Source organism: Myotis nattereri, assembly GCF_964212035.1.
Source record: "Myotis nattereri genome assembly, chromosome: 6".
NCBI lineage: Eukaryota > Metazoa > Chordata > Mammalia > Chiroptera > Vespertilionidae > Myotis > Myotis nattereri.
Window position 1 is genome coordinate 91,618,950 of NC_138081.1, and position 288,358 is coordinate 91,907,307.

General features: G+C 42.1%; 2 protein-coding genes across 2 annotated transcripts in view; one reads left to right on the forward strand and one right to left on the reverse strand.

The window, feature by feature from the left end:
• Positions 1-24,863: 24,863 nt before the first annotated feature.
• ESR1 (estrogen receptor 1) lies at positions 24,864-235,817 on the forward strand. The gene is made up of 8 exons (XM_081093679.1): positions 24,864-25,333; positions 61,331-61,521; positions 94,314-94,430; positions 119,659-119,994; positions 181,659-181,797; positions 206,667-206,800; positions 230,503-230,686; positions 235,063-235,817. The coding sequence occupies exons 1-8, from the start codon at positions 24,879-24,881 to the stop codon at positions 235,295-235,297; spliced, it is 1,791 nt and encodes a 596-aa protein (XP_080949805.1). The 5' UTR covers positions 24,864-24,878; the 3' UTR covers positions 235,298-235,817.
• A 24,253-nt stretch (positions 235,818-260,070) lies between these two features.
• SYNE1 (spectrin repeat containing nuclear envelope protein 1) overlaps positions 260,071-288,358 on the reverse strand; it is a 387,878-nt gene continuing 359,590 nt past the window's right edge. The window contains exons 136-147 of the mRNA XM_081094059.1: positions 286,353-286,544; positions 284,866-285,199; positions 283,139-283,207; positions 281,066-281,208; positions 278,835-278,961; positions 277,422-277,633; positions 274,565-274,765; positions 273,121-273,249; positions 271,613-271,825; positions 270,271-270,363; positions 268,635-268,693; positions 260,071-261,027 (exon numbers count right to left, since the gene is read on the reverse strand). Of these exons, the coding sequence (XP_080950185.1) occupies positions 260,787-261,027; positions 268,635-268,693; positions 270,271-270,363; positions 271,613-271,825; positions 273,121-273,249; positions 274,565-274,765; positions 277,422-277,633; positions 278,835-278,961; positions 281,066-281,208; positions 283,139-283,207; positions 284,866-285,199; positions 286,353-286,544 (2,013 nt within the window). The 3' untranslated portion in view covers positions 260,071-260,786. The remainder of the gene's footprint in view (positions 261,028-268,634; positions 268,694-270,270; positions 270,364-271,612; positions 271,826-273,120; positions 273,250-274,564; positions 274,766-277,421; positions 277,634-278,834; positions 278,962-281,065; positions 281,209-283,138; positions 283,208-284,865; positions 285,200-286,352; positions 286,545-288,358) is intronic.

A 288,358-nucleotide genomic window follows, 5' to 3' on the forward strand; every position in this document is an offset into this window, starting at 1 on the left:
AACTTTATATTCTTATCAGCTGGACAGTCTCAATAATATACCGTATGCGTAAATGCTAAATGACTGCTTGACGGGGAGGTTACAACGATAAAAGCTCTGAGTGGTTGTAAAGTGGACAAATTGTGAAGCATTAGTGGTACTCTTCCTTTCATCAGCTCTTCTAAAATATCCTCATCTTCATTTGACTGTACCTCGAATCGATTGCTTCTTGGATTATTAAACACCTGTTTCCTTCAGGTTCTAAAACCTCTCTGTGATAGGTTGCATCGTTGAAGTGCTCACCCTCAATACCTAAGAATGAGACCCTATTTGAATATGGGGTCTTTCCAGAGATGATGAAATGTAAATGCGGTCCTTAGGATGGCCCTAACCCAATATGACTGATGTCCCTCTAAAAAGGGGAAATGTGGACCCAGACATGCACACAGGGAGAACACCACATGAGGATGAAGGCAGAGATTGAGGCGATGCTTCTACAAGCCTAGGGACACCAACGATTGACAGCAAACCACCAGAAAAATTAGGAGAGAGGCGTGGACCAGATTCCCTCTCACAGCCTCAGAAGGAACCAACTCTGCTGACGCTTTAATCTTGGACTTCTAGCATCCAGAAATGTGGACCAATAAATTTCTGACGTTTATGACACCAAGTTTGTGTTGCTTTGTTATGGCAGCCCTAGAAAACGAATACACTCTCATCTTTGAATACACAATTTCATTGTTGAATACACTAATGCTCTGGAACAGTCCTGACTCATTCTTCCATAAAAGTGAAAGGTCTACTGATGAAGAATAATTCTCTATGCTACGTACATGTTTGAAGGCAGCTGCTGGGGGTCTGAGGTCTTTACCTTTGACCTCGTTGAAAGGAAGTCTCTCCTATGGGAGCAAGAAGTCTATAGATGGAGTCAGGTAGCCTTGCCAGGCAGCCCAGTGACTCAGGAAAGCTAGGTGTTTCCTGGCTTCATGGGTCTTTGCCAGAGTAGGAACTGTGCCATCTTCTCTTTTTCACTGATTCATGGGGAAGATCTTGCTTGTTGTAGAGGCAAGAGCAGACTTTTCAGAGTCTAATTATCTTACAAAACCCTCTCATTTCCTCTGGTGGCAAATGATTGGGCTGCAGAGGTTTTGGTCAGAAAATTGATCCCTGGGTGAAGTTCAAAGGTTGAGTTGCTGTTTTGGGATTTTTATCGGTAATGTTTTGGTGTCAGATGGCTTTCAACTAAATAAAGATGCGTAACATTTTTGGTAGATAGAAAAATTGCTAAAATGAGACTGAGAAACAGATTAGGACACAATGCTTTGCATGAAGTGGGTGTCCAATAGGTATCTGTAGAGTTGGAATAAGCCATAAATTAGATGAAGCAGGACTATGATAAGGAACATTGCCACTGGGGCATTGAGAAGACTTTTGGAAGGATTTGGTAAGGTTTGGTTCACGTTGCCAAGACGTTGGATTGAAAGCCTTTCACTGGCTGGTAAAATTTATTAGCAATCAGAGATAGATACTGTCACTCACTTGCTTTTGTTGTTCTATTTTCATAAGCTTCCTTTGATCACACTAAATGGTGCCACTTTGGGAAGGATAGCATCTCACAGAGAACAATGAAGTTGGTGTGTGGGGGAACAAATGGTTGTTTGGAGATAATGAATAACTTTGACATTTTGTTTGAAGTTAAGTTGTGTTGTTTGAACTTTTCTGCCCATGAACAAGGAATCGTATGCCAAGAATGGGTAGCAGTTTCTGGATCACTGGGCACCGATTACTCATTGATGGGCAGTGGCACTGCATGGCGGTCTTCCTCTAATAACTAAAATCGTACGCTGCTGTGCTGGACTCTCAGCTTGGTTTTGTGCAATATTAGGAGAGCTGGGTTGCCATTGCCCTTTACCACCGAAGTCCACCTGCAGAAGTCTGTGGTGACTGACTGGAGACGATCAGTTTAGACAGTCTATATTTAGGAAACGTCTTCCATCCCTGGTGAACATTTGCAAGTGAAACGGAAAGAAGCCAAACCTTTCTAGACCTTTATTGGTACATGAACAGAATCAGCTGACTAGATGAGTAGAAAAAAACCTGGGGCTAAATAAAGTCACTGTAAACCACTAAACAACAATACGTTTATTAAAATTCTTCTCTCTCACTTTGTCACTGACTTCATCATAATGTCGTTTTTATAGACGTATCCCTCATTATTCCTTAAGGGAAATAATGGAATAATCAGGTTGGGATGACCCTTGAGCCAATGTCTAGCCTAAGGTATCCCTTTGATTTCAGGAAAGGTCAAACTTCAAAATATTATCTGCATGACTGCTCTCTTGGCAGCCAGTTCTGTCAGCTAGCGAAGACTCAAGTGTCAGGGGAGGTAAAAGGAAGAGTCAGGACAGTAAGTAGATGTTCAAAGGAAAACGATCTGTCCCATGGACCAGACTTACCCAAAACAACAGACTTGCTCATTGATGGAGATGAATACCAGCAAGTTCACATGGTCCTGGAGCTTACAGCTTAGAGCAGAGAACAGAGAAACCATCTCCTGCAGGGGATGGCTGCTCCAGGCTCGTTCATGCTGAGTCTCTGATAGCACCAGGCTGGGCAGGCCAAGAGAAGTCAGGCCCAGAGGCCTGGTCTAACCAGAAGATGCACCGAATGTTTATGATTTGGCAGCCAGAGTTGTGGTCAGGAAGTGAGTTACTGTAAGAATGACTATGTCAGGTCTTTAAATCCCAGCAGGAGGCCAAAGGAAGAGGATAAGGGAGGGATGGGCCATGTGAGTTACAAGCAGAAAGGTTCAGACTGGAGTTCAGAGGCAGCAAAGAACATGTAATGCAAGTTCAAGGAGAGAGGCTCGGTCTAAGTGGGTCTGGCAGCAGGAATCAGAATCATTACTTGGGAGCCTGGAGAACATAAGGGGAGGAGTGGAGACTAGTTTGGGGAAATAGGCAGGGCTCAGCGGAAAGAAGCTGGGACCAGCAGTCAGAAACCACACAGTACTGAAATATTGGAAAAGGAGGCTCGGGAATTCAGTTCAGGGTGGAGGGGATTTGGGGGAGGCAATGCCAAAGGTTCTTGCAGCGATTTTATGATGAGCAATACAAAGCAGCGGCTGTCTTTTCTCTGTCCAGTGAACAGACTGGAAGGATGGTTTGGCAGCAGGAGCAAACCATGGAGCTGTGAGTGCCGGTGGCTGTTAACTGCAGGAGAAGCAGCAACAAGTCTTCACTTACTCAGACGTAGGGAAAATGTTTGTTCCGAAGACTGACCACAGGCTGGTTTGGTTGGAGAAGGAATTTTGGAGAAATAAGAATCTGGAGAAATAAGAGGTTGGGTTGATGGGATGGGCTAGCAGGTAGGTATGCAGGTTTTACGCGCGAGGCCAAAAAGGTCCCAAATGGTTTTTTGAAGCTGAGAATGGCAACCGAGAAAGGTTAGTCCAGGCTTGTGCGGAAGCGAGTGCTGAGTGGGAGAAGGCAGAGGAGGGCCCGTCTGACTCTGAGGCTGGCGTATGTTTTTCCTTTGAGCAGTCTCAAATAAGGGCACTGGTTAGATGGCGGCCATGGAAATGGGGAAGAAGAGGTGAAACTAGCAATTAAGGATTTCACTGGACACAAATGCTGGATGTTGATGGTGTAAAGAGCAAGGATTGTGGTTAGAAAGGTGTTAATCTAAGAAGGATCCTGGAAGGACTAGGAATTACAGGAGGTAACCAGAGGCCTGAATGACTAACGCTGAGGAAACAGGTGACCGACCGTGAGCAGTTAAAATGAACAACCGATTGTGCGGAGCCAGGAAATCCACATCTTGATAGCAACCACCCAAGACAGAATTTGCTCCTGGCCTAATTTTTAGAAGAAGTTCCCACTTTCCTCAGGAGATCACCGACAGCATTCGTTCTTGCATTCTTCTACTTTGTCATGCACATTTCTTTGTATTTTGTGCACGGTGCAGAGTGTAGAATAGCAAACACAACCCCGTGCACCTGTGCATGGCTAAGAGAAGCCTGCCCATTTTTTTTTGAACTTTGGCAGTTCTCATTTCTTCCTTTTCCTGATATGTTTCATTGTTTAAGCCAGTGGTTCTCAACCAGCAACCCATTAGAACCATTCAGGGGAGTGAGCCTAAAAAAATACGTATGGCCAACTCCCCCAAGGGTTCTGATTCATGGGTATGGGGTGGGGTCTGGGCGGGAGTATTATTTAAAAGCTCTGCTTATGATTCTAAGGTGTCGCCAGGATTGAAAACCACTGCACTTTCAAGTTTGCTCTGTACCCCTGAAAAGGTGGAGCCCAGACGTGGGCAGAATTCGGAGGAAGGTTGGGCTTAAGTTTGATGTCACTGCCTGTTAGTGCTTAGACCTCTCAGCATGTCCTAGGAGTGCATTTGTGACCCATGGTCAGCTTCTAACCTTTGTAGTCCTCCCGAAAATGTTTTTGCTACTTTGTCTATATAATCATAATGTAATAGAAATTTCTAGCTAGATATTATCTCACTTTTTTTTTTAACAGGAGTTTTAATCAAAGTGTAAAAAAGTAAATATAAGCAACTCGTAAATATTCAGATTTTAGTCATTGTTGTAGGATATAAATACTAATGAAACTACATTTTTTTTACTATATATTTTTTTCAAACATCTTTAGAAGTAGAATTTTAGATGTGGCAGAAGATTATTTGAATATAACCCCTTAATGTTGTAGATGAGGAAACAGAGTCTCAGAGATGAAGTGCTTCATGTCAGGGCACATGGATGGTGAGGGTCAGAGACCAGGACCCCGAGGTGCTGATTCCCACTCCAGTAGGTTCTTCTGCATCCTGCTTCTCCCCTGTTTCCGTTCCTTTCTTTATGTTTCATCTGTTTTCACCACATATTTGCTAACTGCCACACACCCAAGTTCTGTACCAGACAGGTCAGAATGACTTTAACTTTTTATTTAATGGAGTAGAATAAAATACCTTTCTAGTAAACAGTGACAAATATTTGTTTAAAAAGTATTGTGCAAAAGATACATTATCAAGGTAGAATATATCTTCCAAATTAAATTTTTAGTGGAAATAAGAGAGCTCTTAAGTGGTTGAGCATCGACCTATGAACCAGGAGGTCGCGGTTCGATTCCCGGTAAGGGCACATACCTGGGTTGCAGGCTTCCCCCCAGTGTGGGGCGTGTAGGAGGCAGCTGATCAATGATTCTCTCATCATTGATGTTTCTACCTTTCTTTCCCTCTCCCTTCCTCTCTTAAATAAATAAAAATGTGTACTAAAAAAAGATTAGTGTCATAACTGATTTAATTGTTACTGTGCTTCTTTTCTAAAAGAAGAGTATGATGTAGAGGTAAATAGTATTGAGGAAATGACAACTAAAATTCTAAAAGATGAGCTACATGTGGGCAAAGTCCTTTGTTAATGGTAATATGCTATAGAAATGTATATAGAATGTCATGTAAATCATGGAATTATGAAAAGTTAGGGACTTGGATTATTGAGTTTAAGCCCCTTATTTCAAAAATGACTTCAAAGCTTACTTGACTAAGGGTCAACCAGCAACCTGTTGGAACTTGAACTTTAAGCTTCATGTTCATCCTTTATGTTTGGGATGTTGAAAAAAATCAAAGAAAAAAATGTATCAGTTGTTTATTTTTTATTTATGAATGTAATTTATGTTTATTTAGAAACATGAGTATAGAAAATATTAAATATAAAGACAAGCATTGTTTATTTTTTGTAACCTGTTTTTTTTCCACTTTATATATGACAGTGAGTCTATTTTTGAACAAATTATTTTTAAGAATAGTATTATAATTGAATGTTATAAATGAAATTATTCATGGGTAATGGTTTATTTAGCTATTTCCTCATTAACAGATATTTGTTTTGTTTTTCAGTTTACTTCCAAGTTTTTAGTAAGCGATACTTCAATGAACATCTGTTTGTTCTTTTAGAATGTCTTAGATTAGTTCCTTAAGAAAAATGATTTTAAGAATATAAATATGTGTGAGACTCTTGGTAAGTGCCTCCACATTTCCTGCTAGCAATGTGCATACAATTTAGAAGTGTGTGGTGGCGCCCATTTCATCACTTGCTAGTATGCTGGCTGCCTTTTAGAATCAAACTGCCCTGATGTTCTGGCTCTCCTCCAGAAATTTAATCATTTAAACACAGGAAGTGAATGTGTAAATGGGTAATTAAGTCTTGACCAAATGTGGAAAAATGTTGAGGGTAAATCAAAGTCAACTGAAATATTAATTACACCTCCTTCCCCCCACCCCCCCACCCCTCCATCCATGCTTCTTTCAATAACCTGCATCCACTGAAATTTGAAATAAAACTTAACCTTGTTTTCTGTGACACTTGAGATTTCTGAGCTGGTGGTTGGCTTGTGGGAGTTTTATTGTAGCACCGAGTGACTTCACTGCTCCAGCACCTCAGCCTTCATAAGTCACCAGAGCAGCCCACATGTCATCCTGGCTCTCCGAAGGCCACTGCAATGGCTTGCGCAACAACTTGGGCTGGGCTGAGGGGACAAGTGGCGTCTGACATCCAGCCCTAATCTGCTCCCCAACTAAAACACCTTTGTGTGTGGCTGTGTGTGTCTGGACGAAGGACACACATTCTCTGCTGGTTCCCACAAAGGCATCAGGGCCCCTTGTCCACTTCTCTCTCTCCGGGGAGCTGTGGGCTATTTTGCTGGCTGGACAAGGATGGACAGTTTGTTCCCAGGAGTCAGGTCCTTAAGTGCTGTCGGTCTGTGCAGGGCAAGATGGGAAGAGAAGACCCTCTTGGGCCTTCAGGAAAAGCAGGAGCCCTGAGTGTAGACAACAACCCAAATAGTTCCATTCCAGAGTAGTCTAAGAGGAAGTACAACTCTTTATGTGTCTATTTAGAAAGTAATTTCATATTTCACTTTTCATACACATGTTTTTAAAAGTGTTTTAAAAATATTTTTTTTTATATATATTTTATTGATTTTTTACAGAGAGGAAGGGAGAGAGATAGAGAGTTAGAAACATCGATGAGAGAGAAACATCGATCAGCTGCCTCCTGCACATCTCCTACTGGGGATATGCCCGCAACCCAGGTACATGCCCTTGACCGGAATCGAACCTGGGACCTTTCAGTCCGCAGGCCGACGCTCTATCCACTGAGCCAAACCGGTTTTGGCTTAAAAATATTTTTATTGATTTTAGAGAGAGGAAGGGAGAGAGAGATAGAAACATCAATGATGAGAGAGAATCATTGGTCGGCTGCCTCCTGCACACCCCCTAGTGGGGATCAAGCTTACAACACAGGCATGTGCCCTGACCTGGAATAGAACAATGACCTTTTGGTTCATGGGTTGACACTCAACCACTGAGCATCACTGTCTGGGCCACATATGTTTTTATGTGTGTGTTTATATATAAGCATTTATTGTAGAACAGTTTTAGATTGGCAGAAAAATTATGAAGATAGCAGAGCTTTCCTGTATGCCTCACACCCACTGTCTCCTGTACGTAAGATCTTACATTAGGACGGTACCACTTACTATAAATAAGGAAGCAATCCTGGTATGTTATAATGAACTAAAGCCCACATTTTATGAGAATTTCCTTAGTTTTGACCTGATGTACTTTTTCTCTTTCAGTATCCATGACACCATATGACGTTTCGCTTTTATGTCTTGGCTGTGACACTTTCTAAGACTTTCCTTCTTTTTGGTAACGGTGGCAGTTTTGAGAACCTCTGGTTTGGTGTTTTGTAGAATGTACCTCAATTGGGATTTGTATGATATTTTTCTAATGCTTGAAATGGGGTTGTGGTTGTGTGTTTGTTTTTGGGGGTGGGGGAGGAAGAACACCAAGGAGAGATGCCATTTTCATTACATCATTCAAGAGTATATACTATCAACATGATTTATGACTATTGACATTGACCTTGACCATATGACTGAGATAGTGCTTATCAGGGTTCTTCATTGTAAAGATGCTGCCTAACCTCCTTTTCCTACTGTATCCTTTGGAAGAAGTCCCTATACACAGCCCACTTTCAGTGTGTGGGAGGTATAGGCTCCCTTCTTAGGGTGGGAGTATGTACATAAATTATTTGGAATTCTGCATGGGATAGTTATCTAGTCTTCCTGATTTATTTATTCATTCAATCATTTATTTATATTAATGTAGATTCAAACATATTTATTTTGTACTTTGGGTTATAGAATACTACTTCATTTGGTTGCTCAATTTGTTCCTGCTTTGGAGGAAGATATATTTTGAAATATAAAAACAAAGAACTCAGTCAACTTTAATAACAGAAGAAAATGCTCTTTTATTTTCCTTTATGGGTCTTACTGATTGCTTGTAATCTAAAACTTAGTGTTTATTTTCTAAGGTGCTAAGATCAGACAAAAAATGACAAGTATTCAAGACTGAGTTAGGCAACATGTGACTCAGTGTTATAAGAAATATTTTTCTCATTCCCTTCTCCAAATCTCCTTAGTGGCCCATCGCTCCTGGGATAAAGATAAAACCCTCAACAGAGCTGTTCTTAGGCTACATGGTGTAGTCACTGGGCACAGTTGCTAGGACTTTTCTTAGTTCCCTTAATAGATTATTCTTCCTACTAAAAAGCACTTGCATATACAGTTGACCCCAGAACAACACGAGTTTGAACTGCATGGGTGCACTTTCATGTGGATTTTTCTCCATTGGTAATTAGACAAACTGCGTAGACTAAAACAGATGACGTAAACTTATGGTACCTACAGTACAGTACTGTAAATGTATTTCCTCTTATGATTTTCTTAATGACATTTCCTTTCATCTAGCTTGCTTTATTGTAAGAATAAAGTATATAATACGTATAACACACAAAGTATGTGTTAATCAACTGTTTATATTATTGGTAAGGCTTTGGTCAACAGTAGGGTATGAGTAGTTGAGTTTTGGGGGACTCCAAAGTTATCCGTGGATTTTTGACCTTACTAGTCTGCCTTTTTGGAAAGTTCTTTCACAAGTGCCCCCATCCCATGTTCTTGCCGTCCGTTGTGGCAGCTGGAAAATATGAACTATGTAGGGCAGCCCGACATGCAGGAAACGCCGGCAGGAGTTAATGGTACAGTCTTCAGGCAGATTTTCTTCTATGGGAAACCTCAGTTTTTGCTCTTCAGGTCTTCAACTGATTGGATGAGGCCCACCCACATTATGGTGGATAACTTAAAGCCAACTGGTTGTAGATGTTAACTGTACCTACAGAATACCTTCACAGCAACTTCTACATTAGTGTTTGAGTAACACTAATAACAGTACTATAACCTAAGCATAGTGACATGTAAAACTAACCACTACAGTGACCAAGAGAGAAAAGTGCTATAGGCAGGAAAACACCCAATGGTAGTCCAGTGAGAGGCTGGAACGGGGAAGTGGAGTTGGGGTGCACTTTAGTTGGAGTGGTCGGGGGTGGAGAGGAGAGGACACGTGTTGACATTGCTGGCTCAGCAAATTGCTCTCCTATCAATCTGAACTATTAGTTATGGGATCCATTTATTTTATTTATTGAAGGGGGTTGGAGAAAGAGTACATGAGGAGCTTGAAGCTCTTGAAGGAATACAAATATTATGCTGAACAAAGATAGTCTCATGAGGTATATAGAGTATTCACTGTGTCTTTAAATTTGTTATATGGGGCCAATTGTTTCCCTGGATGAGATGTAAAGCAAATCTTACGACTTTCTGCTTATTTCCAAGCAATAAAGGACTGCTAATCACTAACTGATATAACCAGTTTGATGTAAATATCAAATCATGTGAGTTTCATTGAATGTCACATCTCCTCCCCTTTCCTAGTTCAGGCCTTAGTCCCGCTTGTGCCTGCAGTGGGATAGAGGGCAGTGGGACTCTTTTTCCTTCAGTCAAATGGATTCCTCTCTGTGCATCTTGCCAGTTGGATTTCGGATCCCTACAGGGTTGAAAAGGGTGGGTCAGGAGGAGAGGAAAGCGGCAGGAAACGCTGTGCTGAGCTGGTGCCATGCGTTCTGTGGCTGGCAGGTGTTAGGAGCAGCTTCTCTCTCTCAGGAGCTCATTCCCGGGCTAGTTTGATACACAAATGTTGGGAGCACAGCCAGTCCCAACACAGCCATCCTCTCTTGCTTGCCATCAGAGGAGTGAGTCAGGGTCTTTTGTCCTTAAGAATGCCTGGTAGCCACTGTGTCTGCTAATTCTAAGCAGACATTTATCAACTCTCTAGGAGTTGTGTTGAAGCTGCTTTCCTTAGACCTTGGGTGTGAGCATTTCCCAGATCTCCCACTGGTGGTGGAGGGGGATGCCCAGCAAATAACTTACTCCCCAAATCTTATTTCCCAACATCTGACCCTTCTATACCGTTGACATGTGAGAGGGGATAGTGAAATTCCCTTTGTTACCTCCTCTTCCTTCTCCTCCTTTTTAAATAATTCACAGTGGCCTAGACTTCAATTTGGATTGTGATTTAATCTAATACTTGGAGATCTCAGCTTAACACTGGAACTAAATGGCTCCATTTTAACATTCTGTTTGTATATATATGCATACATTTGACCAGTAAACATAGTTTAGTTTTTTAACCTATTGATCATCAAATCACTTAACTCAGTTAATAAAATGACTGGAATGATGAGGTCAGTCTCTCTGCCACCAGGCGTCTCCACTGTGTCACCCTGAATTGATTCCTCAGCTTATTCTCCACCTTCAAGGAGTTTGTAATATTACTTGGCAAATTGGTTTTATAATAGAAATTTCTGGACATGAATAAAAGACTGTATAAAGTTGGATATCATGAGATTTCCCAAAAGTATCAATGTAAGTATTAAATGCTATGAATGATCACAAGGAGTCGATGGTAATTGAGTAGAACTATTACATCTGGTCACGAATGGAGAGGGTACCTCCACGCTCTGTGGGCCCACTGCTATTTGTGTGGTATTGGGGCACATTGAATGCTCTCTGTTCAAATCCCTTGACTTTGTGAATCTGTGGTTACTGGGCCATATGTTACAGAGTTCCTGGGGTCATTAGGAGAAGTCCATACTGTGAATGGAGTTGGGACTCAAGAAACTCAGTGTAACCAGCAGGAAGAGCCTATCTTGATCTGTTTGGGCAAGACTGGGACAATGGAAACATGTGGCTTTCAGGGAATCTACTGTTCAGAACATGTCTTCTTGCCCTTGAGGAATGGATTATTTTATAGTTCTGATAGCAATGAACACCTGGTAAATACTAGATGACTCAAAGCAATGGACAAAACATTGTAAAGACCTTTTATTTGAATGAAGGCAGACACCAACTTGGAGCAATTTTATTCATTCACTCACTCATTCATTAATTCATTCATTCTCTTCCAGTATATTTACTAAGCACAAAATATGTGCCAGAGGTCCACAAAGATCTCAAAAGCTAGTAAGAAACACAACACTAAAACATTACATGTAATTCAAAGAGAAATCCTGTAATAGCAAGCTGCCTACCCACTCCCCATGGAGAATTAAGTCTCCTTGGTTAAGTTGTTAATTTGAGACCTATGTATTTGTAATATAAAAACACATTTAAAAAATGTTAAGGGAACAAGATGTTATCTTTAATGATAGACTATTTCATTTTCTCTTAGTTGATTTATAAAAATTTGGAATAGAGTATGTTTAATGGTGGAGAGGACTCTGTATAAAACCTCCTTTGATGCCTATGATATGGATCAGAAAACTTATAAATATATAACAATAGGGCTTTCTTCTAATATAAAAACAACTATTTGGCTTCTTTTATAAAAATGAAAAATTAGTCATAAATATAAAACCTCTTTTTTTCCATTGAAAATATGTTGAAGATCATAATCATTATTTCCCTGTCTCTTACTGGAACCCACAATCTCTAAATCCAGTGGTTATATTTATTGATATGACATAAAGGGAAAGACTAAAAGATATGGCTAAGGATAATTGGGTGATCGGTGATTTCAACTTTACTGATGATTTTGTTCATAAAGGGACTTTAAATTGGACATTTGCCATTTGAGTCCCAAACATTTTAGCTGTATCAAAGCATCTCAATTCCCGATATTTGACAGTCTGCTTCAAAATATTTCTCTTTATTTTTATGAAAACTGCAGCACTTTTCCTGATGTGACAGCCAGGATTTTGTCAACAACCTACCACTTATTTACAGAGTTTTAAGGCCTGCTGTTGGATATTTACTGAGCTGTACAATGCCTCAGTGGGAGCCATGGAAGGTGGTTTGCAATGGGTGTGAAAACATTGTGAAGTAGTAAAAACTGGTATTTCAACAATTCGTTCCAAACAAACACTGGAGTCATAGTAAGTTTCTGTTTTCCAAGTGTACATGGCTTGCTTCTGGTTTTAATGTTCTACCCCACACCTAAGGTACCACTATGCATGGTTATTTTTTTTATCCTGGGGAAAAAGTCCTGATTTTTACTGAATTTCAATGATGTTGTGTTAAGCAAACTGTTATTTTGGAATGGAAAGAAGTAAGCAAGCCTTCAACAATAGCTCTTTATTTCATCTAAAACCTTAGGTCCATATAACTCTGCCCTTTATCAAAATTTTTGTTACCTTTAGTGGATTATTAGCTTGTGCTTCTGGAAAAATAATGGTGGAAATGGGCAAGAGGAATGTGCATTTCTTACATTATTGCATTCAATCTTTGCAACAATCTTTGGGTTAGCAATTGTCCCAACTTTACAGATCTCAAAGACTTTAATTTGTCCAAATATCCACAACCTCTAGTTGCAGAGCTAATATTCAAACTCAACACGAAATGATCCTTAGCCTCTATCACAGTAAGAAAGCTCAAATTAAAAGTGCATGGACAATGGGTGTTCAAATTATACAGGTGCTATAGAGGGCATGTTGGCAATATCTACTAAAATTAATCTTGCTCTTATTTACTCCTGTGAGAATTGACTTACGTTCCACGTTATTAATTGTAGCATTGTTGATAAATAAAAGTGATTGGGAGCGAAACTTAATTGCTATTAATGGGGAACTGGTAAAATAAGTTATGGTTCTTCCACACAATGAAATACTACACAGTCATGAAAAAGAGGAAGATGTTTGTGTAGCAAAATAGAAAGATATCCAATACATATTGTTGAAAGATATCCAATACATATTGTTGAAAGATATCCAATACATATTGTTGAAAGATATCCAATACATATTGTTGAAAGATATCCAATACATATTGTTGAAGAAAACATACTATTTTTAAAGGGGATGGAGGGGGGGGGGAGAGAGAGAGAGAGAGAGAGAGAGAGAGAGAGAGAGAGAGAGAGAAAGAGAGAGAGAGAGAGAGAGAGAGAGAGAGAGAGAGAGAGAGAGAGAAAGAGAGAGAGGAGAGCTATATGCATAGAATATCTTTGGAAGAAAACTTTTGAAAACTGGTAACATCTGTTGCATCTGGAGAGAGAAATTGGTGGGTAGCAGAGAGGTGGGAGATGATTTTCTCAATATGGCTTCAGAAATATCTTTCGATGTTTAAAACACAAACTGCATTATATATTTAAAAATAAATAAAATAAAAAATTTAAAAAAATATATTTTATTGATTTTTTACAGAGAGGAAGGGAGAGAGATAGAGAGCTAGAAACACCAATAAGAGAGAAACATCGATCAGCTGCCTCCTGCACACCTCCCACTGGGGATATGCCTGAAACCAAGGTACATGCCCTCGAGTGGAATCGAACCTGGGACCTTTCAGTCTGCAGGCCGACGCTCTATCCACTGAGCCAAACTGGTTATGGCTAAAATAAAAATTTTTAATGAAATAAAATCTGTAAAGCACACAGTAGATGCTCAAGTAACAGCCAACTGCATTATCTTAGGCCTCTGGTAAGATTTAGAGACATCTATTAAAAAATTAACTCTAGGAAAAGGATGATTTTTTTGGATGCTTTGTTGTTGTCAAACCAATCTGAAAAAAAGTTTCCCAAACCGATGATCATGCTCATACTGAACTAGCTCAGGGTGAACAGACATAGTTATCCCCACCAACCCAACTTGAAATCTGGGTACCCCATCAAAATTGAGGAATGAGAAGAGGTGTCAGTGACTGGGGCTGTTGAAAAAGAGGCCAGGGGAATTGAAGATGCATGCTAGTGTATAAGAGAGAATAAATGGGCTAGCAGGCTTTCTTTTCTGCTGCGAGTTTGATTAGCACTGTGGTTCTCAATTCTCAGCTATGTTGATTAGGGCTGGCCTGCAAAGACCTCAGAGAAGAAACAGGCTTGAGAGCAGACAAGAAGAGGTAGAGAGTACCAACGACAGGAAATTGAGGACAGGGTGGAGAAAGGGGGGAAAAGTTACATTGTGTACAATTTAGCCATTTATTAGCATTTGGCATAAAAGTTTGTGGAATTATTTCCTTTCTTTGTATTTATGGTAAAAAGGAAAAAAAAACAAAAAACTTCTGGGAAATGTCACTAAAAGTACTGTCTTTATCTGAGAATTGACCGAAAGTTTGCCACTGAGTTCTGAGTGCTTATAGTATGATCCACGATAATACTTCCAGCTCTTTTAAGAGGCTATGGTTTTTAAGAAGACTAGCACTTTTTGATTATAAAGTGGTTTCCTTGGTGAGTATGTTAGCAAACTAGGAAGGCACTTCATGTCTTTCAAAGTAGATTCTCTTGGAAATGGAAATATGTCCAATAACGTGAAGTAATTAAATTTTTGGTTAAAGGCATTCTGTTTGAAACTCTGCACAGTTAACACGTGCAGAAAGGTTTTTAATGTCTTTCTTTAGTTAGAAAGTTAAGTTCAAATGATGTGGATATAAAAATCAGACCTTAATGAACTTTCTTCCAAGGCCTGATGAATGGGAGACAGCTCATATCTCCATGTTTTTTAAGGCAAGTCATTTCTCTGAACACAGTTGTTTGGAAGTTGGTAACTTATGCTCTCAAACTCTTCTCCCCTTTTCTTTATTAGTGATTTGAGAATGCGAAAGTCTTTTGTGTTTCCCAAAGATCTGGGGATTTAAAAAATATTTTTATTGATTTCAGAGAGGAAGGGAGAGGGAGAGAGAGATAGAAACATCAATGAGAGAGAATCATTGATTGGCTGCCTCCTGCATGTTCTATACTGGGGATTGAGCCTGCAACCCTGACACGCACCTTGAGAATTGAACTGTGACCTCCTGCTTCATAGGTTGACACTGAACCACTGCGTCCCACCTGCTGGGCAAGATCTGGGGATTTTCAAGACTAAGAATAGCTCTCTGAGGCACCAAGATTATATCTTGATTATGCTAATCATGGCTCATACTAAAAGGAGACAGAATGTAGTATCACATGAAGACAGTAGGGGTGGGTAGACAAAATGGATGCACTCTATATTTGAAGACCCAGATTATAGTCCAGGTCCTGTGAACTAGACCTTCAGCAAGTATAATGTTTGACAAGTCACCTATGCCTTTCTGGGCTTCAGTTTCTTTATAAATACAATCAAAATATTGGACTTTACAATAAAAAGCCATCAATTCTAATAGCTCCTTATGAGGTAAGAAATCTGGGTGGTTCTAGAAAATATGAATTTACTTCCAAATTTTTCTCTATGTTCTGGTTCTGAATTCTAGCCATTGTATTCACCCTTTTTGTGTTAAGTTATTGAGGAAGTCAGCTAAAATGCAAATGTGATATTGTAGAGTGGTTTAAACATTCATTATTTGAATGGTATTTACTGGGGGTCAACTATATCAGGCATTGTACTAAGTAATGGACTCATGATTTGGGAAAAAACAGTCCCTGTGTGCCTTTTAAAATTTTATAGGTTAGTGGCAGGATATAGAGAAATACACAGGAAATTCCAACAGCATAATAAGAACTATTGCTGAGGGTTTAAAAAAAGCTATAGGCATTCATAGGAGAGAAACCCAATAGGAAATCAAGGAAGACTTCCTGCTGGCGGTGATGTCTCAAAGGAGACCTGAAGATGGGAAGGAGTAAGTCAGACCAGAAGGGGGGAGAGGACATTTCCAGGCAGAGTGAATCACATATGTAAATTAGACTCAGAGCTTAGAGGGTTTGAGGAACCTGAAAGTAATTCAGTATGTCAGGAATACGTACCTGTGGGAGGGTGGATGGGAACTCTGGAGAAATGAGAATAATAATTCAAAATCTTTGCCCTTCAGGTAGATTACTCCTCCTGCAAGATGGAGAAGAAATAGTGTGAGAAAAAGGCTCGAGGCACATTTTGGAAGAGAAGGTAGTGGCCTGATATAATAATGGTGATGAGAAAAGGGAGTATACTCTAATGAGATCAAGGAAACAGAAATAAAAAAGATTTGTGATAGACCAAATTTGGGAGTGAGAAAAAGGGTCAAGGCTTAAGGCTGATTTTTTTTTTTTTTTTTTTTGCTTGCACAAAAACAGCAATGCCATTTGCTAAGATAGGAAAAACAGGAGATGTGGGTCTGGGGAAAAGATAAGTAATTTTAGACAAGTTGAGCTTCAAATAGCTAATACATAATAGATACTCAATAAATGGCATTGGATGGAGAAATATGCAAGTACAAATGTCTAATGGGTATCTGGAAATGGGGGTCTCCTAGCCAGCAGAGATGATTTGTTTGGAGACTTATATTTTTAAGTCTTCAGTTGACAGACGAAACGTAGGAACCCTGGGAATGGTTGAATTCATTCAGGCAGAAGTGCAGGGGAAACAAGAGGGCCTAGGGGCTGAACCCAGGGAAATACCAGCCCCTGAGGGCAGATGGAGCATAGAGGCTCTCAGAGATGAGCAGGAGAGACCATGAATGTAGGACTAAACATTTAGCCCCTAGACATAAGCTCTTGGTGGGCAGAGATACTGGTTTATGTTTGGTTGCCTGCTGCAGACTGAATTGTGTCTATCCAAAGTTTGTAGCATGAAGCCCGAATGCCCAATGTGACTCTCTGGCTATGGGGTCTCTAGGAGTTCATTAAAGTTAAATGAGGACATAAGGATGTAGCCCTGATCCAATGAGACTGTGGCCTTCTAAGGCGAGAGAGAAGCTCGCTCCACTATGTGAGGATGCAGGCAGAAGGCAACAGTCTGGAAACCAGAAAGTGAATCCTCAATAGAACTTGACCATCCTGGTGCCCTGTTCTCAAACCACCAGCCTCCAGATCTGTGAGAAACTAAATTCCTGTTGTTTTAGCCACTGAGTCTATGGTATTTTGCTGTGGCAGCCTGAGCTCACTTAGGAAGGACCCAAATACTTAGAAATAGTTATGGCAAAAGAGAGTCTCCTGGACTTCCACTCAAGATGGCAGAGTAGGGAAATGCACTTGCATCCTCCCACAACCACATCACAATCACAACTGAACTCCAGAGCAACCATCAGTCAGAACCACCAGAATCTGGGTGAATGGAAGTCCTACAACTAGGGAATTAAAGAAGAAGCCCCATTGAAACTGGTTGACAGCTTGGCTGCTGCCTTGGGAGACCCCGAGCAGAGATTGAGCTGAGCTGTGCCTAGACTCCGAACCCACCAAAACTATGAGCTAATAAATACATGTTCCTTTAAACTGCTGCAGATGCGGTGATTTGTGAAGTAGCAGTAGGATACTAATATACTAAGGAAAAAAAGGACAGAAAAAAGGGGAATAAAAAGAGATAGTCAGTCATGGTAAATAAGGTAATCAGTATTTCTGGAGTGAATTGAATAAATGAGTCATTCCTTGGCATGCTCATAAATATACCACTTCCCTTGAGACAGTATGACTGTAACTGAGGGGGTGGGAGAAGAGAGGAACTTGGTGTGGGGGTCCTGGGTACTTAGAGAGAGTGGGAGGGAGCCAATTATCTATGGAGTGTGGTGACAGAGAAGGAAGAAAAGCCCGAAAAGGCTCAAAATATGCAAATCTCTCTCTCTCTCTCTCTCTCTCTCTCTCTCTCTCTCTCTCTCTCTTTCTCTCTCTTTAATCATTTGGCTAGAGTTGGTCCTGAAACTTGACAGGATAAGTTCTTGATTGATTACTGTGTGTGTGTGTGTAAATACCCTCCTTAACATTAGATAGGACCATTTAAATCAACATGAATTTTAGGTACAATCTGGGTATTGCTCTCTACAGAGAAATAATACCAAAGCTGGCAATGAAATTCCTCAAGTAAAAAAGAGATAAAGGGAGGAAGAGGGACACAGTGTAATAATAATTAAAATAATTGAAATTCTTTCACCACACATGGCACTTACAGTGAAAGTACTTTCTAAATTGTCTTCTGCCACATGCATTATAGGTAGGTTACATAAAAAGATTCCACAATATTAAAAAAGTTAAGAAAATATAAGACGAAAGTTACTAAATTCTATTAAGCGGGTAAATTAAATCTGAGTCACTCATCGCTTCACAATGAAGAGTAGCCATTCTGCTTGACAATTAAAACTTCAAGCTCTCTCCATCAAGTCCTGGGAGGAAGCCAAGAAATAACACCAAGGTCCCAGGTTTTGTGAAAGGAAGGATCTGGGTAAATCACTAGAGGCCTGGTGCATGACATTCTTGCACGGGGGTGGGGGGTGGGGTGGGGGGGTGGGGGCGGGCGGTGTCCCTTAGCCTGGCCTGCGCCAGTTCGCAGTCCGGGACCCCTGAGGGGTCCTTAGCGCTGCTGCAGAGGTGGGAGAGGCTCACACCACTGCTGCTGTGCTTGCCAGCCATGAGCCCGGCTTCTGGTTGAGCGATGCTCCCCCTGTGGGAGCACACTGACCACCAGGGGGCAGCTCCTGCATTGAGCGTCTGCCCCCTGGTGGTCAGTGCATGTCATAGCGACTGGTTGTTCCGCCTTTTGAGCGATTTGCATATTAATCTTTTATTATACAGGATTAAAAAAAATTTTGGAGTGGTGGTGGGAAGAAGAGGCTGTTTAAGAATCTCAGTCCATTAGGCTTCTCATTTTCTTGCATCATTGCTGACTGAGGTAACATGCGATCATTTACTAGTAAAGCCTGTTATTATTAAAAAGGTTCATGAATAAAGTGTTGGAATAATTCTGTGGCCTTGAGGGAGCTGTTCCCAGGAGGAGGGTCTGACTGAGAGAAGGATAGCTCGGTACCTTGATGCCCTGGCAAAGCTACAAACCCAGCACCTGACTGTTGGTGCCATTGGTTGGATATGGGGTCTATGAGGTCCATGATCTGGATTGGGATGCAAAATACATCTACGGTGATAGAAATGAGAACAGTGGTTGCCTATAGGGGCGGGAAGCTGACTAGAATGGGCATGAGGGAACTTTCTCAAAGTGACAGAGATGCTCTGATTTCACTGGGATGGTTGTCATATGGGCATACCCATGTATCCAAGGGTATCAAACTCTACTTGTAAGATATGTGCATTTCACTGCATATACAATTTACCTCAGAAAACAAAAATCAAAGGTCATTTAAAAAAGTCTTTGAGCTAATCAAAAGGCCTTCAAACAAATAGGCTGAACTATTTTTAAAATGAGCAGAAACATAAAAGGAAATTCTTCATTTTTCTTCTACTTTAGGGGAAAATAGATGGTGTCAAATAAATGCACTAGGACAAGCTCCCAAACAGAGCATTTATAAAAAAAAGTAATAGCTAGACCTTCATGTCTCAGAGTGAAGGAACCATTTCTAGGAGTATAAGCTATTTTGGAAACATTTTTTTTTTCATGTTTCTGTTGGAGGAATAATGTTTTTGGAAATGTAAAAAGCTTTTAATGGAGCTAGAGCAGAAACTATGTTTGGTCATAGTATTATCTGGTTCTGAGCTAAAAATTCAGGGCTCTCTTGTCAACCGCACTGCCAAGAATTGCAGGCTTAATCCTTGAGATTGCATGAATTTGAATTTTGACTTTATGGCCTGCATCATTATGAGGATACAAAGATAATCTTTGAGAAAAAAACAATTTTGAGAATGGTAGAACATTACATGGAAACCTAGCTTTTGGAGATGGTTATGCAGATAGATGTAATATTATTTTATTCTTTTTAAGTATTTGGATTAAAGCATGAGCTAATCTTGAATGACCTAATATGACCGGGCACAGCGTTAGGCACTCAAAGAATCCTCAAGTCGTTCTCTGCACGCCCTGTTCTCAGGGAGCTTCTGAGCAGGATGGTGCGGGGTGACAAATGTAGGGCTGGGCAAAAGTAGGTTTACAGTTGCTTGTATGGACAATAATACAGCAATTAACAAATAATTAATAATGCAAGAATAAGCTGTTTCACATACTCGCAATGGTTCATGTACTTATGCCCCACCCTGTATAATAATAAATAATTCAAGGAAGAATGTAATACATGCATGAGAAATTCCATGGGAGTTCGGAAGAGAGGAAATTCCGTGTGAATAAGAAAGGCATTATAGATGAGGTGGCATTTGGGCTAGCACTTCAAAAATGGTATGCTTTCCCCTGACAGCCAACAAAGTGGGGGACAGAGGCAGAGAGAATGTCACCAGCAAAGCACCGAGTGCTGGGAGTCTCAAGTTTTCATTTGTTCGAAAGACAAACTACACATGGAGCAGATACACTAGACAGGATACATTCATGGAAAGAAAGGGGGCCCCGACTCCTGGGGAAGTATATTCTGCGTCAAGGGTGGAGCGGGTCGAAGAAGATGGATTCTGAAGCAGAAAAAAACAAGGAAATGAAAGGCAGCTGGATCTAGGAAGGCGTGTGGGGGGGGGGGCAGGGGGGCCGTGGGAGGGAAGAGGCAGAGGTCTCTAGGAGGCTCTTCCCCCTGGGAAGAGGACCATGAGAACCGGAAGGAGGGTGATAGAAGAGGCAGAAAAAAGGACAGGTGGCAAAGCTAGAATGCTCAGGAATTGGGACGCCCTCAAAGAAGACTGTGAGACTCTAACCTGGGCGACTTCAGGGACACAGATGCTGTTCACAGGCTGGGTTTGTCGAGAGGAACACCGTGTTTGTGGGTGGGGGGGTGGGGAAGGATGAATCATATTTTGAACAAGCCGGCAATGCATAGGAGACCACGAGAAAAGTGGGCCTGGAGATACACCCGGCGGTGGAGCTAGAGAAGTAGACTTGACCTTTCTTCACCTGTGGGTACTGTTAGGTCGAGGCAGGAATGAGCATATCGGTATGACAGTGCAGAGACGGAAGCCAGGAAAGAGCTGGGCGCCAGGCCGAGAGACTGATGCCAGAAGCACTAGAAGAAAACTGGTAAGGTGCAGGATTCCCCCTTGCCCCCACTGTCACCAAACCTGAGGGACAAATCTTACCAAGAAGAGGAAAGAGAAAATGTCAAGAAAACTGCCTTTATTGGATTAATTTTGTTAGTCTCAAAATACTCAAAGTTCTGTAAAAAGAAAACAGGATTTTTGTCCTTTCTATGTTTCAGGAGAATATTTGGTGTTTCTCCGTCTCTCCTTCCTTCCTTTTTTCTCTTTCCTTCCTTCTTTCGTTTGCTCTCTTCCCTTTCCTTCCCTCTCCTCCCTTCCTTGCACATTCTTGTTTATTTGGATTGACCTTGAGCATGGGCGGCCCCTGTCACCTACAACGAGTAACTGCCTTTCTGTTCAGTATTTGTCTGTAGCGCGGACTGAGGAGGGAGGTAGGTCTTCTGTGCTCTACCATCGCAATACCTTAGGTCTTTCAAAGCAGGAAATTATATGTATATTTGCAATATGACATCACTAACATTTTTGTAACTTTTAAAATATAGCTTTTTGCTTGTTTCTTTGTACTGGTCTCAAGAGCCACTCATAAATCTCTCTGGAACTGCGTAGGGTCCCAGGGCCAGAGACTGGCCCCTGCTGGCACTGTGATTAGTCATTTAATACCCAAGGCAATGACTAATGCCTGGCAACCAAATCTCCATTAGGAGTCATGTGTCCTGGGACCCCGGGCAAAGGCACACTGGGCACACCTTCTTGTTGGGTCTTCGTTCCAGGGTCAAGAGACAAGTTGAGGATCGGCTAGATCCATGTGGGCACCACCAGGGAAGGCGAGATTCCCCTCCCCATGATCAATGCCAGTGCAGTCACAAAGCCTACAATCAGTGTGAAATGAAGGTGTCCACCTTTGTCTTATCTTCAGACCCCAGCTTTTAATATATCTTTTTCCTATGTTTACAGAACGCCATCAACTGAGCTATTCGTGGAAAGGTTTGCGGGTTTGGTTAACGAGGTGGAGTGTTACATTTCAGCTGGAAACACATCCCTAGATTGCCAAAACATTTATTCCAAAGTCTGGTTTCCTGGTGCCATCGGAGGCATGGCAATGGCGTGTCCGTTCAGAGACTCGGGGGCTGGGGCCAGCAAGGCACTTGATCCAAGTGTACCCCTGAGGCCTTTATCGTTAAATTATATTCCTTAGGAAAAACCGCCCGTGTCACATTTTGTAAACTTGATATCCATACACTTTTGACGGGCATTCTATTTTAGCCGTAAGCCTATGATTTACAGCAAGCCTGTTTTCTCTCTTGCTGAGGATGGCAGTGGAAACCTGGGTCACTTTCCAGGCTCCGAGGATAAGGAGCAAAAGGGGCTGGAGTGTTGCTGCCCCCCCAAGAATGCCGGGCTGTGCCACCCCCTGCTCTCCGTGAGCAGACAGCAGGCTTCTCCCCAGTGCTCGCTGCCATTCATCCAGCCAGCTCTGTGCAGCAGCCCCACTCCTGTGTCTGCCGGGAGGGGCTGCCAAGTGCCCTGCCTACTGGCTGCTTCCCGAATCCCTGCCATTCCACACACAAACACATCCACACACGCTCTGCCTCGCTCACACACGGAGCCACACGCACACGCGGGCACATTCCTCCCTCCACGCTCACTGTCCTCAGCTCTTGACTTCTGCGAGCCCATGGAACCTTTCTGGGAAGACGCTCTTGATCCAGCAGGGTAGGACTGTTTTGATTTCTCTCTTCTCAGCTTCAGCATTTTGAGAAAGCAACTTACCTTTCTGGCCAGCGGCTGTGTCCTAGCAGGGAGACGTGGGTCTGCTGTTTGCCGTGGGTTTTGTGTGTGCGTCTCCTTTTGCTTCCAGGACTTGGAGGATTCTTTGTGTGATGTCTATAGAATTTGGCAGGTTCGGGTTTGTAAAGAGCCCTCCGAAGCGCTTTTGCACGGGTTTAAAAAAGACATTTGAAAATTGAAAGTGTGATTTACGGAAACGAGATCATCTGCGAAGAAAAAATTGCTTTGGAAAGTAATGGTTGCTGGCCATAAAGAGAAATATCTGTGATTCACCTAATGTGGTTTTAACCCTTTCTTTGCTTACAATCTATAGTTATTGATGCCAAGTTCAATTTTGGCTTCATATTAAATCAGCTATTTCTGCATATTGTCTTCACATGATCTGTCTGTTCTTATAAGAATTATGTAAAATATGCACTTATTAGTATACAGCTATCCAAAAATATTACTATTAGTAACAGCAACCTTGACATTCATAAGATATGCCGCGAATATTTTGTTAGGTACTATGTTGAGTGTTTGGGATGGCAATTAAAGCAAAGTATTAATAGTTGTATCAGTCTATTAGGCTAGGGCAAAAGTATAAACTATCCAAGTGTATAAAAGTATAAACTATCCAAGATTATGGGTGCACAATATCATATATATATATATGGTGTGCTTAGCTTTTAATTCAGTTCAAAACTTTTCACTACTTTTTTTTTTTCCTTCTGGGTATTTGATTCTGCATGTCCTAGCCCATGTGAGCTGAGAAGGTCCAATTGTAGGATTAAAGAACAGAAATGTATCCTTGCATTTTAAAATTTGTCAGTTAGACCAACAGTGTGACAAAATTGCCAAAGGTGCAGTGAATGACCTGAGGTTACCTTTCGTACAAAAAGGTCACATTTTACCTTCAGTTTTCTGAAGTTTTACTTGCATAACCCGTGGAAGGCACCAACACTCAAGTGGGCCTATCTTGAGTTTTTGTACATCTTCCTACACATGAGAATTCCTAATGGGAGCAAATACAAGACTGTGGCCCAACCCAAACTTACAAATCCGGCTGGGAGAATCACAGGAAGTTGTGGCTGGAAGGGGCCACTTGGGGAGAATTTTTCATGAGGACACTGAGGTTCCTCAGCATTCTCCTGAGGGAAAGATACAGCGCTCTCCATATGAACACCTTGAATCTCCATCCCACCCCCAACCCCCCACCCCCTTGCCCCAGATGCTGCCTATCAGTCCCTGCAGCTGCTGCTAAATATAGATGTCTGTGGCTGGCTGCACACGCAGCCGCACACCCCATCCCATCTCCCTATCTCGGTTACAGAGTGGTCCTCCCCAGGGTCATTCTATGTACACACTCCATATTTCCAGCCAACGAGGAGCGCGAATCAAACAGTAAGAGAGACAAACAGAGATAGATTGGAGTCTGGCACCGGGCGCATAAGGCAGCGCATGAGAGAAAGCCTGTCCCTGGCTTAGCCTTCCCAGCTCATTTGAAACACCGTCTGCCCTGGGCCACCTTTAGGCGATCCCTCTGCGCTCCCGCCCCCCCGCCCCCGCCCCCCCCCCCTCCCCGCAGTACAATCCAGCCCCCATCCAGCAGCAACAAGTCAAGTTCAGGGAAGCTGCTCCTTGGGGTCGCTCCAAAACCAGTTGCGCCTGGAGTGATGTTTCAGCCAATGTCAGGGCAAGGTAACAGTCCTTGGCCGGCGTCCAGCCCCTTTGTAATGCATATGAGCCCGGGATTCCCGTCCTTAAAAGTTGAAGACGGGGAGCCAGGAAGTTGGCTGCGCGCTCGCTCGCGGCTCTCCGGTGTCTGGCCTGGGGGGATCGGGAGACCCAGGGCTCCGGGCAGCGCCGGGCTGCGCTCTCCTCCCGGCGGCGGGACATGCGCTGCGCCGCCCCCGCCTCTAACCCGAGGGCTGTGCTCTTCTTCCAGGTGGCCCGCCGGCTGCTGAGCCCTCTGCGCGCGGAGCCGGTCTGCACCTTGCCCGCGGCCGCTGACCATGACCATGACCCTCCACACCAAAGCGTCCGGAATGGCCCTGCTGCACCAGATCCAAGGGAACGAACTGGAGCCCCTGAACCGCCCGCAGCTCAAGATCCCCCTGGAGCGACCGCTGGGCGAGGTGTACGTGGACGGGGGCAAGCCCGCCGTCTACAGCTACCCGGAGGGCGCCGCCTACGACTTCAACGCCGCGGCCGCCGCCTCCGCGCCCATCTACGGCCAGTCGGGTCTCGCCTACGGCCCCGGGTCCGAGGCGGCGGCGGCGTTTGGTGCCAACGGCCTGGGGGGCTACCCGCCACTCAACAGCGTGTCGCCGAGCCCGCTGGTGCTGCTGCACCCGCCGCCGCAGCTCTCGCCCTTCCTGCACCCGCACGGCCAGCAGGTGCCCTACTACCTGGAGAATGAGCCGAGCGGCTACGCGGTGCGCGAGGCCGGCGCTCCCGCCTTCTACAGGTACCCGCGCCCCCCGCGCCGCACCGAGCCCAGCCGCGTGGGGTGGCCGCCGCGCCGGGGCGGAGGGAGCGAGGGAGCCGGAGGGAGCGAGGGAGCCGGAGGGAGCGAGGGAGCCGGCGGGGCGGGGGGAGCCGCGGGCCGGGCAGGCACCGCGCAACCTGCCGCGCGCGTGGAGCCCAGGACCCACCCGAGGGCTAGCGCCAGCCCCGCCTGGGCGTCCTTGGGGATCTGGCTTTGCAGAGTCAAGTTCTCTAGCTTGGCTGCTTAAAAAAATAGTTATTTTTTCCCCCTTCTCCACCCCACTACGGTCTGCCCGAGAGTCAGATCCGAAACCCCGTGTGCTTCCTAACCAAACAAATAGTGGAAACCTCACAAAGCCGCAGTCGTCTGTGGGGGGGGGGGGGAGCACCCCAAAGCAAAGGAGCACACGGCGCTTTGAGTCCCTCCTCAATGTCCCGCTGTGGTATTTCAGGCTGGAGGCGGCGGGGGCTAGGGGAGCTCCGTTTTTATTTGTTTATGATGATTTTAACATTTTAATGTGCTCGGAAAAGTTTCTTTCATCTAGAATTTCGGGTCGGAAAGATGATGATGATGATGATGATGATGATGATAGTGGTTTTGGGGGCAGCGATTCCTAGCAGCGTCTGTCTGTCTGTCCTCCCCCGGGCCCTGGGTTCAGGGCTTGAATGAACTGAACCCTCAGAGAGCAGTGCAGGAGTGGAATGGGTCTTACGTTTCTGGGTTCTGCGTTCTCTAGCTGGGTCCTGTTGGAGCAGGTTGCTGGACTATGACTCAGGGCAGCCGGGACTAAGGCAGCCCGTCAGTCTGAAACATGCCATTTGGAAGCAGGCGTGTTTTTGAAACACCCCTCTGCCAGCGAAAGCGTATTTCAGGCCCACCGGGCAAAGAAGGCCCCAGAAGCCCAGTGCGGGCCCCTGCTGCCCCTTTCCGTCCCTGTGGCAGAAGCCTAGGCGCTCAGGGCACACAGGCGCGCCTGTGACTCAAGTAGCAAATGCTTTGTGTCCTTACGTTTTCCTCTAGTAGAGAATATACATTCCTCCTCCCCCCTCCCTCCCATTTTCGCTTTGATAGTTTCTCCCTTCTCTTCCTGATGGACCAGGGAGGGACTGGGTGGGTGTTGCTGGCGAATGGCTGTGCCTAGGGCCCCACAGGACAGGGATGCCCTGGAATGGAGCTGGGAAGCCTCAGGGCCCACGTGGTGGCTGGTGCTGAGCTAGGCAGTGCCTGACTGTCCCTGGCTGTCAGGTGCGCCTCCTCCCTCACCCAGAGCCTTCTGCATGCAAGCTGTGGACTTTCCATTCAGTGCTCTGTCTCCAGAGAAATCGATAGCGGAAGAACCAGAGGAGGGTGCAGATTGGTCCCAGAAGATCCCGTGGGCAGGTTTTTGGGGTGTCTGAACTTACCCCCTATCCTGCAGGCCTGCCCACCCCACCCCCCAAGGATGTTCTAGCACCTCACAGCCAGACAAGACCAGCCTGAGTTACTACTTCAGACACAAGCAGGCAACACTTTCAAAACTTAAAAAAGAACCAGACTTTAACAAAGCCGATTGCAGACTCCTTTCCCTTGTTTTATTTCAGGGTTAAAATGAAAAGGGAAAAAGAAGTTATTCTGCCCACTTTATTAAAAAAAAAGTGTTAGAACAAAATACAACGATTACATCTAATTCACACACATTTTAAAACCCCTTGATGCGAAGGAAGGCTCTGCTCAGGGTGTGAATTCCATAACCTCAGGATGGACTCCAGAAACTATTTCCTTTTCCATTAATTTTCAGTTCTTTTATTGCAAATTAATGCCGCCGCATTTCAATGGGCACTAATGAGGCTGCTCCTCCTTGGACTATTTACTGCCTTGCTAATAATTACAAAGTGAGCTTGGTCAAATAAAAGGGGATCACATTTTATTCAAAATCGTTCATCATCCCAGAGGCAAATAATATCCCTAAATGTGCCCCATCTTAAACTTTTCACAACAGATGATATTCAAATACTTTTAGAGTATTATAAAAAAAATGACAAGGAACTTTTTTAAAAAGTAAAAATTTCACACAAGTAGGATTCTTTGTGGAAATTCAGTTTTAGAGTGATTTTTCCTTTGTAGTGTCCTTCCCATAACATCCTTCCGCTTTTGTTTGAATGCTACCTCTTATGACCCAGGGAGGAAGAGAGAGCTCTATGCAAGTGTTTATTTAATATTATTGAAAATATTAGTTAATATTTTTCCCTTTGAATAACACAGGGTACAATAAAAGAATTGAAGAAATCCTTTTAGGGACCTTTAACTTTCTTCAGTAGTTATCAAAAGTTTCGGGGCCCAAAGGCAGTGTTTTCAAAGTACTTGTTATGTATGACCCACAGAATCATGACATCAGTTTAGTGAGTCTAGAACATTTTTTTTTAGGGGAATGAAATGGAAAAGAATATAATAGAAAATATCAGAGTGCATAATATTTGGTAGGGTGGGTTTTGTTTCCTGAAAATTGTTTTAATTATACCTGCTGTGTGTGCCGACTGCGATGTAAAATGTATTTCTTACTGTGGGTTGAGGCCAAAGAAATTTGAAAGCTATTGGCCTAAAATGTTATGTTTAGTAGAAAACAAAAAATTTAGGTAAGTGCCTGGTGGTTTTATCTGCATAAACCAAAAAGCTATTTTGATTCTCTTTATTTTATCTCTGGCCTCCCCCGCCCTCCTCCCCCCCCCACCGACCCCATTAATTAGTTGGTGACTTTAGATCAGTTAGATTAAGCTTTACTATTTTTGAGAATTTATATGAAGTTCACATTACTTAGCATAAGGATGCTATGGTTACTTTCTTCTATTGGCCACAATATGCAGCCATATCTATGTATGAAGCAATGTGACAGCTAGAACTGCCCTGGGCATATAATAATGTGAGAAACATTGTCACATATCCCAGCCAATTGTTATTAAGAGGAATACATTTATAAATAGGCAAGCTGTGACTTCCTTTGCAAGATGTGCCTGACCTACAATTTCATGATGAAGGCAACTGGGACACATCTTATCCTGGGTTTCTTTTCAGAGTTCAAACAACTTAGGAAAGTTGGACCAAACTAAAGATGAAACTTAATCATATCCACTATGGGATTGTTAAAATTCTAACGAGGCATTTAATGTTCCATGTTTATTTCAGTTGTATTACTCAATATTCTTAAAGGCTAAATAATGCCCACTGCTCCAAATTACTTGACAATTACACAAACCCTTTGCATCAAAGTCAGTGCCTTGGTAATTTGTATACTATTACACTGGCTGCATGCTTTGAATGACTCGTCTGTCCACTCGTGATCACTTAAAACTATTTCTTAACTTTGAACAAGGCTCATCTCCAAGAAGAGATTTTAATGGCTAATTTTCAAGTTTCCAATAATTCTATCCTTCTAGTTCGGTGATATTTTAGCACCCTTTCTTTTCTTACTTCTTTTCATTTACTTAAATTGTTACTGTTCACCCGATATGTTGTGTTGGTCTAAGAATAGTTCAAGGAGCCTCATTTTGTCTCGAGAATGAGTGTATTTTCGGTTGAGAACAGAATCATGTCTTCAATCCCCATTTCATTTTCACCTACTCCATGTGGCTTGTACCTGTTCGGTAGAAAGCTCCTGAAAGATAATTGGCACTTATTCTAATTTTTTTCCTCACAGTCAGCTAATTTGGGTTCTTAGGTTATTTTTGTGAATATATTTAGGATATGACGTTCATATCCAGGGAATATTCAGGTTTGGCATTTTGGTTTCTAATTGTTTTAAGGGTATAAAAGACAGGGGCAAGAAATGGCAGGAATAATAGATCAGGAAAAACTATAAAGATGTCAAACTTTCTGTTAATGATAAGACATTGGTAATTTTGTCAAGTGAGATAGTATGTGTGAAAGTGGTACATAAGCTGCCTATGCATTCAATATTTTATTATTTTGTTCACACATTAATAATTGTTCTTGTACTTTTGTAAGCTAGAAGATAGTAGGGAAGATTAGACTGAAAGTGGGCAGGAGCTTTACTACAAATAGAGATTGATGATAATATGAAATCATTTTCTTTGGCAGCCAAATTTAAGTAAAATCTTCATCACCATCTGCAACCTTTGCTTGCAGCAAGGGCTATCATAAAGAATATTTATCTTGCCCTGGCTGGGTAGCTCAGTTGGTTGGAGTGTTGTCACATACACCAAAAAGGTTGTAGGTTCGATTCCCAGTCAGGACACATACCTAGGTTGGGATTCGATCCCTAGACAGGAGACAACCGATAGATGTTTCTCTTTCACATCGATATTTATCTCTCTCTTTCCCTTCCTCTCTCTCTTAAAAAAATCAATAAACATATCCTCAAGTGAGGATTAAAAATAAGTAAATAAAGGTAGTGCACCTTTAAAAAAAAAAAAAAGCATCATCCGAGTCACCAAGGTTGCTTGCGGGCTTGATCCCCTGTCAGGGCACACACAAGAATCAACCGATGGATGCATAGATAAGTGGAACAACAAATCCATGCTTCTCTCTCCCTCTCCTTTCCTTTCTCTCTAAAATCAATAAATAAAAAAATTAAAAAGAACAGTTTTCTTATAGATACATTTTTTAAACGACGAGACCCTGATTATGTGAAAAGAGTTGTGCACAAGGAAATGTAAGAGCTTTAATTGTATTTTTTCTAAAATGCATACTCAGTACAAAAACAATGCATCGAATGCCTGCCTGTGACTGCAGTATTATTTTTAACGTAACTTTAGGAACACAGTCGAGAGCGCAACGTGCTGCGTTCCCTTCTTTCTCATGACACATTGGGTGGACAGAGGCAAGTAAGCCATCGAGTTTAATTCCAAGCCCCCGTTTGCTTACCGGAGAACGGAAAACACAGTGGCCACAACTGTTTAGAACCAAAATGCATGGGCCAGAAAAAGAGGCTATCTAATCCCCCAAGCACAGCCACTTGAAACCAGCCACTCAAAGTGAAAGTGTGAGAGATTTCAGAGAGAAGAGGCATTCCACCAAAGTCATCGAGGAGTTTTATTTTATATTTTGAACTCTGCCAGTGAATTGCCGAAGAATATCATTTTAAAAACAGTGTGCCTGAGCTGTCCCCTACTTCATCCCTGAAACATACCCCGTCCTCTGAAAGCTGAGGACTTAGGTGGGCGAAGGGTGAAGGGAAGCGCCTTTAGGAGATTCTCGATTTCAGAAGGGAGAAACCATAATCCCCAAATTCTGTACCGTAGAGAATAGTAGTAAGAATTATGGGGGAAATTTTGCCTTAATCCACAATGCTTTTAATTATGTGATTCTGCCTAGACCCTATTGAAGATATGAAGATTAGAAAGGAAACTATTTTGGTCCCAAACAACATTATTTTATGTAGTTTAATAAAGTAATACTTTCAAGAAGCTAGGTCAAATAAGGAAGGGTATGCCTGAGACTTATAAATGACATGAAGGTGTGACAGTAGAATCGATGGTGATGGTGGTGAGGATGATGGTGATGATGGGGTGATGATGATGATGGTGGTAGAGGTAGTGGTGGTAGTGGGATGATGATGATGGGATGATGATGATGGCAGCAATGAAGTGCTGGTGGGTGGGATTTCTGGATGCCTATTATATAGCCAGAGAAGTTTATCCTGTACAGAAATAGAATCTTTTAGTGTACTTCACATTTTTGTGAAGTTATAATTTAAGTAAATTGTCAAAAGTTTCAATAATGATATTATCAATAATTTTATACCATAAATTGAATAAGTAATTCTAATTGCTATACAGAAAATTAAAAAAGAAAAACCCAAACAAGCCTGGGTTCTTTTCATTTTTCCTCTGAACTGTTTAGAGGGATAAATTGTATCCTCAGTTTGCTTCCATAACATCCTCTACTTTCATCAAAAGTGTTGTCTTTAATGAGATAGTAGGCTACTGGTCTACTATCTGGAGCTCCTATGAATTACACTTGGGAAAATTATAGTCCACTTTAAGTTAATAAAGTTAATTAAGACACGTTGAGGGCTGGTCATTTATCAATGAGCCCTCAATACACTCATATGTGGTTATTTTTTTTGAGAGATCTCCAAATGTTGTCAGCTACAAGAAGAATGAAGGCCTCTGCCATTTAGTCTCAGATTCTCACCGCTGACTCTGAAGCTGCAGGGTTGTCTGGTTCAAAGGTCCTCCTCCCCTCGCCCCCATTCCCTGGTTGCAACCCAGCCTGCATTGCCTGGCTGGCCAGGCTCATTCGCCTCAGCCCAAGCAGCGGTGTGCAGCGTGCGCAGGGCCCTGCGGCCATGTGTGTGCGCGCCAGGCACTGCCTTCTGAGCAGCTTTCTAGGCAGCTGGACTCACTTTCTGACATAAAGGTTCTGGATTTTTTCTAAGACCCTTTACACTCTGTTAGGCCTCGTTTTCTGTATCAAGCTTTCTTTCTTCCTTCCTTCCTTCCTTCCTTCCTTCCTTCCTTCCTTCCTTCCTTCCTTTCTTTCTTTCTTTCTTTCTTTCTTTCTTTCTTTCTTTCTTTCTTTCTACACTCCATCTGTATATTCCTAGTTTTTTCCTTCCATCTTTTCTGGTTTATTTTTTTATTTTATTTTAATGAAATTTGAAATAGGACTCAATAGATTGCCTAACCAGCACTGGTAAGCCAGTGGTGTAAGAATATGCCTTAACATTCTAGAGTGGCATTAACTACATGGAAAGTTTTAGAAAATGAGGTCCCCCCCCCCCCCCCATCCATAAGCATAGAAGCATAAAACAAACAAAATCAGAGCCTGGCCAGCGTGGCTCACTGGTTGAGCATTGACCTATGAGCCAGGAGGTCACGGTTTGATTCCTGGTCAGGGCATCTACCAGGTGCGGGCTCAGTCCCCAGTGTGGGGTGTGCAGGAGGCAGCCCATCAATGATTCTCTCTCATCATTGATGTTTCTAACTCTCTCTCCCACTCCGTCCTTTCTGAAATCAATAAAAATATTAAATACACACACACATATACACACACAAAATCAGAAAGAAATCTTCACTTAGTGACATCTCATTCATTCATTCATTTGGTTACCTTGTTCCAAATTGTGTAGTTCACCCATGGCATAGATGACATAAAGTGCATTTTTATATGCCAAGCAGTTCCTGTATCAGTGTTAGCATTTAGCAGCCAGGAAAGGCTACGCATGAATGGGGAGGTAGGGCCTCATCCTTCTGCGTGTGGATTTGGTGTGGAGATCAAGTACTTTCTTGGCTGCTGTCTCCTGGGTTTCAGGTCCATGAGGACTTGCCCACGGCACGTAAAGCCGACGATAATTCCCCGCTCTGCTAACAAAACCACTCATTTTTGAAATGTTGTAGGTGTGCCCGTGATCTGTTTAACTTATTTCATGAAGGTATGTGAAGTGGTGTTATTCCTTTTGTAAAGCTTTTGTAAAGCAGCACTGTTATCAGCGTAACTGATTTCGAGAGTCCTTAAGGGTCCCATATGCTAACTTTGACTTCTGCTTTTGTTGTTTGAAGACCTTACAAATGCTTGGGTTTATTTCTGTTGGGATATTTCAAGCAATTCAGCGAGAAAGGATCTACATTCCAATTTGAGTACAAGAGGCAATTTAGTTGCATTGAGAAGTGATTTCCTTCAGTTGTCTGAAGAGAAGGTGTGGGGCTGTGGGAGGCCTCTTTGGTTTCTGAGAGGGGGGCCCTGAGCAGTGGTCCAGAGACCATCACTCTCTCCGCCCTCAGCAAAGTGCATGGCACGTGCACGTCCGGAGGGGCTGGGAGTTGGGTGACTGGCTGCTGAGGCGGGCAGGGAGCACAGTTACAGTGATCCGCTCTGGTCTCCTGGCTGGGAGAGAGGCCATTCAGGAGGGATCGTCAGCTGTGATTGTAAGAATGTGGGGACTCTGTGAATCCCCCCTTCCTTCCTAAAATGAGAAAGGATTCCCCAGGACATTCCAAGTCCAGCTCACCCCCATTATTTCCGGATTCTGTACTTAACAAATTTGCCTACTGTCTAAAATGTATTTGCAACCCCCAAATCAATATTCATGACACTTTCTGGGTCATTCGCTGACATGCACAGAGTGGTGAAAAATCTGAGTCATCGGCCGGCATGCCGGTCCCCAGCTGAGGTCAAACGAGGCGACGCTCTGCCTTCTGGTTTCAGCTCCTACTGTAAACAAGTGTCCGGTTCGAGGTCTATTTAGTGCCACTTACAAAAAAAAATTATCTTGTGCTTTTTGTTGGTGATTTTGCTGTTCAAAAATGACCCCCGAGTATAGCCCTGAAGTGCTGTCCAGTATTTCTAAGCACAGGAAGGCTGTGATGTGTCTTATTGAGAAAACACAAGTGTTAGGTCAGCTTCATTCACACAGGAGTGCTGTTGGCCATGAGTTCAATGCTCATGAATCAACAATGTATGTTAAGTAAGGTGTCTTTAAACAGAATCACACACAGCAAGGCCATGCATTGATTGGTGATGAAAATGTTATGACCGGAGCCTTTGAACACTGTATTTCTCCTAGGGGCAACGGTCCTGCATTCACTAATTCAGTATTTGTGACCACTTTATAGAACATAACTACCGCCAACCTTGAGAACTGATGTTTATGACAGGTGATTAAAGCACGGGGCGGGAAGCCAGGCAGCTTCGGTTTCTGGGTGACTCCTGACTACTTGTGATCTCTGGCTCAGTGTGCCTCAGTTTACTCATCTGTAAAATGTCAATCCAAATAGGGCCCGCATCTTTTGGTTGTTGTGAGGATTAAAGAAGTTTATAGTTGTCAAGAGCTGAAAGCATGCCCAGGGCATAGCAGGCATCATTTTGTCATTACTTCTTCAGACAGGAATTGGCAACCACACATCGAAGAAGGTGAATATGAATCTGGAACATTTGGAATTTCCCTATGTTTGCTTAGTTTGCCTTCAAGAGACAAACCCTAATATCCTATTGTGATTAGAAGTTAGGCTTTTCCTAAAGAAAGCAGGGAGCTACTATTTCTTGAAATGCTTAATATATGCGAGGTATTATGCTAGAAAACCAAAAACAAAGCAAGTGTCATAAACTCCAAATAAGGAAAAAAAATCAATCAGTACGAGGAGGAAGGGGCATTAAGGACTGTGGCCTGAAGTGACCCCAGAGAGGGAAGTTGTTGAAACCGACGTAGCAGTTTATAAAGCCGGTAGGATGTGCGGAGGGCAAAGAGGGAACTTCTGTGTACTTTGAGGAAAAGGAACTGGGGAAGGATGAGGGACGAAAGCCAGCAATCATAGCGCTTCTACAACGATGAATTTTCAACGTTGGCTGCACAGTAAAATCAAGGATGATTTCAGAATCATCCAGATGATTAAAAAACTGCTGGGATCTGGGCCACATCTGAGTGGTTCTGATAATTGCTCTGGGGTTGCAGTGGGAATAAGCAATTTAGAAAAACAAAACAAAGCAAAAAACTCCTTGGGCTTTTTCTCCCGTGTAGTCCCCTGATTTGCAGCCTGACAGCATTTCTCTGAGTGGGGTCATAATTAATCTCCCTCCAACCATGTATCTCATTTTTAAAGATGAGGTTGTGCCGTTTGGAGAGGTCTGAGAGGGTGCTCAGGGTTTGGCTGTGCGTTTACCCTGAATAGGAGTGTTCAAGCCTAGATCTGCCTGACTGCAAGTCTTCATTTTATTGAGCCACTTGGGGGTCAGAATCAGAGGGTAAAAGGCGTGCTGAGGGGGAGAGATGACAGTACCATTGCTTTCTGCTCATCTTTCCCATATAAGATTTGGAGGAGGGAGTTACAGTGGATACTGACTAGATACAAAGCAGACACATTGAGGAAGAATATGAGACCGCAGACTTTGCCATAGACTATGAAGATGAAATTAGGAGACAACCTGAAACACGCTGCCAATAGACACCACACGGCCAATCAGCTTGCATGGTTTTGGTTTTCGTTATGTGTTTAGATAATTGCTGGTAATGGAAGCTCTCGAACTCGTCTCCAACAGGCTTCTCTTTCCTTTAGTTTTTCAGAGCTTGGCCATGTGCCAGACTCTATTATTGTGTATGAAACTTTAAAATCTTAAATATCAGTACACTTGATTGGTTGCACAGAATTTCCAGTTGTGTGCTTGGGAAGTTCCTTGAGGTCTTCTATATGGAGGACTGACTTACTTAAAGCTCTCCTTGTGTGCTTCATTCCATCCTGAAGTATTTGCACAATTCTGTCCGCCAATAGAACGTGTTCTGTTTTTATTTATCCTGCCCCATTTTGCATTTTAGAAGACTCACTTATTGATAAGGGAAGCAGGCATGCAGGCACCCCGCCTTGGCCCCCGAGCCCAGGGCAGGGTTTGGTGAGGCTTTCCCACATTGCTCAGTTCTCACGGCTGCTCTTTTCCTCATGTGACTCTGCCCAGAATCAGCAGCTAAAAGCAAGTCTTTGAAGTTTTAGAAACGTATAAAAGCAACTTCTCGAGGAAGACGTGAACATGGGTCTCCTCCAATGCTCGCAGCACTTCACATCCAGGTTCCAGGCCCCACATAATGGGGGCTATCCACTCACAGGCCCAGGGCTCTTTGGTTCTTTGTTCTTTGTTTCTGATGCTCAGCAATTGTGATTGATGAAACCAAAGTTGCTTTTCTAGGCAGAATCCAAGCGTCTTCTCAGAAGTCTGTGTTTGACACGAGGGAATAGCCAGCAGAGTCATCAGGGAATGTGTAGAAGCAGTCACAGGTTCTAGACTTTTCATGTTGAACACTGTCGTTCGCAGAGATGCAATACTAGTCATTTTCTAGCACGTCTTAACACAGACAAGAACTTTCTTCTCAGCTATCTCTCCTGCTATTCTCTCCTTTCTCTACACATGGCCAACTCCCTATTATTGCTGCAATCGGTTCCTTACTGGGTTTTCGGTTTGTGAGCTTTCAGACTTGAATTTTTCGGTTTCCTCCCAGAGCATAGTTGACATACCAGAGTGTATGTCTGAGCTGGTCCTTTCCTCTGCTTTTTAAAGAAGCCTGCAGTGGCTTCTCACTAGTCATAGGTCAAATGCACATTCCATAGTGTGGCATTTAATTCCAGCTGAACTCCTCCCGTCACTCCATGAAGCTTTTGTTCAAACCATACTTAAATGGCACTTTCCCACTTCTGCTATTCATAGTTACTTTCATCCCTAACAGGTACCATGTATTCCCATCTCTGTTAGGCTGATTCTACCCAGAAGTCAAGGCTCAACTCAAATGCCACCTCTACCACGGAAATCACCACAGAAAGCCTTTCATTATGGTTGTAGGTAGATTTGTCTCCCTCATCTGTTTAATAGATTTTATTAATTGTATATATTAATTTAATAGATTTTTATTAATTAATATATCTATTCACTCACTCAGTACACTTTATTGAATCATGTACTGACTTGTAATGTATATACAGAGATGAGACACTTCATCTATCATGAAGTCACTCATAGTCTAATGAGGGAGATGTCAAGTGCATAGACTTGTCATACACTTGTCATAAGAATTGTGATAAAGGCGGGACCACTCGGGACACAGAGGAAGAGCAGGCCCCCATCTACGGATGCCGAGGGCCAAAATGGTTTTATGGAAGGAGTTGGCCAGGCAAGGCAGGGCAAGGCAGGGGTGTGAAGACAGGGTGAGTTTCAGTCCCTGGTACTCTCTTCAGTTCCAGTCCAGTTCTTTGATCAGAATAAATGTTTAGTAATTTATACAGCTACATTGTTGAATTAACAAAATAAGGGCAAATGGCTAAGAATCAGAGAAATAACTTGATAATAGCAATTGTTAGTATTTTTTTTGACTATAGTGCACAAGGCACTGTGCTGAAAGCCTTAAATGATCGTCTTGCTGAATCCTGACACCAACCATAAGAGGCTGGCACTGTTATTGTTCTCGTTTTATTGGAGAAGAAACCAAAACTGAGAGAGGGGAAGTGACTTGTCCAAGGTCACACAGCTAATAATGGAGGACTGGGGATTCTAAATCTAGAAGTTGACTCTGGAGCTCAAGTTCTAACCCACTAATTATGCAAGAAAACTGGTGGGATGTCTTATGTCACTGATAGGCTTACTCAGCAGTTGGTGTGTTAATTCCTTGTGATATCTTTATATTCCGTTGTGACAATGATTTATTACTTTTTTAATTAAAAATTTTAAAATTACAATTTACATTCAATATTATTTTGTATTTGTTTCAGGTGTACAGCATAGTGGTTAGACAATCATATACCTTACAAAGTGTTTCCCCCCCAATATTTTCACTACCCACCATACATAGTTATTGCAATATTATTGACTATACTAGAGGCCTGGTGTGCTAAATTCGTGCGTGGTCAGGGTCCCTAGGCCTGGTTGATGATCAGGGTCGATCAGGGCCTTTTGGCTGCCAGCCTGGGCCTTCCTTCCTTCCACGCCGCCCCCTGGTGGTCAGCGTACATCCTAGCGAGCGATCAAACTCCCAAGGGGACACTTTGCATATTAGCCTTTTATATATATACTAGGGGTCCGGTGCACGAAATTCGTGCACTGGGTGTGTGTGTGTGTGTGGGGGGGGAGTGTCCCTCAGCCCAGCCTGCCCCCTCTCACATACTGGGAGCCCTCAGGCGTTGACCCCCATCACCCTCCGATTGCCTGATCGGCCCCTTGCCCAGGCCTGACGCCTCCGCCAGAGGTGTCAGGCTTGGACAGGGGACCCCCATCTCCCCCTGATCACTGGCTCTGGCCTCCGCCCAGGCCTGAGTCCTCTGGCCCAGGAATCATGCCTGGGCAGGGGACCCCCATCTCCCTCTGATCGCTTGCTCCACCCCCCGCCCAAGCCTGATGCCTCTGACCCAGGCTTCAGGCCTGGGCAAGGGGACCATCATATCCCCCCAATCCCCGGCTCCGCCCCCCACCCAGGCCTGATGCCTCAGCCAGAGGAGTTGACCCTCATCACCCTCCGATCACCAATCACCGGATCGGCCCCTTGACCAGGCCTGAGGCCTCCGACAGTGGTGTCAGGCCTGGGCAGGGGACCCCCAGCTCCCCGTGGTTGCAGGCTCCGCCCCTGCCCAGGCCTAACGCCTCTGGCCTAGGCGTCTGGCCCGGGCAGCGGGGACCTGCAGTGGCAGCGGGGGGCGCCGCGATCGTGGGCTTCGCTTTAGGCCCAGGCAAGGGACCCCTAGCTCCTGGGACTGCCAGCTTCGACCGTGCCCAGCTCCCATCGCTGGCTCCACCCCTACTTTCTGCTATCACTGGCCAGGGCGGCAAAGGCGCCTGATTCTCCGATCATGGCTGGGGGGAGCTCTTAGCTCCTGCCCCCCAGCTCTTAGCTCCCCCCTGGGTTTCAGATCACTGTCAGTGACAGGGGGCTTCTTCCTGCTTTCCCTTTTGCCTCCCTGCATTGTGCCTACATATGCAAATTAGCCGCCATCTTGTTGGCAGTTAACTGCCAATCTTAGTTGGCAGTTAATTTGCATATAGCCCTGATTAGCCAATGAAAACGGTATCGCCGTACGCCAATTACCATTTTTCTCTTTTATTAGTGTAGATAGAGTTCCTGTGCTCTACTTTATAGCCCCATGATGACTTTGTAACTATCAGTCTGTACTTTCCAATTCCTTTATCTTTTTCACCCAGTCCCCCAAGCCTCCTCCCCTCTAGCAATCATCAGTCTGTTTTCTGTATCGATGAGTCTGCTTCTGTTTGCTTTGTTTATATTATTCTTTAGATTTCACATATACATGAAATCGTATGGTACCTGTCTTTCTCTCACTGACTAATTTCACTTAGTATAATGCCCTCTAGGTCCGTCAATGTTGTCGCAGACGGTAAGATTTCATTTTTTTTTTTTATGGCCAAGTAATCTTCCATTGTATATATGTACCACAGCATTTTACCCACTTGTCTATTGATGGGCACTTGGGTTGCTTTCATATCTTAGCCATTGTAAATAATGCTGCAATGAACATAGGGTGCACACATTCTTTCGAACTAGTATTTTGGGTTCCTTAAGATATATTCCCAGAAGTGGAATCACTGGGTCATAGGAAGTTCCATTTTTTATTTTTGAGGAATCTTCATACTGTTTTCCATTCTGCATTCCCACCAACAGTACCATAGGGTTTCCTTTTCTCTGCATCCACGACCACAATTGTTGTTGATTTATTATTGATGAGAGTCAGTTGTGACAATGATTTAATCTTAGGCTATGTCCCGAGGCTACTTCTTTTAGTTTTATGGAAAATGGCTATTTTTAAGATGCTTGCTAAAAGCATGTTTAAACAATTTTCCATTAAGTAGGGGGGATGTTTCCCCTTCTAATATCAGAATGAGCCATTAAATAAAATCCTACAAAGACTTCCTGATAGCATCCTTATGCATGTGAAACCCACCCAAGAATTTTAAATCTGGACAGAATTATAGTGTAATTTTGGTTCACCCCCTCCCCCTTTTTTTGCAGAAAAAAGTAATAAAATCACAGTATTTTAAATCTAGGAGAGACCTTAGGCATGGTGTGCTCCGGTCTCTGTATTTTCCAAATGAAGCAACACAAGTCTAGAGAGGTGAAGGGACTTGCTCATGGTTTCCCAGGAAGGGCAGGCAGAGGCAGGACTAGAACCTTGTCTGCCTCCAGCCCACTACTCCGCACTTAACAGATGGAGGCATGACCAGCCTCTGTTCTCTGAGGACATAGAGGCCATGCTGGACTCATTGCTGTAGTTCTGGTATGTGGACCTAAAGCTCAAGCAAAGTGGGATAAAGGGATGATGCTTGATGCTGATCACTATAAAATTACAGTGATGGCCAAAGTGAATGCACTGGCCATGCCTGTCTAGATAGGCCATCTGTTTAATTGGCATACGGTCCCTGTGAATTTTTTTTTTTACCTTGGTGTGCCACTTCAGTTTTAAGGATCTAGTGGAAACTTAATTCTTATACCACTTACATTGTTTTCTTTCAGTTCTAATAACTATATCTGGTTTCCTTTGTGATTAAAGATTTCCTTTCTTGTTTTTCTTATTTTCTGTTTCCAGGGCTTAAAGTTAGGAATTACTTTACCAGATTATTCTTGAGACTTATGAGGACTAATTTCAGATTTCTAAAGCAGTTAGGGGCTATTTTTATTCCACAATTTCCAATGTGAAAATGGAACTTGCATGATTTCATAATAGATATTTCACCTTAGTATTGGCAAAATTAAAAAAAATATAATTCAATCTGTGCTTGATCCAGCAGCCAGGTTACAATAGACACTTTTTTGTAACATGGCCTTAAGTTGAAAAACATGTGTCTTCGCTGAGGCTAATTATGTTGGTTATATACTGTTTACTATTAATTTTTTCCTCTTGTAGTTTAATATTGTTCCAGGAAATGAAATGTAAGTTTAATAAGAATGGCAATTAATGGAACCATATGTCATAAATATAATTAATGTTCCTGATAAATGTATTAAATCAGGACATGGCTGATGGGTAATAATTGTACTAAGCCAAGTTGATTTGACACCATTTCTTCTGTAGAAATTTATATTTTATCAGGATAAGATTTAAAATTAAAATTATAATATTTTTTTCACTTTCATTTTTACTAATGAGTTAAAGAACTGTTAGAATTGTCAAAATATTAAATTGACAATGAAAAGGAGGTAGTAATAGCTTTATAGTTTGCAACACAAGGAGAGCATGTAGGAATGTAACATGCTTTTGTTAGCATTCTATGACTTTTATATGTGTGAAAGAAAAACAGTTGAGGTGGTAGAACTTAGTATAGACTTCTTGAAGTGGCCTTCCCACTTATTTTCTCTCTTAGCAAAAATTGTAGCCCAAAATGTATTTCCTTCTGGTGGCAACAATGATATCAATATCCTCTCAGAAAAATGACTTCCACCAAGAAGGTGGAAACAACTACCATAATGATTTTTTCCCACTCTTGCCATTACTTTTATTTATTTACAGGGTGGGGCAAAGTAGGTTTATAGTTGTGAGTACCTGAAACAGTTTATTCTTTATTATTATTTATTAATTATTGTAGTATATTATTTATTAATTATTGTATCAAATTATTATTTTCCATATGAACAGGTGTAAACCTGCTTTTACCCCACCATGTATTTATTGTTATTTTTTTAATTTTTAAAAAATGATGGTTTACATTCAATATTATTTTGTATTAGTTCCAGGGGTATAGCATAGCGTTAGACAACCATATACTTTACAAAGTGTTCCGCCTGGTATTTCCAGTACCCACCTGGCACCATACACAGCTATAATAGTCGTGGGGATGTGAAGGACAGCAGAGGAAACATAGTCGATAACATTGTAATAACCACGGGATGTTGTAAGTAAGAGGCTTTAGCCCTACCTTCTGCATCCTGGTGGCACTTTGCAGGCACTTTGCAGGCAAGGCAGGTGGTGCAGAAACACAGACAGGACGATTAAGTCAGTGGCAGGTTTTTCTAAGTCAATATGTCTCCTTGGAAGATGATCATTTTAACCATCTCAGAGTTTAGGCTAAAACTTTCTAATCGGATCTACAGGAAGGAGAGCCACAGCAGGAAGACAGAAGGTGAAAATGACCAGTTAAAGCCACAGGCCTCCTGGCACTGTGCCAGCTAGTACTTACCCGGGACCTAAACGGTGTGAATCAGAAGGTGCGTTTGTCTTTAAACACCCAGGTAATTTCAGTAAATGGGTGTTTAATGTGATCTCGCTTGGCCCAAGAGTTCACGCACCTTCGAAATTGCCTACTTCTGTCCAATACAGACTTTTATCTCTTGATGAGAAAAACATGGTGAAGCTTGTAATCATTAACCTTCCCCACTGTCCTGAGCTCAACTCTGAGATCTCTGTTGGCCCGAGGTATCTCGGAGCCTTCTCTTAAAGGCACCATGTTTCAGATTGCCCAGTAAAATATAGGATGCCCAGGCAAATTTGAATTTCAGGTAAAAAGCAAAGCATTTTTTTTTATATCACATGTCCCATGTGATATAATACTAAAAAAAATTCTTTGTTGTTTATCTGAAGTTCAATTTAACTGGGTATCTGTATTTTTATTGGTTAAGTCTGGCAGCCCTAACTATGTTGCCTCACTGTTAACTGTTTCTCTTTTCTTTTTCAGGTGTTTTTTTTTTGTTTGTTTGTTTTTTACTGTGTTTTTATTTTGGGGGCCTGAAGGTTATCTTTTATGGCTTCCCCCTCCAGCTAGTATACAGATGCCCGCCTATCTTTTCCTACCAGGAAAGGGAACATGCCACTGTAGAATTTGCATGTTTATTTTTGCCATCATTATTGATTACAATTCAGGATTTAGCTTTAAAGTAAACACAGAAAGACCTAGCTGTTCATTCTATTATCTGAAAAGATAGGCAATTGGAGCACAAGGGGAAATATTACAACTGAATATTACAATATAACAATTCTGCATGAGGAGAAAATCCAGGAGTCAAATCTAGTCAAAGACCTGGGCCTCAGATTAGGTAGCTTTTCTATGTAATATAGTTAGTGCTACAGAAATAACACGTTTCTTGGTTGTTTTGGGGGAATTCTCTTAGTTTTGTGGCATTATTGGATTTCAGAAAATAGTTTCAAAAAAATGCTTCTCTGAAATGCTTCCCAAAGTGTAAATGACTTAGAAGAAAAGTACAACTCCTCCCTAGGTAAAACATTAAACCGATCTGCACTCCTCTTACCTCGCGTTTGCAGCACGTTGGCTTGGCTGAGCTGCGAGCAGGAGAACCTGAGCTTGGCCATGATGGCTTGGGAGACAGTGTCTTACATGAGGGGCCAGGATGCATGGCTACCTATGGGCTAGTAGGGAGGGGGTGTATCATGGGGGATCTCCACGGCATGGACACAGGGGGTTTGTAAAGAAATCAAGGTGTGAGCCCTAGCTGGTGTTGTCCAGTGGTTAGAGCATTGGCCTGTGGACCATAGGGTCCCAGGCTTGATTCCGGTCAAGGGCATGCACCTTGGTTGCAGGCTCCTCCCCGGCCCAGGCCCTGGTTGGGGTACTTACAGGAGGCAACCAATTGATGTGTTTCCCTCACATCGATATTTCTCTCTGTCTTTCCCTCTCTCTCTTCCACTCTCTCTAAAAATCAATGGAAAAATATCCTTCGATGAGGATTAGAAAACAAACAAACAAACAAGAAGAAATCAAGGTGTGTAAAAGGAGATGCCCAGCAGTCAGTGAGATAAGAAGATGCTCGAATCTTCTGAGCATGGGTGGGCCAGGTAGCTATACGTGTGTAAGAAATACTCTGAAGTCCTTTTGGTGAGGCCATGGCAAATGAAGTGTGAGCGAGAATTCCCAGGTCAGTGGAAATATCTCCTTTCACTCAGTTCTAACCCCAGGACAGTGAAGAATTCCGAGTTAAACTTCAAGGCACAGCGGGAGGGGAGAGTTGGAGCAAGGCTAGAGGTGTGTTCTCCAGGGTTCCCAGCCACTTAGGAAGCTTGTTGTTTCAGCGGGTGGCAGCCGAGGCCACTGGCTGACAGCTGAGTGATTTTGCCCCAATTGGATGTGAGCCAGGTGTGAGCAGAGCACGGGCGAAGGGAAGGTAGTGAATCGGAGGTCAGTTTGGTTGATTGTTTTTGGCTTCATACCATCCTTACACCCTGCAAAACTGCATCAGAAGAATCAGGAACAGCTAAATATAAAAAGTTATAAATACCAAGGCCAACTCTTACAGGAAGATAGAGTAAGTGGGATAGAGACTGGGAATCTGATCTCTATCCCCAGAGACTTCAGGGTGCCTCTGACTCCACTGTCTACACAACCATCGGAGGACGCTGTCCAGAAATGGGAGGAAGCTGTGGAGGCTGCTGCCCAGAAATGAGAAGAAGCCATGCAAATGCAGCGGCTGGAACTCGCCAGTCTGTGCTGGGAGGCCTGGGGCTCTGATGCGTCCAAAGATTAGCGAGGCACCTGTTTCTGTCTGTTTATTTTCATTTCACAGTTTTCATTAATTCCACTCTCAATATTAGCTAGTTTTAAAAATCATCTGAAAATGTCTCTCATAATATTCCTATAACTTACAACCTTTTTTTGACTGTGCTAATATACCAATCCTGGGAAGATTAAAAAAATTTTTTTTTGTTATTTTTAGAGAGAGAGAAAGGGAGAGGGAGAAACATTGATGGGAGAGCGAAACATTGACCACTTCCGACTCACCGCCTACAGGGGATCCAACCCCAATCCTGAGCAATGCCCTGACCAGGAATCAAACTGGCAACCTTTCAGTGCACGAGACGTGGCCCAACCAACTGAGCCACACTGTCCAGGGCCCAGGCAGATTTTAGGGCAAATTCATTCTGGAGAGTTGCAGTGACCCCTGGAACCCTAGCCCTGAAGTTCTTCTGGGGGGTTGGGGTACCAGTAGTTTGAACTCTGTATGGGGGCCACTGCAATAATGAGGTGATGGGCCAGGCCTTTATTGAGCTATTGTAACCCTTGGATTTGGTCTTCAAGAGTGTCACTATGTTAGAGGGTGAGGTTGGCTGCAGGCTAGGGCATTCATCACGCTGGCTGATGAGGTCCTTGATGCTGGTGGAGTATGGGGTCAGCTCAGGATCTGGTAGGTGAACTGGGTACTTGAGACTCAGTGGCTTTAGAAAACTGCTGACTTCCTGGTCACCACAGTGGACCATTGATCTAAGAAATAATTGAAATCACTGTTTGGCAATATGGTTTTGAGATCATTGCAGCCTATTGATGTGCTGTTACCTTATTCTATTGATGTTGTAAAGTGGCCACCTAAGTTCACTGGACGGCTGACCCTGTTCATTCATTCATTCATTCATTCATTCATTCAACAAATGTTTATTGGCCAGCTTCTCTATGTCAGGCACTGGGAATAGACCTGTGATCAAATCAGACAGATGGGTAAAGGTCTCATTGCTCAGGTGACCTTTCAGCAAAGATTTAAAACAGGGAAGGGTCCCATGAGAATATGCCAGTGAAAAGCATTTCAGGATGGGCTCACAGCAGTGAAAAGGCCCCGAGGCAGGGACATGCCTGGAGTGTGTGTACGACAGTGAGGCCAGACTGACTGGAGTGAAGTAAGAAGGTGGAGGTGAGTATGGAGAGGAGTGTGGGGTCAGAGTGAGTGGGGACCTTGAAGGCCATGATCAGGATGATGGCTTTTACGCCAATGGAGTTGGGGACCCAGTAGAGGATTTTGAAGAGAGAAACGACCTAATCCGACTTTTTATTGTGAAAGTTTTTAAATCTTAACAGAAATGAGGTGATATAATGACCCTTCATGTACTTATCACCCAGTTTTGATGATGATTATTTTTATTTGTAGATATTTCCATGTTCAATTCTAAAGGATGAAGACTTTTTAAAACACAACCACATTATCACTATCATATTTTAAAAGTTAAGATTTAAAAAAATATTTCAAGAATTTGATAGGTACTTTGAAGGTGATGGATTTCCTGACAGTTGTGATGTAGCATGTGAGAGAGGAGTCAAGGATTGGACAATAATTAAACTCATTTTTCACTGTCATACATTCATTGGAAGATTACTAATACACACTTCAAAATACTCTTTAAAGACTAACATCTTGCTTCAGGATTTTTAGTTTCTTTCCAGAAACATTATTCAACGCCACCAATTCCCCAGCTAAATAAAATATTGTTATTTCTATTTTCAAATGATGCTAAGTGGCATAGAGTTGCTGACATGTTAAGTAACTTATCCTAGAGTTCCTTAGATAGTGGTTGGGAAAATTCTGGCAAACTGGGAGTGACTTACCCACACTTGAGAATTCTTTTGCTCTATTTATTATCTCTTCTTGTCTATGGGAAATCTGGGCAGGCAGTTGGGTACATGTCAGGCCTGATGTACCAACCTCTCAAGGTACTTTAATTATTCCAAAGACTATCATGGCGCTAGTTTCATACAATTCAACTGAATGGAATTCAATTTAAATAAACTCGAAAGATTTATCAGCTGCCTCCGATAGATTAGATGTTGTTCACAAGGTTTCAGAGTCTAACAGGCATGAAACCTGTGTGACCATTCTTTGCAATGCAGTGTGAAGGTGGGAAGGGGTGTGAGAACATGCGGCACAAGGTGTAGAGGTAGCAAAGTGGAGAAGTTGAGTGTGAGAGCAATTAGGATTTCTCCAGGCTCCCAGTGGCTGGGCAAGGGCATTGTTGGCAGGACACAGCGTGAGCAAAGGCAGGAAGGCAGCAAAGGCATGGCAGGGATGGGATGTGCACAGAACTGGCTGCTGGCGTACAAAGCACCTGGAAGGTGATTGAAGGAGACACAGGAGATGAGTTTGGAGAAAGTGGCCAAGAAGCTCCAGAGAGCGCTTTGTATATGTTACTTACCCTCGGCCAAAAGGATGCTAATAGCACGTCAAACTCCCAAACTCCCTGCACGGTATAGAACCGCTGCCCGTAATGGGGGGTCGGGGGTACCACACACCAACCCAATCATCTCTCCATGAAATCCACATAGAGTGCGTATCCCATGTGTTCCAGCGTCACAATCTGCTCTGTCATGTCTATGCCCCAGGGTGATTGACGGGGTCTTCTGGGGACTTAGCAAGACTCTTTCTGTGTTGCCTCAGCGGCAAAAGAATTGGTTGCTTTTGAGCTTGTTTTCTGTCGGGTGGATAAGAATAATAAAAGGAGAACAACTCTGAAGGTTAAGTTTTAGCTTCCACATCTAAAGGAACCCTTAGTACATACCCAGAGGTGTTAACATTTCTGGTCACTGATTATGTTTGAAAATTTGGCCTTATCATAGATGAAGTCGTTCTGCACAAAAGAGCTTTTTTAAACCTGATCCAGATGGTCTCCTATCCAGAATGGCTCAGCTGCTCTGGAACTCTGTCCAGCCATGTATGCTACTTGGGCCGTGCCGCGGGCCATGACCGAAGCTTACTTTGCCTTTGATATCTCAGCTGCATTTTTGTCTATTCAAGTCCCCACCTCAGTCATTGTTGATAGAGCTCAGGGAATGAAGGATATGCCAAGCATGCAGAAGGGCTGTCCCTCTTTTCTTTGTCTCTCCATTTCCTGCCTCCCTTCCTTCTAGTTCTCTTTTTCTTCAGGTTTTCTTGTGCCTCGGATCAGAGGAGTGGTGCTTTGCTGGGAAGTCACGTCATGCTCTTCATGATGACAGACTTAAATGCTCTGGAGTAAATACCACCTCTTCCCACTCATCCTTTATGCATTTTACTAGGAATACTCTTGGGAAAGAGTTTTAAAAAATTGGCTGTGCTCTCGCGAGACCCAGCTGGCTACAGATGTTATTGTCGGTTGGTGGCATGGGACAGCATCGCGGCCACGCATCCGCAGAGCTGGAAAGGAGCTTAGAAAACGTAGTCGAGACCTGTCATTTTGCAGAGAAGAAACTGAGACCCAGAGTCTGGGTGACTTACGTAAGCCACGCAGCTGTTCTTGGCAGCTTTTTGCCTGGAACCCGGGAGTTCTGACTCACTCTAGAACTTTCCCACCACGGTGCCCTGCTTCCCTTGTTTGATCCCGAAGCTTGTTACATCTGCAGCAGTGTGATCCCTAATGGCAGACAGGTTCCCAAATGCTTTTTGTAAGTAAAAAAATTCCATCTGCAAAGCTGGATGTGTTTGTGTGGAGCTTTTTATGTGATGACATGTTGTCCTTATCTCTCGAGTAGGATCATAAACGGGATGATGGATGAATCGCACTTAAAAGCAGACCAGAGGCCAGTGTTGGAGCAGGAGTGGTTTTGGTATTTGGAGCTCAGCCTTCAGTGCTTTTTCCAAAACGCTTAAGTCTTCCTCCTTGAGTTCTGTTTGCTCGGGGCAGAGGCTCCCCCCACCTTTTTTTTCTCCTTCCCCATCTGTCCTTTGTTCTAGGATGCTAGTAAGTAGATGCTTATGCAACGCTTAGGCAATGCTGTTGAACGAATGAATGCATTTCTTAACATTTCTGCAGAGGAGTCAATTATTATTCTCCTACTATCGTATCATATTTTCTGTGGAAATCAGACTAGAAATGATACTTGTTTCCCAAAGGTGTGGTGTCAAACCACAGCTCCCTCTTGACTTGCCTCTTGTGTGATCCATGTGCCTTGTGGTTTCTGCAAACCATTCTGGGCTTCTTGTCCTCACCGCCCATTAGCACTTGTAAGAGATTGGTTTGTAGAGAAAGGAAGGGTGATGAAACTCTAATCAGGTCATTTGGTTACACATTAGTAACTGATAAAAGGTAAAAAGATGTTGACTAAATGGCATTGTTTAGGGACCTTCATGCCAGGCTCTTCTTGTTTCCCATTAGTGTAGAGATTCAATACTTGCTTGTATTTTGGGGTGAAGATAGTTTTGTTATGTGGGTGGGAAAACCTCTTGACATTTAAGGGGAGCCTTGAGTTTTCAATGAGGAATGCTGATGTTCTTTGTGCATAAGGAATTACAGAACTCTCGAAGAGGAACATTAATGACACATCATTTTCTATTGTTTTGTGAAGTTACAAAGACATGTCTATAATCATATTTTTAGGAAATATTCAAACTTTCATCAAACCACTTTCCAGTATGACTATCAGCTTCATTAAGTCCATTTCCTGGAACTAAACAGCATTCTCATCCTTTGCACTAGAAATTGAATTTCCATGTTCCCTCTCCAAAAAGTATTATTGGCCTTGTGATAAATCATTGCAGGCAGTTTCTGATGGGATTACTATTGATGAGGGATAAAGTCTCAAGTAATGACTCTGTTCCCAGATGTGACATACTCTGCCCTTGACCTGGGATGCCTTTGGGTGGAGTTTCTGAGGATTTCATTTTGTGATGAGAGCCTGGGCTTTGGGGCTTGATGGTCTGAGTCCTTAAGTTCACAGTTTCTTGATTGTGTGACTTTGTTGAGTTATCTAATCGTTCTGTACCTTGGTTACCTCATTTCTCAAATAACTGAAGTAATCATGGTACTGCTTAGAGTCATTTTGAGGGTTAAATGAGTTAATTACATATAAAGCACTTAAAATAGTGCTGCCGCAACCATCAATTTAGTGTGAAAGTTTGCTTGCCTCCTCCCCCAGCTCCTTTTATCTCGTTAGACCAAAGGTCACGCTGGGTTTTCCAGAAGTCCAGGGTTGTGGTCTGAACTTTGGCAGAAGCTGAAATAGCAGCTGTACCTCTCTCCCTGGACAATTTTGTGACACTGTGTTGAGCTTCATCTATCATCATTTTTTTGGAAGAAGTTTTCTTTTGCACCTTGTAGGAAAGAACATTGCCGGCCTCTGGGTATTAAGTAGAAGAAAATAAATACAAATAAAGATTAGACCCACTGAACAGATAACATGAAGCAAGACATAAATAAAGTTTTCAGATAAGCAGCATAAAGGAGCTAGAGTCTTTAATTTCCAAAAGAGCTGAAAGGACTATTTTTGTCATTCAGAAATAATTTTAACTTGCCAAGCAGAATCTAACTATAACATGCTTTACAGGGTTGCCTCAAACTGGCCCAGGAGTCATTTAACTTGAGCTATTCTAGGAATGAGATTCAGGGTTTTTCCTTTCTAGACTCTACCATTTTAGGTCAACTTGTCCACTCTTTTTATGAACATCTATTTACTGCCTGGAAAATAAATGGAGATTATATTAAAATCCAAATACAAAATTACATAGAGAGTAGAAATACCCACAGATAAATACTGGCATAGGCATGAACCACTTATAGCTTTATGCCCACTTAAACATTGATATTTATCCCTGGCCAGTTTTCTCAATGGTTATACCATTGGCCCATAGACCATGAGTTCAATTCCCAGTCAAGGACACATACCTCAGTTGCAGGTTTAATCACCAGCCCTGGTTGAGGCTCATGTGGGAAGCAACCAGTCAATGTGTCTCTCTCACATTGATGTTTCTCTCTCTCTCTCTCTCTCTCTCTCTCTCTCTCTCTCTCTCTCTCTCTCTTTTCCCCCCCTTCTCCCTCCCTTCCACACTCTCTCTAAAGTTCAATGGAAAAAATATCCTCCAGTAAGGATTAAGAAAAATAATAAAAAAATATACTCCCCTACATTGATATTTAAAGCAGTGAGAGGTACACAAGAAAAACACTCAGACTGGCTTGGACATTGGTACATACTTGTAGAAAGCCATCATCGGTTGACTTCGCAGCTTGATACAGTATTCTTTTTTTTTTAATATATTTTTTATTGATTAAGATATTACATATGTGTCCTTGTCCCCACGTTACCCTCTACCACCCACCCCCCCCGCTCATGCCGTCACCCCCCCACCCCCCGTTGTCCGTGTCCATTGGTTAGGCCTATATGCTTGCATATAAGTCCCTTGGTTGATCTTTCCCCCTTACCCCTCCCCTCCCCTACCTTCCCTCCAAGGCCCAACAGTCCAATCAATGCCTCTCCGTCTCTGGATCAGTCCTTGTTCATCAGTTTATGTTGTTCATTATATTCCACAAATGAGTGAGATCCTGTGGTATTTATCCGCTCTCCAGTTCCATCCATGCTGTGGCAAATGGTAAGAGTTCCTTTTTCTTCTTCCTCTTCTTAAAGAATACCTTTCAGCATTTCATATAATGCTGGTTTGGTGGTGATGAACTCCTTTAGCTTTTTCTTATCCGTGAAGCTCTTTATCTGACCTTCTATTCTGAATGATAGCTTTGCTGGATAAAGTAATCTTGGTTGTAGGTTCTTGCTATTCATCACTTTGAATATTTCTTGCCACTCTCTTCTGGCCTGCATGGTTTCTGTTGAGAAATCAGCTGACAGTCGTATGGGTACTCCCTTGTAGGTAACTGACTGTCTTTCTCTTGCTGCTTTTAAGATTCTCTCTTTATCTTTTGCTCTTGGCATTTTAATTATGATGTGTCTTGGTGTGGTCCTCTTTGGATTCCTTTTGTTTGGGGTTCTCTGCGCTTCCTGGACTTGTAAGTCCATTTCTTTCACCAGGTGGGGGAAGTTTTCTGTCATTATTTCTTCAAAAAGGTTTTCAATATCTTGCCCTCTCTCTCCTTCTGGTACCCCTATAATTCTGATGTTGGTACGCTTGAAGTTGTCCCAGAGGTTCCTTACTCTATCTTCATATTTTGGGAATCTCTTTTCTTTTTTCTTTTTCGGTTGGGTATTTTTTGTTTCTTTGTATTTCAAATCTTTGACTTGATTCTTGGGATCCTCTTGTCTGCTGTTGGATCTCTGTAAATTATTCTTTATTTCAGTCAGTGTATGCTTAATTTCTAGTTGGTCCTTTTTCATGTCCTCCATGGTCTCACTATACTTATTGAGGGATTCATTAAATTTATCGGCGGTTTCCATAAAATTCTTGAAAAACCTTATAAACGTGACCTTGAATTCTATATCCAGTCATTTGCTTTCCTCCATTTATGCCATTTGTGACCTGTTTCTTTGTCTCCACATTTTGGCTGCTTCCCTGTGTTGATAGAGTGGCCCTGCGCTCCAGGTGTCCTGTAGGGCCCAGTGGCTCAGCCTCCCCAATTACCTGAGGTAGACACTCTTGGTGCACTCTTGGTGCCTTGGTTGTTGTAGGATCACTGGGAGGAATTGACCTCCAGGCCAACTGGCTGTGAGAATCAGCTGTGTCTGAAGTGGGAGAACTTCTGTGCTGAAGACACCCTTCTGGGGCAAGACTTGCTTCAGTGGGGCTTTGGTGCTCACTGAGTCTGCTCCCTGAGTGTGTCCCTTATGGATCTGAGGAGTTGCAATCTGGATGGTCCCTCTCTGACCACTGGGTACAGTGGCTCCTGGATCTAAGGAGGTGCTAATTCAGCCTCTGCCTGAGGCCACACAGCAGGAGCCAGGAAGAGGCTCAGTTGTGAAGCAGTGCAAGCCGCTGCGGGGCCTTGGGCCTTCTCTTGGAAGTTCCGGGTCTGCCTGGCTCGGCTGCAGTTAGGTACATTCACATGCAAAAGCCTCTGCTGCAGCCTGGGTGGGGCGGGGTCTCAGGGAGTCAAAGGGCGGAGCAAGCAGCTATGGCTGATTCTCCTAAGGAGTCGCGCGTCTCAGTGACCCGATAATTGCTGCAAGCACCTCCCAGGAAAAGCCGCACTCAAGTTCGCCCGCTGCCCGACAGTCCAGCTTCTCCCCGTATGAGTCCTGGGTCCCCAGAGACTTCCCAGAACCGGAGTTCAGAGCAGTCGGGAGCTTGTGATTCAAAAAAAACAGCCGCGTCCTCAGGTGCCACCCCCTTTCCGCGTGCGCACGAGCCTCCGTACCTCTGCACTTTACTTCCGCAGCTCCTCTGGCTCTCAGCGTGCTTTTCTTTCCTTCTAGTTGTAGAATTTACACTCAGCCAGGCTTCCTGTTGTTCTGGATGATGTCTGCTCTGTCCTTTGCAGTATTTTTCAATTGTTGTGGGAGGCGACAATTTCCCGGTGTTTATCTATGCCGCCATCTTAGTTTCTCCTCGATACAGTATTCTTTTATTGCAATACATTCAGCTATGTCTCTTGCAAAGTTATTATTAATTCTTTATTGGTTAATTTATCCAGTAAGTATTTATTGGCCACCAGGTGCCTTGGGGGTGATAAAAAATGCTCAAAATATAGTTTCCATACTCTTGAAAAGTTTACATCCTAGTTGGGAGAACAAGACATACAATATGGAACATATAATTTTACTCACTTAACAATCGGCTATGGAATACTTACCATTTGTCAGTACTGTACTGGAAACTGGGAAGCAGAGGTGACTATAACAAGTTCTCTTTGTGGAGACTCACTGTGAACACACATGATGATGATAAGAACTCAGGATAGTTACATATTTGATGTCCTAGGAACATTTGTGGATTCTATTGAGAAAGTCAGTGGTTGCTACCTGGGAAGGGGGCATTTTCATGGTAGGAGAATTTTGCTTTTAGGCCATGATAGGAAACAAGGTACTAGCTAGGCTAGGGAAGGGTGACACATAAAAATTACCCATCAGAGAGAGGGTTAGGGCTGGAGATGGGACAGAAGCCAGATCACAGTGGCTTAGAGACAACTGTTTTTCTCCCATAAGCTGGGGGGTCTTAGTCTGAAAGTCTTTTGGGGAGACCATTCATGGACTTCAGGAGGCACAAGAATACCTGAAAGATTTAAAGCAAAGTCTGCACATCTTTAATAAGGTATTTTCTTGAGGTCAAAGATTATCAAGAAGCTTTATCATAGATGTTGAGGAGACATGAAGGATTGCACGCAGGAGTCCGTTCTGCTCTTGCTGTAGGGTGGAGGGTGGGTTTGTGATGTGGAAAGGCATGGAGTTGGGAAGACTTTTGAGAAGACTCACCATGTCTGTGTTGTTATTCAGATGGCAAATATTTATTCATCACTTAACTATGCATCCAACTATGCTTTGTAGGGAGCTGAGAGACCACAGTCCTAGCCATGGTCGAGGTTGTGGTGTATGGGGTCAGATAGATACTTACACAGAGCACAGCAAAATGTTAGTGCATTGTATCAATCACTTATTTATGCACTTGTTTATTTAACCATTATTTCTATGCCAGGCTTTCTTCAGGGTGCTGGGGGCATGAAGCTTACATTCTAGTGGGGAAGACACACAATAAAACAAACAATTAAAATGTGGTTCAATGTCAGGGAGCAGTAAGTGCTATAAAGAAAAAACACTAACCAGTATAAGAGGGTAAAGATTTAAAAAAAGAGAGAGAGAGAGAAATACTTTTTTCTCTCTCATAACTTAGGAAATTCCAAGGGTCCGAGGAGCTCTGTGTAAGAAACAGGGGTAAAGACCAAATATACACTGAGTGGCCAGATTATTATGAACACCTGACGTTTGTAGCCAAATTAGCCGTACACTGCATCGTATGGGATATGGAAGCCGAAGGCCTGTTCGACCACCTTTGCTGTCTTCAGTTACCAAGATAAAACGTCTCCAATTCGCACAGGAACACAAGGATTGGACAGTCGAGCATTGGAAAAAAGTCATCTGGTCTGATGAATCACGTTTCCAGTTGTATCATGCAGATGGCAGAGTGAGAATTTGGTGGAAACAGCATGAAAGCATGCACCCCACATGCATGAGTACAACCCTTCAAGCTGGCGGGGGCAGTGTTATGGTTTGGGGCATGTTTTGCTGGCATGATTTGGGCTCTTTAATTCATGTGGAACAATGTCTGAATAGCACAACATACCTAAGTATTGTTGCTGATCAAGTTCATCCCATCATGTTGATGGCGTATCCCAATGGAGATGGCTTCTTCCAGCAAGACAATGCGCCATGCCACGGTGCTGGTATTGTGCAGGAGTGGTTTCAAGAACATGAGGGAGACTTTCCCTTGCTTAGGTGGCCCCCACCATCACCAGATCTCAATCCAATTGAGCATTTGTGGGACGAAGTTAAAAGAGCCATCAGGCAGCTGGTTCCACAACCATCAAATCTCACAGAACTGGACAGGGCTATTCATCAGGCATGGTGTCAGATTCCTCACATCACCTTTCAACATCTAGTGGAGTCAATGCCAGTATTGAAGGCAAAAGGTGGCCCAAGGAAGTACTGATGGGGTGGTCATAGTAATCTGGCCACTCAGTGTATATGTCTAATCACAGTACCACAGGGAGTGAGAGACCTCTGCTTCAATAGAGGCAGTTCAGGGTGTATGTAGCCTCGCTCAGGGAGGTCAGCAAAGTCCCCTGGAGGAAATTAAGTTTAAGTTTCAAACTGGAAGATTAATAGGAGTTATTCAGACATGAGAAAGGGTGTTCCAGGCAGAGGGAAGAGTATGCTTGAATGCCTCAGGTGAACCATAGGGCCATAGGACCAAAATGGGTGTGCAGGGGTCGAAGCAGGCTTTTGGGGAAAGATACTGAGTTTGGTTTGGCACACATTCAGTTTGAGGTTTCTCTGGGCTATTCTAGAGGCACTCCAGAGTGGGTAATTACGTCTAGGTCTGAGGTCCCGGAGAGGGGAGTGGGATGGCAGTCGGGTGTGGCCACACATAGGGCTGGGTTTCCTGCAAAGAGAAAATGTCAGCTGAGGTTGGCAGAGGGCCAAGGGAAGAACCCTGGGGAACAGTGTCATTTGGGAGCCTGGTGGAGGAAGAAAACATTGCAAAGGAAATCGGGGTGAGTCGTTGCCAGATAAATATAAGCCAGGGTGTAACTAAGTGTCAGGAGGAGTGGTGAAGACTTTAAGTGTTGTAAGAATTCGAAGTTGAGCCAGTACGAGTTGGTGTACTTAAGCCTGTGGGTGATGGGAGTTGAAGCTTGGTTATATATGATAGATGAGATGTGTACGGGTGATGGGAGGCAGTGACTATCTTGGGAGCGTAGTGCAAGCAATTCTCAGGGTGGATTTGTTAAAATTTTGCGTATGGAGCTACAAAGAGACCAATACTGATCAGAGCAGGGAATTCAAGAATTTGGGCTTAATTCTTTCTATGTTCATGGTTTTTTTTTTTTTTTTAAAAAAGTTTGAATTCTTCTGGTTTAGAACTCCCCTAAAATTGTAGGCAGAAGTTTGAGAGTGGTTTTATGTGTATTTTCTAGAAAAGATAGTTTCAGGGTTTTCACATCATTTTCAAACTGGTCCATAATTCTCCCCCTGCCCCCCCACATCCCCGCCAAAGAAAGATAATGATCCACAGATAAAGACAATAAGAAGTTATTGAATGACCAATGTTGTATTTTATGATGACTCTCTTGGCAGTGGCTGGCAAGATGGGTTTGAGGAATGATGGGGGACAGGAGACTAATTCTAGTAATTCAGAGGTGGAGCATTGATCTCTCAGGCAAAAATGATGAAAATAAGGGATACAAAGAAGAATAGGTATAGTGTTTTGAAGAAATAATTGACTAAATTTGATGATGGGTTAGATGTAGGGGGTACATTTAACAAATATTTATCAAGAATCTACTAGGCATGGTCCCTGCCTTTGTGGAGTTTACTGTTTATTAGAGGGAATATATTTGTCAACAATCACTCAAACAGAGGACTGGAAAATGTGGAAAGTGCCATGAAGAGAAGGTATAGGCAACTTTGCTTGCACATAACTTTGAGGACTGCCTTTGGAGAGGGAGCCTCTTGAAGTTATCCACCAGCTAGTAACTATGCTGCCTTTCTAGGGGCTGGACATCTGTTGGTTCTTTAATTTGATTTTATAAAAAATATTTCCTCTACAAACCAAGGCTCTTAAAAATTTTTAAAAATGGTTGGCCAATCAGGAGAATATGCTTTTGGATGCTGGTACTATGATTTATGGTTGGAAAAACAACAGTATTTGATTATGTTGAGCTTCAAACTTACCCTTTGATGAATGGAAATCTTTCTGGCAAATACTTTTTATTATGGTCTGCTTTTACTTGGTCCAAGTGTGTTCACTCTTGGGATTCAATTTGAATGCCTTCAGACATCTCTTAATCATATTAAATCTGTGATATCAGTGGGGCATCCATTTGGAAATGGTTAGTAGTCAATTGATATAATGAAAATGGAACTAAATCGAGCCAGTTGGGTGTCTAGTTCCCATAGGGGCAGTGATGTTGTGTTTTGCTGTCTGATCTTTCACGCTCTGTCATCTTTTTCTCTACCATTGCTCTGTTCCTTTGCCACTGTGTGCCTCAGAGTAATGATGTGTTAATTCACGGATGCAAAACATTTCTCCATTTCTTGCTTAAGTTCCTGCTCTAGTTCTTTTTAGAGAATCTTTAAAGGTATCTGTAAGGCTGAAGAACATCTAATCTCTTAATATATAGCTTGATAAACTAGTTGACTTCTTGTCTGAGTCTTATGAGAAACTACCCAGGATGAACACCTATAAAGATTCAATGAGAAAGTGATGAGAATTTTGTAAAGAGGGAGATGTTATAGCAATATGGCTAAAGAATTAGTTAAATATGCACTTAGAATAAGAGGCTAGGGGTATGGTTAGGGTTTCTGAAGCCTCTTATTGGGAAGGCGGGTCCTGAAGACCTTAAGAACATGAAAATGAAAGTAGCTAATTTGGTCCTAGAAAAATTGGGAGAAAGCAAAGGGCCTCTGAGGCTGGGTGGGAGAAAGAAAGATTGCCCTAATATGATATAAGCACTTTCTACCAAAGAGATATGAAGCCCTAAATGGCATGTCTAGGACAGGTGCACTCAGGCCAGGCTAGGTAGAGGGCAGCAGGAAGAGATGAGTCCAGGACCCCTAAAGGCTTATTGCTGGGGACTGATCTGACCCCAGGTGGCTTCCTCTGAGTCCAGATATGGACACCTCACACTCTGTTCCTTTCCAGGGCAGATATTAGGCCAAGTTCGTCTGCATTATGAGGACACAGTTCTCTGTCTGGAGGCAGTTGTGCTGAATTAGCTTGGCCTAAGGATTATTCAAGACAGCCTGAACATATTTCGAGGTCCACGGGGCTCTGCAACCAATGAGAGTATCTCACTGCCTTTTAGCTTGATCTGGATGATAGTCATCTTCATGACATTGCATTTTGGGAGTCTTCATAGAGAAGGGCTTGGCTAACGTGATAACTGGCAATGTTAGATACATAAATTTCCAAGTGGGATAAAAAAGTTCCTTTATGGAGAGGAAATATGACCTGTGTAATTACTCTTTTCTTTTGGATACCTTCTGGTTTTAGGCCCTATGTCTGCAGTGGAGTTTTAGTATTCCAGGGCCATCTCAAAGATACAGTGTAGACAAAAAGCATTGCAAACATCTCCACTAGATCTGGGGAACATGGTCTTTTCTATTATATCTCTCACCAATACTTTAAAGAACAACATTTCCTTATTCCATTTATATTGTGACATTATCATTTTATTGGTTCAGTTGTTGATTAATTCATTTGATATCAATATCTGTTGGGACCCTATTGTGGATGAGGCACTATGCTGTGATCACTGGGGGTTCTAAAGATGAATAAGGCACAAGGAACTTAGCAGATAGTAACCAAGAGAATGTACAATTGAAGGAGTAGGGTAGGAAGTTGCAGAAAGTGAACAAAAACCTGCTCTTGGGTTCAGAATAGGGATAAATTATTTCGAGTGTGTGGGGTTTGGGACTGGCTGGAAGAGAGGAATTTGTGCAAAAGGTGACCTTAAATTGCAGTAGTCACCTCACACCCATTAGGATGGCTACTATTAAAAAAAGAATAAAACAAAAAAATACTGGATGCAGAGAAATTGGAGCCCTTGGAAATGGGGGAGTAAAATAGTGCAGCCATTATGGAAAACAATATGGCAGTTCTCAAAAAATTAAAAATATAATTTACCTTATAATCTAGCCATTCCACTTTTGGGTCTCTATATCCACAAGAATTGAAAGCTGGGTCTCATTGAGATATTTGAACATCCATGTTCATAGCAACATTAATCACAAAAGCCAAAGATAGAAGCAACCCAAGTCCGTAGCTGGATGAGTGGACAAACAAAATGTGGTATGTGCATACATTGGAATATTATTCAGCCTTAAAATGAAAGGAAATTCTGAAATGTGTTGCAACATGGAATGACCTTGAGGACATTATGCTAAGTGAAATAAGTCAAATACTATGTGATTCCACTTACATGAGTACTTATCTAGAGTAGACAACTGCATAGAGACAGGAAGTACAATGGTGGTTGCCAGGGCCTTGTGGGTGGAGCAAATGCAGAAAATGAGTTTCTAATGGGTATAGAATTTCAGTTTTGTTAGATGGAAAAGTTCTAAAGATTGGTTGTGCTCTGATGTGAATATACTTAATGTTACTGAACTCTACACTTAAAAATGGTAAAGATGATAAATTTTATGTTATGTTATCTTAACCACAATTTTAGAAAATGCAGTATTTTATCATGTGGGAGTGGGTGAAAGATACCCGACATTTGGAAATTTTGCCAATGCGTATATTATTCATTCATTCATTCATTCATTCATTCATTCATTCATTCATTCAACCATCATGTATTAAATACCTGTTATGTGCTGGGCTCTGAGCTGGATCCTGGGGCTACAATACTTACTAAGATTTATAAAACACTGAACCTGTCAATGTCCTGCTTGCTAACCACCCTCTCCACCCTCTAAAGCACTAAGCTTGTGTAGTTAAATATTCACAGCTGCTTTCTACTGACTTGAATCATGCATAAGAAATTAGTAAACAAACAGTGAAAAGACTTGAAGTTCTTGGGAATAGGGAGGAGTTGGACAGCATGGTGATGAAATGGAGAGACATGGGCCATAGAATATGAACTAGGCTTGAAAATGGCAAGTCAGTGCTCTCTAAGGATATTAAAAAATAAAGGACTCCTATTTGAGGCTGCCAGCCTAAGAGCTAAGTAATTTAGAATGGGGAAAAAATGGCAAAGTCAGACACACTCAACCCAAGAAGCCGGTATTTTGTGAATTTTATGGCAAGGGTAGTTTGAGAACCATTGGCACAAAATTGTGGGCAATATTAACAAGTGAGAAGGGCAGGGAAGGGTTATATAATTTGAGCTGAAAGGGAAGGCAGGACTTACAAGGGGAGGACCGGTGAAAGTCAGTGTGGTCTGTTTATTTGGGTGGGGACTGGAAGTAGGAAGCATGAGCTTCCTTAACCCAAAGACCTGGAAGCTCTGTCTTTAATTCACTTTATCTCATCCTAGGTTTCTTTTTTTCTTTAAATTTTATAGGAACCTTTACTCCACCTGTTCTTCCAACATCTTTCTATTTCTCTCACTCTCTTTCCCCCCCTTTACACCCTGGAACATTCTATTTATTCATTCAAATATCTATTGAGTAACAACTATATAACAGGCACTATGCTGGGCTCAGTTTCCTTATGCCACATTTGGTTGCACATAACAAATCCTGGATTGCTATAATTTCTGCTGCTATACCGGTCAATGCAAAGTTAGTTGCACCTACTACTTTTCTTACCTTTTCCTCTCAGTCTTCAAGGTATCTTTATTGCGGCTGTTCCTTCTACCTGTGCTTTTAATCCCATCTGCTCTACTTTTCCCCTCTGTGTACCCTCAACCATTTCCTCTCTGCTGACCAGTTCCTTCACTCTACATGAGACCTTCTCAGGTCTCTTCCATCCTAAAATTCCTTGCTTGCTTTTATATTCTTTAGCGACCACCCTAGCTTTCCCTTCCCACTCTCATTCGAGTTCTCAAAGGAATGGCCTTCACTCCTTTTCATTTTCTTATATTCCATCCACTTTTCCACACACTGGGTTTTTGCTTGTGCCCACACTATCTACCAAAACTCCTTGCTAAGTGTCCTCTTTGTCAAATCCAACTCCCCTCTATCAATCCCCGTTTTATTGGATTTTCTGCCCCATTTGGCACTATTGATCACTCTCTCCTTAAGTTTTCTACTTCCTTAAAACTTTTTACTCCTCAATTTCCTTGGTTCTCACTTTTCTTTCTGGGCTATGCTTTCTTCACAAAACCTCTGAAGGTTGATGCAACCATCCATGTTCTGCTTTCTTCATTCTGCATGTTCTTACAGAGGAGTATTGAATAGTTGCTAGTATCCTCAATAATAGTCAAGTTATACAAACCGATATCTAGGGTTACGTGGTAACAATGGCATAAAATCTGGTTTATGTTTCTACACATGTGCTATGTTTGCATCAGTTCATTGGAGTTGCAGATGTCCCAGTTGTTTGATGCTTTGTCTCTACTTCCTAAAGACCCTTCGTGTGATCTGGAATTGGAATAAGCTTTGGTCTCTAACGGTGCTGAGTTCATTGCGAATCCCTGGGGAAAAAAACACCCAAATGAATAAGTCTATTAGAAACCAGCTAATTTCATTTTGTCATTTTCTGGATAATATATTCCGGTGTAGGCAGCTCGTTTTTTTAAACAAGTTTGCAATAGACAATTTCCCCTCAAGGTTAATATAATAGGCAAACACCTTTTGCTGCGGCAGACGGCAAGAGATAAGAAAGATTAGCTTACATTATGATTCATTATTTCAAAATGTCAGAATAAAGTGGATCCACTGCGTCTCCCCAGCCTCTCATACTTTAGAGGAGAGAGTACATGTTTTGCTTTTCTAATGTTAATGGATTCACTGGTTTTTGTTTCTCTCTCTCTCTCTCTCTCTCTCTCTCTCTCTCTCTCTCTCTCACAGGCCAAATTCAGATAATCGGCGCCAGGGTGGCAGAGAGAGATTGGCCAGCAGCGGTGACAAGGGCAGCATGGCCGTGGAGTCTGCCAAGGAGACGCGCTACTGTGCAGTGTGCAATGACTATGCCTCAGGCTACCATTACGGAGTCTGGTCCTGCGAGGGCTGTAAGGCCTTCTTCAAGAGAAGTATTCAAGGTAATAGCGTGTTGAAAACAACAAATTCCATTTTGAATCCCAAATGGGAAGCAACAGAGGAAGGAAGGCATATGACCAGCAATTTGCACAAAACCCTAAAATCCAGAAGATCCACTTAAATCTTTGTTAGAAACATGGAGAAGAGATAAGAGCTCAGGGCAGCTGTGATCGCGTTCTTATGCTTCTTCCATTTGGCAAGATCCAGACAGTCTTGGCCAACTCTACAGGCAGAGGGTTTCAGTAACGGGCTCAGAGTGTCTGTGCCCTGCTTGGGGGATGGCTGGTGGAGGTCTATGTGTTGCTGGCAGCTAGGCTTATAGGATACAGTGCGATATTAATCGGCTAGCCATAGATACCTCTCCACTTGGGCTTGGTCCAGATGAGTAGTCTGTTCTGATCTTTGCTCCAGACCAATGCTAACATAACAACCTATTATTTAGCTGATACTAACTTAACTTAGAAAAATTATATTTATATTTTGGATTAGGTTAGTATAAGCCTTTTAAGGCTCTTCTTCCATCTTTGTTATCTCAATAGATGACATGACCTTTTGCTAAAACGAGAAGACCCAATAACTGGTGACTTGCCATAGGGTCAAGTACCTATCTGTGCTGTACCCAACAGTTATTAAGTATCCACCTGTAACATTCCCTTTGCCTGTGTGCCTTGGTCCTTTTCTTGTGTATAGTTTACCAAATACAGCTTCTCTGATGTGCTGCCCGTTGCATTTTATCTCTACTCCAGGAGTGTTTCTATTGCATTTAGAGGATACCCTGGGGGAAGCCACAATCACTTTAACTACATAAAACATCCATGCTAAAGACCCTTTGTTTACCAGGATCAGAGCTCTGATAGTGTAGGCTAACTGCATCGCTTTTTGTCTCAACAGTGGAAAATTTTTCTCTGTTCTGCCTCCTTTACCTTTCCAGCTTAAGCAAGTTTAGTATATAAATACTAGGGATATTTCCGATGGAGTTTCTCATCTGCTGACCTGATATGGATGAAAGCTGGGGGATGAGAGACACTATTTATCCTTCCATTGCTAGTAAGATGGACTTATTTTTTTTATTATTTTTTTCCCTGAGTTTTATAAACAGAAATTCTTTTATTTTATTTTATTTTTATTTTTTAAATTAAATCTTTATTGTTCAGTTTATTACATTGGTTCCTCTTTTCTCCCCCCATAACTCCCCTCCACCCAGTTCCCACCCCACCTTCCGCCCTCACTCCCCACCCACTGTCCTCATCCATAGGTGCACGATTATTGTCCAATCTCTTCCCGCACCCCCCACACCCCTTTCCCCCCCAAGAAGAGTCAGTCCATTCCCTTTCTATGTCCTTGATTCTATTATAATCACCAGTTCATTCTGTTCATCAGATTATTTATTCACTTGATTCTTAGATTCACTTGTTGATAGATGTGTATTTGGTGTTCATAATTTGTATCTTTACCTTTTTCTTCTTCTTCCTCTTCTTAAAGGATACCTTTCAGCATTTCGTATAATACTAGTTCGGTGGTGATGAACTCCTTTAGCTTTTTCTTATCTGTGAAGCTCTTTATCTGACCTTCAATTCTGAATGATAGCTTTACTGGATAAAGTAATCTTGGTTGTAGGTTCTTGGTATTCATCACTGAATATTTCTTGCCACTCCCTTCTGGCCTGCATGGTTTCTGTTGACAAATCAGCTGACAGTCGTATGGGTACTCCCTTGTAGGTAACTGACATTCTTTATCTTGCTGCTTTTAGGATTCTCTCTTTGTCTTTTGCTCTTGGCATTTTAATTATGATGTGTCTTGGTGTGGTCCTCTTTGGATTCCTTTTGTTTGGGGTCCTCTCCGCTTCCTGGACTTGTAAGTCTATTTCTTTCACCAGGTGGGGGAAGTTTTCTGTCATTATTTCTTCAAATAGGTTTTCAATATCTTGCTCTCTCTCATCTTCTGGCACCCCTATAATTTGGATGTTGGTACGCTTGAAGCTGTCCCAGAGGCTCCTTACACTATCTTCGTATTTTTGGATTCTTTTTTCACTTTGTTTTTCCGGTTGGGTGTTTTTTGCTTCTCCGTATTTCAAATCTTTGACTTGATTCTTGCGCTCCTCTGGTCTGCTGTTGGGAGTCTGTATGATATTCTTTATTTCAGTCAGTGTATGCTTAATTTCTAGTTGGTCCTTTATCACAACATCGAGGGTCTCATTAGATTTCTTGAGGGTCTCATTATCGGCGGTTTCTAGAAAATTCTTAAAAAACCTTAAAAGTGTGGTTTTGAACTCTATATCCAGTAGTTTGCTTTCCTCCATTTCTGTCATTTGTGACCTGTTTCTTTGTCTCGGCATTTTTTTATGCTTCGCTGTGTTGATAGAGTGGCTTTCTGTGCTAAGTGTCCTATAGGGCCCAGTGGCTCAGCCTCCCCAATTACCTGAGGTAGACACTCTTGGTGCACCTTGCACCCTCTTGTGGGCTTTGTGCACAGTCTTGTTGTAGTTAAGCCTTGATTGTTGTAGGTAACACTGGGAGGATTTGACCTCCAGGCCAATTGGCTGTGAGACTCAGCTGTGTCTATGGTGGGAGAACTTCTGTGCTGAAGACACCCTTATGGGGCAAGACTTGCTTCAGTGGGGCTTTGGTGCTCACTGAGTCTGCCCCTGAGTGTGTCCCTTATAGATCTGAGGGGTTGTAATTGGATGGTCCCACTCTGACCACTGGGTACACTGGCTCTTGGATCTAAGGAGGTGCTAATCTAGCCTCTGCCTGAGGCTACCCAGCAGAAGCCAGCTGTAAAGCAATGCAAGTTGCTCTGGGGCCTTGGGGCAGCTGCAGTTTGTTAAGTAATTTTCAGATTACAAAGGGCCAGACCTTTCATATGCAAAAGCCTCCGTGCACAGCTTGGGCGGGGCGAGGTCCCAGGGGATCAACAGGGCGGGTGGAGCGAGCAGTATGGCTGCTCTCAGTCCTGCCTTCAGAGGTCCTGGCAATGGCTGCGAGTGCCTCCTAGAGAAAGCTTCCCTGGAGTTCTGACTGATGCCAGACAGTCCCTCTTCTCCCTCTCCCATATGAGTCTGGGTCCCCAGAGACTCGCCCGGAACTGGAGCTCAGAGCCTGAGATTCCTTCCCGATTGAAAAAGACAATCGTGTCCTCAGCTGCCAGCCCTCTCCGCATGCACCTCCGCACCTTTGTATTTTACTTCTGCACCACACCTCCTCTGAGTCTCAGTATGCTTTTCTCTTTCCTTCTAGTTGTAGAATTTCCACTCAGCCAGCCTTCCTGTGGTTCTGGGTGATGTCCATTCCGTCTTTTATTTGTATTTTTGAAGTGGTTGTGCGAGGGAGCAATCTCCGGTGTTTACCGATGCCGCCATCTTGGTTTCTCCCCACATTTTTTTTTTGTTTGTTTTAAAGCTGTTCATATCTAATAGAGTAGTATGTGAGGTCAGCTTGGTCCTTTTTAAAACCTTTTTTTTTTTTTTTTACAATTATTACTTTCAATATCTTAGAAAATACTGTAAGACTTGGGCTTTTTTGTTGGATTTTAATAAAATTACTGATATTTTCTGATAGTAAGTTTTGTTTTACATATATAAACAAGTATATATACATATATAAATATCTATACATATATTTAGAAATACAGATGTATGCATGTATATTTATATATACAAAAACATGTATATAAAGTATACATATGTGTAAATAACAATGTATTATTTAGCTACTATCTTGATTTAGAAAAAATACATTTATATTTTGGTTTAGGTTAGTATAAGCCCTTTAAAGTCTTTTGCCAGTGATGTTTTACTGTTCATTTGATTTAATATAATCTAAAATAACATTATTTTCTCCAAGTATTTAATCTGGTAGTGAAAAATCATTTGACAGAAGTAGGGTTGGTGGGTAGGTTCAACTATAAAATTGGACAAATCATTTATCTGAGGCTGAGTTCCCTCAGCAGGAAAAATGGCTTAGCACATCAGTCAGCAAAGTTTTTCTGTTAAAGGACTGGATGTAAGTGTTTTAGGCTTTGCAAGCCATACAGTCTCTGTTGCAGCTACTCAACTCTGGCACTGTGAATGATGGTGTGTGGCAGTAAAACTTTATATACAAAGTCAGTAACTGATCAGACCTAGCCTGTGGGCCACAACTTACTGACTCTTGATTTAATGAATGGAAAGGGAATAGATGGTTTCTAAGTCTAATGTTGATTATTCATGTTTACTGAAAACTTACTCTGCATTTGTGCTAGATGTTCTGAGTGAAATAAAAATATGTCTAACACAATCTATAATCCCACAACATTTAGAATTTATTTGGGAAATTTACTAGGAAGGCAAAGGTACTTGTCCTCATGAGGTAACTAGAGAATATCTCAGTATAGATAAAGTGCTACTGTATTATAAAGATAAGGAAAACAATAGGTGAATATAAGAAAAGAAAATATTGTCAGTTATATATATGTAACATTACCGAAATTGAAAGTAGAAATGACCCTCCTCCAAGTAACAGTACCAATATTCTTACAGATAATTTTTGTCATAATTATTCATCATTTAGGAATGAACTATGTAACCTCACATCAAAATTAATATTGTCTCCAAGAATTAAGACATGAGAACAGAAAACACAGGAAAAATAACTTAAAAAAATCAATGAAGGAAGTAATAGCTTATGAAAATAGCTATTTTATTGGTATGGCATTAACTCACATTTAAATGAGTTTTAAATGAGATGAATATTGAGTCCAAAGTTCTGGAAGAAGCCTAGAAACAAGGCAGAGATTTTAGCTTTTAGAGATAGGGAGGGACCTTAAAGATGATGTTCACTCACTCATTTAATTGTTCATCGGTTGCCGCTATTAGGCAAAGCACTGTGCAAGGTGTTGTAGAGACAACTGTAGGGCAGACATGGTCCTTACCCTCACAGAGCTTACAAATGAACTGGCAATTAGCTTGCAGTGTGACAAGTGCCAGGGTGAGGGTGAGTGCAGGGTCTCCCAGGAGTCCAAACTTCACTCGGTCCTCGTGGGGGTGGAGTCAGGCTCGGAGAAGGTTTCCTGATTTAAAATGAGGCCTGAAGGATGAGCCAAGTGAGGAAAGTGAAGGAGGGGATGAGTGTTCAGTCACAGGAATGAGCAGAGGAACAAAGTCCAGGAGGTAAGATAGAGTTTGGGGAGTTCTGTGAATAAAAATTAACAAAAAATTTTTTACCTTTAGATTAAACAAAGACATTTCTGGGCCATGTGTTTATTCTTACACTATGTGAAAACAAAGTAATTTATTTCCTTTTTACTTAAACGATTTGTCCACGTATTTTATTTCCTTGTGCGTATGAGAGGGACATACCAGAGTGAGTTTGATGGGTTTTAGTCCCATTTTCTCATCATAGCCTTGAAAACTTGCAACTGAAAAGTTTTTCTGAACTTCCCTGGCTCTTTATAAATTACATTGCCCCTCAAGCCTAGTCGAGGACAGTGAAGGGTCTGGCATGCAGGTAGGAAGCTCTGAAGATGCCGTAGCTCTCCCTGTTTTTCTTGTTACTTAAGAAAAGAGCTTAGAAGTGAGTATTCATCAGATTACTCTAGTGCTCTAAGTGTTTCAGCTGAAGAGGTAAAGTGTTTGACTTGAAAGCATACAAATTTTCATCCACTACCTGGTGTAGAAACTTGATTACGCAAGAAATTAAGTAATGGTCTCCAGTGGAACATGCTTTTTCCCCCTTTTAAATGTCAAGGATACTGCTTAAGGGAGAGGATGAAATTGGATAGTCTATGAACGTATTAATCATTGCAGGTGGAGAAGCTGTGCCTGTTAAGATGTGTTGTGGGCAGAGACTCTTGGAAGAATTATATAAGCAGATTTGGTTCAGTGGCCAGGTACAACTTTGAGTATTATTCCAAGAAAAAGGACTCCACTGAGCACACTGCTTATCGTATATTATTTCAAATGTTCATGAGGCACAGTGCAGGCTCAAACCTATATATATATATCCCTCACTGTGCTGCCACTTCATATAATCTCTCTCTAAGATGTCTATAGAAGATGCTTAGGTCAAACAGACATGATCAAGACAGGTGTTGGCTTAAAGGTTAGCTAAGTCCAGGAGGACATGGTTTCAGGGTGGGGTCTGGTTATGGTTCAATGTAGTAGGGGCCTTAAATCCAACAAAGATAAATGTCAGCCTGATCCACTGGGCCTTCGAAGGAGACAGTCCAGCACCCTGGATAGCTCCTTCAACAGCTGCCCAGGGTAAGCAGAGACTTATTTCTGAAGAAATTTAGGCCGTTCAGCTAGCTTCATTCACTTTGCAGAGCTTTATTAAAAAGAGAATTTAGCTCCTTTATGCTTAAGGACTCACCTTTGCTCAGCCATGATGGATTAGGTTTTACGTTTAGTTTTTCATTTCTAGTCACCTTCTGGATTGCCATGCACGCCCATGAATGGAAGAGGCCAGAGGATGGGGAGAAATGGAGGCTGCTCTGTCGTTACAGAACTATTTGATCTCAGAAGTCCTTTCAGAGCTATGGCTCAAGACTGAGAGCCTGGCAATATATGCATACACAAAAAAGAAATCTTTGGTCTCCGCATTCCACACGTGCCTCCTATAGTCAGGTCTCCATGCAATGGTGGGGGAGATCTTTGAGATATCTTATTCAAGTCATAAGGTCTTGCAGTTAAAACTCTCACTGTACTTAAAGTCCAGATTGTTTTCTATGGTTTAAAATACTACACATGGTCTTACTCCTGCTTACTCCTCCTTTCCCCGCCCCCCCCCCCCGCCCCCGCCCCTGGCCCCTGTTCACTGCAATCCAGCCACACTGGCCTTCCTCTTCCCCCAGTGCACCAACCTGTTCCTTCCTCGGGACCCTCATACATGTGCTTCTCCTTTTCCCTTTGCTTGCAACACGTGCATCTTGACTGACTGACTTCTTGTCATTCAGATCTCTGCCCAGGATCACTTTCTCAGACAAGTTTTCCCCAATTACTCTACCAAAAGTAACTGTACAAACCTTTTCCCTGAGGTTTTTTATACTATATCACCCTATCTTTTAATGAAGTTCTCTGATTTATCCATTTGGTTGATATTCCTGCCTGAACATATATATAAGCTGAGTGAGAGCTGATTTCTGGTCTGCTCTGTTTTGTTTGTTGCTATAGTGCCAGTGCCTCTAGGGGTGTTGGGCACATCCCTGGTACATAGTAGAATATGGAGAAATTTCACTTGGTAACATTGGCAGGAAAAGCGTTAATGCCAAGTGGTATATTTGATATCAGCCTGAAAAGGAATGGAGGATTTTCATAGGCAATAAGAAGTTTGGAAAAGAATTCCAGAAATGTGAAGTAGTATAAACCAAGATACACTCAGTGGAAACTGAGTAAGTTATCCATGAGAGAAGAGGGGACTCGCTGTCCTCTCTCTGCCTCTTTATGTTCCTCTTCAGCTCTCTAACGTAGGCATTCTCCAGCATCTGCAATCGCTGCTCCTCTCACTTTCTCGTTTTCTTCTCTGCCTAGTGTCCTAGGCAATCTCATACATATATGTTTATGGGTTGAATTGTCTCCCCTCCCCTACCCAAATATATTGAAGTCCTAACTCCCAGGACCTCAGACTGTGGAAATAGAGCTATTGCAGATGTAATTAGTTCATATGAAGTCATAATTAAATATGACTAATCATATCCTTATCTGAAGAGGGAAATTTGGGCACAGAGATTTGGAGAAGGATGCCATGAGATGATGGAGAGGGAGAAGGAATGCTGTAGCAGGAGGCCAAGGAAACCCGAAGATTGCTGGTCAACCAACCAGAAGCCAGAAAGAGGCAAGGAAGGGTTATTCCCTGCAGGTTTTAGAGGGAGTGGGCCCTGCTTACACCTTGATTTCAGACTTTTAGCCTCCAGAACTATGAGTCAGTACTTGTTGCTGTTCAAGTTACTCATTTGTGGTACTTTGTAATGACAGCCCTAGAGAGCAATATTTAAGACATAGAGTGTTACAGCTATGCAAACATCTCTCAGATCTAGCTCCTGCTCCAACCTTGCTTTGTAGTGAGTCCTGTGTGTCTTCAGTGGACACTAGCTACTTCTCCTGGCTACGTCTTATATCAGTTCCCACACCATTCCCTCGGGCATCCACACTTAACACTTGGAGTTAGTCATCTTTATCTTTGCACTTTGGTAGCCTGTTGTTCCCGATAGGAACCACTGTGTAGTTCTGTTGAGTCTATCTCTTAAATGCCTATCTATCAAATTCCCATTCCTCAGGGTTAACCCCATTAACTTTCACCAGAATCATCCAATAATTTAATTTCCCCCTTTGTCTTTTTTTAAGCCGGGGTGGTGAGCTAATCAAATGCTTGACCAAATATAGCAGGCTAATTTTTAAGTTGATAATTTTGTATGGTGCATGAATGATATTATAAATATCCAAATGGCCCTTGGCAGAAAAAAGGTTCCCCACCCCTGATTTAAGCCATTTGCTTCATTCTTTTTCCTTCTTCAATGCCACCCTGCTCACTGTCAGTCTATTAACTTTCTTAAAGCAAATCTCTAATCATGTCAATACTTTGTACAGAGTCCTTTCATGGCTTCCATGACCCATGGAGTGATCCTTAGACCACTGTTCAAGACGTTACTCAGTCTTGCTTTAGACAGACTTTCCAGTGATTTTAAAGTAACTGTTTCTACTTCTGAAGTAGACTCTTTCTTTAGACTGGACTACTTGCTGTTACCCAAATATGACCAATCCACTTCTTTGCTGGGAATTTCTTTCCAGATTTACCTATGCAATTGCTTCTTTCCCAGTCAAAAGCGACTCTGATGTCAATGCCGGAGTCTTTGTCTCCCGTGGTGCAGGTACTTAGTATATAGTCTTTACTGATTGGGAGCGCCTCAAAGGTAAGGCCCAAATCAAAGCCTTATAGGCATCACTCAATGAATAAATAACAGGATGAAAGGAGCGTGAGGATCCATTTGCTTTAGTCAACACAAAACCATTATGTTTATTCAGTCATGAAGATAGACAACAAGACAGACTTTAATTAACATTATCTTGCCAGGGGCATATAGATTAGAAGCATGAAGATTAATTTAGCTAATGTTCTAATATCTTAGAGGTACTAAAAATCTGGACTTTTTGGTATTTGTGAATTGGGTGAAAAGGGAGTAAGATAAAGGGCATTGTAAAGAAAGAATCTACAGTACTTTAAGATGACTCAGTATGGGATATATGGAAAACAAAGGAGTTAAAGAAGTTAAAAACAGAGGGAGAATGATGATATCATCCTCTGAACCGGGAAGATCAAGGGGAAGGTCAGTCTGAGTGGGGAGAGGATGAGTTCAATTCTAGACATACTGAGTTTGACATGATAGTTGGCTATGGTGATCGAATTATCCAGCAGGAACAGAGACAGAATCGGTACTCTGCAAACAGTTGGGGGGTGGGGGGCGTTGAGTCAGTTTCCTCAATTAATTTTAAAGACACAGTGCAAAGAATGGCTTAAATACTTCCCAGAGGTTGTCCATTATTAATAATGGAGAAGTAACTCCCCAAACTTCCCCTTGCTTCTCATAATAATACAAGTTTCCTGGATCTTACCAAAACCTTATAAGAAACGCTGTTGTTATTAAAAGTGTACATTCAATTCCCTCCTAAACAGGAAAATCACAAATTAGCCCAGTAGGGCCAAACACTGGTCTCCAGGAACTTAATGATTTGAGAGAGAACATGCTGCTACCAACACATTAAGCTGCACAAATAGTAAACGGCAGGAGCAAATATAAGCATTTTCATGATTTTCAGAAAAAAAAAACCAAGGTTTTTTTTTCCAAATTATTCATACTGTGGAAGTCCATAGACATCTTTTCTGACCCAGAGCTGGCCTAACCCTTCCATTATTTCTACTTCTATTTTTTACTCTCCCATCCTGTGAGAACACGCATGTTGTGCAATAGAGAAATAAGACTATTGAGGCTGAAGGACTGAAGAGTTTTCATGTGTATACACATGAGCTCTCATGTAATTTTCACAAGAAAGCATTTATAATAAAACTTATTTTATTTTATTCTTATTTTTTTTATTAATCCTCACCTGAGGATTTTTTCCTATTGCTTTTCAGAGAGAGTGGAAGGGAGAGATGGACAGGGCAGGGGCCGGGGGAGGAAGAGAGGGAGAGAGAGAGAGAGAGAGAGAGAGAGAGAGAGAGAGAGAGAGAGAGAAACATCATGAGAGAAACACATTGATTGATTGCCTCCTGCATGTGCCTTGACTGGGGTCGGGAGCAAACCTGCGACCCAGGTGTGTTCCCTTGACTGGGAATCGAACCCCCGACTCTTTGGTGCGCAGTCTGATGCTCTAACCACCTAGCCACAGTGGCCAGGGCTTATAATATAACTTTTAAATAGGAAGGCCTTACTCCCAGGGATTGGCAAATTTGCTAGATGCTTGGCTCCTGGTTCTATCAGAGAAAAGGAAACACAGCCCTGAAATTCAAGACCTGAACACCTCCTTCCATGCAGGAATGCTGTCCCTGTTAACAATTTAAGTGTTTCTTACTCTAATGCTACGGGACTCAGCTATGAGCACACATGTGCATGTTTGCATTTGAGAAAGGGCTCAGAAAAACAAATCATGGTCTTTTCACCTGGGAAATGATTCTTTTTCTTCCTCTCCTCCTCCTCCTCCTCCTCCTCCTCCTCCTCCTCCTCCTCCTCCTCCTCCCCCTCTTCCTCCTCTTTCTCCTCCTCCTCCCCCTCCCCCTCCCCCTCTTCTTCCTCCTCCTCTCTCTTCTTCTTGCCTTTGGCCAAGTAATCTTTATCTTGGGGATAATTAAGACAAAATGCATTTAACAAATAAAATCAGTATAGAACCCCCATTTCTTGGCAGCTCTTGTGGACACAGCTGAAGCTTTCAGAGGTCTTTAAAAACCATGGCAACAAATGCCTTTGAAGGGTAAGCAAAGGTTCCAAATGTTTTTAATCGCTGCTGTTTTCATGCTACCACATCAAGCATTCTTCATCATTTTTTTCCATCTGATTGAAATTAAATTTCCAATTTCCCAACTAAGTGGCACTGTCCCCCTCATGGAATTGACCATTTCCATTAAAGTGGTAGAGTATGAGCCCATATATAGTGCTTAAGCTCATCAACAATTCCATTAGAAAGCCTTACTTATGAGTGGCAATAATTTTGCACAAAAGTTACAGGTAGTCTTTAATGGGCACATTTTCAAAGGGCACCGACTAGCCCTCAGAATAATGTGCTGACTCTGTTTCACAAAACTTACCCCATGGCCTAATCCTGCCTAAGTGCTTCTCTCCTTCGTGGAAAGCTGCTGTCAATACCTTGAAAGTGCTGTATCTTTTTAGAAGAGAATGGCCTGTTTCCCTGGTACTCATTCAAAGAAAAGCCACGTCTGAACTCTATGTTATGCTTCACTCTTTCAGAACCATGTACGAAGGCTATGGTCGCCTGGCTTTTTGGACCGAAAAATCACAATGTGCAGGAAAAAATCTATTTCATGAATCTACCATCCACTTCATACAACTTTTTCTTGCTGTGATGCTAATTCTCCCCCATGTGTGAGTGATGGAGCAGATCTGATATGTTTAAAGGGGAAAGTGCCTTACTTGAGAAGAGTTCACAGCGGGAAGGTGTCCCTATTATTCCCCCACATGTTCATCTTCCTTCGGCTGAAATAAAAAGATTGTATCCTTCCAGCTGCTTAGAAATAAAGGAGCAAAAAATACAGTTTAATTGTGAGGTCATAATTTTGCTGTGGAATAGATACTATTCCCCCTATTTTCTTTGAGAAAGAATATGTGGATTTTCAATTCCATACAAACAAATACCATCTGGACTTGGTCTATTTGGCAGTTTCAAAATCATAGATCAGGCAGTATAGAGTGAATGAGTAGAGAAATTCTTAAGTCGTCATCCAGGGCTGGGTTGCTCGATTGCACTGATCCGTATGATCTTTGTGTGTGATTGAAATATAAGTGCAATGATTTGAACGGATGGCTGCACCATGTCAGTGTAATCCATTAAGTGATGTGCAGGATGTTTTCTTTACCCACCAGAGAAGATAAATTACAGCTCTTCAGATAATCAGAGTCCATAATTATTCTGTCCCTTTGACACTGCAGTTACTAATAAAGGAATTCATTTAAAGGTAAATGCAATGCTCTGGTTTCTCTTTGGGTCGCATAAAGGTATAGGAAAGGGCCTGTGCCACCACTGTTAACCAATGCCACGGTGGTATATTACAGTCACCGTGGAGATGGTTTTCCTCTATTTTATTTTATTTTTCTGATTGCTAGCACGCTCATTACTCTGAGTACACCCTTCCTTTTCCTGCAGACCCGCCCGCGCTCGCCGGTCCTCCCTACCTCATTGTTCGCCAGCCTTTGTGCTGGTCTCCTTTCTTAGCAAGCTAATTCGCTCCACGCCCTCACCCGCCCCTAGTGGACTTGTTAGTCCTCTGCCTGTGTGTTCTGGTACATCCCATTCTTTCCTCTTCTCACCATCCAACCTAACTTCTAAGGGGTGGTCTCTCTTTCCATTTTGGTTTTCCTTGTTGCACTCTTCTTAGCACTTGTGTGCACACCTGCAGACCTCCCTGTCTGAGTGACAGCCTCTCGGCCGCCCTCCCAAGACGGCCAACTCTCTGAACTCAGGGACTGAAAACAGGGTTTTTCATGCAATGGATATTGATTAAATGGCCATTTTATGTTAGTACTGGGAGAAATGCAAATCCCCGACTCTAGTTCAGGACTCAGCTTGCACACAGTTGGAAAGGTTGTGAATATACATTAAACCATAGAAGAGGTGAGCTCAGCACTACAAGAGATGCCTCAACACGGTCCAAAGGGACAAAGCTAACGCTCTGTGTTGACAGGAGGGAGCAGGTCCAGTGCTCTGGAGTAAACTGGAAGACATTCTGGGGGAGGCAGTGTGTAAATTGGTATCTGTCCGGTGAACCTAGCAGACAGTTCCACTTCATCGTAAGCGTCCGGTGATTTGTTGTCAGTGGTTGCTGCCCACTTACGCATGTTTAATACAGTAGCACATCATATGGCATTTTAAAAGAGTGTAATTTTCTTTACCATATGTGATATATTTTAAAAATCTAGCCCGGCTGGCATGGCTCAGTGGTTGAGTGTGTAACTATGAACCCAGGAGGTCACAGTTCAATTCTTTTTTTTAAAAAATATATTTTATTGATTTTTTACGGAGAGGAAGGGAGAGGGATAGAGAGTTAGAAACATGGATGAGAGAGAAACATCGATCAACTGCCTCCTGCATATCCCCTACTGGGGATGTGCCCGCAACCAAGGTACATGCCCTTGACCGGAATCGAACCCGGGACCTTTCAGTCCGCAGGCTGACGCTCTATCCACTGAGCCAAACCGGTTAGGGCCACAGTTCAATTCTTGGTCAGGGCACATGCCTAGGTTGTGGGCTTGATCCCCAGTGTGGGGCGTGCAGGAGGCAGCCAATCAATGATTCTCTCTCATCATTGGCATTTCTATCTCTCTCCTTCTCCCTTCCCCTCTGAAATCAATAAAAATATAGTTTAAAAAAACCAACCTATTTCATGCATATCTCTGCAATGCTCTCATCTATATAATAAAAGCATAATATGCTAATTAGACTAGACATCCTTCTGGACATCCTTCCTTCCAGACAAAGCTGCAGTGGGCAGGGGCCGAGGCAGAGGTGGGGCTGGGGCCAAGGTCATTGCACGAATTTTGTGCATCAGGCCTCTAGTTATCAATAAATCTGTTATGGCGCTGACTGGTTTGGCTCAGTGGATAGAGCGTCGGTCTGTGGACTGAAGGGTTCCAGGTTTGATTCCAGTCAAGGGCATGTGCCTTGGTTGCGGGCACATCCTCAATGGGAGGTGTGCAGGAGGCGGCTGATCGATGTTTCTCTCTCATCGATGTTTCTAACTCTCTCTCTCCCTTCCTCTCTGTAAAAAATCAATAAAATATATTAAAAAAAATCTGTTATGTATCCAAAGTTTGATAATATTTTGTTTCCAGGATATAATGTGCTATTTCAACTTGTTTTTTGAAGTCTGACATGGGAGTGATGTTAATAAAAATCTGGAAATGTTCCTCTACAGTCATATATAATGTAGCTATCATGAGGGTAGATGTATTTACTACTTGATGTGAAAGAAAATAGTTGGTCCCCAGCTGAGACATGTTTAGGTAGGCTCATCTTATACTCTACAATTTTTATGTTTGCAATTTACTTGATTTTTTTTCTCCTCTGTTTTTAATTTTATGAGATATGTATGAAAGGTTGTTATTTAAAAAGTGACTAGAGACTTTTACTTCCAAGAGTTGATGTAAACTTTCCCATAATGTGGACCATTAGAGGAATATAAACTTAGATATATCCTTAATTTTTAAAACTATGGCAGTAAACTTGATCTCAGAGAAGGAAGAAAATGGTTTGATGAGCTTTTATCAACGACAAACAGGGTTTTCGAAGGATTTCAATTTCTCTCCCCTGCGCTCTCTCTACACAATACTTCATCTTCAGGCTGATACTATTGATGCAATTGGTGAAACATGTGAGATAACAGCAGTATATGAGTTCAGAACCCAGAAATGGGTTCTTTCCCTCTGCCACCTGGTCTGGCTGTGCTCCCTGCTGACTTACTGCAGGGAGCACAGCCAGGGGGGAGCCAGAGGGGCAAGGTGTGTGTGAGTTCACCTTCGGGCTGCGGAGCCCCTGCTTTTGTTCCCAGGTCAGCTTACTGAACCAATCAATGGCAGCTGAGTCACAATCTTGATTTTTGGATCCATTTTTCTTAGAAATACCAGTACTGTTAAGGGCCCTGTGTACCATACACTGCTCATAAAGTGCTTTTTAGGGAGCCACTTTTTCTGAATACAAGAGAGGAGAAAGAGTTTGAGCTGGAGTCAAGGGTTTCTTGTAAACATTTTCTTTTATGTGTGTGTTTCCATGTGTACATGAACATACACACACACATAAGTGCATACATAAATATACATATTCACACATATATAGAGAGGGAAAGTAGTATGTACAAACCTTGGAGATATGTACTGCAAAATCCAACAGTGACTATCTGTGAGTGATAGGACTATGACTAGATTTTATTTTTAGCCTATTTGCACTTTTATTTTTTCACAATAAGCATCTTTTACTTGTGTAATAAAAACGCTATTTTAAAATTCATGTTGCAATTCATTAATGTCACACTAGTTTTTTCTCTCCTCTTTCCTCAGTAGAGAAAGATTATTGTGCGTCTAGCACGTCTTCATACCTTATTTTCAAAACATCTTTATTCTGTTCTTGCAGACGGACAAGTGCAGCTTTTATTTTCTTATTCATGAGCCCAAGTGAAATTGAGTCAGGTGGACATTACGTAGCTGAGGCCAGTAAAGTATTATTCCTTCTGAGTTGTTGAGAAACTATAGCAGAGGAGCTGAAAGGCCTTGTGTTAATGAAACCACCAGGAGTCCAGGTCTTTAGAGCAGCTGGCCAAACCAGAAAGGATGAAGTATTCCCATCATGTGGCCAGTGATTGTTTATCCTAACTGCACGTCCCCAGGGGGAAGAGCCAGCCTTGTGGGATGGACTTGCGTGTCATTGGTTATTGGCCACAGTTGCATGATAGTAGACCTGAAACCCTGTTGAAATAAAGAATTGCAATCCTGATGTCCAGAGGCAGCAGCTCTTTACTTCCTTTTCATATTTCTGAAGTCCCACAACATAAAAAAGTCTCCTTTATATTCCTAAATGATGTCCCCACTAGATCAAAATCTTCACATTTAGTTATTCAAGAGAACTATTATTAGTAAGAGATTTCCAGCGTTGATCTGAATAAGGATGGATAACTACTGACATTTCTGAAGCTGTGAGTTGGAATGTGGTTTTCTTCCCTTGGTGTCTTAGCCTTTTGGACTATGCAGCAGTCAGCATTTCCCAGACCTTTCAAGAAAAAGGATCACTTTGAAAGGGGGTATAATCTGAGGGCATGACAACGGTCACACTCGTCCTCAGTGTCTCCTGATTGAGAAAACGCATCCTGGCAAGCTTTCATTGAAGGAGTGCTGCTTTCCTATGCATTGCATCTTATGTTTGTCATGAGGGCTACACACATATGAAGAGCTGGCTGCACATGGGGACTGCATGCATTAGTTGAGCAGTCTGTTGCACTACTGCATCTTCACCTTGATGGTCTGCCCTTTGCCAGAACTCCCTGTGCCAATTGCACCAAAAGCGACTGATGACATGACCTCTAGCAATTCATTTTGCTCCTGTTTCTTCATATATAAATTTTGTATTTTTTCTTCTGAAAATAGTCGGGTAAAGGGAAGAAAAGCCCTCCTGAGTTTTCAAGAGTTATCTTTGTCCATAATGGATTAAATCACTGTAATGGTTCTATTATTATTATTATTATTATTATTATTATTATTATTACAGAAGACCTTAAGGTAGAAAATTTCTCAGAGACAAGGAGCTGACTCTCTGGTCTTCTGGGATGAACTGTCTGAAGCCCCAGGGAGCTCTGAGATCTGTATGGGTATTGGTGGCTCGTGGCTGCCCCAGGTCAGGCAATGGTAGCCGTGGTCGGAAAACTGTGGCTTGTGAGCCACATGCGGCTCTTTGGCCCCTTGAGTGTGGCTCTTCCTAAGCCTTAGGAGTACCCTAATTAAGTTAATAAAAATGTACCTACCTATATAGTTTAAGTTTAAAAAATTTGGCTCTCAAAAGAAATTTAAATCGTTGTACTGTTGATATTTGGTTCTGTTGACTAATGAGTTTGCCGACCACTGGATAGGGCATCTCCTGTGATCATGTGCCCCTGTGAAGAGCTGTTTCTTCTTGCCTCAGGGCAGAAACAGAATATTTTATTGCATTAACTTTTAGAAATATCCAAAGAGTGACTCAGGATTTTCTTTTTAGAGATATTAAATTTTCTCACCTCTTTGATAAGAGAGCTCTTTTAAAAATGCTACTATCACTGAGCCCCTTTGCGCTTGTGTAGTTTGCGTGTGTGTGGTGAAATATGCTGGAATCATGAAACCATTAAAATAGACAAGGCGAGAAGTAAAGAAAGTGGGTGGAACTGGAGACCAATGAAGGGTCACCCGTGTGCACCCCGGCATTTGCTGTGGGCCGGCCGGCACCACATGGAAGGACTGTTTTGCCCAAGAAGAGCCAGTAGCCGGTTCAGAAGCAGAACTGGCAGTGATTCACAACAGATTGGGTTTTGAGGGAGAGGAAGGGGTGATCCTGAGATATTGAATCAGAATGACTGGGAGAACAGTGAGGCGGATGCTTGAAAAAATATTTTAAATGATATATTTGGACCTTTGAACAACAGGACCAGGGGTTGAATTTGAGACGTGTTCTGGCCCATCCATCACCTTGCCTCTTGATCCATTCCTGTCTGTTTTTAGTATTTCATTTGTGAATTAATACATTACTTTCAGTTGTTTCATTTTCCCCCTAAGGAGTTTAGCTTTGAATTTTAAATAGAAACAAGACCACATCACACCTTGTCTGGAGCCGACCTGCTAAGGACCACCCTTTTGCTTAAGACCATAACTGGATTAGGGATTGCTCTGATTGATAGTTCATGGAATTAAGTCATTTAAATTATTAATAGTACATTTGAAATGAAAGGAATAGAAATGAAAGACTGAATCATTTACCAAGAAATAACAGACCAGATTGATTTATTTCTGCAAGACTTGGTAGAGATTTGTTCCTTTTTTTAAAACTGGCTTTGTTTCAGTTACCAATTAAGTGGGGTGAACTATTATAAAAAGGCATATGAATCAGATTACTGTAACATTCTTCTATGAAAATCTTCACAGGAGCAGTCATTATGGGGGGGGGGGGGGCTCCAGTAGGTCCATATGTGTCAGTAGGTCCAGAAGGGGTCATATTCATTAATATTTTCTTTTTTCTTTCTTTCACCTATTTTTTTAAACTTTCATGACTTACAATATAGACAATAGAACAACTATTCTTTACCCTCAATGTGTTTTTGTATTTTTAATCTGGATCATACTCTGTCCCAATTTATAAACTATAGCTAATAAAATAATTATTACATGATAATCTGCTTTACAAGCTATAAATTGTTATAGAAATATTAATTATCATTATTATGCTAATCAACTGTGTAGTCTTAGAAAAATTATCTCATGTATTTGGACTTCTCATTTTAAGTGACCAAAATACAATTCAAACTAGCTTTGGGGGAGGGGTGGGGTGGGCTGGGAATGAGTTTTGGTGGAAGCATTCTATTTTTATTATTATATATTTATATTGATTTCAGAGAATAAGGGAAAGGGAGAGAGAGAAACATCAATGATGAGAGAGAATCATTGATTGGCTGCCTCCTACATGCCCCACTCTGGGGACGGATCCCCAAACCCAGGCATGTACCCTAACTGGAAATCTAACTGTGACCTCCTGGTTCATAGGTTGACGCTCAACCACTGAGCCATGCTAGCCGGACTGGTGGAAGCACTCTTGAGTGTCTTAGCTAGGGGTGCAGCCAGATTTCAGTGCCCCAGGCCCAGCGACCCAGAGCCTTGGAGGACCACAGCATTGCCTCAGTTTCTCTCTGTGTGCCAGCTTCATGCTTGCTGTAAACCTGCATTTTCCCAAAGGTGGGAAGCAGGGCTGGCAACAGCTGCCACAGCTCAATCAGTGACATTCTTCCAGTAGCAAATACTAGGGAAGGACTCTGATTGGCTCAGCTTTGGTCAGAGACACTCCCCTAAACCAACTGGTCCTGCTTTCCAATTGGCCACCATCATGAGGCAGAGCCACATTTCAGAGGCGATCCTGGAGGCTCAGCCCATGTAGGGGGCTGTTCCACAGAAGAGAACAGCATTCTGAGCCATACACCCTGTTGTCATCTACTGTATCCAATGTCTCCAATCTCCCATTTCCTCAATGAGAAATGACCCAGTGATTCCTGCTGGTGAGGTTGATGTAGTGGTTAGAGATCATGCTTAACCTACTGCGGGTGCTCTGTGAAGAGTCATTGTCATCATCACCTCCATTGGCTCTATCAGGGTTCCTCTAGGATAGCTTTCTGCTCCGAAGCTAAGTAGAGCAAATGCCTTAACGTTTCATTATTTTGCTTCTAAATTGATCTGTACCCCTTACTTCTTAAATATGGAATTTTTTTTCTCATATCCACACCTGAAAATGAGTTAATATTTCTAATACAAAATCAAAAGAAGAAATTCAGAGTTTTGTCAATATCTCTGTGGTTGTTTACCTCTTACTTATGCTTCTTTAGTTTATGAAGAAAGTCAAGCTTCAGAGAGCAGAGACAGTGTATGTTTGGGTCTCTTAATATATTAGGCATATAGCTTCTTGCATCTAGCAGAGAATTAAACTTCCTTGAATAAATAAATTTTCTTCATTGTTGTTACTGCTATAGCACTTTTTTCTTAAAAAAAAATATATTTTTATTGATTTCAGAGAGGAAGGGAGAGGGAGAGAGAGATAGAAATATAAATGATGAGAGAGAATCATTGTTCACCTGCCTCCTGCACATCCCACACTGGGGACTGAGCCTGCAACCCAGGCAGGAACCCGTGACTTCTTGGTTCATAGGTTGATGCTCAACCATTGAGCCATTCCGGCCAAGCTATATCACTTCTTTTTGTAAAAATTTTAACTAGACTTCCTTACTTAAAATATACTTAAAAAAGGAAAAATAGTGTTTAACTTCCATAGTGTGGAATTAGAGGCAAACACTTTTTAAACTAAAACTTGTTGGATGCAAAAATTACTGGAGTAGACTTTCTTATGGTGGGGTGAGTCCAAAGAGTCCATCTCTTGCTGTGCCTCTGAGAGTGGTACCAAATAATTCAATCTCTTTAGGAAGGCATTTACAATGAGTGGGCTCTGCTTCTAAGCTAGCCTAGCATTTGTAGTGAATCAGAAAAAACACACCATACTTTGTAATAACCTTTATAATTGCCATTTCAAAATGGGAATTTGGACTGGCACAAAATTATTAATCAATAGAGAGTAGATTTCAAAAAGGTAATTATACCAAATGTAACACTTGAAACGTATTCTGTTAAATAAAATATAGTTCCTCTTTCCTGTTCTCCTGTGTAAGCAGTTGGGATAATTCAGGTACTGGATCAGGATTTGGAGTTCAGATCCACTTCATAGTTTTGGGCTGACTTCTGACTGTAAATGACGTTGGTCCTTTATCTTCTTGACAGGAGAGGCAGCTGTGTCAAAGCCCAGCAGTGGCCCTAGCAGGTTTGGCTCTGTGGTTAGAGAGTCAGCCTGTGGACTGAAGGGTTGCAGGTTTGATTCCAGTCAAGGGCATGTACCTCGGTCAGGGAGCGTGTGGGAGGCACCAATCGATGTGTCTCTCTTACATCGATGTTTCTCTCTCTCTCTCTCTCTCTCTCTCTCTCTCTCTCTCTCTCTCTTTTCCCTTCCACTCTCTCTCAAAATCAATGGAAAAAAGATTTTCCGGTGAGGGTTATAAAAAGACAAAAAAAAAAAAAAAAAAGCCCAGCAGTAAATTATTAGTCTAGTTTTCAGCTCTTGTCATGGAGGCAGATTACAACTTTTCCACATTCCTGGACAGTTAGGCTGGGATTCTCGGTTGCTTAAAAAGGTGTTTGAATGTATTTTGTCAAGAGGCTTGATTCATGGCTATTTTTCTTACATTTTTGCTTGCTTTTTCAAGCGTTCAAATAGTTCCCAGGTCTGACAGCTGGGCTTATGCTGATTGGAGTGATTTTATTTTGGATAAGATGAAGTATTTTGGGTGATTTACACTTGACTGCATAAATGTAGCCTCACAAGTTATGTGATTTGAAGAGAATTGGTTAAGGGTAAAAAAGGATTGCTTAACTACTAAGAAAATGACAGGTTATTACAAGTTGGTTTGAGGGCATTGTCGTTCAGGTGCTGTCCCTACAAATTTGAGCTCCTCTGGCCTGGAGAGCTAACAATAATGATGGTTAATGTTTAATGAGTCCTCACCCTGTACCAGGCTCTATGTGACAGGGTTTAAATGCATCCTCTCATTTAATCCTCCACAAGAGTCTAGGAAGTTAGCATGATAATTACTCTCAGACAGATGAGGAAACCGAGAACAAAACCGGTGTGGAACCAGCTGGTGAGACAAGAGAACCCACGTGTTCTGTGAGCCATTGTCTTCTCTTGCCTTCCCTCAAGGCAGGGATGCTTCTAAGAGGGAGACTGTGGAAGTGAGGGCGGCCACCTGACCAGAACTGGCTCCTTGTCCTGCCAGGTTCACAGGCGAGAAAAGGGGACACAGAGTTTCCTGGAGTTAGTCCTGCTTGCTAAGGGGAAACGGGTCTGTCCCAAGCACTGGGCAGGGTCCAGACGGCCCAGGTGCCTGTTGTAGCCCATCAGGCCCAGGGTGAAGGGTGATGAGGACCCCGCTGGGATGCAGGTGTGGGTCACTGGGAAACAAGGGTGCCGGCCAGGAGAGAGTCACAGATACACAGGATGGCTCTGTGATAGGAGCAGGAACAGGAGCGGACGGGAGCCTCTGCAGCTGTCAGGGTCTCTGCTGCTTGTCCTTTGCTACAGTATCTGAGGATCGAAAAACACAGCTCACTCTCAACCTCTGTCCTATTCTCTGTTAGGGAAATGCAGCCCTTTCCCTGGCTGACCAGGGTCCTGGTGGTTACGCTTATTGCCCAGTCTGTGGATTGCAGGGTGGAGAGAAATAACCGCAGGATGGGATGATGGAAGCAGAACCAGGGAAGAAATGGACATTGTTGATGCTGGGCTCGTGTCGGTTAGAAATTTTAAAGAAATTTTTTGATTATTCAAAGAAAAAAAAAAGGTAATACACATGGCTAAATGTTAAACAGTACAAGATGGCACATGATGAAAAGTTTAGGACTTCTCGTCCCATGCCAAAACCCATACTTCTTTTCTCAAGAGATAAGCACTATTAACAGTTCCTTCCAAAAATTATACATATATATATGTATAGTCTGGTAACATAAGTGGCATTATACTCTATACATTATTCTGTGTCTTGCTTTTCTTACTGAATAATATATTATTGGAGATTTTTCCGTATCAGTACCTACAGGTCTCATTTTTAAATGGCGAACGTCCACAGTAATGCCTTCTACTGGCACAAAGTTTTATGGTTGCCCAAGCGTTTATATATATTGTCTCTCTGGGCCTCCTAGTAGCCACTGGGGATCACATGGAGTCAGGGACTCAAAGACAAGTCAGTGCTCCTGGTACCACAACATTTCCTCAACGTGCCCGTGTTCCTCCCATTGGGCGCAGTGACCCCAGGAGGAGGCAGATGCTCTTGAAACAGTAAAGAAAATGCCAAGGTGGCACCCCGAGAAGCCAGCTGAAGAGGAAACGAGGACCTCAGGGAAGTGAGAAGAGAGAATAATTGACATTTAGAACTAGAATGGGTCCTAATGATCAGCAGATCCTTCCCATCCCTCTTACAGCTGAGGACCTGGGGCCAAGACATCCAAGCAGTTAGGTCATGTTCATTCCTGAGGCTAGTTCTGGGGCGGGCAGGAAAAGAAGACTCTAGATTTTCCCAGGCTCTCTTGTTCTCCTCATTAGAATGCGGTGTGGACAAGTGTGTAGCCTGAGAAGCCCAAGCACCCTTGAGACATGAGACTCCTTCTGAGCACTGTGAAGTGGCCCGGCTGAGAGTTCTCCCCACGGGGCAGTATGACCACCCAGACGTGAGCTGTCGGGGTGCCCAGGCCATGCAGATTTTAACGCCTCTCTGCCTCGCACCCCTTCATTTCCTGAGCATCTAATGTTCACACAGCTCTCCTCCAGGCTGCAGGGCTGCTAAGGCCTGTGTCCAACCATGTGGACCACAAACTACACAAAATTATCTATGCTTCTTTGGCTTAAACTTACCATGCAAATAAGTCAAATAAATACAAAACAGATCTCCTTATGCATATGTTTTATTTTATCAAGCAGCCATCCTGTAAAGGTTCATCGGCAATACAATGAATGAAACCCACTTCCATTTATTTTTACTTGTTAAGTGAAATGGTTATTCAAGCTGAGAAAATGCACTAGTCGTTCTTCCTAAGCCTGACAGGCTGTCATTGGGTTTGTTTCCTCACTTTTAAAACAGACTTAAAAAAGAAGAATGACCAAAGTCATGTGTTAAATATGCTAGAAGACCACTGAATCAGAAACTCCTGCCCTAGCCGGTTTGCTCAGTGGATAGAGCATCTGCCTGTGGACTGAAGGGTCCTGGGTTCGATTCTGGTCCTGGGCACATACCTCTGTTGCAGGCTCGATCCCTGGCCCTGGTCGGGCATGTATGTCTCTCTCACATGGATGTTTCTCTCTCTGTCTCTCCCTTCCATGCTCTCTAAAAATCAATGGAAAAATATCCTCAGGTGAGAATTAAAAACAACAACAAAAAGCTCCTGCATCTTCTTTCATTACTTTTATCAGGATGCCTGGGAGGAACTTTGCCAAGGGAGTGCCTTTTGGAGGGCTCCTGCAGATGGACGAAACCCCTTATTTAGCAGTTAGATGGTCAAAAGTCTACAAGGGAACATTCAGGGGTGGCAGCTTGAGGGGCATTCACATTCCGCACCACACAGGTCTTAATACACATGGTCTTCCACTCTCTCCTGCAGCACCCATGACCCAGTAGTGGGAAGTGGGACTCTGTACTTATTAGCTGTTCTGAGAATCCAGGGCAGAAGCACAGCTCTGCTCAGGGTCTCTGAGCTTTACCCTCTTGTCTGAGCTCCAGGCCATTTTCCTCCACTTGATTCTTCAGCTTTGGACAAAGACAGTTGGAAATGGTTTCTCCTGCTGTAGGATACCAGTGTTCAGACGTTAAATGACTCCAGGTAGAAAGAAAGCTTGGGGGTGGGGGAAAGAAAGCAAGCTTGGCAAACCCCCTGCAAACAATTGAACAGAGCAAAGGAGAGGCGCCTAGAAATGAGCTAATCCCACCCGTCGTCGTCACACTGTTCTCCTTTGCTTGACGCTTACCTATTGTCCCAGAAAGACAATTTCAGGAAGTCTTTTCTTGGGCTGTAGAACAGCACTTGCTACTTGTTGAGCCCCAAGAGGCATTCTTTAAACTGGTTTATTGTCTCAGGTATTACAATGAGATGGTGGCCACTGATTGCATTATATTTTCCTTTATTGCAGCTGTTGGTTTGATCCTGTGCCAGGTGCTTAAACCAACTGTGGTTTTGCAGTTGGCAAGCCAGGCAGGACAGGAGGACCATGGCCCTGGCCAAGATGTTTAGCAGATTGGGGTCTGCCCAGGGCAAATGGATAGAGGATTTCCTCTACTTCATTTTCATTTAGAAAAAGCCACTCTCCCGGATTTTTATCCTTCCTGGAATTCCTGGACATGGTTTTCCTTTAAAAATATACTTGGATGCAAGAAATGTTTTTGTTTCACTTAAAAATTGGGGTAAAATGCCAATGGAAGGTGGAGTTCACTGATAAGACATACTAGAACTGACAAGATGTGGAAAACAATTTGGGATGCATTATTGTCATGCCGTTTTTATTTGTGCCTCATTACGTACAGATGTGGTTGTGAAATAGTTCAAACTATGACATACTGGAAGTCCTCACTAGAGTGTTAGGAATGTGTTCAATGAGACGGCCAAATTCTGTTTCATTTTGTTTGGCTCATTACATCAGCTGTAAATAAAAGAATATTAACTTTAATATCTGAGTCAAATTTGTTTCTAAATAGAATACCGTATTGTTCTTTTACAGAATACAACTTTCTTATTTATTTCATCAGTACCTTGCTCTCTACTTTCTTTTCTCTGTTTCATGCTGGAATGTGCTGAATTGTTTTCCAGGAAGGTTTTGATAATGTTATGTCACAATCTACCGATGAATATATTTCATGTGGTTCATTTCTCGTATATGGGAGTGTTAGGTTCTGGAAATAATTTTATTGCTGCTTCTGAAATGACCTTCCAATGATATGATATAGTAATTGCATTAGGGAATTCTCTTTGTATTATAGTTCCAAGTATAACACTGTTTAGGCATTCTGGTTCTGTAGTTATGGAGTTCTTTCTACTTCACCAACCCTACTGTTGTGTTCCTAGAGGAACAAGGACTTGAGAATGACACAGACACTGGAATTTAATGGCAGCTCTGCCATCTCCTAGCCGAGTGGCCTTGAGCTTCTACAGTGTGGGAATTCCAGTAACCTAACTGGTGTGATGCTGAGATGAGATCAAGGGCTGACATCACCTAGCATGATCCTGGCCCATAGAAACACCTGGCCAATACTGCTAGCCAGTCCTGGGCCCAGTCACATGGAAGATAACCTGCACAGGCCAATTGCAAAGTTACCACCTGGATTCCTTTTCCTGCCCTTCCTCGTGTAGATGCTTCTTATACCTCCCACTTCATTTTTAAAAAACTCTGGTAAAATAGACATACAAAAATTTATCATTTTTAAGTGTACAGGCAGTCCTCGGGTTACGTCGGACTCAACGTATGTTGTTTCGTGAATATGTAGCCATCTCCCATTTATTTATTAAAAAAAAAGTTCTGTCATTTCGACGTATGTACACATGTGCTTTATGTTTTTTATTATTTATTTACCACAAGTAAAGGTCTGGAATTGTTATCTTTCTTTTAAATTTTTTACTGTTCACTCCATTACTGCTGAGTATGTGCTCCATGTGAATGACGTAGGTGCTTATGTAGGTGAGTTCCGACTCACGGCAAAAATCGCGTTACGTGGTGCCGCAGGAACGGATCTCCCACATCACCCGAGGACCTACTGTATAGTTCAGTGGCATTAAGTACATTCACATTGTTGGATAACTATCACCACTGCCATTTCCAGATCTTTTTTATCATCCCAAATGGTATCTGTACTCATTGAACCATAGTTTCCAATCCCTCTTCCCCATACCTCTTGGTAATTGCTATTCTACTCTCTTTGTCTATGAACTTGGCCACTCTAGGTATTTCATATAAGTGGAACATATTTGTCCTTTTGTGTCTGGCTTATTTTACTTAGGATAATATCTTAAAGTTCATCCAAGTTTTAGCATGTGTCAGAATTTGATTTCTTTTTAAGGCTGAATAAAATGCCATTTGATGTATGTACCACATGTTATCATCTATCTTGTTGACTATAGTGAATAGTGGAGTTATGTACATGGGTGTACAGATAGCTCTTTGAGCCTCTGCCTTTAATTCTTTTGGGCATATACCCAAAAGTGGAGTTTCTGGATCATATGAACTCCAACTTCATTTTGACATGACTCCCATGCTTCAGAATAGCCTATGGGGTACTTGTTTGTCGGCGTGCTACTAAAATCTCCAACACAGCATGCTTAAGTTCCACCTCTTCTTTCCACCCCTCTCAAATCAGATCCTTTTTCTGATTAATATTAAGAACAATTTTTTAAGACACCCTGGCACAAACCACTAGAATCTTTGACTTTCTCCTCCTCCTCTAGCCCTGAAAATTTGGCAAAGCTATTTCAAGCTTTTTTCACATCTTCGCTCTGTCTTGCCTACTTTACTACTACTCAGAGATGATTAGTGCATATTTTGGTATGAATTTTTGTTGTTGTTGGCTTAACTTTGGATACTTTTAATCCTTCATTTTTTAATGAAAATAATACACTCCAATTTTCATTAAAAATCTTTTAAGCTCTAATTTCTACAACAGATTCCCTACCAGTCTTCCTTTCCTTTTTACTATTGGGTCCCAACAACATTACTGTTTGGACCAGTTCTTCAGTTTTACCAGACAACTCCCATAACACTCTTCCCTTGGACCATGGTAAATAAATATGTATAGCATGACCAAGGTAAAGCATCCCTCATAAATTGGGGGTTGGATTAGATGGAGCTGGTAGAGGAAGCCAATTTGTTTCTCAGTGTGCAAGGGAGAGCAAGACTTCTGTTCCTCCGTACAATCATGTCTGAGAGAGTTGGACCTTCCATTTCATTCCTGTGATCCAGGTCAACATTTATTGCCCGCAGAATTCAATATTGATTTGGCCTTACACAGTATTAATCTTACAGATAGGATAGATAGAAAACAATGACATTGGCTCTACTAATTCTTCACTTTTTACTTCCCTATGCACGGGTTCCTTAAAAAACAGAATACTCAGCGGACAAGCAATTGTACACAATTGTTGCCTCTGGAAAGTAGATAACAGTTCCCTTTGGGCAAGTTGGGCCTTCCACGTATGAAGGTTGTTAGGATGCATAAGAGTTTGACCTCTGCAATGAGGGAGACCTTGCTTCAAAACCCTTCTCTGCCACTTGCTTGCTGTGTGGCTTTGGACAGGGTTTATAGCTTTTATCATAGTTTTGCATCTGTAAGATAGAGATTAATATAATTTCTTCCTCAGAAACTTGCTGGTCTAAATGAAAGAATCCACACATAACACAGTACATTTAGTACCCAAAAGGGTCAGTGTTCTTAGCGGAGAGAATGTTGGTTGGACTCTCTCGTGCACTTGCCTCCCAGACAGAAAGTGAGCATAAGTGTGAAATGAACAAGCTGAGGAGAAACGTCTGCTGGAAGCTCCCACTCAGGGAGGGGTGTTTACTAGTTTATAGACCAGTGCTTTGAAAGTTCATGAGCAGATCCTTATGATCTTCTCACTGCTTAGGCTCAAAACTATGTTTTGACATGTTTTCTGGACCTTAACACCTAAAGAAAAATATAACCTTTTCCCAATCAAACTAAAGAGTCACTGATTTCTTTTTGAGCAAATTTGTGTAGGGTCCTGTGATTTCATATTCAACCTGAAGCTGTATTTCATACTCCATATACATACATATTGGTACTTAAAAGTAGAAAGAAATACAGATTTTGACACCTTATTTGGCATCTTAAACTATCTGCACATAACTCCTGCATGCTTTGAACTCAAACAGAAGTTAATTTTATGCAAATATGCAATGAGAATCTTTAATAAGAGACTGTAAAAGTAGCCAAGGAGGTGTAAAAGAATAGGACTCTGAAAATAAAATATTTTTGTTGGGAACTTCCAATGAAGCTTTTAGATAGATTAGGTAAAATTGGCTTTTATTTGATTTGTGGGTGCTTAAACATTGGAGAGTTAATTTATCTTTAATTTGAGAATTCACTTTCATTTCCATGCCTTACAAATCTGAACAGTTAGCTATGTGCTCATATGTGCTTTAAGAAATGGTAAGTGTTTATTCCCTAACTAGAGGCCCAGTGCATGAAATTCGTGGTGGGGGAGCAGTGTCCCTCAGCCCGGCCTGCACCCTCTCCAATCTGGGACCCCTCAGGGGATGTTCAACTGCTTGTTTAGGCATGATTTCATCAGACATCCCTCTCACAATCTGGGACTGCTGGCTCCTAACTGCTTGCCTGCTTGCCTGCCTGCCTGATCACCCTAACCACCTCTGCCTGCCAGCCTGATTGCCCCCTAACCACTCCCCTGCTGGCCTGATTGCCCCCAACTGCCCTCCCCTGCCAGCCTGATCACCCCTAACTGCCTCTGCCTCGGTCCCCGCCACCGTGGCTTTCTGGAAGATGGCTGGTCTACCTGGTCTAATTAGCATATTACCCTTTTATTAGTATAGATGGTGCAAAACCTTTTACTAGTTTTCATACTTGGCTTTTGGTCTAACCTCATGAAAGTCTCCTTTATTTTGATGCACTCCTCTTCAACCCCCCAGAGTACTATGCCTACCTTTATTGAGCTCATTTCAAAAAATAAGGGTTGTGGCATCAGATGACATCCCCAAGAGCAGTGCACAAAGGTTCCCTTTTCTCCACATCCTCACCTATTTGTTTTAATTTGCTGTTTTCATATTTCTTTTGAATCTCTGAATATGGGTCATTGCTTATTTTTGTAACTAACAAATGTAGACTTTCTTTGGAATGATAACAATGCAAAAACAACTGCTACTGAAAGAGGAAAAGTAAGAAGAAAAGGAGGGACATAAGGTCAAGAGAAAGAATCCCAGGGAAGCTTGGGAAAGAGCGGTTGCCCCAGGAGCTGCGGGTTACCTGCTAATTTCTGCTCCCAGAAGTCTTCTCTCCCTACCTTTCAAGCGTCCTGCATGTTTTACTCTCTTTGCTCTCCACTTCCTATTATTCAAGCCCTACATTGGCCCAAAGGCTTTCTATATTTAATTTTTGGTGGGTGAGAAAATAGTGATTATATCTCCAAAACTTCACCTGATCCTCACATCTTGGTTCCCAGCTTTTAAACTTCATCCAGGCCCCTGCAAAAGGAACTTTTGGGCCAACCTGGTCACAGGCACCCAGAGTTCTTCTGTCTCTTCAGGAAAAACGCTGTATGTTTCATTAATCCCATTGCTGTGAGTTGCTTTTTAAAAAATGAACTCCACTTCGATTGAAGGATTTTCTCATGCATTGTTTTCACGAAACCAAATAATAAAATTTAAAAAGAAGTTTCTTCTTGAACCTACTTAAGTCAATTGCTTTAATAACCTTTACCAAGTTATGCTCTTTAGGAAACGGATGTTTGTTGTTTTCTTTCTTCTGATATAAGTTGAAGACTTACAAATAGTTGTTAATGGTGTTTGAGTAAGAAGACTTTGTTTTAATGGTATATGTCAAATATGTAGCTATTAATTTTTCTTGTTGCCAATCTATAAATTCTAAATTTTATTGTGGTTCAGGCAGGAGAAAACTTAGCTTTGTCACAAAAGGTTTATATTAGGAACATGATTCTGTTGTTCATTTTGTTAAGGGGTGAATTCAGTTGCACAAATCCAGAGATTTATGTTAGTTTGGGAATTCCATGTGGTTCTATAGCCAGCTGGCCTTGGACCCAATTTAGTTCTCCCATCTTCTGGCTTGCAAAACAACAGCTAGCTTTAGGAGAGAGTGAATCAAAGTAATTTTTGGTTCAAATCATTATTGACTATTTTCTTCTGAAGCTTAATATAAATTCATTTTCTTAGAGTTTATGTAAATCAACATGTACTGCATACAACACTATGTTTAGACCAAACACTAAGTTTCCTTGAGGTGTCAGAAGAACACACTTTCTGCTTAGAGTTTACATCTGCCCAGGTAAATTTGTTTCTGGTTCTATTATTTCCTCGATTTGGCCCTCTTGATAAGGACAATCAAATGCCTGGATATTTGAGGTGGTGTGTGTCTCTTACTAAAGTTACAAGTTTACAACCCTGCTGTAGTTGGCTGGTTCCTGGTAAGCATTTGGAAAATGAGATGTTAATTTGATCAGGTGCCTGTTTATACAATGGCTTTTATCATATATCTAAAGATGGAGAACCAAGTTTCATGAGACACACACTTCTTGTAAAGTCCCCGCTCCACTCTCTTCTAATCGGGTCGGACCCTTATGCTGAATAAAGAACAGAGAGTTCTGTGGTTCAGACATTTCACTGCATGTTGCCTTTGTAAACGGGAAAATAGAGACTTAAGGAGAGACTCAATTAGAGGGTGGAATATATATCCCCCCCTTTTTTTTTTCGAATGGGAGACACATTTAAAAATAGTAACCTATCATCTGCTTAGTCTAAATTCAGGATATGCCCCCAAGGGGTATAAGGATTTAGACTTATATAAATGGACTTCTTTGTAAAAACATGCCAGTGTGTAGTCATTTGTGAAGTTTAATATTCTGCATGCTATACACCAGATTTTTTTTTTGATGGATAAAGAAATAGAGGTGATTTCTAAATTTTGGAACAGAAACTTCATGTAGGCAATTAGATAATGCACCCAGAGCTCCAAAAAGAGGGTGGACTGGGAGCATATACTTGTGAGTCATCTGCCTTTAATGACAGTGGAAACCATAGGTGTGGAATAGATTATTTCATCGGGAGAATATTAAGTAGTAAAAGGAGAAGAGGGCCTGACACTGAGCCTGTGCAAGTCTGGCTTCATGTTGGGTGGTGAATCTGCAAACAACATGGGGAAGCCACAGCCTGAGGGGTAGAGGAACTCTAAAAGAGGTTTTTTGTTGTTGTTGTTGGTTTTTTTGGTTTTTTTTTTGTGATGGAAGCTAAAGGAAAAGAAAAAAGCATGTTTCAGGAGGAAGGGAGGAACCATTTGATGCTTCTGATCAAATATAATGTTGACTGAAAATACCTTTTTAATTAAGCAATGACAGTCCTTGGTGATATCAGAGAAGCTGCTTTTGTGGGCCAACTAAGGTGGAAAACAGATTGACAAGGGTTGACCTGCGCAGGAGAGGGGAGGAAACAGGATTCCTGGAGTGTAGACATCTCTGAGGATTTGAATTGCCAATGAGGGGCAGAATATAAGATGGAAGGTCAGTAGTGATGTGGGATCGAGGGAGACCTTTTTGTGGGACAGACTTGCATGTGATAAAAGCCAATGAAAAAAGCATTTGAGCAAGAGAGATTCAAAAACAAAGAGAGAAAAGAAAGAGGATTAATAATAAAGTAATAGTAATAACAAAAATAGTATTTATTGAGTTCTCACCATATCTGGGACACTGTGGTAAGCCTTTCACATGTATTCTCACATTGAATTCTTAGAATAATGTTATGTAGTGGGTACCATTCTTTTCTGTAGGTTAAAGAGAGGGAAAAGGAGCCCTGGACATGGTTACTGACTTGGTCAGTGTCCTCCTACTAGTAAGTGATGGACTAACCCACCAACTGAAGGACTGAACTTCGCCGACACCCAGCTCACCACCCCAACTTGAATTTAGGTGTCTAGGCTGTATTTGAATACCTGCTTAAAGATTCTTTAAATTGTGTTTAAAATGTCACTTTGAAACTCTCTGAAAGTTTTAAGTTTTATTTTGATAATAATTTTATCTAGTGGGCCTGGTCAGAAAAAAAAAAAAAAAAGGCTTTATCTGCTGAGACTATCTAACCTTGTGAGTGTATGTAAAACATCATGCCCCCCAAAATAAGCTGTGTGAACTTGCCACAGTCTTTTGCAGCAAGGGTTCAGAATCTGGATAAGGGGCTGTGCATAAGTGGATATACTAGACAAGAAATATAAATTCAGAAGGCATGGGGGAAAGCCAGGCGAAGATCTCACCCTCTAGTGGCATGGCTCACTGAATCTCTGGACCCATCAGCTCTTTATTTACTGGAATACACATTTGCCCTTTAGCAAAGCAAACAGACATATCAAAGGTAAAGTTTGGTAAACAGTAAAAGATTAACAGTTTAGTGCAGCGGTTTTCAACCTATGGGTTGTAACCGCTTTGGGAGTTGAACGACCCTTTCACAAGGGTCACCTAAATACATCCTGCATATCAGATATTTACATTATGATTCATAACAGTAGCAAAATTACAGTTATGAAGTAGCAACGAAAATAATTTTATGGTTGGGGGTCACCACAACATGAGGAACTCTATTAAAGGGTCACAGCATTAGGAAGGTTGAGAACCACTGGTTTAGGGGATTGCCGTCAGCCACCATTTTCTCAACAGAACAATCAGTGCATAGCTTTTAGCCCTTGCTAAAAGCCCAAGGTCCATCAGCCTTCTGAAGGACTTCTTGCGTAATTATGACCTGCTGGTCTTAGCCTCCAGCATGAACTGAAGGTGATTTTCCCAAAGAACTCCTAAAGCACTTGGCTGAGGCAGAAATTAAGTCTAGGAGGTTTTTGGGGTTTTTTTGCATTTACAAAAGGACTGAAAAAGGATGATGGACTGAGGTAACAACATAGTAAGGCCAAGCAAGTGATATGAAAACATCCTCCAGACAGCTTCACTTGTAGATTATGACTGCCTACGTTTCTTGAAAAAAATATTAATTCTGTCCTCTTGCTTTTAATAGGACATAATGACTACATGTGTCCGGCTACCAACCAATGCACAATTGATAAAAACAGGAGGAAGAGCTGTCAGGCCTGCCGACTACGCAAGTGCTATGAAGTGGGCATGATGAAAGGTGGTAGGTAACTTTGACACAGGGTGCCCACTCCCAATGGATGTCTGTGTTTGCTACTCAGTGCTGGCTCTTTCTATTCCAGTAACCATGGGAGTTTAGTGTTTTCTCTTTTAATACGTTTTTTTTTTTTTCCTATTCTTATTTTTCTTTGCAACAGAAGTATTTCTATAATACATTTTATTTAAAAAATAGGAAACAATTGGAACTGGAAATGATGTGTTTTATAAACCCATTTTGTGTTTTATAGTTTAAATGTAAATAATTAATATTTTAAAGAAAGGTGTATGGGAAGGTGGTGGTAGAAGGAAAGAAAGATTGCTCAGGGAGTTATTCTAGAAAGATTCTTCCCATACTGCTTATATCACTAATGCTAGAAAATTATATTGGAGAATAAACTTTCATAAACTGAGACTTGTAAATGTGAAAGCTAAGTAGCTAATTTATAATCTTAACATGTGTTAGGGAATTTGAATTTCAATAAAAAGGCAGCTTTTTCCTTTTGAAGTTGAGTCATTCAGGGTTGGGAGCCTTGAAATGAGTACTGAGCACTGACCAAACACAAGGCCCCCGGGATCTACACCCGTGTGCTTGTGTCTTTGTGGCTGTGGGTGTTGTGTGTGTGTGGTTTTCTGTCCCCTCCTGTCTCCATTCTTCCAGTGTTTTTATTTTTACAGGAATCCAGTGCTGATTGACCTTGCATTTTGGGAATCTAGTCTTGAAGAACAATGCTTCTAGTCTTGCATAGCCTTCAAAATACAAGGAAAGAACAGATAGGAAGTTTGTAATTAAAATAAAGTCATGGGTGCATTTAGTGTTTCAGGATGATACCAAGGGTGGCAGATGGATGTTGGGCTCCCTGCTGATCACAATGGGGTGGGGAGGGGGGGGAAGCTTTCTGAAGGAGACAAGATTTGGGATGCGTTAAGGATAACAAAGCTGCAATGAAAAAGAACAGTGACTATGCAGATAGAGGGCAGCTAACCTTTAGCTCATTAATACTGGTATAAAGGAGGAAGGAGAACAAAAACCAAGGATGGAAATCAGGAAGAAGGTGTGTTTGATTGTTATGAAACTTACCACCAAAGATTCTTGAGTTCCATTCTCAGAAACCTGCCAGGTTGCGGTTGTGAATACAGCATTTGGAATCAGTTCTCTTGAGGGACAGATGAAATGTTGAAGTCATGTCTTGTGTAAGGTGTGACTTGATGTCTTGAATGTCTGAGAAAGCAGTTTGAATTTAAAGGGTAATTAATCACAAGACTTTAACAGCCTCATTAAGAAAATGATACTTTGAGTCATAAATGGATTAAACACTTAAGGAATTCATCTTTCTTTGTATTACTAGAGAATTAGTCAGGCTTAATTAAACTCACAAATAAGCTTTTTAAGGTAACTTGATAAGCGACAGGAATATAATAGCTACTCATAAAAAGTTTAATTTGAAACAGTGGGGTCCAGATTGAATATCCTTTGGTGCTGTCGATAGATTAAGCCCAGTCTGGTCTATTCTCTCTGAAAGCTGAAATAATCAATGTGTGAATATGTCCAAAACCTTTTTCTTTTAGGGTACCCATACATTGACCCCATTTCATAAAAAATATGTTTTTCCCAATTAATACCCTGATACAGTCTGGCTGCATAAGTATAAATTATGAATACTCATTTTTAATTTAACAAAAATTTTAATATGCAGACATAATAAAATTCTTCCCACTGATTTTAAATAGGACTCTAGATAATTTAACTGCACAAAGCCAGTCTGTGTGTCTATACATATAATTGTACATGTGTTTTTACATCTGTAAAATATCTATCTGTTTTAGTTTACTGCCAGTTTAGTCCACTTGGTCTATCATCTGGGCAGCTTAAACACAGAATTTAATTTTTTTCTAAACATCAATAAAAAAAAATTGAATCTCTACCCATGACATCAAATCTTTAGTTTCAGATAAAAGAAAAAACCACATACCTACCCCCAACTTAATGGCAAGGCTGAATAAATTCATTGAAGTGCCCTAAGGGTTTGTTAGAGTGCCTGATTTACTTACATGCAGACATTATTTTAATCTGTTAGGATGCCTACCAATGAGCCTTACTCTGACAATCCCTTTTAATAGTGCAATTTATTTCATCCACGCATCCCACAGCACTCTCAGTCTCTCAACCCTTCTCTACTTCTTTATTTTTCTATTGCTTTTCCACCTTCTAAAACATTGTATTGCTAATTTTTAGATTATGTTTATAGTTTGATGTCTGTAAGCTCCTGATGGGAGTTTACACACAAATAAAACATGCTCCCACATCTTGTCCAGTGATGTCCTGCAAGCCCTTAGATCAGTGCTTGCGTGCCATAGGCAGTCAATACCAGATGTGGCATGAACTAACAGAATGAATGAGCAAGAGGGAAGGTACACTACAAGGGCTAAGCTATGAATAATAGGTTGAGAATCGCGAGTCCTGTTTTTCTGAGTCAGGGAAAATACCTGCTTGGGAGTAAAAACCTGTATAGCAGTTAGCTTTCACTGCGTAACAGAGCCTCACCTCAAAACCTCAATGGTGTACAACAGTAAGAATATTATTCACATGTCAGGGGATCAGCTAGGGGGCTGCTGAGCTTGGCGGGGCTCGCTCACATGTCTGAAGTCAGCTGGCTGGTTTGGCCAGAGCGGCTGGGATGAGTCGGTTTGGCTTCTTATACCTCTCATCCAACAGGCTAGTCCAGGCATGTTCCCGTGATAATGGCAGAGGCACCGGGAGAGCAAGCCCCGAATCACAAGCCCATTTCAATCAAGCTGTCGATTACATTATTTGGTGATATGCAATGGACCAAAATAGGACCAGTGGCTGAGTTCTCAGTCTGTGTGAGAGGGGGCTTCAGAGTTATGTGGCAAAGGTTGGAAAATTTGGGCCATTTTTATAATCTGTCACAACCTGAAATACCCACTTTTCAGATTTTGGACTAAAAAGTTTACTAGTATAGACAGAGTGCCATAGGCTCTTACATATAAAAGGGACCTCTGGCTTCATTTACTCTTGTCCCTGTCAGTGTAGGAATCTTCTATGTAGCAATCTGACAGCTTTTGTTGGAGTGCTGAATACAAATATGTGTTTTTATTTTCATGCCTCTCTCATATATTGATGCGTGGACACAATAAGGCAGGAAAACCCAGGAGTAGATGTGGGCCAGTACTTCTGGAAAAATACAGGCTGGCTTCAGATGTCCTGGATTTCACTGAGTTATCCAGATGTAGGTTTTGTGTATGCACGTGTATGTTGCAATGGCTTACAAATGCAGATTAAAACACAACCAAATGTAAGGCTACTTTACGTTCACTGCATATACAAAATTAACCAACGGACATTGATAATCATGCTTTTATTTTTATTTGTTATAGCTAGAATACCGATTTAGTTTTTTATGCTGAAGTAATTGATTGCTTATGGAGAGGTCTCTTCGGTTCTTGTCCACCTCTTTGGTTTTCAGCTCATTGTTCTTGTCCACTTACTTTTCCAAGAATGACCATGCCTCACATTGAATGAGGACAGTTTTTAAAGACCTGGCAAACATTTCAGAAAGGGTCTTTCTTCTTCCTATCATTTGCTTTTGTGAAAGTCAATTGTTCTTGAAATGAGGTAAGGACCATTTCTGTGGCTAGAACTTAAAAAAAATGGAGAACTTTGCCCTTGCCGATGAGGCTAAGTGGACAGGGCCTTGGGCTGAGGACTGAAGGGTCCCAGGTTCAGTTCCAGTCAAGGGCACGCACCTTGGTTGCAGGCTCCACCCCTGACCCTGGTCGGGGCATGTGCAGGAGGCAACCAATTGATGTCTCTCTCAAATCAATGTTTCTGTCTGTCTCTCCCCCTCCCTTCCACTGTCTAAAAGTCAATGGAAAAATATCCCCGATTGAAGATTAACACCAACAACAACAAAAAAAAGCAGAACTTTGATGGCAGTGATTGTGTGAATGAATTGTGGCTTTTGAGTTCTGTAAGCCTGAGACTTTATGAATTCTCATGTATTTAATTTTTGTTTCAGTGATTGTGGTGGGGATAATGAATGGTGTCTAGAGCTGAAAAGAACTTAAAGGTCACCTTGTTCACCTCTTTGTTTTTCAGCTCATTGTTCTTGTCCAACTTAAGCAGCTAGTTAGCAGCTCAGACAAGAAGCCAAGACTCCTAACTCTTGGTTCAGTGCTCTTTTCATTGTACCGTATGACCTACGTGATTTAGATCATCACGAAAGATAGCAACATTGGCAAATAAGATATTCATATCACAGAGACCCAAATTATGACTCAGGAACAATTACTATGGACACAAAATATGACTATTTAACAAAAACATGAAGCAACACACTTGGCTTAGTTACTCAGCAGAAGTACCAAAAAACATTTATATGGAAAGGTTGATGGATATTTTAAAAAGAATTGCTGAATATTTAACTGCTTTATATTGCTTAATATTTAATATAATTTAAAAAGGACATATTTTCCCTCTTCAGGCCAAAGGTTTTCACTATCTTTAGATAATAATTCCAATAATGTTGTAAAGCCTGTTTTCTTTTTTAATTGTTTAGACCAGTGATCGGCAAACTCATTAGTCAACAGAGCCAAATATCAACAATACAACAGTTGAAATTTCTTTTGAGAGCCAAATTTTTTAAACTTAAACTATATAGGTAGGTACATTGCTATTAACTTAATTAGGGTAGTCCTAAGGCTTAGGAAGAGCCACACTCAAGGGGCCAAAGAACTGCATGTGGCTCGCGAGCCGCAGTTTGCCGACCACGGCTTTAGACTATTCTGGTATTAAAAAAAGGTAACTTTGTCAAGTTGAAGGAATCCTGGCTAAAGGTCAAGTGTATGAGTCTGGTTCTTCCAAGGACCCCGGGCAGAGGACTCAGTTACTGTGAACTCTCTTTTCACATTTGAAAAATATGGGTTTAGGATTCAGTGGTCTCAAAAGCATCTTTTAAATCTTTATGTTATGTTATTTTTTTTTTTAAGAATTCAAACTTGTCTAATCAGAGTATTATATAAGGTTGATATTTTTTTTAAAAAATTACGTTTTATGATCTAAGTTCAGATTGCTTATGGAAAGATCAGAATCTAAAGTTAAAGGTAGTTTCAGGATATATGAAACAACCTCCGCAGTTATCATACTTATATTTCCAGCCAAATTTGTAGAGCAGCTAGCAACTGCAAACACCTGTTGGAATGGACAACTATAAATCTATTCTCTTCATTAATTAGCATGGAAAAGGAATTTTTTTTCTGAGGGGGGAGTGCCACAAAAAGGAGTTTGATGTTAATAGTGATATGAGCAGATGGCTATAATATCGTTATAAATTATTTAGCCATATAAAAGCAAGAATTCAAAAAAAAAAAAGTCTGTTGAGATCTGACTTTGAGAAGATCACTAAGCTTCCTGTTATTAGAAATGTCGGGGTCATGCCTAAGATTTGAGTCCCAGGAGCTGGGGAAACTTGCTAATTTCTGCATTGTGGCACAGAGAAAGAAAGAGGCTAAAAAGGTAGTGTGAACTTGGACAGGTTCCTGATTAAATATCACAAAAGCCAGCCTGGTGGTGTTTGCTTAAAAACTGATCCAGCACCCTGGTGGCCAGACTCGTCACTTTATGTCGTCCTCAACCTGACGCTTCATTGTTCTGTGTACTAAAAGCCCGTGTCTTTTGCTCAGACTCCCTGGGAGTCCTCACCTTTTCCCCTGACGACTATGCTATTCTCTCCTGGTGTCAGTCAGTCAGTCAGAAAGGCAGGGGAGTCACTGTGGGAGCCTCTGTGTCCATCCAGCTCCTGAGCTCTTTGAACCCCGCCGGCGTGAGGACACGCTGTGTGCATGGGTGTGTGGTCAGTTCCAGCTCTGAGAGAGCAGTTTCTGCCATCTTGGCTCTTTTTTAACAATAAATTTAATTTTATTTATTTATTTTTATTTATCCTTATTTTTATTTTTTTAGAGAGAGAAGGAAGGGAGGAAGAGAAGCATTGATTTGTTGTTCCATTTATTGATACATTAATTGGTTGAGTCTTGCTTGTGCCCCGACCAGGGATCGAACCTGAAACCTTGGTGTATTGGACGATGCTCTAACCAATTGAGCGACTTGGCCAGGGCTTATCTTGACTCTTGATTCCTGCTTGATCTTAGCTCCCTTGAAGGACAGACATAGCCTTCAAGTCTGTTCTCTGCCTCACTCCCACTTCTAATCTTTGGCATGTCCCCATCTATATGAAGTTTTGATTTTTGACGTTTAGGCTATTTATCTGATTGCTCATTTTCTTATTGCTAGAATCTTAATTGACTTTGCTGTCACCTACCCATAGCTATACCAACCACTTAGCTCTGGCCTCTATTCTGTCACCAGGTCCCATGCCCAAATGGCCTCTTGAGTGGTAGAGTGCCCATGTCTGGTTGTGCTGTTCCACCAGCCTGCGGGGAACGGCCTGGTGTTGCATTTAATGTGTCTTTGTTTACTAAACACTTAAATAAATGAAGGGAAGGATTTAGCTATGTGCCAGATAGAGTTTAGTCAAACTAGTAGCTTAGTATTGTATTTTAAAAATCCGTTTATCTCATATCTATCCAAATAGATAATCCAAAGGAAAATAAGTGCTTAAACTAGACACCATATTTTAAAAATCATAAGAAATCTAATTATTCTTTCTCCTCCAGGCATGTAACTTCCCTCCAGGAGTGAGTCATGTGTAAAATAGTTCAATACCATTACTTTTTTATAGTGAATTTTGAAAAGTGCGTGTGTGTTTAATTATAAAACATTCCTAAAGGGCAGATTTTAGGGAAAGAAAAGATATTGAGAACTATGAGATATTTCAAAAATGTTCTATGTTGGTGGTAAAACAAGCAGAGAAGAATAAACCCAATCAACTCTATATGACAGAGTTTACTTAGTCAATTAAGGAAATTAAAAGCATAAGCTTTTTTATAAACAGATAACTGTTTTAAAGACAGTGTATTAGTAAATGTTAATTTTGACTTAGGAGAGAAAATAATTTAAAATCCTACAATGGAAATGAAAAATACATAATTACCATTAAAAATAAACTGATAGTGAATTTTATCTAGGACTCATGAAACATTTTTAATACATAATGAAAATGAACTAGTCAAATGTACTGTATTAAAAAAATTTCTTAAGGAGACACAAAGAACAGCTTTGAATTTTTATGTCCCAATACTATAGCAACAGAATGCCATCAAGAAAAATGTACAGAAAGGTTGTTTTTTTCTTATTGATTTTTCAGAATTCTTTATATCTTCTAATTTTAATTTATGTATTTTAAATAGATTAATCTAGTATATAGCTTGTCTTTGCTTTGCTTATGATATCCTGTGTTTCATGGAAAAATCTTAATTTTGGGAATTTATCCTACTTTTTCTTTTAAAAAAATATATATTTTATTGATTTTTTACAGAGAGGAAGGGAGAGGGCTAGAGAGTTAGAAACATTAATGAGAGAAAAACATCAATCAGCTGCCTCCTGCACATTCCCTAATGGGTATGTGCCCGCAACCAAGGTACATGCCCTTGACCGGAATTGAACCTGGGACCCTTGAGTCCACAGGCGGACGCTCTATCCACTGAGCCCTACTTTTTATTTATCAGAACTCATTTGTGCTTTGAGTTCTGTTTTGTAAATCCTTCCCTGCTTGGACACCATAAAGTAATTTATTTATATTCTGTTTTAAAAGTCTTACAGCTTTCCTTTTTCGCATTTTATTACTGATTCCAGCTGAAAGGGGATTTTGGGTATGACATGAGGTATGAATATAATTTTATGCTTCCTTTGGCATAAACAAAGTGTCCCAGAGCCATTAATTTAATGATGCAGTCTCCCCTCACATTGATCTGTAATGCTACCTCTATTAGACATGAGGTTCCTCTATATGAGTGAATTTGATTCTGAGCTCTCTTGGCTGTTTCTTTCCTCTACGGGTTAATGCCTTCACTAATACCACAGTTTTAATTTTCTTAACTTGGTAATTACTTTGACTTTATAATCCTTCTTAAAAGGGAATTTGTTCTTCTTCAAAATTGTTTGGCTATTTATGGCTATTTTTGCTTCCAAGGATTTTTTAAATCAATTTTTAATGAAATTTCATTGAATTTATAAATTAATTTAGGAAGGATTGACATCATTATGATAGCCTTCCTGCCCATTAACCTTATGGAACTTGTCATTTATTTTAAGTCTTTTTAAATAACTTTCAGTAACATTTTCCATTTTCTCTAAAAGGTCTTGCATATTTAAAATTATTCATAGTTATCTCATTTTACTGATATTTAGAAGACATATCTTTTAAATGTTATATGATCTGATTGTTTCAGATGTCATATATTTTTTAAAACTTACAACTTTGGGATTACAATGCCTACTGGTTTAATATTTTCTAATGTCATTAAGTATCCTTTAAAACATGATTTTTAGAGTAGCTACATTAATATTCCAGTAAGGACAAATCATAATCTATTTAATTATTTCCATAGTTATTGGTATTTACATTCATTCTTTCTTTTTTAATGGCTAGTGTATTTACTTTCTATGTGTAATATAGATTTTTTTATGCTTCAGGAAAATAAAATAATCTTAAATATATTTCTCTTTTAAATCTATAACCCTGAATGAGTTCATCAACATGCCATTCTGTTAGCGATCAGCACTCACTATCATTATTTACCCCCAACAGGGTATCTCTCTTGTTAGCTCTGAAGTATTTACATTGTTTCTGATTTTCAAAATTTTAAACAAGAGTGTGAGTGACTTTCTCACTAAATCTTTGCAAATGATAATTATTTATTTAGCATTTACTCCTAGAACTTGAATTACTGAATCAAAAGATAAGCATTTTTTTTTATGACTTTTGATATACATTGTCAAAATCAATCCAATGGTGGTTGGCTTGGTTCAGATATCATTATATATATAAAAGAACACTCTGCAAATATTGTAAATTATGGTATATATAAATATATACTAGAGGCCCGGTGCACAAAAATTTGTGCACTCGGGGTGGGGAGGGTGCCGGGGGGTGGGGTACTTCAGCCCGGCCTGTGCCCTCTCGCAGTCTGGGACCCCTTGGGAGATAACGACCTGCTGGCTTAGGCTTGCTCCTGGGTGGCAGAGGGCAGGCCCAATCCCTAGGTGCAGCCCCTGGTCGGGCTCAGAGCAGGGCCGATTGGGGAGTTGGGGCGCCGCCCCCTGTCATGAACAGAGCAGGGCAGATTGGGAGGTTGCGATGCCACCCTCAGTCACGCTCAGGGTAGGGCTGATTGGGGGGTTGGGGCACCGCCCCTTGTCACGCACAGAGCAGGGCCGATCAGGGGGTTGGGGAGCTCCCCCCTGTCATGCACAGAGCAGGGCCCATCAGGGGATTGGGGAGCTCCCCCTGTCACTCACAGAGTAGGGCCGATAGGGGAGTTGGCGCACCGCCCCCTGTCACACACAGAGCAGGGCGGATCAGGGGGTTGGGGCGCCGCCACTCTCACACTCAGGGCAGGGCCAATGGGGAGGTTATGGCTCTACCCTGTCACACACAGAGCAGGGCCCGTGGGCTGGGGGGGTTGGGGCGCCGCACCCTGTCACACACAGAGCCGCAGGGTGATCAGGAGGTTGGGGTGCTCCCCCTATCAGGCACAGAGCAGGGCCGATCAGAGGCTTGGGGCGCCTTCCCCTGTCACGAACAGAGCAGGGCCAATAGGGAGGTTGTGGCCCCGCCCCCTGTCACACACAGAGCCGCAGGGCCATCAGGGGGTTTGGGCACTGCCCCCTGTCACGCTGATCCCGGTGCCGGGAGGCCTCTCAGCTCCGCTGATCCCGGTGCTGGGAGGCATATTACCCTTTTACTATATAGAATAGAGGCCTGGTGCATGGGTGGGGGCCAGCTGGTTTGCCCTGATGGGTGTCCTGGATCAGGGTGGGGGTCCCCACTGGCCTGCCTGGCCAGTCTGGGTGAGGGGCTGAGGGCTGTTTTCAGTGTGGGACTGAAGCTCCCAACTGCTCCTTTTTTTCTTTTTTAATTTTTTATTCTGGGCCAGCTTTAGCTCTGAGGCTTGGCTCCAGCTCTGAGGCCTCAGCTGCTGAAAGCAGGTATCTGGTTTGTTTCGGTTCTATAATCAAAACTCTGTATCAACTCCAGCTCTGAGATCCCAGCTCTCTGAACGCTGGTTTCTGGGGTTTTGTTTAGCTTCTATATATGTTACAATGTTTTTTAAACTGCAAGCTCAGAGGCCGGCAATGCAGGCAGGGAACGTTGCAGTCCTCCATCACTGAAGCAAGCAAGCCTCATGTTCAGTTTAAGCTGCCTGGCTGCCGGCCGCCATCTTGGCTGGCAGTTAATTTGCATATCGCCCTGATTAGCCAATGGGAAGGGTAGCGGTCGTATGCCAATTACCATGTTTCTCTTTTATTAGATAGGATTATACAGATTACAAATAGTACTTAAGCACTTTAATTTATATAGACTTTAGCCATAAAGAAGAGAGTGAATAAATGAATGAATGAATGAATGAATGAATAATTCTGGCAGGATAGGCAACAGAGGGGTACCAGCACTTAGCCCTGGGTAAGGCAATTATGGATAGTTTTTATTTTCTGCTTTCTTTTCTTCTCTGTATTTTCTGTTTTCAACATGTACATGAATTACTTATGAATACAATAAAAACCCAAGTTAGATATTATTTTTTTAAAATATATATTTTTATTGATTTCAGAGAGGAAGAGAGAGGGAAAGAGAGATAGAAACATCAATGATGAGAGAGAATCATTGATCAGCTGCCTCCTGCATGCCCCCTACTGGGGATCGAGCCTGCAACGTGGGCATGTGCCCTTGACCGGAATTGAACCAAGGACCCTTCAATCCTCAGGCTGATGCCAAACCAGTTAGGGCCCAACTTGGATATTCTTATATAAGTTTAGAGTCTCCTTCATTTCTTTCATTTTTAGGAAACTTCCTTTATGGCAGTGGTTCTCAACCTTCTGGCCCTTTAAATACAGTTCCTCATGTTGTGACTCAACCATAAAATTATTTTCGTTGCTACTTCATAACTGTAATGTTGCTACTGTTACGAATCGTAATGTAAATATTTGATATGCAGGATGGTCTTAGGCGACCGCTGTGAAAGGGTCGTTCGACCGCCAAAGGGGCCGCGACTCACAGGTTGAGAACCGTTGCTTTATGGTAATTATTTTTCTTTTTATATGTTTCTTCCTGTCTTTTAGTAGTGAGATTGACCAACTACCTTGCAATGCAACTGTGTACATTGTTATCATTGTACTTACCTGATAAATTTCACAACTGGTAATTAGTTTATTCCTCATTTGGTACTTAACTATATTTTAGGTGAACTCAGAAATATCATGGGAGTGAGCTTGTTTAATATTAACATCATAATGTTGGAATATCATTATTAAATGACAGATTTCTTGGGAATGAAAATGCTTGTTTTTTATATATGTGCTTTTTGATGATGGGAGGTGGCCTCCATTGCAAATGGCAAGAATACACGAAAGCCACTAACTATGTACTCTTTCGCCACCATGTTTAAAACCGACGCCCAGAAGGTCAGTGTGATTCACTCAGGAGGTACTTCATGAAGCTTTAGGGAAAAAGTTAACTTTTTAAAAATCCCTATTAGAATGCTTTCAATCCCTCTTGAAGGTCAGTGGGGGTAAATAGGGAACAAAGATTTCACAAACAATGAAAGCTTCCCAAACAATTGAGAAAAAATTGTTCTGAAACAATGAATTATGTCCCATTCTTTTATTTGAATGTGTTTTCTTAAGGTAATGACTGACAAAGAGTCTGATGATTTTATGTTTAAAGTGTTTTTTTTTCTCAGCAAGACATCCCACGACCATCAAGTTTCTTTTCAGAAGGCTTTTGTAACTGATCCATGGTCACCCATTCTGATTGCTTGCTCCACATCCACCGGGAGTACACACTGTTCCCCCCAAAATTGCAAAGTTGAAATATTTTTTTTATTTGGGCAACTTCTGCAATCAAGGTAATTCATCCTATCTTCAGAGAACACAATGGAAAAAGGCAGCCTAATCTCTGTGACCTTAAACTTCCCCTGAAACTTAGACACGGGTTAGCACAGCTGGTGAGAGCTTGGTGCTAATGACACCAAGGTCATGGGTTCTCTCCCATTACAAGGCCGTGAAACTCAAAGGAAAAACCCCACGGCTTTGGCACAGACTCCCTGAGACATCTGCTAGCCATTCAGGTGAATCATATGATAACTTAGGGCAGTGGTTCTCAACCTTCCTAACGCCGCAACCCTTTAATACAGTTCCTCATGTTGTGGTGACCCCCAATTTCATTGTTACAAATTGAACATAATTAAAGCATCATGGTTAATCACAAAAACAATATGTAATTATATATGTGTTTTCCGACGGTCTTAGGCGACCCCTGTGAAAGGGTCATTCGACCCCCAAAGGGGTCGCGACCCACAGGTTGAGAACTGCTGACTTAGGGAATCTCCAACTTGAGCTGGTTGTGGGACCAAGGAAGAGGGTCAACTGAAGATGGGAGATAGACCCTGAAATACCCAAGACCAGACACAGTGGAAGACAAGGAAATTTAAACGGGTTTCAGGAAGTGGGTGTCAATTCAAGACAGTGCATTGGAGGGGTGTAGGAAGGAAGACTGGGTTTAGCCACCAGGAGGGTTTTTAGATGGAGTCACTGCATGAGCCATGTCAGGATATCAGCCTAAGGCTTTTCTTTACGGTATTTTCAATAACTGTATTAGCCAGTTCACTTGCTATGGTTTCCTACTTCTTTCTTACACTTGGTAAGGTTTCCCCTCCCCTCTTTGTCTGTATCTTTCCGATGTTTCACTCTCCTATATGTGTATAGCTCCCGCTGGCAGTCTCTGAGAATCCACCAGAGGCCTCAGCACTGTGTGGTCTCCCTTGGTCACCTGCTCTGATTCTGGCAGGGCCTCCTTCCCCACTCACGGCTGCCTCCACCAGTGAAGTAAAATGAATACAGGGCTAGAAACCAGTCCTGGAAACATCTCTCCTCAGGCTCATTTACTGTTCTGATTTAGAGAGAGCAATACTGCTTGCATTGCTCCTCCTCAAATCAATTAGATTAGACTCCCTGGGGTGCATCCCAGGATTGTTTCCAAACGCCCTAGCTGATTCTAATGTGCACCCAGAGTTGAGTCCTGCCCCGATGGCTGCTACCTGTCATCCCTGAGCACTGTTACACATCATCCGATGTTACTTAGTCATTGCACATTAGTCTACTGCATGGCCCTATAGGTAGCCACTAGCCACTGTGGCCATTTAAACTTGAATTAAAATTAAGTAATATTATAACTACAGCTCCTCAGTTGCTCCAGCCACATCCCACCAGGGGTTAGTAGCTAACATATTGGACAGCCCAGCTAGGGAACATTTCCATCACCAGAGAATTCCACTGAGCTCTGTTAACAATCAGGAAGCATCACGTTGGAGTGGCAAATCCATAGCATTCTGTGTGGTTGGTAGATGCTACACTGCATCCCCTGTAACATTTGAAAATTCCTTTATGAATCCCTTAATTTTTAAATTCAGTTGAAATGAGTTTTGGTTAAATTCAGTGGACTGATTTAATTTTATATGATTTGCTCAGCCTACCTGTGTTTAAGCTATCTCCCTTGTTAGAGTGTTAAGTGTCTCACTCAATCCATAGTGTTTTGTTGTGTGAGCCATTTAAAAACAATGTAATCGTGGAGATTATCCCCTCTGAAATCTATATTGTTTTATGGAAGAGGTGAACAGCTGGTGAAAATAGTCCCAAGGTTTCTAATCCCACAAAGGAAAACAGGGTGTCAGTCACTGCTTTGCACCATGACATTTGTGAAATCCAGGGAGGGACAGATCTCCTGCGCTAATAACACGTCCATATAAACGTCCTTGCAGAGCCTTATGAGAACAGGGACGTTAGGAGTGGGAGAAGATAGACCTTAATGTCATTTCCACTTACTAAAAAGCTATAAGTAGCCATTTTACTAGCTGAGTATCTATATATATAAAAGCTTAAGCGACGGTTTGACCGTCTCACTGTCTGACCGGTAGCTATAATGCACACTGACCACCAAGGGGCAGACACTCAACTCAGGAGCTGCCGGAGCTGTGGTGACTTGGTAGCTGCAGTTCTCAGGTGATGCACCTGGAACCAGAGAGGAGGGAGCCCGCTTCCGGGGTGTGTCACCTGAGAATCACCCTCTTGTAATCCAGGATCCCTTGGGGGATGTTAGAGAGCTGGTTTCGGCCCAATCCCCACAGGCCAGGCTGAGGGACCACACTGGTCTCCACCGGTGTCACTGGGCCTCCAGTTTACTGATAAAAAGCTAAAAGTAGTCATTTAACTAGCTGAGTATTTACTGACTTTTGGTGAGAATCACGTTCTGAAATAACTTGTAATCTCATTCATCACACTCTGCCTCTATGCACACAATGGTGTGGATTTTCACCGGCACCTAGTATTTCACTTCACATGCTCTCCTGCTATTCTGAATAGTTTTATTAAGTCCTGCCCCCACATGTACACAGAATCCATCAGTCTATTAATGGGACTCATTATGCTCATTTGTTTTTGCCAAGAACTACTGAAAATGATCCCAAATGACTATGTAATTATAATTAAGATTTCGTGGATGCATACACTTTATTTTTAACATGTTCAGTCTGTTAAGTTTCACCTATTTCAAATAATGACAATTACAGTTACAAAGAAGAATTATTAAGATAACTAATATCTTTGGCATAGAAGCTAGTTATTGTATTTAATAATTATAATGATTAATTCATAACATAGAGATAGTAACTCTAGGAAGCTTATTCTATTAGAATTCCTAAGAAGATTAAATAGAACAACTTATTCTGATAAGACCTGGTAACCAAAATGATCTTTTTTTCCCCTTTCATTTTAGTCCGCATATCTTTAGTTTTAATTATGTTCTCCAAAATATGGCTATGATATTTCAGTTTTTGTGAAATTGTAATATTATAAAATAGAATAACACATATTAGTCCTTTTTTTAACTTACTAACCCTAAAATGATACATCTCCCTAAATTACCATAATATTCTTTTAGCAATGGGGTCCTTAGTTCAAAAATGATTCCTTTAAAAAGTTGTGACAATCTTATAATTTTCAAAGTAGCATTTTTAACCCCCTTGCCCCATTATTTTTCTTTTTTCCATTTAGGACCTTTCATCAAACTTAAAATTTTCTTTCGTCTACTACATGTCGTCTTTATATTCTTTCTCCCTGAAAAATAAACATTGAGTTTCAGCAGCTCTGTGTTCTATTCATTCTCTTTAAAATCATGGGGAAAATAATTGTCATTCCCTTACCCCTGTCTCCAATTCTCTCATCGTTTTCAGTGGGCCAGTTTTCTTACTTTTCTCCTGTCCACTGTAAGGCACTTTTTACTCTGCTCCATTCCCTGCAATTTAGGGTTTACAATTTCTTTGAGCTTCTCAAGTTATCCTTTGTGCTCGTGTCTACTTTTTCATTAAAAGAAGACTTCAGTCTTCTTTTGACTTTGCCATCTATATATTGCCATATTTGAAACCTATCTGCCTATTGAGTACAACGAACCATCCATCCTGCTTAATGATGCCAAATGTGTGACTTCTGAATGAGTTAAAAATCATCATGCACGGTGAAAGGAGTTGCTAGCATGTTCAGATTACTGTGTTATGTACAATGAAGCTGATGTGAAATCGCTCATAATGAACATAATATCAAGAAATAATGACAGGATCCTGCATATCCTGTGCCCTGGGTCAACAAGCCCATAAGGCAAATCACCATTTTATTAGAAATGTGACAAATCATGCGAGTAGTGGGGATAGTACATCAGGGGAAAGGGCATGGGCGTTGGGATTAGCAGTGTTGAGTTCTAATTTCTGTCCCCAGTTGTGTGGCTCGGGGCTAAGCCACGTTACCTCCTCCAGCCTTTCATTTATAAAATGCGATTTACTATCTTAGATGTTTCACTGAAATGATGTGCAAATCATTCTCCACATTATACAGGACAACAGGCCTCCATGGAGATACTGCTCGCCTTCGGCTTTGCCTTTAGGGCAGGACAGGTGAACTTCGGCCTACATATAGCCATTTCAACAAGAGAACGCTTTTCTCTTTTGGGGGGTGATGGGTATTTATTTTTAAAAACTTCATTAGAGACTGGCTGGAGTGGCTCAGTGGTTGAGCATCAACCTATGGACCAGGAGGTCACGGTTCCATTCCCAGTCAAGGCACATGCCTGGGTTGTGGGCTTGATCCCCAGTGTGGAGCATGCAGGAGACAGCTGATCAATGATTCTTTCTCATCATTGATGTTGCTCTCTCTCTCTCCCTCTCCCTTCCTCTTTGAAATTGGTAAAATATACATTTAAAAAAACCCCACAAAAATATTTATTATTACTGTCCCTTCCCCCCCTTTGCCCACTTCCTCCAGGCCCCCAACCCCCTTCCTCTCACCGTCTGTGTGTCATGCATATATGTTCTTTGCCTAGTCCCTTCACTTTCTTCCAACCCCCACTCTTCCCTCCCCTCTGACAGTTGTCAGTCTGATCTATGTATCTAAGCCTCTGTTTCTCTTTTGTTCGTCAGTTCATTTTTTTATTATTATTGCATAAATATGCTACTCAGGTAGCTAGCCAAGCTTGCCTTCACATCATCTACTAACGAAAACCTCAGTATCATCTCTAAGGAACATATTGGATTGACTATCCCATCGAATAAACTCCCAACTAAAGATTCTTTCTAGTTTTTATAAGATTTCTAATTCAGTTACAAAGCAAGTCCATCCCCTTGCTTGTAATGACTTCTACCCTTTCCACATCAGGCAATTCAGGCAGTTTTCATGAACGCCATGATTACACAGCCTTTTTCTGAAGGCGGGAGGCCTGAGAAACTGGGGAATCCCTAGGAATAAACCTAAAAACCCAGGTGTTCAGCTCTCCTAGCTTCTTTCGGAATTGGATCGAAGCCCTGCCCATTGAAACAGGATGTTTTCAGATTGTTTGTTGGAGACCTATCATCACAATAACAATATGCTTTCTAGACCATCACCATTTCCAAAAATGTAATCATATTGAAAGAGATAGACACCTATCAATTGCCAAGAATTTTATTTATTTTTTTAAAATATATTTTTATTGATTTCAAAGAGGAAGGGAAAGGAGAGAGAGAGAAACATCAGTGATGAGGGAGAATCATTGATCGGCTGCCTCCTGCACACCCCACACTGGGCATGGAACCTGCAACCAGGGCATGTCTCCTGATCGGGAATTGAACTGTGACCTCCTTGTTCATAGGTCAATGCTCAACCACTGAGCCACTGCGGCCAGGGAATTGTCAAGAATTTTAAAAAATAATCAGGTTGGTATGTATGTGGCACTGGACTTCCTGGAAAGGGGCAAAAGCCTGCCTGTGTTTTCTCCCCATAAGCGAAAGCAAGCTCTGGGGAAGTCCGCCCACCAAGAAAGCTTGGACTCTGCTTCTCAATGTTTCATCTGGATCTCCCTTTGGGGCATACACTAGTTATAATTTTGTGAACTGTAATTAAAGTCGAAGAAGTTTTCCTGAAATTACAGCAATAGGAGCATTTTTTTTCCTTTTGGGCTGCAGTCTTCATTCTGATTCTCAATCCTTTATTCTAACTTCTGACATCGACGAAACATGAACAGAATGAATGGCTTTTAAAAATGGATGCAGGTGCAATAAGTGCAAGGCCAGGAAAGCGCATAATCATTTTTTCTTTTCTGTGTCGATGAGGTTTTTTTTTTTCTTAATCCCTTCACCTTTTTCCTCCAACCCCTCTCCCCTCTGACTGTTAGTCTGTTCTCTGTGAATTTGAGTCTGTTTCTACTTTGTTTGTTAGTTTATTTTCATTAGATTCCACATATAATGTGAAATCATATGATATGGTACTTGTCTTTCTATGACTAGCTTATTTAAGTTAGTATTTAACTTAGCATAATACTCTCTAGGTCCCTCCATGCTGTCACCAAAGGGAAATTTTTCTTTCTTTCTTTCTTTCTTTCTTTCTTTCTTTCTTTCTTTCTTTCTTTCTTTCTTTCTTTCTTTCTTTCTTTCTTTCTTTCTTTCTTCCTGAAGGTACTAGGACTTCAAAAAAATAAAATGATGGCATGAACCTCATTCTGTAAATGTAACTTATGATTGGACAGTTAGCCCTGCCTGATACATTGCTAAGTCTTGAACTGTTTTCACAGATTTTTAAAAGGTCACCCATGCAGCTCATCTAGGTTTGAGAGTGTTCTGGCCACTTATTTTGGAGATTCGTCTGCTCCCCTATGTTAGCGATCACTGACATCAACTTTTGTACTTTGACCCCAGGCTTCTTTCTTTCTGTCTCGCTCTTTCCCTCTCTCCAGCAGTAAAATCTAGGTTTGTATAGGAAACCAGTAGCTAGGTCAGGTTGCTAAGTGTCTGCCCATTGAAGGACATGTGCTCTGGAGCAGCATAAACTTAGCATTTGACATTTGATAACCCGGCTTGCTTAAGATATTTGCAATACAATTTCAGCCCCAGCAGCTGTAAGCAGAGGACCCAGTGGGTACCTGGTGAAGTCAACACATGTGGACAGGCCGCGTGCATCGAGAGGCATTAGTTTTTTTTTTTTTTTTAAGTCGATAAGAACTTGTAAGACTGAGTAATGGAATTCAAATGAGATGGGGCGAGAGATCTGGCATTCAGGAATAAATCACAGTATAATATATCTGCTACTTTGTTTGGATTGAAGGAGGAGTTGCTAACACTGAAATATAGTCAGAGAAAAGGAAAATGGAGATTCTGTAGAGAGGCTGGCCCTGGGATAGCGCTGCTGCCCTCAGTGGAGTGCTGTCTTCTTTGAAAGGCGCTGATTCAATTCACTGCATAAAGCATTCGTTGATCATTACTTCAGAAAGCAAATTTATTTACAAGGCACAGCATTAAGTCTATGGGGAAGTACAAAGAACTAGGCATAGCCTTATCATTGAGAAACAAAATTGAGGCTTGTTTCAGAGAGGAATTTTCTGGAACGGGGCAACAGGGAACTCCTTAGGTGTAGCATGGTGAGATAGAATTGGGCCTGATGAGCTATTTCCTTTTGCTGAGCTCTCTTAAAATAGGGTCAAACTTTGTCATCATTGAGGCTTTTGATAATTCTTAATTTCATCATTCTCTAGTCTTAGAACTTGTTCAGAGTGATATTTTATGAAAGGAGCCCCGGTGATTTGTACTAGCCACCAGGATAAATTTATCATGTAACATCTATTTATTGAGCCCCTAATTGGCCCAGCACTGGGTTTTGGGGTTATAGGGCATATTCAGAGGTCTCTCATATACTTAAGGTGGCAAACTTCAAAAAGGAGAGTCTATAAAAAGGAATACCCCCTTGTAAGCCCTGAGAAACATGACAGGCACCCACTTGAGGATTTGCTAAAACTCCTGCTGGGATGAACTTGCTTGTGACCCAATTTTGGGACTGTTGGATGATGACTGTCCCACTGGCAGGCACTTCTGTCCAAGAGAATGTAATTGGGTGTTGGTGACTCAAGCAAGGGTGGGAAGACTCATCCATATCCACATCAGAGACAACAGGCACTTTATTTATCTCCAACTCTTCACCAAGCAGCATGCAACAAAGAAAAGACCCCTGGGGAGGCAGGGAGACCAACTGTTTCTTTTACAGGTTAGAGAAGGAAACCGGTGAATCTGAGTTGCAGAGCTGCTAAGGAATGGAGAAAAGAGAGAGAGAGAGTCCCAGGCTGAGCCCTGGTGTCTTATTTATTCCTTTGACTACAGAATGCCTGCCAGCAGGAGACTCATCACTAAGATATTACAGGGGAATTGAGCCAGGGAAGAAAAATAAGGATTGCTTTTCTCTTCACCCCATAAATTTTGTTATTAATAAATGAGATTCTTATGGAACAGACTGCTGCAGCTGTCTCCAGAAGCAAGGTTTTATTAGCATTTTTATTAAAATGCACAGTAGTTTTAAGAGTGAATGTTATACTTTTAAATCAAAAAGTATGTTATTGAGAACACATGTGGGTTGTGACTTACCCTCTTACTTGATTTGGACCTTGACTCTTGGCTTTTTGTTGCTGGGATAAGGCAGCGTGGTTGGACATGTAGCTAAAGGCGTGGTAATCTGTGATCGATTTCCCCTCCCTGCCTAGACTTCTGGGAAAATTACAAAACACTGCGCTCTTATAGGAAGGCTATCTCTTTGGTTGCTTTAGCTTCCACAAGGGACATTAAAAAACAAACAGCAGAGCAACAAGTCAGAATAGAAACAATGCAGTCCCTTTTAAAATTAAATTTGAGACAAATATCATTAAAATCCTATAAATAAAAGCCTAATATGCTAAGTGTCTGACCGTTCATTCGACCGTTTAACCAGTTACTATGATGTGCACTGACCACCAGGGGGCAGATGCTCTGACCAATAGGTTAGCTTGCTGCTGGGGTCCAGCCCATTGGGACTGGGTGAGATGGGCCGGACATGCCCTGGAGCCCTTCCCGCTCCCGATCATGCACCAGTGGGGTCCCTAGGTCTGGCCTGCATCCTCTCACAATCCAGGACCCCTCGAGGAATGTCCACAGGCCAGGTTGAGGGACCCCACCAGTGCACGAATCCGTGCACCAGGCCTCTAGTAAATTTTAAATTTCCAATGTGATTTGGCGAAGAGAGAGATTAATATGGTCCACGAACTTGCTTTGCAGAAGAATTTATCTAAAAAACAGTAACTTTTATGGGTCTTGTTTTCCTGAAAATAAAATACATGCTGACTTCAGAGAATAATCATTATGTTATTTTGCAGTTGTGTTTTTCGAGTGCTTTTTGGTCAGACAGCATCAGCTCAACAGGGCAGATGGAGACTTGGGTTGTTGTGAACATGTGGGCACATGTTCTATGATGGAACATGCATGACCAGGCAGGGCTGACAGCATTTTAATTGAGTTTGCTTCAGTTGTGCTGCTGCAACTGTTCTCTTCCATCATTCCCCATTGTCACAGCAAATGAGAACTTAGCTCTGGGGCCTGAGATGAAGGAGAGCCCTAACTGGGCTTGCATAACGTGATTGGCCACAATGGTGGGCCTTAGTATGACCGGAGTTGACTATTAAAAACTGTTTCTGGCCCAGTCAGTGTGGCTCAGTGGTTGAGCATTGACCCATGAACCATGAGGTTTCAGTTCAATTCCCAGGCAGGGCACATGCCTGGTTTGCAGCCTTGATCCCCAGTGAGGGGCTGTGCAGGAGGCAGCCGGTCAATGATTCTCATTATTGATGTTTCTCTCTCATTATTGATCTCTCTCTCTCTCTCTCTCTCTCTCCCTTCCTCTCTGAAATTAGTAAAAAAAAATATATATTTTAAAAAACTCACAAAAACCAAAAAACCCTGCTTCCTTATATTAAATTCTAACTACTTATTCCCCAATCCTAATACAAACACACATATATAAACATAGCCTTAACCACACCACCTCTGATATCCCCATAGGACACTAAGCATCTTCAGACCTTGCTAAACAACTCCTGCTGTAGGCTAAGAAAGTCTTGGAAGGATTTAGACAATACAGGATAAAATGGGTGTATAATGGAGATTAATCAATTGGAAGTTAATTGGATTGGAAGGGAGATCAAAGGTAGGCAAGGAGACAAATTAGGGGCAGTGGCACTGATGCTGGCAAGAAGGGTTAGGGTGAGAACTAGGGTGGTGGCGGGAATAGACATGTGAAGAAATCCTAGGTTGTGTTGATTTTTTGGGATTGAAAGAGGAAAGGAAAGAGCATTAAGTAAAATGAACTGGATAATTCATAGTCCTCTTGACCTGATACACTTGGAGACAATGAGAATATTAATAATAATCAATAGTGACATATTTCACCTATGTTCAAATTTCTTTTACTGTCCTTGGTGTGACCTTGGGCTTGGTAGTTATTCTAAACTTCTTTACTTGGCTAAGTGGGGGGACAATAACAGTTCCGGCCTTATAGGATTCACTAGTGTTTGAAGAGGTAACATTGGAACTGATGCCGGGAAATTCCTTGAAGCAAGTTTTATTAGTTCTTGTCTTTATTTAATTCTCAACTAATCAGGACTACTGTTTCCTTCAACAATGTTGAATTAAAGGCTTCTAGTGTATCACTTTGGTTTTTTAATACCCCGTGAATAATGTGGAATTATTGAGAAACAAAACAAAGATTATTATGCAAATGTTTGAAATATTTAACATTACATTAAAGTAGTCTTGGGAACTGGAAAAATAACTACTGAAGTTGTACTAGCATTTTTGTAGAGGCACAGAGTATGAAGAAGAAAAAAAGAAAATTTAAAAAGTAGAATGTATTAGAAGCAAATCATCCAATGAATTCTATTAAGTAATGAATATTCAGATAGTATATTAATTTTTCTTGAGATACAATAGCCAAGCCAAAGAATTTAAAGAATTTAAAAAAAAAAAAGGAATGATGAGATGAACTCTAAAATTGTGTTTCAGAATACCTGGTTTGACGCAGTAAGACAGATCTTCTTATTTTAGGCTCAGAACATAATTGTTTAAGCAGTTGATATGTCTTCATCTCCTTTCTCCTTGCCAGGACTCAGTCCCTGGCATGACTCCCAAATTCCAGACAGATTGGGAATAATATAATAATAGTGGTATTAAATTATAATAATATAATAATTTTGGTGTTAAATTACAGAAAGCACCCTGCCCTGTGCATCACTTCTCTCCCTTTCATTCTCAGTCCAGTTGCCTGTGTTTATTAGTTTAATAAAATTCCCTTAAGCTGACACTTCCCAGTGGATTAGAACCATGCAGATTCACACCGATGCTCCTAAATAGAGGTTCTATCCTCAGCTTCTCCAAATCCTTGCAGCAGCATGACAAGGATATTAGAGAAGGCTTAACCCAAGGGGATACGAGGAAAACTGGTGGCATTTCACACTTATGTTGGGCTTGTTGGATGACAGATGTTTTTTTTTCAATCTCTCATATGAAACCAGTGGGTGATCCTTGAATTATCATAAACTTAAAGTTTTAAAAGAAATTTGCTTTGACGCCAGTATTTACTCAGTGACACAACTTGAGAACTAATAATGTGTGTACACTAGCATATCCATTGCATGGCAGCTGTGTTGTGTTGCTGAATAGTTTACTCGACTCTTCTAGAAAATGACATTTTCATGTCTTGAATGACAATACATCTTGTTTATATGGCATTACATCAGCCAAAAAATGCTGTTGGCTACAAATAAATGTCTTGACCGTCAAGAGCCTGCCTGTTTAATGTTCGCCGCATTTAAGCTAATTGTTTTTTTTCCCCTTTGCTCTGGGAACTGGTAGTTTGGTGTTTTTTGTTTTTTTGTTGTTTTTTTCACTGATAGGTAAAATGAGTTAGATAAAGGGGAGTGAGCTTAAGTAAAATACATATCCATTTGTGTCCCTGCTCTACAAATAATACTGGAAAATATCTGGTAGGGAGCAGAGAATGACTTTTTAATTTTATCTTTGAATTTTAATTATGCATGCCATTTTTATATCCCATGTCTTTATGTAACTAAGAAGGAAGACATAGGTTCTGATCAGCCACTCTCATTTAACCTCGGCTAAAATAGAAGTTGAGTCATCTTTCACCTTCTCCTCAATTCCAGTTCAATTTGCTTTGAATTACTATAAAATATTTGTGCAATGATGTCACTGGTAATGACACTGGTATGTTACTGCATCTGCCAGTATAATCACATGAGTTTTCCCCTTCATTTTGTTCATGTGGTGTATCACAGTGGTTGGCTGTGTATGTTGTACCTTCCTTGTACTCCTGGAGTGAATCCACTTGATCATGATGTGTTATCTTTTTAATGTGTTGCTATATTTGATTTGTTCTGTATTCCTCAGAGATATTGGTCTGGGGTGTGTGTGTGTGTGTGTGTGTGTGTGTGTGTGTGTGTGTGTGGTTTCTGCCAGGTTTTGGTATCCGGGTTATGTTGGTTGACCTCATAAAATGTGTTAGGAATTAGTGCCTCTTCTTCATTTTTTTTGGAAGAATTTGAGAAAGGTTAGTATTAAGTCTTCTTTGAATGTTTGGTAGAATTCACTAGTGAAGCCAGCTGCTCTTGTACTTTTACTTTTTGGGAGGTTTTGGATAATTGTTTCAATTTTCTCACTGTTGATCTTTCTATTTAGATTTTCCAGTTCTTCATGATTCAGTCTAGGAAGGTTATATATCTCTAGGAACTTATCCATTTCTTCTCGGTTATTGAATTTGGGGGCCTATATTCTTGCATGGAATTCTTGTATGATCCTTGGTACATCTGTGTTGTCTGTGGTAACTTCTCCTCTTTCATCTCTGCTTTTGTTTGAGTCTTTTCTCTTATTCCCTTAGTGAGTCTAGCCAGAGGTTTATCAATTTTTACTAATCTTTTCAACTAGTCTCTGTTGCTTTAATTTATTATTAAAGAATATTCATAGCAGAAGCAGTGTTTGACGCTAAACTATATTACAAGGATAACTAATTATAATTTTATTACATTTATTTTTGTTAATCTTCACTCCAGGATATTTTTCTATTGATTTTTAGGGAGAGTGGAAGAGAGAGGGAAAGACAGAGAGAAACACTGATGTGAGAAAAACTCATCGGTTGCCTCCTGTAAGAGCCCCAACTGTGGCCCTAGGCCGGGGAGGAGCCTGCAACCAAGGTAGATGCCTTTGAATGGAATTGAACCTGGGACCCTTTGTTCCACAGGTCGATGCTCTAGCTACTGAGCCAAACTGGCCAGGGCTATAATTCTGTTCTTTTCATAGCATCTATTACACACACACAGACACACACACACACACACACACATACACACACACACACGGTTTGTCTGAGCCAACTTGTACTGGTTCACAAAAACCTGTTGTTCAGTTTTCAGGAGTTTTGTAAGCTGCTTGATGTCAGATAAGTAGCTTGAAATTTGCCATGGTAGGAGTATTTATACAATGGAAACTAGTGAATGCTACCAATCAAAGCCTTTAAAATTTTTTCTTGAACAGCTGGTTGTCAAACACTTACCAGCATATCTGTACCTCAAGGTATTTCTTCAAATAGAATTAAGGGTTATTAGCATAGTACGAAAGTTTACATGATAAAAAGAATAAGCTGTTTTATATTTCTGTGTTCTCAGGGTTACGGAAAGACCGAAGAGGAGGGAGAATGTTGAAACACAAGCGCCAGAGGGACGATGGGGAGAGCAGGAATGACGCGGGGTCCTCTGGAGACATGAGAGCCGCCAGCCTTTGGCCGAGCCCTCTCTTGATTAAGCACACGAAGAAAAACAGCCCTGCCTTATCGCTGACAGCCGACCAGATGGTCAGTGCCTTGATGGAGGCTGAGCCCCCCATCATCTATTCTGAGTACGATCCTAGCAGACCCTTCAGTGAAGCTTCGATGATGGGCTTGCTGACCAACCTCGCCGACAGGGAGCTGGTTCACATGATTAACTGGGCAAAGAGGGTGCCAGGTAAGAACACTGAGATGGACTTTTTATTTTTTGCAAGTCAATAACCACGCATTTATGAACCAGCTGCGATGTCATAGGAGAGAGCAGTAGCGGGAAACAATACCTTGTTGTCTAATTGGTTTCAAGGTTACATCAGAATTTGTTAAGTTTTAGTGTCAGCACACTGTAATTCTCCTGGAAATTATGAAATAATGTTTTAAAAATATAGACGGTGAGAGTACTTAACCTGACATTATATTTAACCCATGTTAAAATTCACCAAAAAATGTGGAGTGGACACATAATAAATGCAGTTAATATTATATGTTCACAGTGTCAAAATGTTTAACATTAAATGATCTATGAATATACGTTTTTAGTATTGAGGACTTTTGTTCAGAAGACCTCAATTATTAATAAATAATTTTACCTAAATTTTTTTCTTAAGATCTTTGTGGACTAAAGAGAGAATAACAGGTGTCTTTACTGAATGCCCATCATTTACTCGACTCTCTATTCTTAATATTTTAGGGGAAAGGTAACACAATAGACCGATTAGGTTCTCACCCTGCTCCTGGGAGGAGCCTGCAGGAAGATGCAGTGGCTGAGTGACATTGGTCCTTCAGCTGACTCCCTCAGAGCTGGTGTTGCTCTGAACCTTGACTGCTGCTCTTGTTCAGGGAGAACTCTAGTTATTAAGGAAACATGACTACACATCCTCCATGGCCCAACATTCAGGAGCTAACGTAGATGAGTCAAGGCAAGAGGAAGTTAAATCTTTTTCCTGGGCAGATAGGTCAAATCAGTAATGGATTTAGACAGATTGTCTCGTTTGGTTTCTTTGAATTGATGAAATCAATTATTACCTCTGAAGCATGGGATGCTTTTGATTAAACTAAATAAATGTGGAGTTTTGTACTGCGTTTTAGAGTTCACTGATCTGATATAGGCCAAGTGAACAGACATCTGGCCTTAGAGAGTATTTTATGTACTTGCATATATTAACATATTAACATGTGGTTCTTTGAATAAGCAGCCAGCAATGTTGTGATCCAAACTTGATAGAGGGCACCCATGTAGGTGGTAGAGTCTGGACTATATAGAAGTGTGGGGATTAACAGGCATATTTTGATATCTAGGGTCAGTCCTAATGGCGAATAAAAACTCTCAGCCACCTTTGAATTAAGAGTTTTATTGAGGCCTAGCCAGTTTGGCTCAGTGGATAGAGCATTGACCTGCTGACTGAAGGGTCCTGGGTTCAATTCTGATCAAGGGCATGAACCTCGGTTGCATGCTCCTGGCCCTGGTGAGGGGCTTGCTGGAGGCAATCAATTGATGTGTCTCTCTCACATTGGTGTTTCTCTATGTCTCTCCCTCTCCTCCCCACTCTCTCTAGAATCAATGGAAAAAATATCCTCGGGTGAGGATTAAAAAAAAGAATTTTATTGAGCACCTACTTACTTTAGCATTCTCATGTGAAGCAGATCTATAATAAGCAAATATTGGAATCTAAATATAATGTGGTTATAGATTTTATCTTAATATTTGTCCTTGCCTTTTTATATACTTTGGGAGAAGAAAATAATTAAGGAATAATAATAATGGCCATATCCATGAGATCCAACTTTCGTTGCTATTAAACTTTATTGTACTATAGGTATATATTTTCCCTCATGAACTCTTAGCAGTATAAGTTCCAGAGCACTGCTGAACTCAAATACACATGCTAATAGTTATCAGTTGATTTCCATGATGACATTTTTATAATTATAAAAATTTGAAAGGTATTTGGAACAACTGAAATTAAATTCAGACACATTACTAGTGGATAAAGAATTCATGACAATAATCTTCTGAATTTAAAAATTAAATGGAGACAGAAATAAAGGGGAGGAAAATATTATGTCCATGCTTAGCAATCTCATTGTTAAACCTAGAACAAAGCAAATTTATAGTAATGAGATGTGTCGCAAAACCACTCTATAACTTAATTATATTAGCTTAAAAGACTGGAATAATTTTGAAAACCTTAGGCCAAACTATATCTTGTTATTTAATGGTTTAAAAAATTATGAAGGGAAAAAGAAGTTATATGAATAAGTGTATATGTGTGCATGTGTACTATAAGATTACAGCTGTTGTAAATCAAAGCCTATTTGCATGACCAAGCAGAATAAAAATAGTTATTAATTTTAAAAGGATGAAAAATGAGAAAAAAATGTATTCTGAAAAAAATTGAAGATGATTGTCAAGCTTTTTAGAAAAATTGAAAAAGCACATTTTGAAAAGCTTATATTCAGATACCATCTGTCATTTAAAAAATAGCTCACATTCGAACTCTAATATAGACAATATTACATTTATATCATAATAGTTTGAGAATAATAATAGTAATTTCAAACAGAAGGAATAGAAAATATCATTAGTAAAAAGAGTAGTAAGAAAGTGAATTCTAGAAGAACCTGGAATTAGCATATGATATAAAAACCTGCAAAAGACATTTGGATAATCCTCAGAATGTCTATCAAGATGACAGAAATTGTGAATTAACTTTGTTCTGGAAAAATTCAGCTATATCGAGGTATAACTGACAAAATTGTGAGATATTGAGAGTGTAACTCCTCCCATTTGAAATCCTTGAAAAAGGATTCCCCCATCTAGGTAATTAACCCATTTATTCTTTTGTGTGTGTGTGTGAGAACAGTTAAGTTCTACTCTTCTGATAAATTTCAATGATATTCTACAGGGTTATCACCTATATTCATGATGTTTTGCATTAGATCCTCAGCCTGCTTTCATCTTACAGCTGAAAATTTGTACTCTTTTACCAATAGCCCTCTATGTGCCCCATCCTTAAATCCCTGGCAACCATGTTTCTACATTCTGTTTCTATAAGTTGGGCTTTTTAAAAAAGATTTTACATATAAGTGATACCATGCAGTATTTATCTTTCTCTGGATTATGTCACTCCATATAATGCCCTCAAGGCCCATCTATGTTGTCACAAATGGGAGGATTTCCTTCTTTTTCATGGCTGAATAATATTCCACTGGATGTGTGTATATACCATATCTTCCTTATCCACTCACTCATTGATGGACACTGTTTGTTTCCATGTCTTGGATATTGTGAATATGCTGCAACGAACATGGGAATGCAGATATCTTTTTGATATCTCATTTTCATTTCCTTTGGATATATACCCATAAGTGGGATTTCTGAGTAACATGGTAATTCTATTTTTAATTTTTGAGGAACCTCTATACTCTTTTCTATAGTGGCATCAGGTCACATTCCTACCAACAGTGTACAAGGTTACCTTTTCCCAAATCCTCACCAACACTGGTTATCTCTTATCTTTTTGATAATATGCATTTTGTCTCTTCTGTTTCCTTACCAACGTTTTGTAGAAGGTTCCCTGTGTGCTACAGAAGATTGTATATTCCACTGCTGTTGGATGGAATATTTTATATATGCCTTTTAGTTACATCTGCTCCACTTTTATAAGTGGTTTCCCCATCACAATGACAACAGTAGAGTATGCTGAATTTAACTATACATTTACCTTTACCAGTGAGCTTTATATTTTCATATGTTTTCCTGTTACTAATTAGCATTCTTTCTTTTCAGCTTAAAAAACTCACTTTAGCATTTCTTGTAAGGCTGGCCTTGTTAAACATTCCTTCAGCATCGTTTGCCTGGGAAACTTTTTATCCTCCTTCAATTCTGAAGGATACTTTTGCAGGTAGGGTATTCTTGATTGGCTTATTTTTTTCTTTCAGTGCTTTGAATATATTATTCCACTCCCTTCCAGTCTGTAGTTTCTAATGAAGAATCTGCTAGTAATTTTAGTAACAAGTTGCTTTTCTCTTGATGCTTTTAAGATGATGTCCTTGTTTTTAACTTTTGACAATTTAATCATAATGAGTCTCAATGCAGGTCACTTTGGATTCATCTTTTTTGGAACTCTTTGGGCCCCCTGGATCTGGATGTGTTTCCTTTCCTAGATTTCAAAGTTTTCACTCATTTTTCTTTGAATAGGCTTATCTCTCTTCTCCTTCTGGGACTCTGTAATATAAATATTTGTTTGTTTGATGGTGTCTCATAAATCCCTTAAGCTCTTTTAACTCACTTCTATTCTTCTTCTTCTTTTTTTTGTTCCTCTGATTTGGATGAATTCCACTACTCTGTCTTTGAGTTTACTGATCCTTTTTTTCTATTTGATCTAGTCTGATATTGAACACTTCTCTTCAACTTTTTCAGTTTACTAATTGTAATCTTCAGCTCTTGATGTGTTTGATATGCTCTCAATAGCTCTTTAGTGAAATTTTCACTTTGTTCATTCATTGTTCTCTTGACTTTGGTGAACATATTTATAACCATTATTTTGAACTCTTTGTCATGTAAATCACTTTTGGAGTTTTGCCTTGTTTTTTTGTTTGGAACATATGTCTTTGTTTCTTCATCTTTGACTCTCTGTGTTGGTTTGGTTTCTGCATATTAGATAAAAGAGCCACTGCTAGTCTTGATGAAGTCTTCTCATGTAAGAAGTAAACCTAATCAGTCCACTTGGCCCAAGCTCTTAGTTATCTTTCAAATCTTTGTGATTGTGCAAGTTGCCTTCTTTGCTTTTCATAGCTCCTAGTAGTTGAGGGTGTGCAAAATACATAATCTATCCATTAATGGGGACTTAGTTCTCAAAGAGTTAGAGTCTTACATTGTAATTTATTATTAAAGTATACATGGTGAAACTCATCAATAAATCAGCATCATTTAGGTGAATGTAAAAAGAGGAAGAATATATAACAAAAGTTGTTATATTTTTAATTTCTGCATCACACTCAATTGTATCATTAACTGGCTGGTTGTTAGTTTCAGTGGCAATGAAAGTACATTTGCTTTTTTTTTTTTTATCTCTCAGAAGTATAAATTGTCACAAAAACATTACTTTGACTTATGAAAAATTATGTCTTTCCCCAAAATCACCATATTTGTACATACCTCAAAGTCAATTTCATACTTCAAGTTTGTGCTCAAGGTCTATATATTTTAGTACATATTTCGATAAACATCTAGCCCGGGCTCTATATTGCCTTTTAAAAACAGAGAAGTAGGAGTTTGATAGCCTCATTGGCACTGGGTACAGATCCGGAAGGGTATGCTGCAGCCGCTGGCCTAGGACGAGGGAGAAATGGCAAATGACAGTTGAGCTCATTGCCATGGGAAGTGTGCTACTTTAACTATTTCCTCATCTTTTAGTGGCAAATGAGATGGTCTTTCTCCCCTTCCCTTCTCCTGCCTATGTCCCTAGAGCCCCTTTCTTTACCCCGACTCCCCACTATGTTACTTTGGTTTCCTTCCTTGTTCAGTTTTGCCCCCAGGAGGAGAGGATCCCTTTTGGCTGGACGTGCCTCCTCTTATGCTCGAGCTCAGGTTGCTCAGAAGCTTCTTGCATTGTCTCTGAGGATGCAAATTTGTCTTCCCCATTCCTGGGCTCAAGGCTTCTTCTGCTCCCATGTTCCCCAGGAATGCAGTGATTAGCTTCCTGACTCTAATACTCATCCCCATTATTCAAATTAGCAGTGAGCCAAGCATAGGAAATGCTTGTTGAATGAATGAATGAATGAAAGAATGAATGAATGAATGAATGAAGGGTGACTTTTGAAACTTCTGATGTTAAGATATCTCTGAGCCCTATTAGAACTCAATTTTTCCATACAGAAAAAGTAATCTTCAAGGCTGCAGTGTTACCCTCTTTTACCTCTCTTTTTACCTACCTGCTGTTCTGACCTCTCCAGCAGTTGTCCTAGGGAGGCTCTTTCCAACCTTTCTTTTGTGAGGAGCAGAGCAATATCCAGAGGCATGTATGGAACTTGAGTTCTGAGGACTTTAAAAGGTTTTAGCTGCCTTGCAGCAAGTTAGTTTCACTTAGCAAGTGGAATTTAAAACTTAGAATGGGTAGGGACAAGGGGCCAGAGAGAGGGCACAACTCCTCAATGTGGGAATTGGGAGCGTCTTCAAGGGACACGTTCTATTCTGGGAGGTCCCTGCAGATTTCAGGGACTTGGCAAGCCTACCCAGTACTCTGACTCCCAACCTGTAATGAGCCCGGCGAACCCTGCTCTCAGGCTGTTGTGGTGTCCCAGCCTGTTTCAATGCGGTACGGTGATGAAAGAGAATGTGATCTGAGAGCACGGGGGGGGGGGGGGGGGGCATCCTGAAGAGATGACAGATGCATATGTTTAAGGGTCAGATTTGCAGTTTAGAATTTGCCTCCGTTTTATAATAAGAGCCTTGAGACTGGGGTAGAGTTACCCTACATCACTGGTGGCAAGCCCTCTGAGCTGGCAATGCAGAGTGTCTTTGGGGTGTTCCATTTCCAAGTCACCGCTGCCTGGCTTTTACTGCTCCTGGGGAAGCTCTGGTTGGAACCCAAGGAATGAGATACATCCTTGATTTTTCTTTCCCACAAAACTTTGAAGCCCTATAGATGCTTCTTGGCCTGAAGGCTACTAATTCTTTTCTAATCTTAAGGGTATTTGAGAAAAATGCCCCACCTAGGATTCTTTGCCCTGCCCACCCCCCCCCCCCCCCCCCGGTCTGTTTCAGTGAGTCCGGTTTGGGCCCCAGAATCTGCCTGTTTAGCATGAGTGCAGTGGACAGTGTGTGGTGCTGGGTGTCCCCAGGGCAACCCGTGGGGAACGTTGGCCTGTGGCTCTGCTACTTTCGTGGGGAATTTGGCATGGAGAATGCCAGCGATTTTGTAGCTACATATGTGTTAAACAGACATATTACTATTGAAGTGTGTTGAAGTGGGTTGAATTGTGAGCCCCCTCCAAATGTGTTGGAATCCTAACCCTAGTACTTCAGAATGTATTCTTATTTGGACATAAGGTCTTTATAGGGGTAAGCAGGTTCAAATGAGGTCATTAAGGTGGAACCTAATCCTTATAAAAAGGGGAAATTTGGACACAAAGAGACACACCCAGAGGGAAGACAATGTGATGACTCAGGGAGAAGATGGCCATGGGATGGAGTGACCCATCTCTAAGCCAAAGATAAGGATTGCTTTCGAACACCAGGAGCTGGAGGAGAGAAGGAAGGTGCCTCCCTAGAGCCTTCCGAGAGAGCATGGGTCTGCGGCACCCTGATCTCAGACTCTGGCCTCCAGAACTGAGAGAGAACACATTTCTGTTGTGTTAAAGCACCCAGTGTTTGCACTTTGTATGACAGCCCTAGGAAATGAATACAAATTATACCCCAAATAAAAAGTGTTGTAATTTCGAGGCAAAAGAAATCAGGAGCTTTTGATTTAAAGAGGAATGTTTGGCTTACCTAGCACAGGCTTGGCTAATCATTTACTCCTGGGTATTCTCTCCTTTGCCCGCCCAAGTGGTTCACTGAACTTCTGGCCTTGAAGTTGATTTAGAACTTCAGCAGTTCCACACATCTACCTGGCAATACCTTATAAAAAAAAAATTAACTCACCGAGGAGTGTTTTCATCTGGCATTTTAATTGATTCCTCTTTTTCATTTATATCTTTGATCCGTTTGAATTCATCTTGCTGTACAGTAGGGGGTGTGGCTCCAATGTTGTTCATGTACAGATGGCTGCACAGCTGTTTTAACTCCTTTCACTGAGCAGCATCCTACAGAAGTGTTGTTAAGACTTCTTATACAGTCAACCTTCTGAGTTTACTACCTAGTGAGAGCTTTTATATAGAATGATAGGTATGACCCATTGATTATGTTTGATTATTCTTCCCAATTCTGAAATAAAAAAGAAAATTAGTAATTTATTCTCAAGTTATAAAATTTGCCTGATCTATATTAATGAATATATAATGTGATTAGCCTGTTCTCTCTGTGTGTGTGTATGTGTGTGTGTGTATGTGTATGTGTATGTGTGTATCAAGTCTCATGTACTTTTGCTTCTTATTTCTAAGATTTAAAATGTTAGTGCTAATAAGAGTGATTTACCATTCAACATTAATGGGACAAAAAATGGAAATATCAGGCTTCCCTTCTCTCTTTTCCCAAAATTGAATGGTACTGCCTTTGATTCAGCTATTTTGAGTTTTTGTTTTCTCAAAGTATGTGCTTGCTGTTCCCTAATATGCAAAAAAACCCCCAAACTTTTACACTTTCCCCCCTCCAATACTTGTTGATTGGCTTGTCAGAAAATAACGTTTAAAAAAATCTTTAGTATATAAGTGATTGTGAAAACTGGAACAATGGTTATTATTAACCTAGTTAACCAATTTCCGATTTGTCTTGTTTTTAATAATTGGAACTTAAAGATCTACCCGAGAAGCCACATTTTTTAAAAGGATGTGTATTCTGGAAATGGAGAGTAGTGATGGTTGAACAACAATATAAATATATTTATTGCTATTGAATTGTACATTTAAACATGGTTAAAAGGGTAATTCTATGTTATGTATATTTTACCATAATAAAAGAATGAGTACAATATTTTGTGTAAGAAATATGAAAAGGAACTAGGCAACACATGGCAAAAAAAAAAGTAATAGATAAGATGACTAAATTCAGAGGCCTTTTCTCTTATCCAAAACTTTAAATTTGATTTTTAGATAGGAATATAAATGTAAACATATTGCAAGAAGATGAAGTGGGGTGGAATAATGAAATAGAAACAGGTTATACCTTGGGCTCTTATAATCCTTGTTATTAAGAGTACAAAGAGTTTGATTATTTAACAGTTATTTAATGAGTTCTTCCTACATGTGAAGTACTGATCCATGTGTGGGAATATACTGAGGAACAAAACTGGCAGAATCCCTGCCTTCAAGGGACTTCCATTGTACTACCCTAGTTCTCACCAGAAAAGAGGGAGAGCAGTTATGGTTTACCCATTTGACAGGCAGTAGCTAACTATGTCAGACTCTGCGGTGAGCATTTTACCTCTATTGACTCAGCTGAGTGCCTTTCTGTCCCCTTTTGTGGATGAGTAAATGGAGACAGAGAGAAGTTAATAGTAGAATAGTTTAGTATCAGGGAAATGTTCAATTCCAGAACACTTTCCTGTAGGAAGCTCTTAAAATAAGCTAAAGAAGTGATTGCACATTTTTTAAAGAGTTGTGCTATTTTATCATTGAGTTTTTAATAAAACCTCTCCTCTCCCTCTCCTGCCATATGACATAGATATCAAGAAGCTCTGTATATTACAATGATTTAAGAACATGACCTGTCTTTGGACAACCTTGGCCGTAGTAAGCATTCAATAAATATTGGCTAATATTATTTGTTTTGTATTCGGTTTAATACACTTTTAGTTTGAAGTTATTGACATAATTAACTTGAGTCTTACTTTTAAGACCATTATGTAACCTGGCATTTTGCAAAATTAGGCTAAAAATCACTTTTTAAAATGCACATTCAGCACATGTGTTTCTCTTTATTTGTGTTATGTGATCTGTCTTTATGCTTTTATGCCTTTTTTTCTCAAATAATCTTATTGCCACTAACCAAAACTAATTGAAATTTGTTTGCTGGAAGCTTTTTGATTAATGCTTCGATTTCTTCCATAGTTATTGGCCTTCAAAACTAATTGAAATTTGATTGTTGTTTCTTTGCTTTTGTTTTTATATGTTATTACAATTAAGAAAAATCATTTCTGATTTTATATCAGAATATCAACTCTGGTCAATTTTTCTAAGTAAATAAAAACTTGAGATTTTGGCCACATTTAAATGTTTTGAGCTATTCTGTAAGCTTAAAGTATTTATACATCAAATATTTTAATGAAATAGGAAAGAATATAAGAAATAGTATCTGGCGCTAGCAGGTTTGGCTCAGTGGATAGAGTGCTTGGCCCACAGACTGAAGGGTCCCGGGTTTGATTCTGGTCAAGGGCACGTACCTTGGTTGCAGGCTTGATCCTCAGCCAGGTGCGTGCAGGAGGCAACCAATTGATGTGTCTCTCTCACACCGATTTCTCTCTCTCTCTCTCTTTCTCTCTCTCCTCTCCCCACCCCCCCACTCTTTCTAAAAATCAAAAGAAAAATATCCTCTGGTGAGGATTAACAAAAAAGAAAGAAAGAAAGAAATAGTATCTATTGTGAAAAAATCCGATTATGAATATAACTATTTTAGGACTAGCATCAACTACATATAACCACAAACCCCCAAATAGTGGTTTAAACAAGGCAAAGCTTTTTCTCTCACATGAAATAAATTTGTATAGCAGTAGAGCAGCTCCACAGTCAAAATGACCCGAACTCCTGACTTTCTGTCCCCTATCCTAGCCCAAGGTTTCCATTCTCAAGGTCAACTCCTGGTCCAGTGTGGCTACAGGAGCTTCAGTAGTTGAAGCTGCACTACAGGCCACAGGGAAGTGGAAGAAGGGAAAGTCAGTAGAGACACCCTTTGCTGACGCAGCAGCTTCCTGTAAAGATCCTTACTCAGCACTTTCTCTTATATCTCCAAGGTCAGAACTGGCTCCATCTGGCTGCAAGGGACGCTGGGAAATAAAGTCTATAATCTTTGTACTTTCTACCTAATATAGAATCTGAGTTCTATTAATAATAATAACAGTTGAATAGAAATTTGGTGGACAAATAAGAGTCTCTACTACAATAGTAAGCTTCAAATCATAATTTGAGAATTGGATACCCTCTTGAATGAATATTCTGACTTAACGAATGCCAACATATATCATAAAAAGATCATCATTTTAAAAAAGAATCAGAACCCCAGAAAACAAAACTCAATCAAAATCCATATTGGGGAAAAAGGCACTATTTATTAAGTGTTCAAATTTGCTGCAAGGTATGTGTGTATGTGAGTGAGTGAGTGAGTGTGTGTGTGTGTGTGTGTGTGTGTGTGTGTAAGAGAGAGAGAGAGAGAGAGAGAGAGAGAGAGAGTATGTGTGTGTAGTTAGAGAATTTCCATGTTCTGTAGGGGATGCTCCTTTAGCAAGAAGAGTGGAATGGGGTGGAGCAGAGAGTGAGCAGGGCTGTGGGCCCAGACTGGTGTCTCTCACGAGCTCCAGAATCATTCATCTAAGTAAGTCAATGTAACCCCCCGCCCCCCCAAGGTCTAAACTGGTCATCTTGGGACTGAAATGTTCAGCAGGAAATGCCCCCTCTTCAACCCTCGCCCTCTTGGGTGTAGAGCTTGGCTTGTTGCTTCCATCTTTGTTTGAATCGCTCCATTAATCAACCTTAGTGAAAGATCACTTAATCATCTGTGAAAGCATAAACTCTTAATTGTTAGGAATCACTGGTGCGGCGCACACCTTTTCCCACCCACCAATGAAGTCAAATGCTGATTTCTCATGAGTTTTCCTTTTTGTAAAAAATGTTTCTTAGGCTAAATAATCATAGCCTCTTTTCTAGTCTCTACCCTCTCTCCTGAGCTTATCTTTTCTCAGACGGTTCCCCATGGCAGTGCTGTGCTGTGGGTGGTTCCTGTTTAGTGACCAGCTTTTGAGGGACTTGCAACCCTCCGCGCTAGCAAAGTTGGGCTGGGGTATTCCTGGAACATGGGTGGTGAGTCTTGGCACAATATCACAATGTGTCTCAACATTTTTTTTATTACTGCCTCCCAGTAGAAAATTTTAATTTAATTCAATTTGGTGAGAATAATTAAATACCAAGGATAAGATTTTATCTGGTAGCTTGAACTTTGGAAGACCACAAACCATGAAATATATAAGCTTTTTTGATCCTCCAGAACTAAGTTTTGCCCCCAAGAGATAATGATTGCCCTTGATTAGGATACTTGCATTAATATAAGCTGTTCACTACTTCATATGAGCACAAAACATTGAAGTATATGTCCTACACATGTATGAGCTATGTTTTCAAATGTTTGAAAATCCACGAAGCCAGAAGACTTTAAGTTCTTTGGGGCAGACATTTTAATCAGTATGTTTACTGTTGTATCCCCAGTGACTAGAACAGTACCTGGAACATCATCGCTCTGACATCATAGCCATTGCCTGTGTGGTACTTGATCCCTCTGAGCGATTGTGGGTTTCTGAGGGGCAATTGCCTTGGTTCTCACTAATACTCTTTTCTGCCCTCAACCCCTTGTATTATCCTCAAAAAGATGAAACTATATTGGAAGCTGAATTTTAGTCACTTCTACAAGACATAAAAGAAACATGATTTCCTTTTAGAAGTTCCCCCCTCTGACTACAGCACTCTCCACCTTTCCTTTAGAGATACCTCTCTCTGGAGCAGGCTGCGCAGCTACCACTTCCTGCTGGAGGAGTTCTCTTAGGACTGGTCCCACAGCAGAGGCACTGGCCACAGGGTTTCCCAATCCTTTTGGTTTCTGTTTTCAGGTTCAAAAATGCTGTAAGTTCCAAGTATAGTATTATGTGCCCAAAGTGCCTCTACCTGATGATGCTTTTCATCCTCAGAGTAAACTTTAAGTTTTAAATGCTTGCTTTCCTACATTGAATCTGACAGTAAAGTGAAGAAACATCCATTAAAAAAAACCACCCCACAAATGTCAAAAGTATGCTTTCCAATGAAAGTTGTCCTTCAGCTCTACTTGAGCGACTCTATTCCCGTGTTAATAATGCTGCTTTTCTCAAAATATTGTCGAAGACATCCTGAAACGTCTCTCAGCTCCAGCTTGGGAGCCTCACACATCCTTATGTTGCTGCTTTTATGATCCTCAAAGTGGTATAAGGGATCCAATTAACCAGATTCTCATTTGCATAACAATTGACCGTGATAACATATTTTGTCCATTTTTTGCTCTTCTGTGTATAAATAAGTGATTTTCATAACTACTTTAAGTTTAAACTATATTTTTTACCACGTGACTTAGTAGCCAATAACCTAGGTGAGGTTAAGCAAATAGAACCTGTGGAGAATTCTGAATTAGTCAATGCAGAGAATCCTTTTGTCGTGAATGTTTTTTAGGGTAACTCATTACAGTTGAGTGATATTTAGAGTAACTCATGGTGGTTATTTGTTCAAGGTTCTTTTGAGGCATTTTTAGTTGAATTAGCACTAATTCCATTTCTGCTACCCTTGTGCCCACCCCAGCCAATTGGTATAATACTGAACATAAAATGTTATCATAATTCCTTTGGTTCAAGACAGATTTTGAAATCAGCATATTGCCATGTTCTTTCCAGGCAGACCCTGAGTTTGGATTTTCAGAAATCATAGTTGTGGCACCTGATAGTCTCTAGTTTTATGATGTTCTCTTGATTCCACTCATTATGATGCAGGCAGGGTCCTCTAGCCATTTATAGCTTGTTTGGAAATGAATATGAAATAAATTAGACACATTCTCTTTCAACCCCCAACCCATTAAACCACTGGGTGTGTTAATTCAGGTTAAGAATCTAGAGAGTAGGGCAAATAATCTGCAAAGACAATTCCTTTACAATACAGTTTAGTTTTTTTCCTATCATAAAGAGAGTAGCTCATTAATTATGAAATTGTTAAGATGCTTGATAGTGTATAATTGGTACCTCCATTTAGAGATAAATGTTGTTTTGGCAAGCACTCTGTTAAAAGTCAACCTAGGAAGTAAATCATACACTGTTGCAGGACTTTTTATAAAGATGTAGAGACTGGACTCTCATTGTTTAGGAGTAATAGATCATAGTCTCTATTTTCTTAATTTTGTGGTAAATACAGGCTTGTTAAAAAAATCTAATTGATAATGAAATTTACAAATTAAGAAGCAAAACGATGTTGTTTTAGTTCTTTAACACTACTCCCCAGTAGATAAATATTGTTGAAGAGTTTCATGAATCTCTCTAGATATATTCTAAGCATGTTCACATATACACATAATTTTTAAAAAAATAAATGTTTTTTTAATTTCAGAGAGAGGAAGGAAGAGGGAAGGAGGGTTAGAAACATCAATGATGAGAGAGAATCATTGATTGGGGTTTGAGCAGGCAACCCAGGCATGTGCCCTGACCGGGAATTGAAACCTAACCTCTGGTTTATGGGTCGACGCTCACCCACTGAGCCACACCCAGCCATGCCACATGACACATAATTTACTTTTATACAATTGGAATCATATATCATCTGATCTGAAACTTGCTGTTTTTCACATAATCTACTGCAACTGTCTTTCCAAGCCATGATGTATATCTCTAAGAAATTTTCTAAACTGCTATGGTTTTTAAACAGTTTTATTTGTTTAAATATATGTGTGTGCAAATTGATTACTTATTTCTTCCACCTTTTAATTTTTTTTGCTATCTTATTGCTTTAAGATTGTTAAGATTTATAGTTACTATTCTATAGTTATAAAATGTATTCATGTTTTATATAAAGTTGATTAAACAACTAGCATGCACAATAATAGTGTGTAAAATACTAGTTACTAGAATTACACAATGAAGCTCAAAGAATAATTATGAAGCATAGAGGACTTTTATTTTAGATTAATCTTTCTTGGATTTTTTTCTTTTGATTGAAGAATAACCTTGGGTAATTTTCCTAAATGGGTCTAAATGTTCCCATCTCTCATATGTCCCAAAAGTTTGCCCTTATATCTGCTAATAGTTTGACTAAGAATCAAATTCTAGATTTGAATGATTTCCCCCCCTTCCCTCAGAACTTTGGAGATACTACCTTACTGTGTTTTAGAATTAGTGGCTGCTAATGAGAAATTCTGATGTGTCTTATTTCTTTGAGGTCACCTGGCTTTTTCTTCTATTATTTATCCTCTGAATGATAAGACTTCTCTATCATGTCTCTTGTCATGTTTCTTTTGTTTAATCCTGTAGGTCTTCAGTAGGCCTTTCCATTAAAGTCTCATCATTCTTCAGCTTGGCAAATTTTTCTTCCATTATGTTTTAGTTTTCTTCTTCCCCTTATTGTCTCTATTCTCTCCTTCTTGAAAATCTTTGATAGATATTGGATTCCCTATCTCTGCCTTCCATGTCTTTGAGATTATTTTATATTTTGTCTTTTTCTTTTTCTACTACATTTAGAGTACTTTTGCACATAAAGACACCACTTCTTAGATCTTCAGTCATGTCAACTTTATTATTATATTTGTTGAATGTTTAGTTTTCAATTTTGGGAACCATATTTTTAATTTTTAAGAATTTGTTGTTTTTATTCTACTTTAAAAAAAAAACATACCACCCTACTTTTACATCCCACCATACCTAGAAAGAATGCACTTATCCATAGCTGATTATGAGTAAAATAAGTGCAGAATGTGATGGGGCAAACATTTTGTTACTGTCTTCCTCAAGTATCTTAGATGCCCAGAATCATTACCCTCATCAGCACCCCCAAGGTCTAGCTTCATTTTGCTGACACTGTTTGTAGTGGGGTCAACAATGCTCTAATCTATTTCCTATTGTCATTGCATTCTCAGTCTCCTTCTGGCATCAAAATTCCTGGCAGGGACGTTTTCCCTTCAGATCACCCAGTTTTAGTCTTGTTTTGTATTTCTGTATTTAGAGTGTGGTGGGAAAAATAAAGGCTGCAGTTGGGGGTGGGGGGTGGGGTGAGGGATCCAATCCCATTGTACTCCCTTTTCCTTCCAGTCTTCTCCTGTTTTATGGATATAGATCTCTTTGAGAGCAGAGAAGCTTTAAAGGACTCTTCTAGCCCCAGAATGATTTCTATTTTGTTTTTTCCTGGCTCATTAGTTCTGTTGAGTCATCTTTTGTCTTCTCTTTCTTGCTCTCGGTTATCCTCACACATCCGTGTGGCCCACTGTGGTCTGTTTGTAGTATTCACATTTATTAACATGAGTCAAGGTTGGACCAGGCAGCTGATCAGTGATTCTACTGTGGTTGTGGGAATCTGTTTCTTTCCTGGGCCACCCTATGTGGTTCTGGGTCAGCGGATAGATCATTTTTCCTCCAGCAAACCTCCAGGCTGATGGGTGGAAGTATTCAAGGGGATGGGCTGGTGCCAGGTCATGCTAAAGAAGACTTCCTCGGTGTGAGGTTCTGGTCAGAGCTGCCTCCTTGACTTATTTCTTCTTTTTGTTCTGCCTACAGTTGAGATCTAGAGTTTCTTCATCTCTCTCTGGCATCAAAATTCTTGGTAGGAAGCTTTTTCATTCAGATCACCCACATTTTTAGCAAGAAAAGCTCAGGCCCAGGTTTATTGAGGGAGAAGGCAAAAGGCACAGTTTTCCAAGCTGTTCTGAATGCAGTTCTTTAACAAAAAACCCTGATAATCACTCCAATGTGCTTTGTGTGTGTGCAGTTTTGGCTTCTTGGAAGAACCCAGGTTCCTCTGGTGTGCTGGGTTGTGGTTTCCTCTCCTCTAATTTGTGTGTCAGTCCATCCCATCTGTTATCTACCAGCGCACATGGGCATGCTCTGTTCCTCTTCTTAAACCAGAGCCCCTATGATTTATTTTAAATAAGATTTAATATTTATACAGACTCATGAACTTTATTATTCTACATAATTAGTGTGTGGGTCTACAGTCAAGCTCGTATAAAACTATCATAAAAAACCAGAGTTTATTTTCATGTGGAAGGAAGAAACAAAATGAAATTCTATATTTCAAGATGCTTTGAAATGTTTTTTTTTTTAAATGAGCTATTCAGATACACAGCAGGCATGAGCCCATGCAAGAGAATGGGGAATGTGTGTAAGTGTGTGTGTGTGTGCACGTGCGCACACACACACAAACACACACAGATTTCTCCATGTCTCCCCTCATCTAACTATTCCAGCAGACTCAGGCAGCACAGTGGTGGGCAGTAATTTTGCCATTTGCAGTGCCAGTGGCTGTGGTGGGATTCTGTGCAGGAAGGAGCCAGCCTTGTCAACAATAGCACTACAATGTTGAGTTAGCAGGAAGTGACTTTCCCTCCCACTTACCTCTTCTCTTGCAGCAGACAGTTCCCCTAGACAGCAGTGGGGCAGCTCTGCTGACTTTCTTAGCCTGTTTCCACTGTGAGCTACAAACTCCTTAGACATTTTGTGCCATTTCAGGATGCTGGGGCTCAATGAAATTGAACTAAATTCATTGTCTCTCCCCACTGTTCCAATCCCGTTCTCTGCTTCGTTGTCAGTGGCACTTTTCCTCCTTATCTGGCGTTTCTTTTAAAAAATACCGAATCGTTTTCCCTAATTTTAAGTTAATTTATTCTTTATTCCCCTCCTATTATTACAGTTCCCCTCTTTCTAGACACATTGCTATTGTTCAATCCCCACAGTCCCAGACTCTTAGACAAGTCTCTTTGCTGGCCTTCTACCTTCTGGTTACTTCTGCTTCCCATGAGTTCTACCTGAGGGACTGACCCAGAACATGGGTCTGATGATGACTAGATTAGACACTTCCAAGGTTGAGTCCCTGTTTGATTCCCTCTCTGTCTCCACCACAGCACTTGGCATTCAGTCAGTAAGTAAGGTTAAGGCAGGTCAGTGACAGGTAGCTAATAGGAGGTGGAGGTTAGTGAAGGCTGGCTTTCTTCTGTCGTTACTCTTTCTGCCCTTTGTCCACCACTGTCCTTGAGCATCTCTCAGGCTTCCTGTCACGACATGCATGGCCCAGGACACTCGTGTGTAAGAAATACTCCCATCTGCAAACTTACATTTGGTGAAAAGAGACCAAACTTTGTGGGGAAGCAAATCCCTTCAAGGCTGTTTCTTTCTGGGCTTCCTGAAGATAAGCCTGGGGAAGGGGCAGGCACAGCCCTGGCCCTGACAGGAAGTTGGCCCCTTCTCTCTCTAGAAGGCAGACCCACGCTAATGGAAGACGTGTTGTGTTGGAAGTGCCTCGGATCTCCTCCGATTTATACTTGAAAGGGAATTTTTCAGTTTACTGTCAGTAATCGATTACACAGGGCAACGCTGAGCAGCTGACCAGACCCTGCGCTTCGGCACTTCGCGGCAGCCCGCCCCTCGTGCTGGTTTAGCGATGCTCCTTTGTCCTCCTCACACTCTAGGTCCCTCCCAGCGGTACGACTTCCTGTTCTGGCGGACTCACTCTGTTTCCCTTTTTCTGTCTTTTCCCTCACCAATCTCTCCCCCTATAGAGCAGTGGTTCTCAACCTCCTGGCCCTTTAAATACAGTTCCTCATGTTGTGACCCAACCACAAAATTATTTTTGTTGCTACTTCATAACTGTCATGTTGCTACTGTGATGAATCGTCATGTAAATATCTGGTATGCAGGATGGTCTTAGGCGACCCCTGTGAAAGGGTCGTTCTACTGCCAAAGGGGTCGCGACCCACAGGTTGAGAACCGCTGCCCTAGAGTGTCCATCTCTGCTTTCCAGATCCTCCAAAACAAGCTTAAATGCAACTTTTTCTATGACATTCCTCAACCTCATCCTGATAAAAATCTTTGGTTGCCTTTAGAAATTTGTTTATATTTTTATTATAATATATTTCATTTATACCAGATTTTTGTGTGTGTATGGATATGCCTTATTTAGTCCTGACTCAATGTTTTTCAACCATTTTTGTACTCCATGTAGTGCTTAGCATAGTATCTTGTACACCATAGATAATCAATAGATGCTTGTTGACTAGATTTATATTGAATTGGCATCATTTGTTTGTTCTGTAGAGACTCTAATCTAGGGGAGACTATTGATAGCAAAGTTGTAAATGTGGTTTATAGTCTTCATGGAAAAACAGATGGTAATAACAACCGTAAGGTTATCTCATTTAATCCTTCAACAACTCTATGAGGTAGGTATTTATTTTCATTTTACTCAAAAGGAAACAGGCTAGAGAAGTTGAATAATTTGCCAAGAATACACAGCTGGTAGAACATAGAGCCACTGTGTTCTGTCTGTGTTTGAGTGTATGCTGGTTTATTATTTCCTGGATTGTAAACAAGCTAAAGAATACATCTGGCTTTTCAGACTACTCTCATTTTGATAACTTGGCTTACCACTCTGCAGGGTCAACAAGGGTGCATGAGCTAGCTCTGGGGGATGTCAGGGAATTCCCCTGAGTGGCTCCCTGTACTGAGCGTTTAGGAGACACAAAGCTCTTACTATGTTGTCAATGTCATCATTTCCTGAGAACCTACTGTGTTCCAGTATCAGCCTCACAGGTCCTCTGGTCTTTTCGTTTCAACTATGTTAAAAGCAGGTGTTGAGAAAGTCGTTGTATATGTTCCCATAATTTTCCAAATGCTTTTAGAAACAAAACGCAATTTTGGAGGAGGGCCAATGAGTGTACCTTGATGGTAGAAAGTGAAGCTTTGCACACTGTAAACCAGGGGTCCTCAAACTTTTTAAACAGGGGGCCAGTTCACTGTCCCTCAGACCGTTGGAGGGCCGTACTATCGTTTAAAAAAAAACTATGAACAAATTCCTATGCACACTGCACATATCTTGTTTTGAAGTAAAAAAACAAAACGGGAACAAATACAATATTTGTATTTGCTTGTGGCCCGTGGGCCGTAGTTTGAGGACCCCTGCGTAACACTCAGCAAATGTTTCCCGATTGGATAAAAGAACTGGAAAAGCGGCTCCATGGCTTTCTTGATTCACCGATGTCTCATGGTCCCTTCCTGTTTCCTCAGTTCAACTTCACATCAGATACCTTGTTCGGTTGTTTGTTTTATTTCCATTTTCACTATTGATTTAAAGCAGAGGTTGGCAAACTTTTTCTGTAAGGGGCATATACTAAATATTTTAGACCATGCAGCCTCTGTTGGACCTGCTCGACTCTGCCATGGACACACCAGCAGCCAGGGATGATGTGTCCATGAATGTGTTCAAATCAACTTTATTGAAAAAGTGAGGGGCTGGATTGAGCTGTAGTTTTCTGAGCTCCGATGTTAAGCAAAAGCAAATGTGCAACGCCTATTAGATGCATGTTTGATTCTGTGTTTCCTATACTTGTCTAAACATTTTGGGCAGGAAATGTCTAAATTAGATGTCTAAATTAAAGCCATCTAATTTAGTCCCTGAGATAATGATGGCTAACACTTATTGAGTGTTTTCTATGTATCAGGCATTTTGCTGAGCGATTTGCATGCTTTATATTATTTAAAAGCAAGAACTGTTATTACCTCCATTTAAACGGAGGGAACTGAGTCACAGAGAGCTTAGCCTGCCGAGTTCCGGTGAAACTGACATACTGATACCAGAGGTCTTATTACAGAACTCACGAACAGCAATATTGATCATAACAGTATTATACTAAGAGGGAAAAGCCCGGGACTTCACTCAGAAATCTGGGCTCACGTCCCAGCTCCATTTTGTGGCAAATTAAATGGACACTGAGCCGCAGTTCTCCCACCGATAAAGGAGACTAATTACAAGACTTGATCGGTCGACCTAGGTGACTGCTGTGTGGATCAAAGGCTCTCTGAACGTGCTTTACGAACTGGAGTCACTGCACAGTTGTCAGTTATTAGTTTGACATTGGGACGCATCTTAGTCTGTTTCCGTGTGAAATGAATGATTTTAAGAGAAGCAGTGAGCATGTGAAACTCTAGGAGGTTTGTCAGGGTGTTGACACTGAGGCCAGCTTCACGGGTTTTCTCCTTGCTCTCTCCCTGTGCTGCGGCACTAACCTTTTCTGGTTGTTTGTTGTAACCGAATCTAGGCCCGTTTCTTCTGTAAAGGAGCAATGTACCAGTAATAATCTTCTTTGCTCTGCTGAGTGAGATTTTTAAAAAATTATATATATTTTTAAATTTAGAAAGAGAGAGAGAGGGGGTGGGGGGAGGGAGAAAGAGAGAGAGAGAAGCACCAGTGATCAGAGAGAATCATTAATAGGCTGCCTCCTACATGCCCCCTACTGGGGATTGAGCCTGCAACCTGGGCATGTGCCTTGACCAGGAGTCGAGCTGTGACCTCCTAGTTCATGGGTTGATGCTCACACATTGAGCCACACCAGCCAGGAAAGTGAGGTGTTTAAAAAGGGCTTTTCCTAGATTGCTTAGGCTGGGTGGACAGGGGGGTGGGTAGAGATGAGGCCAAAGGGCATATAAGACATAGGTTTTGACAAAGTTCAAATGTATGATCCTAATTTAACCAAGTCTTGTCAAACATTGACTTGTTTGGCACAGTTGTGGGGCACCCATCCCCGATCCCTTCCATCCCTCAGCACAGCCTCTGCCAAATGTTAGCAGCTTACTCACAGGGCATGAGTAGCACACATCTCCCCGCTGAAAGGAGCTCATAGTCAAAGAATGGAGGCAACTTCGAATGCTGCTCCTTTTCCACGCAGGAAATTCCTTTACATCATCGTGCTTAGTAAATTCCCCCTTTACTTTCCCCTCCGTTCTCTCTTATCATCTCCTTAGATAATAAGTCTTTATCTAAAGCAGGAGTGGGGGTCGTCCAGCCCTTGGGCTGTTTAAGGCCCTCAAAATCATTTCGTCTGGCCCTGCCGAGGCATTAGGGGTGAGTTCATTAAATGTTTGACCCAATACAGCAGGCTAATTTTTAAGTTGATAATTTTGTATGGCCCTCGAATGATGTTATAAATATCCAAATGGCCGTTGGCAGAAAAAAAGGTTCCCTACCCCTGATTTAAAGAGATAATAAAAGTCTATACCAATTTGGTATATTAGTCAGAATTCCCCACATAGATGAACCAGTGGGATCTGTCATCAATCTCTCATCTATTTATCATTTATCATCTACCTATTATCTATCTATCTATCTATCTATCTATCTATCTATCTATCTATCATTATCTACTGAGCAATACTTATTTTTAAGGAATTTGGGCCACAAGAGTGTAGGGGTTGGAACTCCAAAATCTGTAGGGCAGGCCAGCAGACTGGAGGCTCAGAGAGGGTTCTATGTTGTGTTTTGGCAGACTTCCGTCTTAGGAAAACCTCAGTCTTTGCTCAGAAGGCCTTCCACTGATTGGACCAATTCCATCCACATTATGAAGTGTGATCTGCTTTATTCAGTTTACTGACTGTAGATATTAATCACATCTAAAAAATACTCCCCAGCTACTTAACCACTAGTGTCTGACCATACAACTAGGCACCATGGTCTAAGTCAGTTGACACATAAAATGAGCTATGACACTTGGTATTGATGACCTGTCATTATACCCATTTTATAACCTGAATAATGCAGAGACCAATGAGCCTCTTCTTAACTCCGAAGGCACCGCGAGCATTTGCAGTGTGCTTGGCTCTACAATTCACTCACTACTATATTCTCCCATGGCTTGGCTTCAGGGCTATCATATCACACTGATTAATTTCAAACAATGTTATTTGTCAAGGATGGGGATGATGTGTATAATTTTTACCAGCCTAAGAATTAAAAGGGCTCTTTCCTCTTTGTTTTGAGATTTTGATTTTTTAATGCTCAATAAAATAAGCTTCATTCTATTATTTTAAAAAATGGGAATCTGAGGGTAGCCTAGAGAAGAGTGATTGTTATTTGATAGCATCATGACCTTGTTTTCACCTAAAGCTAAGAAATTCTGTTTCACTGTGAGATCTTCGGTCAAGTTAAATCACTATCTATATTAATTAAAAAAATAAAACAGTAAATCAACCAATCAGTTATATTTTAGTGGGGAAGGGGAGTTTAATACAACACTAAACCAGCTATTCAACTTAAAATTTTCACAGTGGATTAATTTAATCAATTGCTCATTTTTTTTTTTTAAATTGGCATCCATACTCAAAGAACTTTTTTCTTTCTTATTTGAATTCTTACTTTTAATCACTGGAGAACATGTTCTGATTGAGTTCAATTATGTGCTTGAAAGATAAGAGGAGACAATGCTAATGAATGCTTTCATGATGATCCCAGAATATGAACTGGTATCAGTACATCCAACAGGAATTTATCCGTTATTAAATTGTTTTTCTTTTCGTTCCTGCAGCATTTGTAGTATGTACATTTATGCCACAATCTAATCTTCATGAATTCTGATAAAGCTGGTTTTAATGCAAATTTATTTCTTAAACTAGTCTAACAATGCATCAATTTTAAGGTACTTCAGGTGTTACAAGGCATGAAATTTATTCAAATAGATTTACATGAATATTTTTATTGATTTTAGAGAGAGAGAAAGGGAAAGGGATAGAGAGAAAGAAGCAATGATGAGAGAGACACATTTATCTGCTGCCTCCTGCACAACCCCTGCCAAGGATTGAGCCCACAACCTCGGCATGTGCCTTGATCAGGAATCGAACCAGGGTACCTCTTGGTTCATGGGTTGATGCTCAACCACTGAGTAACACCAGCTAGGCATGAATATTATAATACCTATAATAATAAAAGTATAATATGCTAATTAGACCAGATGTTCTTCCAGATGTCCTTCCATCCATCCAAACAAAGCTGGGGCTGCAAGGGAAGCCGGGTCTCGGATGCATGTCAGTGGCCAGAGGAAAGCCTGGGTCCCAGGTACCAGAAGGAAGCCAGTGCTGGCAGCTGGGGGAAAGAAGGCCTTCTCTTGCATGAATTTTGTGCATTGGGCCTTTAGTATGTTTAATAATAGTTACAGTGAAGCTATTCATGGTTGTGTTAGGACAAAAACAACTTTTATATAAATATCTATATTTTAGAGTTCTTTGTAAAAATTTAAATAAAATCTATTTCTAAAAGGTTTGATGGGGCAATTCCTCTTAGAAAAGGTAACACAATTTATCGCAGCATTTTATACACAACTAGAGGCCTGGTGCACGAATTTGTGCATGGGTGAGGTCCCTCAACCTGGCCAGCAATCAGGGCCGATTGAGGCCGGCCAGGGGGAGGGACGACAGGAGGTTGGCCAGCTGTGGGAGGTTGGCTGTGGGAGCGCTCTAACCACCAGGGAGCACAGCTCCTGCATTCAGTGTCTGCCCCCTGGTGGTCAGTACACCTCATAGCTACTGGCTGATTGTCCGGTCATCTGGTTGTACCGGTTGCTTAGGCTTATATATAGAGAGATTCCAGCTTTTAATAAGCATTCAAAATTTATGCTCTTTCTGAGGTAAATAAATAATTTAGCTGCAGTGTGACTCAGCCCCAGAACTAAAAATAGACACTATCAAATATGGTATCTCTGAGGAGTAGGAGTAGGAGATATTAGTTTTTTATTTGTACTTTCTACACTATTTGAATGTATACTTCTATATGCGTGATAACTAACAATATTAGCTAAAGGTTTGTCTTTTCAAATACACAACTGAGCATAAAGTAAAAGGCAGTAATTTGAGATATAAAATTATAAAACTGTTTCAAATTATTTTCATGTGAATGAAATTTCCTCCCTTTTATATAACTTCAGAAAATGATAAAAACCTATCCATCTTTTAAAAATTGAATCCCCCAGCTTTATTGAGATATAAATGACATAACATTGTGTAAGTTTAAGGTGTACAATGCGATGATTTGAAATATTGTGAAATGATTACCATAATAAGGTTAGTTGACACTTCTATCCCTTTATATAATTACCTTTTTTGTGTGTGTGATGAGCACATTTAAGTTCTACTGTCTTAGCAACTTTTAAGTATACTATAGTCAGCACACTGCACATTAGATCCCCAGAACTTATCTTAGAACTGGAAGGTTGTATTCTTTGGTCAATATTTCCTCATTTTCCCTACTCCTCAACCCCTGCTAACCAACATTATATTCTTTGTTTTATTCAACTTTTTTAGATTCCACATATAAGTCAGATTATATAGTATTTGCATTTTTCTGGCTGACCTATTTCATTGAACACAATGCCTTAAAATTCATCCATGTTGTTAAAATGTTGGGATTTCCTTCTTTTATAGGATGAATAATATTCAATTATACTTCCTTACACAAAGACATACACACATACACATGGTGTATGTATAAAACCTATTGAGTCTAAGCCGTTTTGAGCATTTTGAGTTACCTTCTTTTGTGAGTGAAGGAAGACAACGGTCCAGTTTCATCTTTTTGTATATGAATATCCAGTTTTCCCAGAACTATTAGAGACTGTTCTTTATCATTGAGTATTCTTAGCTTTCTTGTCAACTATTAGCTGCTTAAATATGCATGGGTTTATTTCTGGCTCTTGATTCTGTTACATAAGTCTATGTGTATATTTTTATGCCAGCACCATACTCTTTTGACTACTGTTTTTATTTGTATTATAGTTTGAAATCAGGAAGTAAAATCAGGAATATCTCTGAGCTTTGTTTTTCTTTTTCAAGACTGCGTATTTGGGATCTTTTGTGGCTGTATATGCATTGTAGAATTGTTTTTTTTTCTATTTCTTTTAAAAATGCCACTGGAATCTTGATAAGGATTGCATTAAATGTCTATATGGCTTAGATAGTATGGACATTTAAACAATATTAGTTCTAATTTATGAACATGGGATGTATATCCATTTATCTGTTACTTTCTTCCATCTCTTTAGCCAATGTCTTATAGTTTTCAGTGTAGAGATCTTTAACCTCCTTGACCAAATTTATGTCTAAGTATTTTATATTTGTTTATTTGCTTATCTATCTATCTAATCCTCACCTGAAGATATTTTTCCATTGATTTTTAGAGAAAGTGGAGGAGAGAGGGAAAGAGAGAGAAAAATATCAATGTGAAAGAAACACATAGATTGGTTGCCTCCTCCATGAGCCCCCACCAGAGAGGAGCCTGCAATCGAGGTATGTGCCCTTGACCGGAATCAAACTCAGGACCCTTCCGTCTTCAGGATGACATACTATCCACTGAGCTAAACCGGCTAGGGCTATTTTGTTTTTAATGCAATTGAAAATGAGGTTATTTTCTTACTTAATTTTTATAAGAAATATTTTTTCTATTATAGAGTGGATAACATAAGAGCTTTAAAAATAATCAGAAGGACAGTTTTCCCAATCTGTATAATGCTATTGCTTAGTTAATTGCACATAATTCTTTTTGCAACGGCTATTTTATTCAATATTGCTTGCCTGAAGTTGAAAGATTCCAATACTGTGCTTTTAGCTCTCACATTTGGAAAGAGTTCTTGGGGTGTTGGGGGGCGGATAGCCCTTTAGTTGGTTGGTAAGTGATGGGTTTTCCTGGAATACACTGCTTGCTAATTTTACTAGACAAGAAAATAAATCCAAATGGTTAGCCACATTCCAATTTGTATTCTTCCTTCAAAGTCCTCCCCTTTTGCATCTTGGATTTCGACACTCCTACACACCAGTTAAAGCACTTGTTAGAGGGTTCAAAAGAAATTGTTGCAATTAATTTCCCAGTCTCTTCTCGCTTTGATGTGTCAACTATAATGCTTTGAATAGGTTTCAGTCTGGCCCCTGTTCAAGGACAATTTCGTGCCTTGGAGGAGGGGGAGAAGCAAGGAAGAAAAGACTATATATTTTTTTCTTAAATAGGAGACAAAAACTCTTTTTGTCTAAATAATCTAAAACATTTTTTTTCTAAATAGATGGCAAAATAGATAACTGGTTGGCACAGTTAACTACCACTGAGATCTTTTCTCTTCGGGATAGCCATTGAGGACAGAATTAGGCCAGCAGTCTGTACATCCAACATGCCTAGGTTATCTTGCCCAAAAGAAATTCAGATAGATGAGCATTGCAAACTGGAACCATCTGAAGTTTTAAAATGGCTGCAGGTGTCTTAGTAGGAGACTAATTTTATATTTTGATGATTAGAAAGAATGGCCAGACCATGAACTCTAGCATTATGCTTCGTTTCTCATGTCCTGCACATTTTGTTCTAGTTTCTATTTGTGGCTGTACAGCGATGCTAGTCTTCTTGTTCATTTTAAGGTTCTTCTTTACAAACTTGTTTTTCCTCCTCATATTGCCATTCCAAAAGGAATGACTCATTTTCAGGAGTGGGTAAGAAGGGAAAGGAATGAAACAGGGATCTGGAGGAGTTTCTTATTAACTTTTAGAAAATTAATTTATTTTTTAAAATTATTTTTAACTACAGTTTTATATTCATTATTATTTCATATTAGTTTCAGGTGTACAGCATAGTTGTTAGACAATCATAGACATACTATTATAATAACTATGTATAGTGCCAGTTGGGTGCTGAAATATCAAAGGGGACACTTTGTAAAGTATATGATTATCTTACTCACTTTTTAATAACCATTACCTAGCAGGCATTTGGCCAGTTTTAGTGGAGCTGAATTGAATTTATTCTTAGGGATAGCCACTAAGGACAGAAATAAATGACAATAAAGAAAATAGTATTACAGAAACTTTCAATCTAAGAGAAATATCAAGACTATCATTTTTATATTCATATCCTGAGTTGTTTTATTTTTCTCATAAGACAAATCCATGTTTCAACATAAGGCATTCCTTAGTGACAGACCAAGGGCAATAGAATAGAGTTGAGAAATATGTGTCTATTGTGTCCATTGAAAAGTCTGCTGCGAAATATAAACCTAAGGATATAAAATCATTCTAACTGTTCACACAGAGTTATTGCTGCTCTAATTTGAGCAGCTTCAATAATACTGAACTCTAAAAATTCAGATGTGTGCAATATCTGAATTAATTCATTCATTAATGAATTAATTGATATCCTTTACTCCTTCAGTAGACACTGTTCTTTTTGCCACCTGGTTCCCCAGGAGCCTGACCATTTGTCATTAGGCTAGACTCTTCATGGTCATAATGAACATGTCTTCTTCAAAAAGGATCCTATGTCTTTGATCAAATGTAACCACAGCTAAGGAGTTCTGTAGTCTTTCCCAACAAATCAGATGTGTTTTCATCCTCTGTATATTTTTGAACTTGAATTTAACATTATATAAATTCCTTTATAGTTATAAATATATTTACATGAGTAACCCTGTTTCATCCCTTCACTGTGTCTAATTCATTAAATACAAATTCATGAGCTGTTTACCAGGCCAAAGTTGGTGAAGACATAAATATGATTAAGGCAGGGTCTGTGCTGTGCAGGAGCCTGCAGTCTGATGGGCAAGCTGACGTGGAGGCACTGGAGAAAAAGAGCGGTGAGAGCTGCGACTAGGAAGCCATGGAGACCTGGTTCGAACCCACTTTACCTGTCCTCCTAGGCGTGTTACATGACTTCTTTCTTTTTAAAGACTTCTCTGTTTCCTTACTGGTAAAACAGGTTTAACAAAAAATGCTTAACCCCATGAGTAGCATTTATTTTATTATTTATTTACTTATTTATATATATATTCTTTTATTGATTTCAGAGAGGAAGGGAGAAGGAGAGAGAGAGAAACATCAATGATGAGAGGGAATTCATTGATTGGCTGCCTCCTTCAAGCCCCCTCGAGCCCGCATCCCTAGCATGTGCCAGTGACTGGAATTGAACCTGGGTCCCTTAAGTCCACAGGCCAAAGCTCTATATACACAGCCAAACCAGCTAGGGCCATGAGTAGCATTTAGAGAGTGTTCATAGAATGTCTAGAACGGTGCTTACCCAATAGAAATAGAATTCAGGCCACATGTGTAACTTAAAATGATCTAGGAGCCATGTTAAAAAAGTAAAAAGAAACAGGTAGAATTAAATTTAATGATATATTTAATTTTTTATATCCAAAATATCAGCATTTTAACATGTAATCAATATAAAATATAATCCATAAAATATAAACTATTTTTCATTCTTTGTCTTGTATGAAGTTGTTGAAATCTGGTTTGTATTTTACTCTTACAGCTTCTCAATGTGGATGTTAAAATTTTCATGGATGATATTTGATCTGTATTTAGATTTCATACATTTTAAGGTTGAAAAAGATTTGCATTCCCAAGTCTTTCCAAATTCACTTAAAAGTATTTTGATAACTGAACTGTGTGTTTTTAAAAAATTTAAACTAATGAAAATTAAATAAAATTTAAAATTCTGTTCATTATCACACTAACCAGCTAGGTGGCCAGTGGCTATCCTGTTGGATAGCACTGCTCTGGAATGACAGCTCCATATGATCAATATTGTAATGCAGGCATGAGCAGAGAGCTCTGGGGAGTTAAGAAAGGAATTTTAAAAAATATATTTTTATTGATTTCAGAGAGGAAAGGAGAGGGAGAGATAACAACATCAATGATGAGAGAGAATCATTGATCGGCTGCCTCTTGCATGCCCCACACTGGGGATCCAGCCCGTAATCTGGGCATGTGCCCTGACAGGGAGTTGAATCCTGACATCCTGGTTTATAGGTGGATGCTCGACCACTAAACCACAATGGCTGGGCAAGAAAGATATCATTGAAGTAGCCCTTGAAAACCAGTAGGAACTTACTAAAGAGGCAGAAGGAGAACACTCCAATTTGATCTCTTGAAAGTATGTGAAATAGCAAGAGTAGATCATTTAATCATGTAACAGCCTCTTTCTGAATGCACATTGTGTGAGGTGCATGGGGCATGTGCTGGGACTTTGAGTAGCTTAGAGCGTTAGTATTATTCGTGCACCCATTTTTCAGAGGTGTATATGGGTATGCTCCTGGGTGTGCCAAATGCTGTTGCTTCTGTAACTCAGATTTCAGCTTGTCATCTTCAAGATTTCCTATGAATAAGATTTTTTTGAGCTATAAGCAAATTTGCTTTGCTTGTTCATTTTCAGTGGAAAAAAAACACCTGCTGTTTGCTGTTGTTTTGTTTATTATTGCTGTGGTTGGCAAAGATAGCATGGTCCATACAAGGTTTCCTTTGGCATCTGGTCATCTATTCCCGCCTTTGGTTCTTTTCCTGCAACACCTTAGGTAAAGGTGGGAGGTGCTGATGTTCTGTCACCTCCTGGTATGTTAGACTTGTCCACCTGAGACAAACAGAAGATGATTTACATTCAGGTGACACATTCCTGCTGCTGGCTAAGACCCTTCTAGAGTCCTCAGCATGCTGCTTCTGTTGCAGTTCTGAGTCCCTACAAAGGATTAAGTAAACTCCCAAATTTATAGATTTCTGTTCAATGGACTCTGTTTAAATTTTGCTACTGCTTTGTTTTCACCAACTTTCTAAAGATTAGGGGGGGAAAATCAAAGAAAAAGAAACTATCAAACCAAAAAAAAGAGAACAAAAACACAGACAAGAACAGCTTGGTATATTTAGAAAGATTCTCCAGACTATTCTCTATAAGATAAATGTCTACTCTTTAAAATATTCAGTAAAGGAGATTTTCGCTGCCAGCCTCGATTGCGTTTTTTTAGTATCTCATCATCCTTCCAGTTATAGGAAGGTTTTCCTAAATCTAATATGTATGTCTGTTTCCTCATTGGACGTCTTTAATATGGCTAATTATCCTCAGTCATAAAATTCTCTTTCTGAGAAATATGAGTTAAGATGAAAGAAAACTTTTTATAGAAAGCTAACAAGGCCTTCAAACTCAACTATTAGGAAATAAGTAATGTATCTAAGCAGAATTCAATTTGAGAACCAAAACACTAGATATAACAAATTTGGTAATCAATTCTGACTTGAAGCTAGGCTAAAATCTGTATGTGGAAATGCAGAATTTTTTACACAAAATGACATTTACTTCTATAATTATACTCTATCTGTGCTGCGTAGGCAGTTTACAGTCCACCCTTTGCAGTATGATCTGAGCACTAGTGGGTTCCCCTTTACACGGATTATTCCCATGATTCTACTTCTTTATCCCGGAGTTGGGGATGCTTTTCTTTATTAAATAAGCTACTTCATTTCTTGTAGAAATATACTGTGTTTGTATCACCCTTGTTTCTACAAATTATTACATGCTCATGCTAAGGTTTCAGACATTTTAAACAAATATTTAGAAAAGTTTAAGTTCTCTTGTCTTTTATCTTACATTAACTCACCTTACTTGGATATTTTGAGACAATTGTTGAGGAAACAACAGTGACCCTGAAACCGGAATTCAAGGCCTGGTTCCTCATGTAATTTTGCAAAAGTAATTTAAGCTTGCTCATCTTTCGTTTCTTCATCATTTTAATGGGAGATGATAACTCCTACCTCAGAGGCTGATATGAAATAGTATATCATTGTATCTGTAAACATCACACCATTGAGCACTAAACAAATGAAACCTGTTAGTTCACATGAGCATATGTGCGGCTCACGGTGGCTGGGTTGCACTGCCGTCTGTTTCTGGGCCGGGAGGAGGATTGTGCTGACGGATTGTCATCAGGGACTCCCCCTTTGAAAATGATCGTGAGCTACAGACACTCTCAATGGATCTTCTGAAGGAGCTGTCACGTTGAGACATCGGCCTTATGCTATGTAGAGTGGGGCAACAATGATAAGATTTTAATGGGGGCATCTATCTACCCTTGGACGTTAAATATACTAAGAAGTTAATTCTCTTGGTCCAGTTACTCTTTTCTTAATTTCCAAGCGTGTGATTTATGTGTGTGGTACGGTGGGAAGAGGAGGGCAAGCATTGCCGTCAGATGCAGGTGAGAATGTGTATAGTATGAGTGTGGGGTGCCCATTGTTTGCCTCCATTACAGGGTGGGACTGGGGAGAGATGTGGGAAGCACTCACCGTGGGCACAAAATTCGAGACAAGGGATATGGTAGTGCATGTTTAGAAATCAGAAGTAATGCAAAACTCCATGATGGACAAACTGTCACAATTTGAAGCAGAGCCATTTTTCTCCTTTTTTTCCTAATTATTGGAACATACAACAGCTCAGGGGACAAACAAGCTCTCGCTCTTCCCCTCCCCGCATATAACCATTTGTGTTTATTTAAACCTCTAGATCTTCTGTGCCTATGGGTTTACTTTAGGCATAAAGGTGCGGAGAAGGGTTTGTATCAACAGGATTATAAAAGTGAACTTAAACAGGTATACAGCACATTTTGTGGAAAAACTAATTTTTATTCTTTAGAAGGCCTACTTTTACAAAACTCGTTAGGTATATGCACAAAGCAAAACAATTAAAGTGCAGATGGGTATGAAATGAAAAAAAAATGAAGGGTCCCTTCCCGCCAGCTTCCCTTCATCTCCTCATTAATGGAAACCACTTCTGACCAGTTCTACTTGTGGCCACAGACATATTTTAATTGATTTGCCCATGTCTCTCATTCTTGGTTTATCAACTTCAGGCAGAATATCTTGCTGTGAAAGATAAAGAGTAGAGATCATATGCTCTATTCCAGCAGTTCTCAACCTATGGGTCGCGACCCCTTTGGGGGTCGAACGACTCTATCACAGGGGTCGCCTAAGATCATCGGAAAACACATATATAATTACATATTGTTTTTGTGATTAATCACTATGCTTTAATTGTGTTCAATTTGTAACAATGAAAATACATCCTGCATATCAGATATTTACATGACGATTCATAACAGTAGCAACATTACAGTTATGAAGTAGCAACGAAAATAATTTTATGGTTGGGGGGTCACCTCAACATGTGGACCTGTATTAAAGGGTCGCGGCATTAGGAAGGTTGAGAACCACTGCTCAATTCCTTCCCCCTCCCCCTTCTCCACCTTTCGTTTGCTGTTTCATGCACAGGTGTCCATGCATGTGCATGCTCTTGGGTCCTTTTGCCTGGCAGGCTTTAGGTCAGGACGAAGATAGGCTAGGGTAGCTGCCTGGCCCATCTCCCCTGCAGGGAAGGATTTGCACCCTGGAGCCTTTGCCTTTTCCAGGCAGATCACTTACATTTCCACTTGAGACTGCTTCTCATCCTTCAGCTTGGGTGTGAATGGGCTTGGATGTGAGCAATGGCTCTCACACATCAGCCTTCTGCTCTGCTTCAGTCATTCATCCATCAGCTTCTCTCTTCCAGGAATTCGCCAGCCTTTGGTTGGTTGGTGCCATGTCCCACCAGTTGATAGCACTTTTAGGATTTGTCCCTTTTGTATTTTGTAATTATTTTTAATAGGCTCTTGGATATTTAGTATTAATTACAAGAAGTAGACCATGTTTATCTTATATGCATCTGTTGCTTTGTTACTTGGGTGTCACATAAATATGTATAATTTCTTCCCCAAATAAGACTGAGAGTACAAATAAATATCTGTTTTGTCTGTTGTTTAGGTTTAATTGTGGGACCAATGGAATTAAGAGCTTAAACTTAAGATAATTTTAAATAATGTGTCTGTATTTATATATGTTTCCAAGAAATCAAAATCGATATTTTACCAATACTTCTAATAAAAATGAGGCCCTGGATGACAAAGGCACATTTTTAAAGATTATATAGTGACTTGGTAAACATCTCCTCTATAACAATAATAGCTTCTCTCTTCTGGAGTATTCTGATGAATCTTCTACCTGTGTCTTCAGCTCCAGAAAAAATTCATAAAATGAGATTCTTGAATTAGAATGCATTCCTTAATTCATTAGGTCAATGTAGAGAGATTATCCAGTCAATACGAATTAAGTGGAAATATTTTTATTTGATTACTAATTTATCTGGATCTTGTCTTCCTAACACTTTAAAAAATAAAGTTTAAGGCCTATTAAACAGACCTGGTGGCATCAATAGTATATTATCTTACTCAGTTATCAATATTGTCTACTTGATAAAAATATTTAAAAGTCTTGATCAAAACCAAAATTATCTAGTTCAATTTAATAAGTGCTTTCTTTAATATAGCCTATGCAATTTTTATTACTGTTTTGTAATATTTTCTCCCAGGATTAATTAAAAAATATAATAGGGATCACATCATGGCATTGCTAGTTACCTCTACACCTAAGACGTACTTAACTTCTGAAGCATTATAAAATTACTAGAGGCCTGGCACATGAAATTCGTGCACAGGTATGGTCCCTAGGCCTGCCCTGCAATCAGGGCCATTTTCCCCAGCTTCAGGCAGCTGGCCCCGCCCCCTGCTGCCACTCACCCCCAGCCCCCATTCTCCATCAGGCGAACGGAGCCGGCCACCTCTGGGAAGGGACTGAGAGGTTGGCCAGTAGGCCCCGATTGGGTGATTGGAACCTGCAGGCTGGGGGCAGCTTCTGCGCTGAGTGTCTGCCCCCTGGTGGTCAGTGTGTGTCATAGGGACTGGTTGCTCCATTGTTCAGTCAATTTGCATATTACCCTTTTATTATATAGGACTAGAAGGCCCGTGCACAAAAATTTGTACACTGGCAGGCAAGGGGTGTCCCTCAGTCCAACCTGTGCCCTCTTACGGATCACGCTGCTGCTCGCTCTGCCCGCCCCACCCACCCCACCCACCCCACCCACCCCACCCAAGACATGGCAGGCCTGGATCCCGCGCTGGGGCGGAAAGCAGCTCTGATCGTGCTGCAGCTCACCCCGCCAGCCCCACCCACCCTGTCCAAGACACGGCAGGCCTGGATCCCGCGCTGGGGCGGAAAGCAGCTCTGATCGTGCTGCAGCTCACCCCGCCAGCCCCACCCACCCTGTCCAAGACACGGCAGGCCTGGATCCCGCGCTGGGGCAGACAGCAGCTCTGATCATGCTGCCACTTGCCCTGGCCACCCCGCCCAAGACACGGCAGGCCTGGATCCTGCACTGGGGTGGACAGCAGCTCTGATCACCCTGCCGTCCGCCCCACCCACCCCGCCCAAGACATGGCAGTCCTGGATCCCGCACTGGGGCGGACAGCAGCTCTGATCATGCTGCCGCTCACCCCGCCCAGGCTAGGATCTCGCCTTGGGTGGCGCAGTGGGATCTGCCTGCAGTATGCAAATTAGCCACCATCTTTGTTGGCAGTTAATTTGCATATCTTGCTGATTAGCCAATGGGAGGCGTAGCGGAGGTATGGTTAATTTCAATCTTTGTCTATTTTTAGATAGGATTATATTTATTTATTTATTTTAATATTTCTTTATTGATTTCAGAGAGGAAGGTAGAAGGAGAGAGAGATGGAAACATCAATGATGAGAGAGAATCATTGATCAGCTGCCTCCTGCACGCCCCCTACTGGGGACCAAGCCCGCAACCCAGGCATGTGCCCTTGGCCAGAATCGAACCCGGGACCCCTCAGTCCGCAGGCTGACGCTCTATCCACTGAGCCAAGTCGGCTAGGGCAGATAGGACTACATTTAAAGCTATTACAGGTTTGAATAGTTTGCACAGGGCAGTGGAAAAAAACCCAGTGTTAGCACAGCAGGAGACTTGGTCACCAATATTATTCTGAGATTGAAGTAACACCCAAAACACACCGAGTGGCCAGATTATCATGACCACCTGACGTTTGTAGGCAAATTAGCTATCATTTTGCGCTGAAGTTGCTAGAGGGCCAGATCATTATAAATGTCTGAATAGCACAACATGCCTAAGTATCGTTGCTGATCAAGTTCATCCTATCATGTTGATGGCGTATCCCAATGGAGATGGCTTCTTCCAACAAGACAATGCGCCATGCCACGGTGCTCGTATTGTGCAGGAGTGGTTTCAAGAACATGAGGGAGACTTTCCCTTGCTGAGGTGGCCCCCACAGTCACCAGATCTCAGTCCAATGGAGCATTTGTGGGACGAAGTTAAAAGAGCCACCAGGCAGCTGGTTCCACAACCATCAAATCTCATAGAACTGGGCAGTGCTATTCATCAGGCCTGGTGTCAGATTCCTCGCATCACCTTTCAACATCTCGTGGAGTTAATGCCAAGAAGAATCGCCGCAGTATTAAAGGCAAAAGGTGGCCCAACGAAATACTGATGGGGTGGTCATAATAATCTGGCCACTCAGTGTATATGTGGACCAACTAGAGGTCTATATCGCTGAAACTATTGAATCCTATTACTTTCTACCTAGATTCAATTAATCTATTATGACCTTATTGTTCTCAAATAATTGGCTTTGCATGACAATTAAGTAAAGGCATTATTTTGTGCATATTCCCAATATCTATATTAGTTTCAATATACTTTGATAAACATATACAACATTAATATTGAGAAATTGTATTGTTTCTATTGGAATTTAATTGTTTTCCACTCATGCTTTGTGTACATGTGTTAAGAATGGGGGAGAATACACATCTATTATATTAGCATATTTGTATGTGTGACATTGCACACTTTTTCTCCTCAGATTTGTGTATTTTTTCCATGTACACAGAAATATCATCTACCATGTAAATGTCCAGCATTTTGATTTGTCTATATTTTGTGACTCCAATTAGAGCATCTTTCATTTTTTTATGGTTGTCTTGTCACCCCACCTACACGGAGAGCTCATTTAAGGCTGAAATCATGTCTTATTCATTTTTCCCATTATGCTTAAATGTGTTATTGTTATAAAATATACATAACATCCAATTTACCATTTCAGCCATTGTAAGTGTACAATTTAGTGGCAATAAGTACATTTGCATGATTGTGCGACCATTACAGCTGTCCATTTGCAGAACTTTTCTTCATCCCAAATAAACACTGTACCCATAAACAATAACTCCCCATCATCCCCTCCTTTCCCCTATAGTCCCTGGTTACCGCTAATTGAAATTGTGTTACTGTGAATTTGACAATTCTAGGTAGCTCGTAATCACACAGTATCCTTTTGTGACTGGCTTATTTCACTTGGCATAATGTTTTCAAGGATCACCCATGCTGTTTATTCATTTTTACACCCTTATATTATTTACAGTGCTTTGCATACAGAAGGTAAAAGAAATGTTTTTTTGAATAAAAGCATAAGAGCAAAAAAAAAAAAAAAAGCAGCATGCCATATTCCAGGAATATTTAAGAGGCTTTCCTGGTGGCAGCGACACTGTAGCTTAGCGTTTAGAAGAAAACTGGAGGAGATGAAGCTGGTGATGTGGGCAGGGCAAGAATGAAAGATGTTGAATTTCTGGAAGTGTCTGGGTTTGAGTCTGTAAGCAGTGGTGCAGTGCTGAATATTTTTGAGGAAGTCAATGTTGTTTTCCTGAGTACATTTTAAGAATGATTGCTTTTGTGACTTGAGTGATGGACACTTTTATTTTTTAATTTTTTAAAAATTTCTTTATTGATTAAGGTATTACATATATGTCCTTATCCCCCCTTACCCCCCCCCCCCCACTCATGCCCTCACCCCCCTGGATGGACACTGTTTTAGTTCTTCACTCCAGAGGTAGAGAAGAGAAGCAGGTTGAAACGGGATGAGCCAGAGAAAATAGGGAGGCCCTAGTTTTTGTAAGTGTCTGATATCCTATATATTATTTGGTATCTATAATGCCTGCATGAGGGCACACTGTATTGTGCATAACTAGCTTGGTAATTTCATTGCCTTTTTGCTTGAATTGTCAGTGACGAAGAAGAGGCGTTTCCCCTCATTCACACTTTTTTTAAGTTAAATTATGGCCCTGACCGGTGTGGCTCGGTTGGTTGGGCATTGTCTGAGCACCGAAAGGTTGATTCCAGGGCAGGGCATGCATGGTCGGGGCACATGCCTGGGTTGTGGGCTCCATCCCTGGTGGGAAGGCTTTTAGGAGGCAGCCCATCAATGCTTCCTCTCACATCGATATATTTTTTCCCCTCCTTCTCCTTTCCTCTCTCTCTCTAAAAAAAAAAAAAAAGTAATAAAAATGTTTTTTTTTAAAAAGGGAAATTATGAAGCAGAAAGGAACTTTTTATGAGGTACACCATATCCCATGATGTTAAATGAGTTAGTATGCGTTTAGGTAGTTACTTTATACAGTAGATAATCGGGCTCGTCTACAGTCTGACACTTTAAACAAAGTGGTCCTGGACAGCGGCCCCTCTAGACGTGAGAACAAGCATCTGGAACGCCGTGGCGATGAGAAATACACTCAGCGGCCAAAGTGCCGCCAACATAGCAACAGCCTGGCAGGACGCGGCGGGATGTCATTACCCCCGGCTGCACGATGGAGGACGCCGGCGTGTCGAAAGGCCGTGACTTACCGAAGGCCACGCGGCCCTTAGTGGGGCCGTTAGAATGTGCACCCAGGCCTTACATTAGTCCACACGGCCATTGCCTTGGGTATTTAGTTTTCATGGCCGGATTAAGTGGCTCTAAAAGCCCTGTCCTAGAGGCTCTCTGTATTTTTAATACAACAAAAGGATCACAGCAAGTAACTTCCGGAGTGCTACCCAGGGCAGGCATTATTTTGAATGCTGTATGTGTAGTGACTCCTTTAATCCTTCCAATAACCCCGCCAGCTAGTTACTGTTGCTATCGCTATTCTTGCAAATGGGAACCCTGAGACCTAGAGATATCAAATAAGTTTCCCGAGGCCACGGGGGCGATTTCAGTTGGTGGCCAACGTCTGAATGCAAATGCTCTATGGGATACGGTCCATGCCAAATACCTTCCTCTGCCCAAGCCTCGGTTTCCTCATCGATGGGACAAGTGAGCTTCACTGTGGAAGTCTGGGGCCCCTCCCAGCCTGAGAACTGGATGCTCTTCTTCCCACATCAGATGGAAGGTGTCAATCCTGAACCCTTGTGACTGGAAACGTGGCATTTAAAAACAGCCTCTACTAAATTTGCTGTAAACTTTCCAAATATCTCTGCCTCTACGTTGTATTTCCCGATGAGCATGAGCAGCCCTTAGGCAAGTATATGCTGAATAGTAACTTGTTAAATTAGGTGCAAATTACTTCTCCAAATAAACTGAAACCAAAGCGTCAGGGCCCGGGGATGCCCTAACATGCTTTTCACGCTGCTGACTCAGGACCCGGGGGTGGCCAGTCTTTGCCCTTTGTCACTTCATGACAGTAGGCAGTATCCAAAATCCCTTCCTCAAAAGTGAGTCCAGGAAACTATGTTGAAGGAAGTGAGGAGGCTTTTAGGTTCTTTGTCTTTACAAAATCCAGTGCATATTTACAGGTTAGCAAATAGCCTGCTAATCCACATTTAAAAAATGTTGACAACCGGAAAAGAGATGCTTATGAGAGAGAGAATGTGAGGATGAGTGAGGGACTAGGTAAGCCTGCCTGTATTTGTTTAGGGCATGTTCATTTGAAATTTTATCATGGGAGGGATCAATTTCCCAGTTTCAAAGACAGGTTTCTAATCTTGGTTTCAAAGTCAATCTTTATAAATAATGCTATTTTCCCTAGTGCAAAGAGGAAGATTTACGCCTTTCATGTGCCCTCACATATATTTCAGTGTTTCCCAAAATCCAGGGTAGAGTCCTGTGTAGAGAAGACACAGGTAGAGCAAGAGCTAGGTGGGCACACATTCAGTAATTCAGAGAACTCATGGATCGATCGCCATTCTAGGTTCTGAAGCTGACCAGTGTATGTGAAAATCAGCCCCTGATTCTACCACAGAGGTGGTGGCCCTGGAAACCAAACTCCTGCATCCATAAAGGATTTGATATGCCATTCTGGAAGAGCAAATGACTGTGTCTGGCTTATTGATCTGCTTAACTGCTCACCTTTCTTCCTTCTTCTACCCATCCATACACCCACCCATCCACCTACTTATCCATCCACTCATCCATTCATCCATCCGTCCAAATTTATTGAGCACTTATGTACCAAAAAGTATGATGGAGATACAAAAGAGAATTATACATCATTCATTGAGGAATATGAACTCATGATTGAGAAAAATTTTATATGGGAAGTAATGCTTAAAGTAAGATTATGACTTAAAATAGATGTCTAATATTTATTGAGGGTATTTTTAAGTTCAACATTGAAATTCTAAATACATTGTGTTCTTAATTTCTTTTTTTCCCATTTATATTTTGCTTGGTCAAACCTCTAAAAATTGAATTATCAGAATTATTGCTATTTATTTCACATGAGTGGTAAGAGTTTTGGAAGGAATTGAGTATCCTAGAGGCAAAAATACATTTATGCCAAACATATTATCACCTTGAAATATAATGACTACCACTACTATTAATAAGCTAATGATGAGTGATTACCAGGTATCAGGCACTGTTCTAAAAGTTTCATAGTTATTGGTTATTTATTCATCATAGTCACCCTATGAGAAAGGTGCTTTTTAAGTCTCCCTGTGAGATGAGGAAACTGAGGCGAGGAGAAGTTGCGTAGCTCTCTCAGAATTTCTTCACTACGAAATGGCTGAGCTGGGATTCAGCCAAGGCCACGTGTACTGGAGGTCACACACCGTGTCGCACTGTACTGTCTACCTCCACTGCAGTTTCCTTTGAGGAAAGACCTTGCCTCTTGAGAACATTAATATCTTTTCATAAACATCTCATTTCCTTCGTCTTTACAGTGTGTATGGAACAAAGTCCTTACTTGCCTCTGAAGGACAAGGACTTCACGATCGCCTGCTGTGGTTACCACAGTGGTGACCACGGAGTCACATTCAAACTTCTCAGCAAGGCAGTGAGACTCTCCCCAATAGACTCTACTCCTTCTGGGCAAATATTTCCTTTTCTCCACACACCACCTATGCTTCAGCCAGAGCAGCCACCCTCTGTCCTCTAGATGTGTTCTGCTTGTGCCCAGACATGTGTCTCTACTTCTGTGGTTTCCTTGTTGCTTCCTCTGCATAAAATGGACCCCCTCCTCTGCCCTGCTGTCTTCATTTATGTCCTTGTTTTCATTTATGTCTTCGACATGTCTGGTGGACTGAGCCAAGCCCCTCTGTCTTATACACCTGTCCTCACTGATTTTTCTTTCCTCCAAAACTCTTTAATCTTGTAGGTTGTGCCTGTGGATGGGGTGCCAAGTCTTATAGTGCCTTATTTTGATACCTATAATATGAGATGAGGTGATGTTATATAACTCTTTATATATCATTTACTTTTTAGCAATAGAGTAAAACACATGCACATAGAAGGCAAATTTAGAACTTTGAGGTCCATCTCAACATACAAAGTACATTACCTGAAGTGCATTGATTTTAGTTCTTCACATAGTGCCTTGAATATCCCTTCAAATAATATTTGATGGATGACATTTTTATTCTATTGGTTTGTCTGAGCAAATCCTTAAGTGTCACACTCCGAGTAAAGTCCAGAAAAGCTGACTTTTTGGAGCATTTCAAACAGGTAGGGGGCCATTCACGATTTTTTAAGCACAAAGGAGATGAAAGTGAAAAAGCTTTCCAGCCCATCAAAAGGCATCATTCTCATACTTGATCCCAGCTGGCAAAATGGGGCTATAAGAAACTTTGACAAGCAAGTATTGTCTCTCTCTCTCTCTCTCTCTCTCTCTCTCTCTCTCTATATATATATATATATATATATATATATATATATATATATATATATATAATTGCCCTTCCCAGCCCTTGCCAAAATGAAAATGAAATGGCAAAATAAAACCAATATGCAATGTAAAGGGCATCTCACTGTTTATTGTTTTGCCCAAACCTAGTTGATAGGACTGCATCTGATCAGTCTTCGGGGGGTAATCAGTATCCCTCTTATCTGCAGTTTTGCTTTCTGCAATTTCAGTTACGCATGGCCAGCCATGGTCTGAAATTAAAAATTCCATAAATGAACTATTCATAAGTTTTAAATTGTGTGCTATTCAGAGTAGCATGGTGAAGCCTTGAGCCGTCCAGCTGCGTCCCCACCCACGATGTGAATCATCCCTTTGTCCAGCGTATCCAGGCTATGGACACTTCCCGCCCCTTCGTCACATAGCAGTCGTCCTGGTATCAGATGGACAGTGGCAGTGGCAGGACCTGGTTATCAGATGGACAGTGGCAGGACTTCAGTGCTTGTGTTCAAGTCGCCCTTATTCTACTTACTACTAATTGTCCCAAAGCCCAAGAGTAGTGATGCTGCAACTTGGACATGCCACAGAGAAGCCTAAAGTGCTTCTTTGGTGAAAAGGTGAAAGTTCTCAACGTCATAGGAAAGAAAAAGAATCATCTGCTGAGATTTCTAAGATCCAATGGTGAGAATGAATCTTCTACCCATGAAATTGTGAAGAAGGAAAAAAATTCGTGCCAGTTTTTCTGTCACACCTCAAACTGCCAGAGTAATGGCCACAGTGTGATAAGCGCTTAGTGAAGCTGGAAAAGGCAGTCAGTTTGTGGGTGGAAGACATCAGCAGGAACATCGTATCGACAACAACGTGGTGCTCCAGAAATCACTGAGCCTAAATGAAGGCTCTGGCCAGGGAGTCCCTGAAGCAAGTGAATAGTCACAAAACTTTTATTCCAGTAAATTGTTATAATCGGTCTATTTGATGATGAGTTGCTGTTGTTAATCTCTTACTGTGCCTAATTTATAAGTTGGACTTGATCATAGGTGTGTATATATAGGAGAACACATAATATAAATAGGCTTTTGTACTGTCCGTGGTTTCAGGCATCCACTGAGGTCCTGGAACGTATTCCCCATGGATAAGGAGGACTGCGGTATATCTGGCTTCTGAAATTTTCTCACAAATTTTTTTTCATTCATTCAAGTAACATGTAACTTACTAATCAATGAAAGCATCCCTGGTAGATCATTCAAGAAAGAGAAATTGAGCCATTAGGTAACCGCAAACTGTTGTGCTCAAGTTACATCATATTTCTCTTTGGGGCAACTTTAGAAAATTTGGAATGCTTTTTACACTCTGATATATAAAAAAATGTTTTTTTCTGACCTCAGTTCAAAAGGACAAGTATTACGATGGTTAATACCGATGCGTCAGGAGAAAAAAGCACCCTGAGAAGTAATGTGCAGAATAACTATGATTGCTGGAAGCTGATAGATCCAAGAAGCTGTTATTTTTCAACAAACGATTGTTCCATTTTCGGCCTCTCTCTTGACATGGATTGTGCTTTTAGCAGGGCTAAAGTGATTTGAAATTTTTGCTCAAGTTCAAAATTTAAATCAGGTTCACTTTGCTAAAACTACATTGAATGGAGTAGCAGGAGAGAAAAACAAAGAAATAAAAGCAGTAACGGAGAATGGACAAATTGTAGAGGTGCCAGTCTCCTAAAGGTTAGGAAATGCACCACAGAAAGCCAGGGAGGAAAGAGCACTTAGAGGGGTCCCTGAGGTCTTCCGGAAGTGATGAGAGAATTCCCAGCTTTTCTTGTTACGTGTTAGCATTTTATTGGGAAAGTTTCTTACTTTCAGATGTATTTCTTTTAGAAATTTTTGTGTAGGGCTATTTATCTCATCTTTACCTTTATTATTTCTCCGTGGCATCCCCATTTGGGGGAATATTAAATAGTTAGATGAAATTTATATGTAAACATACCATTTATACATGGCCACAAAGGTAATGAGCCTAGTCTAGCAAGCTCTATCCTATCAACTATAGGATATTATAGTTGCCAATACTGATGAGTATTAATTTGCTTCTTTTTTTCCTATTCATCCTTAGCTCCTTGCAAATATTCCCTCAGAATCTTTTTTTTAAAAAAAATGTAAATTGATTTTATTTATTTTTTAAAGTTATCTTTATTGTTGAAAGTATTGCAGATGCCCTCTATTTCCTCCATAGATTCACTCAGCCCCACCCCCAGGCCTTCACCGCACTATTGTCTGTGTCCAAGAGAAATAAGCCAGTCAGAGAAAGACAAGTATCACATGATCTCACTCATATGTGGAATCTAATGAACAAAATCAACTGATGAACAAAATAGATCCAGAGACATAGAAGCATGGAACAGACTGATGAATCTCAGAGAGAAGGGGGGCGGGAAGAGATTACCAAAGAACTCGTGTGCGCTCAGAATCTTATTGAATATCATTCTGGTTAACAGCACAGTTCCTGGCTTCTTTGAGGAAAGCAAAGATGAGTGAACCCGTATTCTCCTCTCTAGTAAGTCCAGAATTAGAGATGACCTAGCGCGTCATGCATTGGATATCTAGTATCTTCTAGAACTAGGGGAAGTCTGGGAAAGGGTCAGAAACCTTGTTCAGTCTACCAATTACATTTTTTTTTTTCCGAAAGCATGTCATTAATCATGCACAGGCTTGCAGATTCCAGATAGAGACTATATCATTGTTCTACCTAACCAAGTACAATCAATTCTTATAAGAGTGAAGATTTTTCATGTATTTAGGACTAAGGTCTCTTTTCTTCCTATCAGCTTACGTTCTGAAGTTTAGATATTCTTTACATCATTCTTAGATCCAAAGCAAGATCCTTTCACACAGCTGCGTGCCTTTCAGATGATTTGGTTTTGCTATCAATTTCTAGTCTTCAAATTTGACTTTTACTGATGCCTAAGATGCCTTGGTCAGAATGTATAGAAGTTCTTGGAAGTGGGCTGGGTAGACAGTTGTTACCTCATCCATTCTGACCACCCCTCCTAATGTCAAAGTGAATGGCCGAGTGGATGTCCTGGTCCCCTGGGCCAGTTCTCAGGCACTGGAGACAACCCCACACATCTGACAAATCTTTATGAGAAATTTGAAAGATAAGAGCATATATATATATATTATTGTTTTTACAGAGAGGAAGGGAGAGGGATAGAGAGTTAGAAACATTGATGAGAGAGAAACATCGATCAGCTGCCTCCTGCACACTCCCCGCTGGGTATGTGCCCGCAACCAAGGTACATGCCCTTGACCGGAATCGAACCTGGGACCTTTCAGTCTGCAGGCCGACGCTCTATCCACTGAGCCAAACCGGTTAGGGCAAGAGCATACATTTTTGAGGTTTTGCCTATCTATTTCATGCATAACTTCTTTTTTTACATAATATAAAATTAACCACTTTATTTTATTATTATTTTTTAATCTTTATTGTGGAAAGTATTACAGAGGCCCCACTTTTTCCCCCATTAACTTCTTCCAGCCCACTCCCATCCTCCCCTCCCCCAGGCCCTCAAGAAAGAACTCATACATAATTTCTTATTAACAGATTTTGTAATCTCTTAAAGGTAAATAAAATGGTTTTTGATATCTTAAAGTCATTTTATAATTCATTAAATTAATAATCTCTTTATTTTAAGACTTACCATTTACCCTTAGTCTTCAAATCCTGGTGAATTTTCACAGACTTCTTTATTTAAGGAAGGATATTAACCACTTTCCTTAACAGCTTATGAAGTGAGTCATTAAGGCCAACTCTTGTATCTGCTCTTAAATAGCAGTTGTTTTACTAGATCTGAATGACAACCTTTCCCCAAAGCCCCCAGATCTCTTTGTTTCATGTGTACAAAGCATTCCAACAGTTAACAACATTCTCTTTGTTCTCCATTAACGTTAGGAAAGCTTTCCAAAAGGAGTGGGGGGAGCGGAGTGGATTTCCTTATTGTAATGTGGTGTATGTGAAATTACCAGCACCTTTGATCATCGGGAAGTCACTGGCTTCTCTCCTCTTCCCATATCAGGGGTTCCTAACTTGGGATTTGCGAACATACGTTTGGGAACGAAATTCCAGTATAATTGGTGTGTCATTTTAAAAAGTATTTTATTTCATGTGTTTAGATTCTTATTCTGAGTAGGGGTCCATAGATTTAATCAGACTTCCAAATGGAACAGAAATGTTTAAGAAACCTGTCATAAATGTATTTCAACCCGTAAATTTTAGATGGTGAAATTCATGGTCAGAGTGTGAGAAGAAAATTTATCATCTGCATAATACGGGGCATGAAAAAGGAACTAAAGCAATGATAGCTACCATTTATTTGTTGACCTCCAATATTTTCCAGGCAATATAATAGGTTATTTATGTACTTTTTAGTTTTATATACTTTTTAGTTTTCACCATAAACATGCTGCAAAGATATTATTATCACTTCCATTTTGCAGATGAAATAACTGAAGCCCAGAGAAATTTATTCAATCATTCAAAAATATTCTTAGAGCATACATTAAGAGCAGACACTGTGTTAGGGACAAGAGATGAAATATTTCACCCCACATCATATAGCTTCTAAGTAGCAAAGCTGGCCTCCACTAAACCCATCATCCCTCCTACCACACACTGCATCTTCATCATATCTCATTCTACCTTCGAAAGGTTGAAAGTCCTATTGAGACGTGTGGAACTCTCAGAAGGCAGCCAACAAGTATTTTTTATATAAATATGAGACATAATTAGGTCTTCCTTGAAAGTAGTAATTCTGCTCACGCTTTTCTTCATTCTAGCATTGCCTGAGCAAAACAGAGCCCATTCAGTGATTTCCTGGACTCAGCCCACCCTCTTCTAGGACCATCACTAGTCATGTCATCAAGGACAGAGTAAGAATACATGTCCACTTTAGTGATGGCATCTAATGTCCTTGTACCCAAGAACAGATAGCTACTCCTCTGCCTTGCTCAGCACACACAAGTCTTGCATTTAATTTGGTGTATGTGCCATGGCGGGGGGGTCGGGGGGGTGCTGTGAGAGGGTTTGTTTTGTTTTTGATAGTGATCCCCCAAATTTCTCATTTGTGATTGGAAATATTTAGAACAAGAGACTTTACAATCTTGAATGTAGACTATATTTTCATTACTAAATCTAAGTATGATTTATTGGAACCAAAAGGGCCACTTCCATGCCCATTTCCAGTTCTGGCTTAACCCCTCCTTCTGGTTTAACCCCTCCTTCTGGATTGGAGGCTGATTGGAGAAGCTGACCATGACACTAAGAGAGGTTGAAAGTGTGATGGGGAATGTTAGCCCATTGTTCCCTGACAGATTTCCTAACTGCTTCATAGGTAATTGGAAGAGAAACACTAAACAACAACGACAACAATAACCACTCTCTATGGGTTTATGAGAGTGGAATGTAGGTTGGAAATCAGACTAACTCAAAATTAGTGTGCATGGATATTCTTTTTAATTTTAATTTGTAAAAAGAAAAGAGAAAAAAGTGTTCAGAATTCTTTTACTTCTGAAAATTCAAAATGGACAAAGCAACGTTGAGTTTTATTTTCCTCAAATTGCATTCCGGGCTGACACCTGGCTTACCAGTTTTGCGGGGAAAAACTGCCCCAATGGTCCTGCCGGGTCCCCTCAAGGGTGAGTAGTGGGCAGCTCCGAGTTGGCCCCCCGAGAAGGCCAGTGGCGGGGAGAACGCTAACCCAGAAGGCTCCTGGGGGCTGGGACCTTTCTCCCCTCAACAGCCTTCTTGGGTTAAAGAGAAGGAACATAAGTGATTTTTTCATGCTCATCTCTGAATGTGAGACAGTGGAGGGTTGTGTCATCTTAGTCAGGAACCACCAGGAAGCAGTGTGTTTTATGCCGCTTACAAATTCTTACTGTTGAAAGGGTTTTTTTTGTTTGTTTGTTTGTTTTCTTAAGTCACATATATGGTCAGAGTTGCTCTTTTTCAGAATAATAAATAACAGATGTTTATTTTTCCCTTTCTGGACATCTGTTTAACAACTTTGGACATAATGAGTACAAGGAAAGAAAAGCATATGCCAGCCGCACGCTGTATTTTTTTAAATGTTAGAAATAGTGTCTTTGGGAAGAAAGGGTTGTGGTGTGTGTGTGTGTGTGTGTGTGTGTGTATTTTGTGTTATCAAGTCATTGCTTTCAGTATGTAAAAAATGGCTATTGTTTTGTTACAATGGCATTTTTCATGACATTTTTGTCTCTTTTTTGTCTGTATACCCTTCTAATTGATACCAGCCACCCCACGATGTCAGTTCTTACCTACTTCCTCATACCCAGAGCTGCTCAGCTTCATACCCTCATTTCAGCAATCTACTATACTGCTCTCTATGGTTACACTGTAGGAATCTGAGACTAAACATATTCAACCCAGCGCTCACTGCCTTCCTCCATGAGCCTTCTCTTCTGATGGGTGCTCATCACAGTGGCCAGTCCCACTACCCAGATACTTCTGAGATCTGTGACTTCTCCCCCTCTTTTCATCTCATCGGTTGCCAAGTGTGATTAATTCACCTTCCTTAATACCATGAGTCTCTTTCTCTTCATTCTCTTTGCCTTCACTCTAGTTAAGATTCATCTTTAAAATCCTTCAATGGCTTCTCTTGCCTCAAGGATGAAGCCTAAGCTTCTTACCAAGACTCATATTAGAGCCAGGCTGTGTGCTCAGTGGTTGAGTGTTGACCCTGTGAACCAGGAGGTCACGGTTAGATATCCGGTCAGGGCACGTACCAGGGTTGTGGGCTCCATCTCCAGTAGGAGGTGTGCAGGAGGCAGCTGATCAATGATTCTCTCTCATCATTGATATTTCTATCTTTCTCTCTGTGAAATTAATAAAAATATATTTTTTTAAACAAGAGAGTGGGGAAAGGACTCAGATTAGAAATCTGAGGAATTCTTTCCACTCCGATTAGGTATGTTTTCATTGAGACTCTCAGTTTCTCCCTCGCTCTTGCTCTCTCTCTATCTCCACGGCAACTATTTTAATCCTGCTCTATGCTACTCTAACACTCCATCTTATCACCTCCTCATCCTATTCTAACACCCTATCTTATCACCTCCTTCTCCTTTTCAGTAGAGGATTTTACCTCCTTCACTGAGAAACTAGAGACCTTATAGGAAATTCTTCAAATTGCTATACCTACCACTAGATGATAACTTATTTACACCATCTTCAATTCATTCATTAATAACCCCCCCCCATTCATCAGAGAAATATTTATTAAGGGCCTTTTATCAGCCCAATATGGTGAGAGATACTAATAAACAAAAAGTCAGTTACAGATAAGAGCTACTATGGGAATAAGAACTTGACCTTGATGCTGAGAGTTGAAGTCATTGGAAGAGTATATTAGAAAGAAGGAAAAGCATATGGTACCCAAGGAATAACCTTTTCTTAAGTTTCTGCTTCTCAGAGACTTCCCTGTGTTTTGACACTCAACACATGTCATTATCATCATATTTTCATTTTCCTTTCTTCCCTTATGGGTCATGAGTTTTTGGGAATCTGAATGCTGCCCTATCTCTGTACCTACAGTACCCAGCCTCAGGACAGGTTTATATAAATATTGAAGATGCTCAATAAATATTTGATGGATATCAAACATGACAGTATATAAACGAAAATGTTTACAGTTACTTACTGTTGTGGGTTGAGTTGCATTCCCTGCCCCAAAAGTTACCTTGAAGTCCTCACCCCTAGTACCTGTGAATGTGAGGCTTTGGAGGTATAATCAAGATGAGGTCATACTCAATTAGGGTGGGTGCTAATTTGATATGACTGGTGTCCTCACAAAAAAGAAGAGACACAGAGATCCATGGAAAACATCATGTGATGATGGAGGCAGAAATTAGAATGATGCACATAGAAGCCAAGAAATGCCAAAGGTTGCCGGCAGCACCGGAAACCAAGAGAAAGCCATGGCACAGACTCTCCTCGGACATCTTCCGAGAGAGTGTGGCCCCCTGACACTGATTTCAGACTTCTGCCTTCCAAACTACTACTTTTTTTGTGTTTCTTTAAAAACACCCAGTTTGTGGTTCTTTGTTAGAGTAGCCCGACAAAACCAATGTAGTTACTTTTTATTTTTATTAAGAAGCGTTTTTGTAGTTCCTGTTGTAATCCTTAGGAAGTGACATAACGGAGGGGACCCAAGCCAAGCTGAGCAGGCAAGAAGTGGGATCGTTCTTGTTCGGAAGGTAACTGGCATTTAGAGATCTCTCTTCTAGGCTCACCAAGCTACTTTATTTTTAGAGTGGTTAATGTCCTGGCACAACCAACTGTGCTTATTAAAGGTTCTACCAGGAGTTGAGGGAAAAGACGTTGGCTTTCTAACTCCCATGGCCTCTCTCTACAGTGGTGTGTAGAAAGTCAGTGCTCTTTGACTTCAGATCTGAGGCGGGTGAGGAAAGAGAGTGCGAGGTGGGGAGCTGTGGGAGGACCAGAAGAGAGGGCACCCTCCCACACGCTTGTGAGACTCTCAGGCCCCACCAGCCCCAGACTGGCTGCCCTCCCCCTTTTTGCTCTGGGGCCCTGGATCTTGTCCTCTCATTTCTCAGCAGAAGTGTTATGTGATTTGAAAACTCGGCATTTCTTTTACTTCTCGGTGATTTTGCCTTGTAAATCTCACACATTTCACACCTGAATTTAAACAAAGCGATGGGAGAATAAGCCTCTCTTTTAAAAGCTCCTAATTCGTTCTGGAACTAGATGTCCCTGCGTCATTCATTGGCAGTGCTGGGTGTACCTGTAGCTTTTAAATAAGATGTGTGTGTCTGTGTTTCAGGGAACACTCCCTAAAACTGCAAGATAGTCATCGATTTTGCTGGCACTGAGGGACTTGCGCGGAAGTAGGAGGAAAGCAGAGCATCATTGTCCATTTGTTTGGGGGACATACTCTGAAAGGGGATTGTCTGCTGTCCTCTGGGTCTTTGTGTCGATGACATTTGTAGTGTTTACTGGGAGCGTACAGTTATCTGGAAGATTCAGACTGATGACAATGGTATTTGAAATGCGTCTGTAGGTCTGCTTCTAGGTAGACGGGGAAAGATGTATGTTCCAAGGTACAAGTGCTTGTTGACTTTTCAAATGCAGCCAGCCCCTGCTCCATCAGGGACTCGGAATGGCAGTGCTGGCCTTCCTATCCATTTGACGAGCACGTCAAAGGACAATCTTAAGTACTTTATAGTTTAATAATTTTATTTTCCTTCTTCAGTTTGCAATCTACTCTCAGAAACGGAAAAATATGTATTTTTTTACTCCCCCCCTTTCTTATTTAGGCTGAAATTGATTTCTTTCTGAGCTTGCACACACAAAATATTGCTTTTGCTGATTAAAAATTTAAAAAAAGTAGTTTACCCTCAAGCTGGCTGCATTGGAATAGAGGAGGATTTTTGACATGAGAGAGTGCAACTTTTATAATATCAATATAGAGTAATTGTAGCCAATTGGAGAAGTGACAGAATTGCTTATTTGATGGGTAGGAGGGTTGGTTTTTGTGTGTGTTTGGAAAATTGGGAAGCTAGGAGAGACACTCTCAAATTCATCAGCTTCTCCAGAACTCTTCTCAAATGCTTATTGTCATGACAACCATGTCTTCATAAACCCAGGCTCTGAGTGTGATACAGATGGGGCTGGGAACAAGATAGAGTTGCCATCTGCTTTGTTTACTCCCAGGGACTTTTTTTTTCATTCCCAAGTCCGATCCTCATATGTGAAAGTCTTGACTCATTTTTCATTCTCCCGATAAACTACTTCCCTATCTGTCATCACATACCTTACTTATTGTTAAATGGAGGGGGGAAAAGAATAATTATGCGTGCGTATAAACAGATATGTTTTAATAATGTATTCCCGTATCTACTTTGCAGCGTTTGATATGAGGTGCTTTGTATTTCAATAGTATAGTCAAAAGTGAAGTTGGACAAAAGTAGGAGTAAGGCAGTAATTTTTCAAGAAACAGGTAAAATTGCTATTCCTTTTGAACATTGCATTAATATCTGTGCTTCCTGCAATTTGTAATAAGCTCTGTTTTTACTTTCCAACAAAAAGGAGCACGTCTATTCTTTAGGAGAGGAAAACTTTTTCCCGTTACTAAATTTGGAGAGAAATTTGCCAACTAAATGAATGCTTATATGAGAGAGGAAGCCTCATCTGGCCCTTTATAAAAGATGCAGTGACATAGTCTCATTAATTTACTACATAAACTGAGAACATATATATTTTTTCTTTTTCATCCTCACCTGAGGACATTTTCATTGATGAGAGAGAGAGAGAGAGAGAGAGAGAGAGAGAGAGAGAGAGAGGCATCGATTGGTTGTCTCCTGTACTTGCCCTGACCTGAGATTGAATATGCAACCCAGGTATGTGCCCTGACTGGGAATCAAATCCCCAACCCTTTAGTGCATGGGATGACGCTCCAACCAACTGAGCCACCCGACCAAGGTTGAGAACATATTTTTTAAAGAAAGTTATTTGGCATTTCAAAAGTTTATATGTGCTGTGATCAGAATTAAGATATATCCAGACTTTGAAAAATAAGAAAATGCATATCTAACCATTTAAAGGTGTGTGGTAAATCAAATCACTAAATCACTGAATAAAGGTTAAGGAAATATTTCATGAAATTCATATTTAAAGTCAAGAATAATTTCCTACTTCTTATTATAATTATTTTACATATGCTATCTATCTATATATATATATAAAAGGCTAATATGCAAAGTGTCCCCTTGAAAGTTTGACCGGGAGACCAGGAGTTCGATTGCTCACTATGATGTGCACCTACCACCAGGGGGCGGTGTGGAATGAAGCAAGGCCTGGGCCGGCAGCTGGCAGCCGGCAGTCGGGGAGGGGAGGCCCCAGCGGGCCACTGGAAGGCCCCAATCTATAATTCTAAACCTTAAAATCTTGAAGTGCTTTAACAATATAGCTCATTTTTTAGTTTGTTTGTTTTTTTTCAGAGAAGTTCTATAATTACCTCTGTAAATCAGAGAAAATTTATTTTCATTCCCTCTTTTTATATTCTATACATTGATGTGTAAACATATGTGCTGATGGATGGGCAATATATCACACACACAAATACAGACCCAGAAGCACGAATGATGACTAAGCAATACTGGGCCGATGTCTAGAGCAGGGAAAACTGCTGGAAAATTTATGAAGTGGAGTCTGAACACATTTCTGGGGGTTTATCCAATAATTTTTTCACAGAAACATTATAAGGATCTTTGAATGCAGTTCTGGGAAGGGTTTTAAAACCAAGCAAAGTTGAGTAAACTTGAAACCAGTTTGTCTTTGGATTTCCTTCCTCGTGAGTAAGCCTACAGTGAGTAGGCCATTCGTTGTCCCAAGACCTTGTCAGAGGAAAGACATCATCTGCATTTAGTTTATACCTCATGTATGCATTATAAGAGAGACACGGGGTCTACCTCAGCCCCTTCCAAGAAAGCTCTCTGTTGGTTTTTCTCTTTCATTTGGATAAAAATGGAGAAGTAGAAAGTGTTAGTTTTTATTTTGGCTGTGCCATAGAAACACCGCCTTTGAATCTGTCCAGGAACACCGCCTTTGAATCTGTCCAGGAAGAAATAATTCTCAGAGTAAGATGGGCGAGGCTCTGTTGCATTGCTCTGAAGGAAGTGGTAATAATGATGATACAAGTGTCTCTGTAATATTATGACAAACAAAACACGGTATCCTGCTCAGGCTGCATAGTCAAGATTAGAAAGTTGATGGATTTGTAGAGATATCAGGACTTCCATAATCTGTAATTGTGTCAACTTATGGTCATCCTTCTAAGAGGTATTGGTGGTGTGCACCATTAATTGTAAAAAGCAGTATCTTTGTTTGTTTTTAAAACCTTTGAACTGAATTCTTCAGTCTTGACTCAATTAATCGGCTGTCAACTATGCTAAATGTGACGCCTTTTTAAAGTATCACATTTGTCACATCCCATTCTTCACTTGCCACTGGTTTTCATTGCTCAGCATTGGTCTTGAGAACTCCCCTTTATTTCCCAAGGCAGGTAGTCGCAGGGCAAGTTTCCTTCTCTCTACCTCAAGGCAATGAGAAGCCACAAACATCGGGTGGAATTCTGCTGAGTTCAGTAGAAAACAATTGATCATTTACCCCGGGAGTGTAAGAATACAGCTGCCTTCTGGATTTGCTAAACATCTTGAAATACTTTGAGTGCAATAAAACCCCAAACGTGCCTCTTTTCTCATTTTTGCACATCCCTATTTTAGGAGAAATATAATCCACATGCTCTCATTCCCTCCACTTTTAAATCATTAAAACGTTGTTTTGTAAGAGCTGTTTGATGTCCAGGAAGCCTTTTATCCTTTTTATTAGGTTCTTCTCATGTATAAATAAAAAAGAAAACAATAAACAGAAAACAACATGGGATCATGACTGAAGTTGGAATTAAAAAGAATTAAAAAGAATGCAATCAGGGCAAACACGATGAGCCCAGTTTCAGTTTGAAGTTCTAGATCAAAAATATTTTCGAACAAAATGTTTCCCTCTTTGCTTTGCAAAAGCAGGGCTCCCTCCTATTGGGCAGAAGAGAGGCTGTTTGGATGAAGGAGAGCTGAGAACTAACATTCATTGAGCAGTGACTCTGGTACTCTGGGACATCTGCCCACTGTGTAATTTTTACAGCAACCCTAATGAGAGGTCAGTCCATCTGCATTGTACAGATGGGAAGGGCTTTCAGAAATCTTAAGTATCTTGGCCACAGGCCACAGAATAATTTTAAGACAGGTCTACTTGATGTATTGGTTCAGAGTTTTTTCATTATTTCCATCCTCATATTCTCTCTTTTTCTTTTTCTTTTTTGGCGGGGGGGTGCGGGGGGAAGGAGTGCCCCACAGACAATCAAAAAGTCCTATGTTGAGAGAAGTAACTTGGAAATACCTAGTAATCAGGCCTGAGGATGAGGACTCTTATAGCCTCCAGAAAGCATCAGCGTGGTATTGACAAGGTGGATATTTAGTATGGTAGTTGCTTAAGCGCATTGGATAGGTGGTATTGTGCCGGAAGGGAGCCTGCCGCACTTCCCTTCATTACAGCAGAGGGAAGCCAGAATAGGCACAGGGATGTTGGCACAGCGCCTGGCTCTTGCACTGTGACTCACAGTGTGTCTAAACTAGTGATACCCATTAGCAATTACTTTATTTTCTAACAGTGGTACATATTTGGTAAGAGTAGTATATGACATTATTTGTTTAAATGGCTTAAACTAATTTCTTAAAGAAGAATATTTCAATGCTTATATATTATTGGAAACATCTTAAAGTAATATAGAATGGGAATCACAGTTCTAGTGGGTCTCTATAATGGGATGTGCATATAAAAGGTAATCTCAGAGGGAAGGGGACGGGAAGAGATTACCAAAGAACTTACATATATATCTCCCATGGACACAGACAATAGGATGATGAAGGCCTGGGGGTGGGGCAGGAACAAGTGGAGGGGGGCAATGGGGGAGAAAGGGGGACATCTATACTAGTCTCAATAATAAAGTTTAAAAAGGAAAGAAAAGAATAGGAAATTCAAGATTTTATTTGAAGGGGGAAGGTCATACTCAACTACACCATGGAATACATAATCCATAATATGACATTATGTTCCTATTTTCTGTAGATAAAGGATAAAAATATACCAAATGGAGGATAAGAAGACTGATTAGCATTTGAACTGGGTTCTAGGTTCTTCTGACATTATCTGCTCTATAGGCTTTCTCTCAGAGATCCCAAGTTTTATTCCACTTGCAGCTGACTTTGTGGTGTGATCTCCTTCCTTCCTTCCTTCCTTCCTTCCTTCCTTCCTTCCTTCCTTCCTTCCTTCCTTCCTCCCTCCCTCCCTCCCTCCCTCCCTCCCCCTTCTCTTTCTTTCCTTCTCTCTCTCTCTCTCTCTCTCTCTCTCTCTCTCTACCTCCTCTCTCTCCCTCCCCCTCTTTCTCCCTCTATTTCTCCCTCCCTCCTTCCCTTCCTTTTTTCTTTCTCTTGAGCTAAGGCAATACAGAAAGAATGCAATGGGCAATTTCATAAGTGACATTTTTGAGAACATTGGGGTCATCTTTTGACAGAACACGATTTTTTTTGAAGGTCAGGAAACTAATATTTTTCCTCCAGTGGATTTACTAAGGGAACCAACCACCCAGGCTTATTTTGTAGATAGCACTCCCTGAGAAAAGTTGCTCTTTTTATTTACAGGGTTTCTACTTTGCTTTGCATCTGTGTGGCTTGTATCTCACGCAAAGAAGAAATATTACCGTAGAGCTCATTTTTCTCATGCCTTTACTGAAGAGCCGCTCTGATTTATCTGCTACTCCATAGCAGTGCAGAGCTTTACACAGATGTGTATTATACTAACTACTTTGCCTATGGATCTCTGCACCTTTCACTATGGTTTCTAAGAGCCTTATCTTCCCTAGTAAGAGAGGGTAAGGCTTTAAGGATCTCCCCTGGGCCCAGGCCAACTGAGCAATTGCATGGCAGTCCCTGGCAGAGTGAGGAAGAGGGCAGAGGGCCTCCTGGGCCCCCCAGGAATGGGGAAGACACACCAAGAGCTCCTTTCAAGTAAAACTTAGTTAAAAATTTTGGAGGAAAAACAGTTATTTTTTAATGGAGGACAGAAGCGGGAATGTCCTTCCTTGGTGATGAGGCTTGGAATGAGAAAATACACAGCGGTCTTTTCTGTGGAAGATCCCTGCCCACACAGGGGTGGGGAGTAGGATTTGAGGCATGTCTGTTGTTTCCAGATTATTCTATCTCTGATTACTCTACTGGTCCTGTAAATGCAGACTGGAAAAATAAAAGACCCATGTTCACTTTAGAAATTTTTTATTTTACAAAATGAGATTTCCTTGTAGGTGATTTCATTTGGTTTCAATCAACTATTGTTACTACTTTTTAGGTATGTGTTCTGTCCCACTAGTGTGGATTCCACAACCCCACAGCCCCCCATCACTGTCACTAGATGGGAATCCCTAAGTGATTGGAGGCGAGTCACCTCTCACTGTCTCACCTGTCGCTGGTGCCTCTATTCACATCCCATAAATGCTGCTACCTCCCATCCTTATACTGGCAACACTTTCAAGTGTTTGAGAAAGGCATTGTTGAATGCTTCTGGATTCTTATAGCAGATCAGTGGAAATTGCATATTGGATCAGTCTTTCTGTTTGTAAGGAAAATAGGTCAAGTGATTGAAGCTTGATATCAATAGATAGTTGGCCCAATGTAATTTTGTTTGAGACGTATTGCATTATTTTCCTCCATTGGTTATAAATTGAGAGTATTAATGGATATTTCTTAAATACTCTTTAAGCTCCTGTGTGGCTAAAATAATATTGAGTACAGTGTATCCAAAGAAAGGAGACACTCCACCTATTAACTTCCTTCAACCGCCCTCACATTTATTGAGGTTCATTGACAGTCTTCTTTCCATGCTGCCTCTAGGAACTTGCAGAGGACAGGTTGTAAGAGATACAATAACCCTTGTCTGCAGGCACTAGCACAGATGGGAAAGATAATAAGACTGTTTCTTTTTGAGAGCTCTACATCATTTCCATGGAAGGACGTAAGGACGGAAGGACCAGGCAGTTCTGCTGGACTCAGATTGAAACCATTACTAACAGACACACTTCAGACAGATTTCATAATCACCAGACGTGTGTGGTACAAATGGTTATGGTGAGCTTCTGGGGCTCTCAAAAGACCACTAAAACTGTCCAGCTTAAACAGTACTGAAGTTTTGAAGTTGGAATTAAAAAGAATGATTCACTTTAATATTAAGGTTGCCACCAGAAAGTGCTTCTTGGGTTTTCTAAAATCGATTGGCTCCATGGCCAACTGCAGTTCTCTCGAGAGACACCCCCAAGTCTCATCCTATGTGATTACTTGAGGTTTAGGGAGGGTATTGAATGACATGGTGTGGGTTTAACAGGAATGACATTATCACATGATTACATTTTCCCCCACATAAAATAGTGAATGTCATGAAAGAAAATAACTCACTTTTTTTTGTTGCTGTTGTTTTTTTTAATTATTTTAAATTTATCTTTATTGTTGAAAGTATTACAGATGCCCCCCCTTTTTCCCCATTGACCCCCTCCACCCTGCACCCACCCCTCCCAGGCCTTCACTGCACTATTGTCTGTGTCCATGGGCTATGCATATATGCATACAAGTTTCCTGTTAATCTAAGATCTCACTTTTGAATGTTAAAGTTCCTGAAAGTGAGTTTAATTTACAGGGTGACTTGACATTCTTATTACGAGGCTTCATTCAGAAGACTGGGGTGAAGACTAGAGAACTGAAACTTCCCTGAGAGCTTTTCTGATCAGTACTGCTCCCGGAGTAGATGTTGGGTACTGAGAAGCGGGGGCATCTCCTGCTGCCTCCAGCAGGTTCTCCCAGAGCAAGGCTGGTCCACTTCCATCCAACATACTCCGGAGGCAAAGAACTGCAGGCTATTGGGATACATGCTCCCTTTCTCCCTGGGAGGCCTGAAACCCAATCACTGTTTTTTAATCCTTTAGTTTGTAAAAAATGTTTCAATTGCAGTCGACGTACACTGTTAGATCAGATTCAAGTGTACAACATACTGATTCAACATTCCTATAACTTAAAAGTGATCACCTGGATAAGTCTAGTATCCATCTGACACCATACATAGTTATTACAGTATTATTGACTTTACTAGAGGCCCGGTGCACAAAATTCATGCAGGGAGGTGCAGGGGGTGGGGACCGTCCCTCAGCCCAGCCTGCAACTATGCCAGCATCCCTCGCCCCAGCCTCTGGCCCAAGTACCTTCCCCTCCCTTCGTGCAGCCGGGTCACGGACGCTGGGCTCGTGTTGCCAGGGCAACATTGCCAGCGTCGCACCCCAGCCACTATGGGTGCTGCCATCTTTGTCGTGGAGTGACGATTAATTTACATATTACTCTTTTATCAGTTAGGATTCCCTGGGCTGCCATTTACATCCCAGTGACTGTTTTTATGACTGGCAATCGCTGTTGTTTAATTCTTGAGTTTTTCTTTTAAACAAAGCTGCCCACATTCTCTTCAGTTACAAGTCCTGCTTTATGTGAGCAAAACCCAGTCTTCCCCAAGGGAAAGGCTCTGTTTTGGGCCTTAGCATGGCTGCCTGATGGAGCAGAAGTTGCAATAATTTGAACTTTAAAATAGCAGGATTTGTTAGAATCATGAATTTTATGCTTCCCAGGAGTACATAGTCTAGCAGGATTTACAGGAACATGCCTAATTAATGTGAATGTCGTGTAGAATAATCTGTTGGAAGCACATGAAAAGATGCTCAACATCATTAGTCATTAGGGAAATGCAAATTAGACCACAGTGTCAGTGTGATACTTCTGGGAATGTACCAGAACATCTATAATTGAAGAAACTGACCATACTAAGTATTGGTGAGGACAGCTGGTGGGAATGCAAATGAAACAGTCACTTTTGAAAACAGTTTGGCAGTTTCTTAAAACATTAAAAAACACTTACTGTATGCTTGAGCCATCATACTCTTAAATTGAAGGTGGGGCAAAAGTAGGTTTACAGTTGTTCATATGGAAATTAATGCAATAATAAATAAATACTAATAGAAGAATAAACTCTGTTTCACGTACTCACAAGTGTAAACCTACTTTTGCCCCAGCCTCTATTTACTCTAATCATGACAGCATGTCCATACAAAAAGTTGTACAAGGATTGCTCCTAGCAGCTTTATTTGTAACTAGAGGCCCGGTGCACGAAACTCGTGCACAGGTCGGGTCCCTAGGCCTGGCCAACAAGCAGGGCCAATCAGGGCCTTCTGGCTGCCGGCCGAGGCCTTCCTTTGTTTTGCACTGCCCCCTGGTGGTCAACACACATCACAGCGAGCGATCGACTCCCAGTCTCATGGTCGAACTCCCGTGGGGACACTTAGCATATTAGCCTTTTATATATATATATATATATATATATATATATATATATATATATATAGATAACCCCAAACTGAAACAACCCAAATGTCCAATGAAAAGATAAGCAATTGCATTTATTTATTGGCTATGTCCATATAATGGAATGCCACTCAGCAATTGAAAGAATCAGCTATTAATATATGCAATTACATGGATAAGTCTCAAGAGAATTTCGCTGAGTTAAAGAAGTCGGATAAAAAAGTGAGAGACTTGTGAATTGAATTAAGATGGTAACAGGGATATAGGAAGGAGAGGAAGAACTTTTGCATTACTTTAAACATATAATTGATGAGGTTTGATCATGGCATAGAGCTGGAGGGGTCATGGACTTTGCAGTCTTTCTCTAGCTTAAATATGTTTGTCTATGTGGAACATCACCTAGTTGGCAGTAAGGATTACATAAAACATGGTGATTAAGTATATAATAAATGATGAGCTAATTGCTTAATACTGATCCTGTGATAGCTCCAAGACCCCCCCTCCCCCCGAAAAGAAACATCCAGTAGGCAAACTGTCAATACTTGTTTGCTTAGGGAAAACAAACTTATATTTTGGCTTTCTAATGAAACAAGTATAGATAGCTAATAAAAGTGTATTATTAGGTGATACCTCATTGTGGTTTTAATTTGCATTTCTGTGATGATTAGTGACCTTGAGCATTTTTTCATGTCTGTTGTCCATCTGTATGTCCTCTTTGGAGAAATGTCTATTTAGGTCTTTTGCCCATTTTTTAAATTGGATTGTTTGTCTTTCTCTTATTGAGTTGTATGAGTTCTTTATATATTTTGGAAATTAACCTTTATCAGATGTATCATTAGCAAGTATGTTCTCCCACACCTTGGGTTCTCTTTGCATTTTGAGGATGGTTTCTTTTGCTGTGCAGAAGCTTTTTATTTTGATGTAGTCCCATTTACTTATTTTTCCCTTTGTATCAGTGAAAATTCTGCTATGTGAGATGTCTGTGATTTTACTGCTTATGTTTTCTTATAGGGTTTTTATAGTTTCATGACTTACATTTAAGTCTTTTATCCATTTTGAGTTTATTCTTGTGTGTGGTATAAGCTGGTGGTCTAGTTTCATTCTTTTTGCATGTATCTGTCCAATTTTCCCTACACCATTTATTAAAGAGACTGTCTTGACTCCACTGCATGCTCTTGCCTCCTTTGTCAAATATTAATTGGCCATAATGGTGTGGGTTGATTTCTGGGGCCTCTGTTCTGCTCCATTGAACTTCATGCCTGTTCTTGTGCCAGTACCAGGCTGTTTTGAATGCAACGGCTTTGGAGTAGAGTTTGATATCACTATGATCCCTCCAACTTTGTTCCTCTTTCTCAAGATTGCTGTGGCTCTTTGGGGTCTTTTTCGGTTCCATATACAATTTTGGAATATTTTTCTAGTTCTGTGAAATACGCTGTTGGAATTTTAATAGGACTTGCGTTGAATCTACAGATTGCTTTGGGTAGTATGAACAAATCAACAAATGAAAAATGCTGTTAAGGATGTGGAGAAAAGGGAGCCCAGCACACTTGCTGGTGGGAATGCAGACTGGTGCAGCCACTGTGGAAAACAGTATGGAGTTTCCTCAAAAAATTAAATATGGAACTGCCACTTGACCCAGTGGTCTGACTTCTAGAAATACATCCTAAGAATCCTGAAACACCAATCAGAAAGAATACATGCACCCCTATGTTCATACCAGCCCAATTTATAATAGCTAAGATCTGGAAACAGCCCAAGTACCTATAAGTAGATGAGTGGATAAAAAAAAGCTCTGGTACATTTACATAATGGAACATTATGTAGCTGTAAAAAAGAAGGATCTCTTACCCTTTGAGACAGCATGGATGGACTTGGAGAATCTTACGCTAAGCAAAATAAGCCCATCAGAGGAAGACAAACATCTCACTTATATGTGGAATCTAAAGAACAAAATAAATTGACAAACAAGATAGGATCACAGACATGGATGGAAGCATAAAACAGACTGACAGATCTCAGAGGGGAGATGGGAAGGAGGGTAGGTAGAGATTCGTCAAATAAGCATATTTGCATAACCCATGGACACAGACAATAGACAGGTGAAGACCTGGGGGGGGGGGGGGTGTGAGACATGGGTGGGGGACATAGAGGGAAAATGAGGGACATCTATAATACTCTCAACAATAAAATAAAATTTAAAAAGAAAAAAAGTATAGTGTTGGGGAGATAAAAATGAAGAAAACGTCACAGAAAAAATGGGATTGCTAGAGCCAGTCTCATTTACAAGAGAGAGCAAAGGGCTGGGGGCAGAGAGACCAAAGAAGGAAGTAGAATCTACAGGATGCCTCAGGGAAAAAGAGCAGGAAACTGATTTGGAAAGCAGCCAACTTTATGGCCATCTTGTTAATTTAATGCCTCTGTGATTCTGTCATATCTTAATTTGTGTGGTTGGATTTACTTGGTCACCTGATCCAAAGTCTATAATTAATTGCAGCTCATCAGAGGTAGTGTCAATTGTGCTCAAAGGCATAGCTTCTGGAGATTATATTCCATCTCTCACCTTAACACCATCTAAGCTCTCTGGACATGTTTCCTTATCTGTAAAATGGTATCCCCATCGGTTCCTACCACTTAGAGTTGTTGTATTAATAAGAGATTAAAAGAAATTGTGCACAAGAAGTGCTTAGCATTGCTTCTAACCCATAGTAAGGGCTCATAGAAAACAGAGCCTATTCGTTCAGATCCCTCTTACCAGCAATGACTGCTTTTTATGTGAAGTCAGCAGGGTTTTTCTTGTCTTGTTTCAGGCTTTGTGGATTTGACCCTCCATGATCAGGTCCACCTTTTGGAATGTGCATGGCTAGAGATCCTGATGATTGGTCTCGTCTGGCGCTCCATGGAGCACCCAGGGAAGCTCCTGTTTGCTCCTAACTTGCTGTTGGACAGGTGAGTGACCTGGCTGTAGCTTGGGGGAGCACATCCTGTGTAATCCCCAGATTATTCCTGAAGTGCTTTCACTCAGTCCTCCAGGAAGCTTCCAAGAATCTGACCAGGTACGTTTACTCTACAAATGGTCAACTCTGGGTGATGGAGGCCAGTCAAGTTCACAGAGGTCTATGAATAACTTTCTGCTAGGCATCTTTCTGGATCAGCTCTATTATTTCTAAACTATATGTGTATTTGCACTTACGTATTTATACCGAGTCCAGTATTTTCACGGCAGACATACCCAGAACCCGTTCATATTTATATGTATGTGTATGTATAATGTGTGTACTAATAAGACTATGAATATTATTTTCTAACTCCACCTTCACCTTGTGTTGTTATATAAAAGAAAGGATGACTAACCTTCCTTTAATTAAAATACATTTTTGGCCCATGGACATCCAAACCACAATAGCCTTTCCATTTCCTTCTCCAATTTTCCCATCAGTAAATGAGGAAGTCTGACCAGAGTTCTGAAGGCCTCTTCCAGTTCTGCCAATTCATGAAAGTTACTTGTTTATTTTAGAAAATGAATTCGCTTTTCAAGTGTGCTGCCATATTTATCGTGTCCCGTTTGGGTTGACTAGGGATGTGAGTCCCATGGTTCTTTGTTGTTCAGCCACTGCTCAGAGTAATAGAATTAGACACCATTCACTAGCAGCTCCCACTGGCCAAGTCCCTACCCAGCACCAGCTGCTGTGCTAAATGCTTTGCATACATGAGCTCATTTGATGATCATAGCACTTCTAGGAAGCTGTCCTTCACATGTTACCAGAATGGAAGCTAAGTTTCTGCATCTTGCAAAAAGTATTAAGCCAGTGAATGGTGGACCAGGGTTAGAATCCGAGCTCTGCCTGGCTCTGGCTTGCTCATATTGCATACTGTCCCATGCACGCGACCTCCACACCCTTTCCTGTCCAGCCATGCCTTCTGTGGTTTGCTGCTGCAGCCCTTTGTTTCCAGGTAGACCTTGTCTTTGTGGGGCACATGGCCATTGGAATGGGAAAGGACCATCTCCTCCTTGTTTCCTGCTAACTTTCTCCCCCTCTGCTCAGCAGTCCAAGACTGCCTGGTGCTCAACCAAATGTCTGGAGACTGTGCATTCCTTCCCTTCAGAGTACCACACCACCTCCCCATGCCCTGTCCCTCTCTGGGCTTCCCGACACTGCCAAGCCCCATGGAGCAGAGTTACAGCAACATTTACTGGTATTTAGGTACCGGAGAACTGTATATGTTGACATCTGCATAGAAGTAGGGGAAAGATTAAGCCAGAAGTCAGATGGTTCTGTCAGCCATGGATTACTGATGTTGCCAATGAGGGTTTTATGCTTTATCCATGATTAATTATTATGATGTCCTGTTCGGCCCTGGCAGGGTAGCTCAGTTAGTTGGTGTGTCATCCAATATGCAAGGTTGCAGGTTCAATCCCCAGTCAGGGCACATACAAGAATCAACCAATGGTGCATAAATAAGTGGATCAACAAATCGATGTTTCTCTCTCTCTCTCTCTCTCTCTCTCTCTCTCTCTCTCTCTCTCTCTCATTCCTGTTTTCACAATCCTTGCAAATCCAGGTATTTGTGCCTTCCAAGGCTGTCAGAAGGATAGCATTTACCCCAGTCTTTCCTTGTAATTACTCAAATGTTAGTATTGGCAAGTGGGGTTAGTGATTATGGGAACATAAAAGCCTACTGGGTTGCCATTCCACATTGGTGCGCAGAATACAGATTTTCTAGCTTGAGTCCATTTAGGAAGAATTATTGCTTGATGTACTCCCTGATGACAACTCATGATATCTTGATTCTGGTAGCTTATAACTTTCCTGTTAGTCATATGCTTGAAAGCTAATTTTATCTGCACCATGCTTCATCTACCCATGATTTCCAGTTCTCCCCTGTGTCCTGCAGCAGTGACTTCTAAACACTCAATGTAGTCATCTCTTCCTGTGAAAACCAAGAATTTACGATTATTATAAGGCATAAATAAAGAACCCAGTGATCTCTCCTAATGTGTGTGTGTCTTTTACAAGAGGAAAGTTCAAGATAATAAGAAGGCCTGTGAAAGCAATCAGGAAATGGAGAAAACTTATTTTTCCATCCTAGCACCTAATTCTTTGGTGTATTTTGGCACAGAAAACCAAAATCTGTCCGCTGTGGCGGCTCCGAATGCAGCTCCGCATTCGGTCCTGCTTGAGTGCTCACACTGGAAAGGCATAGGTGGAAAACACAAGCAAAAATGCTCAACTCAGATCGTTGCTCCTGGGGTCTCTGTTTTGGCGGGAGCAAAGTTTGCTGTCGCTGGGAGGCAGATGTGATGTGAGGGGAAATAATGTAAATTGCCGGGTCTGTAAGACCATCCAGTTTCCAGGGGACTAATTCTGTTCTGCAGGCACCATCAGGGCTAACGAATTCTGAGAAATATTTGTGGATTTCCTAGCAAAGGCAAAGCACTCTGGACCCCATTCACTCTCAGGGGAGGAAGAAAAAAACACCCTACCCATTTGAAAGGCAGGCCTAACTCAACAAGCAGAGTATCCCCTGCACCTCGTCTGGCCAGACGGTTGCTGATCTCGCTCTTGTCATCACCTGGAGTCTCTGCCTGTGGGAATAGAATTGGACAACAGAAGTTCTTTGACTGTAGGCGGGGAGGAGGAACAAGTTCCCTCCCCGAAGAGAAAAACAGGTTGCTGCACTGCAAGGAATATTTCTCTTCTTCTTCTACAGAGCAGACTGTTTTCAGATGATAAATTCATTATACATTAAAAAAGTCACTTTCTAGAAGAAAGAGCATTTTCATTTTATGTTATTTATTGTCAATATTTCAGAAAAATTGTGAATAAGAATTTTCAAATAAAAACCAAATTCCAGCAGTGCTTTTATTGGCTTTTTTTGGTTTTGTTTTTGTCTTCTTTTTGTGTTTTTTTTTTTTTTGGGGGGGGGGGTTAGAGAGAGAAGAAGGGAGAGGGAGAGAGAGAGAAACATCGATGCAAGAGTGGCACATTGATTAGGCTTCCACCTGCACACCCCCCACTGGGGATTGACGCCACAACCTGAGCATGTGTCCTGACCTGGAATCAAACCAGCATCCTTTTGGTGCACAGGATGCTGCCCAACCAACTGAGCCACACGGGCCCGGGCTTGGCTTTTCTTTTTTAAATATATGGGGGGCGGGAGGAAGAAGAGGAATAGAGATATAGAAACCCATGAGAGAGAGACATCGATCTGCTGCCTCCTGCACACCACCTACAGGGGATAGAGTCTGCAACCCCGGCATGTACCCTGACCAGGAATTGGACCGGTGACCTCTTGGTTCATGGGTTGATGCTCAACCACTGAACCACCTTGGCCTGGCGGCTTTTCTTTTTTGATTGACTTTTTTTTTTCTGTGTAAAACTTGATGTAAATTCTTTGCAGATTTCTTTACTTGGAAGAGTAAAAAATAACATTCCAAAGTAAATTGATGAATTCAGACTGTGATCCATCCACAGGTTTCTCGGACATGAAGGGAAGGACCTCCCTGTATATTCCCTTTTCTGGTTTCCCCCTTTGAAAAATGCGTGCTACCCCCAAAGAGAGCATTGCAGTAGCTGAGGAAGCAGGTGGATGGGGGAGTGAGTGATTGTCCCATTCAGTCCTGGGTAGAAGATACTTGAGTTACTTTAGTAGCTTTGCTGGAGTCCCTCCATAACTCTCCAGAAGGGCTTCAGTTTGCCCCATTCATATCGCAGGAACCTTGTTCATAACCTCTTTCCATTCTACCTTATAGAAATGGACAGAAAAAAGAAAAATAAGGAAGCCAACATTTATTTAACTTCTATAATGCTGGGTTATCGTCTATACTTTCTGTATTTCATTCATTGCCTGAGAATACAGATAGCAAAGAGTGTTATTAGTTTATATTCCATTGGTTCTTTACAGTTCTGAGACCTTAACTACTCAATGGCAGATGCCAGTTGATTGATTCTTAGCATTCTGACAAATCTTGGGAATATAAAATTATAAACTGTAGGAAAAATTGAAGCCAAAAGAAGTGAGAAATTAGATAAACTGTCATTACTGCTTCCTCTGATTGAAAATGAATCAAAATATCTATTGGACTAAAAACCAATTATATTATACACTTTAAATGGGTGAATAATGTGCTATGTGAATTACATTAAGATATTAAACACACACACACAAACCACACACACATATTGGAATATCAGCAGAAATCAATTTTAACAAGAAGACCATCAATCATGAAAGCGCTTTTTTACTGGAAAAACTAAAAAACAACAATATTCAAACCAAGGTTTCTCCCTAAAAACAAAAGCAATTAGGTAGCATTATTTTGTAAAGCTTGCTAAGCCACAAGGCTTTAACTCCTCAAGAGGAATAAGCCTGTAAACAGTAAGGATCCACTCAATACAAAATTGCTCCAGAGGAAAAAGCCTAATTCCAACCAAAGAATTAATCCTGTGTAAGAGGTTAATTTGACTTTCTTACATTTTTATACACCACATTATTTTTGCGTTTGCCCTATGTTATTCACAATGAGCCAACAGATTAATTTAAAATATAATCAGAACGATATTTTGACAGTTTAATTCTAAAATATCTTAATATTTTTTCAGTCACACATGCTACACAGGGATAATCAAATAATCTACCCCTTCATAGCTGCTTTAATCAGAGCTATTTGTCCACGTTGGCATTATAAAGACCCTCCTTTGTTTTATTGAATGCCATCAAAATCCAATGATAAAGGGAGATGGCCGCCTTCAAGTCTGTGTTAGTTAGGGTTCAGTTTAAGTCAACTCAATAGTATTGGATACCATCATCTCTAGGATCCTGCGTGATACTGAAGGATATGAAAAAGGAGATATGTAAGAGGCAGACCTGTCCTCAGGGAATTTACTGTCTAGTGGTAAAGTAATATTAGTATACAAATGAATGCAAACAAAATCAAGCCTGCACCATACCCACATCCATTCATGTCTGGTTTATCTTCCTCTATCACTTCCTTTTTTTAAATTGAGCTATAGCCCTAGCCAGTGTTCTCAGTGGTTAGAGCATTGGCCCATAGACCAAAGGGTTTTGGGTTAGATTACTGGTCAAGGGCATGTACCAGGTTGCAGGTTCAATCCCCAGCCCCGGCCTGTCAGGGCACATGTGGGAGGCAACCAATTGATGTATCTCCCTCCCTCCCTCCCTTCCTTTCACTCTCTCTAAACATCAATGGAAAAAATATCCTTGGATGAGGATTAACAAAATCAAAAAAATAAATAAAAAATAAAATAAAACGAGATATAATTGATATACAACATTATATTAGTTTCAGGTGTACAACATCAGTATAAAGGAAATCCAGCCATTTGCAACAATATGGATGAACCTTGAGGGCTTATGCTAGTGAAATAAGTCAGGCAGAGAACACCATTAGGACCTCACTTATATGTGGAATCTGAAAACAAAACAAAACAAAACAAAACAAAATGAACTCATAAACACAGAGAACAGATTGGTGGTTGACAGAGACGGGGTGGGTGAAATAGGTGAAAATGCCTTTTCATTTTGTTGATTTTCTTTGTTGTGCAGAGGCTTTCCAGTTTCACGTAGTTCCACTTGTTTGTTTCTGCTTGTGTGGCCTTTGCTTCTGTGTCAAACTCAAAAAATCATTGCCAAGACCAATGTCAAGGAGCTCGCTGCCTGGGTTTGCTTCTAGGAGCCTCATGGTCTAGTCTTCAATCAGTTTTGAGTAAGTTTTGTGAATTGTATTAGATAGTGGTCTAGGTTTCTTTTTCTTCCTTTTCTTTCTTTCTTTTTTTGCATATGGCTGTCCAATTGTCTGAACACCATTTACTAAAGAGACTATCCTTTCTCCTTTGTATATTCTTGGCTCCTCTGTAGTAAATGAATTGACAAGATGGCGCTTTATTTTGGGGCTCTCTATTCTGTTCCGTTGATCTGTGTGTCTGTTTTTATGCCAATACTATGCTATTTTGTGTATTGTAGCTTTGTAATAGTAATCAAAGCTATTGGTTGTGAGTGTTATGTCACCCTGAGCATGATGCCTCCAGCTTTGTTCTTCTTTCTAAGCTTGCTTTGGCCGTTCAGTGTCTTTTGTGGTTCAATATAAGTTTCAGTGTTATTTGTTCTACTTTTGTGAAAAATGCCATTGAAATTCTGATGATGCTATAGGCATTTTTTAAGTCACTAAATAGCCTTGTTTATATTTTACTTGTGTTCTTGTTTTTATCAAATTGAAAGGAGATGTAAAAAGCACACTTTCAGTTTATTTTTGGTTTTATGCCAAAACAGAGAATTAGTTTTTTAATTCATTTAAACATTTACCGTCCACCATTGGCACAGATTCTAATCCCATCATGACTTTGTAGGACCAAACATGTTATGATGAGAAGAGATTGCTGCATCCCCCTGAGAAGGAAAGGGCTTCTCTTGTGTCTCCAAATTTGATCAGAACAAACTTAATGCCACGTGCAGGTGAGAATGCAACTGCTCCACCTGCGCCTCTGAGGAGAGCGAGCCTGAGGGAACACATAAGTCAGTGCGGATGGGGGTGTGGAGTTCAGGTTCCAAGATCTGTGCTCTTGAAAGGATCACAAAGATACAGATAAGAATTGGGAAGACGGGAGAAAGACCAGGTGTTGGGAAAATCTGATGAGTTTTTCCTTATACAAGATGGGCTTACGGTACAGGGAGAACATACTAATCACTATGTCCAGCAGAAGCTGGAGCTGAGAAAGAGATGTAGATAAAATCTGGAAAGAAAAGATTTGAATCATCTCCATAGTTTAAAGAGTGTGAAGTAACTTTGATAAGTAGGCAGTGGAGAAAGAGGCACCTGAAGGGCTGAGGAGAGACCTCTTAGATGGTTGACCTGCAGGAGTTATAAGTAGAAATGAATCCCAGCCTGGGGTTAAGGTAGAGTTTGTTTGAGACACAGAAGCACAAAATATCTGGTTCCAAGGAAGGGTTAATTTACAGAAGAAGAAAGTTAGTGAATTATGCCAAATACTGTGGAGAGGTGGGCAGGAGTAAGAAGGAATGGATTTGTTAATAAGGGGATTATTGTTGTCCCTAAAAAGAACATGTTTAGTAATAGGTGGGGGGAGGGGGAGAGTGTAAATGTGTTAAATGAAAGCATCATGTATGAAAAAGGAAATAGGCAGGGACAACCAGAGAAAGGAAGTACAAAGTAGCTTTTCGAGATGTTCGGTAGCGAAAAAGCAGTGGAGTGCTACTCACTGAGAGCAGCAGCAGCAAGGGGAAGGGAAGCCCGAGTTCCACCCTGTGATATCCAGGGAGCGTTTCTGTAGTGGCTTTATGAGCTGTGGATCTTTGTCTATTCAGTGTGCACCCATCAAGTGATCTGCTATCCTCTGTAGATGCTTCAGTTGCTCCATCTCTGACTAAGGAGAGTTCCTTCATGCCGACTCCCGTGCCATTTGGATATAAGCCATTAGCGTTTGATGCCTCCTTGCTGAAGAGCGCAGTGCCATCTCCCACCCCTCATACTGTCAACTTCCTGCCCCAGAGCTGCAACTAACCATTTATGAAAGGGGCACACATTCATTTCAGAGAAACTGGCATTTAGAACTCAGTCTTGGCATTAGTGTGTCCACTGTTTTAGAGTTGCCATAGTTCTTGGCTTTTAATGGGTTAAATTACGATATAAACACCTTTAAAACAAAAAGGTAGCCCTAGCCTGTTTGGCTCAGTGGATAGAGCATTGGCCTGCGAACTAAAGGGCCCCGAGTTTGATTCTGGTCAAGGCCACATGCCTGGGTTGCGGTCTTGATCCCCAGTAGGGAGTTTGCAGGAGGCAACCGATCAATGATTCTCTCTCAGTATTGCTGTTTCTATCTCTCGCTCCCTCTCCTTTCCTCTCTGATGTCAATGAAAATATATTAAAAACAAATAAACGCAAAAAGGTATATATTATTTCGTACTGACATTTCCAGTTCAAACCTTGGTTTCTAACAATATAATTGCTCATTTGATTATCTTCCATTGTGTAAAAACATTTAAACAATAATAATAAAAGTCTTTCTACTAACAAGTAGACCATTAAATATAGTTGAAGATTTAAATAGCTCTATTTGTCTTTCAATTCTATTCCACTGAGAATAGAAAATCAAAATATTGTGTTCTTCAGACACTTCAAATAACCCTTCTCTCTGTGGTTATGTCACCAACTTGATAAAGAATAAGAATCATTCTTTCTAACTTGCTTTCCATTTTTGTATTTTTCATTTAAGTTTTTTCAATATGTAAAACATTTGTTTCCAAAGTCAAAACTTTATAACCAGGCATATTCAAAGAGTCTAACTTTCATTACTACCCTCTCCACTGGATGCCCCCTATAATGTCAAATTTGAATGAAGATTGGCTATATATGGTAGATATACGTATGTGTGAATATTTGTATATAGTCATATCCACCCACCCCATATACAAAAGTAATTATTATATATAATATTCTACATATTGTTTTGAAGGTTATTACATGCATGTGTATAAAGATATCCCTTATTCCTTTCCGTGATCATTTTATATTTCATTGGGGGGAATTCCTTATTGATGGGCATCTGTTCAAATCTTTCTTTGTCTTTTAGAAGTCTTTCCAAGTATCCTTAAATAGTATATTTTGCATGTATTTTCAAGGCTATGTATAGATATCACATATGTAGTATAAATATGTATCTTATGTGTAATAATTGATATTTGCGTGTCATTTTTATAGACAACTACTTTACTAGATCTTTATTACTTAATTTTCTCATTAATTTGGGGGTTCCTTAATACACAGTCATATCATCTGCAAACAGAAGCTGTTTTGTTTCTTCCTTTTTATTACTAAGCATCTAAATGTATTTTCTAACCTAATTGTATTGAGTAATACCTCTAATACATTATTAAAAAAGTCACAAATAGTGGGCACTATTGTTTCTGTATACTCATGTCACAAGAATTTCTATGGATGTCTGTATGACTAGAGTTTTGTTTTTTATTGAGAATGAAGATTATCTTTATTTTTTCCATCAAAATTCATAAGAAAGTTTGTCACCCCTAATTCAATTTTTAGTGTTAACTCTATCATTAAATATGTTTAATGTCTGCCTACTCAGCCATATGCTGATGTCTCTCTCTCTCTCTCTCTCTCTCTCTCTCTCTCTCTCTCTCTCTCTCTCTCTCTCCTGGAGCTTCTTTTATCAGAAGAGGTTCATGAGGACACTTTTTTTTTAGCCTAAATGTTTCTAAATGTGTCTATGTCCTTATGTGGAAAGTTTGATTGTATACAAAATCATTGGCTCACCTTTTTTCTCAAGTATTTTTAAGCGATTAATGCACTTTTTTTTTTTTAGCATGAAATGCTGCTGTCAAGAACTTGGATGGCAGTCTGGCTTTCTTTCTCTTACTAGTGACTTTTGTATGAGTGCCTGCAGGTTCATTTTCTTCATAGACTTAAATTTCAGTAATGTCACTAAGCTATGTCTCTGTGTTGACCATATTAGGTCAATTTTTTCAGGTACATTGTATATCTTTTGAATGCATAGACTGAAATATCTTGATTTATAGTTTTAAACAATTATTTGCTACATTTCTGTGATGTTATTCTTCAGGTGCCCACTTACATACACTAAGGACACCTTTTACCTGTACTTTGTATTTATGACTTTTTCTGAAACCCTTTTGTTCTTTTCCTTTACACTTTCTTCTTACATCCTTTATCCCTCTCACCATGCCGTTCATTGAGTCTGTTTGGTGTTAGAGCCTGTCTGTTTCAGTCCATGTTTCTGAATATTTTTCCTTAAAATTCAAATTTATTTCTAAAAGTCTCAGTTCCTATTTTACTCTTTTATGTTGCCTGATCATGTCATTTCTGAAAATTCTTTTTCTAAAATGTGCAAATCTTCAAAGCTTTGTAATTCATTCAGAAATATTAGTCCATAGCTCCCATCTGCTTTGTAGAGAGCAGTTCCTCGAAGAGCTGAATTGTCAGAGCAGACCCAAATAAATCACAGATCTCATCCACACCGAGTTTTTACTAACGATTAGGAAAGGAATAAGACTAAAAATGGGCACAAATAAACAGCGCCTCCCTCGCTGGAAGGACTCGACCATTGGATGGAACTTCTAAAAGACCCTTTTTCTTCACTAAGATGCATTTTGATTTTTTGAGCTATAGACGATTGCTAAATATATATGATAAACGTTCACTCAGAGGAAGCAGTTCTTATATTTTGTTAGACATGCATATCGAAAGCCTATGAGATTAACTTTCATTCTTTGGCAGCTGTGTTTCATAAAATAAAAAATTCAAGGATTTTTTGTTTTATTTTGTTTTGATTTTTACCATGAGCAATTTAGACAGATTGATATAACCAGTTAAAAACATTTTTAGATCCCAGACAAGTAAAAGCTAAAGGAGTTCAACAGCACCAAAACAGTATTATAAGAAATCTGAAAGGGACTTAAGAAAAAATATGAAAAATCAAATGGCAATAACTACATACCTATCAATAATTACTTTAAATGTAAATAGATTAAATGCTTCAATCAAAAGCCATAGGGTGGCTGAATAGATAAGAAAACAAGAGCCATACATATGCTGCCTGCAAAAGAGCCACTTCAGATCAAAAGACGCGCCAGACTACAAGTAACTGGACGGGAAATGGTATTTCATGAAAATGGAAGTAGCAGTACTTGTAGTAGACACAATAGACTTTAAAACAAGGTGTAACAGGAAGCAAAGAAGGACCCAGCAATTCCACTTCTGGGTACTTATCCGAAGAAACCCGAAACACTAATTGGTACGGACATATGCATCCCTATGTTTATCTCAGCGTTAATTTGCAGTAGCCAAGATATGAAAGCAACCTATGTGTCCATCGATAAACAAATGGCCAGATAAGAGGTGGCACATATACACAATGGAATATTGCTCAGCCATGGAAAGGAATGAAATCTTGCCATCTGTGCCAGCATGGGTGGACTAGGGAGTATTAGGCTGAGTGAAGTAGGTCAGACAGAGTAAGACAAATATATATGATTTCACTTATATGAGAAACCTAAAAACCAAACAAATAAACAAAGCAGAACAGAAACAAAATCATAGCTACATAGACCACTTTAATGGTTGCCGGATAGAAGGGGAGTTGGGAGGATGTTTGACAAATGGGAAGGGATTAAGAGGTGCAAATTGCCAGTCCTAAAAAAGTCATAAAAAGTCATGGTGATATAGTGCTCAGCATAGGGAATTTAGTCAATAATATTGTAATAGCAATGCATTGTGTCAGATAGGTACTAGACTTATAGGTGATGCCTTTGTAAGTTCTATAGATGTCTCATTGCTACAATGTGCACCTGAAACATGAAGTATTGTATGTCAACCATCATTGAAATATTAAAAAAATTTAAAAACATTTTTAGATAAGAACTTCCCTTATTATCTTTCTGATATTCAATCTCATTGAATGTTTACAAGTTCTAATTAATCAATATACAAAAACCAAATATGTCTTTACACTAGCAACAAATATAGAACATAAATAAATACATATGTAATTAAATATACTTTTGTAATTATACATATGTGTTATAGTAGTAACAAAAACTATAATGTATTTGGAATAAATTTAATAAAGAAATTTCAGGAGCTCTATAGAGACAATTAGAAACCTTTATTGAAAGACATTAAGAGCATAAAACATTAAAATGAAAGCTATGCCATGTTTATGGCTGGGAAGATTCATTATTCAAAATATATCAATTCTCCACAAATTTACGTGTAAATTCAGTGCATTTCTAATAAAAATCTTGAGCTCATTATAAAATTTATATGGTAAAAATTCAAGTATAGCCAAATGATTCTCAAAACTAAAATTAAGGTAGGAAGACTGGGTAAAGAAACTATAATAATTAAGTTATATGGGCAGAAAGCTATTATAAATAAGACAATATGGTCTTATTGGCCTAGAAATGAGCATATTGACTAATGACATAGAAAAGAGAGTTCAGGAACTGACATTTAGGAAAAACTGACTTATGGTAGAGAGAACACTGAGATTTCAAGGGAAAGGAAGAACCCTTGCCTGACTGGTCCTGAAACAACTAGTTATCTGTATAGAAAAAAAATCCGACCCTACTTCCTAGCATGGGAAAAAATTAATTCCAGGTGAATCATGGACTTAATTGAGAGACAAAGCTAAAACATTTATAGGAAAACTAGAGGCCCGGTGCACAAAATTCGTGCAAGGGGCGTGGCCCTCGCAGTCCTGGCTGCCTTGGCCAGCCTGGCCCTCCCAGTCCCTCACAACCCCGGTTTCATCTGGAAGGTCATCTGGAAGGATGTCTGGAAGGTCGTTTGGCTGTTTGGTCTAATTAGCCTAGTAGCTCTTTATTATATAGGATGAATCTCAGGGTCAGGAATTATGTCTTAAAACAAACACAAAAACTTAACTTTTTTCTCTCTAAAAGTAAAAATGTTTATAAAGAAAATAAAAAGAAGGCAAGTTGCTGGAGAAGTCGCTATTTATTATGCTTTATAAAGTATATCTATTTTATCAAAATTCTTTTGTATGAACCAAATATTATACTGAAAAATACAGTAAGGAAAGAGAGAACAACTTAGCTCACACTGGCTTTCCCTTCGCATCCATCATCAGCTAAGTCAGGAACCTGCATCACTTTGCGTTTTCTGAAATGTGAAATGAAAATACTTGTGGAGGGCTCTCACAGATGCATTTAGAGTTGGTATGTTCAGGGAAATGGAATTGAAATGTCTTAGTAAGAGTCAGGGGCCCAATCCTTGAAATAGATGTTGGCTGAGTTTCTTGTAGTGTGTAATTACAACACAATAAGACTCAAAAGCATTTCAATAAAGTGTGGGTGGAAGAGGAACATGCTGCTTCAAGAGCTTCATTAGCTTTCTGCAGACTGGAGCTCTCCAGGTCGTTGGGAAGAACCCTGTTTACCTTGGTTCACAATCAGTTTGAACCATCATTCAGGCCTGGGGGTCAGAGTGCAGCATCAAGTCCTTGGGCATACGCTGGGCGCAGAAAGAAAGGATAAAAACCTTTTTCTAAAAGCCAAGAAATGGGTTCAAATTTTGTTTATTAGTTGTTTCCAGAAGAATATGTTGTAGTGCCAATCACTGATGAAATGGTAAGATTATACTTCGATCTCTGCTTTAGTTTCTTAAAGATGTTTCTGGTAAATTGGAGCAATGGCATTTGCCCAGTTTAGTGTTAGACTAAACATAGAATTTCTACAGGTACTTACTGTGGCCTGAAGCCTTGGAAATATTTAGGGGAGAGAGAGGGAGGGAGGAGGAAGAGAGAGAGAGAGAGAGAGAGAGAGAGAGAGAGAGAGAGAGAGAGAGAGAGAGAAAGATCTCATGAAAACAAATGAATAAGAAAACCAAAATCAAACATTGCCCTTTATGGTAAGGGTGATGAGAAAGACACATTTATCCATAAAGAATACATAGGTAATCTCTTATTTCTTTCCTAAAAATGACAGTATGCATAATTCTGGTTGGAGTAGAACACATTCATGTGGCCCTCAGTAAATTTTTCTTAATTTTTATTTCAGTTTCTAATAAGCATTTTTGAGCTATTATTGCTTTTCCTTCTCTTAGATGGACTTGCTTTTAAAAAGCCTTAGAGTCAACACTTCTATAGTATGAAGGCGAGTCTTAAGGGATGATGAGAATTTGACAATATGTGTCATGCATGGTTTATTATGCGCTACCCTGCGCATTCTCACATTTATCCTGGGAACAGCTTTTTGAGGATATTAAAAATATTATAATGCTCATATTTCCTCTGAGAAAATAAAGTTTATTGCTGTTAAACCTTAAAAGACTTGCTTACAATCACAAAGGTAGTAAGTGGCAGGATTGAGACTCTGCACTCCAATTTCAATGCTTAATAATTCCACCATTAATAAGTGATTATTATCATCATTTTCCTAGGCAGTAGGAACATAGGGAAAAATCAGATACAGACAGCCCTGTCCTGTGAGAGCATGTAATATATTGGAGGAGCACGGGGAGGACAGTTACATGAACGTAAAGGCTTACTATGCCAATAAAAGTAGATAAGTGACACATGCTTATGTGTAAGTGCTTATGGGTAGGGGTTGTAAGTGCTGTTTATGGGGACATACTTAGTGTAGACCTAATCTTAGAAGCGACAGTGGGGAATGGTGGATGGAGAAGCAGGAGGGATAACTACTGTGACAGATGAATGGTGTACTCCCAGAGCACAGGAAGAAGACAGGGGAAGTGCAGTGGGATATTCATTCAGTGTATGAATCTGGTCCCAGGACTGGCACAGTGTACTTGACCATTGAACAAACTTGGAAGTTTAGATGTCAAGTGCTTAGACCATACTTATAAGCACACAGTGAGAACCGAATAAATGTTAGCTCTCATTGTTATTTTAGTATACTGTTGGAGCTGGTGGTGGGGTAAGTTGCTGTGAGACTTTGTTGGTGTTAATAAAAGAGTATCAGTATTTTAAGGAGTTTGTTCACCAAAAGTGGAGCTTAGTAATTCAAGGTAATGAATTATCCTTTTATTTACCTTCTTGTAGATGTTAGTAAGTCTACAAAATGTTGAGTGTGTGAAGTATTATTTTGGATACGTAGCCATTTTGTATTTAAAAGTCACGGAGTCATTATTTTAGAGCTGAAATAGCATTTAAGACTTAGGGCAGTGACTTTGAAAATGTCTTCTGTGGATCCTTCTAAGAAGGTAACTAAGCCGTTGTCTTGAAGGAAGGAAGGTGTGTGGGTCTTTGGGACACCCTCACAGTCCTTCTGAAGCAGAAGCACTTTGTTCACATATCACTTTACTTAATAAGAACACCACTTCAAAAAGTACCATTGGTTTGGCCCAGCCGCCTTGTTTATAGATGTGAAAATGGAATTCCAGAAAGGTTAAGTGATTTGCCCAAGGTTGCACAGCTGTCTGCTGACAGAATGGGGTCAAGAAGACAGGTCCTCTCTTTCTGGTGCACTGTCCTTTACTACCTATTGCTACACAATGTGAGATTACTGCATTTTTCCGATATTAGCATAATCAAAAGAAACATTTAAAATTACACTTCTAGATCAGCACCTAATCAGTAGTTCTCAACCTTCTGGCCCTTTAAATACAGTTCCTCATGTTGTGACCCAACCATAAAATTATTTTCGTTGCTACTTCATAACTGTAATGATGCTACTGTTATGAATTGCAATGTAAATATCTGGTATGCAGGATGGTCTTAGGCGACCCCTGTGAAAGGGTCGTTCGACTGCCAAAGGGTCGCGACCCACAGGTTGAGAACCGCTGACCTAAATACAAGAGCTACGGGGAAAACAACAGCCAATAATTCACCAGATACACTTCCACTCCCTTCACCTCTTGGAAGCAGCTTTCAGTATCATTCGCCCATCTGCAAACAAATATGTTTGCTTTGTATCCATAGTTTTATTTGATTAAAAGTTAGATTGAGAAGCATGCAATGAAGTTAGCAAACATTATATGGACTCAAGGCAAAGACTGTCCATAATCAAAGAAAAGACCAAAAAGAGTGAAGGATACAGAGCTCTAGAAGAGTTGTACACATTTCCGAAAGATGTACTCGATAAAACAGCATTGTTTCACACAAGACCGGCCATCTTCTGCTGGCTCTATTCTCAAGCCTTGTTTGTGAACTGGCTTCCAGGAAGCAGTGTCATTCTCATAATGGATGTGTTCCAACTTCAGCATGAAAAGCCTGGAGATTCTAAGAGGAAGGCAGTTCAGGTCACTTCTAATTTTCAACTCAAGTGTCTTGGATTTCTGGGCTCAATGCTATGAGTTTGTTGGTTTCCCTCACTGGATTTCAAAGCAGCAAGACTCTTTGCTAGCCTTACACTAACCTTTAAAATAACTACCTCATTCAATTTCTTATCTTAGTTAGAAACACACACACACACACACACACACACACACACACACACACAAATGTCTTTTCTAAAAATGGAGTCCAGATGACCTCAAAATATCTTGTCACTCAGGCCTCAGTTCAAGTGTCACCTTCTCAAGGACAAGCTAGCTGAAGTTGCCCTTCTACCGACTTGCCTGCTGCTCACTGTTTTATTGCCTAAAAGCACTTACCACAGCCCAAGACGATCTTGTTCCTTGTTACTTGTCTGTTATCTGGCTTTATCACCAGGAGAGTAGGACCTTGACTAACTTGCAAAGTGCTTGGGATCTAATAAAAGGCTGGTAAGTCCTGGTTGAATGAATAACTCTAGAATCCCTGCAAGAATCCTAGGTCTTTAGCTTAGTTATTAGACTTCCAACACGCTGTATGAATATACGTCAATCTTCTCAAAGGATAGGAATGAATTAAGGTTTTATGTAAAAGGAAGAGGGAAATAATGGCATTATGGGGTGTTTTTTGGGGGGTGGGGGGTGGGGAGCTGCATTTCAATGGCCTTGATTAATGATGGTTCATTTTTTTTTTTTTTTGTACCATAAAACCAAATTTTGTGGTGCATTTTGTTCTGGACTTTGTGTGCATAAGAACTTCTGCAGTTGGAATGGCCAAGTTAAGAAATGTGATTTTTTTTTTTCTTCCTGCTATAGAGACTTGAGGAAATACTACCCCTGTGAGTCTGATCTTTGGAAAACACAAATCTTGATCACTCTTCCCTTAAATTTTCCTTGGAATTCTCTTCAAACTGTAATGGCTTCTCTTGGATTGGGGATGAAATCCACATTCCAGTTCACAGCCTTGGGGCCTTGTTTCCGCTGCTACCTCCTCAGGCCCCTTGTGCCTTGGTCAGCAAGGCCAGGGTACCAGGATGTTGACTTTCTTTTACTTTCTCAGACTCATCAAGCAGTTTCTTGCTTCCAAAACCTACATTAGTCTTTATGCTTGGTAAGCTCTTTCCAGTCCCTGCTAATTCCTATTTCTTTAGATTTCAGATTAAATGCCACCTCTCCAAATTGGTCTTCTCTGATACCCATCTTCCCCCATATCTAAAAGAGTCCCCTTGATGTACTTTACTCTAAGACCTGTACTCTTCCTTCTTGACATTTGTTGTAATGAATAGTTTTACTTCATTTTATTGGTGTGTGTTTTTGTGTGTGATAATGTGTATTTAATGTCTGTCTAAACTGTATATCACAGGAGTCAATGTTTTGCTCATTGCTGTACTCCAAACACTTAACTCTGTGCTTGGAGCACAGTAGATTCTAACTTGGTAAATATTTACTGAATGAATATTGGAATGAACAAATAAAATTGATCTTTGAGTTTCTAGTGTGTCTAGTACTGAGTCTGGCATATATAATTGACTCAAAAAATAGTGTACAATGAAACTTGAGTTAAATAAATGAAGTGTTGATCATGTCTTTTACAGGTAAACAATGATTATTTATTAAAAGTAGGAACCCAGCTCTCACATACAAACACAGCACTCTCTCTGTTTATTCATCTTCATTCCAGTTAATGAAATCAGGTCATCTAAGTAGAATGGAGAAAAACTACTTAATTGCTTTGTGTGTATAATTCCAAAGCATCTACATGAAAAGCAAATAACTGAGACATTTTTCCTTATGTCTTACATATTTGATGTATCTTAAAAGATCTATCAAATCTCCTTCTAGTTGGATATTTGAGTAGATACAACCATTAGACCATTCTCCTCTAGTGACTTACTTTAACTCTTAAACTGTATACACTGTCAAGCAACCTCAAGTGGAACATTATCTATAGAAGTGCAGAATTCCATCTCCTTTGGCAAAGCCATTCAAACCCAGAAGTGTGTTTTACAGATTCTGACAGAAGTGTCTGTAATAACCAACTCTAACCTCCTTTTTCTTTATCTTTTTACCACTTTAGCACCCAAAAGTATATGAAAAAGGGTGCATGTTAAGGCTTGTTTCTATTTATTGTAAAATATCTGTTGGCTTAAAACTGTTCTGATTAGCAGCCATCTGATGTGAGAAAAGTAAATAGCAAAGAGTTCCTTAGAGTCTTAACTCCTATATGGCAGGTCGCTTAATAAAGGTAATTGAACAGTAGATGACTAAGTGTTTGGCACTAATATCCAGACACATCTTTCATGCAGGTCAATCTAACATTTCCTGTGTACTTCTTTTTGCTCCAGCATGAACCAGGAGGGTCTAAATCCTCTGGGTGAGTAATAGGTGTATCAATTATCTATACTCTGTCGCTAGGATTGGAAGTAGGCTTACAATGACTTTTGCAAAGCTGAAGTCCACCGCTGGAGATGGCAGTAGAGAGAGACGAAGAGGGAATGAGAGTCCTCATGGCTTTGCGTTGGGACATGATTTGGGGGCATGGGTAGGGCCTTCATTCTGGAAGGGGTTGAGTATGGACTTTAGTATGTGTGATGGCCTTATAACCTCTGGCAGCCACTTCCACACTTTAGTCGTCAGCGAGTTAGTGCTTTAGCAAGGCAAGTCTCTGAAGGAGAATTTCATTTTCCTTGAGCTGAAAATACCCTGAGGATACTGCCTGAGGGAAGTGTTCTCTCTTTTCTTTTCGTGTTCTCTCTTTTCTTTTCTTTTCTTTTTTTAATTTATTTTATTGATTTTTTACAGAGAGGAAGGGAGAGAGATAGAGAGTCAGAAACATCGATGAGAGAGAAACATCGATCAGCTGCCTCCTGCACATCTCCTACTGGGGATATGCCCGCAACCCAGGTACATGCCCTTGACTGGAATCGAACCTGGGACCTTTCAGTCCGCAGGCCGACGCTCTATCCACTGAGCCAAACCGGTTTCGGCATCTTTTCTTTAATTTCAATCCTATATGAAAAAAATCTTTTTAGCTTTCTTTCTCTTTGCATTGGAATTCTATTTACTGGCCACTGATATTGACTGGCTTCTCTTGGTTGAGTCCCTTATGTATCAAATGACAACCACGACAATAATAAAGCTACACATGGGTTGAAGCTGAGAAAAGCAGAGAACTGGAAACTTTCTCCCTGCAGTCACACTTCCCAACTTCTTCAGCAAGGTCTGCTTGACTTGGGATGTGTCTTCTGAGAATTTTACATTTCTGAAATGCTCTAAATTGCTCCAGGCATTTATTCCTCAGCCTCTCAGTGAAGATAGTACTGGCTTTCATTTCATAGCAGCTCTTCTCAAGGTAATGGACTAAAAGTCATTTCCACTTGAAATCCAATCCTTCAAAATGAATCCTACAATATGGTTTTTGTCTCCCTTTTGTCAGAATAACTCTAAGAAGATGATCTTCTGATCATATTCTTAAAATTTATCTTATCGGTTTTTATTTTATTCCATTTTCCAGGTCATTCATATGCTCATTCACGCACAGAGTTAAGGAATTGGTTCAAGGTCACATAACTGGTAAAGGGATACATCAAGATTTGAACCCAGGCCGTTGGATGCCAAACTCTGAACTGCTTTTATCTCAAGTACTCAGCTTTGAGATGCAGCCATTGAAATTTTGCATTTTTCAAGATTTACTGGTATTGCCATTGCAAATGGTGATGATGTGTAGAACAGAAATTTGCCATTGAGTTTCACACGTCAAAGAGTCGCATTTGTAAACCTCTTGATTATACAAATATTTATGGATCCACAGCATCACAGTGTGTGTGCTGAGAGATTTTGTAGCAGCCAAAATACGCAAGTTTTTAAAATACAACTAAACCTGCCACTATTGACTTTAAACAGCATCCTAATTTGTAACCTTTTTTTCTAACCATACTGTACTTTTCTCAGGACAGCTAAGTTAAATGTTGATCTCCTGGGCTTTCTGTGCGTTTGTTCCTGTCCATAAGAGAGACTAAGGGGTAGCTTTCCATTTTGTAAGATTATTTTTGAAGATATGTAAGGGCAGGTTTGATCTGCACACCCTCATTAGAGCTCTTTATTTCCCAGGTGGAGGAATAAGTACCTAAGGGCTTCTGATAAACAGGCCTTCATTTCTATAGAGAAGGAACTTTCAGGATATTGCATAAACAAATGCTCTTGCAAACCCTCCTCCCCCCTCCACACCCCCGTTCCCCCCGCCCCCCCCTGCTTAAGTGCAAATGGACTGTATTTGAAGAGGACAAAGAGCAGAACAAGGTTTCCCCACTAGGGGATTCTAAGCTGCTCTGAACACCTGATGTAATTGGTGGAGGGCTTCATCCTTGCAGCCTGTCACGTCTCACAGTTGGAGTCCAAGGCTGGGCTGCTTGCTAAACTACTCCTGATATATGACTAAAGCTGTTCTTTCTTCAAAAATAAATCTTGTTCTTCCATACCCCATGTATTTCTCAGCCTCAGGAGCACCTCGTGGATTTAGACCAATTTTTACATTACTTAGTAATGTTACCACCAGATTTTCAGTAGTCAACCCATGTCTGATGCTGTTGATTCATCTGTTCCATCTGAAATTGAGTTAATTCTCTGGTCTGAATGGCTCCCTGAGGTTAGGATAGAACATTCTGGCAGCATTTCAACAAGGAAGCCCTGACCCCAAGGTGTAATGACCTCAGTGGACAGATGAGAAAGGGTTCCTCTGTGTTGGGCAGGTATCAAGTGTCTGAACACCCAGCAAGGTCCACATGGATTTGTTCCTGATCTTAGGGCTCAGTCACCTGTTCACTGGCTCACATGGCAAGCCCTTTCACCTGTGACGCTGCTAATGAGGGACCTACAGATACCACGTCATCAGTCAGTCATTTCCATGTGGGCAACATGTAGTGATTTACCAAAAAGATCATCAGGGTCAACAAAGAACATAGCACTTATTTATTATACCCAAAGTGTTTAGACCAAGGGAGTTTTTCCCATAGAAAGCACAGTGGATTTAGTCTTATGGAGACAACATAAAGTTCTTGTAGTCTTTTAGAGAACCCTGAGAAACTAGGGACTTCAGTGGAATAAATATTCTCCCAGGCGCCCTCAAAGTTGAGACTTCCAGCAGCAAACATGAAGCACTTCGCTCTGCATGGAAGCAAGCCCCAGGTCCTCCTAGCCAGCGGTTCTCAACCCGTGGGTCGCGACCTCTTTGGCGGTCGAACGACCCTTTCACAGGGGTCGCCTAAGACCATCCTGCATATCAGATATTTACATGACGATTCATAACAGTAGCAACATTACAGTTATGAAGTAGCAGCGAAAATAATTTTATGGTTGGGTCACAACATGAGGAACTGTATTTAAAGGGCCAGAAGGTTGAGAACACTGTAAATGTCTCAATGATTTATACTTAAGGTGTGAGCCCTCTGCGCCCTCTAAAGGACCACCACACACACAGAAGCTTTAGGGATGCGCCATACCCAGGCTACGGCTCCCAGTTTGTGCTGGAGGGCAAGCATTGTGTTGTGGACAGGTATGATGGGGGGAACTCACAGGCTGTGCAGTGGGAAGAAGCCGAGAAGAATGCTCTCTTGCTGAAAGGGTTAAGAACAAGCTTCTCAGGAGAAAATGTGGGAGACTATTGAAAAGGGACCAGAAGAACAGGGAACAGTTCAGACTCCGCTCTCAGTTTCTGAGCTGAACTTTTGCTCACAGCAGGTGAGCGCAGGCTCCCTCCCACACTGAGAGCTGCTCCCCTGCCGATGTGCAGTCTGTGAAGTAAACAGACGTTATACTGAGAAAGGAACATTTCTCTATTTTGGCTATTAGTTGTTATTTTTAAAGCTCTATCCTCCAAACCTTTTCCCCTCTCCTTGTTTATTTTTTCACTAGAAAGAAAATGTGCTTCTTAAAGAAAAAATCAACTACAGGACAAGAAAAACTCACTTCTAGTATTCTCTGTCTGATTAAGGCCAACTCACCTCTGGGTGTGACCATCTATCACCCCCTCTTGTGGAAGGTAGCATTTAACGTTTTCCTCCACCTACTGGTATGTAGAGCTTTCATACACCTGGATTTCCACCGTCAAAGCAAAATCTACCACAGCAATTGTTTTCTGGGTGCTTCAGGTAAAAAGGCCAACCTCTCCCTTGACATCTATGGATTGATTTATCAATCCATAACTAATAGTTAAATATCGACCCTGCTGTGTGCCACATACCATTCTAAGCACTTTATATAAAATCCCATTTACCTTTATCTAAGAATATTATATCAGTTGCTTCAATATTGATGTGGGTTAAACTTGGGGAGATTGACATTACTTGGAAGAGACTTTCTAGGCCTTTTCTGGGGAATGCCTCCCGTTGTGTTGCACCTGTCTTTCTCCTTGTCTATTTTGTCTCTGTTCTGGGTCTTCATATTAACGAGGCCTATGCCTAATGCCTAGCTCAAAGCCTGGTGTAATGGGCCCTCAATCTTTCTTTTTGAATGGCTTAAAGTGAAGCAAGACAAGAAGACAGAGAAAATCTTATTGCTGGAATTCTTTCTTCTGGTGTAGGTGGTGTGGTTTGACTTAACAGTTTTGAGACCTAATTCCCTTATTTGGAAAGTGGAAATAATAATACCAACCTCAGGGGGCAGCTATAAGAAGTAAATAAATTTTATCAAAAGTACTAGCATATGTCAAGTCAGCGCGTTAAAGATGGTTTATTCCATAAAGGTGTTAAGAAAACTAACTAGCTGCCTGGGAAAAATAGTAAGTTGAATCCCTGTCTCACATCTTACATCAAAGTAAGTATCAAATGATAGTTGCACGACTGTATAAATGTACTAAAATCTATCGTATGGTACACTTTAAATGGATTCTTTGATAAGTAATGATATCTTAATAAAGTGTTTATAAAAAATAAAATCCAGAAGAGCAAAGATTTAAACATAAAAATATATACTAGAACTATACTAGAAAGGAACATAAGACAGAAATATTTTATTTATGTTATTGGAAGGGAGAATGACCTTTTCATGCAAGAAATGTTATTTTAAAGCCATAAATGAACAGTTTGATAAATATGTTTATGTAATGACTAGAGGCCTGATGCATGAAATTCATGCAAGAGTAGGCCTTCACAGCTGTGGCTGCCTGGATCCCTCCCTTGCAGCTGCGGCTTCATCCCAGAAGGACGTTTGGTCTAATTAGCATATTATGCTTTTATTATTATAGATTAAATGTTTGCAGAAGAAAATACCAGAAACCAAGTCAAATGAAAACATGACAAATCATTAGAAAATCATTGAGAGCACATAGAACAAAGTGATAACTATTACAATATATAAAGAGCTCTTAAGAATCAATGTGAACATGACTAATATCCAAGAGAAAAAGGAGACCTCTCAGAGAAGGTGCTTACAACAATATATTCTCCTACCAACAGCCTGTTGGTACAAGCTCTTTGGAAGCAATTTTTGAACCACTTATCAAAGTTTTAAAAATACTCCTCTGATATCGTGATTCTACTTCTAAGAATTTATTCTATAGCTGTCTATAGATGTGCCCAAAGACATAAGCATAAAGGTAATCATTGCAGGAGCTGTTTGTAATGGCAAAATACTAGAAATCAAACTAAATGTCTGCCAATAAAAAAGTGGTTAAAGAAATCACAGCTTTTTTTTTCGTGGTGAAAAACTATGCAGTTTTTAAAAACAGTTGAGGAAGAACTTCAAGATATTTTAATTAAAAACAAAACAAAAACAATACTGGGCAATGTGTTCAGTGTTTATGTTTTAAATTTGTATATATCTCATAAATATATCTTTGCATATGCATAGACTATTTTAACTTCTCCCTGTCCTTCTTGATTACAACATGCCCCAAATTGAGCCTGTGAACGAAAAGATGAATGAGTTCCTTTCACATATATCGTTTCATTTAATTTCTGCAACAAGTGCATACAAATGATACTAAGATAGTAATTTATTTTTAAAATATTACATGTGATGAATTACATGTCATGTTGTGAATGTTAAATTCTTGAGGCCAAGGCTCTGTTGCATCGGGAAAAGCCCAAACTTCCTATTGTGATGTAGGACCTTCTTCCTCACCTGACCATTTCCTTCTTTCTCACATTAATCTATCTCTTTCTAGCACACTGCTCAATATTCTTTCATTTGTTCCTCCTTTCCACATTTAGGACCTTCTTCCAGTGATTTTTCAGTGAAATCCTACGTTCTCTCAAAGTGTTACCTCAAATGCCACCTACTAAGCAAATTCTCACCTGTCATCCTCAACAACATCAATAGTTCCAGTTCAGCTAGAGCCCATAATTTTCAGTTTCTTCTCTACTTCAAAAGCACTCTATATAAGTCTGTTATACTTGATTATGTTATTTCAAGGCCATGAACATATTGAAACTGGAGGCCCTGTTTTTTTGTTTGTTGTTTTTAATTATTGATTTCACAGAAGAAGGGAGAGGGAGATAGAAACATCAATGATGAGAGAGAATCATTGATCGGCTGCCTCCTGCATGCCCCCCACTGGGGATCGAGCCCACAACCTGGGCATGTGCCTTGACCGGAATTGAACCATGATGTCCTGGTTCATAGGTCGATGCTCAACCACTGAACCACACCGGCCGGGGTGGAGGCCCTGTTTTTATTCCCATAACTACCACGATATCTAGAATATAGGAACAGTTAAAAAATATTAGAAAAATCATTAACCTCAATCTTAATAATATTTTATTACCCATAGGTTGAAGAATGCTATAATTAACATGCATATTTGGGGAATGAATATTTGAAATGAAAATGGTTTATTCGTGGGAAATCTTTTTGCCTTGCTTCCTAGAATTAAAATGAATGTTCATGCTCCATAAACAGAATGGCTACAACTTTTTTCATACAGATTTGGAGCCAGCAGATTTTTATGAATGTGAACCTTATCGTACCTTCTGGAACTTCTATGTTCTTTAATACTTTTTTTTCTGCGTTTTCATAGGAACCAGGGGAAGTGTGTAGAGGGCATGGTGGAGATCTTCGACATGTTGCTGGCTACATCATCTCGGTTTCGCATGATGAATCTCCAGGGAGAGGAGTTTGTGTGCCTCAAATCCATCATTTTGCTCAATTCTGGTGAGTTGATAACACGTGAGCATTTAATTCTCGGTTACTGAAAGAAATATGTATTTTCAACCAGATGCAAACTACCTGCTACAAAGGCATACTAATAAATTGAAGGGAACCACTGACACACATTTAAAACAATCTATTGGCATTGTTGACTACTTACTGAGGTGGAACCTCACTGTTTCAATGTGATGAATGAAAAACAAATTGAATTGAATGAAAAAGGCATGGAATTAAATGACCTTTTTGTTGAAATAGTTGTATCTTTTGGTAAATATTGGGGGTGTTTTTATTCAAGTGATTCATGTATAGACATATGGCTATTGACCAGTAGTTAAAGTTACACTGTTTAAAAAATGGTGACCAATTCCAAGTTCCAGATCATAAGGAAAGAAGCTTATTTGAGACAGACTATATTTTTGGTCAAAACTGATTAGCTGAAAAATATAACTGGCTCAGAGATAGGAAATCCTGGTCCTAAGACAGAGGCAGATGGAATGCAGTAAATTGGACCAGCTGAAAGGGAGTTTTTTCATTGGTCTTTGGTATCTCATTCAACTGTTCCCTCCTATTTATTCATTGGAAAGAGCTCAGCTGAGAACACATCTTTTTTTTTTTTTTTTTTTTTTTTTTTTTTTTGGAGTGAGGTTGGCTCTATTATAAAAAGTCATTTCAGGTCACCAGATGGAAATCATGGCTCAGCCTGAACTAACACCCTGACTCCTCCCACCCCCTCAGTATTTGGCCCTAAGCACTAGCTCTCCAGCCTGTGGGACCTGAAACTCAACAATTGGGTGTCCGCTGCAGTGTAGATGCCCTTAATCTGGACCTTTACCCCTAATCCGTCGCCCTCCTTCATGCCTCAGGCCTCATTCTTACATAGAAATCATAGGTATTTTAAAGCCCTGGCCTGATTTAGATCTCCTTCCTTACACCAGTAGGTCCTATCTCAAATTTCCCGATAACTGAACCAACAGTCTGTATTGATCACGGGTAGAGAATCAGCACATCTTTCTCTTTTCAGATGTTTTGTCTCTTCCTGATGATTGGCAGTCCCTCCCCACCCCCCACCCTCCGAACAATTTTCCACTTCTCTTCCCCACCAATGCTAGTAACCAAATCACTTAATGGTCCTCATAGTAATCATTCTCACTTATCAACAGATAAATGGAAATCTATACTATTCCACTAGACAATGACAGGGCTACAGGATGAAGTCACATAAAACAATAACGTGATCTATACTGAGGCAGTGATTAGGACTCCATTCAAGTTTCTGGTTCCACTCACATGCATTGTGCTTTTCATTTTAGTCATTTGTCCTGGACATTGCAGGGCCCAGACCCCTCCATGGCTGTTTAGTGGATGAGTGTTCTGGGAGCCGTGCCACTCGGCTGCCCGGTGCCAGGTCCTGAACCGGCTCCTTCTTCGGTGGAGTGCTGGCACATGCAGGCAATCTGCTAACTTCAGGGAAAGCTGGCCTGTCAGTGCTGGGACATTTTCCCCACTGTTACCAGGCAATAATACCCCAGACAGGAAGTGACACTGGCGAGCTGTAGAGTCAATGCAGTAGATGCTGTGGCCTTGGTAACCAAAAGGGTTTCCTTCGATCCATATAGCTTTTTCCTACATTATCGTTCCTATGATTGGGTGTTGTTGTTTTTTTAATTTAATATTATGTTTAAAAAGGCAAGACTTTTGCCATCAAAATTTTGGATTGTAGACCCATGTTTTTTAAGTCCCAGAGAGAAAAAGATATCTTTCAGCCCTCGTAGGAAAGTCTTTTATTAAGACTAGCACCAGAGCCTGGCTGGTGTGGCTCAGTGGTTGAGCATCGACCCGTGCAGGAGGTCACAAGTTCAATTCAAAGTCAGGGCACATGCTCAGGTTGCGGGCTTGATTCCCAGTAGGGCATGTGCAGGAGCCAGTGGATCGATGTTCCTTTCTCATCGATGCTTCTATCTCTTCTCCCTTTCCCTTCCTCTCTCTCTAAAATCAATAAAAACATATTTAAGAAAAAAGACTAGCACCAGAATCTCAAGCAAGGATTTCCCACTGCAGAATTGCAGAATTTGGACCTCCACCTTACACTCCCCCCCTCCTCCCCCTCCCCCACACACATGAGTTCAACGTTCCTACTGAATTCTCCTTCTTTCTCAGGATCTGCTGTGAGCTTCCCCTGCACTTGAAGGGTTGGCACACCATTTTGGAAATGCAAGGCATTGCATACTGACAGAGTTTAACAGCTGTCTTTTTTTGTGAGATAGCAGGGCGATAGCTGGCTCGAGAGCAGTAACAAAACAGAGGCTGTCGCTCAACCTGGAAAAAGAGAGATCACTTTTTCCACTCGCAAAGCGAGCTGTGTTTCCGAAAAGCAGAGCTGCTGCTGGGCATAGCTCCTAGTATCGCATATTGTTCCTGAGAAATAGAACAAAGAGGACAGGACTTGGAAACAGGATCATATATGGTGCTAGATCCTTTTTCAGAGTGAAAAAAGCAGTCGGTCAGATGGAGGTCACCATCATCACCTCTCAAGAGACATACAGAGTGGCTCACACTCCAGGACTGTCTGACAGAAGCTGAGCTGGAAACGGTTCAGGAAACCTAAACCAGAAGGTTTTTGTGATCCCTGGGAAACCAGACCTCAGTGAATGAAGGAACCTTGGGCTTTGTGTGGACATCCTGTCACCCAAGTCTGAGGAGGTTGTGTTATGTTGGCCTTGACTCTGGGGCAGAGGCACTAGGGAGTTGAAAGGTGGTTGTGAGGACCTGCTAGGAATGTTTTTCTGGAAATCTTGAGAGGTTCTCCCAAATGCCAAAATCTCCACGAGAAGCCCCTTTTGCAGCTGTTAGGGAGCAGGATCATCATGATTTCTGCCTCATTTGGAACAGTTATTACTTGGCTTGAGAAGGCCTAGAATCTTCCATAGGACAAAATCTGTTTGTTTTCTACTCTCCACCAAAGGGCAGAGGCATTCCTTGTTGATTCGAAGATGCTGTAGCAAAGTCAATGCCAGCTTCAAGGCACTCTAAGAACCAGCTGGACAGAGCTCAAGAGGAGGGCAAATGAGAACAGAGCAGATGAGCACAACACAGAAGGCTGAGAGGGAGGGTGGGGAGCTGGAGCTATAGAGGGGGTGGGGCAAAGGTGCTGCACTTGCTCACGGTATTCCTTCTACACAACGTGACTTCAGTTCCTCTTTATAATTCCAGTATTTCTGATCCTTCTCAGATCTCATCTCATTCAGGAAATCTACTACCCACGTTCCGAATGAGCTTTTCTTCTCTAGACTATTGTTGTTCTCACAGTCAAGACCACACAGTCTAGCATTTGGTCAGTTGGTTGTCTGATTTCATTCATTTATTTAATAATTCAGCATTTACTGAATTCCTACTACAAACTTTATGTCAAATATATGAAAATCTATGACAATTTTTTTTGTTTTGTTTTGTTTTACTTCAACCTGGATTGGTTCTTTATGCACAGATGTCCTCATTTCCCTATAAGCCATGAATCTCTTTTTGTGTATTCCTCACAGCTTTTAGCCTGTGAATGGTCAACAAGTATCCCACCATTCATTTACTTAATAGATGCTCATTTGCTGGACACGACCAGGAGCACCTGGCAAGTCCCCATGTTCCCAGGCTGTATCTACCGTTGTAAAACCTATCCTTTTTCAGCATACTGTAGATCTAGGCAACATCAAACTAGTTACTGGTAAAACAATGCCCATCTCCCTGGGTTATTGAGCTAATGGGGAAATTACGTCTAGACTGTCTAACGTAGTTCATGGAACACAGCAGACCCTCAATCAAGGACAGCTATCATCATCACTCTTGAGAATCTCTGGCTTAAATGGAGTCAGTTCATGCCTTTTTTCAATATAATTAAGTGCTTTTAGTTTAAAGGCTTCCTGCTGTGCTTAACAACTGTGCGGGGACTCCAGGGTAATACTAACAATACAGATTGCCACTGTTCCCTGAGACTTTGTTATTGTGCATTTAATTATGTGGAGAGAAATTTTAGAGCAAGACTTATCTCATGGATGATAATTGATTGTTATTTGAACCTTCATATTGGCTGAACTCAAGGAAACCTGAGGTGAGCCTCTTGCTACCACCAGGCACTTCTTCTCCCCCCATAGGTGATCCTCATAAACTCCTGGGAGTCCACTCCGTTCAGAACAAAACTCTCTCAGTGAGTGTTTTTCATGACTCAGAAAAAGTCACAGGTCAAAGCTTAAGAAGTATAAATCTATACCATCCAGTCAGTAGTTTGGCCTTCAAATTGAATTACATACTTACATCTACCCCTTTTCTGAACCCCTTTCTGACCAGAATTCTTTATATTTCAAAGTAATTCGAAGATTCTCATACCCTTCATTCTCTAGTAACTTTATCCAACTGGCTCCCTGGAGAGCCTGCGGGACTCCTGATGCAGCACCTCTGGTATCCAGCGGATCCACCCTCCTCCCCTGACTCACAGATCATTCCCAGATACCTGAAGGTCTTCTCTGTGCCTGCTGGACCCCCATGTTCCCTTCAGCAGGTGCATCTGTTGCTCCTGAAATGTCTCATGCTATAGAAATGTTGAACTCTTCATTACCTGTTTATCCGAAGATGATCTACAGACATTTCTCTTTCAGTTGATGAAGTAATAAAGAGGAGTAAGAGCCAAAAGTCATAGAGTGAAAAGTCAAAGGAAAAGAGAATCCCAGAAAGAATTATGGCAACGTCTCTAAAATGTATACCCTGGTGTTCATGAGAGGAAAGGGGGATATGGAATGGTGAACAGGAGCATATACATTCAACGTCAACATACAAACAGCACCAGCTGTTGTCTCAGTTAGTTCTGTTCCTATGCTTCTATGACATATCTTGTCATCTCGGTGGCTTGCCAAAACACAGCATGCTGGAGGGGATGACATCGTTTGCTTTATGTGTGCACTGGAGGCCCCACTCTGGCCAGGGAAGCATTTATTTCATAAAAAGTTATAACAAACTTTCATCACGATGGATGTTTCCTTTCTTCAGAGCTGAATTCTTTGTACTCTTATTTATTAGACAATTAGAGGTCCAGTGCACAAAATTCGTGCACGGTGTGTATATGTGTGTGTATGTGTGTGTGTGGGGGGGGTGTCTCTCAGCCCAGCCTGCAACCTCTCCAATCTGGGACATCTCTCTTGCAATCGGGACTGCTGCCTCCTAACTGCTTGCCTGCCTGCCTAATCGCCCCTAATTGCCTCTGCCTGCTGGCCTCATGCCCCTAACTGCTCCCCTACCAGCCTGATCACCCCTAACTGCCCTCCCCTGCTGGTCTGATTGCCCCTAACTGCCTCTGCCATGGCTTTGTCTGGAAGGACATCCAGAAGATGTCTGGTCTAGTTAGCATATTACTCTTTTATTAGTATATATTGTTTAGAGCATTTATATTTTTAAGTTTAGAAATAAGATAATGATTTGGAGTCCATATATTTAGATACAAGAACATTTTGAAAGCATATTGACTGTAAACAGGATCATTCAATCTCAGTGGTGAAAGGTCTCTGGCAGGAGCAGGCCTTGGACATTGCAAATAGGCACATTGACAGGTGTGCCCACTGTTGTCACGGTGAAGGAGACTTCACTGCATTAATCTCTTGAGTTCTTTATGATGCAAGCTTCCTCTCCAGGGAGCCTGCTTATTGCTATTATTTTGAGATAAATGGCACTTCATGGTTATTAAGTGGTTCATTGTCTTCTCTCTGGCTGACTGGGTTCTGTAGGCCGTCACTCAACTGTAGGAATCTTTCCCTGCTACTAACTTCTGGGCAACCTGGAGCACACCCCATGGGCTCCCTTAATTTCCTGAAAACTGACTGTGGCATGGACTCTGTCATCAGGCAGGCAGCTGTGCCACTCACCTACGGCTGGGGGGCGGGAAAGTGATGTATTCTGATAAGCTGTGTTCCTGAGCCTCAGGTGGGAAATGGAAATAATGATGCCAACTCATGGAATCATTGTGACTATTGAGAGAAAGGCCATATAGTGTCTGGCACATAATAGATGCTTTATTCATGCTCTTGACATACAAAACCCTCCCTGGCTTTTGACTTTATGAAAAAAATTGCTATGTCCTTCTTAGCAGATAATACATCCCTGCTTGGAAATTCTAAGGGGGGATGTCACTCCTCACTTTGGGGGATGAGAAATTGCATTTTCACAACAAAGACATCCTTCTTATAAATGGAGTAGTCTTGGGCCCCAGATGGGGACAATGGTTCCTGTATCTTGTCAGAGTTTCTAAGAAACTGGTAAATCAACCAAGTGCCTGTAGCCTGGGGAAGGCTTGGGAGTCCTAATGTGAATTCCTGGAAGAAGGCAAAGGTAGCAGTCACTTGGAAACTACAAATTCTTCCAACATCCAGGATATTAGAAACAGTTGTTAGTTCTTGTTGAGATGTCCCAGGGGGAGAAACAGATTTTTGTGCTTTTGTGCTTTCAAGAGCACTGAACAAGGAGGAAGCCTATGTCCTTGATTCAATGGCTATGTTGACCCGCCTTCTCTAAGGCCCAGAAATCATGTCAGTAGGCATCCTTAAGTCTGAATAATGTATGGACCCCTTTAGAAAGGAAAAACTGCCAGGCTCCCCGAATGCTGACTTAATATGTTCTTTGTATTATAATGCTGCTTAAATATGAATAACCATGTTTATTATGCAAATGAATAACGCAGTATAATCTCCAAGTTTGTAACGCTTATATAAACACAAAACAAACTCACAAATTAAATACCAAAAAATAAAAGGCAAAGTGGTAGTGTGTTGGCAGAAGCTGAGTTGCTGTTAGCACCAGGCCTGGTCCGCTGTTCTACCAGGAGCTGTAGGGGTGACTCAGTTCTCCCACCCCTTGCCTGTGTTCAGAACAATCATGAAAACTTTGCTTGCACAACACGCAGTGACGTCATCTGGCTCTGGCAAGGGCACATCATTTATGTGTTTCATTTGCTTCTGTTCTATGCTTATTTATCTGAGATACTTAAAATACAACCATTATATTCTAAGGCAGTCATAAGCAATGTGTTACATAGGAAACAAGGGGCATATGAGTTACTGAGATGGGTGTGTCTCAGTATTCCACACATTTCAATCAGCTGGGGGGGCGGGGGGGGGGGGTCTTTGAAAAAAAAATCCCCCTGTGGGGACTTTCTTCAGAGATTCTCATGTAATTGGCTCAGAGCAGGGCTTGAATGTCAGTATTTGTTTAAAGCTCCCACCAAAACTCAAATCTCATCCGGATTAAGAACCATGATTCAACGGATCCAGTACATTCTGATCTTAATGTCTTTTTTAAAAATATATATATATTTTATTGATTTTTTACAGAGAGGAAGAGAGTTAGAAACATCGATGAGAGAGAAATATCGATCGGCTGCCTCCTGCACACCCCCCACTGGGGATGTGGCCGCAACCAAGGTACATGCCCTTGTTGAACCTGGGACCTTTCAGTCCACAGGCCAACGCTCTATCCACTGAGCCAAACCAGTTAGGGCATGATCTTAATGTCTTAATGATATTTTAAGGATATCATTAAAAGCACATTTTATAATTCTAAAAAACAATTTAAAGACCTTTGAGAATCTTTTTAACTTTCAGGAGTCTGTGGAACCTAGTTTGGACACGACTGGTGTACGTGATGAAATTTCAGCTAAATTAAATAGTCCTCTAGTACATTATAAAACGAAGCAGTCTGAAAACTGCGGGAACATCTGCTCATGCCCAGAACTGTGCTTGGCGTTGGAGGCACACAGATGAATAAGATCCGCTTGCTCTGTCACACACTGGGTTGGGCAGGGGACATAGGCAATGAACTGTTTCAATGTTATGAGATAAGGGCTGATAAACGTGTGCACAGGCGTGACAATATGTCCTTGCATGGGGACCGGTGCATGAGCTGAGTCTTAAGGGTGAGTGGGAACTAGCTGGAGTCAGAAAACAGGTCAGGGAGAAAGTTCTGGCTTCATTACCAAACTAACAGGGTCTCATCAAGCCACTGGCCCTCTTTCCACCAGTTTCCTCAAATGGAAATCATAATTCTAAATAGTCCTGTCAACTGGATAGGTTTTTTATGACATAATAAGGCAACTTAAAAACATAAGCTAATATTACATTTCCATTACGGTATGTTCTTTTTTTTTAAGGGAAAATATTTAGTGGTCTAATATTCTACCAAGTTGCTGGTGTCAAGATCTCCCTGTTCCAATAAAAAGACCAGAACTCCGCTCAGGCCCTATATTTGGACGGGCCTTTAGGTGCCCTTCCTTTGCCCTCGAGCCCGGCATCCTAAACTGTCATTTAAAAGTGTGTTGACACTTGAACCAAAGAAAACCAGAGGAAAACAACAGAATACCAGCAATTTCTTGAGCTCAGACGTGAACAAAAATACTGTTTTTTAACGGGTTTTTCTTTCTTCACAAGACACTCACTGGACAAGTAAACGAGTATGTATGGTTTCCTGAAACATTTAAAGGGAACATCAAACTGGCCTGTGAGGTTTTGAGTCCAAAACAAACACGCCTGAACTTGGTTGCAAGACCTACCTTCGGGCCTGGCCTCTCACTTGTGGCCCGGTGGCCCTGTCCGACTGCTCTTGGATTGAAAGCAAGATGGGCAAACAGACATCTTCCTGTCCCTGTCGGTGCCAGGGTGTCCTTGAGACTGCATCAGCTCCAGCACTTTCCCCCAGAGGGCGCATGCGGCTTTTTATGTTGCAGTAGGTTGAGGCTGCCGTAGCCTTGCTTTCTCAAGTTTTTACTTGCTATCTACTTTCTTAGATTTTTTCTTCTGGCAGATGAGAAAGACAGTAATACTCCACTGAACTGAGTGACATTCATGGCCTTTTCAGCTACTATTTGTTAGCTTAACTACCATTTGGTAAGGATTTGCGGCTCTCCAGGCACTGTGGTAAGTGCTGGGAATGCGAAGTTGCCTTTAAGGCCTTATCTGTGACTGGGAGACAGTAGCAGTTCCTGTTGTGGGTTAGTGAAGTGAGGCACATGGGCTTCCCCTGGGAGCCCAGGGGCTGCTCCATCCAGGTCACCCAGGGGTCATGCCAATAGTGATAATATTAGGAGTGATTAGGAAGGCAAGCACCTCAAGGACTTCATGGTCTGAAGATAAACATAGATACAAAAACGAAGTTATTCTTTTAACAAATGAAGCTGTGATTTCAAACAGCAATTTAGGTCATCTACGAATACAAAACATATTATTAAAGAAATGAGCAACAACCCAAAGTTAACCAGCCATGTGGACGTTTTGATGTATCTTACTGCAATAAAGTGTGAGAGTTAAGGGCAAGGGCCTCTAGTTCCAAGGTCAAATATTCTTTCGGCTACTTTTGAGTTGTATGACTTGGCTGAGTTGCTTAAACCCTTTGTGACCTATTTCCTGGTCCATGAAATGGAGAATGTAGCAATGCCTACCTGTTAAACGAGCTAGCGCTTACAACAATGCCAGCTTAGACCTACACTGGATTCGTGTTAGGTACTGCTTCCTTTTCCCTCCCATGCTGTGTGTGCATGTATTCATATTTATATTTATGCATTTAAATTAAGGTGATACACACATACCTTCTTTACAAATAAGATTTTAACTGGCTGCAGAATTATTCTTGAGGGTATAACATCTTGTATATAACAAATCTGACATTGTCAAACACAAGCAATTTTTAAATTTATTATTAGAAATGCTTGGTTTGCATTCTTCTAGGTCTGTTGCTCACTTATGATATTACTTTGGATATGTTTCTAGATTTTCTGGGTGAAAGGGTGAAATATCTTTAAAGCTCTTGCTACATATTGCTTACTGCTCCAGAAAGTTCTACCCGGTTACACTTTCACATGCATGCAACCTTATCAGGCCAAGTGGAAGGCCGAGGGAGGGAGGTGCTGCTGGCAAGTCTGGGAGAGAAGAGAGCTTCTTCCCCCACCCCCACCTCCAACCCCTCCCCCGCCCCGCCTCTCGGCTGCAGACGATCCAAGGCCAGGAATTTCTACACAGGCCACATTATAAACATCATATTATCAACATCCCAAGCTCACCTTTTTGAAGCAGATTATCACCTGAGAATTTTATTTTAGTATATTAATTTTACTTTTTCAGAATTGTACAGACACTGTGTTGGTGAACTTCTCTGATTCCAAGCAGTCAGGGTGCTCAGAGGGCTGGCATTTTGTGACTTTATGTCTTACCTTCTGCCTTTAGGCCCTTTGCCACTGATTTTTTTTTAAGTGATATTTACAAAAAGAAAGACGAGAGGTTGAACAGGCTGGAGGTGCACCTTCTTTTAAAAGCTTGCCTAGGGAAGGACACCTGGCTCCTCCGATGGTTTCCTTCGCTCTGGGCTCTGGGGCTTTGTGTGGATGGACACCCCCTTTCCCAGTCAATCACGAGCTAGGAAGAAGCAGCTTACCCTGTGACCCCGACACCGCTCCATCCTGGCTCTTGTCCAGTGATCAAGGGGCTCCTGGCTCAAAGAGTGCCCCATTTGGTGCCACGGAGGCCCCCAGGGCCAAGTGCAGCCTAGTCTCCAGATTCCCCACAGTCCCCCAATGGGGAGCAGACAGACATGAGCTTCGTGGTCCAGCTCGGAGCAGCCATCAGCTCCAGGGCGGGCTGAGCATGACCTCAGGAGGGGACGAGCAGGAGCCGTTTGTTTATTCTTTGAAATTGGCATCAACAACAGTGATGAGTGATGCCCGGAGTGTAAAGTTCATTTTCACCCTGACAGGTGAGGCCTCTGCCCTTTCTCTTGGCACCACAAGTGCTACTCTTTGAGTGAGACAGCAAACTTCACCTTCACAGAGAGCCTAGCCCTCAGCACCTTCTAGTAAATAACACTGTGCTTCCTTCCCATCCAACCTGCAGGTCCTGCGGGGATACTATCGTGTCAGTCTTTGGAGCTGATGTTTTGTACTTAGAGGGGTAGCTCCTTATTCCTTGAAATACCCATTCACTAACTGCATTTCCCCCAACAGTGCAGGCATTGACAAGCTTGTGAAATGATAGGAATGTAAGGGACTTTGACTTTGTATTTTTAATAATATTTTCCTTGACCAAATTATGAAGGCATACATGTCCGTGTCAGAGAACTTGGAAAACACAGAAAAAACATCAAGACAAATAATGTTCCAAGGAATCATAATCTCACCACACAAGAGTAATCATGTTAACATTTTGGTGAAAGTTCATAATTAAAGAAACTCTTAGGAGAGGCGTGTGTACCCCAGCACGCCCGCTCTGCACACCATCTTGCTCCCTGTTTTGAAAAGCTGGATTGCTCCTAAATTATTCCAGGAAAATTGTTAGTTTTCTCAAATGTCTCAGGAGGCGAGTCTATTGGCAGGCACTTGTAGTTTCTCACAAACTTTGAAGTTGGGAAGTTTTTCCTGGAGCTTTTGAACATCGGGCCAGGAGTGGGTCTGTTTGGCTTCTGGTTCCAGCACTGCCACTTATTGACTGGCCATGGGGTGCCCTCAGGCTCGCCCAGCCAGGCTGCCCGCCTGAAACCCCTCCCAGCTCCAGCATCCACTCTCCCAGTTCCTTAACCTCTCTGAGCCTCTCTTTCCCAATGAGTCCAATCGTTGAAGTGGATAAGCAGGGGTAGATATTTTTTAAATTAAAAATTTTTATTCCAATTTTATTTACCTATTGATATATGTAATTTTCAAAGAGCAGTTTTAGGTTCAGAGAAACATGAAGTGAAAGGTACAGAGAATCCCCATGTATCTCCTCCTGCTCCCACATGCCCAGCCTCTCCCAATGTCTAAGGCCGGTACATTTGTTACAATCAATAAACCCACATTTAAAAAATCTCTTGTCATCCAAAGTCCTTAGTTTACATTAGGGTAACTTCGTATTGTACATTCTATGAGTTTGGACAAATATATAATGACATATAGTGTCCGAGTAGGTTCACTGACCCCCAAGTCCTCTGTTCTGCGCATACATTCTTTCCTCCTCCACCGATCGTTTCTACTGTCTCCATCATGTTTTCTCTTCCAGGAGGTCATATAGGTGGAATCATGACAGTATTTCATTTCGTTTTTTTCCAGATTGGCTTCTTTCACTTAGTAATATGCATTGAAGATTTCTCCATGTCTTTGGATGGTTTGATAGCTCATTTCTTTTTAGTGCTGGGTGAGATTCCAGTGTCTGGATATACCACTTGCTTATCCATTCACCTACTGCAGGACATGTTGGTTGCTTCCAAGTTTGGGCAATTATAAATAATGATAGCCCTGACCAGTTTGGCTCAGTGCATAGAGCGCCGGCCTGCGGACTGAAAGGTCCCAGGTTCGATTTCAGTCAAGGGCATGTACCTTGGTTGCGGGCACATCCCCAGTAGGAGGTGTGCAGGAGGCAGCTGATTGATGTTTTTCTCTCATCAATGTTTCTAACTCTCTACTCTCTCTTCCTCTCTGTAAAAAAATCAATAAAATATTTAAAAAAAAAATGATGATATAAACATTCATTCGCAGGCTTTAGTATGGACATACATTTTCATCTCCTTTGGATAAATACCAAGGAGCATGATGGCTGTATCGTATGGGAAAAGTATGTGTAGCTTTGTAAGAATCTACCAAACTGTCTTCCGAAGCGGCTGTACAATATTTCATTTCTGCAAGCAGTGAATGAGAGTTCCTGTTTCTCAATAACCGTACCGGCGTTTGGCGTTATCCGTGTTCTAGATTCTGGCCATTCTAGTAGGTGTGTTGTGGGATCTCACTGTTGTTCTAATTTGCAGTTTCTAAATGATATATATGTAGGGCATCTGTTCAGGTCTTTTGCCCATTTTTTTTTAAAATATATTTCATTGATTTTTCACAGAGAGGAAGGGAGAGAGATAGAAAGCCAGAAACATCGATGAGAGAGAAACACCGATCAGCCGCCCCCCGCACACCCCCCACCGGGGACGTGCCTGCAACCCAGGCACATGCCCTTGACCGGAATCGAACCTGGGACCCTCCAGTCCGCAGGCCGACGCTCTATCCACTGAGCCAAACCGGTTTCGGCCCATTTTTTAATTGAGTTGTTTACTTCCTTATTGTTGACTTTTGAGAGTTCTTTGTGTTTTGCATAAGGATCCTTTATTAAATGTGTTTCTGCAAATATTTTTCCCAGTGGGTGGCTTGTCTTCTCCTCTTCTGGAGAGCAATGGTTTTTAAAACCTTCTTCTGCTGAAAGCTTGTGTTTTTTGGAGTCACCAAAAAATGGGGACGTGGGGCAGTGGGGGAGAAGCCAAGTGAGCAGGCTCCAGGCACTCCCATTCCTCCTCCCCCTTTTTTCTAAGATGTTTGTATTGATTTTTAGAGAGAGAAGAAGGGAGTGGGAGAGAGAGAAACATTGATATGAGAATGAAACTTTGATTGACTGCCTCCTATCTGCCTCCTACCGAGATGGAACCCATACTCAGGTCATGTGTCCTGATGAGCAATCGAACTGGCAACCTTTCAGTGCAAGGAATGACACCCAACCAACTGAGCCACACCAGCTAGAGCCCATTTTTCCTTCTTTAATCAAAAAAGTTTGACTTTGCCCAGTTTATGTGTGAGGGCTGCACATGGAGTTCACTTCCTTTTTAAAAATATATATATTTTATTGATTTTTTTTTTTTTACAGAGAGGAAGGGAGAGGGATAGAGAGTTAGAAACATCTATGAAAGAGAAACATCAACCAGCTGCCTCCTGCACACCCCCTACTGGGGATGTGCCCACAACCATGGTACATGCCCTTGACCGGAATCGAACCTGGGACCCTTCAGTCTGCAGGCCTATGCTCTATCCACTGAGCCAAACCGGTTAGGGCTCACCTCATTTTTAAAGGGGTTTGGATTCTCAAAATGGTCTGAAAACCACTGCACTAGATGCATTTAAAGCCCCTTTACAATCCATAGTTCTGGAATTCTGTATCCCTTTTTTGCAATATAATAAAATCTTTCTCTCCTTAAGGAAAAAATGAGATAAACTTGTCACAATCGTGTGACATTTTTCATGCAATTTTCTTCCACTGTAGTGCTTACTTGAAATGATGGAGCTGAAATATCTAAAGAATATATGTATAATCTACATGCCCACTTATCTCTCTGAAATAGTAATTGTTGACACTAATTATATTTTTTCAAAATAACCAGAGAGAGCTATCAGCCATTTCAACTCTACATTTAGGAAAAAGGGAAGAAATATATCTGAAACTTTGTGGCTCTGCAGATAAACATGAAAATCAGAATAAAGAACCTTCATTTATTAGAGACAGGTGCTGAACATGACAGGGGATTTAAGTGGTGCTATTCAATTCAGAAGGATGTGAACATGTGCATGGAGACCAATTATACATTCTTAGATAGTATGGCATTTTTTTTCTGGGTTTGAGGTTAAATCAGATGAATGTCTAACAGACATTCAAATATAATGTCAATATACATTATATTTACACTAGTACTCTGTACTGACTTGCCAGAGAATAGAAGGATGTCTTTTTAGTTATTTTGTTTACAATTGCCTATTCCACAAAGGATTTGAAATGGCTTACTAAATTTTATGCAATGCAAAGGGAGTGAACTAGTAATTGACAAAATCTGCGAAAAGGGAAAATAATATGCATAAAACAATAAATCCAAGGGTCAGATTAGCACACAGAAGTACATCTGTACAGTTCCTAGGAGTGGGCCACAGATTTGGCTCTAAATTTCCTCTTCTTGGCCAAAGTAAAGAGAAAAACACATTCTGTTATAAAGTTCACAGGCTTGCAATAAAAATAAAATAAACTAGACCAATTGTTTGACACGAAAACTTCCTTAGGGAAATCTCTACAAATTCTATTTCTCACAACTGAGAATTGATAAGGATTGTGCAACTAAAAATTCAAAATGTTTTATTCTAGTGAGAAACGAGAGTGCAGGCCTGGCTGGTGTGGCTCAGTGGTTGAGCATTGACCTATGAACCAGGAGGTAAGGGTTCGATTCCAGGTCAGGGCACATGGCACATGACTGTGTTGCATGTTCCATCCCCAGTAGGTGGCATGCGGGAGGCAGTCGATCAATGATTTTCTCTCATCATTGATGTTTCTCTCTCTCTCTCCCTCTCCCTTAGTCTCTCTGAAATCAATAAAAACATATTAAAAAGAAAGGCATGAAAGTGCGGATATTTTGGGTAGCCAGTCAGGGGAAGAGCCATATGTTTTGATGATCAGCTAGGCTGTGGTTAGAGCCAAAGGCCTTCTATGAGAATTGTTAACTACTCATGGTATTGGCAGGAGGAGCTCAAGCCCTTACCATTGCATCACCAAGGGTGAAGGTCAAGGGCCAGGCAAAGGCACGATAGGCAAGTAGCATGCATAATGTCGAGCAGGGAGGATCCAAATGTGATTTCACCACATGATGAACCAGATCAGGAGTCTAATCTCCAATCTGCCTGTTCTGGATCATTTTCCTCCCTAAGCATCTGGTGCTGATGTCCAGGTGTTCTGCTCACGGCTGCTGTGTAATCAATCACCACAATACTTACAAAAAGGTTTGGACTCTATTGGTCATGAATTGGGATAAGGAACAGAGGGGATGGCTTGTGTCTTCCCCACAGTGTCTGGGCCCTCAGACAGGGAGACTTATCAATGAGGGATAATTTGATCATCATGAGCTGGAGTCACCTTGAAGCGTCTTTATTTACATGCTGGCTATGGATGCTGGCTGTTAACTGGGACACCAGTTGGGGTGCTCGGGTGTGGCCTATCCATGTGGCCTGGGCTGCCACACAGCCTGGCACACTCTCCCTCTTAGAAGGCATGAAGGGCTCCGGAAGCAGGTGCCAGCTGACAAGGCAGAAGCTGCATGACTTTGTGTGGCAGGTCCTTAGAAGCCGAGAAGCATCACTTTTAGCCTCTTTTTAAATATATATATATATATATATATATATATATATATATATATATATATTATTGATTTCAGAGAGGAAGGGAGAGGGAGAGATAGAAACATCAATGATGAGCGAAAATCATTGATCAGCTGCCCCCTGCATTGGGGATTGAGCCCGCAACTGGGCATGTGCCCTGACCTGTAATGGAATGACCTCTAGGTTCATAGGTTGACACTCAACCATGGAGTCACATTATCTGGGTCTCTCTCTCTCTCTCTCTCTCTCTCTCTCTCTCTCTCTCTCTCTCTCTTTTAACTACAAATCAGTCACAGATCCACCCACATACCAGGGAGGAGTGTAGATGTAGAGATGCATGTTGGATGGAAAATCTTGTCATCTCAGAAAAATACAACCTGCCCCAAAGTGTAAGAGCTGCTTCCTGCTCTGTGCTGTTGCTCTGTTGTCCTTGAAATGCCAGGCAAGAAAAAGTGAGGTTCAGGAAGGTGAACTCGCCCGCGCTGTTTCAGCCTGCCTTTTCTGGAACAAATGCAATCCTTAAGATCTCCTGAGGCCAGGCCAGCTCCCTGGGACTAGGAGCTTCACATAAAAACGTGTGAACAGACTCCTCTGTAATAGACAAGCCACACATTTCCCATTGATGTATCTTTAAAATGTCTTCTTCTTGACCTCAGAACCATACTAGTTGGAAAATCAAAACCCTGGCTGATTTTTTAAAATATATTACAGATATAACTAATAAAAATAACTCTCCTGAGCAAAATATGCATTCATAATGTTTTTATCCTAAAAGGTAAAAGGCTAGGATACTATTTTTTTTTTACCAAAATTAAAAACTGCAGTTTCATATATAAAAGTGAGATAGATGGCTGCCACTTAAGTTATTTTTTTAAAGTGCCCATTTCAGTTTCTTCTCAAGTCATTTGAATTAGTTTGTCAGTTTCACGACCTGAAATCATCACTAAGAGATTTGTCCTTTGAGTCAGTTTGAGTGTATTGATGTACAGAGTATTTATCTCCTGGAACATCCAGCAGATTTCATTAAAAATTATACTAAATTGATAAATGTCACTGAATCATTAGCAGATGATTTCATACTCATCTGTGCCAAGAGGGTGCTCATGGGTATATAGTGAAGCCCAACAAACAGGACCACCATGTTCCCGTGTAGGGTTCTGGCAAGAACTCTTACCGTCTCTGGGATCCCTGTCCCTCTGAGACCACTCAGAAGGGGACTTGGAAGAGTCTGAGATCTTACAAATACCAGTGGAACAGTAAACAACGTGCAGGATCGGGTTATGGACAGGTTCTTCACTTTCCAGGTAAATAATCACGCATCAGTAGAAGAATGGAAGTTTCCTATCTACGGGTAAATAGCGCTCAAAGCAAGACTCATTTCATTTGATTCGTGAAATGAGAAGTCAGTTCCTGCATAGTATAGAACAATCTCTTTGAAATCCTCTGCATGATGGGAACTGCATCTTTGAGTCATGACTGACTAAACATTCCCACGTCCTGGGCTCTTTGATGGGTTCTTTAATGTATCAGTTGCTATGAAGTATGTTAGTGTTTAGAATAAATGGTTAACATGACAGGGGATGTGAGGTGGTTCTAGAATCTAGATCAAAATGTGACAATCTTAAAATCTGGGAAGGAAAATAACTTCTAAGTAAACTATGCAACCTAAGGCCTTAGAAATGTGGAAAATTGCAACAAAGGAGGCACACAAATATCCCTGTGACTATCTCTTCTCTTATACAAATTTATCCTTTTATTCAATCAACAAATCTTAAAATCTTTCATATTTGGCATTAAAGTAAGACAACTTCAATAAAAATAAGCTTCAAAATGTATAACAGCTCAAACACATAGAGGTTGATTTCCTGTTCACTCAACAATGCTGGGTGCATAAACAGCTTAGTGTCAGTGCCTCTTCCATGTGGTCATTCAGGGACGCAGGCTGATGAGGGCTCTGGGATCTTCTTGGGTGGCTTTCCAGGTCTTCCATGCTAACCAGCCAGCAGGAAGGGGGAGAAAGCATGGAGGACCACACGGGTGAGGAAATGCATGTAGAAGACATCCTCAGAGTAGTTTTGCATCATGCTAAGACACTTTTCACAGAAAGACAATACAGTCCGTGTTCTCAAGAGTTTACATTTTAGTGGCCAGATGTAAAGACACCATGGTAGTCATGTGATTCATGATCCTAGATGTGCATCAGACTCCTCAATGGAGAGTTCTTTTTAAAGCACTTAGCCTGCCAGTCAGTAAGTTTGGTTGCCAGTCAGTAGGTTTGGTTAGAATGCCAGAAGAGGATCTGAGAGACAACCACATTTGAGGATCATAAATCTTAGAGAAAAATCTCTTAGATTTGTCAGCAAATAATACTAGCCTAATGAAACTTACATATCCCTTTGAGTATCATGAAATAAATATATAATAGTTTACCTATGCACATAGTTTTTTTTAATCAATATAATTTCATAAATATTGTACCAAAAAAAAATATTAATTTAAAATAAAATGTGTATTTCATTGAGATGCCCAGGCTTGACTATGGCAAAAAATAAAACATAAGAAAGTAGTAAAATGCTTACATTTCTAGTGAATGTTTGGATATAAGAAGATGACCAGGAGTTTTTCTGTGCAATAAGTATAGGCATATGAGAAAGCCGCAGTAGAGATGGATTACCTGAATAAGAAAACTAAAAACTAACCAAAACTTATTTATATATGACTAGAGGCCCGTCTGCAGGAAGATTCCTGCTAGAATAGGGCTTCGCTCCCGTCTGCAGCTCCTACCCCACCCTTCTCTGCCACTCCTACCCCCCCCCCCCCGCCCCTGCCCCATCTCTGCCGCTTCTCTCCTGCTGTCTCCGCTACCTTGGCTCCATTGTTTGGCTTCCTTCTACAGTGTCTTCAGTCTTCGCTCCCAGCCGGTATATGCAAATTAACCACCATCTTTGTTGGCGGTTAATTTGCATATCACACTGATTAGCCAATGGGAGGCATAGCAAAGGTATGGTCAATTACCATCTTTCTCTATTATTAGATAGGATAAGAAGTGAGAAAGAAATTAGATTGATTCAGTAATGAAATGTCAATAAAACCTAGACTGTCAAAGAATAATATAAATAAATAAAAGGATAATTTTGCACATGAGCTGGGCTTTAGTATGTGTATTGTCAAACTAATTCCCTTTGTGGGGATACAGGATGAGGAAGTGCTGAAGTATATAGAAACATAGATTCTATCTTAATAACCCATGACATCCAAGGCAAATATTCATTTTCTGGAACTTATAAAAGGCATATCCTTAAGATAAATATTGGAGAAGTGATGATGGATTAGAAAACACACACAATGATATAAGAATGATCAAGAAGTGGCAGAAGGCAGGAAGACAAGAACCCCCAAACAATTTAATATGTAGTTTTTGCAAAGTGGATTCTTATGCTATAAAATTATTTAAAAGCACATGGGAGACAACACAATATTTCATTGATATCTACAACTGGATAATAGTTGATTCTAATTTTGTTTAGAAGAGCCTTACATCTCTTCTATGTATTTGCAGCCGTGCGTGTTGCTTTTATAGTACAACTGCACTGAAATCACTTCAACTAAGTGCATAGTGGGAATGCTTATGCAATACATTCAATTGGCAGGCTACAGAAAGTTAATAAATTACTAAATTTTGAACAAATGTGTTCCATTTAAGCTTCCCTCTCTATAGCCATCTTGCATGCTGGGTCTTTTGTGTACAGCCTTGTTAAAAGCTTTTCAAAAACTTTTCACTACAGGTTTTTGCTTGTAGTAGGGTTGATTCGGCAGGACATTCAGTAAAAAAATCTTTCATTTCACTGGTTGGAACTGTCCTGCACATCGCAGGACCCCAGCACAACCTCTCCCACTAAGTGGCTGTGGCGACCGTGAACTGTTTGAACCCCTACAGGACCAGTACCATCCCCAGGAAGAACAGCAGTCACATATGAAGCACAAAACAAACATGCTGCGTATTGAACTGGCAACCTCGAAGGCCTTTCTGAGCAAACACCCTATTTGGTTATGGAAGCAATTCGCAGCAGAAAACCTGAGAGGTAGACCTGCCCATTAATTACTGGGTGAACAGGATGAGAAGTTCCTTTTTACCCCAGCTGAGTGACAGCTTTCTGGCCCAGACCGATGACAGCTGTGGACTTGAGCTTTCTTCGCTATTTTTCCCTCTGAGCCATTTCCTTTTATTCTGGTCTAGCTGCCACGGACTGAAGGACTCCCCTGGTCCGCAGTCACAGTCCTCCTCTTGGAAAGAACCAGTGTGGGCTTCTTGAAGAATTTGTCCTCAAGCATCTGGCTGTCCTCACCTCTCTAGGAGCAGCTCAATGTGCCTCCCAGTGGAGGTCAAGGGCAGGGCCTGCTGGACACCCCTGGCTATCTTATGCTTCCTTCCAGGCACACTAGGTTCATTTGTGCACTGCACTGTTTATGCCTGCATTCCTCCAACTTCTGGAAGACTCTCTTACTTGGAAGAGTGATGAGGGGCAGAGAAGGGGTTCCTGTAGAGCAGAGAGCAAAAGGAAGAAGGAAGAGAGTGTCTAAGTAGAGTGAGAGGAGTCAGTGAGACCAAGAGAGTGAGCAAAATTGAACTGAAATCTCACACATGGGGATGTTTCAACAGTCTCGCTGCCCCATTCCTTGCTGCCACCAGACTTCTCCACAGACTCTTCCTACAATTCCCAATACCGGCTGCAAGGTTCAGACTATGTAGTAGCTCAGATCTGCCAACAGCACTTGAAGACTGGACAATGACACACAGATTGTGGGGTTTTTTTTTCATCTTTGGGATTTGGAGCAACCTCAAGAGTTGCAAAAGTTTGCCTTGTCACAAGAACGTTTCTGAAGGTCTTCGGGGTCTGACCTTGGCTCTGTGATTCTGGGAACAGTGGCACAGCCGTCCAGGGTGGCAGAGACCAGCTGGGATGTGGGATTGACCACCAGCTCCTTTCTGCTCTTGCCAAAGCACCTGAAGTATTCTGGGAATTTGGGTTTCTGTTCTTTCTTTCAAAGGGCCCTTTAGGGGCAACAGGCAACACACATGGTCCGTGTTTGGCCACAGTAGCCCAAAAAGGATGTGTTGGCTGCGGTTGTCAATTATTGGCATTTTGATAGGACTGTATTTCTATTTCTAAGTGTATTTGCTCAGCTAGGAAGCATTTGCTGACAACAAGCTGTATTGGTGCCAAAACTCTACTAGAAAGCAGGCTTGTTCTGAGAATGGCTTGCCTCCCAAGAGTCGTTGTGAAGAAAATTCTTTCTCTACAGGCAATATCTGCACTTCAGACATTAACCTTTGGAAGAAAATAAGGCTTGGAACCTTTGTCGTGTAACACAATGTGTGCATGCAGTAGGTTCTCCATGACAGCGTGCTGAAGGGAAGGATCTACGTGCTGTTCATGCGTGCACGTTGAGGAAGAGTGGGGACCAACAGCCCCAGAGGACACTTCACACCCTGGAGTCTGAATGCCAAGGCTCCTACCTCCCTTGCAAAGGGCACAGTGTAATGCTGGCTTCGAGACCTCTGAGATTCTAGCACATTCTGCTCTAATCCTGTGTTCATGAGTAGGAAGGCCAAGTGCTGTACCTCCCCAGTCAGGGACATCAAAACAGTTTGCTCCTTGAAGAAGAATGGGATTATTGGTGCATAAAGCCAGCATCCTGGGTGGTAATAAAAAAGGGAATTGGTAGAAAATGCATCATCTAAGTTGGATGAACTCAGGTCTGTGGCCTGGGCAAGTTCCCAGGATATCCAGCCAGATGTGGGGCCTCTGAGAGGCGCGAGGCTAGAATGTGTGTGATGACCTAGAGTGAGGTGAGAGGCATGGTCATGGGGACTTAGCGGAGGCCACCCCGGACCCCTAAACCAGTGGTGCACACGTTCCCTGCCATCCGTTACATCTGGGCCAATCTAAGGCTTCTGGACATCTGCCGGGTTTTTTGTGTTGTTTTTTTTTTAATGGACACATTCTTTCTCTATCAACAGTCTGCATGGAACATAAGTGAAGTAATCCAGTAATTTCCTTCCTATCCCACTGCGTGTCGGCTGCTTACTCATTCTGTGTTCTCTTTGCTTTGGATCAAAGTGCCTCTTGGTACCAAAAGCTACATTATTCTATTCATCTGCATGTAAGCCAAGATCCTGACCATTCTGATTTTGTTGTTGTTGCATTTGTTTAAAGCTTAGCCATTTTCCATTCTGGGCAGTTACAACTCTGTTTACTATGAGTTCCTCTGTGTAAGAGTTTTTCCCATTCCCAACCTCCAGCTGCCGTGTGAGCCATAACTCATCCCCACATTACCAGTACAAAGTCAGGGGATGATGAATTTGGGAGGCTTAACTTGAAGGTACTAGGGAGGACAGGGAGGGGGGAGAAGAAATCTATTTATGAGAGGCCATGGGACTGAATAGAAATAAGACCGAAAAAAATATTGCGTCTACTTCCTGCAAGATGGTATCATTACGAAGAATGGAGCTTATTCTGGAGTATTTACTTGATAGAAAATCTATCCTGTGTTCCCAAGATAAGACTGACCCATCCTGACCGCCTCCCGATCTCATACATCCCATCTCTTTACCAATCTCCTTCTTCTGGTCCTTGGGCTGAGCTCACAACTTAGTTGAATAGTCAGGGTTCTTTCCTTTGCAGGTGACTCACAGTACCTTAAGCACAAAAGGACTTTATGGATTCATGTGTTAGAGAGGATACTATGAAAGCTCCAAGGTCAGATTAAAAAGAAATACAAGAAGCAGGTCTATATAACTGGAAGCAGGATGCCCCCTCCTTCCACCAACTCCCACCTCTGCATGTTGTTGGAATGTTCTATTCTGCAGACAGGAGCTCCATGTGCTATAGGAAGATGCCACTACATAACAGTCCCATAATCTCGTCCTCCCAGTTCAGCAACCCTAGAGGAAAGAATTTCAGTCTCACAACATCCACATACAATTCTGGAGTTGTATGTGGACGCTGTGAGGCAGGGCTGTGAGTCCAAAAGACTAGAGTGGCCTGATTGGATGAGTCCATGTGTGGCCCAGGGAGGAGGATCTAGTGACAGAAGAAAGGCACAGAGGGGAAAGGAAAACATGCCTGGCAGTGAAAAACAGCATTTGCCACCGTCCTCACCATCCATCATAAACCTTTCATCTGAGGATGAAAAGCAGTGGGCCCTAAACCTGACCTGAAACGTAACAGCAAGTTAAGTGCTACCTGGAAATATTACCTGTAAATCACTTAGCAAATCAAGAGGTCACATGTCTCCTGAGCATCTCCGTTATAATGAGAAGAAGTGGAGTCAGCTTGTTGGGCTTCATTCACAGCTTTGCTTGTTATCTTGGTTAGTGCATCTCTCTGCCCTTGGTTTCTTCATTAGAAAAGGGATGCCCCTCCCACGGGGTCATGGGCAGTATTAATGGCATAGTTTGTGTTGGGGTCAAAGCTGTGAGAGATGGGTGGCTAGAGGAACCATCAGGTCCCCAAGGCTAATAGTGCTTCTCCTGGGACTCTCAATGACAAACCTTGGAAACTGGCTCACAGTAGGAATTTTATATAGTTGCTTGGGTCAAATGGGTTCAAACTTCCCCCTTGCCGTGGGAGGGAAAGGTGCTGACTCAGTATTATGTCCCCTTGCCGTGGGAGGGAAAGGTGCTGACTCAGTATTATGTCCCATGCACACCGTCAAGCTCCTGGATTTCATCCGGTATGAGTTTCTCTCTCTCTCACGCTCTCTCTCTCTGTATATTCAGGAGTGTACACATTTCTGTCCAGCACTCTGAAGTCTCTGGAAGAGAAGGACCATATCCACCGTGTCCTGGACAAGATCACGGACACCTTGATCCATCTGATGGCCAAGGCAGGCCTGACTCTGCAGCAGCAGCACCGGCGCCTGGCCCAGCTCCTCCTCATCCTCTCCCACATCAGGCACATGAGGTGAGCCACCCCTGGATTTCCATAGGACAGACATAAAGGAAACAAACCCCCCAACTATACATTACAGATGCCCCAGGAAGGGCTGGGACCTGGATGTGGACAGCACACTTGGAACAGTTTTTGGCATGTAATAAGCGTAAATGCTTTGGGAGGATAGAAGAAGGAGGCTTCAAACCTGTTTGGGGCATAGGGCAAGTGTAAGAGAAGGCTTCACAGACAGAGTGATATTTACATTCAATTTGAAGCATGTGCAAGGTCTTACAAGGGGGAGAGTATGCAGTGTGCATGTTGGGGGAAGAGGGCAATTGTGGTCATTCACGTTGTCCCACCTAATCAAGGGAAGTCTTTGAGGGCGCCCATCCTCTGAAGGCACTGGGCGTGTCCACTGTGGTTCCTGCATCACACTCTCCGTACTTCACTTAGAAATCCTGAACAAGAGACTCTGTGCCCAGTTGCCTCATGGAGGGTCAATGTTGACACCTCCATCCCTCTCAAATCTCTTCTTGTCACCTCCACTGCCATTACCCTAGTGCAAGTCACCATCATTTCCTTCTGAGTTTCTGCACCAGCCACCTAACACTTCTCCCTGCCTCCAATCTTGATCTGTTCAAATTCATTCTCCATGATGAAGAGTGACCATCCTAATAGCAAATCTGATCATGTCGTTTCCTTACTTAAAGCCATGAAATGGCTTCCCATTGCTTTCAGATAAAAGTAGAAATCTCTTTATTTTGCGTATGTTACTTTTTTATGCTCTAGTCCCTACTTCACTTTGTAGGGCTTCCTCATAGTCTGAGCTGTAGCCATAAACAGCTGTTCTGTGAGTCATGGGGGGGTCTACTTCAGGCTGCATATTGGCTGGGCAGCTCTGTTTATCTCTGCTGGGCTCCCTCAGGCATCTGTGAGTCAGCTGATGGAGGCTGGGCACAGCTGGGAGATGGCTTCAGGCTGCAGGCCTGCAGGTTGGCCAGGTGCCTCTGTTCCTTAGCCTCCTGTTCCCACAGGTTAGCTGGACATATTATTTTCTTAGAAATGGCAGAGGCGTAAGAAAGCCAGTCAGGTTGGACAAGTGCATGTTAGTCTTTTAATTAAGTCACACCTACTAACATTCTATTGGCCAAGCAAGTCACATGAGGAAGCCCAAAGTCAAGATCATGGACACATGGTGCAGGGAGTGCATATTTCCGAAGAGAATGCTAACTCTCTTAGATATCTCTTAGATATCACTCCTTGTAGGAAGCATCTCCTGACCCTTAAGGTCTAGGTGGGACTTAATCTGTTCTTCCTGGTTGTCATTGGCCATTGTATTATCTTTCTTCCCCATTAGACTGTAATGTTGTGAGGTAGCTATCACTATCCCTCTTGTGTACCCTGTGTATCCAATACCACCTAGCATAGGGCTTGGCCCGTTGTAACTATGCAATAAATATTTCCTACTAGAGCTAAGGAAGGATCTTACCTGAGAAAAAAAGGGCCTCTCAGTTACACAACATGAAAGTGGTCTCATTTCCATTCTAAATAGGCATGTAAATTGGCTGGTCAGAGGCTTAGTGGATACTGTTCTCATGGAAAAACAAACAAACAACAAAAACCGTGCCCTGTAGGGAAGAGATGAAGAAAGTGGTGGATTTTTCACTCCACAGCAATGAGGTGAAGTGATGACAGGAGGGGGACAGGTAGCCATGTGTGACCTTGGGCTCACAGCAGAACCTCAGGAATGAGAGAGAGATTTCTTTTCTTAGTGGCTACGAGGGAAGGGCTGAGTGCCTGAAAAGGGACAGGTTAAATTTGAAGGGGCTTTCGCACCTTGAGACTGAATCAAATGACAAGAAGTTTGTCCCTTAAAGTCCCAGGTGCCACTTCCCTGGAGACAACTTTGCAAAGTGTTAGCTTCTTGAGAAAATAAATATATCTTTCCTTTTTTGTATCCTCCACAGTGCTCTATATGAAGTCTTATATATACGTCGTATATGCTCACAGCATTATTACTGAGTGAATAAATAAAAGAAAAAGTTACTTGAGTATTTCCCCTACCCTATGAATTTGAAATTTCCAAATAATAGCTTCCACTTGACAAAGTTTGCAAGACAGCGATTGCAGTCCCTGTTTTCAGGAATTTCCCCCCAAATCCCTGTGTCACAGGTGAAGGACTCACCTTGGTCAGGTAGAGTAGGTGACTGCATTTGGAATCCACATTTCCAAACCTTTGCCATCTGTTTTCTTGGATGGATATTACAAAGAGGGGAGGGGGGAATGTGCCAGAATAACATAATCTTCTACTAAATTTCTTACCTTCTCCTTGAAGAAATGTATTAGTTTTCAGTCTGAGCTAGGAATTTCAAACGTGTTGTAGCAACCATGTGGCATAGATGAAGATTTTTATTTGTTGGTAGGAATTGCTGAATTTTCAAATCTATTGATAGCTTTTCAGCATTAGCAAACCTAATTAGTTAATAACAGATACACCTGCACTCAATGTGCTGCCTTGGCTGGTGTGGATAAGGGAACAGCAGCAAGAGCTCTCCAGAGCTTTTTGAATTATGTGAAACGTGGCGAGAAGTTGCTATTCTGCTGAAAGCTTTGAGCATTCTCTCTCTCTCTCTCTCTCTCTCTCTCTCTCTCTCTCTCTCTCTCTCCCTCCCTCTCTCTCTCTCTTCCTCTCTCTCTCTCTCTTCCTCTCTCTCTCTCTCTCTCTCTCTCTCTCTTCCTCTCTCTCTCTCTCTCTCTCTCTCTCTCTCTCTCCCTCTCTTCCTCTCTCTCTCTCTCTCTCTCTCTCTCTCTCTCTCTCTCTCTCACACACACACACACACACACACACACACACGCACACTAATACTTTGGCTCCCCGTTACAATCTATTCAAATCTCAGAACTCTGTTTTGTTAAGCTTGGGCCCAGCCATATATTTGTACTCAGAGAATTTGACACTAGATTTCATCTCATTGTAAATGTGATTCATTAGGTTGCACGAGCCGGGGGACATTTCACTTTAAGGGCATTTTAAATGAAAACAAACAGCAACAACAACAAAACAAGCAGATGCCTCTTAAACCCATGATTTCAGTGGTTGTGTTTTAAGGCCCGAATAGCTTGAATGCTGTGTTTTCATGGCAGGGCAGGTCTCCAACTGGTGTTGACCTTTCCCCTACTAAAAGTGCAAATATATTCTAGAACATTCTCTAGGTCCTGTCTACTCATGCTGTGTTTTTAAAATTTCAAGATAGATAATAGCTGTTCTATTTCTTTCCTGGTAGCGTGGTGGAGACAGAGCAGAGTGGGGCTGGTGGAGGAGGACAGAGGAGAGCGTGGTAAAGGAGAAATGCGAGGTACCTGCATTTCCCTACGTCCATCAACTCCCTAGTTTCCGGACATTTACCACGTTCTCGGCACAGTTGTAGGCCTATAGGATGGGCAAATTGCTGCCCCTCCTGGAACTTGCGGTGTGTATGTTGATGAGTGTGTGTGCGTGGGGGGGTCAAGGATAAATATAAATACAGACATACGTGAAAAGAAGAATTTCAGGTGGGAACAGAGAGTAACGTCACAGGGGATGGCTGGGGCTGCAGGGGCCGAGGCCGTGGCCTTTCTGAGGAGGTGGGTTGGAAGGTCGGGGCCGTGCACTTGGGGCAGCAGGACAGCAGGTGCAGGCACCCTGAGTCTGGAAGGAAAAGCGCTCAGTTTCTTCAGCGGCCAGCAGGAACCCAGGGTGGGGAGAGAGGCGGGAGGAGCGGGAGGAGCGCTGGGAGGTGGGGGCAGCCACTTCAGTGACGCCTTGTAGAGCATGGGAAGACATGCAGATGTTATTCTGAGTTAAGTGGAAAGCCCTTTGAAAGTTTGAAGCAAGAGACCTTCTTGAACTGTCTTCCACATTTTACAAAAGTCCCTCCGGCTGGGCTGTATATCCCTCTCATCGGTTCTCTGTTGAGATGTATTGCGGCCAGGGATGGCGAACCTATGACGCCCGTGTCAGAGGTGACACGCGAACTCATTTTTTTGGTTGATTTTTCTTTGCTAAATGGCATTTAAATATATAAAATAAATATCAAAAACATAAGTCTTTGTTTTACTATGGTTGCAAAGATCAAAAAATTTCTACATGTGACACGGCACCAGAGTTCAGTTAGGGTTTTTCAAAATGCTGACACGCCGAGCTCAAAAAGTTCGCCATCCCTGGACTAGACCCGCATTCGAGTCCGCGGGAGGAGGCCGCCTGCACAGCAAACCCCCCAAATGGCTCTTTAAATGGGAAGAGCGATGGGCACGTGTGTTCGGAGTGTTCACTGTGGCTGTCTGGGAGTGTCAGGGCCTGGGGTTTGCGATGGTCTGACGCATCCTCTCTCTGTGTCTGCCCCCCCCCCCCACGCCTCCACCTGCAGTAACAAAGGCATGGAGCACCTGTACAACATGAAGTGCAAGAACGTGGTGCCCCTGTACGACCTGCTGCTGGAGATGCTGGATGCCCACCGCCTGCACGCCCCGGCCAGCCGCGGGGCCGCCCCCATGGAGGAGCCGCACCAGGGCCAGATGGCCACCACGGGCCCAACTTTACCACATTCCCTGCCAACGTATTACATCAGTGGGGAGGCAGAGGGTTTCCCCAACACGGTCTGAGGGCTCCCCACCCCCCGAGTGTCTGAGAATCCCCGCAGCGTTCTCCCCACGTCATACACCACCATAGCAAAACCCTGCTCCTGAACACACTCCGGCTTGCACCCACCACCACGGCTTCCTACCCCGAGTGGCCTTTCGTCTGCTTGCTCAGTCCTTAGTGGCACGCCTTCTTTCGGGAACAGCCAGAGGGATTCCAGGGCTAACTTCTTGGTGAGAGCTGTCCTTCTCCCTTCGCTACGTTGCTAAGCATGAGGATTCCTGGAGCTGGTCGTGACTGAACTCGGCCTCCGAGCTGGGGCTCCGATGCGTGTGCACTGAAGCTACTTACCAAGAGCCAGGCCCGGGGAGTGGACGCTGCTCCTCTGCAAAGCACTTTTTAATGAATCTAAGCCACGGGGAAGCATTGGAAGTGGCTCCTTTAACTGCCGACTTGGAGAAAGCTAGATGGAGGGTTTCTTTAGCATCCTCTTGTATTCCTATAGTCATGTACCTTTTGATTAAAGTAACACCTTCAAGCTTCTGCTCTGTTGCTTGGCTGTAGCTGCCGGTTCGGTGATTGTCTGCTCACTTCCCCTATAGGAATACAAGACGCACCAGGGAAGGGAGGCCCCCTCACTGTCAGCGTCACACGCTGACCTTCCGGTTGGCCGCGCTCTCCCATTGGCTTCCGAGAGCACCCCGGGTCCGGTGAAGCCTGGCTTCCCCTGGGCCTGTGGGAAACAGCAAGCTGATCCCAGTTAAGTCACCTGCAGGGCCGCCGGTGAGGGGCACATTCTGGGTTTTTCCTCTTTGTTTTATAAAAGAGAGCCCTCTCCCTGCAGGACTCGCGGACCTGCTGTGCTGTGGCCCCACACTTGCCGCGAGGGCGCTCTCCTGGGCTCTTCCTGGCACGTAATTTCCTTGGAAGGTGGAACTAGTCATGCGTAGTGCCCAGCCGATGACCAAAATCGCTTGAAAGGGGTGGGCACCCAGGTGACACTGTGAGCCCCGGGGCACTGGGCTACATGAGTACATGTGCACGAGTGTCGGCGCCAGAGCACAGCGAGGAGAGCAGGGTAGACACTGGGTGACACTGTGAGGCTGAGTGGCCTTGCCACACTGCGCTGTGGCTGCCCTGGGACTCGGGGGCTGGCCTCCTTGTCTTTACTTCCCGCAGGGCCCTGATTGGAAGCAGCAGCAGGGGCAGCTGCATCCCAGTAGTTGGCCCAGCACATTCTGAAGCCACGGTGGGTGTGAGGGGGGGTGGGCGAGGAGAGGAGCACCCCCTATTCAGGCGCCTGGGCTTGCTCAGACTACACGTGCCCTTAGTGACTGAGAGATCATCTAAACAGAAGGGCCTGGGAAGTGGGGAACTGCCCCGAGAGCTCATTTCATTAAACTCCACAAGCCAGGAGAGTGAGGTGAGAATTGAACCCCAGGAACCTATTGACTAGAGACGAAAAAAGGAAGTCTCACCCCAGCCAAGAGCAGCCTTCCCCAGGACCCTTGCTTGCAGAGAGCAATTATGGGTTTCCTCTTCTCAGCTGAAAAGCAAGTTTGGTTTCTGCCGTGACCTCCCTGTCTGTCATTAGAATCCCACGGGAGGTGATGTGTCGGCCAATAACCCAGCCAAGCTCCCAGGGCGTCTCCGGGGATGCCTGTTTCACAGAGTGGATTTCACTCCTTTCTAATGGCCCAGCCAGTGGTCGCCAAAGGACTGGGACCCAGGGAGGGACCGAAAAAAAAAAGATTTTTCCATACATGTGCATCTAAATTTGGGGGCAGTTTTATGTGTCATCATTAAGAATATGTTTAGTACATAATTCCTTTGTTGTTTTGTTTAATAAGCACCTTATATAGTATAATATATATATTTTTGAAATTGCAATGCTTGTTTATCAGACAACTGAATGTAGTACTTCTGTTCTGGATTTGATTTGACTGGGTTAACATGCAAAACCAACAAACATATTCAGTTTTTCTGTAAGTAGTCATTGACGCCTAAGGCCTGGTGATTTATTCATTTAAATGAAGATCACATTTCATATCAACTTCTGTATCCACAGTAGACAAAACAGCACTAATCCAGATGCCTATTGTTGGATATTGAATGATAGACAATCTTATGTAGCAGAGATTATGCCTGAAAAGGAAAATTTATTCAGGGCAGCTAATTTTGCTTTACCAAACTATTAGTAGTAATATTTTTGGACTGTAGCTAATGGGTCAGTGGGTTCTTTTTAATGTTTATACTTAGATTTTCTTTTAAAAAAATAAAAACAAACAAAAAAATTAGGACTATAGATGATATAATACCAGCTAAATCCAAACAATACTACAGTGGAGGGTTTTACATTATTCATCAAATGTCGTTTGTAATCATGTTAAGGTACTACTACATTTGAAATGGGCAGAGAATACCAGATGGCTGGAATGTTAGCCCAGGAGTCTCAAATAATTTTAGAAATCTCTTTTTATTCTCATTTGAAGTGCCACTAATGGGCAGCTGACGCTTTGCGGCGAATGTTGCTATTGGGTGCAGGGAGCATGCTGTGTTACCCCCTCACCACGAGGCAGTTTAGAGTTTAAAAGACATGATTGGCCTGGGCTGGGGGTACTGTGGGCAAGTGGGTTCAGGAATTTGGAGAATGGGAAATACAGTAATAAGAAGCTGGAAAGCATGGTGAGTCAGGTCAATACTGCTGTCTGGGGTATGCACCGGGGTTCAGACTTCTGCCCTAGAAACCACAAATAACTAACTCTATCTGGCAGCCATTGCTAAAATGACAGCTCGTGTTCCAGGGAAGAGCAGGCGACACCCACAGTACAGCCTGAGGCACGGACAGCGGTCTGTTTCTTTTGGCCACTGCCGAACTCTCGGCTTGCGGTCCTGATTCTGTAATGCCTCACGCACAATCAGAGAGGCTAGTTCATCCAAAGAGAAGATCCCATGTGGGTTGCAAAATCCCTAAGGAAGTGTAGTCTGTGAGTAGATTTCCCTGTTGACACCGTATGTTTAACCATGCCAATATCCCATGCCTTTTGGGGGCTGAGCAGATAAGGGACTTGCTGAGAATTTGCTTTCAGTTGCGTCCATGGGTTCTCATCTGACACATTGAAATGGCCATTGACGTAGGCTATTGGTTTAGAGCACCCCTACATGGAACCCATTCCAAATCTTGTCCTATTTCAAATCTCACGCCAACTCTTGAGACGGACCACGTACCCTGGGGATGATCACTTGGGTCATCGTCATGTCTAACATTCAAGGCAAATCTGCTTTGGGAAACTGGTTAGTAAAGGCAGAGAGAGTCATGCACTAGGTTAGGAAGGCAAGCGTTGGGCAGATGACCAGATCACACTGCCCACTTCCTTAGGTGAACTCCCCGAAAACATATCACCCTCGGCTGCAGCAAATGAATTCTACTGTGGCTCCAAACACCCATCCTCTCATTAGTCTGACGACTCTGTTTCTGACTGCATTTCTTTTCCCTTTGGATTAAAGCGAGAGTGGCCTCTTTCTAAGTCATTTTCAATTGTTTTCTAAGTAACTGCTGCCTCCATTATGGCACTTCAATTTTTGCACTGTCTTTTAGATATTCAAGAAAAATTTCTATTCTTTTTTTTTTCATCCAAATGTGCCTGAACTTTTAATATGTGTAAATGCTGCCATGTTCCAAACCCATGTTGAGTGTGTTTCCACATAGCTGTGTACCCTGGAGACAGCACGAAGCCCCATGAGCAGGTGCCTGAGACACGGACCCCTTTGCATTCACAGAGAGGTCATTGGTTACAGAGACTTGAATTCATACGTGACATTATGCCAGTTTATGTTCTCTCATGACTTACAAACAATGCTTTTTTGTGCACTACACACTCTTCAGTGTAGAGCTCTTGTCTTATGGGGAAAGGCTCAAATGCCAAACTGTTTTGGATGGATTAATACGCCCTTATGCCGATGCATTCTATTACTGATGTGATTCTGTTTCGTTTGCAGCTTTGCTTTGTTTAATGAAACACACTTGTAAACCTCTTTTGCACTTTTAAAAAGAAAAGAATCCATGGGATGCTCAAGCACCTGTAAACAATTTTCTCAACCTATTTGATGTTCAAATAAAAAACTAGACAAAAGACAACAGGTTTTTGTTTGTTTGTAAGCTCTGCTTCTTGCCAGCGCTTCACCGCTGACCGCCTGAGACCACAATGATGAAATGCGTCTATTGAGCACATGGATCCTGACCATCAGTCAGAAGAAGCCAGGCTCCCTGTCCACATCTGTGACCCCTTCTTCTTCCAGGCATGGGAGGAAGTGTGTGGACACTGGAGTCAGGCACACCTGGCCTCGAGACCACAAACAGGTTTTAGGATAGACTAGAGGCCTGGTGCATGAAATTCGTGCACAGGGGTGAAGGGGAGGGGTGTCCTTCAGCTGACCTGCTCCCTCTCACAGTCCGGGACTCCTTGGGTAGGGTCCCTAGGCCTAACCGGCAATCAGGGCCTATTGGGGCTTTTCCTTCCCCCAGCTGCCGGCAGCAGGCCCCGCCCCCGCTGCTGCCACTGCTTACTATCTGTGTGGCGCTGCCCACCCCCCCACCATCAGTCGCCTCCCTCTGTGGGCGATAGGCATGGGGTGTGATTGCTTGGCTGGCCTAAGCTTCCCTCTGCAGGGCGATCACTGGCTGGCCCCACATACCCACCTCAGCATCACTGGCCCGTGGCCTGGGCCTCCCTCTGTGGGGCGATCGATCATGGAGTCACCCCCCACTCCCATTGACTGCCCTGTAGAGGGTGGCCTGGGCCTCATCTCTGCAGGCGATCATGGGGCAATGGCGGGGCCTCCCAACCAATCGCATCTCACCTGCCTTGGATGGCGTGGCGCCAGTGTGTGTCATAGTGTGGTCGTCCGGAAGGTCATCCAGACAGTCGTCTGGACAGTCATTCTGCTGTTTGGTCGTTTGGTCAATTTGTATATTATGCTTTTATTATTATGATAGATTTTCCACTTCCTTGTCAACAAAATGATGATCGTAACACCTAATTCATAGGTTGGATTTGAGCATTCTATGAGGTGCTCACTAAAACTGGAGTTGTTTTCTAATGCCTTACCTCGACCCCTTTCCAGTGAGCATGAAGAAGGAAGCTTGAGGGTAAATTTTTTATGAATGAACTAGTGAACGGATGAATGAATGACCCAAAACTTACATAATTTACTCCAAAACCTCTCCACCCATCACAGAAGCAAAGCAGCAATGACTGGTGCATCCCCCAGGTTTCCATTTCACGACTCCTTGCCTTTGCACAGCTGCCTGCACATTCCCTTTTACCCATTCTCTCTGTGATTTGCCTCATGGATTTGGAGGGAAAACAGTCTGACTCATTGAGAGGCAACATAATACACACACAGGCTCTGCTGCTACATGCTCAGGGTGGAGCCTCACTGCCATTTATTGTGTGACCTTGGGCAAGGTAATTTCCCCTGCCTTGCTCTCTTCCCCTATGGAGAGAATGTCGCCACCTGCCTCGAAGGGCTGCTGTGGAGACGATGTGGGTTAATTCGCTGAGGGCATCGAAGGACTGTGGTGGGCACTGAACTGACGCTGCCCTTCCCAAGCCCTTTCCAACGGCCTGTCTGCGCTCATGTCTTTATTTGGACGAAGTTAGGTTCTTCACATTATTTGAGTCATTTTGATTTCCAAGTAACTCTTTTGTTTTCTTGTTCTATTATCCGTGGTCAAGTTCTTCAATCCTGATTTTCTTCGGTTTCCTCCTGTCTAAAATGGAAATAAGAACAATACCACCCCGTAGGGCTGTTATGAGGATTAAATAAAAGAGAAATATCTAAAATGCCTACTATGGGACCACACATAGTAAGCTCTCAGTACAGAGTGGCTATCACTGTTGTAACTGTTATCACGCTGTGAGCATGGACATTTAATGGGATAATTGTTATGTGTGGATTTCCACTTTGTTATTGTTTTGTACATCTTCTTTTTGTTTCTCTTTTCCTCCTTCTTGGCCCCTCTATTTTTGTTAAATATTTTTAGGTTATATTTTAATTTTTCTGTTGATTTTTTTCTCACTTGAAATTATGTTCTTAGTGGTTGATCTTACAGTATGCACCTGAGTGACAGTCTCTTTCAGCCTAATATTAACTGATAAAATAAAAACCTTTGCTCCAAAATAGCTCCATTCTCTCTCCCTCCTTTGTATTGTTATTGTTATGTACGTTACATGTACATATGTTATAAATTCAACAATAAAATGTTATATTTACTGGCTGATACAACTTTGTATCATTTAAAGAAGTTACATAAGAAATGAGAAAAATATATTTATAGACTTTCAAAATATTAATCTCTGTGTTTATATTTTCAGCACTTTTCATTTCTTCCTGTGGATTTGAGTTATTGGTGACTCTCATTAAATACCTGTCGATACCTTTGATGTTGTCCCACGAGTTTCCGAAGCTCTGTTCATTTTTTCTTTTTTCCCCCTTCCTCTCTGTTCCTCAAATTAAGTGATTTCTATTCTCTGATTTCAAGGGGACAGTTTTTGTTTTTTCATCTGCCACCTTGAATTTGAGGTTGAATTTTGACAGTGAATGTTTCGTTTCAGTTATTGTCTATTTCAGCTCCAACATAAACATTTAGTTCTTTTCCCCTATAATTTCTATCTCTGATCAAGAATTCCTATTTGTTGACTCATTGTCGTCACACTTTAATTCTTTAAACATGATTTCCTTTAGATATCTTAAGCCATTTCTATTAGCTGCTTGAAGTCTTTGTTGGCTACAAGCAATGTCTGGGGAGGCGCACACACAGTTTCTTTTGCCCTCTTTTATTTATGAGTATGGGTCACACTTTCGCGTTCCTTTGCATATCTTATCATTTCTACTGAAAACTGAACGTTTTAGACCCTATTTTGTAGCAAGTCTGGATTCTGATCCCTCCTAAGGTGGTTGCTGCTGGTACTGCACTCTGTTGTCGTTCCTTTGTTTAGCAGCTCACAGTGGGTTAAATGTGAGAAATTGTCTCTCCTACAGTGTTTGGCCTCTGGCATTTCCGCTGGGTTTCTTGTTTTGGTTTCTCAGCCTGACTTCCTAGGAATTGCCCCTGTGTCCGCATAGCTCTGTAGTTACCTAATCACTAGACAGAGATTGCCCAGCACCTGGGGCCAGTCAGGCCTCTCTCCTCAGCTGCTGGGTCTGCGTGTGGATGGGGAGCATGCTGGGCTGTCAGGCTGTGGTCAAGTCTATATCAGCTTTTTGCCTGGGAACTTTCTGGTCTCTGCTGCGTGCATTACACAGCCTCAGCCAGGAATGCGCTGCCACAGCCACAGCCACAGCCACAGCCACAGCCACAGCCACAGCCACAGCCACAGCCTCAGCTGCAGGGTGGTGCGGCCTGAGCCTCCTGCTCATCTGCCCAGTCAAGTGAGCTGCCCGGGACCCTGGTCACAGCAACAGACTGCCAGTCCTCCTGACATGCCCTGCTCTGATCCTGACCAAACTGGGGTGGGGGTGGGGAATGGAAGCAGCCCAAGCAAGAAGGCCACAGGTTTGCACTGCAATTACCCGAAGCTCAGCATCCACCACTCACAGTGTTGGATGCCTCTGGTCACTTCGCAGAGTGCTGAAGTGGTTGATTTCATCAGCTTTGTGGAGGTTTATAGTTGCTTTTGGGAGCGAGGATTTACCCATCGCCTCACCTGGCCGGCCATAGGCAGAAGTCCCCCTCTCCACATACCCTGCTGTCTCTCTCTCCCTTATTCTTCTCAAAACGTCAAGGAACAGACTGCATGTGCCATGTGTTATCTCCAGTGTTCAGCGAGCTATGAGGAAAATGTTCAGCAATCTGTGGGCCTTTTATTTCTTATTTATTTTATTTGTCTTTTTACTTTTTAAAAATTGATTTCAGAGAGGAAGAGAGAGGGAGAGATAGAAACATCAGTGATGAGAAAGAATCATTGATCGGCTACCTCCAGCACGCTCCCTACTGGGAATCGAGCCCACAACCAGGCATATGCCCTTGACCGGACTCCAACCTGGGACCATTCAGTCCACAGGCCAATGCTCTATCCACTGAGCCAAACCAGCTAGGGTGATCTGTGGGACTTTCAAAACCTACCCTTGGGGTGTGTCAAGGGGGTAGATTCAACTCTCACAGTGGCTCCAGGTCACATTTTCCAACGTGACATATCTTAAGCCTTTGGGGACATTTAAATTCGGGGTTGCTCTATTTAGACTTGCTGCTCCAAGAACACAGCAAATTCTGAGGTGGCAAATTTTCATTACTTTTATTATTTGGATTGTGTGCATTAAAAAGCTACTTTTAAGTTCATTATGATGGTGCCTTAAAATTGAAATATTTGTGACCACCATAAAGACGAAAGCTAAGGCAAGAAGAGAGGTGATCGTTCAAGATAGAAATGTACTTTCCACCGGAACCGCCTACAGCAGTGGTCCTCAACCTTCCTAATGCCGCGACCCTTTAATACAGTTCCTCATGTTGTGGTGACCCCCAATTTCATTGTTACAAATTGAACATAATTAAAGCATAGTGATTAATCACAAAAACAACATGTAATTATATATGTGTTTTCTGATGGTCTTAGGCGACCCCTGTGAAAGGGTCGTTCGACCCCCAAAGGGGTCGCGACCCACAAGTTGAGAACCACTGGCCTACGGATTATGTGGGCCATCTGCTTGAAGGTACAGGTGCGGTGAATTCTCTGCCACAGGAGGCACCTGGGCATGGACTGGGCCACCTCTAAATGGTGAAGGGGCTCTCTCAGCAGATGGAATGATCTTTGATTTTCCTTTCAGCTCTGAGTTACAACACATGTGCAAGCATACGCTCAAGAGTACCAGTTAGCTCTAGCCAGTTTTGCTCAGTGGATAGAGCATTGGCCTGTGGACTGAAGGTTTCCAGGGTTCGACTGCAGTCAAGGGCACATGCCTGAGTTTTGGGCTTAATCCCCAGTAGGGGATGTGCAGGAGGCAGCTCATTAATGATTCTCATCATTGATTTTCCTGTCTCTCTTTCTCCCTCTCCCTCCCTCTCTGAATCAATAAAAAATATATATTTTTTTAAAAAGAGTACCATTTATTGGTGCTTCACTATGCCAGGTACTAGCTTTATATGAGGGTAGAGATGTATTTATTGTAAGCAAATACTAAAAAATCCACATATACACTACATTTTACAAAAACAGCATTTATCAGAATCTCTTGGTCCTTTCCCTAGCCCAAAAGAAGAAGGGGTACTGAGGGATCTCTATTCACAATGGAGGACCCTGGGCACCCCCAGACCGTTGGTCCAGTACACAGGGGTGAGATTAGTAGAAACCCTTCCAGAAACCAAGCTGGGCACCTGGAGCCTGTCCAGAGGCCTCATCACCACCAGGGGAGGGCCCTGCCAACACCACAGACATGCTGACTCAGCCTGAGCCCAGGCTGGACGCACAGACAAGCCCTGCCTGGAGGCTCCCAGTCTCAGCATTTGGAGACTGGGTACCTCTGGTGGTTGTAGTCTGCCTGCCCAGGGTCAGTGTCCTGATGGGTTGGGCTTCCGTTTCAGCTCCTCCTCCTCCAGGCATTGCTGTGGGGGCCGGTTTTGAAGAAGTTGGAGAGCGACAGACAGTGAGGCAGGCCGCCAGCACCCCCTGCAGGAGGCCTGGGAGGACGTCACGCCAGTGGTTGTGGCCAGAGAGTGGGTGTAGCCCAGGAAGAGGGCAAAGGCCACTGGAAAGAACTGGAGGGGGGTGAGGTAAGGGGTGGGGGCTCAGCAGTTGTGCCCACTTCCAGCAGAACCGCCTACACATAGAAGCCCAAGGACCTCATCAGTACACCCCAAAGGAGGAGGAGGAAGATAATGGTGTTGGCATGGCTTCCCCTGCACACCTTCCCACCTGCACATGGACTGAGCAGTTGGTGGGGCTCCAGTCAGGGTGACACAGTGCCAGGACGCTGGGCCACAGACAGCCAAGCAGGTCCTTGGCCAGGTCTCTCAGGGCCTGCTCACCACAGCCCCAAACAGACTGTCCCCAAACAGACAGCACCGGGTAGACGTGAGCCGCCTCACTGTCAGAGTCGAACAGGATAGAGGCGGTCCATGTGCACCAGGAAGGCCTCTCCAGCCCAGACAAGGGTGATGGTGATGGAGTGATTTAGACAGTGGAACCCTTGCTGGTACGGGCATTCAAGAGCAGCGGGATAGCCTGGCCGGCGTGGCTCGGTGGTTGAGCACTGACTTATGAACCGGGTGGTCACAGTTCAATTCCTGGTCAGGGCACATGCCTGGGCTGCGGGCTCGAACCTCCAGGGGGTGTGCAGAAGGCAGCCGATGGATGATTCTCTCTCATCATTGATGTTTCTCTCTCTCTCTCTCTCTCTCTCTCTCTCTCTCTCTCTCTCTCTCTTCCTTCCTCTCTGAAAGCAATAAAAATATGTTTAAAAAGAAAAAATAGTGTCAGGACAGCAAAAGTCACAGAAGCTCCACTCTGTGGCCCCGCCACCTGTCCTGGGTGGCATCTGTGCGGCCCATGGAGTCCCAGCCTGAGGGTAGATACATCATTCTTTATAAATGCGGAAACTGGGGATTAACACCCTTAGGTAAGGTTCCAGGGATCAGAGATCGGGTGAACGCAGACATGGGATCCCTCTGCCTGTAAACACGGGCATTTCTGAACCAGGGCTTGAGCTCCCTGGGGGTGGCTTAGTCACAGAGCAGAGGTGACATCTTACTGGAAGCCACAGAGAGTGCTCCTTTTGTATGTAAACAAGCTTCCACACTTGATGAGTAGAAAAAAGGAGGTCAGATGAACTTTTAAGGCGAAATGGGACTCTTCAAAGAAACACTGCGATGCTGAATGCTTGGAGGTTCTGCGGATGTTGTTCCTCTCTTCCCGGTGGGTGGCCTCCGCAGGCAGGCTCTCCTGCTATCACCCCGGCACTGGCGCCAGAGCTGTGGTGCCCGAGGTCACGGCAGGCACTTTTCCTGGCCAGTTCTGCCAGGAGCGGTGGGTGAGCCCAGGAGAGATTTTCCGCTGGACCTTGGCCTTGTCAGGAACTCTATTTCTAGCCATGACCGGAGACTGCCGGGAGCCGGTCCATGCTTGCTGTTTCAAGGGACCTGGCATATATGGCATACTGTTCTTAATATGTTTGCTCACCTTCTTGGCACTATGTGTTTTAACCAAGGTCACCTCTCTGAGAAAGGTTGTTTCCCCAGGTAGGGATTTTCCCCTGAAGTTAGGGAGGGAATATAACCCCTTAACTAAGTGCCAGGTGGGTAATTAATCACTTTAACTATGAACAATCATGCTTAAGCTACATAATCTTTACTCCCTGGAATGGAGATAAGAAACGCCCTAACCTTTGGAATAGAGATTGATAGGATTGGAATCAACTGGTATAAATACAGATGTAACAAGACAACAGGACACAGAACCTAGACACAGAACCTAGACACAGAACATAGACACAGAACCTACACAGAACCTAGAGACAGAAGAACTTGGCTGGAGAGAACATGGCAAAAGATCCTGGACAGAAACTGGCAACAGAACCTAGAGACAGAACCTAGTGAGAGAACCTGGCTGAAGAACCTAGAGACAGAACCTGGCTGGAGATCCTAAACAGAACTTGGCTGGAGATCCTGGCCAGGCTGCTGATCAACTGAACGCTGTCTCCATGTCATTCCTTCTTCGCTGACTCCGTCCACACCTTTGGGGACCCCTGGACCTGCTGGGGTTGGACCCCAGCAGGAGACATTGAAGGCGGAGGCAGCGGCACCCTCGAAGCAGGAGGCCTGTTTCAGAGATGATGGCACCTAGGCCGGGTTCCCTCCCTCCCCTGGTCACAAGGCCAGCGCCTCTCTCAGGGCCCAGGAGCAAGACTACGGCAGACGGCCAAGGCCCTGGGTGTCTGTGAGAAGGGATGAAATAGAGGCTTTCATCCTAATGAGATGAAAGGGGAGGTGGGGGCTGGAACAAGGAAAGGAAGCAGTGGGCAAACATTTTCAAAAGTGATTTTGAAACCGGGTAGGAAAGGCTCAGTGGCCGGGTCAGTTACTGCAGAGAAAGGGCCTGCACAGTGGCTGAATCAGGCGGCTCTGCCCAGGGCCAGCGACCCAGCGGCCATGGGACAGATGCACTCTGGGTGACTCTCCAGGCTCAGGGCCCCGCGCGACCTTTCTCCAGCACTGCAGCTGTCATCAGATGCTCTTTTATTGAGAAATCAATAAGTGTGGGAAAGGCCAATGAAAGGTTGGTGAGCTGGTAAACATTTTTATGGGCTGATTGAATGATTGAGTTCGCCCGGGCTCCGCAGAGTTTAAGCTGTAAGGATTCCCAAGTGTTTCCACATTTGCCACCAGAAAGAGCATGTGTCAATACCCAGGGCCCAGACCACAGGCAGGAGGGGCAGCTGTGGGGGAGGCGAGGGGAGGGTGAGGAAAGGACAGGAGGGGTCCTGTCACCGCCTCTAGGAGCTGCTTTGCATTGCCCCAGTCCCTCCAGCACACAGAGGCAGGTGGGTTTCTGGGCTCAACCATAGTCCTTCCTCCTAAATGAAGGGAAGGAGTGGAGGGGCCACTCCAGAGCTGCTCGATGCTCCACTAAGAATGGATTACAAACTAGAGCAAATGACCATTCATGTACCTTTGACGTTATTATTAAATATTTTTATTATTAAATATTTGAGTTTATTACATACTTTTTAAGATATGTTTTTTTTTTAAATATATTTTATTGATTTTTTACACAGAGGAAGGGAGAGAGATAGAGAGTTAGAAACATCGATGAGAGAGAGTCATCGATCAGCTGCCTCCTGCACATCTCCTACTGGGGATATGCCCACAACCCAGGTACATGCCCTTAACCGGAATCGAACCTGGGACCTCTCAGTCCGCAGGCCGACGCTCTATCCACTGAGCCAAACCGGTTTCGGCTTAAGATATGTTTTTATTGACTTAAGAGAAAGGGAGAGGGAGAGAGAGATAGAAACATTGATGAGATCATCTGCCTTCTGCATGCCCCCTACTGGGGATGGAGCCCGCAACCCCTGCAAATGCCCTGGCCAGGAATCAAACCAGGGACTTCCTGGTGCACGGGACAATATTCAACCAACTGAGCCACACCGGCCGGACTATTATTAAATACTAGAGGTCCGGTGCACAAAATTCATGCACTGCAGCGGGGGGGGTGTCCCTCAGCCCAGACTGCACCCTCTCCAATATGGGACCCCTCAGGGGATGTCCAATTGCTGGTTTAGGCCCTGGGCCTAAACCGGCAGTTGGACATCCCTCTCACAATCCGGGACTGCTGGCTCCAAACCCCTCGCCTACCTGCCTGCCAGATTGCTCCTAACTGCTTCTGCCTGTCAGCCTGATCCCCCCAACCACTCCCCTGCCAGCCTGATCGATGCCTAATTGCTCCCCTGCTGGCCTGATTGCCCTCCACTGCCCTCCCCAGCCACCCTGGTTATCCCCAACTGCCCTCCTCTGCAGGCCTGGCCACCCCTAACTGCCCTCCCTGCAGGCCTGGTCCCCCCCAACTGCCCTCCCCTGAAGGCCTGGTCCCCTCCAACTGCCCTCCCTCCTTGCAGGCCTGTTTGCACCCAACTGTCCTCCCCTGCAGGCCTGGTCACCACTAACGACCCTCCCCTGCTGGCCTGGTCGCCCCCAACTGCCCTCCCCTGCCAGCCTGGTCGCCCCCAACTGCCCTCCCCTGCCAGCCTGGTTGCCCCCAACTGCCCTCCCCTGCAGGCCTGGTCACCCCTAACGATCCTCCCCTGCAGGCCTGGTCCTGCCTCCAGCTTCCCTCCCCTGCAGGCCTGGTCGCCTCCAGCTGCCCTCCCTTGCAGGCCTGGTTGCCCCCAACTGCCCTCCCCTGCCAGCCTGGTTGCCTCCAACTACCCTCCCCTGCAAGCCTGGTCCCCCCCAACTACGCTCCCCTGCTGGCCTGGTCACCCCCAACTGCCCTCCCCTGCCAGCCTGGTTGCCCCCAACTGCCCTCCCCTGCAGGCCTGGTCCCCCCCAGCTGCCCTCCCCTGCAGGCCTGGTCGCCCCCAACTGCCCTCCACTGCCAGCCATCTTGTGGTGGCCATCTTGTGACCACATGCGGGCGGCCATATTGTGTGAAGGCACGATGGTCAATTTGCATATTACCTCTTTATTATATAGGATTTTAAAACACCCTTTTACAATGCTTACAATCCAATCCATTCTCAAATGCTAAAAAAATATGTGTAAGGAAAAAGCATTAGCACATTTATGAAAAGACAGGAGGTCTGGGAGAGAAGCTTGCTTTAACTACTTGCAAATGTTGGTACCAACTGCTTTTGCCCGGGGCCTCCAGAATCTGGGTCGAGGAAACGGGAAGCCCTGGAGCTCCAAAGGACAGAACTCCAGGAAGCTCCCAGCTTCTTCCGATGGGAAAAGCTGCAAACTCCAGCCTGGGTTTAACCAAACAATGGATAGCCTCCATCAGAGAGCCTAAAGCAGTGTGGAGATTTTAAATTTATTTTCCATGATTGCATAGAGGCAGAAAGAAAAAACATATACCCTTTTATCTTTTATTAATAATACTAGAGGCCCGGTACACAAAAATTTGTGCACTCGGGGGGGAGGGCGGGGTCCCTCAGCTCGGCCTGTGCCCTCTCGCAGTCTGGGACCCCTTGGGAGATAACGACCTGCTGGCTCAGGCCTGCTCCCGGGTGGCAGAGGGCAGGCCCAATCCCTAGGTGCAGCCCCTGGTCAGGCTCAGAGCAGGGCTGATTGGGGAGTTGGGGCGCTGCCCCATGTCATGCACAGAGCAGGGCAGATTGGGAGGTTGTGATGCCACCCTCAGTCACACTCAGGGTAGAGCCGATTGGGGGGTTGGGGCACCGCCCCCTGTCATGCACAGAGCAGGGCCAATCAGGGGGTTGGGGCGCCGCCCCCTGTCATGTACAGAGCAGGGCCCATCAGAGGGGTTGGGGCTCTGTACCCTGTCATGCACAGAGCAGGGCCAATCAGGGGGTTGGGGCACTGCCCCCTGTCACGCACAGAGCAGGGCCCATCAGGGGGGTTGAGAAGCTCCCCCCTGTCACGCACAGAGCAGGGCCGATCAGGGGATTGAGGAGCTCCCCCTTGTCACTCACAGAGTAGGGCCGATAGGGGAGTTGGGGCATCGCCCCCTGTCACCCACAGAGCAGGGCCGATCAGGGGGTTGGGGCACCGCCACTCTCACACTCAGGGCAGGGCTGATGGGGAGGTTATGGCTCTACCCCGTCACACACAGAGCAGGGCCAATCAGGGGGTTGGAGCGCCGCACCCTGTCACACACAGAGTCACAGGGCGATCAGGGGGTTGGGGAGCTCCCCCCATCAGGCACAGAGCAAGGCTGATCAGGGGGTTGGGGTGCCTTCCCCTGTCACGAACAGAGCAGGGCGGATAGGGAGGTTGTGGCCCCACCCCCTGTCACACACAGAGCCGCAGGGCGATCAGGGGGTTTGGGTGCTGCCCCCTGTCACACTGATCCCGGTGCTGGGAGGCATATTACCCTTTTACTATATAGCATAGAGGCCTGGTGCACGGGTGGGGGCTGGCTGGTTTGCCCTGAAGGGTGTCCTGGATCAGGGTGGGGGTCCCCAGAGGGGTGCCTGGCCAGCCTGGGTGAGGGGATGATGGCTGTTTGCAGCTGGTCACATACCCTTCAGTGTGGGGGTCCCCACTGGGGTGCCTGGCCAGTCTGGGTGAGGGACTGAGGGCTGTTTTCAGGCTGGTGGGTGACTGAAGCTCCCAACCACTCCTTTCTTTTTTTTTTTTTTATTCTGGGCCAGCTTTAGCTTTGAGGCTTGGCTCCAGCTCTTAGGCCTCCACTGCTGAAAGCAGGTTTCTGGCCTTTGTTTACCTTCTGTATTTGAAACAATGTTGGGGTCCTGCTGGCTGAAGCCCGAAGGACTAAAGCAGGTTTCTGGGGTTTTGTTTAGCTTCTATATTTGTTACATAGTTGCTTAGAGTTGCAGCTCAGAGGCCGGCAGCGGCAGGCGGGGAACATTGGAGTCCTCCGTCACTGAAGCAAGCAAGCTTCATGTTAGTTTCAAGCTGCCTGGCTGCCAGCCACCATCTTGGCTGGCCGTTAATTTGCATATTGCCCTGATTAGCCAATGGGAAGGGTAGTGGTTGTATGTTAATTACCATGTTTCTCTTTTATTAGATAGGATTGTTTTATTAATAAAACAAGAAGTTGTTCTTGTGGCAAGGGGAGAGGGGGAGCCTGGTCCTTTCCAATTTCCTGTGTCCCATGTCCAGGAGAGCAGGCTGACAGGTGAGTCCTCCTTGTCCCCGGGTCCCCACCCTCTGGGATTTTGGAGACTCCAGCTCTCAGCAACTTCCAGGCCGTGTAGGCCCCTAGGGTACCTCTGGGTACCAAAAAATCCACCAGAGAAGAAAGGGTTTGAAGGCCCCAGGGAAATGGTGCAAGGACCTCATCTATCCAATAAAAAAGATCCAAACCCCTGAACAAACAAGGTGTATCACCTGCCAAACTATGCCACCACCCTGGTCATGTACTCCCCACTCCCACTGAGCTCTCAAAGCCGTGTGTGCCCTCTTTGCCAAAGGGAAGGGCCCAGCTCTGAGAAAGAAGCTCTGAAGAGGGCAGGACCCTTCCCTTCCTGAGGTAGCACCATAGCTGAGGGAACAGAGGGCCACTCACCTGGCAGATGCCTCTAGTAGGACAAAATCACCGCCAACTCTGAGGGTCCAACCAGTTTACAGAGCCCTTTGTGCCTATTACTCATGAGAGAGGGCAACATCACCACTTCAAAGACAGTGGAGCTCCAGCCCCAACCAAATCCAATAAACACTTGAGGGGAGGAAGGAAGAAAGGAAGGAAGGAAGGAAGGAAGGAAGGAAGGAAGGAAGGAAGGAAGGGAGGGAGGGAGGGAGGGAGGGAGGGAGGAAGGAAGGAGGGAAGGAGGGAAGGAAGGGGAGGAAAGGAAAGGAAGGAAGGAGGGAAGGAGGGAAGGGAGGAAGAAAGGAAGGAAGGGGAGGAAAGGAAAGGAAGGAAGGAGGGAAGGAGGGAAGGGAGGAAGGAAGGAAGGAAGGAAGGAAGGAAGGAAGGAAGGAAGGAAGTAAGGAAGGAAGGAAGGAAGGAAGGATTATTTATGGAAGCCATAGAGGTGTTTTGAGAGGAAGAACCCCGAGCAGCAGGCAGAGTGAGGTTGGGAGAGTTGGTCAAGTGCTGAGCTGACCCCATGGGATGATATCGTTGAGAAGTCTTGTCAGGACACAGGCGTCTGAAAGGCTCGGGGTCATGCCTAGAGCAAGCAGTTCTGCCACTACCCATGTTTGTCTTGGGCAACTCCTTCTCAGGGGTTGGCCAACTTTTTCTGTAAAGAGCCAGAGAGCAAGCATCTTACTTAAAGTGGCCTGCAAACAACCTTTTGAAAATATAAAACCCACCCTTGGATCAAGAGTCTATGGAAATAGGCCATGGGCTGCCCTTGTGACCTTGATTGGGCAGCATCAGAACACAGTCCTGTCCTCCCCACCCATCTCAGAAGAGAGACAAACTGTTTCCCTGTCAGTTTCTCATTCTGATCAGCAGACTCCATGAAGGAGGGCCATGGGGTTGTTGGGGAGACAGGGACAGGGACTGAGCCCCAGGCCTAAGCCACACCCCAGTGGGCAGAATCTTGAGGAGGGTCGTTGAGTGGGAGCAGGTTTCAGGAGAAAAGCCAAACAGGGCAAACCTGTGGCTCCTGAAAGGCACTAGTGAACTCTGCACGTGACTTCCAGGAGGCTGTTGGTTTCCCCGCCCCCTCACTTCCAGGCATCAGGCTGACGGACTGATTTCACCTACAAGCAGGGTGACTTCTGGGGGAGGGTGGCGGTTTAGAAGTTGAGGTTTTTCTTGAATGAATGAGTCTCATTTGGAGGAAAGCTGTTCTCCCAGGAAAGCTCTTCGCTCCAGATTCAGCAGGAGCCCAGGTTGGGAAGCCCCCTCATCGGAAATCGGGGGCCTGCACCACCTTTGCTCTTATCCCTGGAACCAACACAGAGCACGTTCCTGATGGCCACCCAGAGCCACCAGGATTCCACTGTGAATAAATTACCTGTCGCCATTTCTTTGGGGCACACCACAATTGTGGGTTTTTGTGTGTTTTTTTTTTTTTTAACTGACAAGTAAATGAAATGTCTCTTCATTCAAAAACAGATGTACCTTTTTTTTTGTCTTTTAAAATTATCATTACTATTACAGTAACTTGGACCTTAAAAACAAATCATTCTCCTTGTCACAATTTAAATATTTAAAACGGTTTCTCCCCCCTCATTACTCTATTCACATTGTTGTGCCTTGAATTTCCTCTCTCAATTTTTTTCTTGTCTCATGTAGTTAACATTTTTTCCAACAAAAATGGGAGCATATTTTAGAAAATATTCTATATATATTTAAAATGTAAGACTATATGGTAGAGATCTTCCCCAATAAATAAATTTAGATTGATCTCATTACAAAAATTGCAGCATTATAGTAAATATTGTGTGTGTGCTATCTTTTATTCAAGGCCCCTGCTGACTGACATCTAAGTTGCTAAGAACTAGTAATAAAAGGAGTTACCTTTCTAACTGGCATGAGACAGTTGTCTATTTATTTGGAAAATAACAAAGAGATTCCTTAATTTACATCAACTATGAAGTGGTTCCAGATTGATTATAGAACTACTAGAAGAAAATACAAGCAAACTTTTGCATAATCTTGGAGTGAAAAGCACTCTTAATGTAGACTATCTAGAATCTATAAAGGAAAGGGAACCTGTCAGATTTGATGGCATGAAAATTAAAACTTTCTGTGCAACTACAGGAACTGTATAAAGTTAAGGTGGATGACATACACAGTTAATTTTTCTAATATACAAAGAGTTTCTTGGAAATAGCATAAAAGAGTAAAAAAAACCTATAAACAATAGAGAATAAGGCAGACTTCCCACAGAGGCAAATCAAATGCAGCAACATACAATTTAGATATACACTGGTCACAAGAATGCAAACTTTAAGAACAAAGAGCTACTGTCGCCCTCAATTGGGCAATATTTCAGAAAACTGGTAACATCTAGTCCGGCCTCTTGAACTTGTGCTCACATGGGGATCACCCAGAGAACTTCAGACGGAGGCTGCTCCCCAGAGACCAGAGTTTACTTGATTTGGGGTGAGGCCTGGAGTTCTACTTTTTAAAAAGCCCCCTGTGGGATTCTAATGCGCAGGATTTGGACGTTCATAATTTGGGAATGGTTCCCCTAATTTGGAAGGCAGTGCTCTAGATTTAGGCCAGGTCTGAGGAAAAGGGCTCTCTCAGGGTCTGTGAGTGGGATTGTAAACCATGGCAACTTCCCAGAAAGTAATCTGGCAGAATTTACCAGATAACATTGAGAATGTACATACCCTTTGGATTCAGTAATTCCACCTGAAACCATGCATCTGAGGGGAACAGACGCAGCATTACACAGAGATTGGCACACATGTCCATGTTGGGGCGTTTCCTGCGGTGAGAATAGGAAAAACCTGGAGGAAAACAACGGTTGAAAGAAACCGGTCTTTCTAATGCAGCAATGATGGGAATGTACGTATCGATAGGTCCCCGGAATATTGTCAAGTGAAAACTGCCGGTCACAGAGTCATAAAAATAGATCCAATTTAAAAAAACACACACGCGTGTGCTGTTCAAATAAGAAAATCAAAAGGCACAGAAAGGTAACACCACACTGGGAGGCGATAGAGGGGGAGACAGGGAACTGTTCATTTTTCTTTAGAAAACAAGAGAATCTTTTGCAAATCAAATGACTGATTTAAAAAAAAAAACAATTAGCCTTTAAAATAGAAAATACAAAGAAGAGGAAGAAATGGTTTTTCTCCTGTGAAGTATTAAAACTTATAACAAAGTCACTAATATACTAGACTAGTGTATTAATAGTTATACAGACTTATATTTTATATTTATTATATTTCTATAATATACATATATACATACTTTAATCCATACTCTATAGACAGCAATGGAACGCTAGATCAGCCGCACAGGACAGCGTCCAGAATAAAAATCCAGGTTTATATGGGAAACTGTTTCTTGATGGAGCTGACATTACAAGTCAGTGTGTGTGGGGGGGCTGATGGGGGAATTGCTTACACCACCTGCCATTGTGGCTTGCTGGGGGGAGTGAAAGGTCCCAGGATGAGGAACCCGGGCAGGTGGTAGCCTGGAAGGCACTGCTGGAGCCACAATTGGTGCATTGCTGCCAGGAGACGCTGATGCCCCTGGCCTGGGCCACACTCCAAGGCCGCTGACCTGAGTGGACTTCCTAGCGCAGATCGCATCCCTACAGTCACCCTCCATCTGCAAATCCCACGGGGTGGGGGGTGGGGATCGCTACAGTCACCCTCCATCTGCAAATCCCACAGGGTGGGGTGGGGGGGTGTTGGTGTGGGGGACGAAGGTGAACTGCGAGCTGCGCTGGGTGGTTTGAGGGCTAAAGGGGTGGCTGCCTGGAGCTGTCCTGGATGTTGGCAGCATCACCCTCTGAGCCCAGCAGTTGCCTCAGGAATGTGTCTGGCAGGACATAGCTGGGATAGGAGGGCACCCCTGGGAGGCCCAAGATGTCTAGTCAACCCAGAGACCAGGGTTTCTTCTCCACCGCCCATGGCATCGAACGCAGTCTGTGCACAGCTTACAGAGGACTTTCTTCTCCTCATGTAACTGGGGTTTTCAAATTCAGTTACATTCCTGTTCCTGCACTGAGGAATGGCTAAAAAAAAGAATCACAAGGCTGATTCATTTTACTATGACCTTCGTATTTTAGAAAGATCAGACCCAACTGGCTTCCTCGGCTCCCCAGAGAGAGTATTCCTCATCGCCCGGTGTGGTCCAGCTCCCTCAGCCTCCAGGATGCTGCTGCCATCGCCGTCAATTCATCCGGCTCCGCCTCTGCCCAGCGAAGGACCAGGCCTCTTCCCACAGAGGGCTGCTTGGCAGAGGCTGCGGGAGGTGCCCCCAACCAACCAGTCACTCCTCTTTCTCATCTGAATGAGGGATCTCCCTCAAATTCAGGTCCCTCTGTGGTACCCACAAATGGATTCCTCGTGGATGTGTTAAAACCCGAGGGAGAAGTTAAGGAGAAGCCAGAAACTAAAGAAAAAACAGTCATTGCTTGTGTTTCACTGTCTCTAGGCTTCTTTAGGTCTGAGAATTGACCACAATCACCACAATGTAATATTCAGTTAAACCTGAAATGACCACTCCTGGTAAATGCACCCCCCTCCCCCGCCCCCATCACCCAAATCAACACCTTGGTGCTGCCGATGACTACGCTGAGAACCGCCTCGATGCTGGTCAACCCCTCCACCTGTCGGCGTCTGCAGACTAACACCCACTGTAGCATAAACCAGGTGACAGAGACGTTACAAGGAGAGGAAATTTGCTGGAAGTTGGGGCAGATCTCACAGACTTCATCGCCCTTTTCTCCCCTGAATTAGAAACGGTTTCTGTTGGGTTCCTTTCTAGCCCCCTCATTTGCCTTCATCTCAAGTTTCAGGACATAAATGGTGAAGGAAAATACGGGTGCTTCCGTGCGTCACAGGCCCAGCGAGGACTGGTTTTTACGGTAACTAGACAGCAAGTACCTAGGAGTCCTGGCCGAGGCCGGGCTCCTGAGCAGTGTGGGCAGGTTCTGCCCCAGGATGGGCGGCCCGTAAGTACTTGTGATGCGGGTGGATGCTGTTCTGGGCGTTCCTGGATCTACTCAGCGTTTACTCCGAGGGTGTTTTATTTCTGCACAGTTCCCCATGGATGCATGGGTGACGGGGATGGCGGGCTGGTGGGCGGGGCAGAGAGCCCCACCATTGGGCCAGCTCAGGCCCGTCCAGCCCAGCGCCTGGGACCCTGCTCAGCAGCTTCATAAATCAACTGTCTCCACCATTTTTACTTTTTTTTTTTTTGCTTTTTAATCACTTATGTGGTTTGTTAATAAAATTTTGTAGCTTTAATTTCTTAATAATTGGCTCCAGGACATAGGCTGTAAATCAGTCTACCCCAAGTTGCGTTTCTACAGGCACTCTCAGAGCTCAGCTGCTAAATTTCCCATCCAAGCCTTTCTTTCTGTTTTTGTTTTTTTTTTAAAATATATATTTATCTATTTTTATTGATTTCAGAGAGGAAGGGAGAGGCAGAGAGAGAGAAACATCAATGATGAGAGAGAATCATTGATTGGCTGCCCCCTGCATTCCCCTACTGAAGACCGAGCCCACAACCCAGGCATGGGCCCTGACTGAGAATCGAACTATGACCTCCTGGGTCATAGGTTGACACTCAACCACTGAGCCATCTGACCGGGCCATCCAAGCCTTTCAAAGGCCTGCTTTCTCACTTATTACAAAAATAAGGGAAGCTGTTGCCATCCCATTTTCCAGGAGCTATTCCTGCTCCCCGGCATAGTTCCCCGCACCCCCCCTTATCTTTCACTCCTCTCTGGATTTCTTATTAAGTCATGGTTTTTAGTTTCTGATCCTTAGTTCCCCCCTCTTAGCTTTATAGGTTTTTCTGGTTCCTCAGCTTTTCTAACATTTCCTGTTTGCTGGTGGGAATCTCATCACCAACGTGTTATGAATTCCACCCTTCCCGGACAGTGGACGGTCTCCTTGCTGTGCCCTTCCTCACCCACCACTCTCTTGGGACATCGCTCCCTATCTGCCAGCCACAGCAGGGCTCCCGACAGTCCTCACTCAGAAATCTGACAGCCTTTTTAGCAGCCATCAGTGTCCCTTTAGCCTCTTAATATTCTTTAAAAGCCCCCACCTCATCCAGGAAGCTCCTCTCTCTCTCTTCCTCTCTCTCTCTCTCTCTCTCTCTCTCTCTCTCTCTCTCTCTCTCTTCTCTCTCTCTCTCCCTCTCCAAGGCAGTTGCTGGTGCAGGTGAGGTTGCTCCTACATGACCCCGTGTCCTCTCCGCAGTGGGCATTCGAGTATATGAGGGCTCTGGGCAGAAACCCTTGTCTCTTCTGTGACTGTCTGTCTTGGTCCTGGCTGAACGGGTCCTACTATCATCGGGGGAAAGCCATCATCTCATAGCTCCAATGCTTCCACCCATCAGTGGCTCCTACTTCTGTTTTATTCCAATACCCTGTTATTTAAATCTTTGAAAATTGTAATAAAAACGTGCATCATACATCCCACTGAGTGTTGCACAGGGGTTTTGAGGAAGGCACACAGGGACTATACGCTAAGATTTTTTTTCAGCCACATTTAACAGTTGCTTCTTTGGGGATGGGGGATGTCGAGTAAGGCAGTTCAGCGATGCGGAGAGAGGGCTCTGGAGTCCCTCTGTGCTGGTCTTTCCCATGACCCATGTCTCGCTGTAGAACGAGTTCGCTCACAGTGGCAAAAGGTGGCTCTTGAAGGGCTGGACTGCTTGAGAGGCGAGACCGCACATCCCGGGTTTTGGAGCAGAGAAGACAGGGAAGTGAGGAAGAACAAGGCCTGAAGAGTGACCCTCTCAGATTGGACCCTCTCAAGTCCAATCTCCACCACCGCTCGCAGCCCTCCCAGAAGCAGGAGACAGAAAACATACCACGCACAGGTTTGTCTTCTTTAGAAAAGAGCACAACTCCAGTCTGTTTCCTGGGGGAGGTTCCGGGGGAGACAAGAAAGGAGCAACCTGGCAGTAGAAAGCAGAACTCAACTCGGGTGATGGGAAAGTTCGGTGGAGAGAAGTCTTCAGTCCAGTCCAGCAGTGATCAGGAAGGTCTTCCAGGAGGAGGCAGCTTGTGAGTTATCTTGAGAGGGAGGAGGGGTGTGGTGAGAACAAAAAGATGGAGCAGGAAGGTATGGCGTGGTGCTTTTCCACAGGTAATAGGGCTAAAATCACCTCAGGCATCTGTTTGAAATGTAACCTCTGAGGCCATACCCCAGGGAGTGAATTAGAAGGTCCGCCCAGGGCCCGGGGCTTAAAGAGACGCAGGACCCCGAGGTGGGAAGGCGCTCAGGCTACAGCATCATGGAAGCTGTGCAAGGCAGGTCCAGGTAACCATGCAAACTTCGGTTGGCTTTACATTCTTGATTTAGAGCAGGACTTACAAATTAAATACCTACAGGCATCAGGCTGGGACACGCACTGAGATAGGTGGATAGGATGTAAGTGGACATGGACAAAGTGTCTCTTCCTACAGGTCAAGGAGCAACAGCCACTTCCCTCCAGCAATTACTGCCCTTTAGGAATGGGTACCCAGAACACCAGAGTTTCCACTTTCAAGAGAAGCCTGACACCTAGGTTTTATATAAATCTTTCTCCTCCCATGATTAAATAGTGGATTAAAATTCCATGAGCACCAAACAATTCCATGTGGGCCATTAGTTGGAAAGATCAGAGGGGCAGAACCAAATCTTATTGTCAGTGGACTTGACTGATAGATAAAACATGTAAGGAAGTTCATAGACTGTTGTGTACCCTTGAGATGGAGTGGAGGCTCCATAGGAGGCTCTTCCAGTTGGGCGGAGGGGACAGAAAAGAAAGGAGAGGATGACAGGTGCTGAGAAACAAGAGTTGAGGAGATACAATTGGCTGTGGGAGGAGGATGGAGAGAGGAATCACCTAGAGACCGGTAGGTCTAAATACGTGCTATCTCTAATCCTCCTTATTCATTAATGCACGCTTATGTTTCAGTTTCATTCATTCTGCAAAAAGGTAACTCAGGTTGCATTCTGCTCAACAGGGAAATTTAGAGTCATTTCTTTACGGGAGAAAAAAAAGCACAGACAAAATATTTTATAGTATCTATAATAAATGCAAAGAAATCAATACAAACAAAACTTGGCTTTAGCAAACTGTACATACATAAATATCTCTTTTTTTTTTTACTATAACATTCAACTTTTTTTCACATAAATCCTTCCATGATTTTATTTATTACATCCAGTTTTTCTTTATACTTTTTAAAAAAGTGCCTTTTAGATTTACAGCTTGTGCTTCTAAAGCAAAGGTTAGAATATCATGCCCCAAAGAAAAACCAGACAAAAAGAAAGCTGCCATGTAAGCTCTTCAAAATTGTATGTTACAAGGCTCAGCACTGGTTGGTTGGTAGACCGTTCGATACCAACGTGGCGCTCAGGTGGCGTCATTTAATGAATGGATGGGGCACACCGTGGGAAACTTGCCCAGATGGTGTGCTACAGTCCTGGGTGTGCATAGAACGGGCCAAAGGCCCAGGACACATGCACCCAGGGGACGTTGGAGGTACTTCATCTCTTTAGTACTGAGGCTGAGTTTCAAACAACATTTCTTCCACACCTTCTTCTATTTGCTCTCCTTCTGTCATTGTTTATCATTCACCTCCGAAGCCATGATTTGGACACATGGCTAACACCACCACTCCGAAGGCCTTTGCCAGCATTCAGGTGCTCCTTTTGCTAGTTTGGGTTGGCTTTGGGCTTAACCCTCCTTACACGGCCAGCACCGCTGCAGATGGCATCTGCTTGCTTCAGAGGGGAGGAGGGCCGTTCGTGTATCTGAGCATGGGATGGAATGATCGGGCGAAATTGTTGGAGAGGGCACAGCTGTAGTCTTCCTCGGACATTGGTACCAGGCAGGCGAGCCCGATGAGGAGCAGCAGGAGCAGCTGAAGGGGAAGGGCCGCTCTGAGCACTCTGTACAGGAAACCTCGGCCCGGCTGAGCTGGCTGAGGCTCAGAAAGGGAGAAATCGGAGCCACCTTTTATGGACCTAAGAGAGGAATCAACAGAAAAAACTCAAATATCTCAAATGTTGGATGGATGCTGCTTTTAGCTCCCTCACCTTCTTGGAAGCTACAGGACCATGCCAAACACAACCTGACCTGGCCATTAGCCGCCCACCTTCTGCAGTGTGCCCAGGTCATCCTCCCACCACCCAATGAAGAGATTCTTGGAAATTGTACTGATGAAAAGTTAACATTTAGTCAGTCAACGAAAGGTAACTGAGTTCAAATTCCACCCTTTAATTTGGTAAAACATTTCCCATCAACAAAGATAACTGTTCTATACACATTCTAATAGCATAAATCAAGTTGATCCAGAATAATTAAGATGTGGATATTTGATGCAGCATATTTTTGGGTTAAGACTACCAGGAGCACTGGTAGCCAGAATTAGTTGCTGTTAGAATCACTTGAAGTATCCTGTCTAGTCCTCCCAGATGTGTCAAACTCCATGCAGCAAGGAGAATAGCCCCAATCATTTTGCACAGACCCATAAAGCACAACTAATCTTAGAGTACCCTGGTTTCATCTTGCACTGACTCAGCATCTGTCCCTGGCATCAGTGGGTTCTGACGTTATGAGAACAAGGATGACAATAGAGTCGGTGCACTGGTGTTGAATGACTTAGAATCTAGGCTGATCCTATTTTTTATCAGCTGTTTCTTTGGGAAACAGACATAATTTTTTTGAGGACAGATGGTCATTTTGTAGGCTCCTTCTACTCAAAGTTCTATGTTTTCCTGTCTACATTTATATCTTCCTATCTACTAAACTGTGCTTTTGAGATTAAGCATGAATTCCACATTTCATAAGAAAGACTGCCTGAAAAACACTGAATGTGGAAGTAGGTTCTGGGTGGGGGCAGAGGGGGCACCATTGTTTTTTGTGTGTGAACATCCTTTAATATTTTGTTTGGTTACTTGTGGAAAAGATGAAGAGAGAAATATTAAAAAGAGACATTTTGCATACACACGTACACACAAACACACAATATTGTAGGAGCAAAAAGACGAGGTGTGCTGAAAAAACACATTCCCCCACCTAGTAAAAATTCCCTAGTGGCAGTAATATCACTAAGGATAAGGACAATGAATATGAGGCCACTGGAGAAATATGAAGGTGTGAAAACTGTATTGGTTACTACTATGCTTTTCTAAGAAAACACTAAGTTTCCAGCTGAACTCCTCAAAACTCTTTTATTAAAACCATCAAAGAAATATGAGAGGCAAACAGACCAGGCCTCTGGAAGCCCCTAGGAGCATGTAGCCTACTGTGTAATGAAAGAAATAAGTCATTGGCCAGAATTGGGACTCTCTTTCTTTTCTGAAGACTACAACTAATGGCTGTGTAACCTTGAACAACTCACTTTATCCCTAAATGCCAACCTCTTACTCAACCCCTTCAAGTTAGACTAGATGGCCTTCCAACTTGAAAGTTCCATGTTTTATACATTGATGTCTTCTACTAGTCAGTGTAAATAGTCGGCCAACTAAGAGGCCACAAGAGTTCAATCACCATCTAGTGGTCAAACTGATTAACCATCCTTATGTTAAGACCAATGAGTTATTCCTAATGAGCTAAACAGGAAATTTGTATATTTTGTGAAATACAGTAGAGGGTAAAAGAACAATGGCACATGCCTACTAATGGAAGGGTAAAATAGGAAATTCTTGGGTTTTCTAATGATAAAATATTCATGTTGAGAGAAGGCCTTATACAGTACATAACCCATCTTCTTATTTTGTAGATGTTGGTAAGGATAGTTAACATTTATTTTTTCTAATTACTAGGCAACGTACTAAGCATTTATCTTGGGTTCTCGCATGTAATCCCCAGAATAGTCCTCAATGTGCTTCTTATCTTCATTCTATAGATGATGAAAAGGAGGCTTAGAAAGGGGAAGTAACCAGTGACTCACAGCTTGCAAGTGGCAGAATTAAGTTTTCAACCCTAGGATTTTAACCTCCAGAATTTGGACTCTCTAGAGAAGGTAAATCACTTGCTCCAGATCCCAGGATTAAAGGAAGAGATCCAGCAGGCACTCAGAGTCCCAACATCCCTGCCTACCATACTCACAGCAACATTTTGTCCCCTGACATTGATGAAGGTCATCTGGGTTATATTATTTTACAGGTATCTTACATGTATTAAAAAAAGAGAGAAAAATATCCGTGTCCTCAAATGTTTGGACGTCAGTGGTTTCTTCATGTTGAAAACAAATGCCTCCAATCCTGGGGGCCACAGTATTACATGGATCATCAAGTCAGCACACGCACAGGGGGACATTCTGTGTTCAGACAGTTGCACAATGTTGGCCAAGCAGCACAGTCTCTCTTGGTCTGGCCTTCAGTTTTCTTATTTGCAAAGCGAAAGGTTGCATTCATATCCTAAAATCTCTTTGGCTCTGGCAGTTCTTGATATAGTGGTTTGCCTTAAAGTGTCTTAAGAAGGATGGGATATTTGCCCATGAATTCTGGGTTGAATTTTTCTTCAAAATACCTTCTCCTTTTCTCTTACAATGTGCCCTCCCCATCAGTCACTGGAGGAGTTATAACTGAAGCACAAAAGAGAGCTCCACGTTTCCTCACCACTCAACATTTAAATAAAATGAGAAAGATTTCCGACTTCTTCTCTTAAGGAAGCATGTAAGGACATTAGTGATGGTTACATGTGTGCATATAATTGACAATACAATCGGACTGACAGAGCTGAATAGCCCTTCCTTGTCAATGATTAGCTTAAGCCAAAGATCAAGATCAAAACACAGGGTGCCCATTGACGAGTCCACCCCTGAGAACAAGAGGAAAGGTCACCATCTTTGCAATGTGGGCTCACATGTTATAACGTCTGTTGAAGGACATGGCACATTTAACAGCATCAGAGCATTCCTTATTAAACTTTAATTACCACGTGCCTTCTAATGCTGAAGAATGCCCACCTAAGGAGGGGTGATGAGCCGAGACAGGGACAGAGAGAACTCGCAGTCCTTAGTGAGCTTCCATGCAGCTGACTGCTCTTGGAAACGCCCAATTTATCTGCTGAGAAACATGCCAGCCCCTGGGAGCAATGACCAGGGTTTCAGCTTTAATGCCCAAAGTCTTAAAGCTGCGAGTACCATCAGGTTAATGACACCAGGGTTAAAGGGTACTATGACTATTTATCCATTGACCTAAAATCACCTCTATTTCAAGAGTCTTAGGAAACTTGACAAGGGAAAGAAAAAAGACACTAGTCACTCATCTCTCTCCAGTGGCCTGTTACATAAACAGGTACCAGTTGAGAGTGTATCTATAAAAGAAAAATTAAATGTGTGACCTTATTCAAGGAAGTTAATCATAAGAGATATTCCAGAAAATTCAGCCCAGCAAAAACGTGTTCATTCTCATAAGTAAATACTTATTTTATTATTTTTCTCATTAAAATTTTCTGGGTAAACAGTTGCCCAGGTGTTGTATCCTCTCTTTCCCCTAAACACATACAGTTGTGGAAAAAGGATGGTAGGGGAGGAAGTCATACATCACCACACACCACACACAAGAAAGCATGATCAAGAGATGCGGGCGCCTGACCATATGCACAAGAGTACGACTCCTCTCAAACTTCTACACAGTGAAGGGAAATAAAACGGGTTAATTCTGTGCATACAACATTCAAGCACAGAAGAAGCTTGCAACTCATTCTGTTACTTGTCAGCTAACCCTGGCAGGATAGTAACAGGAATTTACTGTGATGGATTATCTAGCTTGTCTATGATCTTGTTGCCTACCCTTGTGTGCATGGTCTTTGTTCCCTGGACATGTGGTTCGGCACACACACTTCCAGAATCAGTTCAGGATTTCAGCCTCCTCTGATTCCAAAAGGAGCATTCTGCCTGGCAGCCCAAGCCCTGGAATCCTTTCAAGTTCTACCCGCCAGCAGCCCTGCGCCAGAGTGCAGTGGTTAACAAGATAGAATCCCCCAGAGTCAGGTAGACCAGGGTTCAAACCTAAATCTTTATGCCTCTAATGCTCTGTGTCCTTGTCTGTAAATCTGGGACTATAGCCATGTCATGGGGATGGTGCGAGGGTTAAATGAGATAACGGGTATCTCATGCTTTGTGTGGTGCTTAGAACACATTAATGCTAAGTAAGTGTCATCAATGTATTATTATCTGTACTATGAAAGCAAGGGTGTGCTGACTCACACCCTCAGAGGTTGGCTGGATTTAGCCTTTTCTCCCAGGAACATTCCTGATTTCCCAGAAGTGCTTTCAAGGATGTACTGAGTTTGCCAAAGTGCCTGGGAAACAGTGGGGATGCGCGCCTCAGGTAGTATAAAGGCAACAAGTTGGAGCTTCACCCTATAGCTGTCCGCAGCCCTGGCTGGGGCCTGGCCTACAGGCAAGGCTGCTGTAGGCTGAGGCTCTTTGAATGCTTTGAATAAATAGGTCCCCAGGCTGGAGTCTGGAGGAAAAGACTTAAAAACAATTTTTCACAAGAAACTGAATAGTGTTTTCAGGTAAGCCCTGCTGTACGGGGCAAAAGCCCACTGTGCTGGCTCCACGAAATCTGGCTGCCTTGCACATACTTTAAAATGAGGCGCTTTTTCCCTCCTTTGCAGTGTTTCAGCCAGTTATTTGCCACTTCTCCCTGCGTCCTAGTTCTTATGTGGAAGGTGCCAGAGACCAGGGGTGCCCTGGCAATCTTGCGTTTCACAGTTCTAAGCTTTGGAATGAAGTCACCAATTCACTCTATCCAGACCACAGAGGACTTATTCCTTTGCTTTGCTGGAAACTGGAGTAAAATCTTCCCATCTGTCAATTTCAATGATCGGCAGTTGAGTTGAGAAGTCTTATTGGAGATCAGGTTAGATCATGTCAAGTCCACGTGGAAGAAAAGTACCAGGTGGACCATCAACAGCATTGCTTCAAGAGCATGCTTCTTAAATATATTTGATCTCGAAAATAATGAACAGTTATTACAAATGTATGCCCAGACATTTTCCAAAGGCTTATCCTTTGAAGAAGTCTTGGGGAGCTTCTGGTAATTGATTTAGGGAATCTCTTCATTCTGACACCTTGCAGGTCTGATAATGGCAGGGACCGTATTGTATTAATTTTGTAGGCCCAGGGCCTAAACATCCATATGTAGGCTTAGAATATTTTTAAGAAGACGCAGAACAGTGTCTTCCATAAAATCAAACTGAAAATTACAGCAAGCATGCAACTGACATTATTAACACATTGTATGCGGGAAACATATTTATACGTTTTACGTTGACTGGTAGCGTTGACTGGTAGTAGAGCGCGGGACACATATTAATACTTTTTTTATAGACTAGCGGTAGAATGCGGGTAACGTATAAATACGTAAACTAAAGTTATCGTAATTTTACTGAATGTTGCCATTTGCGCAAAAAAGGCCCGCGCCACCTGTTAGCGTGCGATAAAAACTACCTGCAAACAATGTGTTAATATCTACCTTAAACCCAAAGAATATAAGAGCGTCTCCCTTCAAACTAATAAGCAGTTTCTTCCAATTCAGCCTCTCCTCTCTCTCAGGAAGAAGACACGTTGAACATGTTCCCACTGCAGATCGCTGGGGTCAAGACGCTAACCCGGGTGTGCTTCTGCAATAACCTTTCCAATTTGCTGGAGCAGTGCAAGATCAAACACAGGGTGCTCTCAGGCCTCGGTGTCAGGGAACACCGTGACACTGGATTGCGCGTGGAGTTCATTCCTTCCCAGCAGACTCTGCATTTCAATGTCAGGGCTGGGCGCACCCCACTCAGAGGTGCCAAGGAGCTAAGAAGTCCGAGAATGCTCAGCATGTTCCACCACAACCTGTCTGGCAAGGCTCTTGGTGAAGTTTGCCATTCAGGCGAAGGATCCCAGGCCCCCTGAGTAGCAAAGTGAACCTTGTGCTGTGTGCTCAGAGAGATGTTAATAAACAGCGCTGGGCAGAGCAGAGCCGAAAGGTGCCTTGGGGATGCCACCGCGAGAATGTGGCTGTCCCAGCCGCAAAGCCCTGTGAGGAGACACGGCGTAGCCCTGGCTGCCCTCAGAACCAGGCCCTTGACGTTTTCAGAAAACCTGAGTGGTTGTCTGGAATAACTGAGGGAGCAGATGGAGGCGATATTTGGAAACCCGCAGGTGGTTGCTATGGGTGGTGTTTAATAACGTAACTGCTTTCCCCCTTCTCATTACCATCACTTATGCCAAGCCAAGAATTGGTCTCCGGTATCCTAAAAGGATGCTGTGGGGCGCTGCCACAGCAATATGCTCATGGCACGGTGCCAATTTAAGTGGACAAGATGACCATATAGAACGATGATCTGTCTATAGCATGGTGGTTTTTTTCTTATAGGGGCCTAAAAAACCATCAGGGCACCTGAGGAAGTCCATCATACCCTCCATTCACATTTCATTATTGATATTTTGTTATGGGCCATCCCCCCCCAAATGGTCTCCAAACGAAATCAAAGGGAAAGAAAAAAAACAAAAAACATAGTAAAGGGACACTTGAACCCAGAAAGCACACCCAAATGCATTCTGTATTCGTTTAGCCGAGTGGGAAGGACCTAAGGAAACAGCCATTCTCTTCCGTTCCTGGCTGGAAAGCCACGGCTATTCCTCAGGAGTTGTCTATGGCTCCACACGTCCTCCTCCCCCGCCCTCCTCCCAGGAATGTTGATCCCAGCTCAGTGGGGCTGAGTTTCCAGGGGGACAAACTACTCTAACACTGAACTGCTTGGGACGGGAATGAAAAGTCAGGTCTGAGGACAGTGTTTCTATGTAGACAGCTGTCTGGGGAAGCGGGCGCTGACTAGTGAAGGGGCAGGGAGCACAGACATCACACCAGCAACGAAGCAGGCAAAGCACCGCTAGCTGCAGACACAAGGACTGCTGGGGCGGGTGTGAAGCACAGGGTGGCAGCGGTGAGTGGGCTCTGGGCAGGGGCCCACCCGGGGGTGCTGCTGCTCCAGATTCCAGAACTCCAGAGCTCACCCCGGGCAGGAGGGTGAGTGACTGAGTGTGCTGGGTGCGTGAAGAGAAATTTCAGGGGAAGCAGAAGAGAGAAGGTGCTTATAAATGTTAAAGAACACTGAATTCGGACTTGCCATTTGGAGAATCCCAAACCCACAATCTGGATAAAACATGAAAAGAAAAGAAAAAGCCGGGGATGTTAGTAGATTTTATTCAGATGTGTGGGTTTCCGGGAATGGTAAAATAATTCATTGATCGATTACCTGTCTTATTGTAAAATCTAGAAAGAAAGAGGATGATAAAAGTCTGCCACGACTCAAACAGCAGCTATGTTATGGGACGTATCGAATCCTAGGTGCACACAGGATACCACTGGATGAAAAGTTCCAGATGGCCCATGTAGTGTGAATCCCAATTTTGGTGGGGTCCAAATATTTCATGCTCTGAGATTCGCTTGCACTTTCCACGTAGAAAAATCTCTTCCAATTTATTCTGAAAGGGTGTGCACTGAAATGAGTAATTTCTCAACTGCCCCAAGGCACACCTGAGAGAGGCCTAGCAACACCATGGGCAATTTTCATCATCCTCTTGCAGTTCTAGAACAGTGTGGAAACCAGGAGAATAAGGTACCTGCTATGTGGACTGTTGACAGAGGGTCCAGGCTGTGAGAGACTACATTTGCCTCGTGGCTGTTTGCAATGAACAGGGGGTAAAGAAAGAAGAATGTTCAGTCCAGGCAAATAAAGACAAGCTACTGATGAAAATTAAACTAAAAATGCAGCAAAGGAAAAACAAATCAAACGACATGATCGGTACCCATGATTAAGGAAACTGGCTTTTCTTTTGCGGAAGAAATGAGATAAATTGACATCGATGTTACTGGTCATCGAAGGGACATAAATTGTGGTTGGGAAGTCCACACCACAGTGGGCACATTTTCTCCTCCCACGTTTCATGGTAGAAACTAAAGTGACCATATGCTAGCCAAGCATCTCTGTATACTTACAATAAAAATAAAGTTCAGCCCTGGCTCGTGTGGCTCAGTTGGGCGTCGTCCCACCCACCTAATGACTGCTGGTTCAATTCCCGGTCAGGGCACAGGCCCACATCGCGGGATCAATCCCCAGTAGGGGACGTGCAGGAGGCAGCCAATCAATGTTTCTCTCTCTCCCCCTCTCCTTTCCTCCCTCTCTAAATTTAATAAAAACATATTTTTAAAAATAATCATAAAGTTCAATATACCATGCCACACCATATTTTTCATATCTTCTAGAACACCAAAATAGTACCAAAATTCTTGGTAGATAAAAAAATAGTAACAATGGTAATAGGAAATTGTTCTTCGTAAAGTGATGAAGACCCAACAAGTTAAAGACTCAAGTTACATAAAGACTAAAATTTGAATTGAAAAGCCAGTATTCCTTCACATTCTTAAACTAGGATCTATGGGAAACTAGTGAATGTAGTACGAAAAAAAAGTCCTAAAGAAAGGTCATAACGTTTATCAGCATAGAACTGAAGTGTTTATCACAACAAAAATTACAAATTAATGCTTCTAAAAACTAAGGACAATGGAATGATAATAAAAATGAATATAATCATAAAGCAGGACAAAAAAAATAACAAAAACAAGCTTCTAATTACACAGAGAAATCAAGGTATAGAGTGTAGCAGGGGCTGACTGTGCTTCTGTGTGCCAGTGCAGCAGCCCCCACAGGCCTTGTGGGTGAGTCACCCTAAGATGTTGCCATTTGGGGGGCCGCACAGTCACTGAAAACCTTCAGGACCACTCAGGAGCTTCCTTGCTTGAGAGTCAACAGATCCTCCACTTATCTTATCCATTCCATGGCCTCACGGGCGCCTTTGCCCACCTCTGGCGGAGGCACCCTTTTTGGTGGAACCTGATTTTGTAGGTGGGCGGTGGCAGTGGTGGTTTGAAGGGAGGAGCCACCAAAGGGACCAGGGAACATCATTCTAGAGATGGCCCTTGGAGCAAGAAAAATAATGTGTCTCCCTGCACACCAACCCCACATGGAGTCCTGATTCTTTGGAAAAACAAAACCGCTCTTTTCCGTTCCTGAGCACAGGTGATGAGGGCACGTGGCAGGGTTGAGGAAACAGCGCTTCACTGGGTCACTGAGAGACACCCTCGTCTGTATGGGGATCCCTGCTTTGTTGGGGGGGAGACCCTGTGGACCCTGGTGGGTACAGATACTGTCACTCTCCAGTGTCCCTTCCCATGGGCCAACGACCAGCAGAAAGTTACCGTTCTCTGTCTGTTTGGGGTGCTTCTTCCTGACGTAGGACTCAGAGATCCCGAGGTGTCCAGTTCATCAGCAGAAGACCAGGAGGACAGATCCTACGTAGGAAATAGATTCTTTTGATGACTCCACGTCCCAGAGCCAGATGGCTCTGTAACACACAATGTGCTTCCTATCCCATCCCGATCCATCCCCCATTTAAATCAAGCCATTCATTCCTTGGGAAAAGTAGAATCCGACAACTACAAGAAGATCGAGACCTAGGTCTTCTAGTGTATTGGGCTTTCCTGGCTGTTTGTCCCTTTTGGAAAATACAGCTACAAGGTCATTCTTACTGTGGCACTTATAGATTTATTATTTTCCAGTGACATGGATATAAGTGAGTCTAAGTGCAGGAGGGGAAGGAATCTGCCTTAGAGCTGCAGGTCGCTCAGGCCAGAGAGACCAATTCGTTTGAGTTAGAAACGAAAGTCTCCCAGGCGCCTTTGAGCATCAGAGAAAAAGTGTCGCTTCCAGCACTGCTGTTGCTTGTAGTAGACTGTTCTCTGACATTCTGAACGGAGGGCACAGTGCTTGTGTGTTCGTACAGTATTTCACAGCAGAATGAAGTTTTACCAGGCACCTCTGCAGCTGCAAATGCACTTCTCCAAACCAATGCCACTCATGATGCAGCAGACCGAAGGAAAAAATAACACAATACATGCGCACAGGACATTTTCTACGAATTAACTACTGTTCGTGTCAGGAGAATTCAACCTTTTAGGCTGAATCATATGCAAATAATTGGTTGTGGTGTATCACGGCTATGGTACAGAAAATACGTGAATTCTTAACTAAACAGGGTAAAATAAAATGTCACAGTAGTGGTGGTGTGAGGTTAGTAGTGACAATTACAGAAGGTCTCCTGGGTGTGACAGAATCAAAAGCAGTGTGTCCTATTATAAAAGTTTATAAGTCCTGCCCAGCTGGTGTGGCTCAGTGGTTGAGCATCAACTTATGAACCAGGAGGTTGCAGTTCGATTCCAGGTCAGTGCACATGCCTGGGTTGCTGGCTCGATCTCCAGTGTGGGGCGTGCAGGGGGTAGTCAATCAATGATTGTCTCTCATCACTGATGTTTCTATCTCTCTCTCCCTCTCCCTTCCTCTCTGAAATCAATAAAAATAAAACAAAATTAAATATATATATTTTTTTTAAAAAAGACTATAAGTCTCTTTCTTATTTTGAGACCGGACTTGCAGGAGCCGTGACAGTGAGTGGACACTCAAAGACATTCTGAAATGGACAAGGATGATGCTCCTTGATGCTCTGTAGGAAAGGCTACACAGTGCTGCCTGCTGAGCGCTTACCTGCTGACTGCTCGACATGTCCAGTAACTTCTCCAGCTCCTTGAGATGACGACCGACCTCCTTCAAGAGCAGCTTGAGCCGATTTCCAATCACATGGACCTTTTCTTTGGCTTCTAAGCAGTCTGTGCCTTCAGCGTTCACCAACAGCTGGCAAGACATGTCTTGCAGCGAGGCCACTTTGAGCTGGGATTCCAAGAGCTCCTGCCTGATTTGCTATGTATAGAGAAAGAAACATTTCTCTAAGGATGTCTGATCATTAGGGAAAGTCTCTACAGCGCAGAATGACATCACTTTAACTTACTGGGCACTTACGCCTGAGCCTCGGAATGCTGAGCTCACACAGGAAGGATAGAGCCGCCCATGGCATTTGGGAATCAGGGACCTGTGTTCTAATCTTGCCTCCGCCAAAACCATTCCCTAAGACCCCTGAGCCTTTTGGATGTGAATTTTGCTTCTTTGGTTAAATGATGTTATTATTTCTTGCCTGATCCACAGTAAGTATTCTTGGGTTCAACTTAGTAAATATATGTGAAAGTACTTCAAATAGAAAGTATTATGCAAATGAGACATATGATAGTCTTTTAAACAGAACAGTAAAACATTACCATAAATGTATCAGACCTCCAGTATGTCTAGATACACTCAGCTATCTGTTCAAGATTTAAAAAAAGATATGTGGTGATTTATCATTTACAGCTTAAAGCCTGAGGTTCAAAGCCTAGTGGAAATGCAGTCGCATCACTATTTCCTCTTATATTTCTAAGACCTTTATGGTACTGAATTAGAAGCGACCAATTCTGCTGGTTAGGTTAGTGAGTGTTAAATGGTAAGAAATAACATCTAAAAAATGCAGAAAGCTACAGAATTCAACTCATTTTCCCCTAATGGGATGCAAATCTGCTTCTGTATCATCTGTGAAGTCACTTAAGTATGCTGTACAGTTCTTTGTCTGAGAATCTACCCAGAAATTTTGCAAGTTTCCTTCAGAAGTTAGTGCTGAAAAAAGTTTCTCACTCCCTGAGAACTGGTATGCTTTCTTTTTGTCAGATAATGAAAATAAGTGAAGTCATCACGTTTCCCTTTTTCTCTTAACTTTCAGGAAACTTGATGTTAAGGTTAATGCAGAATTTGATGCACTTTCTAGTAATTCCTCTTACAAAGCCCTAATGCTATTTTAATAGTTGTAATGAATGTCCTTTTATTATACACCACCTCATATACTTTTGGGACATGAGTTTAAATGAAAAATAAGTGTAATTCACCAAAGACCTGCTTTAATAAAAACAAGTTACTTAAGATTAGAACAGCTAAGATTTCTACAATTGAGCCATGGCTTTAGAACCAGATTCTAAAGCTAGTCGATGTGCTATTCTATGCACGTATTTGCTTCACAAAAATTAACTTAGAGACTATAACTTAAAAGGTAAAAAATATAACCATTTATTTCCCTGCAAATGGAAGGGATCACTGCTAAAACAACCAGAGGCGGCGGCATTCACACATCTTACCGTAAGCTGCTTGTGCTGGTCCTGCAGTATTTCTGCATCGAGGTGAGAATCGATAGGAACAATTTCATTTTTCCTCCTGTCGATGTTCTCCAGCATGAGAAGCAAGCCATGGCTCATCTCATGGAAATCCTAGGGAAAAAGTATAGAGCAGGAAATCATCTTGAATAATATAGTTTTCTTTCACACACAGCTTACATTTCTATTCTTTTTTTTTTTTTTTTTTTTTACATTTCTATTCTTTACAACTGCTACCATTGGCAAAGACACGTTGGCTTTACGATCTTAGACACAACTCCTTTCTGAGCAAGGTGCTTGTGTTGTTGTAATTCTCAGAGCTCACATTCTTCCCAAAAGCACCTAATTTATTACTGGAGAGAAGATTCAGACATAAGGAAAATTGGTTCAAAATACAAAATACTTTAGAAATTTCGAGGGCTATTATGTAGTTTGGAAGGAAGCAGCTCTGCTCCCCTCTCATCTCCCTGAATTCAAATCTTCCCATTTTTTAAGGCCTACATCCAATCCCTGTGTCCTTCACCCATCCATTTGTTCATTCAGTTATTTCACGTATAGTTCATGAACATCGCCGGGGTGAAACACACTGTACTAGGAGGGGCTGCAGGGGTGAAACCACAGCTTGGGTACCTGCTGTCAAGGAGCAGGCTTCACACCCTGAAAGGGCTTCCCTTCATGTCCAGAATACAACCCAAGCTCCTGGCCAGGACCCACCAGGCCCTGCGTGATCTCATGCCTGATCACCTGCCTGATGGTTCTCGTCACTCCCGCCTCTCTGACTGCGTTCTGATCACACTGGCTTCTTTCCTGTCCTTGGAGACACTAAGCCCTTTCCTTTTGTTCTATCTCCTTCATGGATCCACCCTCCCAATGTCAGCTCAAAGATGCTTAGAACTTCCCTGAACTCCCTCCCAAAGAGGCTTTTCTCAAGTCCTCTGATCAACATCTGGAAGCATCTTGGTTAACCATTGAATTGCATTTTTATTGTCTGTTTTCCCCAATAAGAGAGGCTGTGTTGTATGTGACTGCTTAGTGCAATGCCTGTCAGACAGTGAAACTGGGCCAGTGTGTATTTGTAATGAATATTTGTAATGCTCACTTTGATGTTCAGAAACTGTCTTCCGATGTGCTCAGTAAATGTCTGATGAATGAGTGAATGCCATGAATGAGTAGAAGAAGGGGTGCTGGGGCCGAGATAACTTGTGGGAAGAGTCTCTTGTTAGCTGGACAGAAGGTGGGGTCTGGCTGCTCTGAACTGCTGTTCACGTGTACACATTCTCTACTCAAATAAAAAGTTTGGGCACAACGCGATCGCACTCAGATATTGACTCTGGGGAGCAACTGCATCCCTCTGGTGACCTTGGTAAACCAAGTCCCAGACTCGGCACACGTGTGAGTGGGAGCACAGCCTGCCCAAAGCCCCGCGGACCTGACACTGCATCAGCGCGCCCTGGAGCAGGCCCCGCCACTCCTCCAGCAGGGAGCACACCCGGTCCCAGCGCGCGTTCATCTGGGACAGGCGGTCCTGCAGGGCCTGGCTCTCCTCGCCGCCCGTCTGCGTGAACTCGGAGCTGCACAGGTTGATGGAGAGGATGATGGCTTTGCGGTGATCCACGGCTTTCTGCAGCTCCTACAAAGAGGACGGAGAACAACCAAACAAGGAAAATAATGATAAAAATATTAAAAAAAATAGTCTAAGGCCTTTGGAAAGGCTTCACTCAAATAAAAAGATCCACGAATACAAACTGGGCCCTGACAGGACGTCCAGATAAGTTACAGTGAGTTCACACCACTGAGAACCGTGCTGCAGTTACAAGAGCTGGACTGGACGTACACTTGACAACATGAATAGATTTCAGTAAAATATGGGGCAGAGTGAAAGAGTCAGAAACAGAATGATATGTGCAACACAACAGCATGTGTGTAATTAAAATACACGCGCTCACACACAAATCTACTTTTTTGTGAATGAATATACAGGAACAAAGAATACTCATTAAATATTTCAGAATGGTCGCTGTGGGTCTGAGGAATGAGAATTAAAAAACAGTCCGCGCACGCTCGCGCGCGCGCGTGTGTGTGTGTGTGTGTGTGTGTGTGTGTGTGTGTTGGGGGGTGAGGGGGGGAAGGATACATAAATAAAATTAAGAGGTATCTCGCAGGAAGCAACCATGACCCTATGCAATAAAATAAGGAATATGAGTAACTTGACCCCCCCCCCCCCATGGGATTTCAACAACAAAATGAAACAAAACCGGGCTCCAACCGTTCTGAGCAGCAGGAAATGCACTTTTTGTCCTAGTGTAACAATCCCATCTCAATAGACCAATGGTACTCAGAGTTCTGTGCATGTGAACAGAATGGGAAACTGGGTGAGAAAGCAGATTCCCGGGCCCTGGCCTCCAGCTGTTCCAACTCCATCGGCACAGATAGCGGCTCCCGGGCTGAGGACACTGGCTACGTCACAGGCCACCTTCTGGTGATGGCGAGGAGCGTGAGTTGGGTATTTCATCAGCTGACCAATTTAGTTTGAACACACACACTCACACACACACACACACACACACACACACACACCTGTGCCTGGATGCAACTGATTTTTACTTTGTGAATTTCCTAAAAACCTAGAACGAAATTCCAAGAACTTGAGAGCATGATTACGTATTAATGGAATAGCGAGGTTGTTTAAACATGCCCAGATCAAGTTAGAGTGAGTGATCCTGCAAATCCCACCCACCCAGGCTACATTTTCTTAGAATTTCTCACTTTTCTGTGGTGTTTCCAACTTGTCTTAATTTTTCAATTTTCAATAGATTCTTAACAAACTGAATATATAGTCAACCACAGAGACAGTATAAGACGGAGGGATATTGTGGAAAGATAGTTGGTGATGCCACAGATTTATCCTCAGAAAACAGATAGGATTCTGGGGGAGGGGTACAGGCTGACTGTCAGGGTCTTACTCCTCCACCCTCATCTCGCTTAGATCAGACTTGGACCAGCATTTGATCCATCACCTTTATAAGGAATTTGGTTTTAATGCAATGCCGCCCTACGTTTTCCCGGAGAGAAACTCAAGGAATTTAAGTACTCTAGAAAAAAAAATGCTTCTTATGCCCGGCTGGTGTGGCTCAGTGGTTGAGCATCGACCTATGAACCAGGAGGTCACGGTTCGATTCCTTTTCATTACACATGCCCAGGTTGTGGGCTTGATCCCCAGTGTGTGGCGTGCAGGAGGCAGCTGATCAATGATTCTCTCTCATCATTGATATTTCTATCTCTCCCTCCCTCTCCATTCCTCTCTGAAATCAATAAAAACATGTTTTAAAAATAAAAGAAAAAAATGCACGGTATAATCCAGGTGATGCAACCGCATCTCTCATCTGACCCGTCCTCCTTAAATTGATGGGCTGGGCAAGGCTCCTCTCAAAGAAGACGTTTGAACATCTGTGGGGAAGACTCATTTCTCTGTTTGAAAATGTAAAACACAACCACCACCAGAGCAAGCCACAAACACATCACTTCCAGATCCACAGAGTGTGCTGAAACCAGAGGCGCACAAAAGCAGCGCGCCTAATCCTCCAGCCCAGGGAGCCTGAGTCCCCCCTCCCGAGGAAGAGCACACCTCGGAGCTCTCCAAGCCGAGACAGGACCCAAAGAGCTATCAGAACGGAACTGGGCCCTCATGCCACAGCGTGCTTACAGAGTCTGCAATACCAATGCATTTCAGTAGCTGGCTGAGGAGAATTTCTAGGATCTGGAGATGGAGGGAAAGGAAGTGATCTTGGGTCCCGCACCCAGACAGGAAATGCCAGAAGTCCTGCTCACCCCAGAACGTCAAATAATCTCATTAGATCTCCACACCCTCACACACATAAAGTCTTGGAGAAGATTTCTCTCCAGCTTTAGGTAGAGACTTGTGGGACCCTGGGAATATCTCATATTTCGATTTCCCTTAAAAGAGGTGAAATAGGTCCTAGGGTACCTGGGCGGTTCAAAATTTTAATCATTTAAAAACACCAATTCATTAAATCATACGTGATTATTTATATGGGGGCTATTTCCACAACGTGGTCCATCTTCCTGTCCTTCCAAACCTTCTCTATAAGCTCTGCTTAGGGAAGGGGGTGGGCAGGAGGGGGGAGCACAGAAGGTCCCTGTGACCTTCTGCTGACAATTTCCCTGCTGCTGCATCACAGCAACACAGCTGGGCTCGTGGCTGCACCTGCTCAGGCCTCCCACGGGTCACTGTCTGGCTGCACTGGGAAAGGCCAAGGGCAGCTCACCTTGAGCTTTTTGATTTGCAGCTCAATGGACTGGATGTCGGTGCTGAGCTCCAGGCGCCGGAGCCGCTCCAGCTCCTCCTCCGTCGCCCCCAGCCAGGTCCAGATGTTGTTCAGGTCGGAGCCGAACTGCTGCCACTTCTGGAGGTTCTGTTTCATCCGCAGCTCCTTGCTCAGGGCCTGCGCCTGGATGAGCTCCCACCGGTCAATCACACCTGTGAGACAGGACGTGCACACAATGGCCGGCATTCTCCTCCACCTGCTGGGTTTGGGGAAGGCTGGGAGCGTGCACTGGGCTGAGTTTAATAGCAACAGAGAGAAAGGAATCCCCCGGCATGTCTGTTTCCGTCAGCTGTAAAGAATAGCATCACGGCTGTTCTTCCGATCTGCATTTTTAATGGTGACGGAGTAAAAAACAAATAAAAAGAGCTACATGGGGTTTAACACTGCCAAGAGCTTTATGAAGTAATGAGCAGCAGTGTGACCCAATTCAATTCTTGACGTCTCTCTGCAAGAGAGCTCTGAGAGTATACATGTAAAATGCCTGACTAGCCCGGTCAGCTGGCTCAGTGGTTGAGCATTGACCTATGGGCCAGGAGATCACATTTTGATTCCTGGTCAGGGCACATGCCCAGGTTGTGGGCTCGATTCCTAGTAGGGGGCCTGCAGGAGGCAGACCATCAATGATTCTCTCTCATCACTGATGTTTCTCTTTCTCTCTCTCCCTTTCTCTCTGAAATCAATAAAAAAAATTGTGGGAAGCTATCCATTGTCAAACACTATCATGAAAGTGCAACAAAGAACTTGGAAGGCTGATGAACCTTAAGCTTTTGCAAGGGCTAAAGCTATGCACCAATTGTTCTGTTGAGATCATGGTGACTTGAAGCAAATTCCTGACCTAATAGTCTCAAAGTAAATCTTTACTAATATTTACTAACCTTTGAGATAGTCTGTCTGCTACTGGATTGCCATGCCTGAGGGGAAGATGTGTATCTAAAAATTGAGTAAAAACTAACAGGTCCAGGGCTTCAGAGAGCTTCTCCACTACAGGGAAGTTTCCACCTGGTTCCCCCACGATTTCTAAATTCATATTTCTTGTCTAGTGTTTTCATTTGTGCGTTGGCCCCTTCTTCAGATCCAGAACCCAAGCCATGCTGGTTGTGGCATCACAAAAATATTTAATATATAAAATAAAATAAAATAAAAAGTGCCTGACTAGTGACAGTAGGAACAGTGCACTGAAGTGGAGGGGACACGGATGCATTTCACCTCCCTCTCTGCCACAGGAGGTCATTGGGACACGGAGACAAGCTCTCAGGACGGAAATGTGTAGACGGAGGTAAGTGACACTTGCGTGCAACAACGCACTTCCGAGCCTTCCACGCCCCTGCCTTGCCCTGAGCGGCACTCACTCACCGGCCGTCTGGGCTTCAGTGCTGGTCAGGTTCACGAAGCCGGGGAAGTTCTCCTCTTCCTCCTTCAGCTGGTGCTCCAGCCTCCTCACCGAGTCGATGCTGCCGCTGCACTCCGCCAGCAGTTTCATCTGTTTGGACCCAGAAAACAGGCCCCGTCACCAGGCTCTCACATTCCCACGAGTGCAAGGGCTTCTGGGGAAATGTCTTTGAGGTTCCTCAGAAAGCACAGCAGCTGTGCCACTCTGCTAAACAAGGCCAAGTTCAAAAGCATGCTTCTTAAACATGTGACACCTCCATGCACACATAAAGCAAGGCTCAAAGATATACTTTGCATATGTGCTTTTGCATGGGAAGTCCTCAAAACATTTTTGAAATTAAGTTTATAAATCCAGACAGACTAGGCCCTGCTCGGGTAGCTCAGCTGATTAGAGCGTTGTCTCGATACGCCAAGGTTGTGGGCTTGACTCTCTGTAAGGGCCCATACAGGAAGCAGCCAGTGAATGCTTATAGAAGTGGAACGGCAGACACATGTTTCTCTCTCCTTTCCTCCCTTCTTCTTCCCTCCCTGCTCTCTCTTTAAAATCAATAAATTAAAAAAAAAATAACAAAGACAGACTAAACCCATCTTGGGTTTAAACTCGGAGCCCTTAGCTGGTATTATATTACATAATTTCTGGCAAGTTGCTCCCTCTTTCTTAAACTGAAAAGCGGAAACAACAATATTACCACAAATCTCAAAGGAACATTTTTTTGCATTAAGTAATTAAAATACTTAAAAGCATAAAGCAATATTAAAACCAGCTGCTTCATGAGAAACTGGAACCATTGCTTTATAGGTATTAAGGGAATAAAGTCTAATGTCAAAGGAGAAGCTCCCAACTCCATGCTTAGTAGCATGGCATTCGAAGATTAAAGGAACATGTCATTTCAAGGCATGCCTGCCCCACTGACCATAAAGTCACCTTTTAAAGCCTGTAACGAATCACATTGCTATTAAGTGACTTTGATTGCTTTTGATTGAGGTTGACTATAATCTCAGTGATGTCAGCACTGACCTCAGGAAACTATATTATATTTTGCAAAAAGAGGTTTCACTCTAATAGAAGTCGGTGTAATAGGCCAGATTGGACAGGAAGTGAACTCATGATTGGTCACTCTTCTGTAGTTGTGGGGATGTGAACATCAGCATGTACAACTAGAATGGTTCTCTTCTCTGATTTCAAAAAGCAGTCTGTGTGACTTTGGAAAATTACCATTTCTTTCCTGCCTTAGCCAGTTTTGCTCAGTGGATAGAGCATCAGCCCACAGATTGAAGGGTTTGATTCAGGTCAAAGGCATATACCTCAGTTGCAGGCTCGATCCCTGGCCTTGGTCGGGAAACAACCAATCATTGTGTCTTTCTCACATCAGTTGTTTCTCTCTGTCTCTCCCCCTCCCTTCCACTCTGTCTAAAAATCAATGGAAAAAATATCCTCGGGTGAGGATTAACAACAACAAAAAATATTTCTTTCCTTTTACTCGGCAGTCTCTGGGGTGGGAAAAGAAGGTATGAAGCATGGATGAGATTTCCTTTCAGACTCTCTTGCTTGAATATGTGTAGGAAAACAGGTAGTTCTCTGGGAAAAATTATTTGGTCAGTAACTTGAGCAGAGCAAATAAAGTCATTATATACTTTCCTAAGAGCTTTAAAAAAAAGGAGCGGTAATATATACACTCTCTTGCTATCTTTTCCACAAATTCCTCATTAGAATTGTTTTCTCCAGAATGAACATACTAAAAACAGAAGACAAACACATTCCCAAGGCCATCCAGTGAATCAATAAGCCCAAGAAAAGAACTTAAAAAATTCCTTGTTAGTAATCTATTAGCTAAAATCTGTTGCTCCAAGGATCACCATGGTCCAAACACGATTAGCTGAATTTGGAAAAATGCCTAATCACTTTCGGGAGCCAAAGCATTCTGTTACTTTCAATTAAACGGATCTCACGAAGTTCTCCGTGTAAAGGAACAGGCGGGCCGTTGCAGTAGGCTAGTGGGCCTGCCATGGTCCAGCTAGACGCAACAGGTAACCTGCTGCTAACAGGGCTTTGTTTTGCACACCCACGCTTGAGTTCAAGGGCAGCGTGGTGTTTGGAGTGTTCATAAAGCCTTCGTGCCCCAGACAAATTGTTCTCTGTCACACAACTGTGACTTCCAGGTACCTGTCCGCATCGCGGAGGTCAGGATACTCACGTAGCCGCGGTAGCTGGCGTCCAGCTCTGGTCCTGTGGGAGTTTTGCTGCGGATGATATCTTCTGTTTCCTGCATCCGAAGGCGGCTGTCGTCCAAGGCTTTGCCCAGTTGTCGGATCTGTGACTCTAAGGCACTGGGATCCCCTGCAGGGTCAACCATAAGAGTTTTTACAAGCTTTGCAAGCGTGACCTTCAAGAAGTTTAAGAAATTATTGCAGTTAAAGCTGTATAGACACAGCATGGGTGAGGACAATTATAAGGCAAGTTTAGTACTGACGTGCTGGTGAGCTAGGCGTTTAAAGGACCAGACTGATGAACGTGCTTCACTAAGAGTCTGAGCTGCCTGGGTACTGCAAAGGGCTCTGCAGTGGGTTCTACCAGCCCCTGCACCTGCCCCTTTTACAGTGGATCCCCTGAAAATCTGCACACTGTGAGCTGTGGAAGGCCTTTCTAAAAACCTCGTCTGCTCCCCAATAACTGCAAGGCAGCTACTTGTCATGCTCCGTCTGCAGTCACTTCTGAAGCAGAAGATGACACGGCCTCTCATTTTCCTTTCTGCATCTCAGCAGAAGACAGTGCCCCTCACGTGCCAGGTGGCTGTGTCATTCACTTAAGGCAGGACTTCAAGTTAGCCAAGAAAAGACTCGCTCAAGATAGGTACGTATGGAAACAGCAAAGGAGCAATGACTTGCTTTTGTTTAAAACTTGAATCAAAAGCAGGAGAAAGCTAAGACTTTAGCATTTCCCTCTCAGCTTGCTCTTCCTCACAGCCTAGAACTCCCGGCTCATTCTCCTTGCGGAGATGCAATACCTCTTAGCAAAATTATTTGCATGCGTGTGGGCATGCATGTGTGTGTGCACACGGCAGTGTGCTTGCATGTGAGTATTGCAGTCTTTAACTGGAACAAGAACATGGATTATCAGAGTGAAGCCAGCACAGGGTGAAAGCAGAACAGATATCAGTAAGCCTTATGACTTTTTGTTTAAAGGTCTTCTAACTACACCTGGAAGAGGTCTTGCTGGGAACCAGGCTGGCATCATCTCAGCAATGGTACTTTGCTTCCTGTCCTTTTGTTTTAAAAAATTTAAGTGTGAACTAATAGCCCAGCTATTCATTACCACATCACTGTGTTCCAACCCTACGCTCCACCCTCCTCCAAATTACTGACCCTGAACTACATCCAGTTTGTCTAGTGCTGTGGTCGGCAAACTGCGGCTCGCGAGCCACATGCGGCTCTTTGGCCCCTTGAGTGTGGCTCTTCCTAAGCCTTAGGAGTACCCTAATTAAGTTAATAACAATGTACCTACTTATATAGTTTAAGTTTAAAAAATTTGGCTCTCAAAAGAAATTTCAATCGTTGTACTGTTGATATTTGGCTCTGTTGACTAATGAGTTTGCTGACCGCTGGTCTAGTGCATTGTTAAGCAAAACTGGTTTCATGTTGCTTTCTTTCATTTTTCTTGTTTCAGGAATCCTTCTGTCCTGAAAGAAAAATCTACGTCTTAAGGCCTGTGGAATACAGTTTTCATTTCAAAGTATTTATATGTGGTCAGACTTACTAAATAACATTGACACAGAGCTGAACATCTGGTCTCAGTCCTTGTCTAATGTGTGACCCCTGAGATCGGGAGGATGAGCAGCAGCCCAAGGTCACCCATGCAGGCTGGTGGTTCAGCCAGAGCCTGAGCCCTGACCCTCCAGTCAGAGGGAGGTGGGCGACCCATCAAAGCCACAAAGTCAGGGCTGCTACAACCCCACAGGGCGCCGGGCACACATGCTGACGACCAGGGCTTCCATCCCCTGTTCCCTGTTCCTGATGGGCATGGCAGGTGTGCACCTCATGAGGCTGATCACCACTGAGCAGGCGAGAAGTTACTGCACTTGGCTATTCAGATCTTACTCTTGGTGTTGCTTAACCTCATGTTTGTTTTTGTTCTCGTGGTGGTACAGCAGTCAGAAGAGAAGAGTCTGCCTTAACATGCTTGTGCCACAGAGCCGAGAGAGGGACAGGCGGTGCTGAGAGGGGCCTGTGACAGGAGAGGGCGGGAGGCTGTCTTGGCTGGGCGTGCCTACCAGAGGTGTTTCTGATGGCACTTTCTGTGAGTTTTACATAGGCCTCGGGGCTTTCGGGGATCATGACATCTGCGAAAAGAGCACAGTCTAAGTTGATAGGTAAGTTCTGGAAACATCGATTCCCTTGTGGCAGGAAAACAACTTTCCTGGGGAAAAAAGGAAGTTAGTTCTGTAGACAGATAGCTCCTGGGCACGTTTTCTTGAAGTGAATCCTAGCGAGGGCTCCCACTCGCTGGTTGAGAGTGTTTTATGAGACAGGCACTGTGTCCGGCAGTCATGTACCCTCACAGCAACCCTACAGTGAATGGGAGAGTCATTCCCATTTTATGGATGAGAAAATTGATGCCCAGAGGAATTAAGTTACTTATCAAAGTCTCAAAAGCTACTAAAGAAATTTCAACCCAGAGACTCAGATTCCAGAACAGTGCTAAAAGAGGCCAATGGACATAACGTGAGCTGCACGTATAATTTCTAACGGCCAGGTTCAAAAAGTAGTAAGAAATAGATGAAAATAACGTTAATACTTTATTTTACTAAATCGATACATCTAAATGATAGCATGGAATCAACATGTTCATGTTTAATATTCTTTCTTTGTGTAAGCCTTTGAACTTCATGTATTCATGGAAGTGTGGCTGGCACAGCAAAGCTCAACAGCAGTCACATTTCAGTGTTCAACCGTCAGCGCACCAGTGGCTACATACTGAACAGCGCTGCTTTCCATGCCAAATGCCTAACTATTAGACGATACCATAAAGACAAAACAGAAATGAGAGAAATCACATCTTTCACTAAGGTACTCGAGCCAGAAAACCGCCTCAATCCCAATTCTGTCAGCCATCAGTTATGGAGGAGACTGCTTATGATTTGTCACATCTCTTCCCTTCTCTCTATTTCCCAGTGCTGCTCCTTTAGTTCAGGCCACCATCCCATCTCTGTCCTGGATTAGAAAACGTTTCCATTTGGACTCTCTTCCTCCCAATGCACTTCCCTCCATCTAGTACTTTTAAGACAGGTTCTTTGAAAATATGCACCTGATCACATTGCTTTCCTCCTTAGACCCCTGCTGTGGCTCCCTATTACCTTCTGGATAAAAGCCAAACGCCTTTCCATGTGAATAGGCTGCGTCATGACCAGGTCCTGGTTGGCCTTTTCACCTCCTCTTTGTCCACTCTATGCTTCCCAATCTACAGCCTTGTCGCTGTGAACAAACCTCAGTGCCCAGCAGTACGGCGGCTACTCAGAAAGCTGGGCTGGGTGCCCTCTGCTTTCCTCCTCTGAACATTGCTGCATCCACCTGACCAACTCCTCCTCATCCTTCCGGGCTCAGCTCAAGGTCCCTTCCCTAAAGCCATTCCTCAAAGCTCCGGGTTAGGTGTCCCCTGGTTGTGCTTCTGTACCTGCCCATGCACGTTAGATCCTGGTGCCAAACACGTCCTACTTATTGTCCGTGTCCCACACTTGAGTGTAAGGAAAGGACCTGGGTGTTCCCAGCGCTTAGCAAAGCGCTTGTCATACTGTAAGGCCCTAGGTATATGTGGGATAAATCAATGGCCATGCCAACTTTTGTATTTGATGGTCACACGGATATCCAATGTTCCCTTATGTACACTTTCCCTTCATGGGAGAAGGAAGAAGATGGGTCTGCTGAGTTACATGTTTCCAGTACAATATCCACTCCCTTCTACTTCCTTTTAAGCTTGTATATAGGAAGCACTTTTTCCTACCTGATAAGCCAACAGCTCCCCTGAGGTAGAAATCTTTGTCTTCCTGACCCTCTTCATCCTCAGAGGGCAGAGTTCTGGACACGGCAGACTCCAGGTCACGACTGAGGTCATAGTCATGGTCCCACTCCAGGGGGATGGAGTCCACACTGGCAGGGGTGTCTCGTCCTGACCGCTCGCTCCGGAGGGGCTGGGCGAGGGAGAGGGAGGGGTTGGAGGAAGGCTGGGGGGACAGCACGCTGTCCGCGGAGGTGTCATGCCAGCGGAGGTCTGAGAGAGCTGCCGAGTCCTCCAGCTCCAGCTCCCGGTCAGAGAGGTCGTGCTCATCGTCTGGGAGCTAGAAAGGCAGTCAAGCCAACTCCGTTACCGCAGCGACCAGGGGATCCCTCCTCAGGTCTTGTCCTGCCTCTCGCCAAAGCTCAGAGTTCACGCTTGTCGGGGTCACATTCCTACCTCAGTGGGGATACTTTTAAACTTCCTATCACCAAATAACAAGAATCTTGTGCTCACTTTTAAAAATGTCTTATAAATTAATCTAACAAAGCCTCAGTTTAATCAGCACTAAAATGGAAATAATATTAAAAGCTACTGCCCAGCTGGTGTGGCTCAGTGGATTGAGTGTCATCCCATGGACCAAGAGATCCTGGGTTAGATTCCCAGTCAGGGCACATGCACAGAATGCGGGCTCAATCCCCAGTAGGGGGCGTGCAGGAGGCAGCTGATCGATGTGTCTCTCTCATTGATGTTTCTATCTCTCTTCCTCTCCCTCTCTATCTAAAAATAAAAAAAAAATATTTTAAAACAAACAAAAAACTACTTCAAAGAATCAGTAGAAGATTAAATAAGATAATGTAAATAAAGGCAATTTAGTACTATGCATGCAACACAACACAAACATAGTGGCACATGTCAGAAACAGAAGGAAATCACTGTTAAGATTATAGCTTGTCCATTTTAAACTTATATCCCAGACACAAAATATAGTTAACACAGAAGGTTCCGAATATTCTGGTAATAACATCTCGACACTGAGATGTGATTATGGCAGCAATTAGGGGAATGGAAGAGAAAAAAATTCCACAAAACAACCTCATCAATAGAGCAACTATTTACATTGTTCACGTTCATCTCCTTTCTTCTAGAAGCTTCTTTATTTATCTTCCATAGATGATATGTGCCAAGTACTCTTCTAAGCTATCTATCTATCTAGCATCTATTTATCAATCATCTATCCATCCTCATTTCATGTCCCAAATAATCCTTTCTACAAGGTAGGCACTGTTATTAAACTAGTTTCACAGTTGAGGAAACTGAGGCAAGATACGTGAAGTAAATTGCCGAAGGTTATGTAGCCAACACATCAGAGCTGAAACTGGAACCCAGGCATTCTGGATCCAGTGCCTGGGCTCTTAGCCACTATACAACACTACCGAACCCCACATCACGATTTCTCTTTAGATTTGACAACAATGAAGACTGGTGTTACATACAGGCAGGCGGATCAGTTTCTTGTGGTATCTCTCCACGCGCCCGAAGACCTCCTGGCAGTAGCGCCGCAGCTCGTCCAGCTCCTCCTCGATGATCGCCGCATCCAAGGGCTCGCTCTTCTCAATCAGCTGCTCTCCTTGGGCAATGATCTGCTCGATCTTGTTGTGGTTCAATGAAATTTCCTGCTGGAAGGCCTAGGGAGCACACATCCCACGTGATTTTCATTGCTCATATTGACATGAAATAATAAGCTCCATCTTTAGAAAAACCACGTGGGGAATAGTGAACTTACCCTATACAATGACAAGCCACGAGGCTTTTACTTTATAAAGTAAAACATAAACATTTTAAGTCAGAACATGAGTTGGAAATGGAATCACTGAAATTCCATGACCAGAAGCATGCCTTTGGCTACTCCAATCTACTACCATGGACAGGGTGGGCAGAAAATCAGAGGAGAAAACATTCAAACCCACCATGAATCCATAGCACTGGTTATCCCTGGTGACAATCAACTGTAATCATTACAGTGCCAATGAAATAAATGTAGCACTTTAAAGAAATATATTGAATATTTTAATTTTAGATTTCTTGATTGTACATCAGACATGACTAAGAGAAACCAAGCCAATGACAATATCACCAATTCTACTCAGATGATTTTTGCTGTTTCGGGACATGAGCAGGAAAGATGAAAATGATTTGAAAAATAAGTAATTCTGGAGAATCATTTAGACTCACTTTACATGGTTCAGAAGAGTTAAGCTACTTGGGATAAGTGTCAGGGGATACATTTTAATTCACAAGAATAAACTCTGGAATAGTCAGAACTGTCTAATAATGAAGACTGCAAGGGGAGAATAGAGGGCCATAATGAGTTCTATGTCCCTGCCAGACTCCAAAAAGAAAAGCTCAATTACCACTTGGAGTAAATGCCCTGCCAAAGGTTTTAAATATTGATTTGCCTGTGAGACAACTTGGGAAAGTCAGGGTGGGAGGGATGGAAAGAGGGGTTGGGCAAAATACCAGGCTTAACTATTTTATGATTTTTTTCATCCTAATATATGATTAAGAGCAACTTTCTGTTTTATTATAATAACCTAAGGTTATAGCCATCATGATTTTATGTAGTTGTTAAATCTGTTTAACTATCTTGGGAAGAAAATTTCATAAGATGCTTTGCAAATTATTCAAATTGTTAAATACATTTCCACTTAGAGAATCCTTTTATCTAATGTAGTGGATGTCCCTTCTGTTTAAAATTTTAACTAGCCACTGTAGTTGAATTATATAGTGAAGTATGTAAAATATGTTTAAAATTAACTTGGCATCTAAGAGTGTAGAATATGTGGAATGAAATTCTAATATGAGAAAGTTGTAATTCTCTGAAACATAGAGGTCAAATAAACTATTTGAAGGTGCCAGAAACAAACCAGGAAAACACACACACACACACACACACACACACACACACACACACACACACACAAAACTAATCAGGAAAAAAGATTCCCAACACTGTGGTTATCAAGTTAATAAATAAAAGTAATATGTTAACGGTAGGTATCTCTGGGTAGTGCTCTATATTTCATTTTTAATATCCTTTTCATTTAAAAAAAATTTTTTTCAATCAATAAGAACTAATTTCTTGGTCTTAGAGAAGATCTTATGAATTTGACCCCAAAGGCAAGTGGAGTAAAGGCAAAAATAAATGAATGGGACTATATCAAACTGAAAAGCTTGTGGACAGCAAAACAAACCAAGAACAAAACAAAAAATCAATCAACTGAATAGGAGATGATATTTACAAACAACAGCTCTGACAAGGCGCTAATATCCAGAATATATAAAGAACTCATACAACCCAATACCAAGCAAACACACAATCCAATTATAAAATGCACAGAGGACTTGAACAGACACTTCTCCCAAGAGGACATATAAATGACTAATAGATGTGTGAAAAGATGCTCAACTTCACTAGCCATTAGGAAAATGCATATCAAAA

Coding starts and splice junctions, on each gene's coding strand:
- ESR1 (XM_081093679.1), top strand. CDS start 24,879: ATGACCATGACCCTCCACACCAAAGCGTCCGGAATGGCCCTGCTGCAC. Junction 61,522..94,313: donor CTTCAAGAGAAGTATTCAAG/GTAATAGCGTGT, acceptor TGCTTTTAATAG/GACATAATGACTACATGTGT. Junction 181,798..206,666: donor CCTAACTTGCTGTTGGACAG/GTGAGTGACCTG, acceptor GCGTTTTCATAG/GAACCAGGGGAAGTGTGTAG.